At 47.7% G+C, this 285091-nt stretch overlaps 4 protein-coding genes across 10 annotated transcripts in view; 1 reads left to right on the top strand and 3 right to left on the bottom strand.

Moving 5' to 3' along the window:
• Positions 1-1268, bottom strand: part of TMEM45B (transmembrane protein 45B) — a 5268-nt gene extending 4000 nt beyond the window's left edge. Inside the window, exon 1 of one of the 2 annotated variants that reach the window (XM_086766171.1) lies at positions 1156-1268. The gene's annotated coding sequence lies outside the window, so the exon portion shown is untranslated. Of the gene's footprint in view, positions 336-1155 lie in introns of those variants that run through there. The other variant, XM_086766170.1, reaches the window with a different exon arrangement.
• Positions 1269-49658: 48390 nt separating this feature from the next.
• On the bottom strand, positions 49659-78036 carry BARX2 (BARX homeobox 2). The gene is made up of 4 exons (XM_086766215.1): positions 77342-78036; positions 54335-54632; positions 52022-52106; positions 49659-50927 (listed from the first exon to the last, which is right to left on the bottom strand). The coding sequence occupies exons 1-4, from the start codon at positions 77505-77507 to the stop codon at positions 50685-50687; spliced, it is 792 nt and encodes a 263-aa protein (XP_086622341.1). The 5' UTR covers positions 77508-78036; the 3' UTR covers positions 49659-50684.
• Positions 78037-116500: 38464 nt separating this feature from the next.
• Positions 116501-245991, top strand: ARHGAP32 (Rho GTPase activating protein 32). 6 transcript variants are annotated; one of them, XM_086766231.1, is made up of 23 exons: positions 116501-116697; positions 178961-179069; positions 189024-189115; positions 190168-190209; positions 190578-190662; positions 203341-203427; positions 213065-213202; positions 213779-213871; positions 215441-215563; positions 216373-216450; positions 218745-218826; positions 227460-227609; positions 233293-233395; positions 234615-234759; positions 235355-235437; positions 236690-236797; positions 237694-237839; positions 238359-238560; positions 239308-239453; positions 240070-240144; positions 240763-241620; positions 242378-243219; positions 243679-245991. In XM_086766231.1, the coding sequence occupies exons 2-23, from the start codon at positions 178965-178967 to the stop codon at positions 245875-245877; spliced, it is 5982 nt and encodes a 1993-aa protein (XP_086622357.1). In that variant the 5' UTR covers positions 116501-116697; positions 178961-178964; the 3' UTR covers positions 245878-245991. The 6 variants fall into 6 exon arrangements, with proteins under 6 accessions (XP_086622357.1, XP_086622358.1, XP_086622355.1 ...); XM_086766229.1 differs by having other exon boundaries at positions 116561-116674; XM_086766230.1 differs by lacking the exon at positions 116501-116697 and adding an exon at positions 168162-168278.
• Positions 245992-279830: 33839 nt separating this feature from the next.
• KCNJ5 (potassium inwardly rectifying channel subfamily J member 5) overlaps positions 279831-285091 on the bottom strand; it is a 17428-nt gene continuing 12167 nt past the window's right edge. The window contains exon 3 of the mRNA XM_010124378.2: positions 279831-280713. Within this exon, the coding sequence (XP_010122680.2) occupies positions 280355-280713 (359 nt within the window). The 3' untranslated portion in view covers positions 279831-280354. The remainder of the gene's footprint in view (positions 280714-285091) is intronic.

Below are 285091 nucleotides of genomic sequence, written 5' to 3'. Positions count from 1 at the left end.
AAAAACCCAACCAAACCACCCCACATCTATTTCGCAAAGCCAAAGCATTTTGTTAAAAATACAGCTTCAAAAATACCCCAAAAGCCGCTGGAAAGAAAACATTTTGGTTCTTGGCGAAGAAACCAACTCGCTCCCTGCATCACCACCTCCTCCCATCCCTTCTTCTCTCTCTGGAGCATCACTAAGCCGGGATTTAGACCATGCGGAGCCCCGGGGAATCCCAGCCGAGCTCCTCAAGCCTCCGCTTGAAAAAAACCAGCTCTCTCGCGGCGTGGGTGCTCTCCATCCACATAACAAGGGGCCGCGTAGTTTGGCCCTGACCTTCCCATCCCAGAAGCCCACAACCCAGTTATCCTTAAACCACCTTCCCCAGCTGCGTTTTGGGCTTGGGTCCCCACTCGTTGGAAATATAAACCAACAAAAAATTCTCTTTTTCTGCTGTTGCCTGCCTTCTGCAGGGATAATTTGGAGGTGAGGTCGAAATGTGGCCTTCGAGAGGGGAGAGCGGTCGCTTCGGCTTTTTAATATCTGATTCCAGGTTGGTTTGTCCTGCCTAATTAGAACCGGTTTAACCAAACCGGCTGTCGCGGGGTGGAAAATCTGCGCACGGAAATGTTATTTTCTGCCGTGGAAGGCTCTGCCTTGCTTCATGACTTAAAAGGAGAGATTTATTGAGAGTGGCATCAGAGCATCCACCTGTATCCCTGCGACTAAGGGTGCAGCACACCCGAGCCGGGGAGATGGCTGAAAATAAAATTAAAAAAAAAAAAAAAAATCTGTATTTTCTGAGCAAGCAGCAAACCCCATCACATACAGGCAAGGCTATAATATAAAAATAATGACTGAAAGCAGAATGAAAATAATTGCAGAAGAAACACTCAAGCCATATCCATTATAATGCTACCACAGCAATGTATGTCAAAAATCCATGAACTCAAACTCAAATCCATGAAATCAAACTCCACGAACGAGCTCCCGCCATTCCATTATAAAGGCAGACACTTAATGGGACCTAATGGTTTCCCACATGAGATCGACGCAGTCGAAATGGGACGAGCTACAGGACGCAGCGCTCTCTCGGAGCGCGGGAAACGGAGAGGTCGCTCAAACGGAGCAACCACGACCCGGCCGGCCAGCGCGTCCGCCACTGCTTACGTGAGCCGGGGCGAGCTCGGCGGGGCAGCGGGGAATGTTTCGGGGCTGCTGCTGTCTGTAACCCGCCTGATCGCTCGCTAGCAGGAAGCAGGGCGGCTTATCTGGGACGCGTGACCGGTGAAACTATTTCTCCTGTTTCTCTTCCTCCTTCGAAAACACGCAAAAGGTGAGCACGGGGCGGGGAAAAATAAAAAAAAAAATAAATTATGTTTTCAACTGTGAGCGCCCTGGAGCAAACAGCTCTGGTTTATCCCTACAGCTCCAAACACAGCAGGAATTTGCCTGCAACCAATCACGTTGGGGAAAAAGAAAAAGCTGAGGGTCCAGCTGATGTTGGGCTTGGTAGCATCCCTGCAAAGCATGACTTTGCCCCGTTCCCTCGTCCTCTAACCTGCGCGTTGGGTAACGGCCCCGCTGGCTTGTCATTAACGCACTTTGCCCCGGGTTTATTACAACGCAGTGTGCTGCGCCGGCTTAATGATTGACTTTTCATCTGCTCTTATCGCCTCCCACGGGAGCCGGCTGCTTCTTGGTTGACGGCCAACACGCCCAACCAGCCTGGAGCTGCAGGGAGGACGGCGAGGAGCCCAACTGGGCCTTCACCCCTTCCCATCACCCACCAACAGCCTCTTTTTAGCCCAACCCTGGGCCCTTTGAGTTTTCCAAAGGTCTCGTTGGCCTAACCGAGGTGTGGTTTTTTTTTTTTTAGAGATTTTATTAGTCCATTGATAATGTCCCAATCAGGGCATCACTTCTATTTTCCTCAGCTTGGAAATTACAGTCCGAAGTTCGCCTTAATCACAGCAGCACTTCCATTAGCTCCCCGGGGAGCTGGATCCCTAACGCATTAATGTCAGACTAAAACCCTACTCTGAACCATTATCATTGTTTTTTTCTCCTGTCTCTGCCTCCATCCGCACTGAGGAGCGTTGGCAGCAACACCGAGCGATCACGTTCGTTGCTCCTAACACCCGCGAGCCCAGCCGCCTCGGCAAAACAGGGAAAGCAACTTCTCCACCTCCAAAGGAACCTCCAGGGTTTTAGTCTCGGGTTAAAAATCATCAGAGAGACCAAAACGCGGGTGACGGTGCCTTTTGTTTTACAGGCCCCTGCTTTGGAATCTCCATCCCTTCCCCACCAGGGAAGCGGCAAGGAGCAGCTCCGAGACACGGCCCAGCCGCAAAAGCTGAGAAATAAAGCAAATTATCCAAAGCCATCTTAATTAGAGGGGCTCGGAGCGGGGGCTTTGTCATCCTCTTGCTTCCCTTGACGGCCTGCCTTTGGTTATTTGTGGGTTTCAGGCAATGAGGTCTGACTTAAAAAATGATCCGTTTGGGGGAATGCGTGTTACCGTCGTAAAAAGCCATTTTTCTTTGCCTCGGCGCGATGCCTGAGGGATTAAAATGCTCTCTAAAGGAGGTGGTCGCCTTGGGAGGTCTTGCCAAGGTCCGAAATGCCTCTCTGGCTCCGCGACGTATGATGACGGAGCCCTGACCCTGCCAACCCCCATGACCTCGCAACTACCGCCACAAACCAGTGACTCAACAAAAAAAGGCATCACTGCCACCAGCAAGGCCACAAAAATTGCTGTGTTCTGAAGATGACGTAATTGCTCATCCCGACGGCCCCCTCAATGTGAGGCAGGCCAAGCGCTCCTCCCAACTGCCCTCAACATCCCTCCAGGAAAACTGTCCAAGAAAAAACACTAAAAAAACCCGTATTTCCATCGCGATATGTCCAGTTATTCACCTTAAACGCATACACCTAAGGGTTTTTTTAATGACAAACTATTAAGAAAAAGCAAGAAACCCATCTCCAGCAACACCCTGCTAAGGGAGGCACCTTAGCCTCCCGGAATCTGGTTTTCCTCCTAATCTACACATTTTTGGGCACTAAAAAGGGACTTTTCTGGGCGGTTCTGTGGGAAGAGGAGGGTGGGGAGAGTGTTTCTGGTTGACTGCATGCAGCAGCGATTTCGGTCTTGCTGTTAGGCAAGGCTTTTGTGTTTAATTTGGCTGGGGAGCAGAGCAGAGGGCCCAGTCTTGGGGGGTTTGGGTGGGACCCCTTGCCCCCAGGCCACCCCGCTCTGGCCTCTGCCTCCTTTCGGGCCCCACGCCACCGTGTTTATTTTTCAACTTCCTCCTTGGAAAAGCGTCGCCGCCGCTCGGCTGCCCCGTCGCGTCCCACTGCTGCAGCCCAGCCTGGCAGGGGTGACAGCAAACCCTCCGCCGCCCCGTCCCGCCGGGACGCCCCTGTTCCTCCAGGACCCACGCCTCGGTGGGTCGAGGAGGGCAGAGCCAACACCCCCTCGCTCCGTGTCCCCCATGATTTGCGTTCCCAGAGGGAAATTTGCTTTTCCTGGGCTTGTCCACCCCAACTCCTCTCCCATCCAAATGCCAAATTTTGGAGTCCCCCCATCCCCACCCACCCAAAGGGTGGGAAGGTGGGGTCCCTTCCCTCCCAGCTCTGGGAATTGAGTCCCACAGCGCAAGGTGATTCCCACCCCCCCCATCTCCCCAGCCCCATCCCAACATGAAGCCCCCTCCCCACGCCGACGCCAGCCAGCAAAGCCTTACCTGTCCCGGTGATCCCGCTGCCGCACCTGCGCCCAGGTGAACCCTGCTCCTCCCCTGCCTCCTCCCCGCCTTCCCTAAACCCCAGCCAGGAGGGAAAGGCCACCCAAGGCACATTAAAAAAAACCAAACAAACAAACAAGAAAAAAAAAACCAACCCATCACTGGGCACACCATGTGCTTTAATTTGAAATTTTCTCCACCAAAACCCATCCAGGACTTCCTGACTGTCTCAAGGTCCCCCAAATCTTTATTTTTTCACTTTTAATTGCAATGCTTAAATTTCTTTCAGACTCCCCCATCACCCACCTCGTGTGGGGACAAGGGGGCTGCCTGGGTCATTCCCCTACTCACCCAGCTCCCCGCACTCCTCAGCCACGGAACACGGCAGAACAGATTAATTTCTTCATTTTTTTTTTTCCACGCTTCCCGGGTCCTGATGGATGCTCCTCCGGGGATCCCCGCTCCTACCCCATCTTTCAATGCCAAACGCAATTTTCTGACCAGGCCTCCTCTAAAACCTGGTTTATTCTTAATAATACTTTCCACCTTCATCTCCAGCCCTGCAAGCACTTTACAAATGTTAAATAATTAACCCCCACGACGCCCTTGGGAGAGGGGGAAGCGTTATTATCGCCGTTTGTAAGAGAACTGCTGACAGAGCCTTGGGTTTAACGCGCTTTCGCAGAGCGGTGCAGGTACTTACATCACCGAGAGCAAACACACCCGCCGCAGGGAATTTGGAGCAAGAAAGCAGAATTTTAATGTTTTAAATGTTTCCACCCTGTTTTATACATTACTTGGTGGTTCAAAGTGCTATCTGGCAATCCCCTGTCTCTTTTTTATTATTATTATTATTATGATTTATTAAAATGGAATCTATTCCCTCACCCTGTCCCACGATGCTGTTTAAACAACAGGTAACTTGTAAAAATAATAATCCATTAATTCATCTTTTCCCACCACTCAGAGAGGTGGGCGCTGCTGGAAGGGAGGAAGCACCCCGCAGGCGTCCTCTCACCCCCGATTTCATCGGTGATGGGGTTGGAAGCCCAAACTGTGTGTGGGGTTGTTTTTTTTTCAGGTGGCAACTCAAATTTTTTTTTTTTTTTCAGGGCAACTCAAATTTTCTGGCGGCAAAAGCCATGCTGCAGCATTTCTTTCCTCTAGCTAGGCAGCTCCTCCATTAAGTTGTTTCATCGATGTCCTAGGAGCCTGCTGCCATTTTGACGTGTCTTGTGCCAAAAAATCAGAATAAGTTGGCAGGCAACTGGGAGGCTTTACCCCCAAAAAAAACCCTACGCTGGAAACTGAGGTTGAGAAATTAATGGGAGGAAAACAAGCAGTAAGATGGTGGGCCTGGAAACACGAAGAATTATTTAGCTGGGGAGCTGCAAACTCATGAAAAAAAAAGAAAAAAAAAAAAAAAAGGATGTCCAAAAATGCAAAAGAGACACCAAAAACGTGATAAAATAATCTTGGTCATTCATGGTAAAGCAGATGGACCTGGTAAAAAAAACCCCACGGCTCCTCTCATCTCAAAAGGCTGAGTTTAGCTGAAAACTAAAGATCTAGCTCAAGGAAACCTGCGCCTACCAAACGCGTCGTGTTGGCGTTTCTGGGTTACCAGGAAATTTGCCCCGTCAAATATTTGCAGAACGCAAACCACGAGGTCTGTAGGGGGGTGGATCCTCCTGTAAGGAAAGAATGAACCTCTGCGTGTGTGTGTTTGCTGTTGTCAAGATCATGAAAAGAAAAGATCATTAAAAAGAAAATTGTGTGGCTGGATAAGAGAAATGTAAGAGAAAACCGAGAAAACGGTGAAAGGCAACACGAAGGGAGACACAGGGAGAGGCGGTGAAGGCAAATGGTTGAAGAAATTGCACCAAGAAAGGAGCATAAAGCAGGAGAACGGGCAAAATTAAACCTTCACAGGCTGGATGTGCCCCTTTTCCTTCCCACACGGATCGTTCTTTGCACAACCGCAGTGCTTCTCGGCGAAACAGAAGTGCCGGTTTTTTTTCCCAGGTCCTTTTACGGGGAGCTGGTGCGAGGTTTAATTTAGGAGTTTTTTCCCCTCCAAGGTGCCGTTGAGCAGTGAGTGGAGCGAGGGCACATCTCAGTGGCAGAGGGAGGAACGTCACCTCCCCAGCTCGAGCTGTGCCCTTGGCTGTCCCTTACTGGTGTCACCCCTTAAAACGAAGTGACGTTTATCTGGGGATTCATTCATCTTCAACATCTGCAGATGGAATAAATAAATACGCATCTCTGGCTGCTGGTGAGGGCACTGGGGACGTGGAGATGCTGGTTGGGTGGCTTCATCTGTAAAAAGAGGGAAAATCAGTTCGTCTTGACACATTAACACTGAAAACTCTGCTTTTTGGCAAACGTTTCCCGTTTCTGCTCATACCCACCACCCCGACCAACCCCAAAAGTTGCGTTTCCTCAAAAACCGGGGACAAATAAAAAAAAAATCCAAACCTGTTTATTGACCTTGAGTGCTGCAAACCAGCATCTCCCCAAGCTCAATTTCATTCTGCTCCGTAAATCCGTGCCCGCAAAGGGGGACACTTTGGCGGGGCTGTGGGAAGTGTTGGGGTTTTGGGGAGCTTTCACCACCTCGAGAGCTTGCACAAGGGATTTGTGGTGGTAAATGGGAGAAGAGAGGTGATGATTTGAGGCTGGGGGGGGTCCCTGTGGATGCAGGATGCTGCTGCCCTCTCGGTTTTTGGGGAATCCACCATTGCACGGCGCAGCCAGATGCGTCTCCGGTGTGCAAAAAAAATGAACCCCAGGAAAAATTTGGGAACACTAGATGGTGCTGAGGGCTCGCAGAAAGGCTCCCACGCCGCGCCCAAGGGATGCTCAGGGGTGAGAGGATGCAGGGCCTGGGAGACCGGGGGCTGCGTCCCCATTTCGGGACTGGTTTTCCACCAGCGCAGCCCAGCTCCCAGCCAGCCCCACGCTGGTGGCAAAAAGCTCCTTGTGTCACTTTGTCACAGCCCTCTAACTTGGTCCCTTCCCCTCCTTTTTCTAGGGCTGTGTCCTCCATCGCATCTCTGTTTTACTGGTGGGGAAACTGAGGCACGAGGCGAGGCGTTACCCGGGACACTTTCCGTTCAAACCGTCGTTGGGGTTCAAACCATCCTTAAAAAAAAAAAAAAAAGTTTTCCAGCACCCTTAGCCACCGCTGTGAGAAATTAGGGGGCTGCTAATTAGGGTGAAACCCACTCAGGGCTGCCACCCATCTCTCCCCCAGCCCCCTTTGCCCACCACCTCTCATTCCTCTCCGCCGCCCGTGGGCTCCAGTTACGCCGCGGATCCGTAAATAGCGTCTTAAAATAATTGTGCAGTTGTCACCGTTGGGTAGGGGAAGGCGGAGGGGACTATTTTAAAACGCCCAGCTTAGCCCAAAGGGCCGAGGGGATTGCGGCGTGGCCCAGCTGTCCCAACCGAGCGCGGGCGGACGCTTCAAAGTACCGGGCGGGATGCCTGAGCGCCAGCCTGTCCTGGCCGTTTTGGCCGGGGGACGAGCTAATGGTGTTTTGACGTGTGGTTTCAAGAGCAATTGCTGGGGCTCGCGAGATGCGGGGAGCAGCTGGAAGGGAGCCGGGGCTGATGGAGGGAGGATGGGGGGGATAAGAGGGAGGCTGGGAGAGGGATGCGGAGGTGGTGAGGCTGCACATTGCATTTGACTTTAGAAATTTAGACGCATATCTCACCTTGTCCTGCTTCCGACAGCGGCACAGCCGGTATCTCCTCTTGCTGGGAGCCTGGAGGCTCACCTCACGCCTGCACGATGCAAGGGTCGCACATGAGGACTGAGTTCGCTCTTCCACCACGACGTGAATTAAGGGAAGCGCGATCGAGGAAAGCGATATTTCATCATGCCCTCTCTTGCGGCGCAGACACCCACCCGTCTCGCACCTCTGCTTCATCAGATTTACCCACCCAACTGGGCCAAGAGCACCTGGTATGAACGACTTCCCAAAAGCCATCTCTCCTCCTTCCATGAATAATCAACTATTTAAGGCCTCGTGTCAAGACCATCAAGGGTTTTCCCACATGTCCTACACAACAGACACATCCGGATAACCATGATACGTTATCCTGACCCTTTAGTTAAATGGAGGAAGCTTTGGCAAACTGAAACGGGGCTTTACCTAAAGCCAGGACTAACCATCGTGGAGAGGCCGAAGGCTCAGACCCCTCACAAGGTGAACCCAGAGCAATTCCCAGCGCCAGGCAAGAGCCGTCTTTCAGCAGCTGCGAGCCATTTATTAGCTGGGTTTGAACACTTCTGCAAAAGCCGAGCCTGGGGGGAGGGAGGTGGAGGGGGCAGACAAAAGTGAAGGAAAAAAAAAAAAAAAAAAAAAGATTGTGTTAATTACTGATCCATTTGTATGACGCGAAGCTGCCCCGGTCCGTCATCTCGTCCACCCAAGCCACGGTTTGTCGGGTCTCAGGCTTTCATGCCGGGGTCCCAGCGGGACCCGTGTTTCTCCGCATCGCCATAGGGACGGCAGCTGCAGCTGACTTCTCCCGTTAGAAGGGACCGCCGGCGCTCCAGAAACCATTTCGGCAGCATTTGTCGCAACAGCTTCTGCTAATCTCTCTTTCATTTGTAATTATTTTCTCGCCCAGGCGCTCCGACACTGGAGCCGCCCCTCCCAGCTGCACGGGAGCATCGTCGGCCGCTCTCGGCGATGTCGTGGCAAGATAAAAAAGGATGTGGGGGCAGGAGCGGAGACGTTCTTACGAGGAGGATGGTGGGCTTCAAACGGGCCGGGGCTCCTCCAAAGGCGATTGAAGTGGGCCGAGGGGCGGAGGCAGCAGCCTTTGAGGCGGCCTGCGCCATCTCGGCCAAGAATAATTGAACAAATAGTTTATCTGGTGAACCAACAGCTGTAGGGAACAGGCGATTTCCAGAGGATTAGGGGAGAGCTCTGAAAGGGAGCTCCCACGGGAAGCCTAAAACCCTCATCTTGAATTCAGCCGGCCAAGAACACATGTTGGAGCCTTTGACTTACTTTTTAAGCAACTTTTTCTCCCCTCAGTTCTTTTTTTTTTTTTTTTCTCCAAACTGCTCCATGAAACAAAAAGTTTTAGTTGTTGAAGGACAAGGCAGGAAAATGAGGTCTGTGGGAGAGAGATGAATTATTTAGTGGCAGCTGATTCCTAAATAGCAGTTTCTTATTTTATTTTGATCAAATCCTGGCAGTATTATTATCGTAACTTTTTTTTCCCCCAGCGTTTCTCTTTATTGAGTTTTAAGCTCGTAGCACTCACCAGCAAGGCAAGGAAGCAAGAGAGATGACTCGTCAAGCAAAGCCGAGCCATGACACGAAGCTGAGACGCTCTCAGCACTGCAATGCACTTCACCTTGCAGCCTCTTCTTCCTCTGCCGTGGCACAAACACCCAAAAAAGTGGTACGGTGGAGTTGGAGATGCTCAGGGAAAGCAGCCGGCACCACTGTACCCCCATCAAAACCCTCACAAGCCACCTCAAAACCACCTCAAAACCCTCGCAGGCCACCTCAAAACCCTCACAGGCCACCTCAAAACCATCTCCAAACCCCCAGAGACACCCACAGAGCGGTGAGCATCACTGGGGACAAGCTCACCTTGGCCAGAGAGACGCGTCTACAAGAGCTAGGATGAGCTGCTGACTTGACATCCCTCTCTCTCCCTTCGCCGCAGAGTCAAGACAACCAGCTTTGGTTAAACATCTCATTTTCAAACTGCCACATGAGATAAAACCCCTTTTCCCCATTCAGAGGCAGAGTCTAGTCACCCACGTGGCCAGCAGACCCTTCAAAGCCAACACCAAAGTCATAAACGTGTATTCACCTCAAAACAGCCCAAGTTTGAGGTTCTCCTCATTTTCCCCCAGCACGAAACAGTGCCTTGGCCTAAACCACACCGTATTTAAAGATGGAGATCTAGTGGTGTCAACACACTGGTCGCCACAGGTCTCCTCCTAGCCCTGGTCTGCAGGAGATGAGAGGACAGAGCCGGTGGAAAATGCTAAGCTCAGTAGCACCCCGCCTTCCCTTCGCACCAGCCCCAGATCCACCCTCAGACTTAATTTGGATCAAGAGAGAGACAGAGCTAACGACCTAATCACTATTTTTAGAAAACCAGTCCTCCGTTGAGTATGCGTTTGGCAATCCCTACAGCTGCATCACCAGCAATGAAACCTTTGGGGATGGGTTTTGCCTAACTCCAGTCACTCAGCAGGAAAATAAACTTTTAAGCCCTTCCCCTGCCAGTACAACATTATTCTTTACTGCCTTTTCACCACAGCATTATCCAGGCTAATTTTAAATTCATAGGCAGTGAGAGCTCTAAAATTATGGCAATTTCAATTTTTTTTTTTTTTTTTTTTGTAGAGACAAAAAACACGACAATTTCTAGAGGAGAGATTTGCTGGGGGTCATTAAACCCAGCGGTCTAGGGGCAGGTTTCGCTGTAGGGAGGTCATAAGCCACTGACTGCTGAGAGTTGCTCAATTTACTGGGAAAAATAAAAAACAACCATTGTTCTGTGCCAGATTTCTCAAGGATGCACAGCGCAAAATTGTCCTTTTCTTGCTCTCCTTCCCTGGCATTTAGCGAACCTGTGGTTTCTGCTGGGTCTCGGCTCGTAGGTAAAAGGGGTGAGGAGTGGAGGGGCTGAAGATCCTCCAAGCCTAGGATGAGTCACTCGGCATCTAAAACCAATATTGTCAGCTTCTAGATTGAACGGACGAGGGGGCGATTTCTAGAGAAAGCCAAGTTCAAGGCAGTGCTAGCAGACTTCCGTACATAAACCACAGTTCAAGTGGAAAAAAAGGGGGGAGAAAACCCACCATTTAAATTATGGGCTGATGAGAGCTTCACAAAAGGAGACTCATTTGTTGCTTTCTTTTTTTTTTTTTTTAAGTGCCATTCAATCATTCCACTCGCTGGAGAGACCTTAAATTGAATCTCAGCCCTAGAAAATGCATTACTTACTGCTGAATTGATGTCACCGCCGAAGAATTTTCTCTCGGCTTAAGCTGTCTGCAGCAACACGCCAGCGGCACGTTCGAGACGTTTCCCTATTTGCCGAGCGAAATTCCTCGTGTCGGTTCTTCATTTTTCCCCTTTCGCCCTCTTCTTAGTTAATCCGTTCTCAGGGGCGGGATGTGCCGCCAGGGCTGAGCGGGCCGAACGAAGCGGCAGTTCCCTGCAGATTTTGGTGGGCAATGGGAAACGTTTGCACATCCCACTTGCGTTTTGCCTGCAGTGTCAAGGATTCACCTCCAGGTCCACCGTGGGCATCGCTACATCTACCCTCCACCCTACCACCCATTGCACAAACTGGATACGACAATCGTTAAAATCACAATGAAGATTCAATGTCTATCAAGGGTTTGACCCGGTGCGTCTGTAAGCCAAGGCCTGATTTGTCTCTTGAGTTTCGAGGTGGGTATATGGGTGGCAAATACGTCACGGAGCCTATCGCTACGGCCAGCACGAAGGTACAGGCCTTATTTGCATTGCCGGGCCGCATTGGCCATTGGGTGCAATCACTGGAGCTCCTCTCCAGGTCATGGCTCAGGCACGCCGCTATGATGTCATGCATTGCAATACCTGCAGTGTATCATGGGGCCTTTAGGTGTCTCTGTGGGCTGCGAACGAAGCTGGGATGGAATCACACCTGGTAACAAACCAAGACAAAGCTGGGACTTGAGTGCAGCAGGAACCCGGTTGGCTGCATCCTCAACTCTTTTCTGGTCCAGAAGGACATAAACTCACTTAACACGTAACATTAAAGCTTCATGGGGTGGCCAACAAGTCTGCAATCTAGAAAAAAATATATGATACATACGGGCATGGCAGAGCCAGGACTCTGCTCACCACTAGTTTTTCCTTAGCCCTTGAGACTCATGACTTGCTTTTCTTCTCGACAGAGCTTTCAAAATCAGAACTTCCCCACATTTCCACGTGGGTTATTTGTTCCTGTGGCTGTAATGGCTTTGCTTTCCCCACAATTTGCCTACTGGGGATGAGGGACCTGTATGAACCCAGTGTGGGAACCAGAACCTTTCTGATTATTAAAATTACTTCATTAACTTCAACTCCAGGAAAAAAAGTCAAGAAACATTTGCCCCAAGAGATCCCACAAAGCGGTTCAGCACCACCGAATTACCTTTCCGAGCACTTCCAAGCTCCCAGCAGCAAGTTGCAGGCACAGAGGTGGGGAGAGGAGCTGCATCCCTGCAAACTGGGGTGCCCCTTCCAGCACCAGGCTTCCCAGAGGTCTTCTCCATCACCTCGCTGGGTGGTTTTCACCCAGAGCCAACCCTGTTAGTAGGAAAGGCAGGGTGTGGCTGACTCACCTTTTATTAGGTGATGCCGCAGAGGGGTTTCACCTGGAGGTACTTGGAAACACCAAGGCCCCTTGGCCATAATGAGGTCTCCTCCCCGGTCATGCATCTCCCATCCCCTCCAAGCTCATAGAAAACCCCTGAGATCTGCTAAAACCGCTGATAACCTGGCATTATTTCATACGTGTCCATCCTGGTGGGAGACGGAGGGCTCACTCGTGATGCTGTCTGGTTGACCTTTACCAGGACCCACGAGAACTCTCTTCCCTCAGGCCGGTTTCCAAATCCCCTGAGCCCCAAAGCCTCGCAGTTCACGGCCATTAAACAGGCTCGGCATGGAGGTAGCCACGGCTTGCCAAGGGAGCATGTATGCAAAAGCTGTAAAGGAAGCCACATCCGAGTGCAATCAGGAGGATTTACAATCACACCGGCGTGTAAGAGCCTGATATCTGGCCCCGAATGCGTATTTTAGGCACCTCACTGAATATAGGAAACGTGCTGCGCAATTTCCATAGCGCCCTGGGCTCTTTTTAGGGGTTCATTGCCTGAAACCTGATCAATAAAATTGTGCGGCAAGGGGCTCTCAACTTGCTTTTGGGAACGCGGCTTGAAGCCAGGGCTTTGCAAACCTTTCTTCCCACCTCTAACGAGGACAAATGCAGCTAGCCAGCATTTTTGCCAACCCTTTCCCTCCCATCTTATTTCACAACCCCTCTGTCTCCCTCCTATCATCCTCCCTCCCTGCACGTACAATTGCTGATGTCTTCCCAACCAGATGCACACCTGCAGGAAAAGTTGGCATCTTCTCTTTCCAAGCTGTCACAAAGTCAAATAGTTTATGAGTCTATTGATGACAGATAAATTAATTGCAGAAAATACGAATGACTTAATATTTTGTGTGCTAATATCTTTTTTTTTTTCTTCTTTTTCTTTTAAATCCACGTCACTGTGTAAGATATATCTCAGGCTATTTGGGTCACGTTCAGATTCCCATGTCTCACCGTCTACTTAAGGTGGCAGAAGATGCCCTGTGGCTTGTGAGCTCCTGGATTTGATGTTTTAAGCACGCAACACAACTTTTCCAGAAAAGTGCTTGATGAACTCAACCCAGCCTGAACTAAGGATGGAAGTAGAGGGTACTTTTGGAGAAAATTTTCACTGGGTACAAAAGCATGGCCAAATTCCATGGCACTCACCAGTGCCTGGATTCATCCCACCCTGCTTAACATCAGGGCTTAGCCTCTCTTTGTAGACATCAGACAGAGAGGAGATAATTCAAACTACCCTGAAGATCTTCATCAACAGCGACATAAAGGGGCAAAAAAAAAAACTTTTAAAGGCTGAACCCTATATAAAACATCAGAGAATCCACAGCTTTTATGGCTCATCCCCCTGTGCCCGTCTCCCATGACGCACCCGAGTGCATAGTTGCCCCACCACTGGGTCTCTAGTTCAAGCCATGGAGAGTCGTGGGGATTCGTCAGGTTTGGGTTCATCCCCCATCATTGGGCAACTGCTTGCAGACTCGGAGGGAGCCCAAATTACGTCTGCAGACAACCTGAGCGTGGATGTTGTAAGCCCAGGTTGAATCTGGCCACAGATGCCGTGTCATTTATGCACGTATCGATGACTAACCCGTTACGACTCAGATCGAGATCTCTAGTCAATATATTAGATCATCGCCTGATATTGATCCAACAAGCTTCAATTATCTACCTAACTTTAAACGAATTTCAGTTTGGGGATTGAGGGCGATCATCAGAGTAAGCAGCAGGATTGATGAGCAGTCTAGAGAACATGACATCTGTGGGAAGCTTGAGTAAGACAGGATTGCTCAGTCGAGAAAAGGTTGGGGGGGGGGGGTGGGTCGGAGAGGGAGGAATAATTAAAGCCGTGCAAAAAATGTTTAGGTGAGGTAGGGAAATAGCCCCTGTTCACTCTCAATAGGATGAGTAAGAAATGAAGTGGAACTGGAACAAAGAGGTTCAGGCTGACCTTTAGGAAACATCTAAATAGAATTAAAAACCAGAATGGATTCCTTAAGAAAGATGGGATTTAAGTCTTTACTTGACTTTACAAGAAGTCCTGAAACCGAGTGACCTACATAACAGGCACACAGCGATGCGTTTGGTCTGTAAACTTCATCCCTCGTTAGAGATGAATGAGGTCACCCTGCCATTTCCATCGCGCCCATTAGGGACGGGATGCTTTATGAGCAGCCAGGAGATGAGATTGCCGCTCCCACACACCAAGACAAGATCGTTGAGTCTGCGGTGCTACCCGAAGGCAGACTTTACTGTCTGAGATCCTCAACGGCTCTGTTATTGGTGGGGTTCCCCCAGATTCTGCCCCCGATTCCTATGGCTCTTGTTAAACCACTTCGCTTCCCCCACTTTTCAGGTTGGAGGTGCATTATAAAGCACAGCGCTGGTAATGCAGCGGGTGAATTCCACAATTTTGTTGCAAGGACTGTTAATCAGGTCCGTGCTTTTCCAGGGGAATAATTACTTAAACGAGAAGGAGCGGGTTCCTCCCCAGTTGCTCTTCAACAGAAAGATGTCAACAGAAAACAAGTCCCAAGTGCCAGAGGCCGTAGCACAACCAAGCAAATGTAGCAAGGTCTCTGCCTCACTTCCGAGGAGAGCAAATGGAGGAGGACTGACCTTAGGAGGTGTCCATTTTGGTTCACGCTGGGGTGATCTGGAGGGAAATCTGAGTTCCTGCCTCTAGAGCCATTCCACCTTAATGCAAAACAAACAAAGGCAGGCTTAGAAATTGGATGAGAATGAAGCCAATGGAAGAGAATCTGGAGAACTGTGCTGTAGAAAACATCCTCACTATCAAAAGTGACTTTTGTTAATTGCTGGAAAAGTGCCGGAGTGTATTTTGGGAGAGAGGGGGAAAAAAAAAAAATTAATCTATGACCTAATGTTTCTGGAACCCATCCACCAACCTGGATGCCCCGTGGCTGTTTAATTTTTTTAATCTGCCTTTCCAACAGGCGTTTCACAACCCGGATTGTTGTGTGTGCAAGGCAGAAAGAGCGGGGCCCTCTCTGCTCTCTGCCTTGAATGGCTCTTATTCAGGCGAAGAGCAGATAACACCTCTACAGCCAGTTCATCATCAACTCTAACAACCCGGAGACCTCATTAGAATGGAGCCATGAAGAAGGGTGGTAATTAAACCGAGATGTAATTAGATCAACGCTCTGTACTCTGCTATTGCTGCTATTGTAAAGCAGCAATAAAAGAAGAAAAAATTCCAAAGGCAAAGTGTGAGTAATGAGTAAATGCAGTTATTTATGCTAGCATATGTCATTTCTGCTGCATTTTAATATATAAATACATCCGGGATGATTCTATGAAGCCTGGGTCTCGGTGAAGTTTCCTAGACCTCTTTTCCCATGGGGAATGATGCCGTGATCTCTCGGCTCCTACCGGGAAACGCTGTCGTCTCTATGAGGTACGGGGTAAAGGATCACAAGCCGAGTCTCTAGAGGACACGAAGCGAAGCAGGATTAGCAGTAAGATGTAAGCGGTAAGAGAAAGTCTTTAATGACCAGATCAAGAGTTCATGTGGCGCAAGGTATTTTTTGGCCAGTTTTCCAGACAAGTCTTCTCTTCAAACGCGGTATCATAAATGAACCCAAACTTATTGGCTTAATGTAGAAATTAGTATTTTTTTCTTGCTGGACTGGGCTTAGCAAGAAGCTGGTCTAGATGGTGATGACATTTGCTTCTGGCAGTAAAATCACTGCGATTGTGTTATCCACCTACCGCGTACTGGATTGCAAAGCCATCTGCAATTTGGGGAGGTCGATGTACTTTGGAAAAAAGAAAAAAAATCTGTGGACATTTACTTTCAAAACTTTAAGCTTGTCTGACTTCTTTCGCCCAAGAAATATCTATAAACTGGTGGTCCAAGTAAACTACTGGTCCAAATGCCTGCTGCTTTCCGAGTACCCTGTTTGTAGGAGGGAGAGGGGCCTGTCCCGGGTGCCCGGTGGCTGTGACCACTCTCGCCCTCAAGAAGTGTAGGCATGTCCCTAACACATCCTTGCTATAGAATGAGGACTGTGCTTGAATTCACTCTAAGTGATAAATCACAGAATGGTTTGGGTTGGAAGTGACTTTAAAGGCCATCCAGTCCCAGCCCTCCTGCCTGGGCAGGGACACCTTCCACCAGACCAGGTCACTCAACACCCCATCCAATCTGGCTTTGGACACTGCCAGGGATGGGGCATCCACAGCTTCTCTGGGCAACCTGTGCCAGCGCCTCACCACCCTCACAGAGAAGGATTCTTCCGTATGTCTAATCTAAGCCTACCCTCTTCCAGTTTAAACCCATTACCCCTTGACCCGTCACTACACGCCCTTGTCAAAAGTCCCTCTCCAGCTTTCTGGTAGACTCCCATTAGGTACTGGAAGATGTTTCTACCACCACATCCGTGCTCTGGCCCAACCTCAGCCTCTCCTGATTTGGCTATACCAAGATCTCTCAAGAGGAAACTTTGCTTTAGGGTTAGGGGTGCCACAAGGCTGACATGCATTTGGGGCACAGGGTGACACGAAGCATCTTTGACGCTTGCTCTGTGATTCCCATGGGGCTGCAACCATCCAGTTGAGTTGGTGGCAAGCCTCTCAGAGTGCTGGGCTTCAGGACCTGATCTCTAGACATCTGTGAGGGTTCGGTCTGGACACGTGCGGAGACAGTTTGGAGTGTGAATCTTTACCTCGTAACCTCCCGGCTTACGCCCTTTCGGCTCAGCCTCTACCGGTGCCGTGTGAGCCCACATTTTCCATTTGATTTTCCAGCCTGTAGGGCTGTTTGTACAAGATTGGCTGGTAGGGATGTTAGCAGATTACAAATCAAAGGGAAGGAATTTGCTCCAGAAAAATGCGATGGCAGCGATGGCTCCCACCGAAGCCTTCGTCAGACGTAATTAAACAAAGCTTCATATTAGGAAGGTGCTTGTACTTGCTAGCTCCCCTAGGCTGAACTGGCTCTTGTTTCCCCATCAGTTAACTCTTTCGGGCAAAATTTGTGCACCAACAACTGTTGAATCCCCCTCAGCAAAGCTAAGCGAACTGCTTTCCCCATCCCGGGCAGGGCAGTGAGCTCACCCCTCCGGTCTCCCACGCGAAACGGGAGAAAGGGTACCGGTTAACGCCAAGACCGCAGGAGCCCAAAACAGCAGCTTTAACGTCACTTTTCAGCTCCATGATACCGGTAAAGCAACAGCAGCGACAGCCATTTCAGCCACCACCAGTGTCTACAGCGCAGGAGATACCAGCTCCCAAAAGCCTGACTCTCTGCAGCCCATGGAAAGCAGCCAGGATGTGAATTATTCAGTGCAAAAGTCACATTTTTCCAGTTCACCGGCTATTCGTTTCTCTCTGCAGTTCCTTTCCCCCCCCCCACCCCCCCGTGTTAAATGGGGGCAGTAGCTCATTGCTACAGCAAGCTGTTCTCCTCAACCCAGCACTCGAGGGGAAGGCGGAAGCTTCAGGCAAAGCCTTGCTGTTGTGAGAAAGGCAGGAGCGCTCGCGGATGATTTACGAACGCCGCGCACTCTCCTGGTCAACGGGACACTTGGCCTCCGCACACAGTTGAGAGGAAAAAGAAGCCAGGAGGAAACGCCACGTCTCAAAGTCACCCTGCAGCAAACACTCGAGGGGTGATGAGAAGCTTTGAGGGCTTCCCGTTTCCCTCACCATCCTGCAAAGTTTGGGGCAAAAAGGGGTGGAAAGTTGGAGGATGCAGAAGATCAAAAGGGCGATAGCATTTACGGAAGAAGAGCAAGGACCAGAGATGCTTTGGAGGTGGCCCTGGAGCATCAAAAGAAATTGGGAGGCAGGTAGTCGGTCAGGCCCTTGATGCATGGCCAGCCAATCAATCAGAAACAGGTCCTTAATTCATGACCTCTGAGTCATTTCGCCTTATCCACAATTCAGTTCATTTTTGTAAACTGGTGGTGTAAAAACATTTTCAAGATATTTTCTGTTTAATACCTGGCGCTTCCTCAGAGCTGGTGGGCAAACTACAGCCCCTTTCACATTCATCACGAATTTTTAGCACATTTCAGAAGCGATGGGGCCTCAGAGTCACCGAGAAAAATGGGGAAATTTTCCCTTTTTGGCAGTGCCACGGGCTGGCTGTGTGGTCTGGGGCAAACCAGGTAACCTCTCTGTGACTCTCTTTACCAGTCTACACCCCAACGAGCAGAGCATTTACCTCGTCAGGGGTTGAGAGGCTTAATTATTCCCAGACGGACGGATGCTGCATAAGCACAAAGCGTTACGGTGACTAAATCTTCCTGGAGGTGCCTCTAATGTCTCTGATTAGTTTGTTTATCCCCCAAATTCTCTACCATGGGCACGACAAAGATTACAAGGAGCGTGTTTAAGCAGGGGCACGAGCGCCGTGCCAGATACCTCCAGGTCAGAGGGAAACAGATGATGGAAAACCAATTAATTTTTTACAGCCAGAGAAATAGCTATGGGATTAAGAAACATTAATTATTTATTGAACTGCTGCCTTTGCAGAAAAAAAAAAAAAAAAAAAAAAAGAGTTTTTATGTATCTATATCTCTATGTATAAAATAATCACTCACTGTACACAACAGGATAATAACTTGGGTAATCTGAGCTCCTGTTTTGATACTGCTCTTTTCTCAGAGGTCAGTTAAAATAATAGGAGCAAAAACACTTAGGAGCCTCAGGAAGGTAAAAAAAAAAAAAACCAACAACAAAACCTATTGCAATAATATCAGGGGGTTGAGTTATTGAATATTTAGCCCATGGTGCAGGGAGTCCTGGTTCTTGGTCTCTCTGGTATGAATCGCTGTACTTCTGTGTGTCTGAGTAAAGTGAATTTATTTATTTTTATGTAGGTTTTTTTTTTTAATATATTATTTATTTATTTCATGGGGAAGGGCTCAAGACGCAGCTGCAACACCGACACCGGCCGCGTGCACCTCTAGCCCAGGGCAACTGCAAGATTCAACATCTTTGCTGAAACTACCTTCCTGCCGGTAACACGCTAAACCTCAGCAACTCAAAAAACCCTCACCACCTCTGGTTACCTGCCTGGAAGTACCTTGAGATACACGGGCGTCTCCAACGGACCTGTGCTGAGGACCTCGTGGTGGGGTAGCTCTGCTCTGGTTCACAGCACGCGCCAGGTCTTCTCATCACTGGGCATTTTTCATGGGTGAAACTTGTGTTTGGCTTCAACGTCCTTGAAAGATGGACCTCATTTCTCTGATGTGTGCACACAGACACGCAACACTTCACCGGCATTCAGAACAAGGAAACTTGGACAAAACAACCATTTCCTGTTTTGCCTGGAAATCAGAAAAAAAAAAAAAAACAACAACCAATAAACAATTTTTAATGAGCAGGTAGGCTGGAAACTGAGTGCTGTAACTGAGCTTTGGTTGGATTTGTGGGGGACACTGAGCTTTTCGCTGTGGGAGCAGTGGGATCTCCTGGTCCCCCGCACAATGCTTTGCAGATCCCTGAGCTTACAGCCCTCGATTCTCCTCCAGGGTCACGGGATGAGTCCTGCCTAAGTACCTGGGATGGGATTAGCTGTGCAAGGCGGATCCTTTGGGATCCTGTTGCTGGCCTAGGTGCAATCCTCAAAATCCCAACTCAGAGGGACACATGGAGAAGCAGAATATGTTTTAATGCAGCTCCAGACTGGAGTTTGCAAGCGTGGCTGGGGACCACAAGGGGACCTCCAATCTCCATCCATGGTAGAGCATTTCCCATGAACGGCCCCGTCCGGAGGAGGCTGAGCAGCCGAGCCAAGCCAGGGCCATCGTGGCAGCGACTGGGAACAAGACAGAGGCAAACAGCAAGCCCATACAGGCCTTCAAGGTGAGCGCACCCAAGCACGTTTCATCTGGGGGGGGGGGCGCCCTCACCCGTTAGGGCATTTCAGGCTATGTGGCAAGATTTTTTTTTTTTCCGGGTGGCTGGTGGATTCAGAGGCTTTTCCCCACTGGAGCTACTTCCCGTGCAGGAAAGGGATGGAAATGATGCCTCAATGAGAAATCGCAGCTGTGTCCCTTAAATCTGGGCCTGAACGTAACCCTTGGGCCTAAAGAGCTACCCAACTTCTGGGAGGTGCAAAGGGATGTCTTGCAACATGCGCAGCCCAGGAGATTGATTGGCAATGGTATTCCACAGCTGGCTCCATCCGCCGCTCCACCAGAATCCCGAGTGCCGGCACCCTCTGGCTTCGCACGGCCAGCACAGCTCTGGGTTCTACCCCCAGCCCTCAGGCCAGGATTCACGATCTCTTGCTGCAAGTTCCTTCTTGGATTAGGAAGTTAAGTGCAGCCTGATCATGAATGTTTGCTGAGCCTTGGCACGTTGAGTACGCAGCCTCAAATAGCCAGGCTGAGGTTACCCCTTGCATCCAAACAGTGAGTCAACGGGTGGGACTTTGCATGATCGCATCCCATGGGAGAGCAGAGCATGACCCAAGTTCAACGTTCATGGCAGATCTCTTTATAGGTAGTTTAGTGGCAGAAAACTGTTTTTTTCTAATGCAGGAGAGGAAAAAATTCAGCAGATTTCCTTGCTTGAGCACTCAATGGGGCCACTTGAGCAAGTTCAGTGCTCGGAAGAGCTCAGGTCTCTGCTGAGAGCTATTTGCTGTGTTTTCAACCCCAAATCCCAACCTTTGCATCCTCCAAACTCACCATCCTTAGCCCTGCCCACACACCCCCTGCCGTGGGCAGGAGGCTTCTCTGGCTACTGCTCTTTCACTGCCTAAAAGGGCTTAACCCATCCTCCCGTTGACACTGAATATTTTTGGCACATCGATAGTTTTAGCAGGGTCGTTTAATCCAAAAGCAGCACAATAATTTCTGCAGTCACGTCAGGAACTATCAATACAGAACAGCAGTAATTACAAACCAGGCATGGTAATTATTCACTTTCCCCTCAAGGTTTGAAATGGCAAAGAACAAAGGGATTCGCTTGTTCAAGCTGAAGCCCACAACTTCTCCAGCTGTTGATGCCGAGAATGAAGGTTTGGTGACTGGAGAACAGCTAAACTCTTCAGCTATCTTGGGAGCAAACTTAGCTCCAGGATTTCATTCCCTGCTCTGCCACTCACTTTGGAAGTCAGGCCCACAATTTGGCATGGTGTCTCTGACCACAGGATGTGCAAGAACCAAGGAAATGGCCTGAAACCCTTAATCTGGTTTTGCAGAGCCACACAGAGATGGTTTGATTTGAGTTCGGTTCAAGTTTGTGGCAAAGTTGCCAGGAGGAGTGGAGGGGAGAAGATAAAACAAGGAATTGCCTATGGCTCTTCTCCACGAGCCTCCCTGTGTTTGCCTTCATTTCCCAAGCAATCGTGCAGCAACAGAGATTTTCATCTGAGGTTTTTAATCCCTGCAAGATTTGGCCACTGCCAGAAGCAGGGCTGTCCTGTCCTAGGTGTGCAAGTCCTCAAGGCCACCCATCTATGACCGACTGTCCTCCCCTTCCCAGTGCCCGCCGTCACTCATTGCACTTTGTCTTTGCAATTCAGAGCACGAAGTCTTCCAGCAAGGATTGACGTGACTGATACATTTTCAAATGTGGACACTAGGAGGCAGGGAGCCCACCCATCTCCAAACCAACCGACCACCCCTAGCTCCAAACATCTCCTACTAATGAGGTCTGGGCAAAGTCCACCCTAGGCAGTTTGCCATGGCCAACAACAACAACAAAAAAGCCAACAAGAACGTTGTTGGGAGTCAGAAGAATCCCATTGGACTGTTGTGGGGGAAAGGGGAGAGACAGGAAGGCTGCGTCCCATGAGAACAAGCAGATGAATCGGAATAGTTTGGGCTGGAAGGGACCTTTGAAGGCCATCCAGTCCAAGGAGCAGGGACATCTCCAACCAGATCAGGTTGCTCAGAGCCCCATCCAACCCAACCTGGAATGTTTCCAGGGATGGGGCATCCACCACCTCTCTGGGCAACCTGGGCCAGGGTTCCACCACCCTCAGTGCAAAAATTTTCTTCCTTCTATCCAGTCTGAATCTACCTCCTTCCATTTTAAAACCATTACCCCTTCTCCTATCGCAACAGGCCCTGCTAAAGAGTTTCTCCCCATCTTTCCTGTAGGCCCTGGAATGGTCTGAAATGTCAAACTATTTCTTCTCCTCACCAAGGATTAATTTCCTAGGTTTCCCCTGAAGGGAGAAGCGAGTCAGTCAGAGCAGCCCTGGTCTTCATGCAGTGACACAAACCCAGGGCTCCCAAGGAAAAAGCAAGAGACAAAAGTTTGATTCATAAAAGCTTGGGGAAGGAGATGGGGAGGAGATGATGATAATAATAATAATAATAATAAAAATGCCTGAGGGTGATTTCATAACATTAACAGGTAATGTAGTCAATTATGTAGGCTTATTTTATTTCAGCAAAGTGCAGGTGGTGAGCTACATCTCATCGCAGGTGCTTTTCCAATTAGCTGTACGTATTCTAGGTGAATAAATGGCCGCGCGCCAAACCTCCGTGCCACTAGCAACAGACTAATCCAAACTAATCCGGAGGACTCATCTCGCTTCATGTTAAAGCGACTTGAGTCTATTTTATTTATTATCTCTTGAAAGATCTCCCCTCGTCTTGGAAAAACAAGGAGGACTATTTCACATCGGGGGCCGTAAATACACTTCACTCGGCGTTCGGCGAGGGCTGGAAGACCGTATCGCTGCTTAAATTCAATTGCTCATTATCATTATGTAATAGCAGATGAATATCCTGCTCTGCATTTGCTAAATGTTTTCTTTTAATAATCAAACTCATATCCACATCGTGGGCCAGCTTACGCAATCAGCCGCCTGATGAGCTCTTCAGAGAGACATCTGTTTTTCAGCGGCGTTAATTACCGGCATCGGATCGTTAGAGCGTATTTATTTACTTTTGTTATTACAACTGGGCGAGCCCTATTGCTTAGGAAAGCGGCGGGCTGATAAGACCGCCTGGTGTAGGCATGGCGTAGGCAGGAATTATACCAGATAACCCCCCCCCACACACATACCTGCATCGACCAGGCACTGTGGTTTTAACGTGAAGCCTGGCTCCTCCTAAAGCGTTGCCTGATGACGTAGGTACGGAGCAGCCGGGCAGGAGGAATGGAGGACTGCCATCCCTGGAGACTTAGTTGTTCATTTTAAGTTCAACCCAAGTGAAATCCAAGACCTCATTTCCAGAAACACGTATGTTCAGCCCCATAGGATGGATTTCATGGAGCACCATCACCGATCTCGCGACCGCTGGAGGTCAGGCACTGGGCATCCTTGCAACAGCAGAGCCATGCTGAGTGGTCAGCAGCTCCCTGGTAATTTGACTTGAGTAAAGGGCCAAAAATGCTCAGTTTGGATCTGACACCAGGAATTTTACAATCCACCCACATCTTTGGATATTCTTTGCCAGGCTTATGGTGTTTCTTAGCAAAATGTTTGAGGAAAGGAACTTTTTCCTTCCCGATTTTCCAAAGAGACCGATTTACCCTACACAACTAAGCAAGCTGCTTACCTCTTCAGGCTTTCAAAATGATGACCCCAGGAGCTCACTGGGGTTGAGGGGGGAAGAGGAGCCTGCCAGGATGAGAGCTGCCTGACATCATCCGGATCCAGTCCAGGACCATCAAGACACCTGCTGAGCCTCCCAGTGTAATTCCACCGCAGCTGCTGCCCTAACCCACAAGTGCACAAGCGGGAACATGAGTTGTTTGGATCGCTCGCCTCCAACATTGTTCTCCGGAGTGTTTGAAAAAAAGCCTAATGAAATGTGACTCAGAAATAACTGACAAGTGCCAGCCTCACCTTCTTATTGTTTCATCAAAATGGGAAAGACAGCGAAGGAGAAGAGTCAACCCTCTCCAGAAGATCTGTTGTCCCAACTTGCCTGCAACTTGCAGGCTGAGTGAAATGTTGACATAGGGTTGACATCTCCGCTTGATTTATGGAGAGCTTGAATGAGGGGGGAAGAAGAGTTAAACATTATAAATCAATGAGTAACATCCATAACCCTGAAGTGCTTGTTGTAAACAATACAAAACACCGGCCTAATTTTTATACGTGTAATTTACGACGAGCAATTCCTTCCAAATGAGGAAATTTAAAAGGAAAAAAACCGTCACTTGTTAGAATATCATTAATTCAATCAGATGAGAACTAAGCCAGCCATTGTTCCTAATGGTGGAAAGTTTCATGGGAGCTAATTGCTCCTGTGTGGTGCCTCTTAGCGTGTTCTCACTCAACCGAGCAGCGACCTGTTCACGCTGGAGGAGAACCACGGCTGGAGGTGAGAGCGGGCAACGGGCACAGCCGGACCCTCTGTGCTGCCAAGTCCTCAGTGCGGCCCTGGCTACCACCCCACCCTGGCCGGAAACCCACTTCCAGGTGTGAAGCTGGCTTGATCCCAGCATCTCCCAGCTCCCTCTTCTCTCCGGGGACTTAACGTAGAGCCAGGAGCAGAGAAATTTGGCTGGCTAATGATCTCATCTCTTGGGCAATGGGCAGGAAAGGTCTCAGGGCCATAACAGGTTGGCTACCTCCCAGAAAAACCTGATTATTCTGGGTAAGCGAAGGGTGCTAAACGTCTTCCCAAAGTCAGACTGAGGGTCTTTTGTAGCTACAACGTGCAGCTCACCAAACCCTGCTCCTACCTGTTGACATGGGTATTAAAACTCTCATGGCGAGGAGATGGCACAAAGTCAACCCCGAAATCCTGCTGTTACTTCTGCCTGGCTTGTTGCTCACCATCGGCCAAAAATTCTCCCTCTACTCTTCCCCATCTCCAGCGCTCAAAGCCGCTGGATTAAACGGCACCACAGAGAAGCAAAACCAAACCCATTTTCCTTGTTGTGCAAGCACAGAATAAGAAATGGCCCCTTCTCATCCCAACGATTTTGCAGCGCAAAGAGGAAAGCAAAAGACAGTGGGAGAAACGTTATTACGCAGACTGTTGCGCCAAGGCTAAGCCAGATGGCCAGGCAGTTCCTCTCCTGTTGCCTCCACCAGCTACGGTTTCAACTAATCTGTTTTAATTTTAATTTGCACCAAAGCCGATCAGGAGTAACCCCAACGCACGCCGCGACACCTCAGGCAGAGCGGATGGGACAGAGCATCTTCAACATCTACGCCCAGCTCCCAAAAAAACCCATGCTGGTTTGCGCCAAGGCCAGGTTCAAGCGAACCGGTTTGCAGAAGCAGGAATCAAATCCCCGACTGAAATTGCAACGCGGAGCCCTGCTCACAAGAGCCTCTTTGTGCTTATCCCCGGCGTTTTCGCCACAGCTCTCGCCTCCCCGGGCGCGCGCACTGTTTGCCTGTAGGAGATGAACAGATTCCCCAGCGCTTGGGGATGGAAAGTTTTTCGTAAATAAATAAATAAATGGATCTAACCGAGATGTAATGAGGCTGTAATTAATTAACGTTTGTGGAGCACCGCGAGAGGCATGGCGAAATGTGCTAGCAAAATGTGAGGTATTACTGCAGAAAAAAAAATGTATTATTGTTGGCACACCGGGGAGCGTTGAGCAAAGCTCTTTGCTTGCCTTCCGTGCTGTTTCACAACGGTTATTCCTCCTGAAGGGAAAGCGAGGTGCTTCACCAGGTGATTTGCATGCCAGCAAACTGCTCATTTGTTAAGGGAGGTAATGATGGAGCGAGGGCCCAATCCATGAGCTCAGAGGAGCGGTAGGACCTGGTCTGGGCTTGGTAAGAAAATACGCTGTCCAACCTGGGCTCTTCCACTTTCAAATTTGTACTCGGGGGAGCGAAAAAAGCCTTCCCAGGGAGGGCTTCACCTCTTAGTTTTGCAAATGCTCTTCGAGCAGCAAATCCAGCATTGAGTTTTAGGGGTTTGGGCCTCCTGTCCCTGAACCCCGGTTTAACGCTTGTGAGCTGCCAACATTAAAAGTCTTTTAGAGATCTCTATCTTTTTGACAGCCCTGTAATCGGATGTGGGGGCTGACGATTCTTAAACACAGGGCAGAGGACTCTACAGGTTGGGGGTTGTCTAAGCTGCTCCCACACATTTGCATGCTAAAGTCAAAGTGCAAATAGTCAGGATTTGGCTACTAACGATTGAATATCGAGGTGGGGAAAAAAAAAAAAAATGCTCTGCAGACTGATGTTCAGCCGCACCGAGCATCCATTCCTTTACACTGCCTGAGAATCTGTCTTTGAGCAACTCATAGGAGCCCATGTATTGCAGAGATTAAAGATTTCCTACCAGCAACGATGACTAAATCGTTCAAATACTCAGATGAAAGCGCTCTCACCAAGTCATAGGCTATCGCTTTACGCACGTACACAAATACACATATATGCATCAACACTGAAGGAGAGGGCAACCGTGCCCTTCAGAGAGCATGAAAAGCGAAATAAATCTGTTTCCACTCAGTCTTGGAGGGGAGGAACTGAGACACCGAGTTGCACTATAGGCACTTGGCGGATTGAGCAATGACATTTGTTTTTCTGGTAAGCTCTTAAATGCTTTGAAAGAGGTGAAACACGATCCATCTACAACATAAGCTCAGAGTAATCGACTCTAAAGCCGTCCTCTCAATTACACTTACAAATTGCATTTTCCTGCACAGAATTAGGAGGAATCCCCATAATCCCTTGCCCATTGTAAGGCAGCGATGATACGCCGTGCGGCTGTGCCCCTCTGGGCTGCCGGCATAGCAGGTCTCATGCGTGTGGGGTGGGGCACTACTTGGACAAGGGGACCACAAGGAAACAACTTGAGATGGGACCAGAAAAAAGGGAAAACCCTACTGCAAGAGATGCTGCCATTCACAGACACGGATCACATCTTCTTGCTGATTGGGTTGAAGACGTCCCTGCTCCTTGCAGGGGGGTTGGACTAGATGGCCCTTAAAGGTCCCTTCCAACCCAAACCATTCTACGATTCTGTGATTCTACATTGGGGAGCCCCACAGGTCAGCCTGATCACACCCTCCTGACCTTCAGCCCTACTGGGGTTGAGATCCAAGGCCAGGCTGGCCGGGGCTCTGAGCAACCTGATCTGGTTGGAGATGTCCCTGCTCCTGGAAGGGGGGTTGGACTGGATGGCCTTTGAAAGGGCCCTTACAACCCAAACCATTCTATGATTCTAAGTCCACATCTAAGCCAGCTTTGTGGAGACCCACATGGCTGTGTACATCTTTTACCCATCAACACTCTCTTCTCTAAATCCCTCCTTGCAAGGCAGCTTCCCGCATGGGTCTTGCATCTCACCAACCCAAACAAGACTGGTGTTGGCAGGCTAGCCCAGGAGGAAGAGTGGAAGATAGCTTGATTGCCAATAGCTGATCATAATTTGGGATCCAGAAAACGACTTATTAAGCAATTCTGAAGATAATGCGCTCGGTGTGTGAAGGATTATCGTTGTGTGTAATTAAAGGCAGAGTTACACGGAGGGAGATAAGCATCCTGTGCGAACGGACGGGAAGGAAGGTAATTGAGATTTAAGCTTCTGCCCTGCCAGCTTCTCACCTCGATCTCTGCGAACTGTCTCAACATGCGTGCCCAGAGAGGGAAGGGCTTGGAAAGAGGGAAGGGAAGGGGGGACACCAGCCTACCCCATTGATTTTGCTGCTCTGCTGGCAAGGGGACACGGTGGAAGGAAGAAAACGGGAAGGGAAAAGAGCAGGAAAATGGAGGAGAACACAAATAAGAGAAGAGGTCCCAGCATGACATTTCTGACACAAAATAACCTGCACTCATGAAAAAAAAAATAATTAGAAGATGTGTCTGGAATAGCACAGGGAGCAGCAGGAATCCAGGGAAGAGCCTGAAATTGATTTCTCCCAAGCCGTACGTTCTCTGCCCCTACTGAGTCTCAATCAGCACATCCAAATTACAGCGTCCAGCTCCAGCATCATCAATCAAGGTGGGCAGTGAACCAGGGAGAAAAGTTCTGTTCAGACACAAGATGCTCTTGGCCGGCCTCCCCACCAAGCATCTCGAAAGCCAGAGGATTGTTCACCTTTTCCTCACCCACAGATACTAAAAGAATAAGGAAATAAAAAATTCAAGGGACGAGGAAAACGGTTCAAGTCCCCTTGGCAAGACAAGCAGTAAGCCAGCGCCAGGCTTTGTACTGACATCAAGAAACAAAACAAAGGTGTAATAGAGGAGGGAGAAAATATTTATTTGCCTTTTTTTTTTTTCCTCTAGAGTCCTTTTCTCTTTCACCAAATAAAGTTTATCCCACAGGGCTTTGACAGTCATCAAGAAACCACACAAAGCCCGTTTGTTCCCATCTGCCTCCTGGGCAGGAGGACTGGTGGAGCAGCTCCGAAGGACCAGGGTGAAACCAAACGACCTAACTCCACTTCTTAAAAGGGAGAAGAGGAAGAGCGGCATAGAGTGGGGCAGAGGGACCAAACAGAAGAGTTTCGGAGCCAGGAAGGAGGAGAAAAGCCTGGGAATGGGATTAAAAAGGCGGTTTCTCCCTCTGTGCTCTCTTTGGAAAGGCAGGGCATTTCTACCCAGGCTCGAAACATCTCAGCCGGGACCAGCTCTCACTCTAGGCAAGGAGCTGATGCTCCCACATCCCTTCCATGCCAGCCCCCAGTAATCTGGTAAAGCACAGCATCCCTCCTGACCCCAACAGACCCCCACTGCGCTCAAAACCCACTCCCCAGCCACCAGCTAAAATTTGGCTATAAGCATCGCCAAGACACGATTTCACTCGCACGAGAAATTCCCAGGTCTTTTTAACGCTGGACTTTAAGCCCTGTTAAATCGCAAAGACCGGCAAGAAGTCTTGAGTGACGACGTTGGCTCCTTCCAGCCATGAATTTAGGGCACGATAAATTTGGTCTGAACTTCAACTTCCTCCCGCGGGGAGCTGCGCGAGCCAAAAAGCACTTCTAAGACAAATTCATAGCGGTGTAATGGATCTGTGACTGAAGCGGTGGGTTTTAGGTAAACCTTAATCCTTAATAAATTACAGATAATCTGTACATAAGTGGGTTATAAAGACCCTGGATACTTTTAATAACTAAATGGCTAAGAGAAGAGGAAAGAAGATAGGAGAAGACCAATTAGCTATAAATTCAAATCGGAGACCGGCTTAGCAATCTCTGGAAACGCTCATTTTATTTTGGGAAATGCTGGCCTGATGGAATGGAAACGCTCCGTGGGAAGAGGACGGTTTTTTAAAGCACGGGAGAGTTTGGAGGTGGACAGAAGGAAACGAGGAACCAGCTTAGACTTGATGTATTTTCCTTTTGTGGAGAACAGGGAAAAAAAAAATCATTATATGAATCATATTTTGAAGTGATTGATCCTTTTTTTTCAAAATCCAAGGCATTTTCTATTTCAATGGCTTTTAAAAAAAATTATAGCTAATAATTTTTTCAGCAAAACACTGATTTATCAACAAGGATTTCTCCCTGAAAAAGGAATCTTTTGGTGAAAACCAAAAAAGGCTGTTAATATTGGGCTTTTTTTTTTTTAAATAACATTGTCTTTTATTTTTTTTCAGTTAAACCGCTCAATAAGGTCTCAAATGCAACATACTTTGATTATCCCAGACTCTCAGCCTTCTGAGAGTCTTCCAAATGGGATGTCTAGAATGTAAATGGTTGTGGACCATTTGCCCCAGCCACGTTTTTCCGCTCATTAATCCACCCCAAAGTCCCTCTGCGGGGCGGAGGATTTCCTGTAGCCTGGGCAGAACCCCACAAAGGGGTTTGCAGGCTTTGGGACGCGCGACTCAACGCTGGCCTTTCACCCTCTGCATCCCAGGCACCGGTCTGGTCCCGCGAGGGCTCTGCCTGGCTGTCTTCATCCGAAACCTCGAGTATGGCCAACGCCTTGTATCAACTAGGTTGGTCACCCCATCTTTCCACCCTCTGTAGAGATGTTGCCCAGAGCCACTTGCATCTACCCATCCAAGACCAGTAGGAAAATAAACACCGGATTTGCAAAAGCACCACAATTTCCCCTTTTTTTTTGAATACCACATCACACTCCTGAATATTGCTTTAAAACTCCTTACGTCTTGTAAATCACTTTCTCCAACAAGCTGCCCCTCTTGCCACTGCCAGGGCTGCAAACAAAACCAACGGGGAGCCCGCAACCAACACGGGCACCGAAGCCGCGAGGAACGGCAGAATTGTGGCCGCCTCCCCCCAAGTCTAAGCTTTCACGACCCGCTAGTACATTTTAGCAGGTGATGGATCCGGGGGTCAGCTAATTCTGCTTGCTGGTTAATTAATCCAGCGTTACAAGAGCAACGAGAGTCTAATGACCGCCCATAATCCCCCTGCAATAACATTGCATACCGCCTTTCAAAGCGGGCCACCTGTCGGGGCGCGACCGGGGTATTTGGGAACCGCAACGGCTACCGGTTATTAGTGCCATATCCACTGCTGGTATTTTATTAGCCACAATTTGATACGTTATCTGCCTCGTACACTCTGTCTAAGCCTGAAATATTGTTTTACAGCATTAATTAAAAGCGTCGACACCACATGCTTGGTTCACATGCTCCAGTGTGATTTACAGGTTACGTTTAATTATCTGACAACCGTGATGTACCACGTCTACCTGGTAGGTACCATGGGTATTTAAATCAATTAACGCTTGGTGGCTTTCATACATCTTACAGGGGAAGGATGGAGAGTTTCTCATGAACAATTAAACTGCAGACACACCACAAAAAAAAAAAAAGTCAGATATTTCAGGCATCTAAACTGCAAACAAGATAATGTGACCTGGGCAGAGTCACACAACAGCTGTTTGTAGAGCGTCGCTTTATTAAGGATCCTGGTGACTTTTCGTAGAAGATTTAACTAATTAGTTGAGTAGGCCCCTCAATAAACTAGACACTAAGTTATGTTTAGCTTTAATTACACAGCAGGCCCGTTGGCCCGTTCAGCTGCTGAAAGTCAGACACGTGCTCAAGCGTTTTGCTGAATTGGGGTCAATATAAATGCACAGCTCTTGTAAGCATCTAGCAGGCCACACCGATATTTAAATTAATTAACTCAGCAGTTCAGAGGGATTTGCAGCTGGGGAAGGAAAAAAAAAGAAAACTATCCAGAAAAATAATGAGGATAAGTAAGAGGAGGAGAGGAAACTTAAACGGGGCACTGCAACAGGAACCCCCTTTTTTTGCTCCTTTTCACTTTAGCGGGAGAACAGGCACATTTGGGTTGAGGAGCAGCTTGTTCTGGAACTTTGCTCCAGTGCAGCAAGAACTCCTGCTCCGGGGAGGGAAGACTGTCACAGAGGGCCCTCAGGGATGGAGAGTTTTGCCAGACATCCTCTTACTGCTTTTGTCCCATCACACTCCTCTTTTGCATCATGACATCCTCCTCATCCCTCTCCTTCCTCCACCTCATCCTCACCACCAGCTTCATGTTCTCCCAGTCATTTTCTCTCCCCACCACTGCTGCCTGCTCCTCTGACCATCTCCAGGCCAGCCCTCTTCTTCCACCTCGGCAATTTTAGGTGCAGAGCTCTCTCTCCCACCCCAACCCCCAACTTCTCTTTCCAGTTCAGCCTCCTCCATCTCATACCCTGTTTACATTTGCTCCTCCTAATTTGCACCCACCTCTTGACTTCCTTAAAAGCGTCCAGAGCTCCTCAAAGCGAGTGGTCCTCAACCAGCTTGCTCATCCAAATCTCTCCCAGTTTGCTCCTGAAGAAGATGGCATTCCCAGCAGCTCCACCCCTTCCCTTTAGCTCCTCTCAGGCCCACAATTAACCTTAACCTCCCACTCCCCTCCCCCCCAGATTTTCCCCAATTACTTCCCCCATCAGCACACTCATGCCCTAATTTATACCACTTGCCCTTCCCAGCTCCCACCCATCCCCAGTAGCTTCTTGTCAAGAAACCCATCGAATATGCTTTTTGGCAATTCCCGCTCCTTACACGGGGCCTTTCCATCCCACGAAATCCACATTTCCCAGAACAAAGAGGGGCAGTATTCAGGTGGAAAATTCCTTTAAAAAATAAATGCCTTCTACTCTTGAGATGACTATGCGTTACCCAATTGTTTCCCAGCTGCTCTGTTTATGTAACCTCGAAGCTATTTTGTACAATCCTTTCGTTTTGACAGCTGAAGATTTGTTACGAACTAATATTTGAGAATCAAAATAACTCGGAGGTACAAGAGATTGTTAAAGATCGCGCAGACAATCTGTGCGGGGAGTAATGCTGAGAAGCAAATTTTTTTTTAAGTTGTTTTTTTTTTTTAAGGGAAAAGCTTCTCCTGGGTTACCTTGTCTTCAACTCAGGAGATATTTGAGCAAAGTAAACCCACTCCCTTTCCAATTTGATGGCCTTTAGGAAGTTGAAAATATACACATGGATACACACTTATTGTCTTTCTACCTGGCATTTCTATGTGAATAAAGGGCTTTCGGCCAAAACCAACCAGATAAAATCTCTCAGGAACTTTTACAATGTCACATACTTGTGCAAATTGCCAGCGTGTTTATAGCAACAGGCACCACAACAGACCTCTGTGCTTTCAATTAGATCAAGCAGCCTCCTCCGTCTGTTTATGTGCATGTGGCATCGTGCAAGAAATTACCCGGCAAAGCACGTAGGTGCTCGGGAGGGGTGGGGAAATCGCTGCTCTCCACTGACCCTCCAGCTCTCAGACCCCAAACGGACCATGGACACGTCTGCAGGAACCCATTGGTCTGTGCAAGGGGGTGGAACCCATCATAGGGGTCAAAACAAATCAAACACCAAGATTTTGTGTAGTAAGACCCCTGAGCTGCTTCACCGATTCCTGCCTCTCTACGTGAAGGAGATTAAACAATACTGAACAAGATCAAACAATGCTTAAACAAGACCCGGAAAACCTGGAGCGTAAGGTCCAGCATGAGAAGGAAATATAATGTCTGATGGTGTGTAGCCATCTTGGTGAGAAGTTGCCTAACGCTGGATATGGAGAAATTGGCTCCCAAATTGCGTTACGGTAAAGGGGAGAAAGAGACTCTTGTTCTGGAATGCAAATGTTCCTACCAAAGTAATTATTCCAGAATAGCTAATTTGATAAGCAGACAACTTCCATGGACTGGAAGGAGGGAGTAGATTCTTCCGTTTCATGACTTTTTAGGTATTATTTCATAGAATCATAGAATGGTTTGGGTGGGAAGGGACTTTTAAAGCCCATCCACTCCAACCCTCCTGCAAGGAGCAGGGACATCTCCAACCGGATCTGGTTGCTCAGAGCCCCGTCCAACCTGGCCTTGAACGTTTCCAGGGATGTTGTTGGCTGTTCTGCCGTTATCTAGACAGTGCCTAAAAGAGTGGGCTTCCATCTACCTGGGCTGGACAGAAATGTAAATAACATCTGTGAAGATAAGATGGAAGTGATTCGTTTGAGTTTGCATTCACATGAAAAACGGGCTGGAAGGATAAGGCCAAGACATCTTTGAGCATAAAAACCTCCCCACTCACAGTGGGATTTTTAGCAAATAGATTGATTTCGACAAGAAATAAATCGTCTGCATTCACGTTTCCATTTCTCGATGGAAATTCTTTCCCAAGAAGGTGAGTAGAGACTAGTTGCTTCTCAAGGGACAAGTCCTTTCCTCTTCGCGCCTTTCGGCAAGGCAGGAGGTGCAACCTTCACCGGCCGGGGGTGTGGGCTACAGATGCAGATGTCCATCAGCAGGTAAAATGAGTCCCTGGGCAGAGCAGGGCGATAGAGAACTCAAAATGGGACGGGAAAATGTCCCGACTGCCGCACAGGGGAGCCTGGGAAAGACGAGCGTGATTTATCGCGCTAAATCACACAAATAAAAATAAGGAAGGGACTCAAGCATGTGCTTGCCTTAGCAGGGGTCAGCGGGGCGGCGAGACACATCCCTCTTCCCACCTGGTGGAAAACCGCCCCGGGGGATCCTCCCAGGATCCAGTTACCGATGTGGGGAACATCGCTTCAGCCAACGCATTTAATTTCCTGTCCCTTGGGATTCCAGATGAACAATCAAAGGGGTGAAAAGGGAAGCTCCACCCAAGCTTCTATTTCACAGGATGAGAGGCGCATTATCCAGTGACAGCGAAACGAGCCCGAGGCGTACGTAGCCCTGAGTTTTGATTAATCACCGCGGTGTGGTTTTATATCTCTCTACGGTGGTCGCTGAATTAACCACATGCACTGGGCGGAGGAGATGCTCCCGGCCGAGCGAGAAGGTGACAAAGAGCCCCTGCTCCCAGCCTGCAAACTCTTCTCTTGCTGAAACACCCGTTGCAAGTAGAGATAAATTTTGAAGGGCTACGTTAAACGAGCGTTAAACAATTAAGCGGGGACGGGCTTAAGAAGAAATGATTCATTCCGTCGCCTTTTGAAGCGACACCGTCGCGTTGTGGGAGGGTAGGAGAAAGTACCAACTGCCCACTCGCCAAACCCCGCTCTCCTTACTCAGAGGAAATTTTTATATTGCCACCCACACGCAGTCAAAAACTTGTGACTCATCCCCACGGATAATGAGATCAGCTTTAAAGCGACAAGGTTTTGAATACAATGAAGGTTGCCTCCCGAGTTCTTCACTGGAAGGTGCTTCTTCCAGCTTTTCCTACCTACTCCAAGAGGTGAAAATGTCCGGATTTGTCTCCATCTCCACCTCTCCCAGGAACAGAGGCTCTCAGGAGATCCCTTGACTCCTAGAGCCAGGGTTTTTGGAGAAGCACCACCTACCCTCAACCTACAGCACAACAATCACAGGAGCTGGCAAAGCCCTCGCGTTGGTGGGAGCAGGAACTGAGAGGCCTGGCCCGTGATCAGCTCCATCCCGAGATGTTTCACTCGTTCCTGGCTCTCCTCCCGCCGCTCCGTTCCCAGCTCAAACCCGGCAGCGGAGGACGGAGAGAGGATTTAACACCTGAATAGGCCTCCTGTCCTCTGCAGCTGCTGTTGCAGGGCAGGATCCGGCTATGAATCATGGACCCCTCTGGATTTCAGACAAGAAAATCATTCCCAGAGGGATTTTCATGCTCAGCCTCAAGTTTAGGGTCTCTCACCTACTCTGTGGTTAGGTTGTGTGGTTTTTTTTTTTACATTACCCCTTTGGGCTCAGGGTTCCAGTTACTCCTTTTCATTCTCTTTTTTCTTTAATGATTCGGAAATATTTGAGTGACAGATCTTTTATTAAAACATCGTTATCAGAAAGCATCCAAGATCGGGCAGGGCTAGAGCTAAACTCAGGGTTTCCATGCCTCAGGGAGAGCGGAGCTCCTCCTGGCTCTCGCCTGGCCTCTGATGAGCGGAGGTTTGGTATGCAGCTTTGGGTAAAGAAGACAGAAGAACGCGTTTGTCCCAAGAGGTTGGTAGGAAAATGAATGCCCCTCACGCCTTGACCAAGAAGGACATGGCGTGGGCAGCTGATGCCGTTGCTCGCCTTGTTCTTTGTCCACTCAGTGACCATCCACACAGCAAAGAGCTGCGTTCTCTCCTCTTGCACTCATGCTTCAGGCACCCAAGCTAAATCCAGCGGCGGTCATGTCTTAGACCCTTCTTTTGGAGCACTGCTTTGCATGAGTCATTTTTCCTTGCTTCGCCTTCTCTCCTCCTGCTTTGCCCATTGAGCCTGCAAGTTCCCCGGGGACAAGAAGCTTGTAATGGTCCATCACATGCTGGTACAATAGTTAGTGCCATGACCACATCTGCTGACACAGGCACTGCACGTAGAAAAGACCTATGGATTATATTCTGCAGGAGGTCAAATTAAGTGTGCATGGATCTGGTGGAAAATGAGGTTTTACCCATCCATCTCTTTTTGTTCTTTCCCCCACTAAGTGCGTATTTTTTCCATTTGTCTTTAGAGATTGTTCTAAAATGAAACTTTGAGACTTGGGGCCAGAACTTGAAATAATTCTGTTTAAAAAGCCCTCACGGGGGTTCCTATTGGGTTGCTGCATCTCTCCTCAAAGCTTTCCCATCTTCCTCAGCATGTTGTGGCTGTGATTTCCAAGAAACTGGGCACGAAGAGTCCAGCTGCTGTCCCCTCGCATTTTGGGTTTTGGGATGGTGGGATCGAGTGCCAAACACCAACTGCTCTTTGTCAGGGCACACACTCCACACGGCACCGCTCTCCAGTCCTCCCAGGCTGAGGTGGTTTCTGCCCAGCTAAGTCAACATCACACCCAACGGTTGTGGGGGAAAAAAAAAAAAGCCCAGCGTGCTCTCTTTTGCCTATCCATGAAGCAGTTCCAATTATTTAATGGACTAAACGAGCCTGAAAGCCACAAGAAGCACCTGCGGTGAGAGGAAAGGAGTATTTCACAGCTGGATGCTTTTGGCGGGTCACTCGCAGGTTTTGGCATGGAAGGGCATCGCTGGCACTCAGGGCTTGGCCACGCTGTCCCTCCACTGCTCCCGAGAGGGAGGAGATTGGGAGAGGGGAAATTCTGATTTTCTAATTATGCTTACTGAAAATTTCACTCTTGCTGAAATTGGATGGATATTGGGCAGGTTTGCTCGAGGCACGGGGCTGAGCCCCCTTCCTAGAGGCCACCTATCTTACAGGAGATGAGGTTTTTGGGAAGCCAACACGCATCTTCGCTGATGAAAGATACAATCAGAAAAATTCCACCTGGCGTGCAGGGACAGACCTCATCAGTAGCCTGGGGTTACGCACGCCCCCATCACCGTACCATGGGGTGCCAAGCATCAGCACAGCTCCATCCCGCTTACACCCTCCTGTTCTCAAATTCTTTTTTTCCATAACAAAAATGATTATTGGGGCTTTCGCCTCCTCTGTTTTGTTTGGCTGGGTCAACTTTGTTTACTTTTTACCGCCACGCTCGTCTCCGCTCCCGAGCGATTGGGGATGGGCTACGCCAGCGGGGACGTGCAGGATGGGGCAGAAGGGTCTGGACACGCAGGATGCGGCGCTGCCCGCTCGAAGCTCCGCTTGCGACTCAAAACAGTGGGAAAAATTCAGCCAAAACTTTCTTTTGACAGAGGACTCAGTTTCCTGTGAAGCCTCAGCAACTGTTGCACTATCATCATCATCATCATCATCATCATCATCATCATCATCATCATCATCATCATCATCATCATCATCATCATCATCATCATCACCATCTTCTCCTCCTCCTCCTTCTCCTTCTCAAACTGAAATACCCAGCAACAAATGCATTAGGATTTTGCTTCTGCCTCCCCTTGTTTTCCCACCAGGAACATGTGTATTCATTCTTGAGAGGAACTCACAAACCAAGCAAGCAATGGGGCGAAAAATGCTTAAAACTTTCGGAGTGGGGTGAAGCGAGCTGGATGGGAAGAAGCAAAAGTGCTGGGGTTGGAGGCTTTGAACCCAAGCAAGAGACATTAGGGGAGAAATACAAATAAAGAAGGGCAGAAAATAAATGAGAAGCACCTTTCCTGCACCCCTGCTCGCCCACAAAACTGGAGGAGCCAAGCAACGTACACCACGTGTGCCAAGGGAAAGCAACAGCATCACCAGCTCGGCGAGATCTTCAGGGAAAAAAAAAAAACAAATGACCTTTTGTGCTGTCTGGGGAGAGACTCTTCCGTCATCTTTATGGATTTCCACCTTCGGCAAGAGCTAAATAGCCTCACATATCTACCATCTACACTAACAGCCGTGCCATAAATCTTAACCCTAAACTATCCTTGTTCACCAGAGGAAAATGAATGGTTTGCTCGGCACGTGAAAAAAAGAGCAGAGCTTCTGAAAGAGGAGACCCTTCCCGGCTTGGGCACCCGCCCCGGCTGTGTTTTGGGCTCGCTCCTACTTGTCGGTGGGATGAGCGCTTCTTGCCTATTCGTCTTTCCGAAGCATCCGTGAAAATGTGCTGTGTGCTGTTTCTTGAAAGGGATATTAGCTGTTGCCTGAAAGAGCGAGGCCAGTTGGGAAACGATGCTAGGCGGTCAGGTCTGTCACTCGCCTGCGAAATGGGGTTAGATCAACTCACTGGAATGAACATGAAAGATTATTGGGGTCCCGGAAATCATAATAAATGGAGTTAAACTCATCGATACGGCCAGAAAAAGCGTCCAGAGCTTGTTTTTCCTGCCTCCTTTCCCCCACGAAGGACGCGCAGCCCAGGTACGGGCTGGAGCCAGCCCCTTGTCTTGACTGATGAGGGGAAACATTAGTTTCTCAACAAATTCTTGTGTCATCTTCTTGAGAGCACCTTTAAGCACTGAATGACACTCAGGAATGATGCGGCTTAACCTCCCGGGTTCAGGGGCGGGAGCATTTCCCCTGCCAAGGAGCAGCCGTAATCGCTGGAGAAGAAATCCACTCCAGCCCTTCCTGCCCGCAACCGCCCCATCGCGCTTTACCCCCGTGGCAGGGGCACGGCCGCAGAGCCCTGCTTTTGGAAGAGCGTTAGGACGTTTGTGACTCTAACGCATCACACGAAATGACCGCCTTTTGGCGGAGGGGGCGCGACTGGCCTTACGCACGTTGGTGCAAATGGCAAAGAAAAGTTGGTCAACGCAAAGCACGGGGAAGGTGGGCGCGAGCAGAGTGAATTTCAGCAACGCCGGTGCGGGGCCAGCAGGTGAAGAGTTGGATGCCCTAAAAAGCTGTGGCCTTAAATCCCAGGGTGAAGATGGAAGACCTAATCCCCAGCCAGATACTCAGCAGGTATAAATGGCTACCCGCTGATCTACGTCGGCTGAAAATACAACTCGACTCCAGGTTCCTGTATACCGTTGCACTTGAACCCAGTCATGGTAGCTAAGCAAAAATTCCAAGCTGCTCCACCATGTGAGAAGAAGAGGGGCCATTCTCTTCTCTTGCCTCCACAGAATACACATTACCATCTCCTTTTAAAAAAAAAACCAACTCAAAAACCAACAAAAAAAAACCTGAAAGAACTCTCCCATTAGTTATTTATCTAAATTCCTGAATTTTAAAAATTTTATTAAGATTTTTTTTCTTATTTTTATTAAGAATTTAAGAAAACAGAAGCGTAATTTTATTATACTTCTATTTTTCATGCTCTGCGTGCAGGGGAGAGCAGGACGGCAGCGCGGCATCCCCGCACTCCATCACACAGAGATGCCTCTGCAAGGAAGAGACTTACGTGTGGGTACAACATTCCCATTTGTAGGAAGAAACGTCAAAAAAACTTCGGTGTTTTAGGCGTAAACTGCACATCTTGGAAGCTGGGAATGCTAGAAATCGGGTGTTGCAAGAAGCGATGAACCAACCTCTTGCTTTTTTCAGGAAACGCCTATAGAAGTAGGCTGAGATACGCCAAGCGACCGCTTCCGCAGGGAAGAGCGACTGCCACGCCCCTCGCTCGGTACCGACCCGTGGACCCAGCATCCGTCAGCTCCCCGCGGTTTGTTCAGTCCTAAAAGAGTCGCAGCGATCCCGACACCGCCGGGCTTCGAGGGAATGTAACACGGTGAGGGGGGACCGGCACGATCCCTCCTTTTCCTCTCCCTTATAACCCAGGGGCTGGATTAATTTTAGCTAAAGGAAGTTTCTTAAGAAGAGAAATTTACCCTGGATATCAATGTTTCCACTAATGGAAAATCTTCCATAACCTAGGCACGCTGCTCCACGGTCAATTAGCCTCGCCGCCTCCATCATCCATTCTGTCCATTAGGGAAAATCCAGTAGATTTAAAAATGAGACGCACGTCATTTCAACTTCTAGATCATTTTATAATACAAAAAAAAAAAAAAAAAAAAGGATAATTCACTAAGAAAAAAACCCTTCCCCAAAAGATATTATTTTCCAGGAGCTGCAATTACAGCTCTTTTGCACCCGACGCTCAGCCAAGAGCTAACGAGCTCATTGACAATCCAACCGGCACGCAAGGAAAGGGACTTGGTGCAGCACGCCACCGAGCCCGGCGAAGAGAAGGTTTTGCAGGGCCGCAACTGCGCTCATGCCGTCTCCATTCAAAAACATCGGGCCTGAGCACGGGGTAATATTTCTGCCTTTGCCAAACAGAACAGCGAGTTATTATGACCCCATTAAGCAACCGCAGGTCTTTCTCTCCTTTTTCTCCAAGTTAAAAAACGAAGGCTGAACAGAACGTCTGTTGACCGAGATTACCTATTTTTAATGCGGCATCTGTTATTACGCTCCCGAAAAAGAAAAAAAAAAAGCTGGGTAAAAATAGAATTTATTAATTATAATCACCAGCAATTAGGGAGATGACGGGCTCGATTCTGCTCTTGCCTGCAGACTCCACGAGGGCACAACGAGGGAGGGAAGGCCAGTCCCTGATCCCGAAGGCACATGAGAGGTTGCCCAGGGCACGTCCAAGGGCATCCGTCCTTGGCGACCAAGAAGCCGATCGGCACAGAGCCGAGAAGGAAGGGCGCGCTTGCGGGGTTAATGAGGCTGCCGGGCTCCCTGCTGCTGAAACCCAAGAGCCAAAGTGTAATTTATGTGGATAAGAATACCTAGGGTCATTCTAGCCAGGAGCAAGAGGCGTTTGGAAGGCGTATACAATGTCATGTAGCGGGGTTAAGGCAGCTGTTAGAGGTTAGGGAAAGGGCCGTTGCGGAAGAAAGATTGCTCTGCATCTGCCTGCTACCGTTCCTCGTACTCCCCTCTGGGCCCCAGGCAGCCAGTGCGGACACAGGCCGCACAAATGTGGGAGAAACTCTTCAGCAAGGCCTGTTGTGTCAGGACAAGGGGTCATGGTTTCAAAATAGAGGGAGGGAGGTTCAGATTAGGAAGAAATAGGGTGGTGGAACACTGGAACAGGTTGCCCAGAGAGGTGGCGGATGCCCCAGCCCTGGAAACGTTCAAGGTCAGGTTGGCCGGGGCTCTGAGCAACCTGATCTGGTTGGAGATGTCCCTGCTCCCGGCGGGGGGGTTGGACTGGGTGGGATTTGAGGGTCCCTTCCAACTGTAACCATTCTATGATTCTATGAAATTTGAGTTTAATGTTTGGAGACATCTTTCTCTACTTCCACTCTGTGTTGGGAGTAGCGTTCAGCTAAGCAGAACTAAGCAGCCAAACTTTAACACGCTCACTTTTGCTAAAGGTACCCATTCGTTTCCACACTGCTGTGGTTTAGCCAACACGTGGAAATCAGGGTCTGGTAGCTTCAGATCTTCTCAAGGCATCAACAACCTAAGGAAACCAACTTAGCCTCTCTCTACAGTCAGCGGCGTCTCCAGGCTGAATTGCCTCTTTCTCTGCACCGGCCAGAGATGGAGAGAAAACAGTCAGCTCAGAATAAACAGCAAAATTTTAGATGCTCAAAGTCAGGTGGGATGAAGCCCACCCAAAGGGAGAAGCGTTTCACGCCGCTGTTGTGTAGCGTTGCCTGGCAGATTCTCAAAATGAGAAGAAAGATTTCTACCTTAATTTAAAAAAAAAAAAAAAATAAAGGTAGTATAAAGCTTATTTCCTCATCTTGTATTTGTCAGTCCTGAAAGGGCTCATTTTTTGCATACCACAAAAGCAACAAAAACTTGATGAAGTGACCCAGCTACCAACCGAAACTAGAGGAGACTGTTGGAGAAGGAGCCAGCAAAGGAGTGTAAATCACGGTAACTTCCACCGAGGAATCATGACAGCATTTCTGTTAAATCCAGGTGAAATTCACTGGTATTAGCTAATTCGGCTAAAAAATGGGAATGAATATGGCAGTTTGGATCCGGGAGTCACAGCCCAGCAAAGCAGAAATGGGATCCACGATGCCTGAAGTGGCTTGGACCCCAAACTAGACAGTAAAGCTGATGGTGGCTTCATGAGAGATGGGTGTGAAGATCCAATTTCAGACGTTAAGGGCTGGTGGCTCCAACCTGAACCTCTCTGAAGCAGATGAACAGGAGCACACAGGTGATTTGCAGGCTGAGTTTATTGACTTTGGGTGCCTTCACCCCAATTAAAACACATTTCTTACGAGCAGCTGAACTCCTGTCCACGCTCTTACCGCTCTCAGACAGGATCCTTGGGGTTTGCACTCTTGCCTTCAGTTTCCATGTCTGCAAAATGGGCGCTCCACCTCACTTAGAGGTTTTGCGCCAACTAACGTCGCTAAAGCATTTCAAATCATGGCCACGGAGTTCTTGTTTTCTTGATTTCACCCTGTAAGTAGAGTAAAATTAAATCTGCTACAGAAAAGAGGCCTTTGTGCCTCATCTTCCCCCATCAGATTAAGTTTCTAAGGTATGTTCAGAAACGAGACCCCGTAGGGGTTGAGCGGTGTCCATTTAAATCTCCCAAATACCTCCACGCAAATACGCCGAGTGCAGGAGGATTAACTCTAAATCTGCGTGGCTTAGTCAAGAAGCCTTGCACGGCGATGTGAAATTGCTGGAGAAAAAGGTAGAAAATTGTCATTTTTGTCAACTTTACAACACAACTAAATCCCCCCTGCGCGTAATGAGCTGTAAGCCCGGCAATATCCCAGGATCAGGTGAAGAGAAAACTTTCACTTGGGAAAAAAAAACAGTGGAATTCACAAGGTCAGATCATCAGAGCTGGGAAACCTGAGGCCACCTAGCCCCCTCACTCAACACCCGGCAGTCCCCACCGGCTGCGCTCCTGGAGCTCGTCCAGTCCTCCTTCAACTCCAGAGTCACACGCAGATATATAAAAATATAAATATATATTTACACACTCCCAAGGAATTACAGACAACTATGGGAGATCGGGATGCGAAGGACATGATTACACATGCAACATCGCGCCAGCAAACAGACAACCTCAAGGCGCCTTTTGAAGGCGCAACGCTAAAAAAAAAAGAGAAACTTCCTTTCGAGGATGCTCAAAATAAAGAAAGCAGAGTTTTCTACAGGACTTCCCTTGCTTATGCGACATTGTGGCTGAAGGGGCGTAGAGACAACCACTTGTGAGAACCTTACTGGTCCATGCCGTAGAAGTTGTGTCCAACCTAGAGAGGTTGCCACCAGATGGGTGGAAGACGCGGCCAAGCAAAAAGTCCAGCTCTGACGTCCGGCCTGAAAAGTTTGTGACTCTGGGAACCTACTGCTCTGCCTTTCTGCCAGGTGTGGGGCAGAAATATGAAAAGAGGGAAAGATTTTTTTGGAAGGTCATCAAGGGAAAAAAAGGTCGGAAGTGCTCCCAAGCTCCCGTAACCCAGATCCACAAAAACCCTCCTCGCTTTTTTCCTAAATATTCCCCTGCCTGGCACTGGTTTTCAGTGGCTGCATGACTGGTCGCAGCTTATTCATAGCTTTAATTAGCAGGTTCAGCCACATTTTTAGATCTCCGGGCAAGCTGTCAGAAGGAAAGGCGTTATTTTCGGTAAAATACCACTGCAAAACAGAGCGACACCCCGCTCGACGCGTGAGGATAAATTAAGGATGAGGACACATTAAAGAAAACTCTTGAGCGCCTTCATCACGTTCCCAGGCTCAAGGAGAAACGCAGCTGAGTTTCAGTTGATCTTGGCTTCTTCATTGACCCGCAGCAGTAAATTTTCCCCCTTTTTTTGTCTTTAAATAGTTTGCCGGTGAATGAGCCCATTCATAAAGAGGCCGGTGATGACAGTTCTGCAAAGCTAAATGGCACTTAACTGCGCACCTAATAAATCTGCAACAAAAATAAACAGAGGATGAGGGAAAAAAAAAAAAAAAAAGAGATTAACAATGACAAAGAGCTAAAAAAAAAATAAGATTCATTGGCAGGTATGAAAGGATATTGTCGCTAAAACGGTTTGAAATGGTGCTGGGCAGGACTGCTCCCATTTCCCGCCCTCGTTTGGCCGACCTTTGGGTTCTCCGAAGGAAACAGGCTCAGCTGATATCTGGGAACTCTGCGCTGGGTCGGATAAATTCGCTGCGGAGAGCGCAGCTCCGTCTCTTTGTGCTTCTGCGCGGGGTTCCGCGTCCCCTGGAACCTCCTGGATGAGCCAAGAGGCGTCTCTGCTCTCGTGGAAAGCGAAATTTCCATTTCGGAAATGGTAACCCTGATTCCATGTAGGAAAAATAAAAGCAAATATCCCAATTGCTGAAAGCAGGAGTTGGATTTGGGGCGAAATGAGGGCAGAAAAGCTTGAGTTGTTCAAGGTTCAGACTGAGACTAATCTCATATAAGCCTTGAATTAAGGGCAGAATTTCTGGGCAGAAAAAAGCAGAGTTGAGCCATCGACGTTTACTGATGACAAAAGGCTGAGTCAGATTGCCGTCACCGAGAAGGATCGTACAGCCCGCAGGAAAAGCGGGAGATGGGGGACTGGAACCGAGGAACGAGGCACAGGAGGAGAAAACCACGAGTAGGGGAACCAGGGGACCACTAACCGAGGTTTCTGGCTACCAGAATCAGGTGGTTCATGTTAAAAAAAAAAACAAATAAAAAAATACACTGAAATGGGATGTATGAAATGCAGACAGAAAATCTAATGAGGGGAGTCAGCATTCCAAAGGGGAATATTTGTATTACTGCTGCTCCACAGCTTTCCAAGAGCTTTTACCAAGGGGAGGATGGAGCTCATGGGCTTTCGCTTGCCCCCAGGGCAGGAGGAGAGGGGCAGGTCCTGGGGAAGGGGAGTAACGAACCTCAGGTTGAGCGGGGAAAAGCCTGGCTGACGCTTCCCGAATGAGTTATCCCATCTTCTCCCGGCAAGAGCTTAGCGCAAGTGTCAAGCTGTCCTCTGCTCTTTGACATCTTCATCTTACCGCTCACAACGGGTGACTTCTCACGGCGCAAACGGAGCTAATTATTACCTCGGGGGTAAATGCTCGCTCAGGCGCACGGGGAAAAGGCAGGTAACTCCCAGTCTGGGCTTCTAATCCCATTATCAGACACCTCCTCAGCATCATTATCCCAAATAACACCAAATGAAGCACGGGGCAAAAACCACCACTGTGTTTCCAGTAACGAGAAACACGGACGAGAGAGGAAACGATTTCTCTGAGTCACGCTCCCCACCCAAGTAAGAGCAATATCTCCGTGCGGAGAAGCAGATGACGCGATGGGTTAGCTGCCCTCAATTTTCACCCTGAAAAAGTTCCTATGCACAAATCCCAGCGCAGAGAGCCGGCTCTCCCTGCTGAGGTGGCCTGGACTCCAGTTTTATTTGCCCTCTTGGGAGCGGATTTGGCCGTCTGCTGCTCGAGAACTGGAAGAAGAGGAGAGAATTCCCATCTCCTCTGGCAGGACCTGGGATGCCCAGAGCATCTACGTGCACAGGACAGGGATGGGTGACGGAGGAAACGTTTCTCTTCTCTCACGGAGCTGGTGGCACAATCTCCCAGAGGAAGAGCCGTGAGCAAGAAACCCCGTGACCGGTTTGTGTCTAAACCCTCCCCGGCTCATTGCAGGTCTACAAAACCCTGCCCAGCATCACAACTGGGTACCACAGCTCGGGTGTAACCAAGCCAGGCTTTGCTTGAGCTTAAACAAGAGCTGGGCTTTGGCTGTGGTGAGAAGGGTGAAGACCTAAGTGTCCAGGAATTTCAGCTTTCGCCATCCGAGGAAGCCTGCTGCTGTTGAGGAAAAACATTACTGGCCCTCGTATGGGAAGCGTAAAAGGCCTGAAATATTTTGCCCTTGTTTTTTTTTTTTATCAACAAGGGTTTGGTTCCTTTGGTTTTATGCAAATATTAGAAGCATTTCCCCAAGGGGCAACCATTGCTTCCTCTTTTTCTCAGCGCTGTGGCATGCTCAGCAGCCTTCTTCCCCGGGAAATTTTGGCTTATAAAACTGCTTTTTGATTAAAAAAAAAAACAAAACAAAAAAACAAACGAAAATAAACCCAAAACCCAACACACCCCCTCCCTGTTGCACACAGGACCAGGATTACTTCAGGAACCTCTCTTTGTGAGTAACTCCATTCCTCTCAATTATTTGACAAAAACAAGAGCTCCAGTGTTTGCAGCAGTTAACCGACGTGTCGGAACAGCCTAGAGGGGTGAAGTCTCCACCGCCAACCTCTCCCTTTCGGCACCCGCGGATCCCAGCGGCGACGGGAGGCTTCCTTCCCAGCACCTCCTGCCGCGCCGAGGCGTAATTATCCCAGCGCGATGGGATAGCGGAGATTAACACCACAGGAAGGGACTAGAGTGGGGGGGGGAAAGCTAGAAATCACAGGGTATCTGGTTATGAGGGAAAAAAAAAAATATATATATATAATTACTCTATTTCCTGCTAAGGAAAAATATATTTAAGATTTTAGGGTTCAAATCCCTGCAGTGAAGATCACCCTCATGAACGTTAACACCAGGACTTCAAAGTCTCAACCCAGTGTCCAGTTACGGAGCATAAGACAAAATTGGGGGATTTTTTGGTGGGAAAAACCCCCAGTTTTCCAGTTTACAGGAAAACCTGATCAATCCTGCCTGGCCGTACCAGACCGGAGCCAGTTTCTCACAGGATGCTCATGCCCAGTATCCAGGACTCCACGGGATCTAGGCTTCACCAAACCCGTGCCGTTGCCAAGACGCGTATTTGGGCCCAAATCCTGTACCGGAGCCTAACTCTCACCCAACTGCTCTTCGCTCAGCCACGTTTCAGCTGATAAAGCCCGAGGAAACTTATAAAGAACCTGTCATTCACCATCCTTGCATTTACAGTTAAACTGCGGAAAAAATCTGTCTTTACAGGACAAGAGCTTGCTTTATCCGTCAAAATTTATCAAAAAAAAAAAAGGTGACTTTTCAACACGATTATTTTTCCCCCTTGTTTTTTTTCCATGTAGTTTGACGGAGCTAAGCTTTTCAGCTTTGGCTTTTTCTTTCACTTCCTCTTCGTCGCCTCTTTTTTCACTCATTCTTTTCCATTTCGCTCCTGAAGAAAGATGACGGAGCGAAGTGGGAAGTGGAAACCCACTCTAACACTAAATTTCTCTGTACTGGCCTGGAGTTAAACAAATATAAACTATTTTTTTTTTCCCCTCTTTCCTTGCAGAACAGGACAAAAGCCCGTTCATCCTTGTTGGGACCTGGGGGAACTCACCGTATCTTGCAGGATGAGCTCAGCGCTTTGCAAAATGATCTAAACGGTGGGTACAACAAAAGGCGGGTCCCAGCCAGAACTCCGGAGGTGAGCACTTCCCACCCCTGTAGGGAAGCTGGGATTTCGACACCGGGGCTTGTTCCTCGCTGTTCCAACTGGAAGCCAAACAGCCCCAAACATCAGCAAGGTTCAACCGCGCCAAGGGCGCACGTCTCCCATCGGACTCCTCCGACGAGCGACAAGCAGTCGTGGGACAGGAGATCTTGGTGCCTGGGAGATGGAATAATCAATCGTTCTTAAAAAAATAATCACCAGGACCAGAGCAAAGGCACTGGGAAGCTGTCACTCTGTTGATGAAGTCTTTTTGTGAAACCTTCCTCAACGCAGACAGTTGGCTACGCTTCTGCCAAAAATGAGACTTGTAGTGTCTCAGGATAAAATAAAAACACCCACAAGACCTGGCTGGACCATGCCACAGCCCCCCTTTCAAGGCAATTCCAGGAGCCTAAACTCAAACAGCCAGGTTTTCTCCAGCCCAGCCCAGAGCAAAGGGGAAGAGCGGCTCCGTTCTTGGCAGTTCCGTGATGGAGGAAAGCTCAACAGAGGAAAAATCTCAAAGCAAGAGGAAAAGGATGACTTGTCTACAACAACGGCTGGGACCGGTATGTTCAGTTCTCCTAGAAGCTGCAGATGTTTTCCTCCAGCTGCAGATGTAACCCAGAACAGACAAGAACTATGAAAAGATATTGGCAAGAAATAATTCCCCGGTTTTACCGTTTACCCCCTGCATCCCAAACATGCTCGTTCTGAACGCGTTTCCTGTGAACGTTCAGGAGATCATCAGGGAGGCCAGTGAAAAAAATTCAGCGGGAGCAGGTATCAGACAGCATTTCAAGAGCTGATTTTGTACTTAAATAACTGAAAAATAAGATGCTAAGATTGCTACTCATCCAAAAGAGGAACAAAAACACCTTCCGTGTCTTACAGACTCGTTGAAAACTAGCCCAGACAGCTAGAGTATTGCATTTTCACCCAGATTGACTCATAAGGGATTAGAATGGGATTAACAAAAAAAAAAAAAAAAAAAAAAAATCACTGGACCCATTCCCACTGGAAAGCCAGGCTGAGTCAGAAACAATTATTCTCATCTGGGAAGTGGGAAATTTGTAAAGCGTATTTTACTCGCTGCTGGAAAATAAGCAGCTTTGCTCATGGATGTATAAGTGTATCTTCAAAATTTTTGAAATTTCGTCTTTTCTTCTTTCTCCGTTTCATTGGACACCGTTTCCTATTTCAGAGGAAGAAAGTAACGTTTGCCGGTTTCTCAGAAACCCCACAAACCCCACATGCGTTATCCATTTTACGGAACATCTTTTTGGCGTAAAGAAAGGCTACACACTGAAATTTCACAACGCTCTAATAAATCTTTGCAACTTTAAGAAATTCACTAGAAGATATTTCTACTTTGAACTCAAAGAGTTTAAAATATCTTTGATGCCTTCCCCGACGGTCAGTTTTTACTTTTCTGGATTCCTCCGCACACAAAATTTGATTTAACGAACTTTTCAGGTTTCCAGATGAAGTCTGCAGTGACTCTTGCAGACGTAGATTCGCAATCTAACGCAGGAACTCATTAAGACAAATTATTCCCAGTAAATTGCTCTCCTCACCTTCACCGAGTAGTACCGCATTTAAGACTTGCGGAAACATTTTATTCCGAGCTAACGGTGCTGTCGCCGCCATCCAAAAACAACAGAGGATGGTTACAGATTTCACAGACCAGCTAATCTAACTCCTGGATAAACAGGCCATCGGCCTTTTTCAAATTAAACGCCGTTTCGAGTCCAATGGTTACAGCTGAACTAAAGCACAGCTCTGGAAAGTGGGGGAAAAAGAAAGGGAAAAAAAAAAATACTTCCACAGATGAATGCGCAACAACGTACCGCGTCGTAACTCCAGACAAGCACCAAAATCCTGCTCCGTCACCCTTGCCCCTCGCTGTGCCTGTCACGAGTACGTCAGGGCTCAGGTTCAGAGACAAACAAATTTTGACGCGTTGTAATGGCAGAGGAAAGACTGTAGCTCACAGCCTGTGTTTTCAACACAAGAGGTAAGAGGGGAAATCCTTGATCTCATTTCCATCTCTGTGCCATAAAAAAAAAAAAAGAGCTAAATGCCACCAAATATCAGGGATTTTCAAAATTTCTTACAAACGAGCACGGTGAATTTGTTCCAGGTTTAGGTACAAACCTGGAGATGACTTTTCAAAGTTGATCACCGCGTATTAAATACGCGGCGAGCGGAGCAACGTCCCACCCCGGCTTCGCTGAAGCCAGCCGGAGCTTCGCCACGAAGCGTCACCCGACGCGGACGCACGTGCCGCTGCAGAGCTCACGCGGAGGTGGAATGAAAGTCTTCCAAACACCACTGAGCAAGAAACCGGGGGGAAAAGAAGAAATCCTTTCTCCCTACCCCACGTTCCTCGGATAAGCCGCTTGAACGTGTGCGAATCGTTACCACCACCCCTCACCTACCTCAGCCGGGCGCTACAAGAAGTTTGCACAGCGCTCGCTGCGCAGCGGGGTGACGGGAAGCCTGAGGACTCCTGCCTTCTCCAGGGTCTGTTAGAACAGAAAAACCTAGCAGAGAAAAATCTCTGCCTAGCATTCTGAAAGAGAAACAACAACAACGGTTTTATTTAGATATTTAATTTTTAATTAAAAAATAAAGGTTATCTTAATACATCTCTTGCAGCCTTTGGGCAAAACAAGACTTTAGGAAACATGATGCGCATCTATTCTTGGCACACATCTTAAACAAACGCGGACTTTCTGCAGCAACTTCTTAACTCCATCGTTCTCCCCAAACTCTGAAAACATTTAAACGTTCTTTAAAAAAAAAAAAAAAAACCCGACAAAAATTAGAAGTGGGCCCAAAGCAAAAATCCCAAATCCAAGCATCCCAAAGCTTTTGGAGCAGACTCAAATCCAAACCCTCATCTCATTCGAAGTTTTTATCTCGGATCACTGCAAATTCACAGACGCGGCACCCAAACGACCAAGAGAGATGAAATCTGAGCGCTGACCCGGGGAGGAATCTCGCTTCGGAGGCTTTGATCTTTACGCCGGGCCAAAGCAAACCTACGGGGCTGAACTCCTTCCCAAAACTCTTTAAGTCGGGCCCGTCCCTAACAGATATAAGTGCTGGTTACACGACGAAAGGGCGCCAGCAGAGCTCCCCAATTTGAGACCAGACCGCGTACTCCGTCCATCTGCGCTACCGAAAAAGGCAAGGATAAAGTCAAGCGAACACACCGAAGCCTCCGACGCAGCCGCATCGCTGCACATTTGCCTCCCGCAGCACGGAAGGAGCCCTGGACCCCTCCTTTCCTTGCCAGGAGGCTCTGGAAAGACGCTCAGCCTCCGTCACGACCGGCGGGAAGGCCGGCGCACTCCGCCGGGGGGACGGGTGGCCACCGCTCACGGTGTCTTTGTTCCACCGGGGCCCACGGTGGCTGATTCCCAAAGGCACAAAGTGACCAATCTTTAGACTCATACACAAGGTCTACATATATATATATATATATTTATATATATATGTACACACACACAATTACATACATATTTAAATATATATATACACATATATATATTTGGTTTTGGTTTTTTTGTATTTTTATCTTTTTTTAATTTTCTTTTTCCCTCCTTTCTTTCCCCTTTTAGCTTCATGGCGTAGTCTCCTCCGAGGAGGGCTCCGGTATATGTTCTGGAGACTTCTCTGTCTCCAAAGAGACTTCAGGCTTCTCTGTCAATTTAGGCTCCTCGGGAGCTTGAGATCCCTCCGGCTCCTGACTCTGCGCCTGGCTGTTCATTTTCTCTTCTGCTTCAATCTCCTCCGAGGTGGGAATGGAGTTTTTCTTCGGACGGCCTTTGGGCTTCGTTGGAGCTTCCTGGCCACCTTTCAATACCTGGACCAAAGAGATGAACCGTCAGGATCAACCCGAACTCCGCTGCTGCAAGACGTCCTTTAGAGAAGGGTGAAACTCGGCTTTCCTGGAGTGAGCTCACCCATTGTCTCACGTAAATCAAATGAAATGCAAGCGCTACCAGCAAGGACGCCCAGAACTCCAGGGGTCTCCAAGTCGGTTCCTACGGGAGGCCCAAAAGCAACCTAGGCACACAGTCCTCAACGCTACAGATTTTATGCAGAATTCAGCTCCTTCACTGAGCGTTTGCTTTACTCAAAGCCCAAGTAAGAACAGTCCTAAGCCCTGGCTAGGATTTCCTCTGACTGCCCTTTCTCCAGCCTCTTTGCCTTCTGAAACAACTTATTTTCTTTTTGTAAAACCTCCATTAAAACACATGAAACCCCACTCATCTGTGTAAAAGGTGGGAGTCAGCAAACAGGTCTGTTCCTGTGTTTAATCCCCCCTCCCTTCACACCACCGCTGCAGCCACAAGACACTTCCAACCACAGATCTGTCTCCAAGCTAATCCCAAATTTGTTTTCAGCGGCAGGAACTTCTGCAGCCTAGGACCGCATCTCCTCTCCCAGATCAGGCTACATAAACATCTCCTCTGGAGAACGTCACAGCATCATGGTTCCCACCAAGATTTATCGGACAGTTGTCCTTCCTAAAAGCATTTTAGCTGGAAAAGGGCCATGAAGCTGAGATATGAAAAGCAGGAATTAATGACGTTAGGTCTCAAAACTGCATTGGTTTCCATGGAGCAATACTATTTTTTTTTGGCTGATGCACACAACCAACCCCACAAGCATTACAATCACAGGGATGCCAAAATGCAGAGGGAGATATTTTGGTTCTTCCCCCCGTTCTGTTTTAATTCTTTTCATCCCTTTGCCTTGTATACTTCCTGCTGCCTATGGTCCCTCTACTCCGCCACACACGCTGCAGTATAAGCTTCTTTAAAAATAAGAGAAGTGGTCAAGAATAAAACAAAATTGGGTATAAACAGACACAGGCCACTGACACTACGCTCAGCTTCCAAACACGTTCTTTTGAAATTAAGGACCGCGGAGAACCGGTAACGAACCACTTACCATTTTCTTCCACTTCATCCTACGGTTCTGGTACCACGTCTTCACCTGGAGCTGCGTCAGCCCCAACGACTGGGCTAAGTCAAGCCTGGGGGACGAGACAGACACGGAAGTGAGTTCACGGAGGAGAAGAAGAGCTCAGATGCCAGGTGTATCAAGAGCATACAACAGTGGGACTGCTAGAGAAGATGGCTATTTGTCTCTCTAATCTGTTTTTCTGAGAAAAGGTCAGACAAAAGCAGTAAACCACTGTGAATTCAGGATGTAAAGATGCAAGAATGTTTAGATTTTTATTTTTTTTCATGCAGGCTTTTCTTCGCTGTGACCACTGGAGAAATGAGCAAGCATGGAAGTTTCGGAAGCTTGCCCGCCCTCTTTGAAACACAAGCCCGCTGCGCTCCAGCTGCTGCCACTCCACGTTTGTACACGGAGCAGGGAGCTACTGGCGGAAAAGAGGGCCACGGTGCCTGAAGCAAGCACGTAAGAACCAAGACACCCAGCACCAGCCTGCCTTAGAAAGCGCTGCTCTTGGTATCATGTTTCTTCCTCACTACCTACATCATGGGGATAATAACGCTTTCTGATTTCTCACAGAGCAGTGTAGGACATCTACATCTATTAATTTGTTACGCATTCTGCTATTACAGGCAATTTAGGCTTATAAATTAATCTATTATTTGCGTCTTTAGCTTAAGGGTATCTCCAACCTGTGGAGATTCATCCGAAACCATTCATTATTTCTGTATTAAAACCCAGGATACAAAGCAAACGCAGCTCAGAGGAACTCTTTATCCTTCCCCACAGGCAACAGCACCGCACTGGCAGCATTGTAACGGAGTTGGAAATCCTCAGCAATGCCGGGCGAGCGCCCCACGGAGTCACACAAGCCCTGCGGGTGGGCCAGCTCAAACTCAGAGTCGCATTCCAAGGTGTTCTGGATTGCGTGAACTTTTCGGAAAATATTTCCCCGCCTTTGGATGGGGAAACGCACTTGTCAAGGCCAAGTTTTTCATAATACTACTTTTGTTTTAGCTGGGCTCCTAGACTCTGACATTTACCAACACCTACCTACCCCACACCAGCTCTCTGCGCTCAGACACACACTCAGGGATCCAGGCTTTTCCCTTCCGCTTTGGATTTCCCCGCTGCCTGTGAACACAGACCCCAACCCACTGCTTCGCCATCACGTTGCCAGCCATGAGTTGAGAGAGAAACGCTGTTGACTAACTCTTCTTGCCGTAGCGTACGTCTTATCACACTTGGATTACCCGCGAGCAGTTTGCCACCTCTTGCCACACACGTTAGCGTAACCAGTATTGCCTGGAAACCCCAGGAAACAAACAGAGGGGAAGCGGTCCGCGGACAGGAATTGCTCATCAGCCTCAAACACGTACAAAGCCAAGGAACAGTCATGTGACAAAATTAATTAACAGCCTTGAGCGCTTCATCAGTGGTGTCAACCACCTGGTTATGAGAAGCTGCACTCAAAACTCAAACTGTGTGAGAGACAGCCCGGCCCTGCCCATGGAATTTGGTCTGTGATCCTTGGCTTTGGTGACAGGCAGTACACGCAGAGAACGCTGACCTTCAAAACCAATTTAAATACTGGGACGCTGCCGTCTGTGGAGTTCGAGGTCTGGTGTACCTTTCAAACCCTCTCTAGGTTTACAAACTTAACAGGAATTGGGCAGGCCTTTTTCCTGTAATTTAAATTGGCAGAGTAGGATTCAAAGCCTCTAAAAGAGATAAAACCTTTCCTTAATTTGGTTTGTCCTTTTGGTACCTAAGAACTTGCCTTTTCCTTCACACGGGCAAGGCGGCCTTCAGCTGTTCTCCAAGCTGATGGACAGGCCAACGCCTTCTCACTGGATTGCTAGATGCAAGCTAGTTCAGCAGCCAGCTGAAGCTACAGCCAACCTCTCCGCTGCCATGGAGACACAGTCATCCAACACCAGATCCCAGGAGGAAAGAGGCTCCACCTTTTTTCAAGCGTGTAGCAGGAGCGGGAAAGAGAGAGACAGTCTTCTGCTCTGGACCTTGCCTATCCCTGAGCCCGACGCCTGCCAGCAAGCACATCTATCACCACGTGGCATTGCCATTGATGTAATCTAGTCATGTCACCTTTGATCCCAGGCAAAGTTAGCCTTGAAATGGAATCTGGTCATCTGCCCACGTCCTTGGCCAACAGCAGAGGCATCTCTCTGGAGCTGGACGGCAGCACGCTACAGCGAGGGAGCGTTCAGGACAGGAACAGCTGAGCAGGGCTAGAGCAGCCCTTCTGCTCATTCCTTTTCCCAGTGTGAGAGACTGACCTACCTGTCAGGGGTGGAGAGATACTTCTGCTTCTGGAATTTTTTCTCCAAGCCCATCAGCTGGAGCTCCGTGAAGATGGTCCTACTCCGGCGTGGCTTTTTTAACCGAGGCGCCGGCTGCTCCGCCTCCGACTCGCTGCTGGCGTGGGTCTCGCTGGCAGGCGTCTCCGAGCTCGTGGTCCCCGAGGAGGGCTGGGCTGGCAGCGCGTGGGAGCCGGTGGCAGCTGGGATGAGGTGAGGGACCACGGAGGGCTGCCTGGTGATGACGGAGATGAGAGGATACGCCCTCAGAGAAGGGGACCCTGGCAGGGAAGGAAGCAGAGGCGCATAAAGATCAGTTCAGCAGCAATATGGTGAAGTAACGGGAGCACTGGAGAGTGAAGAGAGAGGAATACCTTCCCTGGCTCGGCCATTCTCTTGTTAAATGACCACAAGCAAGTCAGTTCCCCTCTCTGGACCTGCTCCTTCTCCCAGATTGCACCCCATTCCCTCAACTCTGCTTCTCCACGCACACTGAGACAGGTACCTCATCTCCCTTCGCAGGCAACAGCCAGTGGAGTTCCAGTCACAATTCGTCTCTGCTAGGAAGAGTCAGATGAACCACACTCTCACCCTCCACTGTCCATCCTGACCCCGTTGATGAGGACGAATGGATCGGAAACAGAGTTCCTCACCGACTCTTAACTCTACATCTTACACCAACGAGTTGATACCAGCCCTAAGAAACAAACCAGCCGCTCTGCTCCAGTCTTTTCAGGTCAGGGCCAGTCTGGGATGACAGCTCTAAACATTTCCAAACGCTACAGGAAGTTCTGATTCACAGCAGGCCTTCTGAATTTACAGCTACAGACAAGATTTCTGCTTGGCCTTAGCCCCAGGAAATCAAACGTTCTTTCAAAATTCGGGCAGGGAAATAGGGCCACGTACGGGAAACGTACGCTCACTGCAAGGTGGTACTCTACACAACTTTGCAACCACCTTGCGCAGTCACTTTCTTGCTCTGTGCCTCAGTTTACCTCGTTTGCAAAATGGAAGCAACCCTCCTTACCTACATCACCGGCAGTAAAAAACGGATTAAAGTTTAACGGACATAAAATATTCGGAGATCTTTAGATAAACGGTACTGTGGAAAGGAACGCCGTGGTGCACAGGGTACACCAAAGAATCGCGCAGCTTGGCGATCGTTGCTTCTCCCCACAACCACTGCAAGGCGTCCACCAACGGAACAGACCACTTTCTCTGTTTCAGCCAAATCTGCCAAATCCCTCTCCTTGCACATGGGTGGCTTTTGGATAACTGATACTTTTCCCCTCGTACCCCTGTATATTTCCAGCAAGGCTCTCCATAAACCACAAGATTACCAAGGAGAAATAAATCACCAGAGCTCAGAAACCCCTGCAAGGCTTCAAGTGACCGAAACCTCTGGACAAAAGCATTTTTACAAGGAATTCTCTTCAAGGGAGGTCAGCAAAACGTATTTGGTATCGGAGCAATCAGGGATATTTGCTTTCCCGCGTGGCACGGCAGCAGCACGTGGGACTGCTTGGAGTCGGGGGAGGCTAGCTACAATGGTCGCAGAGCTTCAGATCTGCCTCCATCAGAAAGAGGAAAGTCTCTTCAGGCTATTTTTCTAATAATTGAGTAGGATCAGGCACAAAAGAGCTGCTTTCCTCCTTCTCACAGGAGTGAGAATTTGGCTTTTTTCAGAGGTTGGTTATTAGAGAAGCAGACGATATCAGAGTTGTTCAGGTCCCCGTTTCCAAATGCTGAGCACCTGAATGAGGGGATCCATTTTCCAAAACCTTCCGCAGCCAGCAGCTGTGACCTGGCCAAACGCTCAGAAAAGCTCGGCACATGCTTATTTTTGGTGCCCGCGTCAGGACGCTGATTTACTCACAGCACTTGGGAAACCGCTGCTTCTACTTCTGTGCGAGGAGCCGCTCGCAAGCGCTGAGTTGCTTCGAGCTCCAGGTGGTGAACAGATCTGCGAGGCTGTTGACACCCAGCGTCTTATATTTGTTGATCATCCGTGCTCGTAAGTGAAGCTTTTGCTTAGGGTTTGACACCAACAGTTGCGCCGGTGCTTTTGGAAACCACCGTAAATAACGAAAGCACCTGCTGATGTTCAGCCCGGCCGTACACAAGACTTCTCAGCTTTCTGCCCTCAGCCTGATGAGGACACAGGATGGTCAGGGCGTAGAGTAAGGAGAGCATTTCGAGAAAGACGTGGGGTTCAAAGCTGCAGGGATTTTCTCTTGGGGGGCAACGCTTTAGCGGTCAGCTCTCCTTGCAGAGCTAGCTTCTAGATCACACAGAAAAAAGCCCGAGTTCAGCATCCTGTTCTGGATCTACTCATCCCAAAGTTCAAAGGCAGCCGAAGCCGAGCCAGTCCGTTGTCTCCAGGTTCACCATTACCATGACTCCCCCTCAAACCATCCGTACAGCTCTTACCCTGATAAAGCGTTGGCTTCCGAATGCTACGAAATCTGAGGCTAGATCTGCATTTCGCATTCCCCGGAGTTCAAAGGTATTTCTCGACTGACATGGTATTGTAAGAACAGAATAATTTCCTAATCTTCAACAAATTAAAAGCTGGCAAGCAGTGCTTGTCTGCTCAGCACTGTTGTGACATGCTCTGTCTCCCAAAACGGGAAGGAATGGAAATGAAGCGCTCTTCCTTTCCATACCCGCCTTTCGGAACGGTTTCAGCTCAACGCACACGTTCCTGCGCCGCTGTCCGAGCACCTTTCCAGTCCTGACCCGCTGGTCTTTTGGACTTGAAAACCGAAAAGCAGCCCACCTAAGCCAGAAAGTGAGGAATGCTTGGGAAGTGTTAGATGAATCCATACTTCACAGCACGCACAACTGAGGGAGTGGTGCTTAAGAAACAGAATTTTTCCTGCAGTTATTTTTTAAGCGTTTGAACAGTCTCCATTTCAAGCTCTTATTTCTGGCCATCTCCATAAAGCTAACATCTGGCCACTCGGTTGCTAAAACTAGCCAGGAGCTAAAAATAAAAAGGACATTGGATCTGCAGAGTGTTTTCTAAGGATCTGAAAACATTTTGCTTTGCTATTTAAACCAGGACCGTGTTGGCGGCCGCTGTACGGTGAGTAACAGATCTGCCCCTTGCGCAACACACTGACCACACCACCTGGAAACGAGTTGGCTTCCTCCAGCCGCACAGGTCTAGAAGAACCTGGGATGCTCATTTCCTAATTACATGTGAAATACTTGTCCTAGAAATCGATCACGATCTAACGTACCAAAGGTATTTTTTCCTCACTTGTTTTACTCTTCAGCAATAACACCAAGAAGGAGGACAGAGAATTCACCCCATTTTCTCCAGAAGGTTTCAGCCAGGAATGTCAATTTTTACCAGCCAAAACAAGCCGACATCCCAGGCGTAAATCCGCAAACTGTCAGCTTTTTACTCTCTCTTACCCCAGGCGCAAACACAAGGTGTAAAGCAGGAAGACTCAGGCCTCACCAACACCGGCTCCAGCTCCGTGAGCAGGAACTGGGATCGCTTGCTTTTCATCAGGCCAAGCTGAAATCATCTCACGACCACTCGATGTAACGCAATCCACTCCACTACATGGAGCGTAACACCTCCACTACACCAAACCACCTTGCAAAAGTTTTTAATTAAAACAAGTACTTCAAATAAATCTTTTCCCTTTCCCCCTCCTCCCTGGCTTACTTTCAACCCTGGCAGACAGAGTAGAGGGAAGAGAAAAGGGAAAGCACTAATTAATTGCACTGTTTGACCGCCAGCAATGGCAGAAGAGTTTTCCTCCTAGGCAAACTCAGCTAATTCTGTTTTGGAAAGAAAGAAAAAGGAAGGAAAGATTTATGGATCAACTCCTCTTGGCAGGTCAGCCCTGCTCGGAGGCAGAATGAAATCGCACTCAGGATGGGCTGCAGTGAAAGGTAAATAATGAAAGAAAATGAACTTACGACTCGGGAAGGTCTATAAATCTGCCGTCTCCCGAGTGTCAAAACAAAAAGGAACCAAGGAGTTGAGTTCATTTAGGAACGAGCTTCGTTTTGCTGAAGGAGCAGGCAGCCTACTGAAAGGAAGAAGCCCTGAGCGAAGAAAAGAAGGCGGAAGAGGCAAGGGAACGTTGGGAATAAATGGAACCATACACCATTTGTTTAGAGGGGAGGGTGTTACACCCACTTTTTCCCCACAGATCCCCAAAAGCTGAGATTTGCCAGCCATTCCATTCCCACACGTCTTGGCTAAACTTTGCCACCAGCCTCCCCGGGCGTGGAAGCAAGCCAGAGCTGAGCGCAGACCTCATACAAATCCACAAACTCACCAGGGCCCAGGAGCCACGGGGTTAAAGACAACGGCCAGATACCTGCTGTGCGCTCCAGGACACAGGGTCTCCTCTCAGGTCAGCGTGGGCTCCTCTGCCTTGCAGCTGCTGGAGCTGCCAAGCTTACCACCGCCAAAGCATCTCCCCAGCAAGGTTCCTTCTCATCTCCTCCCCACGGAACTATTATCTCCTCCTCACCTGGGTGATGTTTACCCCCTTCACAGATCCCTCAGCTATCTCTAGAACGGGAAGCAGCACAGCCATGCCAGGGTACGGTGGCACCTGAGCTAATTAAGGCCTGAAGAGAGGTGGGCTAATTAGGTTGTGAACACTGTGGTGACAGCTTGACAGCTTCCAAGACATGAGTTGGTGTATCTGCACGGTGCAGCCCTTGCAAGACATTGACACAGATGGTCTTTCAGAGCTAACTACCCCTCTTGTATCTTCTCCTAATGGGCTGGAAGTCCCGGCATCGCCACAAAATCTTCCTGAAGCTGCTCCCCGCACAAGTCAGCTGAGTCTCAAGCCCAGAGGCGCGGCGTAAGTACGCACTTAAATGTTTTCAGCATCCCTGTCAAACACAGCTTGGCCGGAGAGGTGGTGACAGACAATTTGTCAGGAATCCTTCACATCACCCAGCTCAGACATTGATCCTCTTCTCATTCTTTCCAGTCGTACTGTAAGAGAACCCGACAGAGCTCAGCTCCCCGAATACCGAAACAGCTGGGAAACCCGCGTGCCATCACCAGACCCCTTCAGAAGGGCCACGTCTCAACTCTAGAATCAGACTTTTCTGTGGCTATCACATATTAAACAGCAACTCTGGAACTGGGAAGGCTTGAGAATGCTTTGTATCGCCGTTCCTCTTCTCCAGCGTCTCAACACCTAAGAGCTCCATCACCTAACTGGGAGTCAGCGCTGTTTTGGGAAGGGAGATTTGTCTTTGTCTGGTTTTGTTGGTTTTTTTTTGTTTTGTTTTTTTTTTTTTATTTTATTTTACTAGTGCTCTTCTTGTTTGGCTACATGTGCAAACCAGTCGTAGCTGAGCAAGAGCCAAAGCCTCTGCACATAAGCAGAGGTGAAGGGCACTTCTGGGACATCTTAAAAGCTTCCAGAAATAGCCCCAGGCTCAGCCCAAATGCACCGAGCCAAAATTTGCATGGGAACCATGAGTGTCACAGAGGCTGCAGGAAAGCGGAGCTATCAACCTTGAAATCTAAGTGCAGAGCTGGAGCACAGACACTGGTGTACTCCAAAACAGCATTCCACGAGGTTTCTGGGAGGAAAGTCTAACTGCTCCTCAAAGGCTGCAGGTACAGTTCACACCGTACTCTTATTTCCACTTCAATTCTCCGAACCCTACTTTGCAAAAATTGAACGCGACACAGCCTCACACCGAAAGGTCTGCTTGGTAGCCAACGGATTCTCCCCCTTATGGAAGAACCCAGACCCAACCGATGTCCGTGGCAAAACGCCCATCAGCTTCAGCAGAGCCAGGATCTCACCCGCACGCATCCACGGGAGGAAAACAAAAAAGAAATTAAAATTAGCGTAGCTAATTTTAGTTGCAGCTAAAAATCATCCTTTTTAGGGCATTCTGCCTGAAGGTCGATTCTTCAGGAGTCTGTACCTTCTGCGATGAGCCTAGGGTAAGTTGGGGGGAAAAAAGTGGCGCTTTATCACATGGTGATTTTTGACAACAGCTTCTTAGGTGGGGGAAAATTACGGCTCATCCCGGAGTCTCCAGTTTACCTTCCTTGGGCACGTTAGAGAACGCTCACATTTATGTTCAATCACATTTTTTTTTTTTTTTAGCTTTTCAACTAAGTCAGTCGCAAACAAAACCCCTGATGTCTCCGTAAATGTTAACTTTTATAATAACGAATGTAACAGATTACAGCTAAAAAGTGCTCTTCGTCAAAGCGTTTCTCATCATCCAACTCCCTGTCCAGCTCTCCAGAGGTGAGCGGAGCTGGACACAAGGGTCAGCCGCTGTTCTCCAAGCTGTGGGGCGCTTGGATCCCAAGTTTAACCCAGTTTCTAAGCCACAAGTGAAACGGCCTCAGCGCTCAGAGCCGTGAGATTTTCTGTTCCAAGCCCGTCCCAATTAGCAATTTATCAACGTAATGTTTCAGTATAAGTTTTACGTAATAACAGTAATTAATAAGTTTGAATGCATCTGCGGCAGGCGTGCCGAAGGCCTTGACAAAAACTCACCAGAAAGATAATTAATCCTGACTTAATAATAGTGACATTTGATATTTATATTGTGCTTTTGTACGCGTTAGAGGCACCGTGCAGACGGTAAGTAATTGCCCTGGAACAAACGAGGAGACTGAGCCTCCCTGACTTGCCCCACTCCCTGCCGCCCCAGGCAGACGGATAATTCCCCGCCTCCCACAGGACTGGATGTGGGGCCATTATCTTACAAACACAACCCAAAAATTCACCTCCCGCATCGATGCCAGATCCCCGAAGGACGGCACCGTGGTTCTTCTGGTCAGGTTGGTGATACCCACCACAACAACAAGGGCCATGCTGGTGGGGGAGGAGATAGGAACGCACGCACGACCTGGAGTCGAAAGATCTGGCTGTGCTATCCCAGGGCGAGGCGCTCCGCCGCGGTTTCTTGTTATCACAGGATAGCGATGATTCGCCCCTGGGTTTCTTCTCAATTGCCGGCACCACCTGGGTGCTGTAGATTGTTCTCCTCGCACACGGCGGCCTTTCTTCCAGGCTGTCTGTCAAACAGGGGAGTGTGCCAGGACCTTGTCAGATCCTCAGTGAAGAAGAAAATTTATCTATACAAGATTATTATTTTTTTTAAGAAGCATTTAAAGAATCTATTTGGCTGGCACTCAAGAAATCCTTTTTAGCAAATGTAATAGCACTCTGGATTAATCAGTGGAGAATGAATCAGAAGAACAGGCACCACTTCTCTACTTTGAATTATTCTGCTTCACGCATTCAAACGACAGCCTGTCTTTTGGAAGGGAGCCCCTCCAACTCAAATCCATACTCTTCAGGCCAACTGGGCATGGCTCAGAGAGGTCCTGCTCTTCTGAGGGTACAGAGAAGTGATTCTGTCCGAGATCCCTCATCTTTAGCAGATGATCCCTCACTGTCCAGAGGTCTGAGACCAGGCCACATTAGTCCCAGAGAAATAAACACGAGCACATCTCCATAAACCACAGCGCTCAGATGGCGCAAGAAATTCCCCGGGATACAAGCCACCAGCTCATTCACCACATCTGTATCGAGGGACAACTCTGCTCCATTGAGCCAACTTCCATTCGAAGCTCTTTCTTTTGAAGTAAGTCGTGTTAAATACTTCAGCCAAGCGTTTCCTCCATCACCGAGGGTAAGACTCAACTCGAGAGCTCGTCACCCGCTGGACCCAGAGCCAGCACGCAAAGTAGCCAAAAGATTACAGAATCAAACAGGTAGGAGGAACGGATTTACAGGCATCTCGTGTCTTGTCCATGGGGGGCAGAGGAGAAACCCAACTCTCAGAGTGCCTAAGCTTAAGTTGCAACAAGTTTCTGTCTTTACGGATGACAGTATGACATCTTGGGACGCTGGGCAGAAACGTAGGAGGCCAAAGCCAATCCTCTGTCCAGATGGTGTCACCGGTCAAGGAGCAAGTGTTGGACTTAGACCGAGAAACAGACCATCAGAGCTGAGAGGGTACAGTTTAACAGGAGGATAAGTCACATTCTGTTCTTTATGCTGCTCCCTCAGCATCTCCCGCTGGCCGCCGTCCAAGACAAGTCTATTTGGACTGACACATTATGCCCATTCTTACATCCTTACACATTTGATAAACCAATCTGCCTTCTCTCAGGATTTCACAGTTTCTGTCCAAGTTCAAACACATCATGCCATGCACGCATCAATCAGTCCTTCACTTCCCACGCTGTTAATTATTAATTATCACAACATCCATAAGCAAACACCAGCCTTGGCCAGCTGACCGGCCGCGCACAGAAAAGCACTTTCAGGTTTCTCAAGCCCACCCTTGCGTGAGCTCCAGCGAAAAACTCGCCGTAAATATCACTGCCTCTTCCTGCCTCGAGCCTCTAAAATGCTCTGGTGAGCAACATACGCGAAGAAAGAGAGTTCAATTGTTTCTAAATATCAGCCTCTGTAAATTTTGCCTGATGGATCTTTCGGAAAGCGCTTTTTTCTTCTCGGGAGTGTTTCAAACACACAGGCACCCCCTTCTTTTCCTCCGCACCGAAATGAAAGGGGGACTTCAGCAAGTACCACCGTTAACCTGAGTCCTGGCAAAGTCTTCGCCTCTTCTAATTGCGGCTCATCATCTCAAGGGCTGCTTTATTAATCACCTTGCCCCCATCAGGAGACGTTTAGCAGAGAGGTTGGTCTCGGAGCTGCAGATACGATTCTTGGATCTTCATCTGCCCTGACAGAGAGCTAACTCCTCTCTGCTTCCTCTACAGACCAAAATAAACCCCGCGGACAATTTGGCCGAACAGCTGCACAAACAATGCAATTTAGGAGGATGCAAACGATACACGAGCAGGTTTTGTTCACAGCCTGTCCTTTGTGTTTGCCAATTAGATCGGCAATCTTAACCCAGCTCTTCTGGCTGGGCTAAGGAGAAGAGACAGATCAAGGAATAAAGCTAAGCCTAACGGACTTCACAGCATTATTCCTGGAAGCTGAAACCTCGTTATCAGAATCTAGAGTACCTTGGAACAAGGATTTCCTCCAAATCTCATTTTTGGTTGAATAAACTGACAAAGACTATGTCACAGCTTCCACCAGCACAGGGCATGGCTATTTTTATTCCCTCCACTTCAAATAACAGCACACCTGTGTCACCCCGTGGATTGAATCTTAACCCAAACAGAATGAATCAAGGACAGCTATGCTTTCACTTTTTGGACGGGGAGAAAAAAAAAAAAAAAAATAAAGCTGAAATAACAGTTTATGAAAACTTTTCATTGCGAACCATTCTGCTAAAAATCAGTGCTGGCAACTTCATTCCCAAAGCAGCCCCCCCGACTTCAGAAGGACAAGTTTCGCTCTTACTGAAATTCATCTCATCTCAAAAAGCAAGCTGAAAAACGTCTCAAGGACAGGCAGTCCCAAAACGGACGCACCCAGACTAAGCAGTTCCATGAGAAAAACGTCAGCCTTAGACATTTTAGAGGCGTGCAACCACTTATATGTCAGAAAGGCGATGACAAGGTTTTCTCAGCTACCAGGCTGCCTGTACCGCAGCACCGGTAGAAGGATAAGCCAGAAATTCCAGTTGGTGAGCTCTAGCTGTCCCGATCTCCGAAGCATAGGAGCCCTCACTCATGTCACACATCAGTGTGCTGGGTTTTTTTTCTGTTCTGATAGGAAGTCAGCCAAGGAGACACTGTTTTCACATCTCCGGACAAACATCAATTAGACTTAGGGTGGAGACAGGCCTTAATTAATCCTCAGAAATTGAATTCTGCTAGCTCTAATTGTGAATTAACACCATTATGAACAGAAATGTTTGGAGGACGCCTGTTGCCAACGTCTCCAATCTAGATCTATAAACATGGCCCTAGAAACACTCTGATTGAGGGATCCAGATGGGAGACCCTCCCTTCTCCCTAAGGTTTGGAGGGCTTTGAGTCAAAGCTTCGGTTATCACCCACCTCTGGTCTTCATCAGCACATCTATTCACCTCCACAGCTCTCCTACGGCACCTGTCACTGAGGAACGCAGCATCGCCGTGTTCCGCAGGTACGTCTGTGACTCCATCATCTCACTGAAATACCAATCACAAAAGTCGATAGGCAAAAAAACCAATGCAGCCCTTTCTTCCCTCCACACGTGTGTGGGTGCACAGTCCCCGCTAGCAAGAGAAACATCTCCAGGCTGATGGGAATATTGCCTCATTCCCACCGACGTTATTTATGCTCACTCGCCCCACAGGGGATGAAAAAGAAGAGAGTTCTGCTCAGTTAGGTGTAGATTTTGGAGAAAGAAGACATCAGGCATAGCGTTCCTGCAAAGTGAGGATGAGAACTCCTACCACGCAAGGTCGTTGTGTGGTCTGGGAAGCGCTGCAAGGGCAGGCAGGGGTGTTACCATCTCACAGCTTGCTGAAGACATTTCCCATTAACAGACTGCATGAGCACTGCATTGAGAACTCTCTTTTGTGTCACACGATTACCAAATTCCTCAACGTGCCATTAATATATATGTTAATATCACAGCAGCGCATGCATCCTGTTGTTGTGCAACCGGCAGCGTTTCCACAGGAACTCCTCCAGTAACAGGCACATATGCAGCATGTGGTTTTTCAAACCAAAATAACTTTTTTCCAGCCTTTTTTTTTTTTTTTTTAAAGTTGTTCTCAACAAAGACAGATATTCTGGCAGAGATCAGCTGTGGCTGCCCATTTTCACACGATGGTGATGTACAGAACTAAGTCTGCAGGGAATATTTTTGATATTTGTCAAGTACCACCATTACCAGCTCAGTTATGTGCCGCTGCTGGGATGAAACCCATCCTAGATTTGGTATTTCCATGCTCTCCCTGATGATGAAAAGCAACCAACACTGCCAGTCCGCCGAGCTGAACTGGTGTGCTTTGCTCAGCGACGGTATAACAATTACGAGGGGTCTTTTAAATGCCAAGTGAGCCTTCATATACATTTGGTGAATCCCATATGTGAAAGCGCTCCAATTCTAACATTTAAAAAAAATCCTACTCATCTTTTTCTCTCTCTTGAAGTATCGATACCGTGCTGTCTCTGTCTCCACCCCACAGAATCTGCTGGAAGCCTTTTTCCTCTTTCCTTTATTAAATCGTTCTATAGAAATGAAGTTAGACGGACGCAGCGTCGAACGCATACAGATATCGACGCACGGCCGGTTTAATAAAATATCACTTCTCTTCTGTGTCCAGCCTGTGTATTCAGACACCTCCACCACAAAACGGCACAGTGGGGAGGGGGAAAAGTGCAGCTGAAACTAAAGCAAAATCAGAAACTTAGAATCTGATACAAGAATTGGCTCAAAATTACTAAAAATATCAAGTTATTTTAGCCCTTTCTTAGAAATAAATTAATAAAACAAAGACTTCAAGGCATTTGAATAGTTCGCCCCTTCCAAATTTATAAAGTTCCAGACCGACAACACAGTCCCACTCCTTTCCAGCTTGAAGGGAACAAAGTAAGAATCTCTAAAGAAAAAGAAAAATCCCGTATTAAAACAAAAATCCATGTGAGTTGTCTTTGCACACATTACGAAGAGGCAAAAAAAAGGCATCATTTTAATTATTTTCTCCCCTTTGTGGGTCACCTTTCGTTAAACTGTTGAGAATAAAACATGCTCCCACCAAGACATTAACATCTCATTTCCAGCACTGCTTGGGTGAGGAGACCAAATAAAAAATAAATGGCTTCTACAATAAGCCACATCATTCATCGTCAGCGTGTAAAACGCAGTCATTAATCAGAGAAGCAACCTACTTATTACGGGGATTCAAGCACCGGCAATACAAATGCTTATAAAACAGGGGCTCCTTTCATAATACCCTGCCCTTGTCTCTCAATTGTTTAGGGGATTAACCCTTTTACAACGAGGGATGGGCAAACTGGTTTTGCCTAATTCCAAACCAACGCGACGTCACGGGTTCGAAAGTTCGACTTGAACTCCACCGCGAGCAGCAGCAATTTGCGCTGAAGGGAGACGGCGAGAAAGAGCTCGGGGAGGGAAAAAGGAAGAGAGCGAAAGGGCACATCAGAAAACCCAGCAGGACACGGACAGAACGAAAAAAGTCCAGGAAAGGGTCAAAGGATGGATAAAACTTGCTAACGAACTAGTTCAAACCTCTACAGAGTAATAAACGCAACTCTGTCTTTATACCTAAACGGGATTTCTGTGGAAGTCTCTCCCCTCCTACAGACTTCTCTCTAGTGGGGAAAAAAAATACACATTTTAGTTGTACTTAATTAATCCTCATGAAACGCACCGTTAAACATACGCAATCCCCACTGACCGCATTACTCTGGGCTTCTCTGCATTCCTTAGCAAAGGATTTTTACAATATTTTGCACAAGCGCGCAACGAACCCCTGTTTAATTCAAGGGAATCAAGGACAAAGCCAAGACGAGATGGTCAAACCACCCGGCGTCCACCACCAAGTTCTCAGCTCTTCCACGGGCTCTGCAAAATTGCGAACCCCGTCCAGTTATCCCCACTCCCGACAGCGGCACGTCCCAAGCTGCCAGCTAAACGAAGGCTCAGCAGAAAGCGTTCAGATATTTGAGGTCTGACGCAATTCCTTTTCTGTTTCTACACACCCAAAACTTCTATTGACTTCAAGGAGTAAATAAGAAGTGGAGATGGGGGAGGGAAAATAAATAAATAAATAAATAAAATCAAGAGGCACTGAGAAAAGCAGTATTTTGAGAAAATCCGCAGGATGCAAAGGGTTAAGCTAGAGTTTAAAATATGTAAGCCTCACTATTTACTGATTGTTGTAAAGAAGGAGATGTGGAGAGAAACTAGAGGAGGTATGTATTTGAATTTTCTCACAACGTGCAAGTGCAAACCGTTTAACCAGAGGCAATAACCGTTCTAACACTTAAATTAACTTCGTCACCAACTGGACAAACATTTCCCACGTTGCTATCAATTACTGGAGGCGAACGACCCATGATTGGCTTTGGGGAAAACAAAAAAAAACTCGTTGAAAAGACAAATTAAGAGAGTCCACCACATTTTAAGCCACACTAGTGCCAGGTAGAGGGAATGAACACTTCAGTTTCAATTAATGAACAAAGCAGCAACAAGCAATAGCAGTTATTCCATTAGAACTTATTTCATATGTAAAACACTCAATGACTATCTTGTAGGCACGACTGGTTTCAGGGTGAATGGCCCACGTCCTGGTAAATCGACAGCAAGAAGTTCAAATTCTTGCATAGACACTCAGAAATTCAGCATCAGCTCTGCTTCCTAAGAAACATCAGGAGTTCTCCCCAAAATATTTCCCCTAAGAAAATGTTTTTCTTCAACCAATGCCGCCGCGACGGATGAAAGCATTTTCATTCCGAAGGGATTTTCTATCCCGTAATTCAGCCCCATTTTTGTTTTGCAGGCGCATACTCAGAGACAGAGAAATACAACCAGTAGGGAAAAAACATTATCACTTGTTTTGCTTTTTGAAAGGTAACACCGAAGTTACCATCCCTGGTGAGCTGACAGGAGCCAAACAAATCACGGCGAGGCTGCGCTAAGCAGTGAACGGATAATAGCAACGCTCCGTTTTCAAATCGCTGTCAACTGATTTTAACGCATTTTCACGAGTTGTAACACGACTGATCGTGCTAATATTCAGGGGGAAATAAGGCAAGGATCACAGAAATCAGTTAGTGGAAGCTATCCATTGATCCTGCTATTAATAGCAACGCATGGAAAAAAGAAAAGGATGCCAAAAAAAGGCGGAACAACCAACATCTAGCATCTCCATCCACCACAAAGACCTTTCACAGAGCCAGAGCAGCGTGGTGTCCGTCGTTCAACCAGGGATCCGGCCCTATCTTTCATTTTAAGCACAGCTGCTGAGGAAGAGAGAACACAAACCAGCCCAACTTCAGCGCTTGGCACTGACTGGGAGATCGTCTGTCCGTGGGGACGAATTTAGATCACTGGGAGAGTGACCCCAGTTAACAGCTATTCCCAGTTGTATACGCAGCTCCCCGCGTCCAAAGCTTCTGACAGAACTTTGGGGATGGCACTTGGGATGCGGTGCTAAAACCTCCAGAGAGAGCCTACCCCGACAGACAAACGCCAGCCAGGAAACCCTACACCTGCCAGCCTTCAGCTGCTCCAAAGAGCAGGAGATGCCTTCGTCCTGCTGGAAAAGGGACGGTGAGGAGAAATCCCGAAGACAGAACAAAAAGGTTTAACCTGAATTGATTAAAAAAAAATAGATAAATTGCCTTAAAGCAGGCTTGTGAACCACAGTTTAAAAGATAATCTCCCCGATTTCCTGAAAACACCACCACGTGTTGTTAAATTTGAACTATTAATACATCTTTTTTTTTTTTTATCACGTAGGCTATTTCTTCTAAAAAAATTTTGGATGCTGAACTTCGTTCGGCTGAGAATATCCATACCCATTACAGGTTGGAGATGAGCTCACGCAGAAGTTCCAGCAGTTTATGAGGCGGCACTTACACAAGCAAGCTCTCTAAATCCCCACAATTAGATGAAACACCGGGATTTCGGCAATCTCTTTTCCGTCATCTTTGCTGCCTCTTCTCATGCAATCGCTAGCCAGCTAGTCTCTGATGGGCAGAAATAAATTAAAAAAAAAAATAAATCTATGGTATGAACTGCTGGGACATCTCTTCACAACAGACAGGTGCTACAGGGGGTTCGGCACCAGTCTAAGAGCTCGCTGTCTCCCAGCAGCAAAGAAAAAAGGGTTTCATTAGAACTGTATAAATAAAACACCACCAGTCTGGGATTTCGTAAATGCTTTTGTTTTAGTGTAATTTAAGTGCTAAACTACCTTATAATAATGTGCTTTTAAATGTTTACAGTTGAGGCATAATTGAATTTGACTCATTTTGGCCCCCATCCAACTACGATTTAATTGACTTCAGTGGGAGTTGGACCGGGCTCTAAGTAATTTTAACTAAAATAATCCATCAATTGTTCCTCACCCACTCCATCAAACTCCTTCCCATCACTTATGATTGCTCTGTAATTTATTGCAACAAGGTGAAATCAACCCTTCTAACTTCTGGCATGGCTTCCTGTCTCTCAGCGGAGAATTTCACTGCTACCCAGCAACCTAAAAAAAAAAAAAAAAATCTGCTTAAGGAAAGCAGAAGAGCACAACGAAGAGTAGACAGCGGAGATCCAAGCCGCCTGGTACTGTCCTCTGCTGTTACAGAAAACTTCAAATATCAGCTCCTCTGCTATTTAGTCATCGGAGGAACAAAATGAACTGTTTGCAAAGCTGTCAAGAGGAGGTTTTGGACAAAACAGACAGAAGGGTGAGGCGAAATGTATTCACAAGCTCACGCAAACGTTTGGTGGCCAAAAAAATCCTCATTTCCTCCAGACTTTTCATCGTTATATTGTATCAATTACTCCACTACTCATTTCTGTTTCAGGGGGATTTTTTAATATTTCTCCTCTTTGAGCCACATAAATTAACGCAAGCAGAGCAACAGGCTTTCCTAAAGATGTGTAACGTTACGCGATTATACGTACGTGATACGTACGGCACGCACATAGACGCTTCCCGTACGAAAGCACCACCACTGCTAGCTTTGCTTCGAAAACCACTTTGAAAAGACAAATTAAAACCGTGTTTCGAAGGTGACAGGTGAATCTATCATCGAATACCCTATTCAAGTAACCACCAACCTATCGCACGCATCTTGTAAAAAGAAAAGGAGATGCTCCAACCCTTCCGTGCTTACGCAACCGTATTTTGGGTTTGAATGGATCAATGTAGGCAGAGCAGTACACCTGAAGCCGCAGAGACCTGTTCTTGTTTCAACCTCAGTTCGGAAGATGGCTATTGAAATTTAGTGCAGATGAAATCCAACCTCTGTAAGATGAAATCCAACCTCTGTAAGATGAAATAGCAATTGGAAAAAGAAAAAAAAAAAAAAGGAGAATTTGCATCATCAGGAAAACCAGCCATTAACTATTCTGTAATTCGCAAGATAATCATGAGCAGAAATATCCAAAGCCAAATGTTTAAAGATGACTTGATGACTACATCGAAAACGCTCTTATTCGGTACAAAATCCACAAAATACTAGCGAGATTATGTGAGTTACAGGGCAAACACAACAGCTTCCAATTCAAATCCTTCTTCGCATGAGTAGTCTAAGTCAGCCAACTGACTCCATGAATAAAAACCACTGGTATGTTCAAGAATTTACAAGATAAGACCTGAATGTGCACATCCAAACACATTTTAAGGTCAGCGTAAGGTTGTCGCTCTGAATCTCACAGAAAAAAAAAAAAAAAAAAAGGCAAATTTTCTGTCGTCACATTTTGAAAGAGAATTTTATTTTCATTATACAGGAAGTTCCGGAAAAACGTTGTTTTTTTTTTTTTTTAACAGAAAAATTAAAAAACATAGCAGAAAGTTTGTCTGGGAGCTGTTCAGGGCAGCATTCTTTCAGGTTTTGTGTTTTAGATAGAGCTTATGCATTCTGGAAATAAACACTGCCAAAACCATAGTTTTATAAAAGTCTCGTACACAGAAAAGCCTATTTTCCAACTCACCATGCGTACCAGGATATTCTTCTAAAAAACATCTTGTGCTGGCTATGAACAGGTATGCACAGACCAGTCAAAAAAAAAAAAAAAGAGGAAATTAAGTAGTTTGTTGGGGTTTTTGTTTCTTTTAATAAGGAAGAGATGCTGGCCTGCCTTTCTACGTGGCACACGTCAGAGAAAGATTTACACACACAACTGATGTTGACCCCACCAATGCCACCACCCTCATGAATTCTCATGGGGTAGCTACGAGCAGAATCAAACCTCCGGCATCCTCACGGCTCACGTTCTACCAGCACCACCCAGACGCCGCAGGTGTCCACGTTCGGGAGGCTGGAGGATTATTTTGCAGAAGGTTGTTCTTCACCTGTCCCTTCAGTTACCTAAATGGGTCTCAGTGACGAGTATCCCAACACCTCCCTGAAATATCCGTAACAGGTAACCCGGTGCTCTTCTGCGCTGTGTTCTGGCCAAGAAAAATGAGGAAGAAGATGCCAAGAATCAGTCAAAACCAAAAGTTAAATGAGGAAGATGGAAAACATTAAGTATTTACTGCGTTAGCCAGGTCCTTACACCAAATCTCTCTATATTTCTAAAGATGTCATTAAAATGTAGCTTTAGGAATTTCACATCACTCAACGAGGGCCAGAAGCCTCTCAGATAGATACAAATACAGCTGAGATCACAAACCAGACCTTAAACTTTCCAAGGAACTATTTCCTAGCAAACGAAGCTCGTGTTAACGTGTTCCGGCTTCTGCGGTCCAGCTGGAGCAATTCTTACATTGGACTGACTGAAAACGTTCGGCTATAATTTCCTTTCATCAAAGAAAAGGAAAAAAAAAAGAAAGAAAATTTTGCAACACAGACAGTAACTCCGTTGCTTTGCCAAAGGTCTCATAAAAAACATGTTAGAAACTTTCATTTCAGACTTTAGAAGATGTGTTTTCGGTGTTTATTCCAGCTCAAGTATTTTCTCTGATCTAATTTCCACCCACACTTCCCACCTCCCACTTCTTAAACTTTTAACTTGCCAAAATAAATCTAAAACATTTTGCTTCACTCTGAACCGAAAAGGACAATTGATTATTCTTTCTTCTACCTACCAACAACCCAAAATATCAATTTTTCTGACGACTCCCTATCGCTATGGGAGCACAGAGACAGTCCCGACAGCAAAGCCTGACTTTTCCACGCATTTTGGGACACAGGTCTTCAGGGGACCGAGTCGCAGCTCCTACCACCGAAGGCACGCATTTCACACGTGCCAAGACCAAGACTCTTTCCCACACCTCGCGCTAAGGACTGGGACGCCGCGGCAAACCCTTACGCCTGCAGCGTACTGGGGGACGGCGGTTCAACTGGAGCCGAGGAGAGGCTGGGCGCGCTCAGGTTCAAGTTAGCCTGGTAGAAGGTACCCCCCCAACTTTATATTTGCTTTATTTCAGGGGATTAATCCAGCTGTTATGTTTCAGATAACGCGCTTTGAACGGATGGCATCTCATTTTTCCCCACGCCGGGACCTACGCGACACGGATTCCCTTCTCCTTTCCCACAGTGCCCTCCTTTCCCCCAGGAACTCCGTAACAGTATCCGTTCGGTTTAAAGGAAAAAGGTTCAGCAAGTGTTTGAGGAAAAGAAATGGCTCCCACCCCAAGTTTAAATAATGTCCCAGAGCAAATTCAAACCTTGCCTGCATCAAGGCCTTTTTGAACACAATCAGAAGGAATCTTCTTGTGAGGTCACACACAAAAACTGAGCGGTTTTAAGAGGCAATAAATCTGCTTTCTCACCGTGGCTTCCTAAAAAGGCTGACAAGGCTGACTGAGTATCAAAGCTCACGCTTTACCGCACAAGCAAGGGCTCCCCGCAGGTCTGTTTAATCCAGAAAGCAAAAATATCAAATGTACCAGGGAAATGGCAGCTCTCAAAAAAACTTGGGGATAAGCCCTTCCCAATTTCATCCGGAGGTAAAACAAGAGAAGGCAGACAAAGGAACTGAAAAGGAAGAATTCAAGTTTTGAACAATTCTACCCTAGATACCTGCCTACATTAGAATCCAAAATACCGAACAAGGTCTCAGCCCCCCAAAGAAAAAAAATCAACCACAATCCAAAATAATAATTTCAAGGAAGCAAGTCGTAATTATTAGCGTTCTTTAAAGGCAAGCAAAGTAGCAAACTCTCAAAAAGAGAAGTAAAACACAGTGACAGAAGGCATCTCTGCGCCTGTAAAACCACGCTCACGCAAGGCGTTGTCCCGGTACAGCTACCGCAGCAGACAAAGGGGACAGTCCCACCCGCCATACGTACCAGCAATCAACTCTGGGGTCGACCGGAAATTAATTACACTGATGCTCGTTGGATATAAATCACTAAAATCATTTTAAATTTGAGGGTTTTTGATGAGCTGCAGAACAGATCCGGGTAGAAATGAATACACAGCATTGACAACAAATAATTTGCACTAAGAACTTTGCTAAATTAAACTGAAGACTCAAAAAGCTCTCTCTTGAAAGAGGCAACGTGCTTTTTTTTTTTTTTTTTAAACTCAGCTATCTTAATTTAATTGAGATAGAAATAGACAGCACGTGGAAGAGCAACACTGTCCCTTATCAACACACAACATCGTTAATTCCACTGTCACCAGGGGTAGCACGCAACTTCCCCCCATCCCAGCCACGACCACTCTGGCGTTCATTTTTCAAGCAATTTTAGTTACTTTGATAAATACGGAACATTTCCAGTTTGACCTCGTAACATCACACACCGACAACGTCCTGGGATTCTTTATCATGCCCAAAACGACAAATGTGGCATTTGGATTTTGAATGTATGGCTAAATCAAGATTTTTTTTTAAATCCCGGAAACAAAACAGAATCGATATAGAAGTCTACAAATATTTTTAAAGGTAAAACTGAAAAATTACATAAAGATAATTTGAAAAGTGATTCCTGTAGGACTCTGCTCAAACAAAAAGCAACCTTCAGAATCACCACAACAAAGCAAGCACGGTATATATTAACACTGTAATCGTTACTTACACAAATTAATTAGATATGACATAATAGGAAAAGCTAATAAAAATATAAATATCGTGAAACAAATTAAATAGTGTTCTCACTAAGTCATCGCAAACCAAAAAGTCATAAATCAAAGAGGTACTAGCCAACATCTGAAAGTATTTCTGTTTAAATATTTCATTTTTTTAAATCACAATGGCTCTGGACATGGGCTAGCATTTTGTTAAGAGTCAACGCGAGCACAGCCTTGTTTATTCGGCTCAATAAATGCCCCAATACGTATTTATACACCAAATTTTAAGTTAGTGATGGATCCTTTTCACAGGGATTTTTCTTTCCAAAGAAAAATTATGGTGGGGGCTCGTTCCAAGCTCTTCGCAACAGGAATGACCCCAGCAAGATGGGCGAGCTTTGCATTAGACCTCCCGAACGCTCCCTACAACTAAATCGCCAGCTTTCCACTCCACGATCCACAGGAAAAGTCCTGAACCCTCCTTCCACCCCTCACCCCCCCCACTCAATTTTGTTTTGTCCCATGTCTAAACATTTAGTGTGTGACCATACCCAAAAGAACAAATATTTTCCATTTGGTTACCGATTTTTTTTTTTCCCTCCTCACTTAAAGGATGCTGTAAAACACTCCGGCTACACAGCTACAACATCTTGTCTTTCAGCTCCAAAGACAACGCCTACAAAATCTGACTCCTGCCTCGAGAAAAACCCGTGTGCTGAAGAGAAGCTCCTCCGCCGAAGCAACTAATCCCTCATCGCTGTCCCAAACACCCCCTGGTCCCAGCGAGGACTTACCAGCCAGGTGGATTTCTGTGACTTAGGTCAGGATTAATTTGATTTTCACCATAAAAACCAAACGCTCGCTCCCTTCCCAATTAACTCAAGAGACAAGGAGATGCAGGCAGTAAGTTAAATGCCACAGTGCTGGTTTGTTTTGGGGTTTTTTTTTTTTTTTTTTTTTCCAGTTTTTAGTCCCTAAGGGGCTTGGCATTTTTTCTTTGTGGTTAGTTTTTTTTTTTTTTAAAACAGATTTGTGTTGGGACCTTTGAAGGTCCCTTCCAACCCTAACCATTCTATGATTCTATTTTTTAAACTCTTCCATATTTAGTTATCTTCTGTGGTGTGGTCCATTTCTTAGACAATGACAGAATTCCTCCTCTTCTATAATAAAAAAAAAAATACCCTTTTGGAATTTAATTGTACCTTAGAAGGCTCCCAATTTGGAAGCGTGGACTTTTGTAGCAGTTTCTTTTATGGTTTTAATCCCGCGAGCCAATCTCTCTCCCTGCTTCGCTTCTCAAGCACCGCAGCTCCGTGAAGCTTCTTCCATCCAAAGCAGATATTCACAACCCACCCCAACACAGGGAGAGGCCAGAAACACATTCTTGAGGGCAAATTCATTAAAGATCCCAGGCACAAAGAGAAATAATGCTTTAATTAAACAGCAACCACAGGAGTCATGCTAGCATCACTCAGAATCCGCTGCTGAATCATTTGAGGATTATTAACGATTATTTAACGAATATATATTAGTCTGGCAAAGACAATGTTTGCTACACTTAACATAGAACTACATATTAAAAAAAATTCTCTTTTTTTTTCCCCATGGGGTTGGCAAGACTCAAAACAGCTGCGGGGAAACACCCCACCCACCCAAAACGCTCAGGATCCCTTAGCCTAAACACGGTACATGCTTCTGGCTGTTGGTAAATACTCAGGTTACCGTGCTTTTTGGGTGCTAAAGGGAGCTTTCTTTTCTAATTCTCTCAAATTTTCTCTTCCCAGCAGGCTGAGGTCTGTGGGAGTCACGCCAGCGACGCCGACGTGAGCCGAATCGGGCCCCTGCCGCATAACCGCAAGCCGCCACGCACCGAAGCCATTTGGGACTTTCACGCCCGTTTTGGCCAAGCGCTGGATTTCACTGTCTACGCAGTAGCGAGGGATCAGCTCTGAAAAATTCCCGTGTCAGCAGGGTCTTGGTTCACAATCAGACGATCTTGTGTAAAAATATGTCAGCCATCAGTTAGAGAAGGCAAGGAACGTCACGCACAAATCAATCGGAAAAAAAAATTAATGTCGAATGAGGATCGCACTAGTCATCTAGCTTCTTCCAAAAAGCTGGTCGTCATGGGTCTTAATTCTGATCCAGCCTCCTCGTCACTCCTGGATCTTTAATTATTAGCATTTACAAAATAAATATTGAGGTTGGAGGCAGACCTGTGCTTGGACTAAGGGTTTACTCTACTCAACAAATTCTTAGGTAACCTAACAGCAAGTTTGTTTTTTTTTATTTAGACCTGGAACCTTGTTTCTTCTTCTTTAGATCTGAAAAGTTCCTTCTTATTGATATTCAGCTAAACATTAAAACCAAAACACCAGACCTAACCCAAAGTGCAGGTTTTTTTTTTTTTTAAACACAACTTAATATAAGTGCAAAAAGAACATTCCCAGGAAAGAGAAAGGAAAACCAGAATTTCATGAGCTTGAAATAGATATTATTTTACCAGGAATTAGCCCTTTATAAATACTTTTTAATAGTTAAGATTTTTTTTTTAAGACCACATTTTTAAATTTCCGTTTCACCATCTGATTCTCTCACCATTGGAAGTGTGGCGTCTGGGAAGGATACAGATCTGGAAAACAGCCCACCTCACCAGGGAAAAAAAAAAAAAACCTGATTTCTTTTCTTTTTAAAAATCTGTAATGCATTATAAGAATGATATTTTTACATTTAATGTGGGTTTTTGAAAGCTGACATTGTACCCATGTTTGTGAAATTTAGTAACGCCCACGGTCAAGACCCAATCGCTCATTTCGTGGTGTTACAAGCGGTGTCTGCCCAGGACAGAGATCCCTTCCTACGTATTTATTTCTCCTGTCTATGTCTGCAAAACCATTAGAAGCATTTTCTCATCTTCTCTGTTAGAAACAGCCTAACTTTTTTTCAAAGGAAAAGAGAATTTTGGATAGAAAATACTCCATCTCAGCAGCAGTTTTTCCCCTTGTCCACATTTTCTATTGATTTCTTCGTACTCTACACACGGCGAGGAAAAAACCCAACGGTTTTGCGGAGCGCAAGCCCAAGGACCCGCGCTCCTCTGAACTCGTTATCGTTTCCACTGCTTAATTTATTTCTGAACACCCCAGGGATCAGCAACGGGGCCTCGAACGTTGAGGAAACCCCGTCTCCCCTCTTCCTCGGAAAATGGCATGGGGGGGACAAGGGGAGCGAACACAAACCCTTCCTTCGGGAACGGGGCGTGAAAATTGGGGTTGATGCCTGGGGTTTTTTTGGTGGAGCTTCCTGAGGTTTTGGGGAGATTCTTGGGGTTTGGAGGAGGCTCGGGGGGTTTGGGGGGAGCAGGAGGTAGCACAGGCTTACCGGCGCAGGAGTGCAGCGGTTTAGGCCGAACCAGGAGAGACGGACAAACGGAGTAAAGAGAAAGTTTCTCGAAGTAATCGCAGGTCTCCTTGGAGAGGATCTCGTCGATCATGAAAGTCTTGTAGCGCCGCCTGCCTGCCTTGGGCCGGCCGGGCGGGCAGGGCATGGTGGCTGGGCCGCCCGCCCGCCCCGGGGCTGCTGGGCCGCGGGGGGCTGCCAGGGCCGCGGCCGGCCGGGCATGGGGCGCCCGCCGCCTCCGAGCGCTGCTGCCGCCGCCGCCGCCGCCGCCTCTCCTGCTGCTCGGCTCGGCTCGGCTCCCCCGCTATATAAACCGGGCGATAAGCATCTCTGCGCGGCCTTTTTTAGGACGCTGCGGCTGTCAATCAGGGCGCCCGCTGCTCCCCGCCGAGCACCATTGTTACCCCGCGCCGGGCGGGGAGGATCCCGCCGAGCCCAGCCTCTCGCTATTTTAAGATGCTGGGGTGTGTGCGCTTTTTTTTTTTTTTCTTCCCCTCTTTGCGCAAAAGCTGGAGAGGTTCCAGCTTGGGGCTGGCTTTTTTTCTTTTTCTTCCCCCCCTCGCCCCCCCCTCTCACCGCTCAGCCTAAAATTAGTTAAAAAAAAAATTAAAAGCGCACGTCCCGCAAACGCAAGAGAACGCCTCTTCCCAAGCCCCTGAAGCTTTTTCCGAGCGGCATCAAACCTATTCCCCAGCCACAAAGTGCTGGAGAGCAGCAGAGGAAGAAAAAAAAAAAATACTATTTATAGGTGCCTTGCTGAAGCAAGCGCTGCCTTCTCCAGTGGCATTACTCAGTGCCCTGAGATGATTTACCAGCGGATCGCTGCTTATCTCTGCTGGATTTTTGTAAATTTGAGCTTTGAGCCCCTTTCTGCTGAGGACAGACCCCATGTGCTGAGATTTTCCCCCTCACCAAAGCTCTTTTCCCTTGTGAGCCCTGAGTTTTATTTCTCTGCAGCAATTTCCCCAGATTTGCGGGGAGAACTGCTCCCAAACGGGGATTTTTTTTTTTTAGCCCGCTGAGAACTTACCCCGCGCCCCGTTCGGAGTCGGTGTGGTTTAGCACAGGGATCACCGGGACACCTCATTTCGGAGAAGGTGTAGCAGGAGAGGAGCCCTCCCGATTTTCAACCGGTTGCTGCGTGGTTTTCAAAAAACCACAGCAGCTCGCGATTACTTGTGACCGCAAAGTAAGGAAAAGTTATTTGCAGGCTCCATACAAGGATTTAAATATAATCCATAAAACTTTAGTTTTCCTGCTTTGGTGATCCACATGGCAGCAAACTCTTATTTTACTATGAGAAAACTCAACCTGGTTTTGCAGAAGGAAAACCATCTCAAAAATCTCATAAGCGCTCTGAGCAGCTTTTATTGTATTGCTCTATATTTTTTAAATCTATAAACTCTTTTTAATCTCTTTTCTAAAAGCACTATTTCAATTACACGTCATTTGGCTTTAAACTTCAGAGATACTTTTGCCAATTTGAAGAGTCGTAAAACCAAACCCAAGATACTCGCTGTGTCCGCGCGCTGTCAAAACTGGAAGGCAGACGCAGGGAAACAGAATACTTTTGATATTTCCTTTGAACTTTTTTCTTAAAAACTCGATATGTGGGTTTAAAAAAAAAAAAAACCACGGCACGATGATAATCGAACAAAGATAAAACAAAATGTCTTGCTCACAGAGCCACTGGAACGGCGTTCTCGTTTCAAATAAATTGCTTGGAAATGGTTTGACTTCTTTTTATTTTGAGAAGCTGAAGTGATCTTACAAACAGGAATTTAACTAGAATGACAACAACCGCTAAGGAGTTCAGGGACTTTTTTCCCCCCCAGATGATACAACTATTTTTAAATTACTTAAACTGTTGCTAAACAAACTACAAATATTTAAGGAGATTTGCTGACTTCATTATGCACGTAGCTTGATGAATACTCACTTCTTAATTCAGACATAAAACATTTTAGGAATACACTTTCATCGCTTCTTTTTCAGACTTCCCCCCCACCCCCAAGAAAAGAAAATAATTACCAATAACATTAACTTAAGCAATTGCTGCTTGATGGTTACTGCAAAGAGTATTTCTGAAGCAATGCTCTGAGCAAGTGATGGATTTGAATCCTGAAACAGCAGAAAACAAATGGAATTTTGCTCCACGGTGTTTCCGCGGTGTCTGGGCAGTAGCTGCAGCCCCCCCACCCCAAGTTCATTTTGCATTTACTGCCGTCACAAAACCTGACAGGACGCAGCACAGGAACGTTTCCTAACCCGCGAGCGCAATCCAAGCACTGGAAATCAAAGACTTCCACGAGCCCGGCTCGATCCAGCCCAGAAATCAAGAGGGCTTCGAGGAAAACCGTCGGCTCGCCGAACTCGCACACAACTGACCGCAGGACAAGAGTCTCTGGTTGTCTTTAATTTTTTTTTTTTTTTACTCCCATCTGAAGGGCTGGCATCTCTGCCTGTGCTCTGGAAGCACCGATGCCCTCGCCGGAGCCCAGGGAGATGAACTGGCAGGTGGAATTAGCATGCCCTGGCATCTCTCTAGCACCTTTATTTCTTTTGTTAATGAATTTTTAGGGTTTTGTTTAAGTGGCCAGAGCAATACGGTGGGTTATGCCGTATGAAACACACGCTGACTGTCAATCAAAAAGGGGGTGCTTTGGTCAGGAATAATCAGGGGTTTTGTTACCAACATTAATGAAGTGGCTGGAATAGCAAACATCTGCCAAGGGGACTCAAACCCCGAGCAGCTGTTGGAGCCCCCAGTACTCTGCCCACGTAGGACAGCCTTGCTGATAAGCGCTGGTCCCTAAGCTTTCTCTAGGGGTTGAGAAATGGGGCCGTACAGGAGGGCGGAAAGCAAAAGGCGCGTGAGGAAGGGTCTGGAGGGCAGAAGACGTGACGCGGTTTGCGTGCGCGAGCCCAGCACCTGCACTCCGCCTGACAAGTTACCAGGATGCCCTTTTCGGAGACGGAAGGGGCAATTAAACCACAGGACACAATCCCACAATTCACTGACTAAAGCTTTTTTTTTTGTACGTAAAACCAGTATGAGAACCAAGAAGGAAAACAGCACTGCTCCGAGCTTGTCAGTCAGCAACAGGTTGTTAACGATGACAAGCAGGGAGTTCAGCCCTGCACCAGAGCTCTGAAAGGAGATCCTCCAGGAGGGCAATCACCTTTCCTTGGAAAAGATACAGCAGGAGACCTTCTGAATGATGGTTTCTGGAGATAATTTGTGCTAGCAGGCGCTTTTGGTGCAGTACTGCAACCCCACCGGTGCGGTGCACCTTCAGAAAATGATTAAGCACCTTCGAGTAGACTTGTTCAGTCCCAGCACAAACATTATCCTAAGGTGGTGATTAAGGCCACAGGAATTAAGCTGCTGCTGTGTTACTGAATTCATTATTTAGGTAGTACCCAAGTTCCTGGCTCTGCTCAGGGAAGAGTTTGCTGATTGTGATTACTCACTTCTGTGTGCATTTTTCAGCACGATATTGGGCTTGATACCTGATCCGGAATAGAAAAATCAGATGTGTGGCTAGAAGCAGGGAGGCACCAGTGCTTTGCTCAAGGAAAGCGTATCCAGAGGCTTTGTCCTCTCAGCGTGAAAGATCTCAGCGCATGAAAGTCCCTTTGAGTAAAAGATCTCAACATCCATCACACAGAAGTAAAGCAGGTTTCTCAGAGAAAGTAGCATTACCCAGGAAGGTTTTTTAAAACCAGGAAAAGTGCAAAATCTCCCCACACATGCACACATAAGGTAAAGCCAAGGAACCCCTTGGTCTTCTATGTTCCCCTGACAGAAATGCTTTTTGAAAGGCAGTCATGCACCTCTGAGCGGGGTCTCTCTGCCCCAGCCTCCTGGAAACCCTCTGTAAAAGCAGGATCCCTTCATAGGATGGAAGAAAAACTGAACCGTTTGTTGACTCTGAACTCTACCTTGGCCCCTTTGCTGATGGCAAGATGATGCCGCTGAGCACCGAAGCGTGCGACGTAACAGAAACTGCAGAGCAGAGGGGTCATTGCACGTGCTCACGCACTCCGTTGGCTTCAGGGAGGCTGTTCTTCCAGTTTATCTTTACACGCAAATGTGACTCCTGGCTTAAGCAACCGCAGAATAGTACGGCTCCAAGTCTCCCTTGCTTAGAGCCAACTTTGAATCATCTAGAACTATATAATCTAGAGTATAATGGTACTTATGTGAGCAAAGACAGCGACTAGTCTCCAAATTAGTTCAGAAGTTCTACCTTACAGTACTAATACAGCTACTATTGACTGTTTTTATCAGTGCTGGTACCAGGCTCTGAATGCACAAGCCAGAAGGAACTCACCACGCAGATTGTAAAGTCCCTCAGAAAGGAAATACAGATATGGTTTCAGATCTACATGCAGAGAAACTGAGGCAGAGGCTCCCTCTGTTAGCCCTCAGGACAAGAAGCCAGCCCTCACTCAACATCATGCATTCTCCAGGCAGACAGCATCACCTAAATCCCAATATTTTCCTCCTGTCACCTCAACAGCACTGGGGCCGTGCGGCAGTATCGCATTATTTTTCCAGTTATCTCCTTGCAGGGAGGCACGACACCTGAGCAGCTTCTCCTTTCCTAGGCTCTATCGCTACCAAAAATCAAACCAGATCCTCCCATTGGCAGCGGTGGAGCGCTTTCCATGAGCTCACCGGGGGCGTTGCCTCGCCACCATGCAGGGCACCAAAGAACGTACCAAACCGGATAGAATAAATCATTATGAATCTTGAGACAGACTCACTGAAGGCACTTCGAGAGATATTTATGGGGTGGCTCTGATTTTTTGGGTGTTGAGTTTACGCCAAGAAACATACGCCACCTTTCAGCAAGGGGATTTGTTTTTTTTCATGGTATCGTTAAGAGACTAGAATCCGGACTTATAAACTAGGGCTAAGGAGTTTGGGAGCGGCAACCAGGAATGCAGAGGAGCCTTCCATGTCATCCTGAGCCTGAGGGTCCAGTTTAGGGAAGACAGACATGCCTGGTCCCCTACAACTCATCCCAAATATTAGCGAGACAATTAGTAGTGGTTTTCCCCACACATCCATTTCTCCAGGGAAATCCACACTGCAAAACCGTCTCCTCATCATCATCCTACCCACATTGCTGTCCTCTCCCATGTGCCAATGAAAACCAAGACACCTCTTTTAATATGGCCAAGGCAACAAAAATCTAATTTAAACCACTTCCCTAGAGGGCCTGGAGCCAAGAGTAAGGGGAAGCATCTGATCTCATGAGAATGAGAGTGTTTGGGACTGGAAGATCTTAAAAAAGCACTCTCAATTTTTTGGCATGGTAGGCTTCCCAAATCTAACACCGCTTCACTCTTTAATCCATACTCCAGCCTCATTTGGATGAGGATCCACATGCAAATGCTCACTACTTCATCCAGCTTTGCCTAAGGCCAATTTTTTTTTTTTTTGCACAAGGCTTGCTAAATCTCTGCCAAGCTGGATGGCAGCACATTAAAAAAAAGGAAAAATCAAAATATTTCCAACTCCTTCTATAAGAGGGGCCAGGACGTTTTGGTATTCTGCGACCGATGCTTTATTCGTTATTCACACGGATTTATCTGTTTGTTTTCTTTTCCTGCATGACAATTTACCTGAAAGCAGAGAAGAAAAAAAGATCCCAAACCAATAGACCAGAAGAATGTCTCCAGTCTCCATAGAGACACCAGAAAAACACCACGATCATGTGAGTTGTACACAAGAAGCCTATTCATACTGGAATTGGGTGGTGTTCCAGGACATTAAGTAATTTTGACAATCTGCCACTATCTCAGCCTGCGAGAAGCCCTCAGGGAGTTACTGATGCCATCAAGTACAGATCTTTATAAATGGTTTCTAGACAGCCTTCATCGTTCTGGGCGCTGCAGGACCCCAAATCCACACCTGCAGATGGATCTTAGCAGTTATTCAAAAGAAACCGAGACCACCAGCCCCAGAGAGAACCAAGACGTGTCCTCTACACAAACCACTCAGGCTTCCCCTCTGAAGCAGGCTGCAGAATGGCCTGCAAGAGCCCAGGTCTCGCTCTTTACTTACCCAAGGCGCCCTGCCGCTGCAATTCACTGGTGTAGACAGACTCACACTTAATACAAGGGCAAACAAGGAGAGACGGGGGCTCTGGGAGTCAATAAACAACAGAGCATACCAGAATTTAGTGCTGGGTCCCTAGAGTTCACAGGTAAGGGTAGGATTTTCATTCCCTAACGCTAAGAGACAGGCAGAGCCATTTCCAAGCAGCAGAGCCTGATGATGCCTACAAACAGATTCATTCTTTTAAAACAAGGAAAGAGCAAAACCTCAGCTACAGTGAAAAGCCCTTTCAGAAGTCCTGGCCAAGTTTACTCCTCTTGAGGTTGCCTGCTCACAGGCGAAGGGCTTGCTGTACGCACAGAAGCTAGCCAAGGTAGGATTTGAAACAAAGGAGAGTCTCCCTCCTATTAAAAATGCCTGATTTTGCTACCTACGATGCTCAGTGTCCTTCCTCAACCTGCCACAGTCTGCGTAAAGTTCCTACCTATGGAACAGCTCAGGGATCAGCTTCATGGCCAGAGTAAAAGAATGATGCCATTCCCAGAAGGATTTGCTGCATGGGTTGCAGCAGTTGGGGATTTCAACATCAGCTAGGAACCAGCAAGCGGCTCCGGAGGTTCAGGAGCACTGTATCTGGGGGACTCCACACAGACAGCTGTGCTACCCCCCCCTACGCTCAGATTCATCAGCCCAGCACAGTCAAAACTGCTTGGAACCCCGAATCCCTCAGAGTTAAAGATTTGGCCATGAAGAATGGCCTGTCTGCACCAGTGTCATTCCAGAAGCAAGTCAGTCACACTCTGGATTGCTTCACAACAGCCAAGGCACCCACGGGAATCTGCAAGGGAGCGGGTTTTGCCACTGCTCACCTCCACAGTCACTGGCCCTGCCTCGCTTCCCCTCTGTTTGCCACAACATGCTTTCAGATCGAGATTTGTGGACAATCCTGGCTCTGTGCAGGGACAAACTCTGCCCCCAGCCTCAGGCTCTGACAAAACAGCCAGTACCCATGAGGAACAGGGAGAAATCAACCATAATTCAATTGCCTTCCAGTATAATTAGAACATTAAAATACACAGAGCTGTTAAGACCCTGGTGCCAATAGTTAAGCCACAGAGCTTTTACTGTGTTACCAGTGTAAGCGGGGGAGCAGAACATCAAACAACTGGTACATGTGTCCAATCCTCTTGCATTTGAGGAGCACCTTCAAGTTCCTTGACTCAGATGTCCCTTTTTTTGACCATAATCTCAGCTTTATGCTTGACCTTGAGCTGTTTGTCTTCTCAACGTTACCCATTTCCTTACTTGCTCTCTCAAAAAAAGTTCTTAACAGTCCTTTTCCAAATATCTTAACCCCTACTGCCAGAGACTTCACCCCTTCTGGGAGCCTCAAGCCTGGCATTAGCTGCTACCTGACTATAGGCACAGTGTTTTTAATTCAGGGCTTAACTGAAACCACACAGACCTTGATCATGACTGTTTGCAAGCAAGAACTGTTCTCATTTGCCTTTCAGTCATTTCAAAGATTTCCTAGGACAGGTAAAGTTCCACTCTCCAGCTGCAGACACCAACAATTGAAAAACATATTGAACATTGAAAAGAAAACTCTCTAGAACCCACCTGAAAGCTTATTCCTGCTATCTGCCTACCACTTCATCACCAGTCTGCCATTAATTTTCTTCCTACTTACTATAGCAATATTGAACATTTAAAATTCTTCATACCTTACCTTGATTTTATTATCTCATTTCTTTTTTCCTTTGTATTTTCTTACCAGAATTGAGGCAGTGCCTTCTTTCCTATTTAGCATCTCATGCTTTGCTCTGAAAGTCTCCCCAATACAAGAAAGAAAAGGAAATCAAAACTCTGGCTAAAAAACCAGAAGGGAATTGCATCTTCCCCCTTTTTACAAGAAAGGAAGGGTGCCCACGCCCATGCATTCCACCTGCAAGCACTAATTAGGGGTCATTGTGCTAAGTGCCTTCTGTGCTATAAAAAGGGGACAGGAGAGTTTTGGAGAGACCTGTAATAGATATGGTTACTGGTGATAGCTCAATGTTAATCTCAGAAATTGAAAAAAAAGTGTTCTAGCTGTTAAAATAGGCAAGATCAATATAAAAGGAGCCTATATAGACTGTGATTGCATCCTATTGGCCTAAAAGGACACCATGAAGAAAAAAAGCCCAAGGTATTAAGGTAAGGACATCTCATTACAGACCATGCTTTATTGTATAAAGTTCTTTCTCTTTCTTTTTTTTTTTCTCAGTTCTGAACTTCAAATAAATGTATTGTTTAGTACAGCCAGAAGAATGTTCTAAGAGTTAGTTTCTGAAGTCTTATGAAACTTTACTTTCACCGTTACTGTAGATAAGAATGTTCCTTATGAGCTACAAGAGGTGAAGAAGCTGTCTGAGACTCCTGAGTTTTAATTCTTCTCTGCATACTATTTTGTGCTTTTTATATTAAAAGAACTATTATTTATCATAGTTCTAGCTCTGAAGTCTAGAAGAATACTAAATGCTGAGGAAAATAGAAGCATTAAAGTAGGTCTGTGTGTTAGCACAAGGAACAAGAGTCAAGGCTTATGACAAGTCTGCTGTTAAGTGAGCAGAAAGAAATTATTCAGCTGCAACTAGAGAATAAACCAAGGTACAACATTTCCCATAGTGAAAGAAGCTTCTTTAAAACTTATTGCTACCACTTCAGAGCCTGTTAGTGATTAGCAATAAACCAACTAACTTCAGCCTGTTCTTTTATAGTGAGATGCCTGCTTGAAGGACAGGAATAGGGTTTTTTTCCTTTCTATAATAAAGTAATGAGTAATGTAAAGGAAATATATAGCAAGCTATCAACTGTACGTGCATTGACTAGCCTACAACAGCTCCCAGTCCATTCCAGCATGACAGTCTCCTGGCTTAGCTCTGCCCATAGTCAGAGCAGCTTGTGGATGCCTTACCAGAAAGCAAGGTAGGGGAGCTGAGGGCACTTGGGCTCTGGAAGCATGAAAGGAGGTGTGAGAGCTAAGAAGCAAATAGGAGCAGGAAGGAGAGGTTTGAATGACCCTGCAAGGAGGGGGCTGGCTAGGAAAGATGGGGTGGGAGGCAGAGAGCTAACACTAATGTTAACTGCTGTGTTTCTGCAGACAGCAGTGGAAAAACTCTCAGAGTCTTCCAGAAACTAGGACTGTGAACAGGATCCAGTTTAACAGATCAATCCTGTTCCATTGCCTGCAGTGGGACTAAACTGATACTAGATAAAGATCTCTTGTGATCCAGATGAGGAAAAGCTGGAGAATAATTACTAGCTAATTAGGTCTCCATGGTCCAACTGTTCTCTTGGTTCAATTGGGATAAATCATTGGTTAACAATAAAGAGCAGCTTGGAGCAGCATCCTTGTGAAAACTTGCTGCTTTAATAAACTTCCAGTGTGATTTTTTTTTTAATATAGTAGAGGGATGACAATGACAGCCTCCATCAGACAAAGGGTGGTGACTTCAGATGTACTGGTAAGCCACAAATGCTTGTTGGGAAAGGCAAAGAGGAGGTTAAAGGGTTTTCTGTTCCTAATTGTTTTAAGCAGAACTGGTGGGGCTGCATTGCTACAGGATGCTCCTGCATGCAGGAGTACAAACAACGCTGCCGTGTCCCAAAGGGCTCTCCTGACATGAGGCACTACAAGCAGAGAGCAGTTCTGGTCATCTAGCGCCCAGTTGGCACTTCGTACGCATAAGTAACAGGAGATCTGCAGCCCGGATTGTGGGCTGGGATAAATCAGGCTGGTTCTGTTTGCTTCCGCAGGGCTTAGCCAACTTCTATTAGCAGATACAGGTCTCTTGGGCAAAGGTATGTGTTGTCAGCTGCTTTCTGTCCCCTTGGCAGGGGACCTTTGAGGCCTTGGTGACTAGCACCCAAGCAAGCCACAGAATGGGGAAAGGTGGGGTGGTTTTGGGTGCAGGTATATGTGAGTGTTGCCCTGTTGTGCTTTACAAACAAATAAATCCTCTCAGCTCTAAAATGAGCACTTACAGCTTTTCTAAATACATGCAAACAGAAGGGGATGACAATATTATCAAAAAACAGACTGATTAGAAGTCCTGGACTCTCTGACCTTTTCACATTTGAAGAGCAGCTTGCAGGTCAGAGTAAGAGCAATCTGTCTTCTGTGACAGACTTCAGCAGGACCTCCAAAGCCTTGCTTCCCACTGGATGTGGGGTCACTGTATTAGTGGTAGGTTAGCACAGCTTCACTAATTTTTCAATAAAAGTACCAATATCCATCAGCTGAGAATCCCTGTTCTGCATACCCTGCTGCTAAAGCTTGCTGGCATTGTCGTGGTGGGCACTAAGGAACAGGTCATTAAAATGCTAAGTTTGAGACTGTTTATTAAACACAGGGTGGTGTGTGCGGTTAGAATAGATAACACCACAGAAACTGGCTAAAGAGGCAAGGAAACAAATGTGCCTTTGGTCTGCTTCAGCCTCAGATGCCATCCAGCCTGTGTTCAAACATCCAGACAGGGCTGCTGTGTTCTCCTGCCCAGTTGACTCTCCCTCTTGCGAGTGCTGGGTCAGAGACGTGCGGGTTAGCTGTGTTAAAAGACAGGCAACACAGCTTTTCCATAAAAGTCCAACAGACAGACACATTAACCCCTGTAATCCCTTCCTGTGGTGTATATGACGCCACCTAGATTTATTAATTAAAGCCTGTTATCCGGTGGCCACTGTCAATTAAGTGTTTCCTTGTAATGTGTATAATGAGGGCTCATTCATTAGCAAATGTTTCCATTACATTTAAGGCTGTGAGTCTCTCAAAGACTTCTCTTCCCCCAAAAGAGGTACAGAATGTGTTGTGGTTTGAGATTCTGGGTGAAGGGAGGGGATGGAGAATTAAAAAGCAGGAGAGACAGATAATGGATGTGTTGCTAAACTGAACAATTAATAAATTATCATTGCTGTGCCCTGGAAGGGCACGGTGCCATCTGCAAACAACTCTGTTTTGGGAGGTGGATGCAATTCCTGGCCCTGCCACTTGCCAGCCCTGTGACCCCAGAAAAATTGCAACACACCCCTACCTCTTTTGTTGCTGTTCTCTGCTGAGCTCTCTGGAGAACTGCATGCACAACTGAAAAGCAGCAACCTTACACGTGGGGCTTGCATCTTGATCAAGCAGCATCTGTAATAATAAAAACTTCATGATTTTAAATGAGTACTTAAAGTCCCTTCAGACCTGATGTGCTCATTGGGTTGTGGTAAAACTGATAGAATAATTAATCCACTCTGAATGTTACCAAGAGTTTTTTCCAGCAGCTGCATCAAGAGAGAGGCAGAGGACTAACTAAACCCCAAGCTTCCAGTAAGGACAGGCCTGGCAGTTGTGCTAGAGCAGCTGTTGGGAGATGGAGCTACAGTTCCCCCTCCTGGCGAAATTTTCAGTTGCAAGTCCATTTTTAAAAATTCTATTCAATTAATCCAAGGCTGGGTTAAGGTTCCCTGTGAATAAAGCTCAAAGCTAAGTATGTCAGAGAAATCACAAAGTTAGCATGTCAGGGGAAAAAAAAAAATAATCAAAGCCTATCTGGAAATAACTGGAAATAGCCAAAGGAATGAAACTCAACCAGTAACTTGGTGACTAACTTAACCCCAGTGATGGTATTACTAGTGCTGCAGTGGTGTTATGTCGTTGTACAGTGATCTCAAAGCTTTAACTTTACTACACTGGCAAGAGAGAGGGAAGCTTCCTGTAGAGATTTTTTTTTTTTAGTTGCCAGAGCCTGGAAATAGATGGGAGTGGAAATTTGGATATGAGGCTGAAAAGTGACTGAGTGGTGTCCCTAAGTTGTTCCCTGCTTATTGGAGTAGGCTGTTGCATGCCAGCACCGGGGAATGGGGTCAGCAGCAAATCCTGAAAGAGTCCCCCAGAAAAGATTCAAGTCAGATGTGCTCCCTCTCCTGGGTCCTCTGCAGCCAGAGTTGAGTGAATGAGCTGTTACCGTTGAGCGCATGGAAAAGACAACCTTATCGAATCAAAATCACTGGGGAAAAAAAGACAGACAATACCATCTGGCTGCTCCTGCGAGAGCTCGGAGACCGTGCTGGCACTGTCTGAGGCAGACTGTACACGCATCCTTCCCCACGCATTCCTGGGACATTTCTAATCATAACTGTGAACGGCATCCCGCCGTGCCTTTCTGGGATCAGGTTCCCCTCTGGAAATGCCCGATCCTGTCTTTGGAGGCAGCAGAGCTCCAGCTGAAGTCGTCTGAAACGCAGCCTGGCTCTCTGCTCTGAGCTGGCATTTCATGGAAGGCCCATTAATGAAGTTTTAAATAGAATATAATTCAGACTTCCAGAGTATTGTTATACCTATTCAAAGCTGCACTTCTTGAAGGAAGTCAGTGAAAGACAAGCAAGGATAAAATTACGTATTCCTTGTCCTTCTGAATTGTTCTACAGTAACATATGTATATAATCAATTACGGAGAGCAAAAAAAAAAAAAGAAAAAAGGATTATTAAGAAGCCCACTTTACTTTTTTCCCCTTTTAAGTGTCGGCATGTTCACACAATTCAAAATGGATTGAAGTGATAAGGAGTTACTCAGCACATGGCCCTGTCTGCTCAGTTTATTACCATGCATTCCTATCTGACTATCTAATCTAAGATGCTTTTAAAGGACCCATCATCAAAATATCTAAGTGCTGCCACAGGATCTCATTACTAATCTTCAGGAAGAAAGACAGGCTTTGCTGCAAAGTTGGAATAAATCCCTCTTAAATCTTTATGAAACTGAAGGGCAGAAGGCAGCAAAGCAGACGTGTAGAAAACATAAAATTCTTTCCTGTGTGTTAGTCTGTAAGCGCTCGATGCATGACGCGATATAAAGCTATTGTTCTGTCAGAAACGATCGTGTTATTTTACACTGCACGAGACCGTGAGTCATTAAGACTGTGTTGTACCATGTCCAAGACATGATTTATGTTGGCCTGTGTTATTTATCACTTTTCTTTATTGGTTGGCTTTTCTTTGAGCATGTTACCCCAGAATTTGAGTGCCCTACAAGTACTGGTGGATTCACTCTCACGGTGTCCACTGTAACTTTCTTTACATGTGGGGAATTGGGGGCAAAGATGAGGGATGAGATTTATCTAGGGAAGTGAGAGTGATTTTTTTTTTTTTAGGGCAACACTCCAAAGGCAACCAGATGTCTTGTGTCACAGTCCTTCCCTCATCTAAATAGAGCTTTTTCCCTTGTCTCCTGACAAGCCAAGGACAGGTTCACCAGCTGGACCAAATAAAGTCATAGCCAATGTCTGCATCCTTCTGCTCAAAGAAGTTATTAAAGCTCTTGAGGCTCACAGTTACAGCATCAGGTACAGACTTTGTTGCTTGCCATATAAAATGAGGGAACAGAAGACTAGGGAATTAGCCTGGGATGGATCTTTTAGGCTTGTTATACAAGTCATCTTGCCTGATTCTAGGTCTATCCTTTCTTCTGTATGAAAGTCACTAGCTGCCTTACACTCAGTTCCTGCCTATCAGGAATATCCTGCGTATCCATATTCCTGGATAGTTCTTCATCACAGACAGGAACAGGCTCATGAATCACATCCATCTGTCCCAGAAAGAGAACCTAGAAGTCTTCACTCCAACTCTGTTCACACAGAGTTCCTCAGCTTTTAAGTCTGTGGTAGTTCAGGCCCAATCGGACCAGACTACGCAGTCGCTCTCTCGCTCCCCCCACCCTCAGAGAGAACAGGGAGAGATCATATAAGGAAAAACGGCTCGAGGTTTGAGATAAGGACAGGGAGAAATCCTTAAAGTTACCGTCATGGGCAAAACAGACTCGACTTAGGGAAAACTATTCATTTATTACTACAAACAGCAAGATAATGAGACAGAGAACAAGATAACCTCCCTCCACCCCTCCCTCTTCCCAAGCTTAACATTATCTCTACTACCTTCCCCCCCCGAGCGGCACAGGGGGGAAGAGGGAATGGGGGTCGCAGTCAGTTCATCATATGTTGTTTCACGCCGCTTCTTCATGGTCGGGGGAAGAACTCCTCACATTCCTCCCCTGCTCCGTTGTGGGGTCCCACCCTTACGCCACATTCCTTTGTGAAACTGCTCCAGCGTGGGTCATCTCTTCCACGGGGTGCAGTCTCTCCAGAACAGCTGTCCCAGCGGGCCCTCCACGGGCCACAGCCGCCTTCAGGCATCCACCTCCCCCGGTACTACGGGGTCCTTCACGGGCTCCAAGTGGATCTCTGCTCCTCCGTGGACCTCCATGGGCTGCAGGGGGACAACCTGCTCCACCATGGTCGTCACCACAGGCTGCAGGGGAATCTTGGCCAGGAGCCGCATTACTCCTCCCACTCCTTCTGAACTGACCTTGGCGTCTGCAGCCGTTCCTCACAACAGGCTGGTAGATGTCTCTCAGGATCTTTTTTACATCTCATTCACATCTCATCTCCTCTCCACTCCTTGCAGCCAGGCTGGACCGAGAAGCCAGAGGGTGAGGCCTGCAAGGCCCATGAGGCTTGCGCCTCCCCCTCTGCGCCTCTGCCCCCGCTCGGCTTCTTCACATCTTCTCTCCTCTTTTTTTTTTTTCTGTTTTCCCCTATTTGAATACGTTATCACAGAGGCATTATCACGGGACATTCTGCTACCAATTGGCTTGGCCTTGGCCAGCAGTGGGTCCGCCCTAGGCCCGGCCGAGTCCACTGAACAAAGGGGAGTGACTTCTAGCAGTTTCCTACAGAAGCTGCCACCTTAGGCCCCCCCCCACTAAACAAAACCATGACGAAGTTAAAGTATGATTTTCCTTAAACCACTGTGGAACTGCAGGTAGGCACAGTCTGATTTACAATTTGTGTGGACCACCTTGGTTTGTAGCAGTGCATTTGCAGCTAAAAACTAAACCGTTACAGCCAACTTTACCGTACCAGATCCTGTATATTGCGTGAGTAGAGCTCTGTTTCTAACCACATAATCTGAACCCCAGCCTTCTCCTCTCATTATTCAAGTCACCCTCCCTCCCAAGAAATAGCAACATGTTCATAGAGTTAAAGCATGTACCGTAAAGTTATCCAGATGGCTCAACGCGGGTGTCCTTGAACTGCTCTGGTTAGTAATTTGGGGGTAAAACAGCTTCTTCAGAAAAGCATCCACAAAGCCTTCATTTGATGGTGTCCTGAAACAGAGAATTCACCCCTCTGCTGAGATATGCCACTAAAAAAAAAAAAGGAAGTTTTGCATATAATTTGAATGCATTCACCTTTAGCATCTTAGTGCTGATTTAAAAAGACTGTTTGGCATTTGATTCCTAATGTTACAACTTCTACTAATTATTTTGCTTTTTAGAATCACAGACTGGTTTGGGTGGGAAGGGACCTTCAAAGCCCACCCAGCCCAAGCCCCCTGCCAGGAGCAGGGACATCTCCAACCAGATCAGGTTGCTCAGAGCCCCGGCCAACCTGGCCTGGAACGTTTCCAGGGATGGGGCATCCACCGCCTCGCTGGGCAACCTGGGCCAGTATTCTACCACCCTCATTGTAAAATTCTTTTTTCCTAACATCTGATAATAGGATCTAATCTAATACTAATAATATACTAGAAGAAAATAATATCTGATAATATATTGAATTTTAGGGCATTTATAAAAATGTGTTTAAAAAAAAAGATATAATTTTGCAAATTCTTACACAGAGCAGGATTAATCATTGTTAAAAATTACACTCATCACTGGAAAGCCATTTTAAATGTCCAGCTTTGCTCCCTAGCTTGGCTGGCCTGGAGTTAGCCAAGGTGCTTCTGTCCTGCCAGGGTTCACACCAGCTCACGTTCCTGAGGGAACAGGTAGACGGAGGGTTGCCAGCTGCCAGTTCACCACTCACCACAGCCTTGCCTTTCCAAGAGGAGACCGCCAGATGGCAAATCCTCCAGAGCAGAGCCTCAGAGCCAGCACCCAGGCAGAACCTCTTACTGCTGCAACACGAGTCGACAGCACTAGCTCAAGCCAAGGCAACCTGAGAAAAGAAAAGACCAGGAGACTCCGAGCTTTGTAGAAGAATTCAGGCTGAACTTCTGTACCATAATGGGAAAAATCACCACTGTGTGTCCTCTTTTACTCCTCATTTTTCTGTCTTTCCCACTCTACTGTTACTGCTATTTTTATTTTGGGAAGCAATAGTTACTTTTACTAGGTTGACACCCAGCTGGGATAAGCACCCCTTGTGCTGGATGCTGAATCGCCATGTGATAAAAACCTGTCCCTTTCACCAAAATCTTACAATCTAATGTTTTTCTGTGTCTGTGGGGGCACTCCCACAGACAATACAGCACCTTTCCCACCCTAGTAGCTCCTGTGCAGAAGTCGGAGGGAATATAAAGCTGCCTGCCTGTTTCAGACCAGGTAGTTTGTACAGCACAGTGAAGGGGCTCAAATGAGCGTGAATAACGCCTCATCTGTTATTCTTCCTCCTTTCTATATTTTCTCATAATGGTCTCATTACATTTGTTACATTAAAAGCACTGAAATATAAACCAATCTTAGCCTAGAAGTGTTCCTGCTGGGAAGGACAAAAGGTATTTAATGACACTGGGACTGAGTGCATAAACTGTCATTAAAAAAAAAAAAACAAAACCAAAACAAAACTATATGAATCAATCCCTTAAACCCCAGCCCTGGGAGGCAGATGGAGAGGTGGCATTATCCTAAAGATGGGGGAGCTGAGAGAAGTGCCTGCAGTCAGTATCAGAAAAGCTTTCTGCCTCCAGAGGTTGGGGTTCCCAGAGCTGAACCCCTCTGCCTTCTGAGTCGTTCCCCACGCAGAGCTCATCCAGGATGGCAAACCCATGATCTCCATTTCAGGTCATTCTCCTGCTGTATTTGTGGAGCCTTGCTGCTCTAAACTCACTGTCCTGCCTCTGCTTTCTTGCCACCTGCGTCACGCAAGGGTCTGACCCCAGCTCTGGAGTTAGGAAATATTCAGCAGGAGTGAAGGAGAGCTGAGATGGAGCTGGATGCTGCGTGCCAAACAGGCAGGGAACAGCAGGGGGAGGTATCAGGCCAGACATGAGAAAAAACAAGGGATATTCCCTGCCCTGTGCTGTTAGAGAAGATAATCATGGTCCCTTTGGGTCTGCGTGTCTCCCATGCCCACCTCCCACTGTGGGAAACAGTGAGCCCTGAAAGTAATTGTGCCTAAGGAAGAAAATTATTTTACAGGCAATATACAGAGACAATCCTTTGTGTCCTGGTCAACTGTGCAGCTGTGCACATCTGTGCGCTCTTGAAAAGACTCAATGGACACGTAAAAAGGCTTGGCCATTTGGGTGTACTTTTCAGTGCTGCTGATCTCATCCCCACCACACAAATCGAAAGGAGAAAGGCAGTGATGCCACACGCATCCCTGGAAGAGGATGTAGCTCTAGCACTCCCAATGCATGGATGCTCTCAACAACCAGAAGTTCTGAAGAATGCATCTGGAATCACTTACAGCAGCATCTGTGTCTCATTGCATGGCTGCAATGAGACACAGTTGTTTAATTATTCTGGGTCCATATCCTTCGCCACTGTGAAGCTGTCAGTGGTCGTTCAACCTCCTCGGCGCGGGTCCCAGCACACCATCCCTCCATGCTACTCGTCACATATAACGCTTACGATGGTACAAGGAGCATCCGCTTTATCTTCATCCCTGCCCTGATGGCATCCAGCACAAGCAAACAACCATGGGAAGCTCACTGTTAACAGCAAGAGGAATGAAATAAAAAGGAAAAAAGTCTTAAATACTCAAAGAGCCTAGAAAAATAGCCCTAGAGTGTTCATAGTTTATCTTACCACAGACACAAATGAACGATAGATGGACTTTTCATGGAAGATGCTCCTTTTTGTTTCCCTGTCTCTTTACCAGCATCTTTGCTTGCTCCTGGGAGAGAAGGAGTTAAGCAGACTGTACTGTGCATTTTACTCACAGCACAAAGGGAGAGAAGCTAAGGATTCTTGCTCATTATCCCTGTGCTGAACTTCAAGGCTGAACTTCCTCTGGAATCGTTTGCATCTTCCCTTTCCGCCTCCAGCAATGCCTCCGAGGTCAGTGTCTTGACCCGGGATGGATGGGATTAGGGCAGGAGGGAGGCTGATGCTATGCTCAGTCAACTGTTTCGGAGCGGGTTGGCGCTCCTTCTGATAACAGGAAGCAGAGAAATGTGAGAAAAAAAAAATGGAATAAAAATAATAGAAACCGAAGAAGAATGTTGAGAAGTTTTGGGGAGAAGAGGAAAGTACCTGGGATACAAAAGGACAGAGTGCACTCACACAGCAGTGGCTCCAGGGGCGCAAATGAGACGTACAGAAAATGCAAAGGAAGGGTATAGAAATCCTTAAACCAGGACCAAATTCCAAAGGATGCATCTAAGAGTTCAGCTCCTGCCGCAATAAACGGCCAGATGGCTGCGTGTCCCAGAGAGACGCTGCTGGGAAAGGAAATGGGGAGAGAAAGAGGGGGAGAGCAGGGTCACTTACACACGACTCTTCCATTCCCAGGGAAAGAGGAAAAGGAAGTGTAGATTACGAGAGGTCTTCACCGCCCCAGCGCTGACTGAGCCAGCACAGGCGCAGGAGGCAGAAGCAGCCAAAGAATGTCTTTGAACCTCTTGCGCTCACATATTTTTCTTGCCCTCTTCCCTTCTCGTTCTCTCCCACCATTTCAGCCCCCTCTTTTCTTACTTGCACGCCACCCCTCTCTCCATCTCCAACAGCCTCTCTGCACTTTTTCAGAGGCCCAGAGCAAGGACTGGTTTATAGCACCCTAAGCCATGTGTCAGGGTCTCACGTCCTCTTTTCTTTTGGTGCTCCAGAGCAGAGTCCCTCCCAGGTCACGGCCAAACAAAGGGGAAGCAGTAAGACAAGCCTGTCCTCTTCAGAAAGTGCTCTCTGGCATCCCCAAAGGTCCACAGGATCTCCTGGGTTGATCTTCCCTGTGAAAAAGGGAAAAATCAAACCCTCTCCTAATAAAGTCATACAGGCTGGTCTTCCCCACCAGGACAGTTATTGGAAATACTGTGAATTTAGGATTGCATCAATTGGCTCAATAGTGGGACATCATCTTGTAGTTCTCGACGCTCTCAGCACTCATGATGTGACATTGAATAAGTTGCCTGCCCTTTCTGTGTTGCGGCTTCAGAAGCCAGGGAGAATGCTGACCTTGCTTTGGGTAGGACCCCCAAGATTTTGTGTGGAAAACATGAAACCAGTTTAAAGAAACATTATCGGATGAATCAGCTGCTATTAGGGACTTCTCTAACTAAGATTTTAAAAGCTTCAGTCCTTCAAGCAGCTGTGAAAGTAAGAAACATCAGTGAATTTCAAAGCAGGAGAATTTTGGGTTTTGTTTTTTTTTTTTAACCGGGCCCTTTTTTCTGGCTTGAGCTGTAGGTGTTACACGCTGAATATGGATTCTTTTATCCTATCCAGCTAGGATGCACCAAAGACAAGCTCGCACTGAAGGCAAGAGAGATGAGAGAGTACTCCTTACCCTGCAGGGTGAAGGGCAGCAGCAGGAAAGGCAAAATCAAAACTACCTGGTGCCTCAGACAACTGGCAAAACAAAAGCACATAATAAAAAAAAAACAACCCACAATATTGTTCTGTTCTGCTTTGATAAGCTCCTTTGCATGGAATAGTATTGTTACCTGTACAGAGGCCCTGAGTCTTCAATTAAAATTAAATGACTATGGGAAACAGGGGAGCTGTGTTCTATAGAAAGAAAGTGGCTAAAAGGCACATAAAGTTTGAACATTAAATTAACATTAAGCAAGTCCTTTTCCTTTCTCTGTAGCTGGCAAGATTCTCATGTGGAGTAAATCAACAGAGACTCAGTGTCCCAGGACCAGCAACAGACTGCAACCAGTACTGGGAAACCAGTTCATGGGCGCGCAGGATTAGACCTCCTCTCCGCTCCTGGACACATCGCTGCCCTGCGTGATGTTATTCTGCCCGGCTGAATGGAACTCAGACAAAGGGGACTGGAAAAGCTAAGGGAAAGTAAAATAGTAGCAGCAGGATGGTATTATGACTGGGAATGACAATGGGATTCCTGGAGAAAACAGCACCAGAAGCCATTACTCAGGACATATTCCCCGTCTGGCTGTAAAGGGCTGGCAAACCCAGGAATTAAAAGAAAAAAATATAAGAGAGATTACCTATGAGGAAAGGGAGATGGCTCTCTAACTGAAGGAGACACAAGAAGCAGCTTGCAGATTACACTTCCTCCATCACCAGGAACAGTTACTATACCAGGCTGATTTATCCAAGCTTTTAAAAAATACATTATATGGAGGAAAGGGGAAAAAAAGACGAGTTTTGCTTTTTTCCTCTTTGTTCTCTATGCTGCCTACGATGAATAAGGTGTTCCTTCTTCTAAGCTTTTTATTTTTAGCATCACTGTAAATTATTTTCCCTTTTACACGTGTCTACCTTTAGGAGGAGATTAAAGTCTGCTGTTGGAAGATGCTGGTTGTAGTTCTGTCCCTGGGTGCTTCAATGACAGGGTGCAGTTACTTTGAGCAGTCAGCGTTTTTAGGGCTGTCTGCTTTCATCCTTGCTTTGAGTCTCTTTCAGAACCTGCTGACTAGGCAGGGAAAATAAAGAGAGTGGGGAGGGGGGCTGGCTGAAGCAGGAGGAAGACAACAGACTACCATAACACCTTGATAAAGGATTGCTTTTTCACTGAGACTGCTAATAACTGAGCTGGAGCTGAATATGAGGTGAAAGAGTAGTTTCAGATACTGCAAATTGTAAAGCAGATATTGCAAATTTTATCTGTCATCTTTAGTAAGTCACTATGTGATAACTCATCCGTAGGAAAACAATTTGCTTTTCTGCTTTGCCTTTTGAAGATGCGTGCTCTTCCGGTGTCTCACATGACCCACGGAGCATCTACCCGGTGGGACTGTTGTGCCTCTGAACACCACCACAGTGGGAAAATCGGTGGCGTGGGCTGAATCCTGGAACAGAGAACTTGGCCGTGACTGTATCATTTCCACTCAGCAGACAGGCAGATCGCTTCTGGCACCTCTAAGAGCAGGAGGCCTGTTTTACTGACTGGCTCAGATTCCAGATCCCCTAGAGCAATAGAAATTGAAACGCACTGTCCAGAAAGATTTAATAAAATAGTCTTTCACCCACAAGGATGGGCACCAAGCCATTCTCACTTTGCCTTTGCCTAGCAGCGTACCTTGGCTGACAGGTCATCAGAGTCCTAGAAAGCCAGGACACAGAGAAGAGGATAATTCTTCTGAGTCAAAACAATTGCAGCATAGGAAACATTTGCATTTCTGGGCTCTAGCAATAACTGAGACAAATGCACTTCTATCTGCTGTAGGATTCCCAGTATTTCATACTGCAGAGCAGCTTTTCAGTGGAATTTGCCCCAACTTCCTCCCCAGTCCTGCTTGTGAAGCCAGAAATCCCTACCTGCAGCATCAGAATATGAAAAGTTTTAACTGCATCTTTGTTGGAGTTTTCCTTGACTTGCTTAATGAGGTGGAGGGTAGTTTTATTATCATCATCATCTGTTTTGCAGAAGCATCTAGGATTTCCAGTCGTAGCCCTGCAGTACCAGCTGTTGCACGCGTATGGAAAAATGGCAACAGACTTTCCCCCAGGAATATTGTATGATCAGACTTGCTGCATCCCACTCGTGGCCCGTACACGGATAGTTCCTACACCTTTAGAAAGTGATTTCCACCTGAAATTATCTTCGTTCTCTAGAAGTAAAGCCAGTTCATACAAAATTAAGGTCCCCACCCAAGCTGGAAACCAGACCTAGAACTTTTCTCGTTGCAAACAGGAAAAGGTTTAAGTCCATTACAAGTAGTGAAAACTTCCCAGGGGGCTAACGCCAGTTCATTGGGAGGAAACCTTCAGACATCTTTTCATGCTTTTTAAAATTGTGTCATTCGGATGTCAGACTTCAGTTCTAAACTGAAAAACAAAACAAAACAAAAACAAACCCCGAAAAACTAAACCCCAACAACCAACCAACCAAAAACCCCAAAGCAACTTGCTAAAATCCATGCCTTTATCTAGGGCTCTCAGCCACGTAGGTTTTCTTCTTGTTCTGTTTCTGTTGTTCTTCCTTCCAGGAAAATTGATCCAAGCAGAACTGAAGAACGCATACAGTTTCCTGGGTTTCTGGATGTCCAGCAGCAGCTCTGATCAGGCAGTTCCGTGTCCAGGACTCCTGAACATATCCTTTGGGTACGTAAAGCTCATCCCTACAGCACCTGCAGAGCAAGACGAACGCTTCAAGGAAAGTTCAGAGCGATTAAGCATGCAGCTCGCAGACAATCTGCATATGCAGAGTGAACCCATGGTGTTCATGACATACTACACGGAATGCCTGAACAGAAACACGGCAGTCTGTCACCTCTCTGGCAAGACAAGCACCGGCGTCGTGAGAGGGAGTTTGAGAAAAGGCTATATGCATAGAATCCAAGCACATTAGCTGTGCAGCAGCTAGCAGCCGTGCTATTCTAGGGCTGGGAGCTTCCTGCTTTCTCTATAGGGTGGCTTATATTGCTGGGACAAGCCCCAGTTTAAAAATAAATTGCTGCATGGGTTCCAGTCCACCCTTTGGCAGCTGCTTGGGTTCTCTCCTGATCCAAGAGTCCTCAGTCCGAGCAGCAAGCCAGCAGTGGGCATTAGGACATCACACGCTGCCCCTGCCAGCCCCACTGTCTAGCCTCTCCATTTCAGGCGAGGTTTTACAGCAGGTCTAGTGAGACCTTGCTTCCACAGACATGCCCAATCCACGCCTTTGCGATGGGTCAACACCCTGAGGAGCTGCTACAGTTATCCGTTTCAATAAGCATTTTCTAGAGATAGAAAGTCCAGTCTTTTCAGCTTATTTTCAAGTCATCTTTGGCTTGGCACAGGGTTCAGAGAGCTTGCTTTATGTTTCCCTCCTTCCACTTTCAGGCACTGCAGAACCTTCACACAAACTCCCACAGAGCTTGCCTCTAGGATGGAGACAAATAGTGAACGGCCAGGTATCAAACCAAGCCTTATGAAAGACTTTGTGGTTATTCACGGAAGCAAGAAGAGGACAAAAGTCTCTCTCTTCCTCCTCTCTCATCAGTAAATAGGTTTCTTCCTCCAGAAAGAAAGAATCAGTGTGGCAAGAAGGAGCATTTCAGGATCTCTCTGAAATGAGTAAAGAAATTCCAGTAATTGAACAGCTCACTTTTTGACACACGGAGTTATTAAGTTTTGAGAACTGATGGAATATCTCTCTAGACATACCACTGCTTCCTGAGTGCCAGGATAAATACCAGAGCTTAGGCAGCCTGATTTTCAAGACAGATACGCTGTCCATGCCCACAGGCAAGACTACAGACAGAGAAAACGTTGAGGAAAAAGCCCAAAAATGAGAAGGTGGCTCTGAAGGCAGAGGAACTACAACTGCTGCACACTTGCAGATGGATGCTACTCAATAACCATGGCTTAAAGATCATGAAGTTAGAGCCTGTACCTCAGTATTCCTGTGAGCTCTTCCCTTCCCTACTGATTTTACTGAAAGCTGAGGAACCTCCTCCCACGCAATCCCCTCCTCCAGCTCTATAACCTGCTGCATTTTTAGCTCTTTTCTGTTCCAACGGAAAGTGATGGGACCACTCCCACAAGCCAAATTTGGCACTGTGCATCACTACCTAAGATTACACTGAGATCTTGGCTTGCAACCTGAAACATGCCGTGGATCCGACTAGACTGCAAATGTAATATTTCACAATGAAACCAAATTGTTTTTACCCTGCAAATAGCTGGGAGCATCGCCATTAATAACTAACAATCATCCCGTGCACATATGTAGCATCTTTCTTTCATTCAAGAGTCTCAAAGCACTTAATAAGCAACAATTAATTAACCCCGTAACATCTCACTGCTGTAATTAAAGCATCTATATAAGGAATAATTGCACCACCAGTGATTCCAGTTCCAGTAATTTCATTAAAATGCAGCAGATATGTCACAGCATTTTGTAATGCGCTGCAACAAACTGTAGCAGCCGTAGAAAGATCCTAAAAAGTTCTGTACTGGGCTCTGGAGAGCGATTCAGGAAAGCAGAATGCGTATAGGTAATTCATCAGTGTTACAGGATTTCTGGACAACACGCTTTAATACTTCTCTTTTACAGATATATTAATCACCACTTTAATTCTGTTCATCAGCTTAAAGATGGAACAATAACAATAATGGCAAGACTTGCTGTATTTTTTCCAGCCGCTCTCAAAGCAATGCAGCGTCTTAAATGCTAAGTCTTAAACCATTTCCAGTGCTTTTCTAAGTGGGAAATCTTAAGCACACAGCGGCTGAAAGGACTTGTAAGAAGTCACAGGAGTCAGTAACACACTGGAACAGAGTCCAAATATCCAGACAATTATGTTAAGGCCTAATTTTTCCTTATTCCTTTCCACTACGTAATTCAAGTGCGTTTCTAGTCTGCTGGTTTATAAGAAGCGGCTGTACTTCGTGCCTTGCTGCTGTCTCTCTTCCCAAGCCCAAACCTTGCGCTGTCATACCCAAGATTTTCACAGGGCACTGGACTGCAGCTGTAGACTACTGATGTTGAGTTACCTTGTATTGTTCGGCAAAAAACACATAGCAATAAGAGACAGAAAGCTTACCAGGTATAATTTAGCATGGTTTTACTGAACCCAGAAACTCCAGACCAACTGAAACCAGTCAAAGCTGTGGTAGCAAGGCTCAAAGGAAGTATTTAACATGCATAAAACCATCAAGATCTGGAGTTTCATCAAAATAGAAAGATAAGTATCTTGCTTCAACAGTTAAGCCAATTTTTGGAAAAGGCCCAAAGCAAGATGAGGGGTGCGATTTTTCCCTACACACCCACTCTATTGCCTAAACAAAGGAGAGCCAGGTTGTTTCCATCAAAGCTCTGCCTTGTGCTGTACAAAGAGCAAAGGGAGTTCTGGCAATGCTTGGACCTGAAAGGCAACATTGCAAGAGTGATAACGTGACAGCCAGTCAGCAATAAAAGCGTCAACCCCAAGTCTGGGGTTGTATTGCCCCCAGATTGCTGCAAAGGCAGCAGAAAAGAAGCTGGAAGGCTGAGAAGGCACCAGCTGTAACTTCAGCTGTACGGGTAACCACCACTTTAAAGCTTTAGCATGCTTCATACACCAATTCCACCCTGAATAGGAAACTAATGAGTGGCATAAAATGTGCTGTTAATTAAAAGCTTCTAAAACGCCAAACCTTCAACATGCTTCGGCTCCAGTCAGCAGTTCTGCAGGGCTTGGTTTAGGCTGCACACCAGCCCGCAGTCTCTGGCAGCAGCGTTCAGCTATTTAGAAGGATGTTCAGCCAGTATTTAACCCACTGTTAAGGGACATCCACATCTTGTTTAAATTTATCAGCCAGCCTGCTCCTGCTAAGAAACATTTGACATGGCAGAGCTCCGTCGAACGGCTCAGAGGTTGTGGTTTCTGTCCGGAAGCCAGAGTTAAAAAGCATGTAAGAAGCACTCGAGCTCCATGTGAAGTCAAAGAAAATGCAGCTCATCTACCTCAACAAAAGATGCCGGCAGTGCTGTGCAGAAACAGGCCCCAGATTCTCAGGTCATAACAGAATTCATGCAGCAGAGAGTCTGTCTTGCAAAAGGATGCGAGCCTCTTGCAAATCAAGAGGCATTGCCTATGTTTACCATTAGGGTCCATTGTTCAGTACATCAAAAAAACGTGCTGGAGGAGAAGAATGTTGTTCTGGTTTAAAGAGCTGAAGCTTTCCTTTTTCCTTTCTGCCTTGATGCAAACAAAGCAAGCAAACCCCATCCAAATCAAAATCAATTTCCTTGCTATTACGGCATGTGGGGGAAAGAAGCTAGTCAAAACTAGAAAGAAAAAGGGGAGAAAAGGAGAGGAAGTCACAGCGTGCTGGTCAGATCTCCCAGTTGCCCAAAAGTTAAGAAAAGCAACAGAATCTACTTGTCACTGCAAAGTTTCTTAACGTCCTCAGGTGAAATAACTTCACACTTATAAATTGCCTTTTCTGTAAAATCTTTGAGATGAGAATCTCCTTATTTTATGTAAAGCACCTAATGTGCTGAAGAAGTGATTGATTGACTGCTGTCAGCAAGCACTGCTGTTACGCTGGGTGCATTCTTCCCCTAGAGACCTAACCTGATAATGATAGCTTGAAAAATGAACAATCTAAAAGAACTCAAGCAAGGAAGAGCAGGTAACAGTTTCTGCAGCATTTGTTCCTCATGACAATTAAAAAAAGGTTTAAAGAATTCATGGATTAATATACAGAAGACTAATTAAACACATAGCATGGGACATTCTCCTATCATTTTGCTCCGAATCGGTGTCTGGTATGGAGAACTTGCCTTGCAAGGACTGCTCTTGTTTAAATGGCTTGATAAATTGGATTCCTTTGATGCTGTTTGCTCTTGCCTTCCTTAATCTCTCCTAATCATAATAATGATTTTTTTTTTGTTTGCAATGCATCTGACCTACTTCCACATTCCCCCTATCCTGCTGTTCTTTTCCATCTGTATTCTCTGTGAAGTATCTCTATCTCCCCCACCCCACTTTTTCCATTAAAAAATTATCAATGGAAATTTCTTCCAAAAAAAATTAAGATCCTCAGGCAAATCAGGAGATGTTCTGATTCTCACTACCCAGTGAATGCTGGAAACCTCATGCTAGGATTCTTCCTCTTTAACCAGGCCAGGCATCAACCAGTGCCAAGATACTGTTAGTCTACATGGAATTTGCCAGGCTGAATATTGTCGGGCTGTTAAGGCTAAATACAATCTAAAATAAAGAATTCTTGGATGGGATTTCGAGCACCTAACATGGGAGTTTCATGGGCATTTAAACGGAAAGCCACAACCCCTCTGCCCAGTACCCATGTTTTGCTGGAAGCGTGCTAATTCAAGACTCTCGTAGTAACCTAGAACCTGGGTACCTGTAGTTTTGCACAGACTTAAACAGTCACCTTAGTTTCTACAGTAGCTACCTCTATTTTTGTTTTTTTTTTTTTTAATCTGACTCTCAGGTACTGGGTGCAATAGCTGCCATAAAAAAAAAACAAGGAAAGAGCAGCTGGTTGCATCCAAACCACTTCCAAACTCACGTAGGTGCTGACGTGGACCAGAGTGCCACGGAACTGAGAAGAGCAGCACTGGGGAGTTTAGACAAGATCTCAGTTTGTGGGGCTGTACCTCTTGACACAGCACGTAGCAAAAAGGTGGGAGAGGGACTGAGTCTGAAGAAAGTCAGCAGTGACAGAATAACACAGAAGACCTGGGGACAGTTGCTATTTCTGCGCAGACCTTAATTATTTTCCATTTTTGACCAACTCCACTCTTCCCTGGAGATCAGGAGAGGTAATAGAAAAGCAGCTTTTGCATCAAGAAAGTAATTTCTCTCCTCATTTCTGGCACACTCCACTAGGAAACCATTAGCAGAGGTCTTGCCTGCAGATTCTCATTTGAAGGTCAGCACTCCTGCAGACTTTGCACCATTCTCTATCAGCGACACTCCAGTCTTCACTTGAAGTTTTGAGCGTCTTGTGACCAAATAAGCGAGTTTGCTATGTGCCTTGAGAATATGACCTGGACATGCCTGGCTTTTGAGATATCCATCCAGCTGAGTTAGGCAGGAGTCAAGCAGCTGCACGCACAAACTCCCTTCATGGTGTAGTTTGTGCTGTGACTATGAAGCAGGCAAGGAGAATCAGGTAAATGGAAATGTGGTGTGGATTACCAGCAGGCAAAGCGCAGTCAGTCTTGGAGCTGGTCTGCACATTGGAGCTAATACTGGAAGATTTGGGAAGAGCAGTACAGAATCCTTGACAAAAACCTGGAAAAAAAAAATCAACAGTCCTAATTCCCCTGATACGTGTCAATGCTTCTTAACTAATTGCTGCAGAAGCAGCGTTCCTGATTTGCTGCTGCATGGAGGAGAGGAGAACCTGGGCCCGTGTTCAGGGAACAAAATGTTTAGAGCCAAGTGAGTGAACACTAAAGGACAACAGGAATCAGAGGGTGTTGTATCTGATCCAAGAACACAGGGCAGTTAGAAAAACAGTCTCAGAAGTAAATTGCAATAAATGGCAGGTACTATAGTAGCTAGAGAGCTAAAAACCAAAGATATTTCCTGTGCAATAAAAGAAGAACTTAAGCTAAAGGGACAGCCATCCTCACTCTGTGCTTTCCAGAGCTTTTAACACTTTTGTGACAAACCAACGGTTTGTGGCACTGTGGTATTGCAGCATCCATTTACCACAAAATCCTGAAGTTATTTTTAATGGATGCCAAGCCAAAATACAACGAGGATACATGACCAAAGTCACACGGTTTCTCTGGCAATGCAAGAGCTGAATCTGGACTCCAGGCCAATGCTCTCAATGCTGGACTCCCTTTTAACCCCACCCTCCCTCAACACACATGCCCCTGCAAGGAGTGCGATACTGGACTTTATTTTCTTTTCCAGAAACCCACTGCATCAGCTCTTGATGAGAAAGTGCAGAATCATGCATAAGCAACTGTTTAAAACTCAGGGACTGCTGAAAGACATCACTTTCTCCCTCCTGTCCTCAATCCTCTACGTGAAATGAATTTGCTGGGTGCCATTCCTAGCACCAACATCACGAAAAGCACCATTCTAACTAACAGCGTTCGCCGTCTCGTTACATACCTTACAGAGACTGAAGAGCTTCTTCATCCAAGAGCCATTCTTCTGCTTGCACTGTGCATTCCATGGATTAATTACAAGTCTCATTCCCACTGGCTGTCTTGCAGTTGTCAGAAGAACTGTGCAAAACTCCCCTACAAATGAGAAAAGAAAGACTCTTAGAATAAGGAGGCTTAAAAAAAAAAAAAGGCAGCTCTTGACTGTAGTCTATACGTCTAATCGCTAATTATGATGCTAAGTCATGGAATCTGGTGATAAAAAAAAAAAAAGCAAGCTATCCTCAGAAGACACACAATCTAATAAATGTTGATTGCAAATCTAGCTCCTAAATCTGCTGCCTACTGAGATAACGAAGAATGATTCAGTCAGACCCAGGCATCTTTTTCATTTCAGAGGCAAAACTGCTCAGTATTGTGTGAGGCTGCTACAGACAGCAGCGAGGTAACCGGGGGGGACAATCGGCACAAAACAGGCTGATGCAGCCCGGACTGCCAGGCAGGAGCAGCTCCCTGTCCAATTCCTTGGGAGCTGGAGGATGGGGAAAGAAAGAGCCATAACGAAGGCTCGGGGCCAACAATTGCCAGTGGGATTCCTGGCTGAATTTTTGGTTTGATATCGCTGTAAAGATGCACAAGTGTTTATGCCCAGCCCATGTATGGAACACAGATAGACTCTGCTCTGAAGACTTTGCTCCTTGTTAGCTGTTCTTCTTCTCTCACAGCAATCCTCGCACGTAACCCGATTCCCTGGCAGCTATTCTTATTTATTAATGCCACTGAAAAACCTGCACCTGCCCTTTGGGAAGCAATACCTGGTGACCCGCCTCAACCCCTGAGCTGACAGCACAGCTATTATCATATTACCTTCAAAAAATGATCAGCACCTCCAGTGATATAACATCAGGCCATAAAACTCTCATCTATTAAATAAATTGGGACGTGCTTTCTGTTTTCTGACCTACATATTTAATCAACTTGTATTTTCAAGGGGCCGATAGCACAAGGCTTTGCTCCAAGGACAGCCTGAGAGTTTCCAGATCATAAGTGAGCTCCAAAAAAAGTGCCACAACCGATGATGCAGCGTTTAATTCCTAGATGCAAGGAGGTGTGCTTCCTACCCACCTCCTGCCACAGGAGCCCAGCGGGTAAAACAGACCTACAACTTCTGAACTGGCATGTAAAGCATCTATTAGGGAACTGGTCTTGTGAGGGACATTTCATACGCCTTTCTTGTTTACTTGCCCACAGGCCAAAATCCTCGGCCCAACTGTCATTTGAGAATGCTCAGAGGGAGAGCAATCACATAAAAGCATTGCAGACTTGACCTAAGGCCAATTTCTCTGCAGTGTAAGTTAAAACAATCAGTGAAGGAGCCTTTTAGCTAAATTCTCTGCTTATTTCTCACACTTTCTCTTTCCTAACCATTGCTCAAAGCTACCCTGAGCCTTTCCCTTCCTTCCAGCGCTTTTTTTCCTCCAGCCCGTCCCTACTCCCACAGCCCCCTAAGCCATCTGGCTCTCTCTGTGATGCTGCCTCCCCTTATCTGGGATTTTCGACCCGTGCCCAAGGGCCAGAGTAGCCTTTGCTGGCTACGGAGCAAGTCTGGAACAATCAACCTAGTCTGCTAGTTCGCAGGGTGAGCCCAGCGTCAGCTGGGTTCTGCAGATATTTTCTACAAGGGAACTTTACTCATGCCTGTATTGCTGTGTGCTGGAGGTACCAAAAGCTGGAACAGCATCTCACATCTGCTGTTGACCGTGCCACAGCTCTTGTGCACAGTTCTTACCCCCTTTTCTACTAACTCACACAAGATTTCATCTGGTTCGGTGCACTTCTTCCTCTCCTGCTCCAGACTTCTGAGGTCAAGAGCCGGAGGTCTGACACATGCCAGCAATAATCACCTTTTACTTCCAGTAAAAGGTATTATAGTCCTGGTACGGCAGTAGTATTGAAGCCCTGCTGTCCGCATATCTCTGCAGCTAGGTATCAACTCTGAACTGCACTGCTGTTCAGTTCAGTGTTCCTGTCTTGAGCCTGCTTTCTCTCTGCTGTTTTCTGTCCCATTCAGGTTAAACTTTGCTGTTTTAACCCCCTTTTTCTTTAGATCTACAGATTAAGCTTTTTTTTAACAGTACTTTAAATGAAAGAATGTCTGTACAAGTCGAAAAGAACTATGTGGCAAAGTCCAGCCTGCCCCTAAAAATGACTGTGATTTCTGGTTCGTACTGCAGCAACGTTAGAAGTTGACCCTCAGTACATCAAAAGTCAGGGTGAAGTTGTAGATGAGTACAAAGTAATAATCAGTAAGTTTGTACCATAACTTCTGTGGAGGTAAATACTGAGCTTTGAGCTGGTCTAGTCTTCAGCTTTGTTGCTCCGTAGCCTGTGTTAACCTCTGTATGGCTCAAAGCTAGCGCCAGGTAACCTGTGAGGGCTTAGAGGAGGTGACACTCGCTTTAAAAGACTCTTACATTTATTTGTAAGACCATCGAATTCTATAGAATCATTTATTTGCTTAAACAAAGCACCGTCCTGGGTTAACAAAAGGAGTTTTGCTGAAAACTTATACAGATAACTGCTAGTTGAGTGCTAAATTAATTAATTATTCTTACTAAAGAATGTGCTTTCAAACATAAAAAGCCTGCCAGAGCTTTTCTGTAATTTTGTAAACTGCACGCAACACAGGCAAGTTGCCACAAATATTTACACTTGTGAAATAACTTTTGGAAAAGATCAGATGAATGGTTGAGCTTAACTGAGCGCCCTGCCCGTGAAAATTGACCTAAAGCAGCAAAACCTATGGTGAAACATAAATTACTCATTTGCAAGAGGAGGTTTCCCTTATTTCCATCGGTTTTTATCTGGGGCACCCAACTACTAGAAGATTTAAATATCCCCTCTAATAATAACTGAATATAAATATAGATATTTGTAGATATTTTCATCCTCTAAATAAATACGCACCGCTAATTCCTGTTTAGCACTCAGCACCAGAATCTTCTGGCAGTAAGTGCTGCTGATTGTAACGATATAGTTCTCAGAATTCAGTATCAACTGTGGCTTCCTCCAGCTCCAAGACAGGTGTAGGAAAAGAGACATTCTGCTCTCAGTTGCAAGTCTATAAAGACAGAGGAATTCTCAGCTTGTGTATTTCACATAAGTAACCACCCTGAGCTTTTGGAAAGTTTGCAGCCAAATAAAAGGACTCGGTTCAGTCGGAGCTCTTCTTACAGGCAGCTGCTGGAAAGTTTTACCCATCCCTGAATTTCACAGTATGCTTGTTGATAAGAAAAAAAAAAATTAATTGAACAAAAGCTTGAAAAATAAAATGCTCTTTATCCTTAGATATGGGATCAGTTCCCTGGAACAATAATAGAACAGCAAAAAAGCTGCCTCAGCCCTCAAGTTCTAAGGTAGATGAAGATTTCACCAAAAGTTTCACCAATTCTCTCCACGCTGATCAACCCAACCAAACCACAGCACCGTCATCAGTGCAGGGGGTGAACTCCGGGCGTCGGAATTACACAACGATCAGATGAAGTGCTCCAGTTCAAGAAAGGAATAAATGGAAGATTAATATGGGACACAGCCAAATAATGAGGTCTTGCTCTGTTCTGCTTGGTCTTGAGCCCTCTTGATAGCACAGCCGTTACCGTTGTTATGCATTTTACTAGCACTTCCCCAAAACACTACTTTATTTTGTTTGGCTGTGTCTAGAGTGTACCTGAGGGGGAAAAGCACCCACAACTTCCCATAAGCCACAGCCTGCCAAGCATCTGCGTCGCGTGTGACATGTTGACACTAGACAGCTCCGTCAGGATCGCCCGGAGACTCCCTGAAATGCCATACGTCCATCCCAGCTCCAGAAAGCAGCTCTGCTTCTGCTAGCAGGTACCAGAGGCCATTTCTAGCACCTGCACTGTGCAGCCCCTCACTTTCCTTCCTTTCACTTGCTTTTCTTGCAGGACTGCAATTCAGTGGGTGCGACTGCAAAGGCAGAGTTCCGATCTCGTCCCAGTTCCCACCCTGACTGCCTGTCACTTTGTTTTAAGCTCTCTCCATCTCAGCAGTCCACCTCCAGCTTCCCTCCCTTGGTGTGTTCAGTCATCCTTCAACTTCTTAGCGTTTTCCCAGACTACAGAGCTTCTAGACTTCATTCCACCTGCTCAGGGTTTCAGTAGCCAGCTCTATGACGAGCCACGTCCAACATTTGCATACTAGGAATTGACACAGTTGCCATCATTACAATAATTGGACATTATCGCTCCTGTCTCAGGAGTTAAGCCGCTCTCGAACAGAGATAGAGAAAATCCAAGATTAAAAATGCAAGATGCTGTGCACTTCTCACAGGATACTTGTCCAGCTTGTGCAGCCAGACCTCAGGCCTGATCCAATCTGCTATGTTCACTCTCTTCAGGCAACAGAGACACACAAACAGAAACAGGCAGCTCTGGCCACACACCGGCATAAATACACAAATTATTACACAACGTAATTTGCATTAAATATGAAGGGGAGCAGCACGAAATCAGTCACTGTGAAAACAAGGCAGGGTCTGGTCTACGCTGCTTGCCTGATCTCCATCCCACAGAGCCTCAGATACACTCTCCCAGCTAAGGAACGATGCTGGATTCCAGGACATTGCTGGGTTTCCCTCAGCCCAGTATCTTTACTCACTCAGTGGTGTGCTATGACGTTTTAAATTCATATTCTTTCTCAGCTCGTTCTGTACTGGGTGCGTGTAACGCTAGCATGTCCTAATTCACACCAACTTCCCACGCCCAGGGTCACGTCTCCGTAGGAAAAATATTAAGTTATTAAACAGAGATCTTGAGCACTTGCTTAGTAAGTCACAGAAGTGCACAGCAAGTGCAAAGTCTCCTCAGCCTTGCAGGGCCTCTGCTTACACGCTTTATTAACTCACCTCGATCTCTGGTCTGATTACCAGAGCAAGCTGAGGCAGTTCTCCACCCACACCAGTGCCCGTAACTACTTGGAAACCTGATGGTGCAACGCCTGTCTGATAGCCGGGCTATCTGCCTCAGGTTATACCAAAAAATTGCAACCCTGCAAACTTGAAGAGAATCGGGCAGAAGTGGTTTAAAGAGAGAAGCGGTGCGAACAGGCAAGCAGTTGCAGTGCAGTCCCACTTCCCTTCTCGCCGAGGTCACAGCAGCTGGAACGCGCTTGCCCGACGTTTCCTCTCTCTGAGAAAAGAGCCATGTGATTGACCCAACTAGTCACTTGATTTCACAGATGCTTCATGACAGTACAGCTCCAGGAACATTTACGAGACTATAAAGGGGGGATTAAAGGGCAAGCAGTCAAAAGAACAATTTTACTGCCTCCCAAGCACAGCATCACATTTGCACGCAAGGAGAGCTAAGCCCACTAACTGGAAGAATTCCATTCAGCAGCCTGCGCGCTCGTCGGGGCGGATTTGACCATCAAAGAGACAGGCTGGAATAGAAAGTCATATTCTGCTCTGCTTGTATTTCTACGTACGTGAACTTTAAATATGCACGGTCCCAGAGACTATGCCTGTATACTACGAATATTTTGTAAACATCAGGAGGCTCGGGGCTTTAAAAATCAATTTATTCAGTTACACTTCTAATCTTCCTTATTGCCTCGTGTAACCGAACACACTGTTCTCCACAGGGGTGACAGGCAGAATAGTAATAATTTTAAAGGGCTGGAAAAATGTCCAATTCTTTGGGTAAAGGCCACAGAATATTGCAAATTTAAACTGTTGTTTGCAAGCATTTTGAGCATTCAATGACTATTTCAGCCAAATCGTTTCAGAGGATGGTAATTTTTCTGCTAAATAGTCCAAGTGAATGCTTCATTAAAAATCTGATCTCAGTTATTCTGAATGCGTATCTTTGTGCGACTAGAATTCACTTGGTTTTACAGTGTTGCGCCTGCGTACAGAAACGTGCCTGACTAAAGGATCCATATCAACTATGCCTTGGTATTTGGGGGTTGGTTTACCTTGGGGACAGCAGGGTTCATCTTCATCAGAACTTTTAAATCGTCAATAAAATCTCCGAGTCGCTTACCTCTGATGCTAACCACGCACAACGCGTACACCAGCATCGCACCATCGTACTTCGCTATCTCCCTGTTTACCACCTCTACGAGAAGACATCGCGCAACAGCATCGAGCTGTGGCATCATCAGTGACAACGGCTGGACAGCCAAGGCTCTGTTCCTGCGCGTACGCAGTACAGTAAGCAGCCACGTGGTCTCAGAACGGTACCTCTTTCGTTTTGTGGACACCACGCCCTTGCCTTTTCCAAGGATGAGCAGCTTGAAAAACAAAGATATGTCTTTATTTTGTCCTACATGAGCCAGGGGGATTCTGATACCTAAAGACACTTAAAAAAAAAAAAATCTAGCCATAAAATACTGTAGGAAAAAAAAAAATCTCTCCTATGATGAATAGGAGCCAAGATGTCTGAATACAAAACACTCAGGAAAGGAGCACAGCATGTCGCAGAGCAACCAGTTGAGCAATCAGCCAGAAGCAATATATCCATCGCTAGAAAGAGATATATTTATTCTCTGAAAACATAAGTAGGAATATTGGTAAAGACAGAGCCTTTGTCTCTCCTCCCCTAGAGTCCTCTCAAACATGCCAAACTTGCTACTGAAGTTCACTTGGATGGAGTCTCTTGCTCTTATCACCAACGTCTACTTTTGGGAAAAAAAAAGCCTGGTTTCAGTTGTCAACAGCAGTGCTCGTACTGGCTTCAAGAGAGGCAAGATTTCACACTTGATACGTCAATCCTAACTGAATTACAATCTCTACCAACTGAAATGAAGCTTAGTCTCAAACTGAAGTTAATGAAACTAGTTGCATTTTTATGATGATGCTTTTTTTCTTGATGGCAAAACACTTGCTGGTTTAGCTTCCTAAGGATTCTGACAAATTAGATACTCTCTCTCTGCGGTAATTATCCAGAAGCCCCAGTCCAAATTCAGAACCCCTACAGAACAAGCTCTCTAAACATAACAATACTGACCTGCCTGGCTCCCACAACCCAGAAAGGATTCGCCCTTCTCCCTGGGTTATACATATCCAGGAGACTTATTATTGCCTCACTCTTCTCCCAGTTCTAGCATGAGGCATGACTAATGCTTGTGATGTGCCCTGAAACACTGAGAGGAAAGGTGCTATAGAAATGCAAAGCAGCTTTCAGGAACAGAAATACATTGTCTCTCACTCTTCCTTTTCCCCACCATTTTTTCTTTCACACTTCTTTGTTGTGGGCCCAGTTTATTTTGTACACGGACTGTTTAGTATTGTTTGGCAATGGCATCAGCATCTTCTCAAAACAAACATCTTAAGCTCAGAAGAAATCTCCAAATGTAACTGATTGTCTTTAAATATTTATCGTTTCACTCCAAGAAAAATATTTAAGAGAAGCAGAACATGAAGTAAAGGAAGGAAAGATGCAGTGTTATCTCACATAAACATCTTCTCAAAGCATAATCAGGCCAGCTTATATAAAACAAACCAAAACTTTGAACTAGCTGTCAACATAGCTGCTCTCTACAGCCTCTCTCAGCAGAGGCTGAGGCATCTTTGCATTGACCTTCCTGGACAAAAAAGCCCCTCCGAAACCCCAACAGTTCTGAGCCAGGCAAAATCCTCTTCTTCAGTTTCCCTAACCTTGTCCCTCAGTGGAAAAAAAAGATTGTGGGGGGAAAAGTACACACGTAAGAAGCCATGTGGCTCTAAGAAGTCCTCACGTGGGAGAAAAACATTTGGACTTCTGATAAAAAATAAATATGGACCAGTTTTTAAAGGCTGACATTAAAAAAAAAAAAATCATAACTGACATGCGGCCATACTCCTCCCTCCCATCCTTTGGGTAATTTTTTTTTCCTGAAAGCACTGGCTTACTTGCTGATGAGGTGATCAGGGCCCAGTGACCTTCAGATCCAGCATGAAAAGGGCAGACGAGCCCTCTGGACACACAGCAGCAACCTATAACTGGCAAGGGCTGAAGCAATTCAGATCAGTCCTTTCCTGTTTGGGTGAACTGGATATAAGGGCTCTGCACTTCACTTTTCATTCCAGTTGAAGGATTTCCTGGCATCTGAAAAGCCATTAAAGTTTTCCAGAAAATTAGCAAGACCAAGGACTGACGAACAAGAAACAGAGAAAGTTTGAGATGGGAAAACACTCTCCCTTTCTTTCTTTTTTTTTTTTTTTTTTTTTTTTTAAAGCAAAGCTGTTCAGACAAAAAGTAGAGGCAGTGAGCTTCAAATCACAAGCCGCAAACTTGGTGGGAGGCAGTTAAAGGGGAAATGCAGCAGGGATCCTCAACACTGAGTCAAGACCTTCCTTTGATCTCCAGTTTCTCAAGCTGCATTCCCATACGCAGCCCACCATTTGTTTTCGGTTAGACAGACATCATGAAAAAATACTCTGCTTGGGAAAAGCAACAAACAAACCTTGCAAAAAAAAAAAAAAATCACGCAGCGACAGCCAGTCAAAATAAGGAAGAACCAAAACCACAAAAGAGATGATGGCATCTAATAAAGCAGGAAAGGCTCAGCTACTTCGGGGTGCTCTGGGTCCAGGAATTTCAAAGTCACTGAAATCAGTGATGGATAGATAGGGATCACCTACTCACTGTTTACTAGAACTACACTCTTCCCCATTTTAAGGCATACTGTGCCACATCTTCATGATTTGCTGTCTGCTTAGGCACGGAGTCCCAAACCCACAGATTTCTTAACTACAGTCTTGTTCGTTGGCATCTGGCACAGCATATGCGGACATGAAGCAGTTCACATGTCTCAGAGCTATTGTTCCAGACTGCACATTTACAGTTATCATCGCCAGGCTTTGAAAATTTTTATCTCAGCAACAAAAATTCTTCAAATCTTTTCAATTAAAGCTCACAACTCAGAACAACCACACGCTTATGGCTTGCTTTTCTTAGTCGCCCAGCAAACAGTGGTGTCATCCACCCAAACACTCTGGAGAGCTGGTGTCACCAGAGGAGTCTTAATGCAGATTACATACGATGCTTACCGTGTTTCACAGATGGAAGTGAAACCCAAAAAGCATCAAATCCAGCTTGTGCAATAGTTTAGAACATTTCCGAAAGCATTATCAAGTGGGCCCCTCCATATTTGCTTTTGCAATGCAAAGGTAGCTGTCGCCCCGCGGTTAAGCTCTCCCGTGTACTGCCAGGTGCACGGCAACACGCGTGACCCGCAGCACAACGCGGCGTTACTCACGACCGTGCCTCTGGGCAAAGGCAAAGGCGGAGAGTGCTCTGAGTGACTGCTTTGCAATGCTACTACTGAAGGAATAAATATACAGCAGCAATCGGATTTTTAACCTCTGCGGTCACCAAATGGCATAATTATCAGGATGGACTTCCCCCCGTTGCCTACTGCCAGCGAAATCAAGCCGTGTGTTTCTGAAAACGCTAATGATGCGATAAAGCACGTTATGAAGTGGTTGGAGTCAGCTGCTGAAACACAACACAGAGGTTGTGCCTCTGTCAAAATATCCTGCACTGAAGCACTGCAGGTCCTTTCATTCAACAAGGCGCTTCGCTGACCTGCAGAAGGGAGTTCGTGGTTAAAATTTAACCCCACTTAAAAGTGGGAAGTAAGTGAACCTTTTTTGATAAAACAACACTGTCTCAAGATGAGATTGAATACATTTGAAGCTTAAACCAGAAGGGAAGGCTTTGTACTGCGAACAGGGCGTGTGAGTCATGCGTCCATGGGTAAACAAGCCCTGTACCCGAGGTAAAGCGCCTTTCTTGGGCTGGCACGAACACAGCAGAGGTGGGAGAGCCCTGGGGCAAGATGAAGTGTGCCAAAACCAAACAGACAGACAAACCTCAGGAGTTCTTTGACAAGATTTTGAGCGTTCTTCCTCCAACACAACTGCCAAAAAGGGCCGGAGCAGCCCCAACCTCACCACCACCACACAGGGAGGCCATTGCACGCCCCACCAAGCTCCGTCCCTCCCTCTGCGCCTTGCTGGGGTCCCCTCCCTCAACCCCAACGCAGGCCCTGCCCGACCCCAACCCTCTGGCTGCACCTTGAGGCATTTTACCGCACACGGAGGCCTCTCAGCACCCCGCACCCCAGGCCCACAGCTTCACCTCTACCAGGCGCGGGGCCTCTCCTTCCCGCCCCGAGCAAAGCCCCGGCGCAGCCTCCCCGCAAGCAGGCAGCCAACCGGCCTCCCGCCCACCCTCCGCCGCGGGCCCGCGGCCGCCTGCCCGCCCATCCCCGGCGTCGGGGCGGAGCCAGCGCCCGGCAGCAACGCGCATGGGCCCCGCAGCCTTTCTCTGAGCCGGGGGAGAGGCGTGCTAGGGGGGCGTGTGCCGGCCGCGGTTCCCCTTAGCCCGGCCGCGGCGGCGGGGCCCTTCCCCGCGGCTCGTTCCCCTCACCTGCGGCGGCCATGTCGGCGGGAGGCGGCTGGTAAGGCGGCGGGAAGGACACGCCCGGGCTCGGCCCGCCGCTTGCGAAGCGAGGTGAGCGCGGAGAGGGAGAAACGGTAAGGAAAGAGGTTGGGGTTGGGGCTGGGGGTGTTCATATCGCGATAGGGCCCCGCATATCGTGAAGGCGGCGCCGGGGGTGGGTGAGGGATGGGCCCGCCAAAGGTGGCGGCCGTTACCGCCAACGGACGCGGCCGGTGCCCCGGGGGAAATCGCAGCCCGGCCGTGGCGGAGAAGGAGAAAAGAAGCAAATAGAAGAAGTCGTGGCTCTCTCGTGGTGGTTGTTTTTTTTTTTTTTTTTTTTTTTTTTTAAATAATTGTTTGTGTTGTGGCTTAGCCCCCCCCCGCGCCTTCTCTTTTCGCCCGCGATTAATAGCCGCCGCACTCCGGGGAAGGTCTCGGGGGTGGATCCATTCGCCTATCGCCCAGAAATAAACTTGCTGATTAAAAAAAAAAAAGGAATAATGGGGATTTTTAGCTCGCCTGTGCCATTCCCCTGCTCCCCGGCTGACGTGTGGCTCCGCTGTCCGGCCTTGCGCTTGGCCCTCCATTGTGTGGCCTGGCCTTTGTGGTGTATTTAATGAAGAATTAAAGCCTCCTGAGACATTTTCAGGTGTGGGGAGCGTCCGTGGGTCTGCGTGGGTCACCGAGGGTGCTTTGCCAGCGACATCTGTGTGCTAGGGAGCTGCGAAATGGAGGAGCGCCCAGCAAGCGCTTGGTGTGTGCGTGTGGAGATGGTTTTATCTGGAAGCTCGCGATCGGCTTTCTGACCGAACGGGGAGGCGAGCAAAGGACAGCAGTGCAGGGTCTTGTAAGGAGAGGTTTCAACGTCAAAAAAAGGTAAATCAACCTTGGAAACATAAACCTGCGTGCCCGCATGCATTACGGTTTCTGGTCACCTTTCGCAAACGATGCGCTCCGTCGCTTTCTCCCTTGAGAACCTGTCTCGTACCGCAAACCGCTGCTCCGGGCTGGGCTGATGGTTGTCGGATTGTAAGAAGGTGATGGGAACGTGGCGTTTTTTGGTTCCACCTCTGTACTTTCCACGTGAGACAGTGCAGAAAACAGCACTTTGGACAGAGGCTCGGACAGCCGCCGCCGGGTTGGGCGTCCAGTTTGTTGCGTTGGTTGATGCTGGCATTGGTAAGGATGCGATTTAGGTGAAAAGGCAAGAAGATGGGAGCTTAAAATACGTTATTTCATTTCAAGAAGAAGCTACAACCCTAAAGTGTATTATCCAAAGGTGACCAGACACTCCTCTTTGATGTGGAACAGAAGGAGTAAGTGTCCGAGACTCTTAAAAGAATCCCGATGTCAAGTGTTTGAGGTTTGAGCATGGGATTTCTTTTTCTGCAGAATGGGGACAAATGTCCTGCATGTGCTTATTTAGAACCATGCAATTTCTTTCCTGCTGCGCAGATGTCTTTTCATTCCCCAGGTTTGAAAAATTAGGTTAGCATTGAGTGAGCAATTTATTTTGACTGGTAAGTAAAATATTACGTTTTCTTTGTGATAAAAGAGCAGGCGAATAATTTTTGTGCTTGGACTGATCTGTCTTCGTGAAACTTCTCGGAGGTTGCTTGTGCTGTGCCAGGATGCGTGCCCTTGTATGATGGTTTTATAATTTTTGAACATACTGGAGCCGTATGGAAGAATCAGAATTGTATTCCTTTGAGAGCATATAGCGACTGAGATGATAAAGGGGGGAAAAAATGGGGTGAGTCTGGCAATATACATTTGAAAAAAACTGTTGTTTGAGGAAAAAACAGAAGTGAAAGTGTTAAGGCGGATCTTAATGCTGTGCATAATGTACAGAAGTATTAGTCTGCTGCCAGAAGCAAATAATTGTTGAGTCTTTCAGCTTGTGGTCTTGATCGGGGATTCGGTGATGTCATGGAATCTAAGTGAGTCTGCAGTGGTGGGGAGAAGATCCCAGAGGGAGCGGAGGAAGCCTAACAAAAAGGGGACTAATGCTACTTTGGCCATTTCCCCCTGCTCTTCTGTTTCTTTTGGGAATTTCTGAAAAGGAAAAGTAATTTTGCTGTTTGAATGCATTGTTTTGCGTGGAGCGTCAGACCGCATTATGGGGATGGTTCCAGTCAGCTTCCCCTATTTCAAAACAAACACGTCAAAGACTGCAATATGTTTATACAAAAATTTTCGGGAACCCAATATACATGTTTAAAAAAAAGCTTTTTGTACTTCGTTATGGCTAGAAGAGTTTGTATAGGAGAGAAAAACTGGAATGGATTCCCTTGGCCTTTGTGTCCTTCTCTCCACAAATAAGAGGAAGCTGTTGGCCTCTTAAAGAACTGGGGAATTATTTTCATTTGCACTTCCTCTCAAAATATTCTTGTCCGTGTCGTAGTTCCTATCTGACTGCAGTGGCTGCGAGCGTGGCAGGACCTGTTATCTCACAGCTTTTGGCTTGGTATCAAGCTGATCCCAGGGCAAGGGCAGAAAGGGGAGAAGACATGAAGAGATGTGGGTAAATTTGTAAATTTTACTTGCAGAAACCGGGACCGATTGCTCTCTTGGGACCGTCGGTACGGGTGGCTTCTGTCAGGTGTGGCGTGCGAGGCCGGTTCCCTCTCGCAGCTGTGCTCTTCTGCTCCCGTATCTGGTTTCTGCAGCAGCATCTTCTACCTGTGAGCCTGTGAGCTTGCTGGTGAGGGGGATTTTGTGATGAACAGGATATGGCTGAGCTGAGAAGGGTCCTGACAGACCCATTCTCCTCCACTAGACTTGTGCTCACCGTCAAGTTCAAATTCTCCCGTGTGATGCCTACAGCAATGCAAGTTGTCCAGGGTTCACTCTTTGGGTCTGGTCGCTGCCCTGGGGACGGCTGATACCACAATATGACAGAAACAACTGAAGTGTTTATCAACTTTTAAAAACCAACAACCGTTCTCCTTGGAAAAACGAGTCCGTTTGGTACCTGGGGTGAAGCAGGTCACCGAGCCGGGCCAGGCGCAGCGTGTGGATTTTCAGTGCTTTCTATTCTTATGCTAATCCTTGGCACAGGCTGGCTGTGCGCTGCTAGCCAATGTGAGCGAGGGGGTGTGCATACAGAGAGCAGGAAAGGGGAGCCATTTTTGTGGTTATTGTTATGCAGATGAGGCCTGCCAGCCAACCAGAGCGGGGAGAATCGCATCACCTGGGGATAGAATGGTCCAGCTGCAGGTCAGTAGTCATTCCGTAAGCTGAACCGGTTTGGCTGCCACTGTTTCGTTTCAATATTAATTTTGTGGCTGGGTGTTTTGATGTGTGGTGGTTTTCTTTGTGGTTTTTTTTTTTTTTTTTCCCCCTTCCCAAATCCATGTTATATTTGGCGTTGAACAGCAGCGTATGTGCTGCTACCCTGAGGGGTTTCCCTCCCGCAAAGATTCCCGCTGAGGTCCGTGGCGGCTCCTGCAGTACCAGTTACCAGACTGGGGCTGGTAAGCTTGAGAATAAGACGTCGTGTATTTTGTTAAAGTGGTGTTTGGTGTTGCTGGAGTCTGTACATACCTGAGTAGACCAGCTCACCGTATTTGCGTCTGTGTAGCGTTAGATTCTGTGGAAGTGTGTGAAATAATTAAAAACTGCCCTTTAAACTATTTAGTAAATTGGATTTGCTTTACCAGCAGTGGGACAGGAAGTTAATCGTGTTTAAGCTGATGTTGACTTTTCCAATCTGATTTTCGCTGGGAAGAAACTTTATTACCTAGTTGTTAAATGCACAGTTAATTAGCTGCTGATTGTTTAAGCTGATAAACCGATGCTACCAGGTTTATTGTAATCAGTTTGGTAAATGTGCCATGTATATCCTTCCTTAGGTTATTGCCTTGCTTTTTGGTTAAACGCAGTGTTAACTGTCGTCATACTAACGGTTTGGATATATTTAGATGGTGTTTCAGGTGATGATGATGATGACATTGAGCTGTTAACTGTTCACTGGGTGTGCTTTTGCTCTGCGCTTCCTTACACACGTGTAGGTCTGGCGTTCGTGGTGTCACCTGTGAATTTTGTAACGTGAGAATATGGCTCGGAAGCTCCTCTCTTTTAACCGATAGTTTAGAAAATAAAACACCCCCCAGATCTCTACTTCTAAAAATCATTGTTTTAAGAACCTCTATTTTCTTTCCTTCTTGTCTCTGTAGCTAAGTTGCAGCACTCTGAGCGTGTCCCGCTGGTGTGGCACTAGTTGAAGCAACAGTTGGCATAAACCACTGATCGACAGATCGTTCGTCCTCTTGTCGTCCCAGTGGCTTTTGCTGATGAAGGAGCTGCAGTTGCTGCCCCTCTCTTCCCTTCCTGGTGTGCCCAGTGCTTTTGCCTGGCCACATCTCCGCCTTTAAAGCTTCTGGGTAGAAAGCATTAATTTAGTGTATCCATTATAGCTCTTTAAGAATCAGAAATTGGAGTTTCTCCCATTTCCGCTGCTAATTCATTAAACCAGGACCACAAGAAGTCTGGAGCCTGGCTTCCTATGGATTTCAGGGTAGAATTAAATGCTTAAGTATCCTGGAGGTTATTTGTTGAATGGTCAGCCACAGCCTGAGTTATGGCCTTAGCTCCCCTGATAGTGGACGCATAACCAGCGTCAGATGATGTTCTTGAGGAACCTCATTGTGATATTTTGAACTTATCTTGCAGGTGTTTACTTTCCAGCAGGCTTTACGTGAGGTGAACAAGTTGTCAGTCCTGTGTTGCTTTTAATTTGGTCTCGCGCCAGCTTTTCTGTCTTAGAGCAAGCACAAAGACATGAAGCAGGTGCAAAATTTTTGACAGCAGAAGTTTGCTCGTGTGGCATGGCATGCTGTGATTCAGACTTGTGGCAGTGGGTAGTTCAGCAGAACGCGGACGTAGTAGTGGTCCCGCAGCCATGGCCCTGGAATCCAGTTGTAGAGAAGGATGACGGCGATTTAATTTCTACTTGTAAGTTGCTTTTAAGACACTGGGATGAAAGGTGGTGTTCTGAAAGCTTTGTCTAATAAGCGTGGCTACTGTGAAGAAGAATGCAGCTGGACAGCCCCTGTTTGGGCATAATTTTAATTGTTGCAAGAGCCTTTGAATGTTTTCTGGGATTTACCCTTTTACTCCTTGTTGTGATTCATGGATGTCTTCATTGGATTTCGTAATAGCCAGCCTGTGTGCTCTAGCTTGAAGGCACGGTTTATTAAAAAAAAAAAAAAGCTTTGATATCTTTTATGTTGTGTCTTTTACAAGAAGCATCTCTAGAGCGTCAACTCCCACCTGCTAGGAACAATCAGTCTTTAAAAAGGGTAATTTAAGTATTTTTTTAAGATTTATTTTGAATTCAGAAAGCCTGTTATCCTACTCAATAATGCACCTTGCTTGTTTGTTTTTTTTTTTTCCCCCCAAATTTACGTGGCAGCTGATACAATCTGATAGAATCTTTACAAATTTTATCAAGAATTTCTGTATCAGCTTTTCACGGCATGTGACTATCTGCTTTCCGTAGCTTGCACTTATCAACATCATCTCATCCCTTACGCTCTGGCCTGGATAGGAACAATCAGAATTGCTGTTTGGGTACCACCGTTTGTTTCCAGTGCATATATGTATGTGTATTAGTTTAAAAATTGCTGACAGATACCGCTTTTGCTCTAAAGTGTATAGAATTTGATTAGAAAACTGATGAATGAGCAATAACTCTAAATATTATGTTTAGCTGAAACAAAACAAAAAAAATCTTTGATACAATCTGTAAAGCAAAGTGTGTCGATCCTTTCTCACTTCTGTGTGCATGCAGCAGTGTAATGTGTTGATTCAGGAAACAACAGCTGATTTTTATTTCAGAAAAAAAATTCTAATACTGTATTCTTGAAGTGTAAATGAGATTCCGTAGTCCTTCAGCTGAATGATGCACGGGGCAAGCTTCAGATGTGGAGTTCAGTCGTTGCTAACTGCTGCAGCTTATTTCATTGAAGAAACAGGAACAAAAGTGTGTTTGTAACTGCTCTGGAACGGAGAACAAAGGCTGCGGGGACCTTTGAACCTTTGGGGCTGTGCGTCTGAAGGAGGAATTGTTCAAGAATGGGAAAAACTGCCAGAAGACCAGAGATCTGCTTTTCCCTGGGTCTTTCTACAGCACTGTTCAATGACCACGTTTAAAGGAAAAAAAAAAAAAAGTTAGTTAATTGGAAGACTCTTACTTGTTCTTCCCACCAAGCTCTGGTTTGATTATCAAGTGTGCAGGAATGGTTATTCTGTCACTCTCCCCCCCCCCCCGCCCCGAGACAAGCTTTGAACAAATGATTGTGTATGCTTTTTTTTTTAGAAAATCTTAATTGATTTAATTTTTAAACATTTTGCACTCTCTCAAATGTTCTTTGCAAATAATTCTGGCCTGTGAAACAATTTGTTTCCCCCTCTTCCTGGTGGTGTTCTAATTTCACCGTTATTTTTCATTCGGTGATAGCTGTCTCCTCAAGGAAGGTGGTGGGGGGAATAATCGGCGTTCGGAAGAAACTGCCCCTTCTCTGCAAAATGTGTGGGCTGGCATGTTGAGGGTTAGTGTCCAGCATAAAGGTTCTGCTTCAGGCAGCGATTTGTGCCATAACCTTCACCTTCATGAATTTTACAGGACTTAAAGACAGGATGGGCTGTACTGGAAGAACATATTCCCTAAATTGCTTCCTGCAGAGGGAGAGAAACTACAGGACTGAGTGTTTATTGTTTTACTTTGAGTAATGAACATAACACACCAGCTGGAAAAAACACAGTTGTTCATTTCTATTTCTCAGCCTCTACGTGCAGCTCATAAGTGTGCTCAGGCATGCATGTAATGCTCTTGTCTCTCCTTCTTTCTCTCGCTGAAGAAATACTCAGCGCCGCTCTGGAATTGTTCGGACGGAAGGGAAAGGCTGGGGTTGCCCCACGTAATCTCTCAGGAATTGAATCGGCTCTGCCCCCGCGACCTGCGAGTCGAAGTGGAGGCGCAAGGATGGGTTCTGGCATCTGGTGTTCCTCTGCCTGCCTTCGTTCGGTCCCCGCTGGAGGGTTTGATGCTGGGGTGGCCCGCGAGAGCATCGCCTGGGCTGTTCTCTGGGTCGCTGAAAAGCAGAGAAAGAACTGCAAAAGCTCTGGATACCCGAAAGAGGAGAAGCAACCAGGCGTGATTTAGTTGACAGATAAGTATTTCAAGCAGTGATTCTCCTTGCTGCTAGAGAGGAAAAGAATCCGTTTATTTTTTGGAGTGTTAAATTGTTAGGAGACTTCAGTCCCTCTTTTTCCCCGTGATGGGATGGCAGGCAGGATGAAGTTTAGGCAGATTCTTACGTTGTATGTTCAGCCTGACTTTTCAACCGTCCCAAATGACAACATCTCTCAAACGTCTTCTCTTGCTTCTTCAAACCGCTGTCCTCTTTCTAACCTTTCGCTGCAGTTTCTATAAAATTAGGCTGTGCTATAGGGAAATTCAGCTTTCTGTCTTCCAGGCAGCATGGAAACCTGGCTCCCAGGAGCATGGGAAACCTGTGTGGTGGCTGCCCTTGTATCTCTGAAGTTCTTCACGGTGTACTAGTTGGTTGTCACTGTGTTTTTTGCTACCTCCTCTGGTAAGATGTACAGCAGCTTGAAATACACAGGTAACCTGTAATTTTTTTGAGGATTTTGCTACAGGGAGCGTTCTTTACCGAGTATTTTCAGTCAGCCATACACAGAGCAATGGCAAATTGCATAGGGAAACCAATATGTACTTGGCTATTTAGTAATGTAGCCATATTGTGTTAATTTAGGGAGAATTTAGCTGTCTAGAATACAGCTTAATAGCTTTCTGAGCATTTTCACCTAGATTACAAGAAAACTTTTTTTTTTTCCCTGAGTCTGTCATTCGCCACAGGTCCCCCCATGCATTTCCTGTTTGTCGAACACCAAGTTGAAAAATTAAACCGCAGTTCACTTCTGAGATGAAAATTGGAAATGAAAACGTATAGACCAGTGGTTTAGAAAACTTAATTTGTCAGTTCTTATCGCTAGAAAACATGTGTGTGGAGGAGGGATGCCATATGGCTGCTAAATATAACATAGCTTTCTCCTGAAAGCCGTCTAAAAAGTACAGAAGTTCACAATCTGTGTTTTTAATAAGAACGGGCTGCAAATTTTCAGGATCTTCCGAGTGCAAACTGAGGTAATGGGAATAGAGCCAAACTGTAAGCCAGTGAAATTTAAGTATTTCCTGTGAAGAGGTGATGTTGGCTGACACGCTGGGGAGATTCTCAGCATTTTGCAGATACTGGAGTTTTTTTTTTTTTTTTTAGGAATTTCTTCAAAGGGTAGGGGTAGTTACTGTCCAGGTTATATCGGTTTTCAGTGCTCCCTGCTCTCCAGGTCCAACAGCCCATATTCTTGTTTTCTTTCAGTATTTGCACTGTTACATCCCAGGGCTGGGATGCTGGAGAACTTGATCTCCTGCTGTAGCTGTTTGAATAAGATCAGGAAAACATGGTTGTGGTGGCAAGGCTTGAGAGTAGTTATTCTGGAATTTTATTTATTTATTTATTTTTAATTTGTGTTAATACTACTCGCCTTTCATGTTTTTTTGGAGACGCTGCCAAAACGCGGATGATTCCATCTTTAAGAATACAACTGTAATTGAACTATGGTAGCATTTCTGGTAAGTCATGTAGAATCTGTATGTGTGTATGCGTTTGAAGGGCGTGAAAATTAGTGATACACTGCAACATAGTATTTTTACTGTGATTTTTACATAGATTGCAGTGGTGGACATTTTTGTGAAATATTTTGCTGTAGATGAGTCGTTTTCTGATGGGAAAGCCTGTGAAGAAAACAGAGGTCCAAAATATATATTTTTTTTTTCTTTCCCTCAAAAAAAAAAAGTTACCCACCACCCCATGTTGTCACTCTCTCCTCTTTTTGAAGGGAAACATCCAAAACAGACATTGAATTTCTGATTTAGCAAAGCGCTTTAGAATATGTCTAACGTTAGGGTGTAAGTAATCCTAGGGCTCTGTATAGGATGAAAGGCATTGCTGAGGAGAGGCAGAAATATCTGATAGGAAAAGCTTATCCTGGAAAAGAATCAGAAGGGAAACCATATTGGTTGTATTCCTTAAGGCTTTTAAAAATTTTCAAAGGGATGAGGATAGATTTACCGATGGGGTTCTGGTGACTAAAAATGCAGTTATGCAAATCACGGCTTGTCAGGGCAGGGAGAATTAATTTCGGCACTTGAGCACATGTGCTCCTTCGCCGTTCTCCCTATGAAGTTGAATTAAAGGCAACAAGAATGCACTTTGTTGTTCTTTAATAATAAATAACAGCGTCGCAGGTTTGATCTTGAAAGCACTGCTCAGACCTTAATTAATCTTCATAATCGTCCTTTGAGAGAAGCAAAAATACTCCCTGCCCTTTTGGACAAGAAGCTCCGCGACGTGGAGATGCTGGAGGATGTGCGAAGGGCAGCGTTGTCCGCGATGGCCGGGCAAGTTGCTCAGAAATCCCCGGCGCTGGGCGCTTTGGCTTGCGGCCGTGTTGCTTCTCTCATTTATGCCTTAAAATTTCCAAAAATTTGAATACGTAACGACATGTAGATCTGAATTCTTTGTGTAGTTTTGGATTTCCATCTGAGTGTTAACTTATGCATATGCAGGGTGGAATTTCCCTCCGGAATATTCCTGCGGGCACACGGTGCTGGAGGTTTGTCTGCGCGCGCGCCGCGGCGGCGTGTGGGAGCGGGCGTGCAAACTGCGCTTCAGAAAACCTGGGTCAGAACTTCTGTATCGCAGGAGCGGCGGATAAAACAATACACAGCTTTAGAGTCTATAGGGCACCTAAAAAATGGATAGAAAGTGTCTCTGTCTGCCTTTCCTAATCTTCCTAATTCCTCATAAGGTTTACAGTAAGGAGAAGAGGAGGAATTAACGTAGATGCTTGATTTTCAAGGTTTTCCCTAGGTAATTGCTGATTTGCGTCCTAAAACAGATTTAGGGAGTGCGTTCCTGGCTGAAAACCTGTAGTCTACGTATGGAAAATAAAATAAGAATAGCAAAATAAAACTGAGGCTGTTCAGCTCATCTGGAGAAACGGTTCGGCAGGAATTGGAACCGAAAGGTGGCGATGTCTCTAAGTAACCCCGTGTGACCAGCGTCTGGAGAACAGCAGAGCTTTGTCAAACGTGCATTTTTCTCGCAAACAATAGGAGGGAGTGTTCATTAACAAAGATAAAACTGTGTGAATGTGCCACGGCTAGAGATAAGGGACTCAAAGTGCTGGCTAGCATGAGAAACGCGTAGATACGTTGCAGTATTCGCTTCTGACGTAACAGACCCAAGGTCAAAACGTTTCTGTAAACTCAAAATAGTTTTTCATAAACTGGGATACCTCAAAATAACGAGTAGCATTTTATAACGAGCTCCAGCTTTGGCGGAAGGCGTTGCAGTTTCTGCTGGAGATTGCAGCAGTTTGCGTGGGGAATGAACGTGGAACTGGCTTGCGGAGGAGAAAGCTGACAACCCGTTAAACAGGTTTGAAGGATTCTTCAGCGTGAACAGCCGAGTCAGCAGAATCCTCCAACTAATGCCAGAAAACCCTGTTACACTGAACCTGGTGACCTTGGCGTCTCGGAACAACCTGCTGACGGCACCACGCTTCCGGCTTTGGTTGGGTGAAGGTCTTTCCAGCATTCCCCGCTGTGGTTCCAGAGCGCCTCGTTATTCGGTACATGCGTTCTGAGGAGGAATCGGCGAAGGGATTTCTGGATTTTCTTAGAAATGCAATGACGTAGGCTCACTCAAGGGTAAATATGAATACGGTGATTTGTTGTGAATACAAAATGCAAATAAAATGTCCGTGTGGGAAAGCCGTTAAAAGCTCTTGGAGTTCTGAACTGTCTAGTCTTATTTTTCTAAATGCTGTAGAGATTATTAGCAAAATTTTACAAATAACATCTTTTCCTATTTGGGCTTGGGTGTTCTGTTCTCTGGTATTTTTGATACATGAGAGGGGCAAATCTTGATTTGATGGAGGGCAGAAAATGTCTAAGTTAGGAAACTGTGGTCCCGTGGCCTACACAAGGCGTGAAGCGTAAAATCTTCCATAGATCTTCCTTCTATGAAATGTGTTACGAGGTTTCTGGAAGCTCCTCAAGTGTTCAGAGTGATAAATTGGACATTGGCAAACGAGTTGGAGAATAATTGTGTACGGTAGTTTCTCGGGTGCTGTGACAATAAGGAAAGATATCAGTCACGGAATAACCGGATGATTCCGGACCTGCCGTGGCGTGCAACGGACACGTGAAATCCAATGGGAAAGGCTTGCAGAGAGGCAGGGGTCTTGCTGAAACATACACTGCAAAAATGTTCCTGGTGAAAAATGACGTGGAGGGGCATGAACTTGAATACCTCTCACCAGTTTTTGAGGCTGTTTCAGTGAGATGACGCTGACGCGCAGGAGTGGTTCGTTCTTTACGCCTGGAATTAATTTCTGGGCCCAAGTGTGTCCATAGGCACGTAGTGCTCCTGCATACCCCAACAAAGGTTTGGGGTTTTTTTTGTTTTTTTTTTTTTTTGTTTTTTTTTTTTTCTCTCTTGGAAGGACTTCTTCATGCTGCATCATAGCAAACTTTGAGAGCAGAGTAACTTCGATATCTTCTTAAAAAAAGTAAAATCTCATTCCTGATTGGCATGATGAGCATTGCTGCTGGTTTACCTATCTGTAAGGGCTGTTAGAAATTAAAAATATGGATTCATACAATGCCAAGTGGGAAGGGATCTCAAGGATCATCAGAAGAATCTTTTGTTTTTCCCTGGGGGTAGCACGTGGGTTCAGTAGCTGCGCGGGCTGAGCTCTGCTTGTGTCAGTGGCACTGGTTCCTTTGGAGCATACCTTGACACCTTCTAGCCGCTGCACTGGTGCGCTCTGGGCTGACGCCTGCGTGGGGAAATAGGGATGACGCGAAGCTTCGGAGGAGGCTTTTGGAGAGCTGGTTTGTTCGGGTTGTTTGCTGACTGGCATACGGGGTGACATATGGTGCTATTTACCACCTCGGTGTCTGAACTTGCAGGGAAATGATTTTCTTTTTTAAACATTTAACTCCATTAAGTACTTGTAGATGTCTTCCAACATGGTCCTGGCCAAATCAATTTACACTTTCCTTTTCTTCTGTTGGTCCCATCTGTTTGTGACTGTTTGTTTTCTTCTTTTTGTTATGTTGTAAATAGATTTTAGTGTTTTGAGGGCTGAGGGTCTTGGTAGCAACTAGCATTTGCAAATCTCCCGACGTTCTACCTGCGGCCTCCCAGAAATTAGTTTTTTCTTACCCTCCTATGGCATGGAAATGCACGCCAGGCCGACTAGGAGGCTGGAAAAACTACTTTCCAGTAACATGTAGTGTAACATCTTCCAAATTTATCCTAGCTCTCTCCAGGAATAGCAGACTTTTGAAACAGTAATCAGTGAGGGTGAGGATGCTAGAGGTGACATTGTTGTGTTGAGAATCTGGTCTGTGGTGGACGAAGGGAAAAATAACACGGAACAAACTGTTATCTCAAAACCTGGGCAAAAGCAGCAAACCAGCGGGGTTTCTGGAGGAATATACATCGCGCCTTCCAGCACTGGTGGAGTTGACACGAAAAGGCTTTGGAGGGAGAAATGAAAAAAGGACTTGAGATATATAAAGGGGATGTCGAACGGCTTGTGTTTTCCAAGCTTGTTTGCATCTTTCTAGCTTCTTTCTAGTCTTGCTTCTCTACCGGATGCTGCAATTCCACAGAAAGGAAAATTGTGAATGTATACAAACAATTTCAAAAATTGTTCCTCTGCTCTGATTCTGCTTTTGTCTGCTGCAGTCTCATTGGGAGCAGTCTGATTGAAGTGTGGATACACATCTCCATTACACAGCGCGTCAGAGTTTCTTGCTATCTGTCCCAGTTCTCTCTGAGTAATCAGTCACCTTGTGAACGTTCCTGTAGAGCGAAAGCCATAAATGTTTCTCCTCCCCCATTTCTCTCCTCTGCCATAATGCCTTCATTCACACAACAGAGAGAAATATTCTCTACTTACACGAAGCTTTCCAGAGATTAAGAGCTTCAAAACTGAAAAATCCACATGGATTTGTGATTTATAAATTAGTTTCTTAAAATTAGTTTTTAGCTCCACTCTCCTCTCCCACTAGAACTTCGTGCTATCCTGAGTTTGCCAACTGACCCCTCTTTGGTCGTATTTAGGAGAATTTTTAGTGTTTTGAAGTAAGTGTTATTGTGTGGAGCCGTACACATTGAATGTTACGTGATTGAAAACCCGGTGCCATGGTAAAATAAACTGTGCGTGGTTTCAAAGCGTTTACTGCCTGGAGGGCTATTACAGAATCATCAACCTGGTAGTCTCTTCCTTTTCCTATATGTGGTAGGATAAAGGACGTTCTTTACAGGATTTTAGAATTTAGTGGAGGTGGAAAACAAGACGCCAAGTGGGAGAGAGACTTCGTGGAAGCGCCTTGTGATCGCAGCTCAACCGCGCTACGAGGGCAGTAGCACGGGAGGTGCAAGGTAGCCATCTGCCAGTGGCTATAAGGTCTGGGAGAAGACTCTGCTACCCCTCTGCAGGGAGTACCACCCACAGGGTGCTTTCTCTGAAGGTCGTGAGAACACCTAGGTCCAGGTCTGCAAGTGCCGAAAACCCCGTGGCTTTCCATAGAGGGTACGTGCTCATAAACAGGAGGTGATTCCATCGAGGCTCTGACTGTCTTCCCACAAACGGACAAGCCAGTTTACAGTGTCACTCAAAAAGCAGAAGAGTCAGCAGAAAGGGAAATGTGTTTGAGCTCCATCAGATCCAGTTCCAGTTGGTATCTTCTTGCAAACCCAAATTAACGTGGAGTTTCAGGCTCCTGTGCTGGGCTGTGAACTGGTGCAGCTGAGGTGCAGCTGCTCCCCTGAATCTGCAGTGTCTGTAGCCCGGGTGGTTGTGGTGGGACCCGATAGTGCAGCCCTGAACCTGTCTGGCGCTGTCTTTCATTGGCTGCTGTCGCATTTTTCAGAAGCGTTTATCAGAGCTGTGTGTTTTACTGATGGGCGGCGGGGATGTCTCATTAATTTCACTCAAGATAGTTCTCTGGCAGACTCAAAGCCTGTACCTCAGAGTACGCTGACTTGCTTTAGCAGCACCTGAAGGCTGAATCTGAACTTTTTGCTAATGTTCTGAAAAATAAACCTTTTTTTTAAGGTTTCAAAATGATTGTCAAGTTAAATTTTGATTTGCTTTAAATAATTTGTCTTTAGCCTATGTTATTAGAGGCTTTTTTAGGCGGCTTTTTTTCCTTCCTCATGCAGAAGGAGGAGATTAAATGGCCATGTTTTGGAAATGGGGATAAATCTCTCAGAAGTGGCTTTAGTAAACCTCGTTTCATTGTTGTTGTCCGTCCTTTGGAGGAAGTGTTGACAGAGCAGTTGAAGTTCTCGCCTCCTTTGATGTATGAGGGTTTGAGATCCCTTCAAAATCACCATGGCTTTAAATAGCCCCAAATACTACTTTGAAGCAAGATGAGCAGGAAAAGCAAATGACTGACGAGACAAATTTGCGTAAGAACTTCCCATTTAGCCAAAAGGAAAAGCTGGTTTTCATCCAGTGAGACTGATCAACCGAAGACCCACGTGTGTGTTTCTGTCCACATGTCCAGTCAGCTCTTGGTCTATCAGATCAATCAGATGCCTGTGGCTCTGGTTTTTAATAAAGTTACAGATGTAGATTTCTAAAGCACTTTCTTTTTTTTTTCCATCTTTCGTTTGATTGTAGAATTGTTTTTGATTTTGATTTTTTTTTTTTTTCTTGTGGAAATCATTGAAGCTCTTTTGGTTAAACTGCCGTTGAGTAATCTTCTTGCTGCAGTGCTTTGAAGAACTGGGCTGTGTGTTTTCGTAGGTGATTGAAATGGGATTTTATCATTTGGGTGCGGCAGTCCCTGCACACTTGAAGCCTGATCTCTAGCCTGACATCTGTGTGCCACGGAATGCAGTATTTTAAATAGAAAATGTGTTAAAGAATTTCTGTGGCTGAGCAGTCGCCTACCAAGGTGAGTGGCATTTGACTTCAGGTGTGGTTGGCCAACAGAGGGTATCTGTAATCCTAAGTTAGTCAGCGGTACTTCTGAATTACATCAGCGGAGGGCTAGGGGAGAGGGCTGAATCTTTGAGTAAGTCGTTTTTATCCATGCTGTGGCTGACAGTTGACGTGTTATTGACCAAAACATATTTGTGTTTGTTCAGCAGGAATATCCCCTTCCGTAAGACTGACCATCTGTTCCATTGCCTCTGCATCTGTGGAAACTGTTTTGGTTTTTCTTTTTTCCTCTGGCTAGGCTTTTTTTTTTTTTTTTTTTTTTTTTAAATCTGTAGTAGATGATGAGTAGTTTGTGGTGGTGTCTCTTTTTTTTAAATAGCTAATCATCCGTTCATTACTTAGTGTAATCACACTAGTACGCTTCCTGCAAGTACAATTTAGAAGCAGCTTATGATTATAAGACCTTCTCTTGCGCTTTTGGTTTGACGGACACGTTGAATATTTGACTCGTGTAGCTTTTTTCTCCTTAACCCAACTCTGCCGTAGTGCTCGAGGTCAGGAGGACGACCAGACCACTTCCAGAAGGCCAGGGATGGAGTCCTATACCCGTAGGAACCGGACCAGCAGTAATACCAGGAGCATCGCTATTAACGTCAGCGAGGATTGCGTTTCATTTCTGGGTGTACCTTCCTGCAGCAGCGGTAGCTGTGCTCCTGCTGACTTAAAATGCATTTGAAATTGTTAGGTGTTTAGAAAGAAGAGGGCATCACCTTGTAGAGCCAGCACCGAAGTCAGCAACAGTGGAGTGGTTATAGGGTTTCCCAAGGGCTGTAATAGAGGTCAACGTGGGAAATCGTTCAGAGGGAATTCCGGTCCCTGTAGTCTCGGAGAAAAGCACTCTCAATATAAGTGGAGATTTGCTAACAGCTAAAATCTTTGCTATGTTAACCAAGACAACGGGAATAGTTTTATTTCTTTATTTACTTATTTATTTTTCCCCAGGGGAGTTTACAGTTATGTACTTTTTGGAGATCATTCTTAAAAAGAAATTTTCATTTTGCATGGGTGTTTGTGGTAGTTGGTTGTATTTCATTTTAGAACTGGTAAAGCACTCTTGCACACTTTTAATTTTTTTTTTTTTTTTTTTTCCCTTGGAGAAAAAAGCATTCATTATATGGCTTGTGATGTGAGGTTTGTAGAACTTATGTAATGGACGTGACAGGGCTTGAAATGCTGTGGTGAAAAAAATCCCTGGCTCAAGGTAGTTTTACAAACAAGTAAATTACTTTTCTGTGCCTCTGACTGATGTTAATGCACTGCTTTGGTCGGTTTTTCCCTTTTTGTTACTCTCTTGAAAGCTTCAAGGAACCACCAGCTAACCTGTGCCTTAGAAACACAGTGCCTTCGTTTGTAGGTGAAATGTCCTAAACAAGATCTTTTCTGCTTTCAAATAATATATATATATTTTTTTTTTTAAAATGCACTGGCAGAATGAATCATCTTGTGTCTGTGAGGATGTCTGAGCAATAGGTAGCTTCTTGAAGCCAACATGTGTGCTTGTTGCAAAGCTGTTTGTAATTCACTTGTCTTTCATGGCAGCTTAGTTATCATTCCTTCAGCCTTCGTTAATGATCATTGTGAATCCTTTAATTGAGCTCTTTCACATCATTTGTACACTCACTGACTTTAAAACGCAGCTCTGAGGAGAACAACGTATTTACCAGCACTTCAGGAAAAAATTGTATGATCCCAGTGACCACAAATCTCACAGGCTGAGGTGTGCGGTTGCCAGACGTGAGGATGGGTTCTGCTGAGCTACGACGGGAAAGCCAAGGCTCTAAAGCGTAGTGGGTCTCCCTATAGTTACATTTCCAAGCCTTCACGCTTCTGGAGGTGCAGAAAACCAAACGTTTCAGCAACAGTTTGCTTCATAAACACTTCGTGGAAGCTGCAGATGCACTTGATTTAGGACAGTGTTCCAACAGTTGCTGAACCTTCGGTGCGAGCAGCCCCGCTGATGCCAGGGGAACTGATGTGTTTAACTGAAAGCATATGCTGAGCTGAAATGAGACGTAAAACAGAGTAGTATGGGATTTTTTGAATTCTAATCCATTCCTCTGTACTTCTAGGAGTAAAAAGAGACTTTCTCCATGCTTGTCTTGCAGCTTGGTTATTTCTTTTTGTTAGCTTTTTAAGATTTGGATTTTTTTTTCCTTTTTCCTAAAAAGAAACCTGGTAGTTCTTTCCCATCTCTGTCTAGAGACAGATTGCCTGGCCATGCCTCTTTAAATGTAGATTATTTTATCCGACAAACCCTGGATTTTTGGCTGCACCTTCTCTTCAGCGACTTGTGTATTTAAGAGGAGGTCAGCACTTGAGCGTGAGAAAAAGTGGTTTATTGAATTGCAAAAGAGCATACTCGTCTCTTGGAATTCCTTTGGGAACAGCCGTACATTATGTGTATCGCTGTTTTGAATCGGCCATGCGTTTGGCAAGCGCGAATGGAAGCGGTAGTGGAGCCAGAATATTGTACTTGCTCTTCTTAGTGCTGGGTCCTGAAGGCTGGTGTGTCTTTAGGTTTCGTTAAATCAGTCCAGTGTGTGTTTGTGTGTGTTGGAGGTAGCTTTTAATAGTCCTTTTCACATCAGTGTTCTTGGAGATTCAGAATTTTACACCCTCTATTCACCCTGACTAAATCACGGCATTAAAATGCTTCTGGTAAGGTAGAGTAATTCATGCCTGGAAGCACATACCTTCGAAATACGGACTTTTTTTTTTATGATTTAACTTTGGAGACCTATCTCCACGTTGTGAGCCGTGTTCCATGAATGTTGCACCGGGGATGTTCGACCAAAGCAGTGGTGGTTGTTTGTGGTATGCCGGTGCAAAGTGGTGGCCTCAACTACAGGAAAAATATAAGAATAGATATTAAGGGGAAAATTTCACATTAATTTCTGCTTCCACTGAAAATTTTAGGAAATCTTGGTTTCAAAGACCACAAGGGAGCACTGGGCACACAGAAGTAAGAGGAAAATAATTTCGAAGTATTGCTTGGAAAAAGAAAATCCGTACGTTTCCTTTCTTTCCTGGCTCTCCTCCAGCTGCTGTTGGTGACATCCAAACAAGCTCTGCCTTTTGGGCAGAGAGGGGATTTTGGGTTTGATCACATGCTTATTCCAGCTGCAAATATTGATTTATTCTGGGCCTTGCCAGCGTTTTTGGTTTATTGCATGAAATTCCTTCTCCCTCCTTGGTCTAAATGAGGTCTTCTCTACCTTTTCCGTGTCTGTGTGCACAGACACCCGTACACGAAAGCCCTTCTCTGCGTTGGATCGCGTCCGTAATGCGGATTCTCATCTGCTCATACGGTAAATGAGGCTTAGAAATCAAATGTTTCTCTGCTTTAATTCGAATTAAAAACCTGAGCAGCTCGTCCTTTACAATTGCTGTTTTTAAAAGCTACGGCGAATGCGAGAGCGTTGTCGTTATGGGCAAACTAATCATGCCAAATTGATTTGGCCTTTCGGAGGCTTTCTCTAGTTGAGCTGTTAAAGAAATTGGTTAGCCAGAAGATAATGCAACAGGAAATAATAAACCCCATTTTCTTTGGGGAGTGTTTTTAATTCTGATGTTGTGTATTTGATACTTGGAATTAACTAATGAGGAGAGTAGTAACTGCAGACTGTTCCACAGGGAAGTATAAACAAAGGATAGGAATTTCCCTCCGGAAAAATACATTTCTGCTCTGGCAAATCAGTCCTCTCCTTATTCCCAGCTTGATATTTAAAATTGATTCAGCTTTGCGGCAGCATCATCCTTGTTTTGAGGCGTTGCCTGCCAAGTGCTGTCCAGGAGTTGATTTATCTTGGCACTGACCTTCCTCTAAAACATAGATATTGAACTGAAGTCAAGTCCTCTAAATTACCAAGACCTCTTTCAGTGAAATTTTCCCCAAGAAGGGTCAGAGAATCGCTCCCAGCATAAACCAGTTGATGGTCTCTCTCAGCTCCTTGTTCTTGGGTTGGAATACGCGTTTCGTGCCTGTGTGAGAAGCTCAAGGACAAGCTGCGTAATTGTAGCACAGATGTAAATTGGTTGAATGCGGGTGATGCAGCTTCAAATTCTGTGATGATTTAACAACAACAAAATGTGTGTTGGTTAAGCTGCAGAAGATGCATGTATCTATACATTTTTTTTTTTTCAAAGCCTCTTTGTCATATTTGTTTCTTGCCTAGTGTTTGAGATTCTGACCTTTCATCTGTGTCTGATCTTCTTCTTTTGTAAAGTGCGTACAAAAAATATCTAAAACTTTGTGGGTGTGACTTCAGTGCTGGAGCAGGAATTGGAACGTCTTCCCAGCTTTTACGCAGAGGCTCTCCCTTGACTCAGACCCCTGAAAATAAGTAAGTTAATCAGAAATTTGGGATGAGGGTCAGGATAGAAATGTTCTTAGCCAGTGTGGTTTGTCTTCCCTCTTCCGTTTAAATTGTGAGCTCTCTGACAGAGAATGCCTCCCTTTCCTGGGTCGTACAGTCCTGAACACGCTGATGAACTTGGGTAAATCCCAATAAAGGGTAACAGCCCACGGCACTTTGGTGTGCGAGGTGGGCATTCCTTTCCCTATAGCCATCTGTTTTTAACCCCAGAAACAAATGACCGTGCCTTGTGCCTCAAAAACTTAATCTACAAAATACAGCAACGAGAAGAAGTCTCAAAACCAGGTACCTGTCTGGATGGAAGTCAGATATGGGTTGTAGTCCTGAGCTTACTGCTGAACTGCTTTATGATTTTTGGGCAGATCTTCTGGGAGCTGGTATCTTCTTCTGTAACGTGGACGGGTTAATGGGGGATTGGGGGGAAAAAAAAAAAACAGGAAAGGAATTTTAAGGTCCAGTTGTGTCTGTAAAATACTTGAAAGATCTTTAGATGGAAATATAACGCTCAGATTCTGAAAACTGAGCATTTCACCGTGCCTCCTTCTGATGAGGCTTCAGTACAGAAAGCGTGGCTAGGTTGTTATGTAATGTACACTGTCTCTGAAGGGCTGCTCCTCCTCCCAGTCTATAAAAGTGATCGAACCAGTGAGTTCCAGCTTGAACTGTTGCGTCTTCATGGATTTTTAGACCACCCATCGCTGTGGTCCTGCTCTATGGATTGACTTCCCAGCTTGACCTCAACACCAGGATATCTCCTAAAGATCCGGACTCTTGGTTGGACCTGGCCACCATCGCTGGGTCTGTCCTGCTCCGATGCAGTGGGGCCGGGCTGCTCTCTGACAAGACCAGAGGCACAAAAACCTCTGGACAGAATTTATTTTAGCTGCTTGTCTCTCAGAATCTGTAAGCAAGCTTGTTTTCCTTAACTGGTTTTTACTGGAATTCAAGAATTTAACAGCGGAGCTCAGCTTGTGTGTGTAACCAGCGCTTCAGAAACAGGTGTGGCTCAGAAGGCCTTACTTCTTAAAAGTCTTTCTCTAGTTAGCTTGCTTTCCTTTTTTTCTTTCTTTTTATTAAATGTAAATGCCTGGAATTAGGTATTTTTCACACTTCAGCCTCTCACTGGTTCTAATACTTCTGTTAAAAAAAAAAAAAAAGTGAGAAGCTTTTTGGAGAGCGATACACTGCAGCGTCTGCGTTAAGCCTCCCCCACCAGCTTTAATTCCAAATCTGCATCCTATCCAGATCCGCTCCTGCGTTTTCTTAATCCTAAGAAGTTCAGGATTTTTTTTTTTTTTTCTCTCCAGAGGAATTTTAATTTTTTTTTTTTTGTAGTGGAAGAAACGAATGAAAACCCCCCCTTTCCTGTAGTGTGAATGCGAAGTCGTTGCTATTGTCGGCTCTCAGCGGGTTACTTGCGTGTAAATAAATGAACGGGAGGGGAAAGTAATCTTTTTGTGAGCGTTGCAGTCTGTTACTCGTGGCTGCCATGGGAACGGATGAGGGAGAAGCAAGCTCAATGGCAAAGCAGCAGAGCGCAGGGGGGAATTTAGCGGGAGGAAGGAGGGAAGAGCACAAATCCTGTAGCGATGCTGTGAAATGAGTCACCCATTAAGCCACAGATGGGGAAGGGCTTCCGCATCTATTTACAAATGATTTAAATCAGATTTTCTTGCTTATATTTAGAGCAGGAAGAGTGACAGACTGGAACTTTAGGGGGCAATAAATTAGACTGTGTCTTTTTCAGATGATTTTTTTTTTTTTTGCCCTGCACCTTGAATCCGCTCCGTTGTGTCAAGGTGGCGTTGCTGTCACGTTTGTTTCTGAAGTGTGGTCCTGAATGACTTTCCTGCCTCTGGACCTCGCCAAAATAACTCAGTGAGCCGTTTTTTCCCCAAGATCTTGGTGTGTTGAGGTGTATTTTCCTGTTTCATCCTGCTAGGCTGAAAATGAAGAGTTTTAACCCTCTCCTTCTGAAGAGGATGAATGGTGAATGTCGTGACTTTGCCCTTTTTTCGTTACCCTTCGTTAGTATAAAGCACCGCTCTCACGTCAAAGCTTCGCTGGAAGAGCAGCCTGCGCCGTAAATCAGGATTGAGTTCTGCAGGAAAGGTTTTATAGGGAAGACCGCAGGGTGTCAGCTTGTGCTGTGCCTGGCTTTAGGTAACGCTTTGGAGGTGGTCAATGCGCTGAGTCTGATGCTGTGTTCGGCTGGTTGTGGCCTTTAAACTCCCAGACTTTGGGTGGGTGGTGGGATTTCCCTCCCCCCTGTATCTTCTGGCATGACTTCTGTTCAGTTCTAGAGAAGCAATTTCTTTGAGCTTGTCATCTCAAGTTCTTCTTGGTGAGACATCAAGGGTGAATTACAATTACTGCTTCAGTGGGAGTGTTTGTGAGAAGTGGAAAGTTCCAGCACATTGAATCTTTTCTGCAGAAACTTCACCCAAAGCTTTAGCGTTGTGGATATTGTGTAATGGAAACAGTTCCAGAAGTCCATAAACAGATTATTTACTGTCAGTAAAGAGTGCCAGACAGCGCAGATTTCCCAGCTGTGAGGCTTTTAGCGATGCAGAGATTTCGGAGGTGCTGGAGGGGAGGAATGGGACACGACAGAAGAGGCGACGGGAGGGGCTGGCGTCTCACAAATGTGAGGTGAGAAGCTGAAGTGAAAATGGTTGGAGTGGAGGACGTGTAGAAGGCTGCTGGAGGAAGGGGTAGAGGAGTGACAGTAGGGTGATTTTTTTATTGTAGTGGAAAGAGGAGAACAGAAGAGGAGGTTTTTTTGCTAGAAAAGCTAGAGGGGGGTGAAGGATCTTGTGTGAAGAGCACTTGGGCCAGACTAAAAAACAAAAAACCGTAACTGGAAGCATAACACCTGAGGTTGCTCCATGAGGATAACAGGTGCTGGTTGGGACAGAGTGGGAGGAGAACTAACTGCGATGAAAAAGACAATTTTTATGTATTCTCCACAACGGAGCAAAGTTGTAAATACTGGGAAGTTAAATTTGGGCTTCCAGTGTGTGCTGTGAGCTTGAACGAGTGCGCCCTTCCCTTCCTCAGGTGTTTGTGGAAGAAGCCTACTGTGACAAAGGGAGAGGCTGTGTGGGACCTTATCCGTCCCGTGTGATCGTCACACCCTCCGGGGAGAGGTGGAGCAGGTCTGTGGAGGAGCGTGGGTTTCCGTTTCGGGACAGGCCTCGCGATGGGATGTGAGAGGGAAATACCCTGGGGTCCTTCCCAGCATAATCTGGGTTGAGGCAACAGCCTGATTTGGGATGTGCCCTGAAGGACAGGGCTGAAAGGCTTCACTGTGGGCTCAGTCCTGCCGAAGCCGAGGAAGGCAAGCCGTCATCCTGCCCGCAACATCTTTGTTAGGCTTGGAAAAATACATTTTTTTTTTTTTTTTGGTCATTATTGAAAGGAAAGTCCCATTAAATGATTTATTTCAGACAGCGATACTGTGCAAATGATGAACACTAACACCTTAGATTATTACAGCTGGCTTCCCGTTGCCTTTCTCGGTTTCACTTGTAGGAAGAATATTTCATCCCTAGACACTTCTTTTTTTTTCTGCTCCATAAAGCAGCGTAGTGCTGAATAGCTGACTGGAGCAAGAAGGACCTTGTTAGAGGTGATAAGCACTGCTAACAGTGCTCTGAAGTAACCAGAGAGCTGTCTCCCACCTGGACGCGGGAAGGCAACAGCGTAGAGGAGAAAAAGTGTGAGTATTTGGAGTCCTTGGGAAACAGAGGTGCTCAGCAGAGCCTGTCCTGTGTCCCAAAATAAGACTCTAGAGCTTGAAGTGGAAGAGGGATGCTTGACTTGCAGACGTCTCTGCTGTGAAGTTATTTTCTTGCAAGAACCCAGTTGGTGTCATTACAGCGTGATGGTAATAAATTGAAGCAGAAAATGTTCATTTCCTGCTCTGCAGGGATTTCCAGAGAATTTCCTCCGTTCTGAGGAACTGCTCCAAACAAAACATGCTAGTTTTTTAATCTGGCTCTGTTGGGGACTTCAGATTAGGACCCTTCATACAACACTTCAGAACTTCATTTTGGGGCTGGGTTGGTTTGGTGCTGTGTGTTTGTTTGGGTTGTGGTTTTTGGGGTTTTTTTTTTCCCAATGGTGGGAGCAAAGGGACAGTTCTTTGGAGGCTGTTGTTTTGCATTGGGTTCACTTTCACAGCTGACTTCCAACTCTTCCAACGAGGAGACATCTTCAGCCTTAGCTCTGCTTGTACCTGGATCTGTCGCAGTGCTTGCGTGTGTTTGGTGCAGAATTCCCCTCTCCAGCCTCTATTTCCAGCGGAGTTTCCCTCTACCAGCTCTCAGCTCGGGACGGAAAGGCGGCGTGTGCGGGGTGAAGCCAGATCCCAGCTGAGGAGATGGGCGTGGGTCGGCTCAGGAGAGACAGGAGCGAGTGAAATGCATCACTTAAAGCCGGGAGGCGTGGGGATGTTGAGGAGAGGCTGGCTGCTTGTCCCGACGGCTAGAAGGAAATGCAACTTGGAAAGCGAACCGGCAGAAATGGGAAAAGGATTGCCTGCTGCTTCGTATGGAAGGTGCTGAGTCCCTCCGGACCCCTGGGCGTTGTCTGGAGTTTGCGCTGCGCTCCTGGAGATCCGGCCCCGGAGACGGACGGCTGCTGTTTCCCGACAGCTCCAGAGAGGTTTGACGAGATCAGCATGAAGTAATGCTCTGAATCTTCTCAGGCTGCCTGAAACGTGAGTGGACAACTCGCCGCCTTTACCGGCCGTTTGTTTTTGTGGAACAGCTATTTTGGGCTCCGTGCTGTCACTAACCTTCAGTGCTACGAGGGACAAACTACAGAACCGTAGTGGAACCGCTGCTCACCAAGTACAAAGAAAATTCCATTTTCCCTGCTGGGTGCTGTACACAGGTACAGCAGCACACCTGGAAGGCCTTAAGTTAGGCAAGATGAGGCAGAGCCAAAGCCGTTTTGCCTGAACACGTTTCAAATTCACTTTTAAAGAGGAGGAGGTGTGTCTGGGTTGCTCTCAAGAAGCTGTAACTATTCCTGCCTCAGTCAGCCTGTTTCCAGTGCTCCTCTGGGCTCTAAAGCCTCAAGAATATTTTATGTTACCAGTAAGAATGCGTTGTTTTTATTCCATGTGCTGTCGGTGTCTGCAGGACCACTCGGGTTGTGGTCCTGAGGCGTACGTGATACGAGGCGCGAGGTTTCTGTGTTTTTCTCGTGTTTGTCTTTGTGTGGGTAGAGTGGGCTTGCGGTCGTGATGCCCTCAAGATTTGATGTTAATAGTGCTTTGCACTATTTTTTTTTTTTTCATGTAATTTTAGCTGTGAGAATCTGGAAATTCAAAAATATCATCTCTTGAGTTACGTAAAGCGCTAATCTTTGGATCTAGCAGAGATGCTGACATTGCTGGGATTATTTTCTGGTAGCACGTGCGCTCAGGTAGATCTGGCAAGTACCCCGCCTTAAGGGGTGTCTCAGATATTAGTGACTCTGTATTTTGGATGGGACAAAGTTTCTAGCCAAAGTCGTTTTCAAGCTCTGAAGCTTTAAAAAAGAAAAAAAAATAAGGAAGAGGCTGATGCTAATGTTGGTTTATTTGCGTGGCTTTCCTGCAGCGCAGATGCTTGGGGATGTTTAGGACAAGTTCTGGAGATCGCAACAGGACTCTGGAATGCCTCAGGAAGCTTTTTATGTTTTTGGAGAGGTTTTCAGAATGACTCAATAAGCTACCCTCCTTATTAAAAGGCAGTTTCGCTATTTAGTGTAAATTTTATGCATTTTTTTTTTTTAGAGAAAACACGTTCAGCAGTACCTTGTTATGCTGGGAACGAGGGCCAGATGTGTTTGTTGGCTGCAGAGCAGAGGCCCTGATGCGAGGAGAGACTGCAGCAGAGTCCTTTGCAGCACAAGAGATGTGCCTGGCCCGGAGCGAAGAACAGAACATCTTTTGAGGTTAAGATATTCCGTGGATAATTTGGAGGAGAATAAGTGTGAGGATTGGTGAGAGATGACGGGTAGCACTGATTTGGACGGTACCAACGAGGCAGTTGCAGAGACCTTTGTAATTAGCAGAACTGAGGGTACAACCGTCTAAAACCAATTACACTGCAAGTAAACAACCTGTGTCATCTCAGCGGGGTTTATTGTCGTAACGGAAAGGAATTGGAAAAGCTTGGGGCAAAGCGAGTGTGACGCTGCTGAGCGGTACGTACCACAGCGAGGTGTTCCTGCTCCGCAATTCCCGGACCGTGACGCTCCGTTCGTTCTCAGGGAAAGGAGAGCGTGGCCTGCTTTTTCCCCGTCAGTTAGGCGACACGCTGAGAGGTGATTTCGACCCGTTAGTCTTTACGTGTAGCTGCCTGGTCGGGACAGATGCATTTAGAAGGCCGTGGTGGCGTGCGTGGCGTTAGTTATCGGAAACTCGCCCAGCTTGCGCGGATGGGCGTGCAGCAAGATCAGCACAACTTTAACACAGAGCTTTTTTTTTTTTTTTTTAAAAGAGTTTTCCCCTGCTTTAGCCGCCGTGAGAAGCGGTGAAGCCTCCCGGGGCAGTCAGAGGGGAAGCCTACAGAAATAAAGTTTTACTGCGGAGAGAGTCGCTCGGGAAGTTCGGCGGTGTCCTGTCGCAGCAATAGCTCCGTGGTGGATTGACCGTTTCCTTGTTGTGTTTTCTGCAGGTTTTGAGTTTTATATGAGCATTTTTTGAGAAGCGTTTTCTTTAAGCATCGTCTTGTCTTGACCTCCACTCCCTCCCCCTGAATTGTTTGTTTATTTTGGGATGCATACCTGTGTACGTGAGACCGTGGGGCGCGAGGCATCAATGTTGTCATAGTAACCAGAACTGCAGGACATGTGGTGATTCACGGCTTGAGTGTGGGTGTCTGGAAGTGAAATCAGCTCTGATTCTCAGGTGAATCAATGAAAGTAGTATTTGTGTTGGTTTGTTTTGTGTTGTTTGGTTTTTTTTTGTTTTTTGTTTTTTTTTTTTTTTTCCCTAGGAGGTATTTTGAACATCTTGCTTCCCCACATATCTACTATTTTAGAAGATGGGAAGGATGCTCTCTAACTGCATACCCAACATCTGAGCAGTAAATACAGCTCTGCGCGGTGAACTTGTTTCATTTTCATTTTAGCTTAGCCTGAGATTCAAAAAATACGAAACCTGGAAGCTGGGATTTTGTAACCTAGCAATTGGGTTTAATTATGGATGAGTTTGAGAACAGGTCTGTGTAGCGTATGTGTGAACGCGGTCTGTGTGCAGAACATGAGAATGTGATAATTGCAGATCAGGGTTTTCTAAACGCAACCTCAAGTTCTATAAATATTGTTTGTGCCTACGCAGAATCCTACGTTTTGTTTATCTTTATATATCCAAAGAAAGTAATCGCGCAGACACAAATGCAGATGTGAACAGCAAGGCTGCGTTACGGGCGCACGTCCTTTCATTCTGCATTCTGGTGCCTCGCCAGGGGTCTCTGAAAAATGAAAGCAGTTCGTGACTGAAGATATTTTGTTGTGTTCATCAGGAAGAGAATCTGTTTCTCCGCTTTGTTTTATTTATTTGTTTTTTAAGTTGCTGCTCCTGCGGCCAAAGAATCCTCTTGCTCTGTTTTCTGGCCACAGTGGATGCGTGGGGGTGGATGGGTAGACGATGCATTTAATTAAGCTTTGGGAAAAACCTCGTGTATCGGAATCTTTTGGTGCTGTCTTTGATTTAGGGTTCTTTATCAATTAATAAGGAACCACTCCTGTCAGTAATTGAGGACTATGGTGAACTAATTGGATAGATTTTACGAATTTGAGTGTTATATATTCATAATGATTGCTTTTCTGATTCAATCCTCTGTAATTACACAGGACAACCTTTCCATCCACTTCTTCCTACGCTTCTGCCATCAACTTTGCGGTTTGGATGATCAATTTTTCTTTTAATCGTTTTTGTTTCGGTGGGCTGTGCTGGTCTCCGGGTAGCTGTTTCCTGCAATCAGAAAAAGTCCATTTGTGTGCTTCCTACCTCACCTGCCGAAACCGCTGCCTCAGATGTGAGCAAAACAAATCAGTATTTTTAGGATGAAAGTAAATATTGGAATATAAAGTAAACCGGAGCCACAAATTATGGCATTTATTGGTTCTTTCCTGAAAACTTGGGAGGTATATGTCCCTTGCTAACCAAATTTGACAGCTTAGCAGCTGTGCTGGAAATAACTTTCTGCAGACAAGTTCTGCTGCAAAGCTTTGTTTTCCTTTATCTCTAAGGCTGCTGTGTTTGGAATCCACTTCCTTCAGCTGTTCGGAGCCTAAACGTGAGGCTTTCTGTACTTCTGTGAAGCCAAAACAAGACCAAAAAACCCCTGAAACACAGGTGGAGGGATGGATGTGACCTGACGGCACTATTTCAAATCAGGACGGTTGGGTTTCGGGGTTTGTTGGTTTTATTTTCCTTCCCCTACCCTAATTGTGGGTAAAATTCTCCTTCACTTCAGCCAGCTCTGCACGAGGAACTTGAGCGACCTTTTATCTTGCACTGAGTCCTGAAGTTTCTCCTAAGGGTGACGCAGCTGGCCTGTCCTTAATGCTTGCCTCAGGATAAGATTAATTCCCCCCTGAGTGGTGGTGTCGGTTTTTTCCCCATTGACTAAATGTAATCTAGGGTTGAGTAGCTTGCGTTTAGATTTCTGACACAAAGAGTAATGAATGTGTAGCTCAAAAATAAAAAACAAAGCATCCCTATATCTTTGAACGCTGCTTACAGGTGAAATATAATTTTTGCACAAAAAAAAAGTAGAGTTCAGGAAGGGCTGGAGGATTTCCTAGCTAATCAATGCTTAATTTTCTCCCCTGTCTCTCAGAGGAGATCTTTTGCCTCCTGTTGAGCTCCGAAAGCCTCTTTTGCCCCCCTGGAGAAGAACTGATGAGGCCGCAGGGACTGGGGTGTGATCGAAACGGGTTGGTGTAATTGCTCTCACGTAAACTGAGCTTGCGTTGACGGTCCCGGTTTACCCGGGTGAAGTGCGGCAACAAAAGCAAACTCGCGAGCAGAGGCGCCGTTCGCCTTTCCTTTCATGACCTGTGGTGTTGTGTAGAAGAAGCCATCGCGGAGAAACACGGCGGGGGTTTCTCCGAACGCGCTGGGCCTGTTGGAGCAAGAGCTTGTTTTGCCTGGAAACCCGATCCAGAGTTTAGAGCTGAGGATGAAAGCAGTTAGCGAATTCTGAGCGTTCAGTAATTTCCAATGTGTATTACTTTATCCAAGGGCCTGAGCTGGACCTTTGCGAGAGGGGGCTGGCCTTTTTAAGCTGACTCTCTTCCTTTTACGACGTCTGTTCCAGAACTGGAAGGCTGCGAATCGTCCTTTGGGTTTGCAGCCTCCATCTAAGCAGCTGCTTTTATTCCAGGGAGCGAGCACATCCGTTCTGGTTGGGCGAAATACGGGGCACGATGCTTGTTGAAAACCGTGATCTGTTTGGAAGAACGTACTGGTTTTCTGTGATGTTCAAAAAGAACTTTCTGGTGAGCTTCCTTATGTGTAAGAATTAATAGCACCTGCTCTTTCGGATGTCCGAAAGCCGTAATCCGTATCATTTTGGGGTGCTAGCGGTAAGGAATAGCTGCTACCACAGCAGCAAAAATTGAAAACCAAAGAGCAGCAGCGGCAGCAAACGGTGATGACAGCGATGGCTTCTGCTGCTGGTGTAAACAATTAACACTCCTCGTTTTGGATCAAGCCCAAGCAGTAGCTCTTTTTTCCAGAAAAGGGATGATTCTGACCTACCAGCCCTGAGATGAAACGCTTCTGCAAACAAGTGATGCACAATTCTTAGTGAGCAAGCAGGGAAGAACCCTTCCATTATTAATAAAACTTTTAAATCCTTGGTTCCTGTCTCTAGATCTTGTTTTCTTTCCTTGAGGCTTTTTCTTGTTCCAGCACTGTATTTCTTCTCGTTCCAGCGCTGTGTCTAAGCGGGGCGACGTGGAAGCGAAGAGCAGGAGCGGAACCAGATGGCGAACTGCTGCGGGAAAGATCCGCTTTTGCAGTCTGGCCGCCTTACAAGTTGCTGCAAGGGGGCAAAGAAGTTGTTGGCTGAAAAGCAGGGCGCATCTGGGGTCATACAGCTGTTCTGCCTCGCGTCGTCTCTCACTTGAATCTTCTACTTCTCCTCTACTTGAATGTCACCTCAGCTACTACTTATTAACTCAATTTCCAACGCTCTTTCCATCCCTCATCTCTTTTCTGGCTTGCCGGACAGCGCTGCAAAACCGTCAGACTTCACGGGCTGCTTCTTCTGTGGTCCACAAACCCCTCTCTCTTTTGAAAGTAACCAGAGAAATAAAAATTTCAAACAAAGGAGGGATGCAGAGCACAGAAATGTCATTTAAGTAACAAATGGGAGGTGTAGTACGCTAAGTTCTGAGTAAAACCCGTGTTGGTTTCTTCTGTAAAGGGATTTTGTGATGATTCACCGTCACGGACAGAGAGAATTTTGCAGCGTAGATAAGAGTGTCTGTGAGGGAGAGAAAAAGGAAGGCCTGGATATAAGTGAGTAAGAAGTTATTCTTGGTGTGGGTTTTTTCCCCCTAAGGGAATGTCTGCGTGCGTTTCTGAAACAGAGCTTTCTTCCTTTTGTCTCCGCTCCTGGGGTTTGGTGTGATGCAGGGGCAGGGGAGGCTGGAAGTGGCCGTGTTTTCCTGAGTCAGGCGACGGGAGAGAAGAGAATGGGAGACTGAAAATGAGTACGTGTCCCGCCAGGGATGGGGTTCTCATTTGAACCTAAGAAAATTTTTTTTTTCCTTTGTAGGGTTCACGTTAAGTCGTTATAATGGTGGCTATACTCAGAATCACTCCTTCAGCCCGTAGCTCAGCTTTTCTCCGTTACCAAGCGCTCCGTGGGGGAATATTGGTGGGGAGGACCCCCAGGTTAGCCGGATAACCCGTGAGCCTTATGCGCATTTCAGGCTGGCGTCACAAGATTTTTTTCTTTCAAGTATTTGGGTGTAGGGAAAGGGGGGCCATAGGAGACACTGTTTTGAGGGGAGCAAGCCTCAGAAGGCTTAAGCTGCTTTAAAATGTTTACCTTGGAGTTGTGTTGGACAGAATAATATCTAGACTTGATGTACAGTGTATTTGTGTCAGATATTTTAGCTTGAAAATGTGTTTCTGACTTAAGAAATTGGCCTGCCTTTTTTTTTTTTTTTTTAGCAAGCCAGCTCATGTGTTAAATTGAAATCTGTACAAATTACAGTTAATTATAGTCGACTCAGAGTGAGACCTAAAATAGGTCACATGCAGTTTGGAATAAGGTGCATGGAGATGATTAAATCTGGTTTGGCCTGAGACACATCCTGAGGTGTTTCATCCTCCCTGGCTGCTGCTCTTCCTTCTCGTGTGCCGTTACCTGAAGAACAAGGGGGAAGACACGCTGTTTCCTCTCATAGAAAACAGCTAAGATTATTAAACTTGCTTCATTCCTTCTTTTTTTTTTTTCCCCCTGGAGTTGCGTTTTGGGTCCTGACTTTCCAGGGAGGTTTCTCCTCCGCCCGGTTTGAAGGGGCTGGTGACCGCGTTGCCTTGGTGAGTCAGCAGAGTCTGCTCGACCTTCTCCCAGCACGGCCAACGCCGGCCGGGGTGTCGTGGTGTTTTGTTTGTAGGCGATGCGCAGTCCTTGGCTGCTTTCTGTGCTGGATGCCAACTTCTTTAAAATGATTCTCGGTGCTATTGAATTAATTACTTCAAACAACTCCAGCGGCGACCTTGAGCAGGAGCTGTTTCCAGCGGCGTATCTTCTGCGGTTGTGTCCTGGCGTAATTAACGTCGGGTTCCGCTGTTCTGCGTCAGCTGTTGTTTCACATACCTGCATGTGTGCCCTTCGTGGGAACTGGTTATTATTTTAATCACACGCGAGTGTATGGATGCATCTCCGTTTGTATTGTGCGTTCTTGAAGTAGATAATTTTAAAATTGTCTGCCAAAAAAAAAAAAAAAGGAGAGCTAAGAAGCTACCTGCAACGTAGAGGCTTACCCGCAGATAGACGTAAGAGGTTGTTTTGAAAGCAACTGCATTTTGAAGATAGCTTGGGCTTTTTCATTCTGTTTCCTGACCAAGTACATCTGCAGCGTAAGTAGAAGGGATTTTATTGTTCTCCCTGCACAAACCTGGGAGCTCTGTAGACCCAGCTCCCTCCTCCTCCTATTCCCTCCTCCGTACGCAACCCCGGTTTCTGCACCGTCGTCGAGCCAGCCTGCACGTTGAGGTAAGCTGAGACTTCAGGATCCGTTCTCAGCGAGTGCTGCGGCCCTGGTAGCGCTCCCAGGGGTTTAGCTGTTGGTGAGGAGCCGGACTGAACAGGCGGTTCTGTTGCCCTGGTTGTGTCACCGAAGTAAAGGAGGCACAGCTGACCTTGTGCGGCGCGCGGGAGCTGTGCTGTTGCAGCAGAAGGCTGGTTGTGTTGAGTTATTTTTGAGGGTGAAGCTGCGGTTCAAAAATTTGTCCTTTCCTGAGAAGGACTTGTTAGTACAGCTCAGGATGCACGCACAGGAGCCTGGAGAGGATACACCTCACGTAGCAGTCGGTCTTTAACTCACAGCTGACACGAGGCCGTGAGCATCCTGACTGTGGGGGCTGGATTTCTCCCAGTTACGATCACCGTGAGTACGTTGGTAGCGTTCTTTGGATTCGCACAGCCGCGGCCAGCAGTAGGTGGCAGGTGTTGATCTGTGTCTCAAGTCACTGAGGAGGTTAGGCTGTAAGGTAATTGGAAGCCTTTTCATTTTCAACTTGTGTATTTTGCAGCAGGAAATGAAAGCAATTAACATTTTAGATTTAAATTTCTAGCAGGGCTAACTCTGCTAAGGTTCTCTCACCAACAGGACTGTGCAAGCGTGGGGCTGAGCTGCTTGTGCAGGCCTGGCTGTCAACCCCTGAGCAATTCCTCGTGGATTTGGCAAGGGGCTGCCTTATGGTTACAGTTAGCCACACATCTACATTTGCAGGTTGCCCAGCGAGGCGGTGGATGCCCCATCCCTGGAAACGTTCCAGGCCAGGTTGGCCGGGGCTCTGAGCAACCTGATCTGGTTGGAGATGTCCCTGCTCCTGGCAGGGGGGTTGGGCTGGGTGGGCTTTGAAGGTCCCTTCCAACCCAAACCATTCTGTGATTTTATGATTTTTGCAAGAGGAGAGGGAAAATTTGTAGTCCCTGCTTGCTTAATGGTAGGTCAAGAGGCCAGTCCTGCAAATCATTTTTCACTTTAGTCACTTTTGTGTGGAAAATTTCGGAGAAGATTGTGTCCAGCTTTTTCTTGTCATCTTTTCTGTTTCCTTATGCTGTTTGTTGAACTTCGAACGCTGTAGGCCACAGAGACATTTTGCGGAGGATATAATCATAGAAACGAACGCTTGATGAAGCAACTTGTGCAGGAGCAATGCTCCCTGTAAAAGGAAATCATTCGTGGCTTTAAGCTCTTTAAAAACCCATCTTAACACTCCTGCTGGGTTCCTTTCACTGTAGGGAAATGCAGAGGACTAGTCAGCATCATCTCATTAGGCAGCAGCAAAGCGAAAATTTTGTTCAGCCGACTCTGTCCTGGTTCAGTTTCCGCTCAAAGGACTTGCCCACCGAAACGCAGTGCGGTGAGGACATCTTACTGGTGGCGTTCGAAATGGCAGAGCGAGCGTGAGGTGGGGCACGCTTAAATGAGTTCTGCGCCCCAGGAGGAAATTGAAGGTCATCCTGTGCCGTTTCCGTTCCAAAACGGTGTGAGGCTGCAGGTAGCCGCTCACCTCCTGGTTTCCTAAGAGCTCGGCTGATCTCAGAGCTTTGATCCCACCCCGTCCTGAAAAGGGTGGGAATGAAGGAGTTGTTGGAAAGCCTTTCCTTCCCATTCCTGTAAGTCTGGGCTGCTTCGCTGTGCGTATCGGATTGTCTCGTGATGAATATCCTTTAAAAAAAAAACAAACCCAAAAAGAGCTTAGCAACAGTACCTGGCAGGCCTGAAACGGGAGGGCACGTCTTGGATTCTTCTAGGTTAGGCTGATGGTGGAGTCTCGGGATCCCAGAAAACTTCATTTTACAGTCTAACACACCGGGACCAGGAGCAGGGGCTTCAGTTTAGGTTTGTCTCGGCCCTCGGCTTCAGAGAAGCGCTTCAGCACGTACCTAACGGCACGTAGAGCCGCGTTACGTGCCGAGCAGCTTCCTCCACGTTGGACCTCTCTGAGGAACGCTGACGTTTCGGCTCATGTTTGCACAGGAGGACAAGCTGGGTTTGACTTCTTTCACAGTGGTTCACGTGAGATTACTTACAGCTGAGGAATTTGGGAGGAACAGCTCGGCCTCTTCTGAGCAGGGATTTTTGGTGGCTGTGAGTCTGGCTGTTCTGACCCTGTTACGCAGAGGAGAAAAGAGATGAAATCCCCTCCTTGTTGTACGGTTGGTGAGGAGCTCTCGTGAGGAAAGGGCTGTTGGGAAGTGAAGACTTCGGTGACTTTGACCGCAGCCTCGGAAGGGTTTTGCCTGGCTGAGGAGGATGAGGTGTAGCGGGGAGGAAGCACATGGATGGGGTTCCAGGGAACTGAGAAGGGAGCTGGGGGTGAGCTAAATAACAAAAAAAAGAGCAGAATTTGAACAAGTGAGAGAAATCTGAGTCCTTTTTACCTTCAGGCGTTGTAGAAAGACTGAATCTGGAGAAGTTATTTCTCCCTGCCTCCCACACCCCCTCAGGAACACCATCTGCAAAATTTTTCTCTTTTACAGTCTGTGGAGCAGCAGAGTGGATTAGAGCCTGCTTTTTCCCAGGCTTTGGACAAGAAATCTCCGGGGACGTGTCTACCTAACTTCCCAGCCAGGCTTCACTGCTTTCTTCCTTATTTTTCTTATTTTAAAGGAGTATCCTCAATACAACCTTGAATATTGCGTTGCGTTTCCAGTCTTGTCAATGTTTTGGGATGGCCTTTAGAAAGAGATCTTGTCCTTTGTTATTATTCTTATTTGTTTGAAGAGAAGGTGTCTGAGGTGAGTCACGTCCGTATAAATAGAACTGCTGAGTGCGTCGGATCAGCCGCAGCGTGCAGAGGACAGAAACGCTTCGGAGGATGGAAAGCCGCCTCGTTAAAACCATCACATAATTGTGAGTGCCTGTCCTTTAAGACTGCTGCCAAGGGTACCTGCCATGTGGATTTTTTTTTTTTTTTTTTTCCCCCTCATCCTCTGCCTCTCCTTCAAGTGCAGATTAATTTAAAATTGTAATTAATGCATTTGTTAGACCACTGAAGTCTCAGCAGGAAGCAGAAGGGGCGGAGGCAGCTGCGGTACGGATGTGGCTGCTGCGCTGTTCCGTGAGCGAAAGCGTGTCCTCTCCTCGTCAGAGCTGACTGGAGCCTCGTTTATTCCCTATTCCTTCACTCGTGATAAATTTGAGAGGCCGTGTTTTTATTTTCTCCAATTTCTGCAAAACAGGTGCCTGCAAGCGTTCGCTGCCCGCCCAGTTGTGGGTTATTTGAGAAGAGGGAGTCTCTCCTCTTGCCCTGAAGTTTAGGGCACTGGGAAGAGGTCAGCAGATCGGCTCTGTAGACACCTCAGTTTGGACTTTTCCAAAACTGAGGAAGCCCATAGTTGTCACTGTGAAACAAAGTTTGCCCAAAAGTTAGGATGGGGGCTGCTCATCACACAGAGAATTTAATGAAATTAATGGAAGGAGTCCGGAAGTTTAATCAGAAGAAAGCTGTCCCACCATCGCTACCTGGAGTACTGCAGCGATGCGTGTGGTCTGATGTCACGTCAAATCTATTTTATTATTTTATTTTTTTCCCCTCACCCTTCTGCTTTCCTTCCATATATCATACCAGGCTAGGTGACTTGTTAACAGCTCTTGGAAGTCTGCAAGCCTGTTTGCCTCCAGAATGTGACCAAGGGAGGAACAGAGATGTATTGTTTTCAAAAAAGAGAAGCGTGTCTTACTGCTGCTGGGTTCCCTGTGGTTTTTTTTTTAAGTAGGCCAGCACTAAAAATGGAAGTGAAGAACCCAGAAATTCCTTCTGATGGGCTGCGAGTTGGAAGAACAGTGTGTGAAGGAGAAAGTGGGGAGAACAGGCTCCAGAGAACGCTGCAGAGCGCTGGAATCATCTCTGTGTGTGCTCAGTGCCGCATCGCGCAGGACCTCGCGGCTCCAGGGCAAATACAAACATGAAATTGCAGCCTCTTAGTAATATGCCGTGTTTCTTCTGTGGAACTTGATTGGATTTTTCTCTTTTTGCTTGGCTTATGTTACAAAGGCATTTCAAGCCCCTGGAGGTCATTTTTTGAAGCAGCAGCCTTCCTCTCTCTCTCCTTTCTTTCTGTTTTCTTTTTTTTTTTAATGTAGGGATGTTTCGATACTCAACGATGACAAAAGTACATGGAATTTCACTGAAAATTCCGCTGAATTGAAACCTTATATCACTTTTTAAAGGTTCTTGCTTACATCCGTTGCGACACACTTGGGAGAAATTTTTAAGGAGATCATTGCTGGCCTAAATATTCCGTGGCATTCTTGAGAAAAAAATAAAATTCCAAACCCCTTGCATCTTCTATTTATTTACATCACAAGACAAAGTTGAACCCTTCCAACGTGGAATATGTATTTTGCTTTTGTTCTCAACGTGAGTGAGTTTGGCATGTAAACCCAAGAGGCCCGATCTACGTGGTAGCACTAACTTTTGGAGGAACGGAGCAGGAATTCGATGTGTTGAAATGTGACAGAGAAAAATTCTCCAGAACGTTCCTGAGTCTTGTAGTGTTCTCATCTATAGCCCACCTTAAAGGGCAAAATTCAGTACTGAATCCCTTGGCAGGAAAGCCCTACAGGTTTTTTTTTAATATGAGAACAAATCTGTGGCTGAATCTGTGCTTATTCCGCGTTCTACGTGCGGAAATGCAGTCACGTCACGGATAGCATTTGCACCGGTCTGCTTTAAAAGCTTTAGGTAAGAGAAAAGAAAAATGCAGTGGTAGGAGCGCGGGGTCTGTAACGCGGATGGAGCCAACGAGGCCGATGATGCGTCAGCGGTTTGTGCGTCTTTCTCCTGAAGAAAAGTGCTGCCTGACACAAGCTGATGGAGAAGGGTTCTCTGGCCGGCTCTGAGAACGCGGTGCTTTCCTTGTGGTCTGAAACGGCCTTTTGTGCGTTGTTTTTAGCAGGCGCGTAGCTCAGCTTCTGCGCCGGAGCCAGAGCCGGGATGCAAGCCTTGGAGGGGCTTTGGAGTGAAAGAACAACCTTTCGGTCTGTGCAGCGGGGTCGGACGTTATTCCTGCTGCCCTGGGGCTGCTCTCGGAGCCGGTGTTACAGACGGGTTGTGGTACCAAAAGCATCCGATCTGCCAGGTGTGTCTGCCGCGTAGTAACGTAGATCAGGAGTATTTGTGGCCGTTTCCCTTCGCTTTTCATCCTCCTGTCTACGACAGTACAATTCACCACGTGATTTTTATTTCACCTTCATTGCATTAACTATTTCTGTGCTTTTTCTGCTTCGGAAGCAATATATTGGGAAAACATTTGATATCAGGCATTGGGATTGAGATTGCTGAGGAGTGTAGCTGTAGCTTGTAGCTTTTTTTTTGTGATTTTTAAATTATTCCCCCCCCCCTAGTGCTACCCCTGCTAGTACCTGCAGAGTTCCCTAGCCTCTTGTTCTCCAGAGCCTGCCAGCAGACCTGTCCAAACGGGGATTCTCCAAGACTTTAATGATTAATAACAATTAATAGTGGCTTGCTGTGTTCTGCTCCGCGTGCGCGTGGAGGAGCGATGGGAGGTCCGGCAGTTGAGGACGTAGCTGCGGTGCTCAAACACAAAGCCGTTCTCGCTTCAAGAGAGGGCAACAAGAGGAAAACTTGGCAATAACATCCTTAAAATCTTTATTAAAACTAGTCGTAGTAAAACTATTAATATTTTTAGAAGCACTTTCCCATAGCAACTGTCACTTTCAACACTCATTTGTCTAGTAAAAAGGCATTTCAAGCCCATTTGGTTTTCAGAATCTTAATTTAAATGAACTCTACGAGTCATAATTGCATCCACAGTTTACTCCTTCTGGAATGCTGGGCATTTGGCACTAACAGCTCTGAGTTCTCCCGTTTGATCTTTAAAAGACGTATCTGCCAGCTTTTCCTCAGCGATTTAAAACGATGGGGATGGCCTTGATTTAATTTGCAGATCTCGGGCGTTCTCGTAGGTAAGCCTGGGTTAGATATTTAAAGCAAATCCATAAACTAAAGCTTATTATCTGGAGAGCTCGGAGCGAGCATCAGAAGCCTGAAAAATAGTTACGTGCCTCACTTTATTCTAGAATATCTTGATTTCTAGAAAGTTTATTGTAAAATACTTTTAAAAAATCCCTTTTGTAAAGATTATTTGTGTTTTCCAGATAATAAAACACAAGGTGCAGAGGAAAGGAAATTTGCTGCTGCAGATTTGAGAGCCTTTGCAGATGCACCAGCTCTGGTTTATCATCACAGCCATTAAAGCGTGACATTGTCAGAAACAGCCAAGGAATAAACTTGGAATCTGTCTCCGCTGCTTCCCAGAGATCCATCCCGTAGGAGTTGTTCAGCGTTTGCTTTCGCGCTGGAAACGCGCACGTATTGAACAGCCGCATCGTAGCGCGGTGCGTGTTTCGAAGGGATTGCCCACAATTTTGGTAACGCTTCGCTGGCGGAGCGCTCGCCCCTTGCTTACGGGGCACGGGGATGGCGGTTTTGCTCCGGTGACAGCTTTGGACGCGCAGCTCTCCGAATCAAAGCCCCTCTTTGTGTCGGCGCGGCGCTCTGCACAGTAGGAAGCTTCTGGCCGGTTCTGTAGCGGTGTTGTAAAATAATTGCACTTGGTTTTCCAACTTTGTTTCTTCAGTTTGTCCTACAACAAACACAAAAGGAGCACGTGACTCCTCCACTCCGTGATTTTGTCGCCCGGCCTTTCAGTTTCATACAGTAACTGGCCATGTGCATGGTCAGACTTTAAGATATTTTTTTTCTTTTTGAGGGGAGTAATGACCTTTTTTCAGCTGGGACTTTTATTTATATTCAAAGAGCAGTCCTCAGATCCTTATTGTGGCAAACGTACGCTCTTTTTATAAAAACATTCATCTAAATATTGATTATGATAACTCCTTTGCACCAAATTACAGCCTGTCTGTGCCAGGGCGTGATTCGCCTCCCACCCCATGGCAGCTGTCACCCAGGAGCCTGACACTCCTGTGTGTTTTTATAGGTTTGGCTTGAACATAGTGATTTTTATTTTTCTTCCAGTCCTCTTGCAGAAGCGGTGAGTCCCAAGACACCTTTAAAAGCCCCACGTGGATTATTGAGACTTAAAAATTGCAGCCTGTTCCTCCTTGAAGGAAAGCGGAGGTGGTGCGTCTGAACCTTCACCTGCGTGATGGTCCTACTCTCAGCAGCGAGTGCCGCTCTTTGGCGTGGGGGCTCCTGCTCTTCCCCCGCCCCTCCAAAGCTTGTTTTGTGGTGGTGTTACCTCACATAGTGCGTGTAGAGCTACCAAGCAAAATTCTTAGTCTTTAGTATTGGGCTGAAGGTGATGTGACTGATATAATGTCCAACTCTTGCGCTGTTGTTCCCTTTAAAATGGAATTGGAGGCGAGCGGAGCGTTTCATTCTGCTGTGGTTGATCATGGAATCACAGGATGGTTTGGCTGGGAAGGGACCTTCAAAGCCCACCCAGCCCAACCCCCTGCCAGGAGCAGGGACATCTCCAACCAGATCAGGTTGCTCAGAGCCCCGTCCACCCTGGCCTGGGATGGGGCATCCACCGCCTCTCTGGGCAACCTGGGCCAGTGCTCCATCACACTCAGTGTAAAAATTTTCTTCCTAATATCTGATCCAAATCTGCCTCCCTCTATTTTGAAACCATTACCCCTCGTCCTGTCACACCAGGCCCTGCTGAAGGGCCTGTCCTGCCAGACTATTTAAAGTTACTGTATATTTGGTTTGAGTTAGACGCTTTCGTCGTCTATGAAAAAATGGACTTGGTACTTGTTTGATTTATATTGGCGCTCAGCGGTGAGCTTCACGGGCTGACTTTGGGTTAACAAAATGTGCAATTGACTGCGTTGAGGAGACTGCGGGGTCTGCCTGCCTTTCTGGCCACGCGTGATGATTTTTCTTCTTGCTGCTGTACTGAAATGAACTGGTGGACCACCATGGACCGTAAGGGATGGAGAAACAACTGGGCCTTGGGAGACCTGGGCTGTAATCCCATAGTAATTCGGTGTGTGTGCTCAGACAAGTCACTTCACACCCTATCCCTTGGTTTCTCCTCTGGTTTTTCCTCTGGCTTTTCTGTGCAACCGTCTTTCACTGAAAGAAAAAGTGTTTTCATCTGCTTTTCTTTTAAAGTGATCTTTAATGATGGTGAGAACCCCGGTACTAGGATCTGCTGTATTCTGTTCTGATTTACTAACGCATCACTTGACGGTTGTAGCTCCCCTGAAGTTTTCCAGCTGTTGAGCACTCATGTCCGTGGAATCGATGCTGGAAGACCGAAGGTCTCTTGAAAGCAGCTTACAAGGACCACCTAAGAAATCCTGCCCCTGTCACCCCAGAAGGTACGGGCGTAAGGCTCCAGCCAAGGTTGTGCAGGTAGAGTGCTTTTCAAGAAAATGTTGTGTTCAGCAGGTTGTGCTGCGTTCCCTCTCTTTAATTTGTGAGGAATTTGATTTATGCCGCCAGCAGTTCTTCGTGAAATAACGACGGCGAGCCTGTGAACCGAAAGAGAGCTCAGCCGCCCCGGTGAGCTGGCTTTGGGGAGAGCGCTGCTTTCCCGTGGGTAGGATGTTACGAGGGATATAAACACTGCTATCCTGCCCTTTTTGCTCTTTTAGCTGAATTTGTCCGTAGTCTAACACTCCCCCCTCATAGTGGCACCCTTTCGAGCTCTGTCACAAGCCTGTAATTTCAAACAGTCCGTGAAATACGGTGTGAGAAGCTGTACGAGCCCGCTCTTCTCTTAGGCTGGACCACGGCAGGCAACGGCGGAGCATCCTTCTGCGTTCTTCGTCTCGTACCCGTACGAGGGTCTCGTGTTGAAAGATCACTTGTGAACTTCAGGTTGTTGGACCTCGCAGGGGGGTTGAGCAGTTCCCTGTTAAATCTGTGATCATAAACATCTGGGGGGGAAAGGAGTGGTGGTAACCGTCCACGTCGCGCCTTTTTGCTGAGTGAAGGCAGTCCGTGCGATGTTAAAGAGCATTGAGTGCTGCGTGCGTGCAAAAAATACCGGTTTTGCCCAGCGTGAAGGTAAAAAGCACAACTTCTTGTCGCTGTGACGTCTCTGTTTAGTTCCAGTTACTGAGAAAATGCTCTAAATCTCTCTTCCAGTTTGTGTTTAACTTTGGTCACCTGTGGATCTGTGGATGTTCGTAAACGGAGGTGGGAGAGACTGGGTCTGTCTGCTTTGGAGCTGCTGGTTTTCCACCTTGTGTGCTCATGAAATTCTTGAAACTTAATGAGGAAACAACTTTTTAGCCCAGTGGGGGCCATTTCCAGCGACGTGTGTTTAACAATTCATATTCCCTTTCCCACCAAACCAGCACCCCGCTGCATTGGGTGTTCTGGATGCCTCTAGAAAGCAGGAAACCATCGCACTTCTGTATTTTCTTGCTGTAGCGTGCGCCCAGGCTTCTTGGGTGTTGTTCTCCATGCAAAACTAATGAAAAATTTGCTAAAAGATTCCCCAAGCTCTTTCTCAATCTTCTTTATTTTCTTGTGGCGCTTCAGAGGTTTATTATAAACGCGTAGATTGTGCTCGCAAGGAAAGCAATTAACAAAAATCTGTGCATCAGTGGATTGTGAGGTGAGAAAATTAGATTTCTTTCGCCTTCTTTTATTTCCTTTTGAGAAAAAGAAAAAAGCGCAATATCTTCTTCACGTTCAAACCAGCTGTTTTGTTCTCATTTAGCGACGTTCTCTGCTAAAAAGCTTTCAGTAGTGTTTAAAACAAATTCCCAGAAGCTGCACTTTGAGAAAATAGAATGTGTTTTTAAACAGAAAACACTTGTGTTCAGTTTTTACCAAAATCAGAGATTTTTTTTTTTTTTTTCAGGAAAAGATATCATAAAGTGTCGTGTTGGTGTTCTGTCAGTGGTAGCCAGAATTAATCCCTACCTTTGATCGCCGGACTGGCTACGGCTCCGAGCTCCGCTGGCTTTCCTTGGGGGCAGGAGTAGAAGCAGCATTTCTGTGAGGGTGAGAGAAATTTTCATGCGTTGTATTGAACATAACACGGAAAAGCAAACGCCAGCAACAGCGAGAAGTCTCTGTGTCGCTGGGATCTCGGGGATGTTGTCTTTCCAGGCGTAGAATCAATGAAAGGCGTGGAACGACGGTTTCTGCAAATACTGCTTCTCGCAGACCAGAATATTCGTGTGTTTCTGGTGTGGGGAGGCAGGAGGAGCTGCAGATCCAGAGCTGGGACCGATCAAATAATTTCCCTGCAGGCACTGTCCCCGTGCCACGAGAACTTTCAGCCTGATTTTGGAAGATTACGCAGATTCTGTTTCTTTCCTCTCGGTTTTTTTTTTTTTTTTGTGGCCTTTCTGTTGAGCAGGCACCTTCTGCAAAGCGCAGGCTGGAGCGTGGCCTCAGCCCTTACTGGTTTGTTTGGAGTGTTCCAGTGCGCACCAGCAGCACCGAGCCCTGCCAGCGCTGGCTCTTCCAGAAGGTTGTGGACACTCCTGTCTGCGCTGCTTGACTCTTCTTGGCAAATGCAGCCCTCGACAAGGCTACGGTAGCGGCATCTTGGATGTCAGCAGGCTCCCTAGCTGTTCCCAGTCATTCTTGAGTTTCTACCGTAACACCTCCGTGGCTTTCATTTTTTTTTTTTATTATTTTTTTTGCCTAAGCAGTTGGAAATGGCCCGTAGAAAGGTGAGTGCCCAGTTTGAGACGACCTGCGTGATGCTGGTTAACCCACGAGCTCTGTACAGGTTTAATTCCGACGACACTGCAGTGTTTCCTCACTCCTACCCTGTGCTGCAGAACTGTCTGGCGTTTGTGCGAGACTTTCGCCTGACTCCTTCCTCTTCTTCCTCCTGTTCCTCTCGCCGTGACAGCACCGTGCTTTGCCGGCTGTTCAGCAGTCCCAGTTTGATGTAAGTGGGTCTCCTTCACCTCTTCAGCTTCCAGCCTTGCTGCTGAGCAGGAGAGAGGCCCTCTCTGTAAGTTTAACAATTGCAAGAATCACGTAGAGACCGATTTTTAAATTTTTTTAGTTGTGTCAGGGTAAAGGAGTTTCTTAGAAAGGAACATTTGGGAAAGGGGAAACAGGATGTTTTATGATAATGAAGGAATGGAAAGAAAAATATGGATAAGGGGTTGTGGAAGACCAGTATTTTAGGAAAAGGGAACAGAGGATGAATAAAACAGCAGGACAGTGAAAGACGTGAGTGGGAAAGCAGGGGATATAAGCTGAAGAGCAGGAAATGTGAAAGGATGAGGACTGGAAGAGGAGAATGCAGTTGAGTAAGAACCTGGTAAAGTAGAGCAATGGGAAGAGGTGTGAGTAGCAGGGTAAAGTGAAACTGAGGTGAGCTTCATGGTTTGGCTCATTTGATGTGGCTTAAGAGAGACTTCTAACTCAAGTAGAGGAGGAACAAGTCTGAAAATGTCTTTTTACAGCGTGAGAGCGAGGAAGAGATCATAAAGAGTCACCTGAAGGTGCCTTCATGCTGCAACAGCGTCCATTCTTTCTAATTTTTGAGTAATCGTTCATCTTCTGTCTTTCCCAGCTCCCTGCTCTTCACAGTGAGGACATCAGCCATGTCCTTCACTAGCGAGGATGCCGTACTTGAGTGTTGAGTGTGGAAAACAAAGGTGTGACTGCCTTCACGTGATCAGAAAGAGCAGAACCGAGAGAACGTACAGGTGGGGTTACCTAAAGCACAGTATTTGCAAGCTTCAGTAGCCAAATCCTGGTTGGCTGACGTACGAACCAGAGCAGCTTACAGCTAGCTTTACACCTAGGGGAAAAAAAACCCAAAACCTGGAGTCCTCTGGATGATTGCGTGTTTAGATACTGGATGCGTGACAGCTGCAAGATAGGTGCTTAATGGAATTCCCACCTCTGGGCTGGGCGGCTTGCTGGTGTGCAAGGATGGAGTTAGATGAGAGGGACGGACAGATGGGGAAGCACTCGAAATCTTCTGTGCAGTCTCTTCTCGTTACAAATGCAGATGCTCAGATCACTTTCAGTAAGTTCTTTCTGTTTCTGCTGTCAACCTCTTGCCCAGGAGAAAAAGTTGCTCCCTTAGGCGCTGTCCTTTATCTTGGAGGGCTTTGACCTGGTTGCAGCGCAATGTGCCCGACCCGATCGCTGTTTGATCTGCTCCCCTGTCACCCAAGCCCTTTGATTTGATCCTTGACCGCATTCCACCACAGAGCATCCCGAATTTCTAGTCCAGTTGGATTATCAGACAGATGAAAACACCGCGTTGCTCTCTGTCCCGTGAGTTTTGAAGGTGCCAAAGTTCTTTACGGCAGCGTCAGGTGCCTGAGCACCTTCCCTTTTCCCGGAGCCTGCTTCTGCTTCTCTCTCCTGCTGAACCTGCTTCTGCTTTCTCCACTCCTGGAGAAACCCAGAACTTGTGTGTGGTGATTGCTGTGCTTGCTTTCCTCTCTCAGGTCGCCGTTCTCCGTCCCTCAGGACTCTTTATTGTCCTAGTAGCTCATCTGGCGTTTTCTCTAGGCTCAGGAGAAGTAGGTTTGCAAGTCCTGATCCAAAAATGAAGTGGAAACAAGTCCAAGGCGTGAACTACTGAGCAGCTGTGAGGCTGCTGATGTGTTCCTACACAGCTAACTTCTGAAGATGTCAATATTTAACAAAGCTCGCTGTTTCTTTTCTAGCGCAGGGTTCTCTCTTTCCAAGTCCAAGACATTTGAGGGGGACGCGTGCTCCGTCGCTCGCCGCGTTCCCTCGAGCGCAGGTGGATTGCACAGGCGCACCTCGGACGCGGCACGGCAGAGCACCTGTACAAGCGTGAACTCGTACGGAGCGGCGGCCTGCTCAGCCTGCCTGACGGAGGCAGAAAAGCGGTGTGGGAACACTGGAATTGGTCACCTGGCTTAGCGTCTGCTTCCTCTTTGCTTTGGATAAGGTTTCACTCACAAAAAGTTGCAGGGAGTAGCTGTTTTTTTTCTACTCCTGGGGGGGATCCCACCAGTGAAGATGACGGTTCATGAGTTAAAAACACACGCCACGTGTCCCGTGCAGGACTCGGGGCTGGGGAGCTGCTCCTTAGCTTCCTCTTCACGTGGTGTTTCCAGTCAAGCTGAAGCTATTCCTATTGTGGTGTCATGAAACATTGCTCTGGTGAGACCCCACCTGCAGCACTGCGGCCAGGTCTGGAGCCCCCAACATCAGAAGGACATGGACCAGTTGGAGAGGGTCCAGAGGAGGCCACGCAGATGCTGAGAGGGCTGGAGCAGCTCTGCTGTGAGGCCGGGCTGGGAGAGCTGGGGCTGTTCAGCCTGGAGAAGAGGAGGCTCCGGGGAGACCTGAGAGCGGCTCCCAGTGCCCAAAGGGGGCTGCAGGGAAGATGGGGAGAGACTCTTCAGCAGGGCCTGGTGTGACAGGACGAGGGGTGATGGTCTCAAAATAGAGGGAGGCAGATTTAGATGAGATATTAGGGAACATTTTTTTACGCAGAGGGTGTAGGAGCACTGTCCCAGGTTGCCCAGGGAGGTGGTGGATGCCCCATCCCGGAAACGTTCCAGGCCAGGTTGGCCGGGGCTCTGAGCAACCTGATCTGGTTGGAGATGTCCCTGCTCCTTGCAGGGGGTTGGGCTGGGTGGGCTTTGCAGGTCCCTTCCCACCCAGACCCTTCTGGATTTCTACGATCTAAGAGACAGGCGCAGCCTTTTGCTGTCCATCCACACGTTTTGGTTTGATTTTTACGGGCGTGTTGTTTCCTCTTCAGTTCTTCTGTCTTTAGCTTGTCGTGCACGGCTGTTTTGGTGAAACGAAGCAAAATGAGCATTGGGAGGAAGGGATTTAGGAACAACCGCTGGGCTTTCTGGGCGCGGGGCAGGTAGAACCTGCCGGGCTTCGCACACGCGCAGGACAAAGGAATTCCTCCTCCTCCTCCTCCTCCTCTTCATCCTCCTCCTGGCTGCTCCGGCGGGGAAGGGGTTACAGCCGGGGCGCTCTTGGCGTTTCCGCGGCCCTTGTTACGCACCCGCGCTCCGCAGCCCTGCCTCCTCCGCTCCCGCGGGGGGCGAGCGGCTGTGAGCGCGCCTGAGATGGAGGGAGGCGGCCCGGCGCGGGCGCGGTGCGGGAGCGGCGGCAGCTGGAAGCGGTCCCGGGGAATCCCGAAGGTCAGTGCTGCCGGTACCGCACCCGCAGACCGATGCTCCTCGGAGATGTCTGCTTCCTTTTCCTTCCCCCCCCTTCCTTTTTTTTTTTTCTTTTTCCTTTTTTTTTCTTCTTCTTCCCCCCCTTTTTTTTCCCCCGCCTTTTTTTTGCCTTCCCCCCCCCTTTATTTCCCCCCCCTTTATTTCCCCCCCCTTTATTTCCCCCCCCTTTATTTCCCCCCCCTTTATTTCCCCCCCCTTTATTTCCCCCCCCTTTATTTCCCCCCCCTTTATTTCCCCCCCCTTTATTTCCCCCCCCCTTTATTTCCCCCCCCCTTTATTCCCCCCCCCCTTTATTTCCCCCCCCCTTTATTTCCCCCCCCCTTTATTTCCCCCCCCCTTTATTTCCCCCCCCCTTTATTTCCCCCCCCCTTTATTTCCCCCCCCCTTTATTTCCCCCCCCCCTTTATTTCCCCCCCCCCTTTATTTCCCCCCCCCCTTTATTTCCCCCCCCCCTTTATTTCCCCCTTTTCCAATAAAAACGTAGAGCACGATTTCCAAAGGCACGCATGTCATTTTCCCTGAGCAAGCGCTCGCTTTAACGTGTAGTGGATTCCCAGCCAGCCGGAGCTAACTGTGTGTCTTTGCAGTGGCCGAGTATTCGGATGGAGGAGGGTTAATTACCCCCTGCAATCAGGCTGCGTGTGGAAAGCAAAGCCCAGTTTGGCATCCACGGCGCTCCTCGGGGCATTTTGGGCTGAAGCGTGTAGAATGCGGTTATTAGCACAGCAGAAACGAGCATTTTGGAATAAAAAAAATGTCCCGTATCCTGTGCGCGGCAGAGCAGAGCGCGTACTCTGTGAGACAGTAGCAGTCACAAGGCTGCTGTGCTGACAGGTTTGGGTTTTTTTTCCCTTTCTAACGGATAAATGAGCAGGGAACTGGTGTAATTTAAAACTTGCTGTCTCGGGCGTGTTCCCACCTACCTGGTTTACGGGTCAAGGCCGTTCCTACCAAACGACGAGCTTGTCATGGCAAGGGGCAGCTGGACGGCAGCGCAGTTAATGCGCCTTTACCAAGTTTCTTGGTTTAATCTTTCTTTGAACCACGTGTCTTCCGTGTTTGATACTTTCTGAAAACTCCAGGCCCTGCTCTTGGGGATCAGAATGTCATGCTTCAAAATTCTGCTCCCAACAGCGGTCAATAAAAAGCTAAATCCCCTACTTCTCAGCGGTGGTCCTGTTGTAAAAGGAAATGTTATTCCTGGCTTCCATCCAGTCACCAGCCTGGAGGAAAATAAAATAAATAAAAAAAAAAAACTAACAAACTCAAACGCCAGAATAGGTGGCGGAAGGGAGAAATAAGTTGACTGAGAAGCCGTGGGAAAAAGAATTGGGATGGGATCTGAGCTTTCTGGTCGTGAGGACAAGGACCGAAGCGGGTGGTGGCTGTTTGGCTGTTGGGTGAAATCAGGGTGGGCATCAATGTGGATTCGTGCGAGAAGGAAAAAAGGCAGGTGTACACCTCCGGTGGGAATTCACTGCGTGTTGGAAGCAGCAACGGGATGCAGCGGCCAGGCCTGAGGACCGGATGAAATTTGTTGCCCCATCCCCTCTGAAGCCGCTGTGGAGGTGACGCAGTGCCTGTTTGTCTGTCTGTTGCCTTTTCTTACGCAGCCTCGTATCTAATCTGGTTTTCTCCCTTCTTTGGGTAAAGCAGCAAAGATTTGTTACAGTTTTCTTTCCAAGCTGATGGCAACCAGAGTCTGGTCCGAGATGTCTTGCTGTGGCAAAGACCACGCTCGGTAACGGGAGCTGGTGGCCGTAACCGGCAGCAGAAGGTTCTGCAGAGCCAAGCACCGCCTCTGTTCAGCTTCCCGGGCTGGGAACGGCGCGCGTGTGCTGGGTCATCCGCGTTAGATCATCGGCGCGGCCTCCACTTTAATTTTTAAAGGATTGCTGGGCCTTGCGTTGCCTTTCAGTAAGTCACGGCTGAATAAACACCTGACGCATCCCGAGGATGACAGTGCATTCCTGCCCGTTGGGTTACGTGTTCGCCATTACTCCAGGTTCGTTCTGAAGCTCCTCGGAGGTCTGAAATCTGCTTAATTCCAACCGGAGGAAGGCCTCTCAACCTGACACTCCTTATAATGTTGAAGGCTGGAAAGCCCTCGTTGCATCAGCGCGCCGAGAGCTTGACGCAGCTCTTTGTTTTTTCGTTCCGACAGTTCAAGCCGGGGGCAGTTGGAGCCGGGCGATGGCGAGCATCCTCTTGCTTTTGCTGAAATAAGATGAGGGCTTTGGACGGGGAGCTGATGCGCGGGCGGTGGTAACGGTTTGCTTTTCTCTTGGCAAATTCAGCGCGGAGCGTCGTCCTGGTGGGATTTCGGAGGAGTCGGTTCTGTCGTTACCCAAGTCTCTGAGTTGTACGCTAAACGTGACGTGCTAACGAACTCCAGCAACGTGTGTTTTCTTCCTTTCGTTATACATCATCCAGCAGTTTTCCTGTTTGCAGCGCTGTTCAATAGTCAAAGATTTCTCAACGTTTTTTTTTCCCCCGGGGTTTATAAATCCATGCTCCAAACCTTGTTCAGGGTTGGAATGCAGCGGGTGAGGTTTCAGCCCCTGAGGAATGTTTTAACCGTGCAAACACGCTTTAATTTCTGGCCACGTTTCTTCATTTGTGTATTTCAGAAGGTTTTGTCCCTTCCCAGAGTGAAATGTAACGGGACATCACACAAACTTTCTTCTCCAACAGAAATACAAAACTTTCAAGGTTTTTGAATCTGCTGTGCTGAGTTTTGACGTCGGACGTGTGTCCTAACACATTTGTTGATGTGTTTGAAACGTAGATGTTCACCTTTGCCAGGAAGCCATCCCAGCTCCTGAAGACTCTTTTGGAGGAGCAAAACCTACTTCAGAACCAACTCTCGGTGGTGTTGGTCTAGGGCTTCATTCAAAGATTTGAAGAGTTTTCTGAAGTTGAATTGACCTCAAATGGTTCACCGGAAAGAGAAGCAGACTAGATGGAGGACTCTGCCAGACTCAAACGAGGCACGGGTTGCGAAAAGTAAAACAAGAAGAGGAAATGACAGCGATGTCTTAATTTTCCACAGTTTCATTTGCTGCGCAGTGTTGACAGCTTCCCTTTAAAGAGGGACTTTCCCAGCTTCTTACGCCTCCGAGGGAGCTCTCCTGGGCGCACTGAGGTTTTCATGGACTGAAAAACCTGCGTTCCCTCTTAACGATTGAGGGAAACAAGGCCCATGTCAGATATCCATTTCAGAAGACGCTTGTTCTTAAATCCTACCGTTTGTGGTTGCAGAGAGCCATTAAATTCATGCCCAGAAGGTTAACCAAAGCTGTGTTGACTTTTTTTCATCTACAAATGAATTTAATGCTGCCACGGTTGCTCGTAGCTGTTTGCAGGAGCACCGTAATGAGATTAACGAGCCTCTGATGGCTTCCATATCTGATTTTTAAATCCCCATGGGAAGCTGTGAAGGTGTCGGAGCTCTATTGATCTCGTATGGGGGCTGCGCTGGCAAAGCCAAGAGTTGTGGGGTTTTGGGTTTTTTTTTTTTTTATGTAAGAGGTTGTAGATTTGGTTGCTGTGATGACGGAGTAGCTCAACTTCGATCTGCAGCCTTGGAGCTGGCGTGGTTTGAAGAGACGGAGGAGATGCTTAGGCTGCCAGCCAGGAGGGAGTTCGTTGTGGAAAGAAAAGACGAGCACCACCCTCATCCCCCCTGCGCCGCTCTGAAGAGGGAAGCAGGTTCCATGGGGAGATAATTACGCTACTGGAAAAACTGCTGTGACAGCTCGCAGCACTGCAAGTGTGGTTCTTGTGGGGGGGAAAAAGCCCCGTTAGACACCAATTCCTTCCCTTTTTCTCCCAGTTAGGTACAGTGTCCATGCATGGTGTGTCCTGAAGCACCCCATACTTGGAATCATAGCATCATAGGATGGTTTGGGTTGGAAGGGACCTTCAAAGGTCGTCTAGTCCAACCCCCTGCCAGGAGCAGGGACATCTCCAACCAGATCAGGTTGCTCAGAGCCTCATCCAACCTGGCCTTGAACCTTTCCAGGGAACGTTCTTACCTTCTTGTCTTTGCTGTCTTTGCCTCCTTCAGGCTCAGAGGCGGTACGTTTGTTTTTCCCGTTCTTGGGCAGGAGGAGTTGCGTTGGTGGAGATGATGTACGTTAGCAAACAGTGGAGGCGCTGGAATCAAACAGACCCCTGTTCTCCAGCGCATGTCTCTGGTTTTGAACACACTCTCCCTTTCAAGGGCTGGACCACACGTGGAACTTCTCAGAAACAGCCGCTCACAAATAATTCTGGATGCGGACAGACCCTGCATACAACCCTGTGGTCTGTACTGGACCCGTTTGTGCGGACCTTTTCCAATCCTTTTTTAAGCTCAAAATTACCTCTTTGCTCGTTTAAAATGTAAACTTTTAAATCTCAAAATTCACATGTAAAACCTGAAGCGACTTTTATTCGTTGCTCCATCCTTTTTTTTTCCAGTCAGAGCTGTAGGGTTTTTAATCTTTGTAAAGATAAAGATTTCCCTTCAGATAAAATTGAATTGAGTTTCTTGATTATGATTTTCCTTATTCCTCATTTCTTTTTTTTTTTTTTTGCTGAGGAAATGTCAGAGCAAGGATAATTGTAAATCCTCTAAATTATTTTCAGATGAGTCAACGTGCAGTCAGTTGAACAATGGAATGTCTGCTCGACCGCGCTTACACAGAAAACAGCCAGGAAAGAGTAAGGCTGGAATTTCTTGAACCTTCTTGGCTGCTGGCTCTGCGAGGAAGAGCGAGTGTGGCTGTGCCAGCTGGAATGCAGCTGCTCCTTCAGTCTGGCATCTAACGCTGAGTCCCGTCAAAGTACATCGTGTGGAAGAATCCCCACCAGTTTGTTTGCAGACAGCAAAGCATCAGCGAAGACTTGGCTTGCAAGGGTGGAGGGAAGCGCTGTTGGGTCTCTGCGTGCAAGTTTTTTCAACGTGCTGCTTTGAGGATGGAGTTTGTGTGGGTTTGAAAGCCGGGATGGGTTAATCTAGGGCTGAAAAAAAGGGACAAGTATTCGTGTAGGCAGCTGGTGGTTCCACGGGTTATGGGTGGCTCTGCTCCCCTTGGAGGCAACAGCGGCGTGTGCACGTGCGTAAGAAACCTCCTTCTAGGCCTTTTCCGTCCTGTCTACTCAAAGGAGAGTAGCGGTGAGGATGTCAGAAATCCTCGGTGTCACACGGAGAGGGCTTTGCCTTTTTCTCTGCCTGTTGGTGCTGCGTTTCTCTTGCCCGTGCTCGGGGCCGGCCAGGGCGCACGCCGATCTCGTCCGTGACGACCTCGCTTCCCTTGTACTGGCAGGAGCGAAGAGCAACGTGTGGTCCAGTACTTCACCAGAGCGACTACAGCGCTTAATTTAGAGAGCGCGGAACACAACTGCCAGGACTTCCAAAGGGATTTCTCCATCTCTTTATTTCTGGACTCTCTTACGGCTTCTTCCAGTCTCTTAATTATTTTTACATATCCTGTTGAATTACTGCGAAATATCGCGTTCACTTCAAAATATGCGCTGTGTTTCTGGAACTCCAGCTCCACAGCAGCCAGGGGAAGAGAAGGTGTTGGTCTCAGCCATGCAGCCAGTGAGGTTTCGTGTCCGATTACGGCTAACGGTTTATCGACACGGGATACGGCGGTGGTAACAAACGCCCACCGAGGTGGAAGAGCGTTGCTGAACACCAGCCGATTTAATTAGTAGGCTTTTTAATTAGTACCTGGCCTCTTTTTGAGTCAAAAAGTGCCTCTGAAGTGGGAAAAATCCTGACACATCCCCTCATGGAAGAACAGAAGGTAATTTTTTGGGGGATGTTTTTTAACGCGTACACCAAGTTTTCTTGGTGCCTGGTAAGGAAAAAGTTTTCCCAGGGAATGCAGACGGAGAGAAATTGGAAGATTCGTAGGAAAGAACTTCACATTGCTACTGGGAAAAGGATTTGTGCCATTATAAATAAAATGTACGATTGCAGGGAGTTTTGTGGGCAACTCGCCCTGCTGTTACTTGCAGGGAAAGAAATGGGTTGGTGTTTGATGTTTGGCCTAAAAGACTCGAGAAACATTTCAAAGTGCCGAGGTCGGGAGAGGAAAAAGGCTTCTGGCAGGGTGCCGGCGTCGAAAACTCCCGGGCAGCGGGTGAGCGTGAATTCTGCGCGACCGCGAGTCGACGTCGCTGTCCTTCGTTGGGCGCCGATGAGCTCTGGGCCGATGTTCCGGTCCCTTTGGCTACCAAGTGAGTTGAGATTCCTGGCAGCGAAGTGCTCTGAGAGCTGTCTCTGGGGTTTTGGAGGTGTTTCATCGTCACTCCTCAGGTTGTGGAAAGCACGGTTGTGTGCGCAGCACGGGTAGCAAACAAGAAATACAGGTTTTGGGAAGAATTTCATCATCTTCTGTCTGTTTGAAGAGGGGAAGTACTGAAACAGAAACTGCAAGCGCTTCTTATTGCTGCTTACATACCCGCTCCCGCTAACGACGTTGCCTTTGCGGCTGTGTTCCGTTCGTCAGATAAAACTGAAATATTTGGGAAAAGGTTTATTGGGAATTCCAAGGGAGCCAGCGACCAGTGAGTTCCACGCGCAGCGCGTTAGGATTTGCTCTTTCCGTAAATAAGTTACCCCAGTGCCTGCTGATAGCACCTCTTCTCTCTCAAGCATCCTTTCCCGGTCTGCTCCCAGCTCTCCTACGTAGGCATCCTCAGCGTGCTAAAAGAAATTAATGGAGCCTGTCCGGCTCTCCGTGCAATAGCAAGTGCGTGGCAGCGTGCTGACTGCGCTCCCTCCTTTGGGGGTTCCAAATCTTAATGGGAGGCGTCCGCTCGGGATGGCATCGCCTTTTCATTTCTACAGGAAAAATAAAGGACGCTAGCGTAGTTCACAGATTATTTAGATTTTGCTTGGAAAACTTTTATAATTGACCGTGAGGATCTTGGGGAACTTATGGAAAGAAGTGCCGAGAGTTTTCGTGCAAAACACATCGCTAAGTCCTACATTAAATGTAAAAATTCTCGGATTACCTGATTAATCTGATGTATTTCAGCGATGAGGACAGAGCAGCTGATTCTTCTTTTCTCTTCTGTTTGCGGTTTCGTTCTGCGTTCTGCGGGGAGGAGGAGCCTGGCTCAGAAATGAACCTTCTCGTGAAATAAGAGAGATCCAGCTCCTGTATCGTAGAATCACAGAATGGTTTGGGTGGGAAGGGACCTTCAAAGCCCACCCAGCCCAACCCCCCCTGCAAGGAGCAGGGACATCTCCAACCAGATCAGGTTGCTCAGAGCCCCGGCCAACCTGGCCTGGAACGTTTCCAGGGCTGGGGCATCCACCGCCTCTCTGGGCAACCTGGGCCAGTGCTCCACCACCCTCAGCGTAAAAAATTTGTATTATATGTTACGATTTTATTCCTTTGCTTGCTATATTCTTACCTTTTTTTTATTTTTTTAACCTATTCTCTCCCAGCCGTCTCTCTTCGCCGAGTTATTCACTGTGCGCTAAAAAGCCCCTTTTGCGGGTTTCTCTTCTAAAACCATCGTCATTACTGAGAGGGGAGGGAAAAAAAAAAAAATCCTGAAGAGCTCTGTTTTAGCTTAGCGTAATGCACCTGCAACCCTCTTGAACGGCTTAAAAATCATCGGACGGCGTGCTTTCGCTGGGCAGCGCTCTACCAGATCAGTTAAGGCTTTATTGTCTATTTATTTATTTTCCCAAGAGGGCTTTTTATTACAGCCAGCGGCAGTCAGGCCGATTAAAGGTTGCAGCGAAATATTCCGGCTTCCGACGCGATGCGATAGGAACTGGGAAAGAATTAACGCGTTGTGTGCGTTATCTCTTCCCGATAACCTCGTCGCCCCACCATACGTCGTGGTCTGGGGAGGAGGGACGTTGCGCTCGGGAGTGGGAATAGCTCCGTGCTTTAGCCAGCGTGGTTACGCAGATCTGTTCTGCGCGGAGAAGGCGTTGGCGTCCTCTCGGCGTTTACGACCCCGGTGCGTAAGCAAGACGGTGGCCGAGGTACCGCGTGGAATTTACACCGGTGGAACCGCGCCAGCAGCGATTGTAAGGGCAGGGGAGAAGGAAGCGATAAGGCACGGCGTTTTTCACGTGGTTGGCTTTGCCGGTGAAGAACGATGGGAAGGAATTACGGTTACCTGATACATTTTGGGTTTTTTTTTTCTACCTCAGCCTTGCAAAGCACGTAAGCATCTCCTTACGTTTCAGTGAACTTCGCTGCGTGGTTCAGGCTGCCTGGATGCTCAGGAGAACCACAGAGGAGGTGCAGAAATCTGCTGTCCTCTTCTGTCCTGGCCGCGTTTGTTGGCTCCATGGGCCAGGAGAAGGGCAGTTTGTGGCGGATCCCCAGCGTTTTCCTTCTGCTGTCCCTCCTTTGCCTTCCTTCCGTGTTGCTCACCCAGAAAAGCGCGTGATCAGCCTTCCCAGGCAGAGTTCCTGGGGAAGCAGGGGTTAAAGGCAGCGCGGTTTGCTGCTCTGCTCGCTCAGGTGTGCCTCACAGGGCGATAAAGGACGGCTGGCGAGGAGAAACAACTTTCTGCGCAGAGCTGACGGGACTAGGCAGAATTCCAGGCTGGGAACTCTTGTTTCTATTTATTTTGCTTATTTTTTGATGGTGCCTGTCATTTTTCATGGAAAAGACTTCCCTATCTGCTGCTATATTTTTTCTTTTTTTTTTTTTCCTTTTTTTTTTTTTTTTTTTTTCTCCTGCTGAGTCATTGCCCAACTCAACAGTCATTTGCGCGGCTTGCTTCCCGGAGCCTCGGATGGGTTTGTCACGTACCTTTCTCCTTTCCTCCTGCGTTTAAGATAGCCGCACCGGTTTCCAGCCCAGCGGAACCCCTCGCAGATGCTCCCGCGGTCCCTCCCTGCGGTCGGGGTGAGTGAGGAACGTACCCGCGGCGGGATTTGTCCCGCGCTCCCTAAGCTGTTATTCCTGTGGTAATGTTTTGAAATTATTGCTTTTCCTGACACAGAGGCAGCCGGCGAACGCGGACGTGTTATCTCCTGACTGAGGGGACAGAAACCTCGTTTGCTTTTGCTTTTTTCATACATTTCACTGCTGGCGTCTGCTTGGGCAATTAAACACCTCTCGTGTTTTTATCCTCTATTCTGCATTAGAGCCAGGGTCCTCTTTTTGTTCTGGGAATATCTTTTTGATTTTCACTTGTTTATGAATTTGTGTTTCACTTTTTTCCTCTTTCTTTGTCCTCCCTTCCGTGTGCCTTTCGAATTGGGTTGGTGTTTTAGGGGCTTTCTTGGCCTGCCTGACGTAAAATAAAAACCCACAAAATTGGGCAGCAGGGCAATTAATACATTTTATTTTAAAAGGGTGAAAACTCCTGGCTGACAGTTTTTTTTCAGTTTTAAAATGTCCTTGTCCTTAGGCGCAGGTTGTTGCTGTAATGTTTTGTTGCTCGTAGTTTGCTTTGCAAATTAAAAAAAAAAACCCAAACCAGAAGCTTGACCTCTTTTTGCACCCCCCCCCAAACTGTTTGTGTTTCAGATGCTCCCCCCCCCATTAATTAGAAAAAACAACAACACAAAACTGTTCTTTTTCCTGAGCTCTGGCATTCCCAAAGGATTCGGGTGATGTCGCAGAATGAGGCATTGCAGCACGCTTACAACCTCGGGTCCTCCGCTCCAGCGTTGACAGAGCTTCTCTCCACTGGGCACAGAGACACAGGTCCATGTCAGGATGGGATCTGCCAGACCTCCAGGAAGCTCTGCAGGACAGGGGGTGGCCAAAGTCAAAAGGAGGTCTCTGAGGAATCTGTTAGGTTCTTGCTTCTCCCCGTTTTGGAAAGCTGCATCCCCGTGCAGCTGAACTTTGATGATGCTGATCTCTGCAGCCCAGTTCCTCTGTGGTTAGTGGTCCCAGTAAGTCTCTCCGTACATAGCTTATTGCTTTCTCGCCCTCTGTTTTTTGGAAGAGGGTAACGGGGAAGGGAGAGGAGGAGGTGTTGTGTAAAACCTCAGCGGTCAGAGCTGCGGAATAGGAAACGGCCGACTGCAACGCTCTCCTGCGTTCTCTGAGAGAGGGCCCGAATTATCTAGGGGTCAGCTGGGCTGGGGGCAGCTCTTGTCTTCTACATCGGTCTGGAACGTTTCGTGGAAAGGACTGGATGAGGGCAGAGCGTGTGATCCTGCAGTCTGCACAGGAGGGTGACGTTCTCCCTCCATCCTGTTGTTTAACTCCAGGCCCCGGTGAGATGGTTGGTGTTTACGGGCCGTGGGTTGGGAACTGTGAAGGTGAAGTTATTGCTGCTTCAGGCTCAGTCTTCCCCTGAAATACTGGTCAGGTCACTCGAGTTACTGTGCGTCTTTGGAAAATGGATGGAGGTTCTCTCTTTGCTCACCTCTTGTCTCCTTTGATGCAGACGGTCCATGGCTGGACATTTTGTAGTCCCCTGGCATAGGCAGGTGCAGGGTGCAGTGTAGTTGGGGGTCAGCGTGCACTGGACAACGGTAAAATCCCTCAGGTTCCACACGGTGTTTCAGTGTTGTGTTCCTCTCAGTAGCCTTCAGAGTTAACGGTTTTGTTGTGTGATGTACCATCTCTCAGTCTCTCCTCCAGAAAGAAAAACAAATCGAAATCAGGCTGAAGCCTTGGCTAATTGTTCTTTCGCTATCCATCTCCGTGGCAGCAGGAAACCTCGCAGCGGGGTTTCCATTCCCAGCAGACGCGCGTGCCGGCTCACGAGCTTTGGTACCAAAACCACGCGTGTGGGTGTTGAAGGTAGGAATGGTTGGGCAGCAGCGGGTGCAGCTGTGTCCCCGAGAACTCAAGGCGAGGGAGATCGGTGATCTCTTTCCTGTGTGGTGGGTTTGGATTTATTTTTTGTCACTGTATCGGCGTTGGGTCTGTTGGTTCTGCACAAGGTAAGAATGGAAATGTGCTCTGAACCACTGTGAGATGTTTACGCCCCTGTAGCACCTTTATCTTCTTCTTAAATCTGTTTCTGATGATTTAGCGCGGTTGTAGAGCTCCATGTAGCTGGTCAAGAGCAATCCAGTCGGAATTATAATAGTGAAAAGTGTTAGTGGTGATCTTCAGGCACGGAAAGGACTGAGCAGATTCATCTTTGCTGGTGATACCGTTGACATGGTATCATGTCTGGCTCCGCAGAAAAGTTTCAGCTGGAGAAAGGATTTCCCTGCGGAGCAGCTAGCTGAAGGGACAAGGTCTAAATGTTGTTTCGTGTTATGAACAGTTATCGCTTAACAGCGTGCGAGGCTAATTGCAACAGATGAGTTGATTGCGCTTGATCACTCCATGTGCTGAAAGCATCGTTTTTCCAGTATATGCTTCTGTGAGGAGAGATTGAACTTACCGTGGCTTTGCCTCGGCACTGAACTCCAAAAAAACAGGAGATCAGCCCGGATGAATGTCCTTGGATGGAGGCTCAGGTTGTGCTTTGCAGTTTTGAGGTGTATGTTGATCTTTGCCACATTTGGATTAGCTGTACATAGATGGGTTTTATTGCCGCGTTGTGTTACGGTGATATTTGAAGACTCCAGCGAAGATCGGAACGGCTTTTGCTGGGCAGTGGGGAAGACGTGAATCATAGAGTCTCAGAACCATAGAATCTTAAGGTTGGAAGAGACCTCCAAGATCATCAAGCCTGAGCAACCTGATCTGGTTGGAGATGTCCCTGCTCCTTGCAGGGGGGTTGGATTTAGATGGCCCTTGAGGGTCCCTTCCAATCCAAACCATTCTATGATTCTTTAAGTCCAACTACTGAGATGAAGGGCTGGCCCAGAAGAAAGCGTAATCTTAACAAATAAACAAAGGGAGGAGATTGCAAAGGAAGTGCAGGTTTTGAGTAAGAGCTTGGTGAGCTGGTGCCTGTCCTGCTGTCATTTGGGGGAGGAAAGGGAGCGGCAGGCGTCTGAGCCCAGTTTCACCAGGACTGGAGCGCAGATCGCTCAGACCATCCAAACCAGGGCTCTAATTGTCAGAGGTTTCCTAATTCCTTTTCTTATACTGGGCCAAAGCGGTAAGAGAAACCTGTTCCTGAGGAATTTTTTAGTTGACTGTCACTATGTTCTTCTGAAAGAAAAGGCCAAGCACCTAGTAAAACACATCTTTAATGTGTTGCCAAACGAAAGAACAGGTTTGTTCAGTAATCTCTGTGTGCAAAACCATGAGGATTCTGTGACTGCTTTTATAAAGCTTCTTAATAACTAAGAACATGGCTCAGAGCTTGTAAAAAAAGCTGAACATTCCAAGAATAAAGTGTTTAAAGAAGTTCTAGTTATGCAAAAGCTGAATGCAAATTATTCCAGCCCAGTTCAACAAAATTCTTAGACAAGAAGGAGTAAACGAAGCTGCCAAAACTGCGGCAGAAGAGCCAGGATGAGAAGAGGCTGGGCCTGTTGACCTCCGGTTGCTGTTTGTTGCTTTCAAGTTTAGAGGAGATCGACTGAAGGTGCTTTGGGGTTGACCTTACGGTATGCTTACAGAAGGTGTTTGGAGGAAAAGAAACAATAAAGAAAAGAACGCGTAGACGTGGATTGCAGGGCATGGTTCAGTAGGCACGGCGGCGTTGGGTTGGCGGTTGGGAAGCGTGGTTTAGGCATTCCTGCAGGTTAATAAACAAAACTCAGCTGAACCCTCGAGCAAAGGTAACTGAGGTGTCTGCCTGTATCGGAGCTTGTCTTAAACACGTCCAGAGAGCTGGAGCAGGGCAAGAAACCAATTTGTTAATTAGTCTCTGCAGCACTGTTGACCTTCTCTGCTTCCCTCTGCAGAAGTCTGTTACCAGTGGAAGGGCGTCCGTGTCCACTCTGGCATTTTGAAAAATTAATCAAGCGATACCGCAGAATTAAAAAGGTTTTTTAATTTAAAACTTCCCGGCTTTCATTTAATAAAAATGTTTTTCTCATGTCAGGTATTCTTAAATGAAAGGTTAATGGAAAAAAAAGAGGTTTTTTTTTTTTCTCCTCAAGAGAAAGAGATTTCTCTTGTGATAGACAGAAGGTTTTACCAGACCGAATTTGGAATTTGAAAATGGGAAAAGCGAGAGATTCTGGTACTGTAACGTCTGTTAAAAGTATCTTTGTTGCTGTGATGTACACGATTTGGTTTCAAAACCAATCTTGGCAGTGCCCAAGGCCAGGTTGGACGGGGTGCTGGGCGACCTGGGCTGGTGGAAGGTGTCCCTGCCCCCGGTGGAGGTGGGGGTGCAACTGGATGATCTTTAAGGTCCCCTCCAACCCAAACCATCCTGTGATTCCGCGATTCTGCTGCCTCCTGGACTTGCAGCACGGCATCGCCGTCCCGTTTTGATTGCTATCTGCTGTCTCCGCTCTTCTCCTCTTTCCGGAGCGGTATCTGTTGACGGTGTCAAACTGAAGAGCGCTTGTTGAAGACAAACGCGGTTGCTAGGAGCGAGGAAGATGAGCCCAGTGGATATACAGTTCCCTGCACACTGCGTTTGCGAGTGATGAGAAGCTTGATCCGTAATTCCTCTTTAGCGCCCTGGTAACGACTGCGTTATTTTGGCCTTTTGCGCAAATTGTTTGAGCGGCAAAAATAGCAATTTTTATCAGATAGTCTGTGAAGCTCGTTGGTTTTCAGTATAGATTTGTGTCGGCTCAGGCCTTGTTTAAATTTGGCTTGGTAAAATTTATATCTCAGAAAACATCACTGTGTGGAGCTTGAAATCTTGAATCCTTGGTTCTGTGGGGCAGAGCTGTGCTTTCACATCGGCTGAGAAGTCTCCAGGCACAACAACAGTGTGTTATAAATAATAAATAAAGTGAGAAATCAGTTATCGTCGGCGCTCGCCTCTTAAATGGAGGTCAGACGGAAAAGTCATTTGTGGGAGAAGCGGCAAGGCAAGCTGAAATGCCTGGGGGAGCGCAACCTAAAGATCACGCTTGGCATTTAATTTAAAAAAATATATAGCCGGTCCCAAACGAGTAGCTGTCGAGGAGACAATTAACTATCTGGTACGAGGACTCTGACATTCAGAAGGCTTCGTGCTTCTGTGCTAGCATGTGACTTTCGAACCGTCGGGCACCTCTGGAAGCGATTTGTCGACACCTTCACGGCCTCCCGGAGAGAGTTATTAATCTGCGTGTCATCAGCGTCTCGGTGGCATCAAAGTCCACGACAATTGTGTTACTCCTACTGGTGGGACACGTTGATGGTAAGAACCTGAACATGGGGAACGAACATCCTTGTGGGAATCTCACAACATTTTAAGAGTTTCCATCCGTTCTCCTCCGCTGTTGGATTTCAGGATCTGTTTCTACAAACCCACTTTTTATGATTCTTCCTCCCCTGGCACAAGCAGAAGCGTGGAAACATCTTGTATTTGTGGATGGCGGGGCTCCTTCAAACCCACCGGGAAACTTTTTATCTAATGGAAGTAGCATTAAACATTTCCCGTATTATAAACCCAACGCAGCAGTAGAATTTAAGGGCATCGAGCTGGATATTCACATCCTCATCCCATCAAGCACCTGTGCTCCTCTGCCTTTGAGGCGCGCTCCTTGTGACCATTGGGAGAACGGCGCCAATGGGTTTTCATTCCTGATAAGCAGATACGGGACCAGCAAATGAGAACATGGAAGAGGACGTCAGATGTTTTCTTGATCCAGTTGCATCCTGGACAGGCGTACAAGCTCTGACTGGAAATCCATCAACTTGACCTACCCCAGAACTTTAAAGACCGGGCGTGAACAGGGGCTGCGCCTTTTGTGAAATGTCCTGTAAACGTTTGTTCCGGTACGTTTGATTCTCAATTTACAACGAAGGAGGATTCGTTCATCTGAAGAGAGATTGCTTAATGGCCTCTCTACAGCCAGAACTTTTATTAAATATCATGGTGTCAGGTTGCGTTGGAAGGGCAGTTGGAGCTGCTAAATGAAGAAGTGTCCTTTAAAATAAAAAAAAAAATATATTCTGTTCTCGTTTTGCAGTGAGTTTTCAGTCATTTACAACTCCCATAAAGGGGCCAAATGTCAAGCTTATGGAACAGAGCGGCTTCTTTAATTTATTTGGCCGTTAATGTTTACAAAATATATGTTTTAAGTGCTATTTTCCCCTCCCGTGAAACAGGGTGAAACGAGACAGTTAGTTTTGTTGTGGCCTGACACGTGTGGAGAATCAGACCTGCGTACGGTGGGCTATTTATTTGCTCTATGAATTAAAATAACATCAAATAGACATAATACACGTGCGCGTTAAAATGCGTGTATATAATTACACGTATATATATAAAATGTTCTGAATTTGTCTTGGGACGAGGCCAGACCCTGTGCTTCGGCTTCCGTCTCCGTGTCATCCTTGGGAACGCAGAGCTCCCGTCAAGTCTGAAGTAGCGTAACGAGGAGCGTCTTGCGTCGCTGCTTTCCTAGATTCAGATCAGATATTAGGAAAAAATTTTTTACGCTGAGGGTGGTGGAGCAGTGGCCCAGGTTGCCCAGGGAGGTGGTGGATGCCCCATCCCTGGAAACATCCCAGGCCAGGTTGGATGGGGCTCTGAGCAACCTGATCTGGTTGGAGATGTCCCTGCTCCTGGCAGGGGGGTTGGGCTGGGTGGGCTTTGCAGGTCCCTTCCAACCCAAACCATCTTGTGGTTCTATGATTCCCCCTTTTTGGCCCTACTCTTCCGTGCGTATTCAGCAGTTTTCTCTGCCACCACCAAGTTTCAGCTCTCACTTTCAGTTAAAATAAGCGGCAAACTTCTCATGTGGTGGAGCTGGGGCCGGGAGAAACAGCCCAGATCATCTCACTCTTGATACGCGGAGGAGAAATGGAAGAGCCGCCACGCCGAGCAACACATTTTCAGGTTTAAAAAATCAAATTCTTTTCAACACATGTGTCGCAAAGGTGCAAGTCTCCCGTCCGAGCTGGCGCTGCGCCTCTATGTTCCAAATAATGGTGTTGTCCTGCACGATTTTTTTTGGATGTATCCAGCTTTCACCATGCAGATTTGTTTTTTCTTGCCTCGTTAGGGACGGCCCGCTTTCAATCGGTGACGCCTGCGGTGGGAACGGCACGCGGAACCGTTTAGCGGCGTAGGCCTGAGGCACCGTGACTTTTGGTTTTGAGGCCTGTATTCCTCGGGATACGTTTGGTTTTTTTCACAGAGCAGAAACGTGATCACAGAGCTAGGTGTAAAATTATACGGGGTATAACTTTGTAACCCAGCTGTGCTATTACTGTGAGCATTAATTACCTCGCGCGGAGCACAAAGGAGAGTTAAATGCTTTGGCCAGGCCGAGTAGGCCTGAAATACGCTCTGTAGGGTGTCTGAGAGGTGACTCCTTGTTTGAAGAGCAGTTTACCTCGATAAAATGATTCACACCCTTGTCCTGCTTGAGAATTCTTTAAGATTCCTGGGTTTATAAAAGCATTTTTGTGGTTGTATGAGCCACATAACTGAACAGCGCAACAGATGGTACGTAAGATTACGTTGAATTTGTCCCTGAGTATTCAAGCCTCTCTGTCCTCTTTTCCAGAAGGATGAAGTCCTCTGCACATACAGAAGAAGATGACCTTGTCCCCGAGCTTCAGAAGAGCATCCACCCCAGGGAGCGGCCGGACTGGGAGGAGACTCTCAGCGCTATGGTAAAACACCTCGTCGCGGTTCCTAGATCCATTATTTTCCCTTCCCAACAATCTTATACTCTAGTTCTGCGTCGATTTATATTCCCTGCGTTTTGGGTTTTTAAATGGATTGCGTCATACTTTCAACAAAACCAAAATATTTTCCTTCCTCTGGCGGTTTGTCAAGGAGAGGGAGAGGGAAGGAGCCCGCGTGATGCTTCTGCCCCATTAATCCGTGCCCCAGAGCAGGTCTGGTAACCAATTAAAAGGTCCGCCAACGATTTTCAGCCTGCATTAACCTCTTTTTCAGCCAGGCTTTGGAGCACGAAGGGGAACTTCTTGTAAAAACGTGCTCTTTGAAGCGTGCAGCGTTGGGGAAGAATAAGGTTTTTAGCGAAGCGCTGGCTCAGTCTGCAGAAATAAAACGTCGGCAGAAATAAAACGCCAGCTGACCTGCAGGGAACGGAATTGCAGAAAGCAAGCACCGGGGCGCCGTTCTCACGCTGCAAATGGACGGTGGGCCACAGAGAGCTGCATTACCTTGGTTTATTTATTTTATTTTTAAATGAGTGAGTGCTTGACCCGCCTTTTCTTCATCGTAGTCGTGCTCCTGGAGGGCAGATTACTTACCGGGATGCGGCACAGGTGAGGGTTTTTCCCTCGCGGCGGATCGTGCGGTGGTGGGAAGCCGTACGCTCTCCGCTCCTGGATTGCCACAGCAGGAGAGATGGGCTGGAGGACGATTGGATTCTCCGGATGTATTGGGGCGGAGGGGTGTTCGTCCCCATGGATTCTTTAAAGTTTAAAGTGCAATTAATTTCCACCGAGGTCATGTGAGATAGGTTTTGGATTAGCTGTTCTTTATACACCATTCAGAAAATGTGTAGGTAATGAGCTCCCTGTGAGCCAGGTATTTATTTTATCATTTTAATTTATTTTAATTGACTCCTTGCTTATCCACGGTTAATTTTGACTTTTTGCAATTGTCACTTCCTAAGTTTTTTTTTTTTTTTCCTTGATATTCCTTCTCTCCGCCTCGGCCAGCGGTTCCCACCGGTGCCGCCTGTTTGAGAATGCTGTCCGTTCTCATCAGCACCGCTCAGCCAGCGGCGCGCGCTCCCCTCCTCGGTGCGCGGCGCTTCTCCGTCCCCTGGAGCCGGCGGCCTCCCGTACATCACGGTTTGACACCGCGCTGTCTGTAACCTCGAGGTGCGTCTCGGGAACGCGGGGCTGTAATTCGGTGTCTCCACCTCTGACACACGTTGGCTGGCACACCTCATTTGTTATTGGGTTTTTTTTTTGCCGTTGTTGATTCACAGCGAAGGAAAGGTTCACCTGTTCTGGCTTGATGCTTCTGTTCTCATCAAGGTTCTTGCGCTCACGGACGTTGTTCGGCGTTCAGCCAAGGCGGTCGTGGCAATCCCAGGCACAAATCCAGGCTGGGTGGAGAATGGATGGAGAGCGGCCCTGAGGAGAGGGACTTGGGGGTGCTGCTGGACAAGAAGCTCAACATGAGCCGGCAATGCACACATTGCCCAGCGAGGCGGTGGGTGCCCCATCCCTGGAAACGTTCCAGGCCAGGTTGGCCGGGGCTCTGAGCAACCTGATCTGGTTGGAGATGTCCCTGCTCCTGGCAGGGGGTTGGGCTGGGTGGGCTTTGGAGGTCCCTTCCAACCCAAACCATTCTGTGATTCTGTATGCGTGACGTTCCTCTCGCTGCACTATTAATTCACTTTTTACAACACGTCCTCTCGCGCAGCTCTGTGCCGGCAATATAAATACTTGAAGGGTCCAGATGGCTGTAAAAAAAATAGATTTAGAGGGCGATAAGCAAGAAAATTCCCATCTCGGATCTGCTGCACGGTGGTTTGGTATGAGGAAGCGCAGGGCTACGTGTAAAGCGACTCAACCTGGATTTGTAAGGCTTGGATTTGTTGTTCTGACCTCGTGGCCCTCCGAACGCGTTGGAGATGGGTAGGAGAACCTCGCTTGCTCGTGTTTACGGTGCTGGGTGAATCAAATTCCCACTTCTCACCTCTGCTTGGTACAGCCAAACGGGAATATTGACGAGATGTGAATGCTGACAGGACAACGTTCAGCACTGCCACTTTCTAAACTCTAAGCAATGCATCTGCTGTATTCTGGCTTTTTCCTGATCATTTTAAGCCTGAGATTGTTTTTTTTTCCTTGCTTTTTTCCTTCATTTTGCATTTTTAGCAGCATCTGGTTTAGCCTTTTCCTACAGCACGCTCCTTACGTAGGATGAGAGTTTCTCATAGGGGCATAATTAATTTTTGCTAGTTATTTGTGTTTAGACTTCTAGGTTTTGTTGTTACTTGCTGCCACAACCCCTGCGGAACGGAGGTTGGCCATGGTTGAGTCGTTTTCTCCGTTGCTTCCCGTGGCAGAGAGCTGGAGACCCAAAGGCTTTGTCCCTTGACATGAATTTCACGCGATGCTTATCCATTTCTCTCCTGTATGCGTTTTTGTACTTTGGGAAGAGGCGGTTCCTGCATTCACAGTTAGGTGAACGTACGTTGCAGACGACTTCTGTTGCCTTTTTTACATTTATCGTACTTTCCCCTGCTTTTTCAAACTTCTTGGTTCTTGTTTGTGGTTTAGCAGAGAGGCAAGGGATTTTGTATCGGAGACCTGGTTCGGCTGGGCGCTTCTCGAAACTTGGTCATCGTTCGGAAATCCTGCGCTGTGGATTTTGAGAACCAGGCTGAGTGAGATGCAGCAGGAGCTGGACAGGCTTTACCGGAGCTGGATAACAAGACAGCAGCCCGAGGAGTCCGCAAGGATGCTGTATTTTGTATTCCTCCCCCAACTCTTGTTCTGTATTTTTAGAATTTGATCATATTAGACCGTTTTTCTCGCTGTCTCAGCCTCTGATTCCCGCTGCGCCGCCGGCCCGCTGGGTAACCTTCACACGCGCTGGTTTTTCCTTTCTCTGCTCTGGTTTGGAAAAGGCACTTGGTGGTATTGACTTTCTTTGCCGGACACTTCTCAGTTTTAGGGATGAAGAAACCGTATTTGAGCCAAGTCATACTGCAGTGTATGGATCTTCTAACACATCTCTGAGCTGGCGATGTTATTTTAAAAGGAAGGAGTTTCTTTTCCTTGTGAGGTCCTGAAAAGAGCTCTATTTCTACGCTACAGGAAAAGCAGCGGTGAAAGAGAGCCTTTGTAGAATATTTCTCACATGGGCCTGCGGAACAGCTGTCCTCAGGCTGTCGTTAACTTCAGCACAAATTGATGTTTGTACTTAATATCCCGCTTACCTTACATTCTTGGCCACCTGACTTACCCTCAGCCCCTTGTTCTTCCATTTCTCTTCATTTTGTGTGGAAGCGGGGGCGAAACGGTGATGAGGTAAATACAAAAATCTGTATTTCTGCACCCTGTTGAAACTGTGCTGTCGCGGAAAGACGCCACCTGAGGCTGTCGGCAAGGAGGTTATTGAGGTGATAGCCGGGCGTTGCTGTTCTATAACCAGGTTTTCTTAGGAAAAATACAGGCTTACAAAGGTTTTGGAAAGGCACAAGGGTTAGACTCTGTGCTGGGATGTCCCTGGAATAATCTCAGTGCTTCTCTCGGGTCGGATGGGTTCTGAGATGCGTCGTATTTCCAGCCTGTGGTACCGGGTGAGGTAACGTGCCGTGGCTTGGGACGCTAATCAGGGCTTTTTAATGAGCCGTCAATACATCGCTCCCTTAAATCTGGGACGTGAGCGAGGAGAAAACTATTTTTAAGTGCGATTTATAAAAGCACGTAGAGATCAGTGAACTGTAAAGGTTTGAAGAAAGATTTCGCTCTCCTCAGCGCGGGGTTTGTGTTTCAGTCTTTGTGCGGCACTCAGCCCCGTGCTGCCCAGATCCGGATTGTGGCTCCTGCAAACCCTAGGAGCAGGTGGGCTTTCTTGTTAAATTATTTTTATTTGCTTGTTTGGTTTTTAATTATAAAAAAAAAAAAAACGGGCGTGTTTCTGAGCATGTCAGTCCTGACCCAAGCTAACACGGATACTTCCAGGAACTCCGGCAAAATCTGGAGAACTAGGGAGTGAATCCCCTTGTCCCTGTCAACCACGGTGACGTCCAAAAGGTGATTTACTGAAATGACCTCGTTTCAGCAGCCGAGATCCAGAGATAAAGTATCCTTTACTGTGTGAAAGTTGACATTTTGGATGGTTTTTTTACAGAAACTGTAGTACGTCTTCCCTATCTGGCGCTCGGCAGCATTTTTATGTGGATGGCTGCAGCTTAGACCGCATAGCAGATAGGTCACAAAGATGCCGGCGGGATAGGAATGGGATTTCGGGAATGCCGGCGTTGGTATGAGATAACATTCCCTCCAGCACACCGAGCGGTCAGCAGGCTCGGTCAGAGCGGTTCTGGTCCGGCGCTGCGCCGCTAACCTGTATTTTGTTTTCTTTTTTCCTTTGTTCTGGCAAGGGACGATGTTTTGTGTGTGGTTCTTTCTTGCCCTCTCCCTCTTGGGTAGAGAGGCATTTTTATTTCACAGCCCAGCTCCCAGCGTGAAGCTTGTCCCCGAGAATCTCTGAAAATCGGGACAACCGCTTGATTGGCACGTTGGCTTCCGTTTGGGTTTGCCAATTAAATGAGTTCAATTAAACCAGAACGGATACTGTGTTTAAATCATCCCCTGCAGTTCTGTCTGGCTGTATTTACATCGGTCACCGCGGCGCTGGCGTAGGTCTGCGCGATGTTTGGGATTTAACCAGATCCCGTGGTTGCAGACGGTTCTGGCTGCGCAACCCAACGGTTTTGCACCCGTAGCCTCAACGCTTCATCTTTGCTTTAGGCTTGGTCCATGAAAAGCCGTGCTGGATGCCGCAGGGGCTTCCTGCCGTGCTTTTTCCATGGAGTAAGGCTTCAGATCGTTTCTCACCCTCGAAGGCAGCATGTCTCATTGAGTTAATTTTCCTCAGCTGGCTCAGGATCAGTGGGACGGCGGCTGCGACCTGGTTCTGGGAGGATGTGTGACCTCCTGTGTGAGCTGGTTTGCAGTTTCAGGCTGAAAATCGCTGCTGTTCTCTGTGACACGGGCCAGTTTATTGACTCCGTGGTCCCTTTGTGGGACTGGATGTGGTCTTCCGCGGGTTCAAAGTGCACCAGAAATATTGCAGAGATCTCCTGGGAGAAGTTTCTGGGTTGGATTGTTCCCTCCCACCTCCCGTGCTGCAGAGGACCGTCTCGAGACGGTTACGGTGAGAGAGTTTCTGGGATGAGGAGCTGGGAAGTGAATCGCCGAGCTCATCTCATTTAAAAATAATCCCCCAGAAGAAGTTGAACTTCCCTCTTTTTTAACCTGGATTGTTTCAGGGACTTGCACTGTAGCCGCTAAAACAGTTGCAGCTCCCGTGAGAGGAAATAGGAGCCGGTAGCCTGGGGCTGAAGGATTGGGGTGGGATTTTAAAAAAATGGGCTTCACCTCTTCAAGCCAGGCTGTCGTGAAACCCTGCTGTTTTTTATGTTGTGTGTTTTTGTGTGGCTGCCTGGCTGCTCTTGGCTTCTCGGTGTGGATGGATGGACTGGTGTGTTACGGTTGCACGCGTGTGTCTGGGTTTTTGGTTTTATGCCTCAGCTTCTGCCTTTTTCCTGAAGTATTGGCCTTTAGGGAAAAATATCCCTCAATTTTAGCTGATAACTTTATGAATGCAAGAAAGCATCCTTGGAGGATGAAGATACTCAGCAGGTTCTGCAGAGTTGATGTTCTTGGTGGTGTGAGGAAGAGCTCATCATTCGTCTTCCCAGTTTTCCTGACCAGTAGCGTGGAAAGACCTTTCTGCTGCTCCTGTTCTGCCCTCACCCGAGTGACGCCGGGTCATTTCTGGGAAGCAGTGTCACCTCAGCACGTGTCACCTTCCCTAACCTGGTTCGGAGAACTGGCCCGTTGAGGCTGAGCAGGGTTTTTGGTCAGGAAGGAGAAGGAATCCTGCCCAGCTCCCGACCAGCAGCTGGAAGCTGCTCCAGTGGTTTGTGGTCGTGGGCCAGGTTTTCCCGGATAACGCTGGAACGACGTTAACGAACCGGCTCTTTTGTTCCGTTGCCCAGAAGTTTCTGGACAGCTTCTGGTATAAATTGCACGTTACGAGTAGACGCGTTCTTCGCGTGACTGTGTTGTGCTGAGGGTTTGGAAATTGAGTGTGTTGTATACCAGTTACATATTTTATCCCGTTGGAACGAGCTCCCGAGCTGCTTTACTCTTGATTCCACTTCCCAAATTGGTTATTTCACATCTGAGCTGGGGATGGTTTTCCCCGCGTATCTGTGAGCTGGAGAACTTGATTGGAAAAAGCCATCCATGAGTGGTCAGGAATCTGTTCTTTGTTCTGCCAGCCTGATCCTTGATGCTAAATGGATGCCCTGGACCAACTCCTCTTCAACGCTGAGGCTCAGGAATGAGAGATCTCCCAGCTCATGGCAACGCTTAGAAGTTGTTTTTTTTTTCTTTTTCTTATTTTTTTTCCCCCTTTGGAAGGGAAAAGCTGGGAGTAGAAAAAAAAAAACAACCAGCATCCTGTGTGGTCTTTGGAAAGAGAAGAATTCGCTGTTCACCATGCCATGCAGTAAGTGCTGGCTGGAACAGTCCAAGTGGAAAATGGAATTAAAGCCCTAAACTCCAAAAAAAAAAAAAGGATACACATTAAAATATCTGCCTTATTGAATGCAGATTTCTGAGGCGTGGGATTAGGACCGTGCAGAGTGTCCCTACTGGAAGCACTTGCCGTTTTTTACTGACTTCCCTCCATCACGTTTCTCGTTTACCGGGAGGTTTTAAAGGCATCTCTGGCTGGGTACCTGCTTCCCCACGTTCCACAATGCCCACAGTGGGATTACATTAAAAAATCAGAACCGCTTCTAATTCCTCCAGCCGTTCCGGCCCCGAGCGCCGTCCGCGCAGAAGGGCTGGGTGAGGAGCTAAGTGATGGCTTCAATGTCAAAAAAAAAAATATATAAAATTTAAAAGGTTTGATCTTTTCTCTTTCTGAAAAAACCATCTTGGTGCTTTTCTGCTGGATCTCCGTGCCTTGGATTGCTGGAATCGGAGCGCGCTGGAGCTTCACACTCTCAAGGGTCAGATTTATCTGACGCCTTGACGGGCACGCAGGTCCTTTGGGTACCAGAGCAGCAGCTTGGCTTGCTTTGCAGCTCTGCGTGGCTCCGGGTGGGTGTTAAACGTGCCACTGCTGCGCTCTGCTGATCTGGCCGGGCGTAGCACGGGGGTGAGTTGAAAAATCCATCCTGTCGGCTGGGAAATTCGGAGACTGTGCGACCTGGGTACTTCAACCAGATGCGATGGCTTCGTCTTGTTAAATGTGGCCGGGTGTCCCGAGCAGCTCTGGAAGACGGAGCTGAAACGCGGTGAAGTGACACAAACATCCAGAGTCATGACTTGTGCTAAAACAACATTTCCATTTCCTGCTGTTCTTTAAAACTCTAACAAAGCTGAGTTTATTTTGGAAAGCTCTGGGAGGTCGTGTCGTTGAGGTTCCCCTCCCTCCCCGTCCCCCTCCCCTTTTTTTTTTTTGTTTTTTTTTTTCTCTAAGAAAATCAAGGGGAAACGCAGATGATGTAAAGGAAAGACTGTCATGGAAACCAGCTAGCATTTTGAAGCAGCTCTGCCGTTTTTAGAAACAAGGCCGTGTGCTGAAAGAATCCAGAGATCCAGATCAATCTGGTCCTTCCAAACTGGTTTTGGTGGGGGACTGGTGGTAGGAAGATGCAGAGTGTTGCTGCCTGTCTAATAGTTGCTCTTGCTTTGTGTTAACCCTGGGTTAAGAGTGAGTTTCCGCCTTCACGAATCCCACTGGAACTGGGCAGCCTGGCTACGTGCTGACCCGTCAAGCCTTGCGTCGCGTCCCTTCCTGTACGCGGCACCTCCGCGGGGGTTTTAGCATAGCGCTGCGGAAAACCAGTTCACCAGGTACAGGATTCCTGGAGCTTGGTGGGATTCCACCCTCTTGTGCATCCCAGTGGAAGTCTGTGCCAGGAGGAGGAGGACCTTGGGTTTTGCAGAAGTTCAACGTTCTCCCATACTGAGGATACCAAGGTGGAAACCTTATCACGTCACGTTCACTGGACTGTTCTCTTGAATTTCACCTGCGTTTCCAAATTTCTGGATGTGAGGGAGATGGGTTGACGTGTTTTCTGGTAAATGCAATGAGACTTTTTAGGAGAAAATCCTTTCGCATGACGCAGTGGAGTTGTTTGATAGAAATTATTTATGACTAAGCTTTGGTGTGCGAGAGATCACGAAGCTGAAGTTGTCCAAATTTAAAGACCAAAAATTTCAGCTTAAAGCTGGACACGCTGATTTGTGAGCGCGCTCAGGTTCCCAGGGAGTTTATCAGCCACACTTGGAAATCGCCCAAGCGATGGAGACCCTTCGGAGATCCTGCTGCCCGCCCAGCAAAGGGCTGTGGTGGGTTAAAACCGGAATGACCGTCCCTCTGAGGTGGGCCAGACGGGTAGATGTTCTCCAGAAACTGCTCAGAGCATCTTAGACTCGCAGTCGATGTTCGATGTCTGTTATAAAATCCTGATGTTCTCAAATATCGTCCTACTTGCTGCTAATTTAAGCTAATTTTGCTCAAAAGCCTTCAGTGGAGATGCGAGAGGACTGAGGATCCTGGTAGAAGTCAACACACCGCATCCTGGATGGGGTCCTGATTTGTTTTCCAAGTTCTGGGCCAAAGCAGACTGGTGCAGCGGTGACATGGAGCTTCTTCCTCCTCTTCTGAGAGATCCTTGTTCTGCAGTGGGGTCCAAAGAGCTCAGACCTGCTTGGAAAAGCACCCAGAGTTCATTAGCACGTCTTACTGGGGTCCGTTTCAACGGAACTGGGAGAGGCAGAAATCTCTTTGCAGCACGACTGGGACAGAACTCAACTGGGAAGAAGAGGAGAATACAGCTTTTTCGGAGAGAGATGCTGGCATTTCAGTCTCCTGGAGGCGTGAGCGTTGCCTACGCTGCTTTGAGTCAGAGCCAGGGTCTCTACCCACGGCTGCAAACTGGCTGGAAGCCCACGTTTTCCTGTCAGATTAGTTTCTCCATGTTTATAGCCCACCAGCTCCTACCGCTGATGGAGAAGAAAAATTCTTTTTCTTCCTACAGAAATGCTGTTCCTTAGAAGGCGAAGGCGAGCACATCCAGCTTCGCCTAAAAGCAGCGTACGGGAACGGCACATTTATTGCTGTAATTCGTGATTTTCTTATGTAAAAGGAGTTTTATTAAATTGGTGAATCCTCTTGATGTTAAAATTGTCCTTGTTTTTGTTCAGTGAGGGGATGCGATGTTCCGTACGGCTGTGGGACAGCGGAGTCGAAGCGGTGCGTACGCTCAGGGCCGTGAAAGGCGCGGCGGGGAGAGCTGGCTCCGGATTTATTCGGTGATGGGGAAAGAGGGGAGAGCCGCAGCGTTCCTTTTCCAAGGGCAAAGCTGGAAATACCAGCAGAGAACGTGCTCAGCTCAAGTCCTTTGTGAGCCGCAGGGATGTAGGCTGGATGTCTACGACGCGTCTGCATCCGACCTGTCTTCTCCTTGGATTCCCTCTGTCAAGGGGGAACAGCTTTTGGACCGATCATCTCTGCTCAGAGGTGTTTTGGTGGACCAGTACCAGTGGACCAGTTTTGGTTGGTACCGGTATTTTGGATCACGGCACGGCAAGAGAAACCCGTGGTACCCAGCGTTTCGGAGCCCCCGCGATGGCGAACGCTACGCCCGCAACGGCTCGGGAAAGAAACAGGAGAGGACGGGAAAGCGTGACAGAATAGACAAAAAAAAAGGGAGTTTGGAGTTCTGGCCTCACTCAAGTAGATTAGTTGCAGTGATTAAGGAATTTTAATATCTTCATGCGCTGCCAACAGCTTCAAAAGTTGTTGGTTTTTTTTTTTAAATTCACCTCCCAGTTCTAAGTTCTTTACCTTTTCTTTCTTCTTTTTTTTTGCAGGCAAGAGGCGCAGACATCCCTGACATCACGGGGGAGCTGCCGCTCCGGACCTGCGGCAGCACAGCCAGTATGAAAGTGAAGAACGTGAAAAAGTAAGAGCAGCCTTCTTGGATTTTTTTTTTTCTGCCTTTGCTGGGCTTCCAGTTTTGCTGTCGTGGGTTTTAGCTATTGCGCTGCAATCTAGCTAGGGCGTTCGGCAACAGTTTTTGGTAGTGTCTTCTTCCAAGCAACCGAAATCGCTGCGAAATAAAGTAAATTTTAGGGAATGTAGTCTAAAACTAGGGGCACGTGAGGTTTTGTTGGCTCTCTCACCTGTTTCTGGCCATAGAAGCAAAGTTTATTAGGATTTTGAACTTCACTGTTATTGTCTTTTTAAATTTTTATGATTTCTTTCTGAAGCTGATGAATTAAACAATGTGTAAAAAAACCAAAAACCCAGGCAGCGTATAAACGAGATCCTTCTGCCCATCTCCCTCTGCTCTGGGAAGCTAAACCAGGACAAGTGGGTGGCCCAGATTTTCTCATTTTATCTCTTCCTTCTTTCGCGCTCTCTCCCGTTCCTCTTCATTTGAGTGAGTTTTGCAGGATTTTTGGTTTTTAGGGATTTTTTTTTTTTTTCTCTGATCTCCTAGACTTTTTTTCCCTGCGGGCTTACACTCTCTCATTCTCTCCCAGAGAACATAAACCAACGTATTACGCTTGCAGCTGAGGTTTCAAACCTCTGACTGCCCAGGGGATGAAAAACCCTCAATAATACTTGACTTATTTTTGCTCAGAGCGCCGACCCGAGCAGCGGACCCCCCGCTGTTGATTGATCTGTGCCTTCAGATCGCCTCGCGGCAGCGCTGCGCCGCCGTGAGGGAAGCGGCTCTTTGTTCTAGCGCCGAGCAGCCGGATGCCGCATCTCACTTCCCACTCCTATTCCCGTGGGAAGAGAGCGCTAGATAACGACAATCTCATTGGCTCACCCCCCCCCCAGAAATATCTGTAGGAGCCTATAATCGCTTCGGCAGAAGCAAGAGCGTGTTGCAGAGCTAGAGGATCTCTTCCCCGTCAGCCGCCGTTGTAGCTTGGGAATAATTCTGCCTGACTTTTGAATTTTGCAAAAGGCGAAGGATCACTAGCGTTTGTTCTGCACCCTCAGATACATCAACCCGGGACTGATGGGCTGTGATGCCTTTCACAGGTAACGTTCTCCTTTCCTACGTGTCTCGTGTAAGGCTGTTGATTTTGCACTGCAGAAATGCTTTTTTTTTTTTTTTTTTAAAACGCCGAGCGGCTTGTCCCTGCACCGTTTCTTGGAGATGTGGGCTTTGGTGTTGAGGAAATGCCACGCGGTTCTGTAAGGATGCAATGCTAGAAGGCGCTTGGCAATTCAGTTTTCCTTTCTCAGTTCCTTTCTCCACTGTTTTGCTGCATCACATCGACAAACCCCTCCGTTCCCTCGGCTTTAGGATGAGAAAGTCGCTATTTCCTAGCACTAATTGCATTTTATAACGGCGCTTGGTGCTGTGCTTCGCACCTCTCTCACGGCATTCTTTTGGTGTGCCGCAGGTTGTCCTTCACCAAGGGCCATTTCCCGAAGATGGCCGAGTGCGCGCATTTCCACTACGAAAACGTGGACTTCGGCAACATACAGGTGAGCTTCACGCTTATTCGATACGCAGAACGGCCTTGTGTTCGGCCGAAACCCGGGGAGGCGGGCGGCAGAGGCGCCTCCGCTGAGGTTTTGGTTTCTTGTTTGGTGAGAAGAAGTTAAAGCAAGAGTCTCCTGATTTGGAATTGTGCCGGGTCGGAATCTGTCCTCAGCCACGTGGCCACCTGGAGGTGACAACCTTTTCATTTGTAAGACGTTTCCTGCAATACCGAGTGAATTATTTACAGCCTCTCGCGCTTCCGACCTTGACAGCTTTGCACGGAGAATTACGCAGCTTTTTTTTTCTCTCTCCGTGAAATTCCTACCGAGAAGGAGCTTGGCTCCTGCTCGGCGCTCGTGTTGAGCCGGTTTCTGTGCGCACGCGTGGATTTTTTTCTTTTTGCATCGTGCGAAAGTTCCCCTTTGAGCTCCCCTCTCCATCGTACTCAGCGCAACGTACAAGCTGGAGAGAGCCTGCAACTTTTGCACGGCGCAAAAGCGTTTTGAAGACAAATTGCTTCATTCTTTTGTGGGTTTAAGCGTTTCTGGAGATGTTTTAAGGATGGCAGGGCGTACCTGTAGGGTTGATACGCTGAGATTTTTGTGTTTGTGAGAGAAGTAAAATCAGATAATGCATCCTTTACGGATTTTCTCCGTGTTTTCTGCTGACAAACCTGCAGCGTGGTCTGGTGGGAAGCTTCCCCAAGCAGGAGCTCTCATTTTTGTGGATGTTGCTGCACCCACAGCTTTCCGCCGTCCTCCTCCTCAGTTGTCTCTGTGATGTCCATCTGGCGCTAGCGGATCGCCAGCTCCCGTAACCAGAGTGGTCCGGCTGGAGAACGAGAACTGGGGAAGGACGGCTCGGGAATACAGAAGGGTAGGGTGCTGTATTTCCCCAGTAGAAGACCAGTATTAATGGTAAAATAAATGAAAGCTGTTAAAAAACCGGCAATATTAGTTTACAGATTTAAAAATAGGACTCGGACGTTTTAACCCAGCGTTTATCGGTATCAAGGTAGGGTGGAGAGCAGCAGTGGGACGAAGTGATTTGCAAATGACAGCTTGGCACCTAATAACGAATTGCGGCGTTGCATCGGAGGAGCGGTGGGTGTAAACTCCTTCCCAAATCTATTCACTGTTACAAATTTGCATGGCAGAAGCGCAGAATTCTCAGAATTGTGTAACGCTGTCTATTAACAGCCTGGCCAGCTTTCAGGTTGTTTCGTAACGTGGATGTCACACATAATGTGGTCTCAGGGTATTAATATCTTGGCATTTCACCTCATGAGATGGTTTTAAATTAACTTTCTGAGATGCGTAGGAAAGGATTTGTTCTCTTCTTACCCCGGCAGCATGCTATAACGGAACGAGGTGCGTTTTGGGATGCTTTTTCTCTTCAGAAACGTTCTGCTGTCCTGCTTCCAGCAGTGTTTTAACCTTATCTGCGTCTGGTCGGCAGGAAATTGCTGGTTTGCAACGCTCTCCTCTCTGTGGAAAGTCAAACTTCGCGTCTGACCTTTCCAGATAACATTCTTTGCTCCCTGAAAAATGCAAAAGGAAAGGAGAGAAAGTGCTGTAACGCACATCTTAGCGCTTCAGCGATCCTGCGTTTGCCACCCATTCACCCCTCAAACCGCGCGGTATCTGCGTTTGCGCTGATGTAGCTGCCTTCTAAAAATAAAACCCGGCCGGAACGGGGTTGCCTTTCGGCGCGTGGAAGAGCCTCTCCTTATCTGCCAAGCCTTGGCGTCGCGAGCGATAGCAGCGCGTTATCAGCGCTGAAGGGAAGCGTTTCGACCAGAATGGCTTCCGCCGCCGGGAATTCCTGTGACGAGCTCGGCCGTTATTGTTTGCTGTCCCAACGCCTTCGGCGAGCTGCAGCCTCCTGGCCGGGACGATGGGCTGCGTCTCAGCGACGGCTCTGCTTTCCACCTCTCGTTGTCTTTTCTTGGTGTGTTTTAAGAGTTTGAAGCCTTGCAGGGGTCAGTTCAGTTCTCCTTGTGCCTTTTGTCTGCAAAGCCTGGTGAGAAGATATTTTTGGGAGTCGTCTTCTTTTGGTTTGCCTTTTTTTTATTTAATGCTATTGCAGGGAAGGAGGTGAGGAGGGGAAATGTGCTTGTGAGGGTGTCTGTGTTAATCACACAGCAAGATTTTTTCCTGGAATGGATTGCAAAGGAAAGAAAAATGGCAAAGCCGGACCGTTCTGTGGGCACGATGACTTTCAGCAGCGTGGCATTACAGCGGCTACAGGCTGTAACGTCTTCATTTATTCCGCCTATTAGCTAAGTGTTTAAAAACTTATTTACTTTAAAAAGTGAAACATGAAATATCAGTCCCTCCGCCCCAATCTCTTAGAAGATGGAAGTACACAGTAAAAATCACAAAACCTGGCCTGAATTTTGCTGTGTGTTGGTGTTATGAAAGACGATTTTGCTGAGTTTTGCTTTTGTACGCCCGTACTGCGTAGGAAGAGATGCTCCTTTTTAGCCTTCCACCTCCGGATGCTGTTCATCTCCCCCCAAAACGACTTGGCCATCTCCTTTAGACCTCAGACCAAGGGCTTCCCCTCCCGTTCCTCGTCTTTTCCGTGCGGTTTCCTCACCGTTGCCTTCTCAAGAGGTAAGGGGAGATCTTCCAAGGGCTGCTTTAAGGATGTGGAGGTGGAAACTGCTTCTGGTGACTTAATAATTCCAACCACAACTCCCTGAAAATTGGCACAGTCTCCTGCCAGGATCAACAAACGTTAAAATTTTGGAGTCTCTGGGCCAAGCTTCTTGTAGGAAAATATTTGAGTGAGTTCACCTCAGTTTTTGGATTCTTCTGTTTCCCAGTCTTGCATCCACCTCGCCGCTGACTCCTCAGAAAAATTCTTCCCTGGAACGAGATAGCACCTGTGAAATTCCAGCCTGTTTGGTTTTCTCCCAGTCAAACGGGGAGAAATCCAGAGTGGGGTTTACAGTGGAAGGTGACTTTGAGTACGGAGAGCATCTCTTCGTGATGATGTTCCCTGGTGGGAGTTTTTGTAGGACAGGCCATTTCCCTACGAGCAAAACCCCGCACAACATGTCTGTAACTGGGAAAAAATCGGCAGAACTGGGATGCTCGCTGAATTTATGAAAGGATTTTGAGTGTTCCCCACTTTGTGTCCCTCTGCATTTCACACTGAAAATACAGCAGACTTGTTGGTGGATTTGTAGTCTTTACTGGTGCATACTGGCCGTTTGACGGCACGAGTAAATCTTAAATGTGACTGCAAGAAGCCCGGTCGTTGACTTTGGCGTTGACCTCCCGTCGTTTGCCGCCATCTTAAGTCATCTTTTGCAGCCTGTCACAGAAAATCTTTTTAATTAGCAACTGGAACAGAGCTGTGTTGGAAAATTTTTCTTCCCTGAGGTTTAATGACCTGAAAAAAAAAATCAGAAAGAGGTATTAGATGAGAATTTTGAGGTTTGATGACGGCGCTGGCAGCTCAGGGGTGGCAAGTTAGGCGACAGGTTTTTAAGCTGTTAATTCATTGTTTTAGCTTTGCGTGTGTGCCGTAGTTAGAGAGGTTTTCATTGAAGTCCCGGTGAAGAGATGTGCGTAGGATACAGCCTGATCGTGCAGAATTTATGTTCCTGACTGTCTTGGCTTCGAGGTCTCTTGCAGGTTACGGTGTGTTGGGTTGAGCAGGCCAGATGTGCTCCGTCTGTGTTGCCTGGTATGCTCTGTGTCCTGGAACCCTGCAGAGACCATTTCCTGGTGATCACAGAATGGTTTGGGTTGGAAGGGACCTTCAAAGCCCACCCAATCCAACCCCCCTGCCAGGAGCAGGGACATCTCCAACCGGATCAGGTCGCTCAGAGCCCCGGCCAACCTGGCCTGGAACGTTTCCAGGGATGGGGCATCCACCGCCTCTCTGGGCAACCTGGGCCAGTGCTCCACCACCCTCTGTGTAAAAAATCTTTTCCTAATAGCTGATCTGAACCTACCTCCCTCTGTTTTGAAACCATGACCCCTTCTCCTGTCACAACAGGCCCTGCTGAAGAGTCTCTCCCCATCTTTGCTTCTCTATAAAGGCAAAATAAATGTTGCTCAGCACAGCACAGTTCTTGATTTGGCCTGTTCATCCCTCTCTTCGGATGAGGTGAAGGCGAGAAATCGTAGCGTAAACCTATCTCCACTTCCAGAAGTCCGTGGAAAGCCTGACTGTGAGACAGGATCAATGACCACCTTCAGCAAATCAAGCTTCTCATTGCCACGGTACTCTTCCCTCCATCAAAATGGTTGTTCCTGAGGCTTTTTCCTTGTTCTTTGCCCTCCCCTGGAACTCCCGCTGGTATTTCAGGTATTTTTTCCAGCGGCTTTGATTCTTATCAGTGTGGAAAAAAAAAAAGTTAATATTGATTTAGGGGCGAAAACAGAAAAGCAAGTAAGAGACTGACAGCCTGGAACGGCAGAACTGTGTCCGTTTTCCGTCCTCTCGGAGGAATACTGCGCCTGTTTCCAGCAAATGGAGAAGCAGGCTGTGACTGAAGAATTAACGCAGAATTTAACGGATTTGGGAGCTCGGAGAAGACAAGGCGGTTGTAACCAACGGGGTGATTTTAATGCGCTTTCCCTGGAAGTCAGCAGTTTCATGCAGAGAGATAAAAAGTCTATCTATCTTCTATAGGTGTAAAAAAAAATTTATATTCACTGGTTTGGTCTTTTTTTGCCTCTTTGTCTTTGCCCGAAGCCACCAAGTAGCTGGTTCCTCTTACAGAGCCGCCTCCATCGCTCGGATGCTGTAAATATTTGCGCGGCTGTGCTGAGCCGTATTTTCCTGAAGGAATGGGGCTGCGTGAGCCGGAAGGGGATTTTGCTGGTGTTTTCCTTAGGAAGCGGAGTCCCGGCCATAATTTGTAGCACAATGCCATCTAGTGTGCAAAGGGCTCTCGTACTCTGGAAATCCGTGACAGCAGTGGTCGGTACGTGTTTTTATCCTGATAGAATCATAGAATGGTTTGGGTTGGAAGGGAGTGTTGAAGCCCATCCAGGCCAACCCCCCTGCCAGGAGCAGGGACATCTCCAACCAGATCAGGTTGCTCAGAGCCCCGGCCAACCTGGCCTGGAACGTTTCCAGGGATGGGGCTGCCAGAGAAGATTCCTTTCTGAATAATCTCATTTTGCTTTCGATTAATTGTGAAACCAGATTTTGGTAGGGTGTGAAATGGCAACGGAGAGAGGTACCACCAGATGCCTTTGTTAACACACGTTAATCAACACAGCCCCAGATAAAAACCATAAATTCAGCTGGAGCCGTTCGCAGAGTTTGAAACGCTCCATGTTTGGCTGGGAGCTTTAGAGAAGCTTCTCACCTGCATCCTTGGCTTGAGCAGATGGGACCTGAGGGTTGTTTGCAAGGATGCAAGCAATGATTTCATTTAATAAACTCAACGCAGAGAATACTCACAGTTGTTGCTGGTTAAAATGTGATTTGTCACTTGAGGAAATAAGAACTTTCTTGGTTGTTTGCTGGTGTTTCTTTTCTCTTCCGGAAGAAAAGGCCAGGCTGGCCGGGGCTCTGAGCAACCTGATCTGGTTGGAGATGTCCCTGCTCCTGGCAGGGGGGTTGGGCTGGGTGGGCTTTGAAGGTCCCTTCCAACCCAAACCGTTCTGTGATTCTGAAATCAGCTATCCGGTAGCAATAATGTGAGCAACAGCACAACCAGGTTAAAAGGGGAAGCAAAATTTATAACCAGGCTTGTCTGACGCTGGTGAGATCCTCTCCAGGATGCTGTTTGCCTTCGCAGATACGCTCCCGTCCTCAGAAGAGCTTTTCTTCATCGCCACTTTCTGTACTCTCGGTACGGGCCGGTCTGCACCTCGTGAGAAATCAGTCCGGGAAGGGTGCAAGGAGAGGCTTGGTTTGAATTCTGGAATTTGGGCAGGGCGCTCGTTGGCTGCGCCTAATAAAGGCGCGAGGTTGTGGTGGGAAGCTGCCAGATATTCAGATTTCCATTTCAACCTGGGAATCCGGAAGCCTAGGCATGAGGAGAGGGAGCTAATCGTGTTCCCTGCCTCCGGCGGTGGAATAAATGCCAGGCATTTATTAATTTATTATTTATTAATTTATTATTTATTAATTGATTACTTTATTAAGTGCAGCCTGGCTGTAATTAGAACCAAGCCACGGGCAGTCATTTGCAAAATTAGGTTTCGCGGATGCTAACGGCTCATTCGTTCCGTGGTCGTCGTGCGGACCCCGTGGCCGGGCTGAGATGTTTAGGGGAGATTACTGACAGCGAGCTTTTCACCGTTTCAGTAACTGCCTGTTTTCTTTAGGGAGCGCGTAGAGCGAGCAGAGAACGGCAGCGCCCGGGCGGCAGGGCACGCGTCCCGCCGCGATCTCCAGTTTGCGCAGCGCCAGGGACTGGGGAGGAATTTCGCGGAGCTTGAGCTCTGAGCAGTAAGAGGGAACGATGAGGAATCGGCTTTCCTTAAACTGCGCTGCGTTTCAGGCGTGTGACGGCAGTTCGCTGTCTTTTTTTTTTTTTTTTTTTCCTGTCTTTTTCCTTTTTTTTTTTATTTTTTTTTTTTTTTGCCTTTTGAGCTGTAGCAGCAGCCTTCTGTGCCGTGCCTGAGCGTGACCCCTGCGCGCGTTCCCTCCCTCCTCTGTTTCTCTTGGCTCGCCTTAACCTCCCCGGCTCGTCTTGCGGGACCTTTCCAATGAGAGAGCGAGCGAGAGAGAAAGCAACGCCGCCGAGCGCTCCGCGGCGCAAATCGAGCATGAAACGGGCAGCGTGGAAACGGCGGACGGGGCTGCGGAGGCCGATCGCAAACGCTGTTCCTAGGCACGGCCATCCGGAAAAAAACACCGGCACCAGGAAGAGAGGAGAGGGAGAGAACCCGAGGCGGGGGGGTTGATTTGGTTTTGCTGTCCTGGAGTTCCTTGCGTTTTCGGAGCTGATGCCTGGGAAGGTTTTTTCAATCAGCTGCTGGGAAGACCTGGAGCTGTTAGGCCTTGGCTAGGGATCGCATCCATGGAAAGAGCGGATCGTTGGGGCAGGGGTGAGTAGCACGCAGCCTTTCGGAGATCCTCTCCGCTCAGCGGAAGATGTTTTTTATTTACTGGCACAACAGAATAGCGATGCTGAAATAAAACCCGCAGGAAGAGCGCCGTACGGGCGGCACCAGATGCTGACGTGACGAGAAAATCTGAATCAGAGCCCGGTTTAACCAGCGGCGTTTTCTCTGCAGAGCCATCAGCTGTAGTTTAAAGGGGAGTTTATTGCTTTTTTTTCTTTTTTTTTTGTGTAAACTGTCTTACATTGCAGGTTTTAAAGCTCAGCATAAAGCAAACGGTGGCTCTCCTGCCAGAGTAACCTGAAATATTTTTTTGCCCTGAGGAAATCAGTCGGCAAGTCGTATTAATGAGGTATAAGGAATTAACTGGGGAGCATCCTAGCAGTGGTTTCCCACCTCCACGGAAGCGAATGGCCGTTCAGAAAAGTTTTTAAACTTCTGGTGCATCTCCTACCGATTAGAAAATGAGGGGCCAGTAAAAAAAAAGGCGTTTATTGCGTTTCACGGTGCTAGACGTGTTCCCAGCTCTTGCTGATGGTGCCTGCACACTTCCTTTGCTGTGAGGGTCGGTTTAGCAAAGGTTTCTTGTTGAAATGAGAAAATGTAAAAACGTATTTCCTTTTCTTTGATCTTTCATGCCTCTTTCTTTAAAAATAATCCTGGGAGTATAAAGTGATATCTGTTGACAAGGAGAATGCACGTTGACTCTGAGCTTTTGTCTGGGGAATTCTGTAAACCTTTATCACCGGCGGCTTTTTGACGCTGCTACGTAGGTGTGTGAGACACAAATTTGGATAAATCTCTAATCGGGTGCAGGGACACGTAATACTCATCTTGGATGTCATGCTGTCAGGAACCATAGAAGACGATGAGGTAGACAGGTAAGTTTTACGAGAACACGTAATTTTTTTTCATTCATAGCCAGTGAATTATTCACTGGACAAAATAATCATCAGGGCTTTCTAGGAATGACTTTTTCCACGTGCCTGCCTCTGAAATTCCAGCTGCAGGCAGCTCAATGCCGTTCCGGGCTCTCCAAAGCCGTGGAAATTGGCGCAGAGCATCTCCAAGCCCCCTGTAAAATAATTACGAGGATGACGATTGCTCCTTCCCTTGGACACCGTAAGTCACTGTCAGCTTTTGGGACGCGTGGTCGCTTCTCCCTTTGCGCTGGCTCAGCTCTCCTTGGCTTTTGCGTAGGAGAGTTGGGCTGAACCCACTTCCCTCTGGCCCCTGAGCCTTTCATCCCCTGCGCCCAGATTTGCGTGTGCGAAGAAAGGAAATCTCTCTACGTGTTTTTTTTTCCTGTTAGCTGTGTCAAGCGGAGTGACACCCTTCACTGGAGTTTTTGGTTCGGGTGACAGATGACGTGGTGATGCGGTACTTGGCCTCGCTCGAAAATCTGAGCTTAATATTTGCCATAAGTCAAGCTTTTTTGTGGTTTATTTATGTGCTTGTGTTTGGCTGAGCAGAGCGAGGACTGGTTGGACTAGGCGCTTTCAAAATGCTGCACAGTTTGCGTGGCAGCGCTTCTTGCACGCAGAATTCAGCAGCTCTGCGATGTAAATCAGTCGTTTGGAAGCTGTTTGTTTGGCTTGTGGCTTTTTCCTGATGCTGATTCCTTACAACACGCTTCTGTGTGTAGCTTTTCCGTTGGTTTCTTTCTTCTCTTACATCAAAACCACATCAACCCCCTCTGCGTGGAGCCTGGTTATTGTACCTGGAGGTACCTGGTACTTGGACGTCAGAGCTTCCGCGTGCTCCGTGAAAATACTGAGGCTGTGGAGAAGGACATCACACGTCCTCCTGTGCCCGTCGACGTGGAACGCTCTGTTTTTTTTCTGAACAACAAAACAACCATTTAATCACAGCGTGCCGTAACAGAGGCTCTGTGTTTGCTGAAACCCGACGCGTGCGTGTCTCCGAGGCCGGGCTTACCCCGCGAGCTTTCTTCGGAATAGCCGTGGTTTTGATTTCCACCGTAGGTGTGCTAGCAAAACTGTCTTTTTCCCTCTTGTTTTTTATCCAGGGTACGTCTCCAGGTGGTCAGAGGTAATAGATGGAGTCGGGGACAGATTCTGTTTGTTTTTCTCCTAGTTCTCAATCCCCGAAGCACCCATCTATGCAGCGGAGAACTTGGACCTTTACTCCAGGGCTGCTGGAGCCTGGGTAGCGTGGGGTTGGGTGTGGCCTACAAAGCCCTCTTGAGGTTGGGTTTGCAAAAGGAACGCGGTTTCCTGCCCCATCCGTACTCTGAGCTACGCTCTGGCAGCGATTCCCCAACTGTGGTCACAGTTCCAGAATTCAGGGACTTTCCATGTCCCCATGTGTAACTGATTACCCCGCCGTACGTCTGGTGAACATTCAGCCACCCACAGTAAACGTTGGTTTGGGAGCCACTGCTCAGTGTCGTGTTTCATTGTCCTCTCCTGAAACCCCAGCGACTGGAAGTAGTTTCCCCCGTGAGAAAGGGAGAAGAAACTGAGGTCATCATGGAAGCAAAAAACCATGCAGAAAGGAAATCTGTGAAGCAGATTTGTGTTTCTCCCACTTCTCCCCAGATTTCGTTAGCAGTGAGACAGATTCTGCTTCGTACGAAGCCAGGGAGTCCAGGTTCCACCCAGCTGTGGTGAAAAGCAGTTTTCAGGTCTAAAAAGTTCTCTCACCAACAATGTTTTGGGTCTGGTTTATCTCACGGCCATGATTTCTGTAGCCCATGATGCGTGGAAGCTTGTTGACGGTCAGTTCGTACAGAGCTTTAAAGGCAAAAGACAAACCCACCGAACTCCAACCAGAAAACCCGCGGGTGGCACATCCGGCGTACGGAGCGTTCCAGGGTGTCGTGTCCGCTTTGCCGGTCGGCCCCGTGGAGAGGGGGCATTTTCTTCTCAACAAGCTTAGCCATCAAATCTGCTTGGCTTAAGAATTCAAGCAAACTCCAGCAGCACATCCATCAGCTGCCTGCGGTGGCAGCTCCGCCCGGAATCAGGGGTTGGAGGCGAGATCTTCCCTCAGGCGACGCCGCGTGCCAGCCCCCCGGTCCCTGGCCGTGCGCGTTTATGAGCGACGGTGGGATTTATAGGGCTTGAAGGGGATGCTCGGCTGAAGGGATGCTGACTGCTGGATAATTGTGCTTCCGCAGGAAAAAAATATCTCGTGATTTGCAAGCTTAGAATAGTTCTGAAAGGAACTACGGGCGGAATAGGCGTCCTAGATTTTCTTAGGGCTTGTAGTCGCGTAAAATTCGGCGTTCTGAGTGCGCCTGCGGTGTGATGCGAACCTGTGCCTGCTAGGAAGAGAGTTTAATTTCACCTCCGTGGCTGGTGTCCTCCTCACGTGTTCCAGTGATGCTTTCTGAAGAGAGAAGATGGGGAGCTGCGTGGGAGTATAATTAGTACATTTAGCAAGATAAATCTGCAGGGAGGCAAAATCGGCCAGATAAATACATTTGTGCTGACAGAGTAATTATTTAGAAAATGTTTCCCTCTTTGAAAAGATTTGCCAACCTAAAATTTTAAATATAATAACGTAATATCTTCAAGCAGATCGAAAAACGGGTCTGGAAGGTGCTGCGATACAGACAAACTGGTGCGGGTGATGGACCCAGCTCGGTGACGATGGAGTGGTGTTTGAGTCACCCAGGTGGTTTAGGAGGTCGTGGAGGTTCTGGGTGTTAGGGACTGGAGCTGCGAGAGGTAATCAAAGCTCTTTCCTATAATTAGTCTGCGTCTCCGAGTTTGGTCAGGGTTAAGGCTTTTAATTCCTTCAGGATTTGTCCCGAGGATATTTGGGCCCTATAAAATGATTTTAAACAAAAACAAAATAGCGATATTTCGCAGGAAAACGCGACTCCTGTGTCTTTCTCTCGGCCGTCAGACGTGCTTTTCACCCAGTTCCAGAGCCATGCTTCCTTCCCGCTGCCTTCAACCTCCTGGCGAAAGACGCTTCAGCGTTCCTGCCGCCTCTCCTCCCTTCGAGATCGCTGTGTTCGAGGTGAAACCGCTCGAAGGTTCTGCTTCAGAGGTTCTGCTCAGATCTCCCCGTGACCTCTTCTTCCCCGCCGTGCCCGGTGCCGCGGGGTCACGAAGGGACAGGTTGTGTGGCATCAAGCGAGGGGAGCGGGTCCGCTAACGAGCAAACTTGTAATAATTTTGATATTACGAAGCACTGCAGTTTCTTTTCCTCTGTGGAGAGCGGCTGTAATCATTTTATGGACTTAATTACCTTGATTAGCCAGGAAATGTATTTTTTACAGACATGGTAGTGCCTACGCTGTGAGCTTTTTGGCTTTCTGCTGGCTCCCAGCCATCGTTTTCAGAGGAATTGAGATGAGAACTCGGGAGGTGCTGTGTGGAATGCTGAGAATCGACTGCAGGAGGTGGTAAGGGGTTATTCCAGGGGCTGTTGTCGCTTTTCGGAGCGGTCTTCCCTGGATGTGTCCAGGTCTGTAGGCTCCACACCTCGGACGTGAGCTGGTTTCGCGGTGGGCTCGGTTTACTTAAAGCACAGGTTTGGAGTTTGGGAGGAATGATTCTCCTTCTGCTATGTGGAAACAGATAGGGAGAAGATCTGAAGGGAGAATCGAGCGTATTTTCCTAGGCTTTTCCCAGAAAAGCTGCCTCTGCACGACCTGAACTCCCCTCCGCAGCCGCTTGCTTTTGGGAGCTCTGTGTGGGGAAGGTCGCAGGTCCCGTGCGCCTTCCACGCAGCTCCAGGGTAGGCTTGGAATTGCGGAATTCCAGACAAACACTTAAATCCTGCGTACTCCGGGATTTAATGCGCTCAGCAGGTCTTGGCGGGTGCGTGCGGAGAGGCAGAGAGGAGGCTCAAAGGTTTCTCCCCGGCTTGTCTTCCTCTACATGTGAAAATATACTAAGTTATGGAAATCCCAAACCTTTCTTGGGTTCAAAAAGCCTTTTCATTACCTGCAGTCATCTGAAAAGAGATTTGTATTCAGGAGTTCGTGTCTGGTGAAGGAAGAGCGCTGAATTTGTGTTCTCTACAGCTGCCTTACGAAGAGGAGAGAGATAACAGGCAAAAAGCAAAGTTAAATTCGCTCTGGGTGCGGGTGGGCTTGTATCTGCAAGGGGACTCTGCCTGACATCTCCCTCTTTCTCAGGAGGTGCGTGGTTCTGATTTTCTCCTGCTTAGATTCATGACAATACAGCAATGAGCGGTTTTTCTCCTCGGGTTTATTTCTGCTTTCATTTCTTATTGGTTTTTTTGATGTTGAAATGAGGATATCTCTTTTATTATCTAATGTCTGCCTGACCCTATGAAATAAAAAATGAATAAAACTGGGGGAGGAATCACTGCTGTCTGAGAGTGAACAGTTAATTTTGCAGACTTCTAAGGCAGAGGTTTATTCCTGGGTTGAGCAGTTTGCCTTGCTTTATTTCTGAACCATCTTTTTATTTGTAAACCATCAGGTAAGAAACCAAAATCCAGCGGCATCCCGGGGTCTGCGTAAGCCCTGAGCGCTGAGCGTTTTCCCATGACAGCTCCAACCAGACGAGCCCTTCCCCGATCCCCCGATGCTCGGCGTGTCCCGGTTGATGTGACGACACCCCTGCCTTCTCCTCCTCACTGACCCGCTCTTTCTCTCTTCCCTCCACCCCCTTCCCCTCGGCGCAGCTTTCGCTCCCGGAGGAACAGAACGAAGTCACAAGGAACGGCTGTGAGTCCAAGGAGCTGGTCTACCTCGTGCAGATCTCCTGTCAGGTAAATGCCGTGTTTTCTCCCCTCGCCTTGTTCTGCAGGCTGCCTTGCGGTACGTTTGGCCCGTAATATTTCGACACGACGCTTTTCTGTGGCGCGTGTGGGGACTTTTTTCCGCTTCGCTAGCTCAGTCCTCCAAAGGATGCCGTCTGTGGCACCGCGACCCGCTGATTTTGGGAAAAGGAGCATCAAGAGGAGAAAAGGGAGCCTGTTAAGCAAACCCTTTTTGCCTGCGTGTGAGTGGTGTGGGGTATTTGCTGTCAGATTTTACACAGGGATTTGCAGCGAGCAGAGTACAGGAGCAAGCCCCAGAAGCAGCGAATAGGCGGGGCGTAGCGCGCGAGGCGGCGACGGCGCGGCGATCGAAGCGAGCCCGGCTGTCCGGCAGCTTCTCCCGACGCTTCTGTCCGACTCTCAGGTGCTTTGCAGGGCTGTTTCTGAGAATACGCTGCAGAGATTTGATTCGTGTGGGGACAGCGTGGTGAGTTCTGCGCTCAGCTGAGCCGCTGCCTGGTAAATCCGGAGGCTGTGAACTATCCCAACTGCGGAGAGGTTCTTTTCCCTCCTTTTTCAGTGTTGTTAAATTAAAATGGAAGCACTGGAAGTTGGCCTTTAAAATGGTGGGCATAGAACCAGTCATATTTTCTTTTTTTTTTCTTGTTTCTTTTTTTTTTTTAAACAATCCTTCTGGCTGGCTAGAATTTCTCCCCACTGCGATTCACCTCTCGCGTGCTAGTCCACATTCCTGCCTCTCGGATCCTTACAAAGCTGGGAAACCCCTGGCACCTGGATTCGATGAACAGAAAGGCGCGGAAGGAGCTGCGCAGCTGAGATGGAGATACCTCACCCTTGACATCTCGTGGCCTCTCCTAATTTCCAGGGAAAAAAATTCCGTTCAGTCACGCGTGGGATGCTAGCGGCGTCTGGATGGGTTTGGCTCCGAGTTAGGATGGAAGGGGAGGTGTGAAGTAGCTCATGGAATGAGATTTTGGCAGGATGCATCTGTATCAGGCCAAAAATATTGAAGGAGGGAGAAAAAAAAAAAGCCTATGAAATAAATTTGACTTTGCTTTTGGATGTGCTGCCGGCATTGGTGTTCAGCTACGGAGGCAGCTGGCAAAAACCTCCTTGGTTTCTCCGACGGACACGGAGAAAACAAAGTCTGTTAATTAAGGCTAAGCCCATATAAATTTAAAAGTTTGGAAGTATTTGGTGAAGAGCAAGGGCGTTTGGCCGTCCCGGCGATTTTAGATTACGGATTTGAGAAAAATAAGCTGAAAACCCTTAGATTTGGGGTTGGATGCGTTCCACTGTGGTGCCTGTCCCAGTCTGGGCGCTGCAGATCCGATCTGTGTTGTGTTGTCCGTCAAAAGCCATTCATTTTGTCGTTTCACCCCGCAGCGGTGAAACGCTTCCACTTAGAGACTTCCAAACATGAATCCAGCTTTAATCGCCCTTCAGAAGAAGTGGGAATATCCAGAGAGGTGCTCCAAGCGTTTCGGAGAAGTGGAACGGCAGGATTCTTCTTTTTGAGTTCATTCAACAGATTTAAACGTGAAATCTAGCAAACGACAAAGGGAGGGATTTAAATTTTGTCAGGAAGAGCTGATTATAGCGGGATTTGGTTTGGGTTGAGTTTTTGGAGCGGCGTAGGTGGATTTTCCTTTTTTTTTTCCAAGCGGGATTGCGCTGTTTGTCACTCGTTTCTAGAAGGTTGCTTTCAGGATGGGCACAGTTACTGGTGTTGAAAGCTTGCTGTTATTAAAATAAGTGTAAAGAAAATCCCGGTCTGTGATAAGGGATGGGATGGATGGATGGATGGAAAGACTTCTAAACAATCTACAAACACTTGAAATCTGAGGAACGATTTTTGGGAGAAGGAATGACGTTGTGAGTTGGCACTTTCCCAGCGGGCAGGAGGAGAAAACATCGCTAAAATAATGTTAGAGACCGGTTTTTGTGTAGGAAACAGAGAAGGAGAAAATTCTGGGAGAAGGCCGTGTGAGGACGGTACCTCCTGAACCTTCTGAACTCTGTAAAACCTGACCAGTAAGCCCGGCCTTAGCGGGCCCCGGGGATGCGTTTGCAGTCCTTGCTGCGTTCGGCGGGGATGGGCGAAGGCTTTACAAGGTCTGCAGCAGGTTTGAAAGGGGTTACGATGTGTTGAGAATAAATCAAGAGCAGGAAAAGCCTGCAGAAAGGTTGGAATCGGCAAATCCCGCCGGAGTGTTCTGGTGAGGTGTAAAGCAGGGTGAAAATCTGCCTTTTGAAGCGTTTTGGGGTTTGTTTGGGTGACATTGCAGCCGCAACTGCCTGCAGACGTATTTTGTATAGCAACCTAAAAATGGCCAACCAGAGCTTTTGTTTGGAGAAATGAAAGGGAAATAAAACGTGTGCGGTACTACTGCAGAACTAGTGAAGTTCAGCCCGGCCAAGGGCAAGGGCCTGCCCGTGGGTGGAGGCAATCCCAGGCACAAATCCAGGCTGGGCGGAGAACGGATGGAGAGCAGCCCTGAGGAGAGGGATTTGGGAGCGATGGTGGACAAGAAGCTCAACATGAGCCGGCAATGAACACGTTGCCCAGAGAGGCGGTGGGTGCCCCAGCCCTGGAAACGTTCCAGGCCAGGTTGGCCGGGGCTCTGAGCAACCTGGTCCGGTTGGGGGGGTTGGACTGGGTGGGCTTTGGAGGTCCCTTCCAACCCAAACCCCTCTGTGATTCTATAATACTGATCTCGCTACAGTCTGAGATTTGCAGTATTTCAACACGTCACACATAATTTTCTTAGGGAATTTTGAATGGCAAGGAGAGAAGAACAGACAGGTTGTGAAAATGTTCAAGTTCTAAGGGAGACCTTAAGTTCTCTCCATCTCTTGTGATTTTTATTGGTCATTTTTTTAATTACAAGTAGATTGTTGAAATGTCAGGCACTAGAAACCAGAAATGTCAGACCATGCAAGCCTGAGTGATGGTTAAAAAAAATCTCAGGACTAGATCTCACGGCAGTCCCTTAAACACAGACTGACTGTTGTGACCTCGGAACCCAGCTGCGTGACCTTGGCTGATGCCAGCGTCCTGCACAGGAAACCTCTTCTGCTGCAGCCTGGGTAGGTTTCTCAGAGCTCTCCTGGTCCCATTCCCGTTTTTTTTTCTGTCCACGGCGGCCATTGCTGTCCACGCTGTGCTCGCGATGATTGATAGAATCAGGTCTCCGATGTGCCTCCGAAGGCATTTACGCAAATAAATCCCACTCGGATCTCCCGGCTCTGCCTTGCGGGAGGTTCAAGCTCGGCGTCTTCTGTTTGAAGAGCGGTATTCGCACAGCTCCGACGGCAACCCCACCTGCTTGCAATGAGAAGCCCTTCAAGGGCAGCGGTGAGAACGCCAGGAAAAAAAACGGGATCCGCGTAGGAAGAGCACACAGGAGTCCCCATCCCGGGTGGTTTGTGGGGAGCAGAGAGCGGGATTTATTTTCAGAGGCAAACGTCTTAGAGTTTCATCGCGTGTGATTGAAGCCCGGACACCTAGAGAAGAGTTATTGAGTGCTACCAACAGATGGTAGCGCTCTGCGCTTCTCCAGACAGATGACTCCAAGGGCAAATTCTCACACGTACACATATACTTGTGTGTGGTTTATGTGCATATTAAAAAAAAAAATAAGAGAGAAGAGCTGATCTCATGTTTGTGAGTGGGATTTATCTACGTGGAGCACCCCAGCTGGGTGCCGCCCAATGCAAAAGCTGTTTCCAGAATGCGTTAACCTGCTTCTCCTTTCCTAACAGAGAATTTTCACAGACGTTGACTCCTCCGTCCTAAGCATCTCTTGGGTGAGGAAGGCTGGGTGAGAAAGCGACCAAAATCCTTGTTTCCACCATACTAATCCATCACTTGACGTTCTGTGCTTGAACAGTTGATCTCAAGTCATATCATCCATGCCTTCTGCTCTCCGCTGCGATAAATAAAAATGAAGTGGCGATAGGAATGTGGATTAAATAAAGAATGCTTGGAGCTGGCAAGCAGCCTGAAAGGTGCCGTTGGGCTGGGTTCAAAGCGCCGGCGATGCCAGAGCGCTGCCAAGGTGCGGTGTCTTTGAAAAACTTGCGTCTGCTCCCGGTTTTTTGCAAGTAGGCTAGCATGGGCAGGGAGGAGAGAGAAGGCCTTGGAAGAAGCTCTGTGTTCATCAGTTCACAGCGGAAGCAGCAATTTTGAGATAAAGAGGTTTTTTGTCCTGTGATCTTTGCTGCCTTTTGTTCTGGAGCATGCTGTGGGTGGGGTGTCTGCGTTGGGGTCCAGGAGAAGACTCCCAAGAGTTGTGCCGTTTGCGTGCTTTGGCCGTTTGCAGTAGGTTTCTGCTCTTTGGGACCACGGAACGGAAAGGCAGAGGCTGACTGATGTCTTCTGTGCTGCACAGGAGGGCGTAAGGAATCCGGGAGCAGCACGTGGCATCCATGTGTCATGGGGCGATGGGGTTTCACTGCCCAGCTGATGGGACTTGTCCTTCATTCTCGGCCGCAGAGTGGTGTAAATCGATCCTCTGGTAACAGGAGATGAAAAAAGACTGTCGTTCTTAAACTTTGGTGTTTAATTTCTCCATTTGTGGCTCTTCTCTATTTAAATACGTGTTGCGAGGGAAATGGTCGGCGTGGTTCTTGACTCTGGATGCTTGAGATGCCGTCGCAGGGTTCTAGCTGTGCATGGATTTGGAGTGGGATTGTTTATTTATTGACACCCTGGAGATAAGTGCTGGCATGGAGCTGCTTGTGCTCAAGCACATTCCTTCAGCAGGTGAAAATTTAGGGTGCAGTTCATAGAATAGAATCACTGAGTGGTTTGGGTTGGAAGGGACCTTCAAAGCCCACCCAGCCCAACCCCCCTGCCAGGAGCAGGGACATCTCCAACCACATCAGGTTGCTCAGAGCCCCGGCCAACCCGGCCTGGAATGCTTCCAGGGACGGGGCATCCACCACCTCATTTCAAGCTGTCCCTTCAGTATAGCAAGAGGGAAAATGATTTCTCAGAATAAAATGCGCTGCCACAAAAGTTGTTTTTTTAAGCAACAGAAGCTTTCACAATTATGTGGTAGCTTGTTAATGTCTCCAGAAAGCAAGCTCGGAATTCGAGAGATCGATCTTCTCGTATCTAAATTGTATCCTGCTTCGCTCTGAAGCGAAAGTGGAGAGCAGTGTTGAAATCTAAGAGGAGAGGATAGCGATTGTGGTCTCTTTCTGCAAGTGATGCATTTTGGCAGGGCTTCCGACTGTCATGCGGTGCTTTGTAGGCAAGGCTGGGCCCGGCCGCAAATTGAAGAGGACGCTTGGCTTGCTTTGTTCTGAAGAGACGTTGGATCCTGCCCCGTAACCAAGCAAGTGTAAATGCGTTGCAGAGGAGCAATTTGTCTGCAGTTGTACTTGTTTTACAGCTTCTCCAAGAGCTGAGCTTGGTTCAGATCCCAAGTAAGAGGAGGGTTATGGTGGATGTTCCTGTTTTTCTTCGCTGCCTTGATGTTTATTCCTCATGGAGAAGTTTAACGTGCGTGCATTCTTAATGGCATGACTTGGGAAAGACGACAGCCCTTTGGGACAGATGGTCCGGTTCCATCCGGTGTCATCCTCTGCAGGCTGCAAAGCTCCTTTGGCCAACAAGTGATATTAGATGTTGGGTGAGGAGGACAAGGTGAGCAGTTACGACGCCTCAGACCTGAACAACCCGCGTGTAGATAAAGTTCACAGGCCTTGGAAGAGCATCTGCGCTTCCAAACGACAGATTTGTTGGCCACAAAATGTAGGACAAGCAGGTTGGTAAAGAATATTTTTGAAAAGGCGCTCTTGAGGCACAGCAGCCACATTAAAAAAATACAGCATGTGCGTAAAGATGCTTTAGCAGTAAATAAAAATGTCTTGTTTTCATCGTTTGTAGCGAATATTTACTGAGCAAAGTGGCCAAGCTCTCAATTGGGAAAGTTTTCAAAAGTTATGGCATACCAGTCACACCGAGTGCCCCTTGTTTAGGTAAACTCTGATAGCCTAAAAAAAAAATAATTGTTCTCAAATATTTGTGTTCGTTAGGACTTCCCTAGAGCTACAGAGCAGGTTTGTGCCCCCGGTTTGTTGGGGGCCATCAAGTGAGCGTTTCTTGTCCCACTGTGCTCAGTGACCCGTGACAGACCGGCCTAGCTCAGCGAACACCCCGGGTCCCGACGCGTTGGGCGCGATTTAGGCTTGGAAGCGTGAAACCACTCACAATCGGTTCACTCTAGACCTGGAGTGAAGGCCGAGTGTCAAACACAAGGTTTTTAGTTTCGGGCCTACAAAATCTTTTCTTCCTGGCAATTATTTTTAACAAAAACATGCCGATGTGCTTTGACCACTTAAAAAAATATATATTTAAGAGCATCAACTGTTTGCTTCAGCGATGTGCCCAAGAAATGAGGCCTAAGAAAATGGAGGTCTCTGTCAGAGCTGCTGCTGCTCCAGCTAACCTCAGGCAAGTCGTTTGGAAAGTTGGCTTTGTTTTGTTTTCCCGACCTCAGGCAAGTCATTTTGCAAGGGTTTTTTGTTTAGTTTGCTTTAAGGGATGGTGAAACTTTGATGGAACTCCATGGTTACGTGCTGAGTAGGTTGTTGCTCATTCAGGGCCTCCCTCACCCCGTGTCTCTCCGTCACCTGGTGCTCTTCGGGTGTAATTTTCCTAAAGAGACGATTGATACGGAATTGTTTGAATTATAACATGGCGGGAGAGCAGGGAATTCCGTTCACGTGTTGAGAGCTGTAGATCCTGCTTCAGGCTCGTTACGGGTCTGCCTGCCTGCCGTTCCGTCTTTCTCGTGGGAGTTGTTATGATTTCAAACGCCGCACGCGCGCGGTACGTTTGCCTTCGGTCTTTGCCAAGGCCAGGTCTGGGGCAGCCTTGTGTCCCCGCGGGTGTTTCTAGGGTTCCTGTCTGTAACTGGAACGAGGGAGGACAAGGAGGTGTCATTCTGGGCGAAGAAAAGCTGCAGTGGTTTCCATTAAAACATTTTTTTTTCTTATTAATTGCAATTAGTTGATAATAAACTGGTAATACTGAAGGAGAATAATTTCTTCTGTGGAATAAGAAACGAAGGATTCGTCACATAAATGCCCTAAACTTTCTCCTCCTTGCGGTCTGTCCGTACCCCTGCTCCCTTCACTGTGTGAGGGTTGGGCTCTTGTCTCCATTTCCCGTGATTCCGGGTGGAGTACTGACCTTGTCGTCATGTTTCCATCACTCTCCCCTTGTTTAAAGCTCAAATTCATGGAATCATAGAATGGTTTGGGTGGGAAGGGACCTTCAAAGCCCACCCAGCCCAACCCCCTGCCAGGAGCAGGGACATCTCCAACCAGATCAGGTTGCTCAGAGCCTCATCCAACCCGGCCTTGAACGTTTCCAGGGATGGGGCTTCCACCACCTCTCTGGGCAACCAGTGTTCTACCACCCTTAGTGTAAATTCATGCGTTAATCAGTGAAGTTAAGCTAATGAGAACGTCTTCCAGCTGTAGGAACAGCCGTAATGCGAGTGTTTGGTACCCTACGGTGTGGGGAGGGAAGGAGGAAACTCCTGGTGACGGGAGTTGTCACAATACAGCAGAAGTCCTGAAATCATCCAGGACACTTTGGTAAACAGCCTTAAGCTTGGATGAACATACCTACAGCGGCAGCTAAATCCACTTATTGGGTGAACTCTTAATTGATGGATTTTTTTCGCTTCTCTTTTGTTTTGACTGAATTCCCAAGCCGTTTTCCAGCCTGACTTGTAGCAGAAAAAGGGCTGAAGGTCACGCTGGAATAACACCCAGGACCCAGACAGCTGTAGAAGTCACCCACATGGCACAGCGAGACTCTGCTGGTGGATGCTGGTGTTTTCCCAGCTATTTAATACGCGGTGTTTTCTTACTGCGGGGTCAAACTGCAGTGACTTTTGCCGTGTCCTTTCATCTCATTTTTCTGCTCTCCATCTCCACGCGGACCTGTAAAGTTCATGAGAGCATCCGTGCGATTTCTCTCAGGAAATAAGCATCTGAACCAGAAGAGAAAGGTCTATCCCTGCCTTAAAATAAATAAATCTGAGGTGCCGCAGAGCAAACATACTCGGACCGTGGGACAGGAAGGTTGTGCGTGCTGGAACTCGGTGGCACCCTGTCTGGAGTGAAGAGGCGTTGATGGACAACAGGAGTCGACAAATGCAGCTGGAAACGTAGCCTTTGACATGTTGGGGAGAGGAGATCTGCAAATCTTTGTTATAAATCTAGCACATTTCTGTTTTCTAAGTGAATTTGGTCACAGATACTGACGCAGATGACTCCTCTTGTCTTAGCTGGATGCCGCCGGGTGCAAAACAGAGGAGGAACTGCATCTTGCCGGATCCTGAGTGGAAACAGTGAAGGCCACATTAAAAAAAAAAATATTCGCGTGGGGAGCTGCCCTTCAGCTTATGGGAGCCCCTCTTAAAACGAGTAAGGTCTCACCGGTCTTTCGTCGTACGTTTAATCCTAGACAGCACGCAAGAGTAAGGATCAAACCGTCATCAAGAGCAGGAATGAACTCAGATTTTCCGTTTTGTGAGGAATTCCGTAATTGTCACGACGCTTTTCGTTGTGAACGTTCCTGTAAAAATGAAATTCCAAAAAATATTTGATTTTGTTCAAGAGATTAGGTTTTTTAAAGTCGATTTTTTTTTTCCTTTTAAAGAGCGCCGAACTGTTTTGTGGCGTTCTTGAAATCTTCATGCGAGACTCGATTCTTTATCTTTCTGAAATTCGCCGTAGCCGGGTTTGTAAGAAGGTCAGAAGCTCTGTGGAGGTCTGGGGTCGCCCAGTCCGCGTCCGTGTCCGTAAAACGGGAATACTCTCATTTAGAGGCCGCGTGGGAGCGTCGAGAGGACTAATGACTGCTCATAAAGCGCTCTGACCTGTAAACCGCTGCGTGATTGCAGTGTTTTTTATTGATCGTAACAGGCCGTGAAGCATTTAGAAGCAGTCGTTAGATATTAAAAGCTTCACGGAGCAAATTACGCCGTGCTACCGTGGTCCCGTCCTTGTCCCCCGGAGCAGCGTGTATCTTGTCAATATTTTAATTGGGGAAATGATACGCGCTCAGGAGTGAATCTTCAGCTAGTGTTATTCATCGTAGATTGTTGGTTTTTTTTTAATTCAGCCTGGAGCGTCCGACAGAAATTTTGCAAGCTTCAGTTCTGCCTTCAGATCTCTGATCGTATATTCTTCTGTCTACGCGGAATCTTGATTTCCCGCTATTTACACGACCGTTTCGTGATTTCCCTTTGTGCAAAGACACCTTGTGTGTGAAAAGGCTCCCAAATCCCTGTGAGACAGGTGGAGGTTAAAAGCCCTGGGTAGGCCTCGTCACGCTGGGCCGCATCCAGCCCCGCTGCTAAATGATTACAGCAGGAACACGAACGGCTGGGTTGAACATGAGTGGCTGGCTGTAAATTAAAACCTGAAAATATTAATAAAGCACTTTCAGATATTTTGAGGAGAAAGATTAGGCCTTATTGCCTACGATGGCCTAACAGATGTCTGTTATTTCCGCACAGATTTTCCTTTTCCTGATCTAAGCCGAATTGCCGAGGGGCTTACACGTGCGTGGTTCTCTTGTCTCTTTACGCAGGGAAGGAGCTGGATCGTGAAGCGGAGTTATGAAGATTTCCGAGTACTCGACAAACACCTTCACCTGTGTATTTACGACCGGCGCTTCTCCCAGCTGTCAGAGCTGCCCCGCTCCGATGCGCTGAAGGACAGTCCGGAGGTAAATTACCAGCTCCGTCAACACGTCCCAGCAAGGGACTGAAGACATTTTCAAGTGTGCACAGAGCAGGACAGTGCTGCCCTGTCAGCACCTCAGATAAGAATTTTATTCTGTCTTTGGAAACTTTGTCAGCGGCGTGAATATTTCGTGGCTGTTGATAATCCAGAGGTTTATTCCTGTTCAAACAATCTTCTGGGAAGCAGCAGGTGCGTCCTGACTGCATCGTTTTGGAAGATGGGGAGTGGGAGGCGATGTCACGCGTGGCCACGGCGTGTTGAATATAGGAAATTGATAACGCAGTCCCGTTGCTCGTCAGAGAATCTGATTTATTAGTTGCTTTGGGTTAGTGCAGGTTGTTTCTGAATGGAATTTCAAGTTTCTAGTCTCTTAAATTCAGCAAAAGAAGGAATATTCAGCATAATGAATGGAGAGAAGGTGGGAAGATGCTGAAGAGCTCTGCTGCTCTGTGAAATGTAATTCTGCAGCTGTGTAGTGTTTCGTGCTGTCTCTCCAAACTGTGGTGTATTAACAGAAAAACTGTATATCTTGGTGTTTGTTTTTTTTTTTCTGTTCCAGCTTGTCACCCAGATGCTGATGGCTTACCTGTCACGCCTCTCAGCCATCGCAGGCAACAAGATCAACTGCGGGCCTGCTCTCACGTGGATGGAGGTAGAGTGTGAAGCTCAGATTGTTCTTCGTTTCCTGACTTTGGCAGCGGAGCAAGGCACAAAAGTGCTCTCTTGCCTTTGCAGGAAGAGGTTTAATCCTTCCAGACCCATTGGTGTCACTGGAATGCTGGCCTAAAAGCTTTCTTCCCCTGTTACCAGCATGTAGGGGGCCACAAAAGGTACAGAACAAACAGAATCAGAGCCAGTGTTAAGAATAAAGGAGCTGGGATTTTGGCGCTCGAAGACACGTTGTTTTTCTGATCTTTACGAAACGAAAGGCGGTGGCCATCCCGCCGCTCCGGTTCGTGGCTGAAGGCTCCAAGTAACAGGTTGCAGAAAGCACACGCGTTCCTGCGCTCCTTTCTGACGAGGCAGTGCTGCACACAGGACGGGTTTCTAAAACTGCTGGAGCTGTCTCAGTCGCGGTGTTTGTCTGGTTTTATTTTTCCTTGCAGCAGCTACAGAAACAATAAATATTACCCGCTCGTGTTTGCCAGCACTGCTGGATAAATTGCTCCACAGAGCCTGCTTTGTGCTCGCAGCGGCACTGTTTGTGTGCTGGGAATTGCAGCTGCAGCTTTGTTTTCTCCCTTAATGGTCTTGTGCCATCTCAAACAATAGACCTTACTGGGCAACCAGTGCAGGAAAGACTGGGGCCAAGCGACGGCGGCCACCTGTCCGTGTCAGCAGTGCCATTCGTTGCTGATCAGTCCGGGTAGGGATCCGTGCGTCTTCCCCTTGCCCGCCGACGTTGCGGCACGCCAGGAATAGAAGCAGCTATTATTAGGCTGTTGCAATTCATTTTCAAATGGTTGTGATGAGGATGGAGCGCGTTTTCCTGCAATTTTCCCTGCCGATATGCTCCTCAGCCTGAAATCCTCTGGGGTGAGAAAAATCTTGGAAACCTTCTCAGCACGAAGGGAGGAGGGAAGTTGGAGAGAAAAATGAAACTAGAATTTACAGCAGCGCGGCGTTCCTAGAGATCAGAGCAAATCTGCTGCACCTGCAGTACAGAATAACCTTTCTGACTGAGAATCTTAGGAAATTTTACACAAGCACAAAAATCTTGGCATTTTGAAAGTAAGCTGATGATCTCAGCAAGGACTGGGAGCCATGTTTTCTTAAAAAACGAAATAAAAGGGTGGGAGAAAATTGAAGGGGACGCTAATTTTTGGTTTGACAGCATTTCCTCCTTACCTCAGTGCCTCTTCTCGAGCGTTAATTCCGCTTTGCGGAGAATTTTCGTTGTCTTTTTGTTCAGGAAAAGCAAGATGGTTTGGTGTTCAGGGGAGGTGCAAACACTCACTGCCGCGTTACTGTTTGTACGCAAGGATGCGCAAACACAGCGTTTTTCTTGTTGGATGGGGACACACGACCTTCGGCGCTACCCTGGATGAACTGTTCTCCTTCCTCCTCCTCTCCGTGTCCCCGTCTCTCCGCGCTGCTCTCCTCAGGGTCCCCCCGAGCTGCGCTGTCTCTGTGAATCAGCGTCCACCGGGGACGAGCGCCACGATAATGCCTCCTCGCTCGTCCTCAGCCGCCTCACCGCCTCCCGTGTGCTTTATTTCAGATCGATAACAAGGGGAATCACCTGCTAGTCCACGAGGAATCATCCATCAACGTTCCTGCTATCGCTGCCGCCCACGTTATTAAGAGATACATCGCGCAGGCGGCAGACGAACTGTCCTTTGAGGTAAATAATTACAGGAGCTTACGTTCCTTATGGTCGTAGATAGGAGAGCGCAACGTGTGTCTGCCTGCGCGCGCATCAGGAAAATAGTCAGACACTTCCAGAATGTTTTGTGAGGTGAAGGCACCACCAAAGAATTTTGGTGCTTTAAGGGCAGGTGGTAATCTAACACTGTTCCGAAAATCTTACTCGATGCAGAGTAGGAGTTGCTGTGGAGCAAGTATCCGGAAGATCAGGCTCTGGAGGTATCTGGGTATTTGGCGTTACCCAAAAAGCGGCGTTTTATGCGCTGATTCTTCGTGTGCAGTGGTCCTACCGAGGGAATATTGAGTGTTAACGCAAAAAAGTGTAAAGGAACCCAGTGCCCGAAGGAGTTTCTGTGATCACATTCTTGTGGTGCAGCGCAGGAGGTAAAAGGAACGGCGATGGTGCGGTGCTGCCAGGGTTTTGTTCACATTCAAATCTGAGGCAATTATTGGCGTGTGCCAAAGTCATGTTAACGATTTGTGCTGCACCTAGCTGCACTATTTGTTTAGGTTCTGCCCCTTCGGCTCTGGCCCGTCTCGTTTTTTCTTACGGAGGCCACACAGAATTTGATTCCCACCAAGCCCAATTTAGTATTGATTACACTAATTGCCTTCTGAACTGTTGCGGTATTACATTTCTAATGGGAATGAGGTTTCAGACCAAACCTCCTTGGTCTCCTCGGTCATTTTCCCTCCTCTTGCTGTGACACCACACTGTCGCTCACGAGTTTGATGGTTTTTTTTCAGCCCAGTTGTCTTAATTGTGATGTCACCAATCTCTTGCAGGTGGGAGACATCGTGTCGGTTATTGATATGCCACCGAAGGAGCTGACCACGTGGTGGAGAGGCAAGCACGGATTTCAGGTAGGCGTCAGACCTGATAGTGCGACGTAAATCCAGGCAGGAGGCTCAGCAGCGCGTTCATCGACCTGCTGCGCCCGCGCGGGGTTACTCATGGATCTAAGCGGCCTCCCTGCGTTGGCGTGAGAGGACTTCCCCGTTCTCTCGGGACTTGGGCTGCAGCAGATCTTCACGGGAAGTCGTCCACCTCCCTGACTGCGAGGTGGGGGCAGCCGCCACCCTTTGATGGACGGCTGGCCTGATGTTGGTGGAAGGTTGCGTTGCAGCCCCTCCGAGGCAGCTGACACTGTTATTCACATCATCCCCTTCCTTCCGCTGGCTGAAACAAGATCAGGCAGAACAGAGAGGGTGCAGAGAAATGCGGTGGGTAAGGCGCTGCCGCTGCCTGGGACGAGCCTCCCAGCAAACCTGTGCGTTCACGTCTGCGTTGGTTGCGTGGTGTCACTGTTGCTGGTCTCTAATGCTATAGCAGAGGGATTTAGACTGAATTTTCAGTTTTCTACCTCCTCACACTGTGGTGTCTCACGTTTCAGTCAGAGCAGCGTGGACATAAAATACCTGCTCTGAAGTTAAATTTGGTTCTAGAGTTAACACGTTGGTATTTCTTGAACAAACTTGACTGCTCTTCTAGTTTCCAACTGCGTTGTGGCTTTGCGGGACTTTGGTGCTAATCTTAGAAGCCCTAGAGCTCTAATTGCTGTACTGTCAAAAATTAACGAAATGCTTTAGTGCTACGTGGAACCATCAGGCTGTGCCACGTTTAACTTCCGAGTGAATCAATCGACTGAAACAAAACTGCTTTGTGATCTGCGCAGGAGTGTAGAAGGCCGATGACAAGTGCGTGGTATCCCCATGCAGGGTGCAGAATCACAGCATGGTTTGGGTTGGAGGGACCTTCAAAGCCCACCCAGCCCAACCCCCCTGCCAGGAGCAGGGACATCTCCAACCAGATCAGGTTGCTCAGAGCCTCATCCAGCCTGGCCTGGAACGTTTCCAGGGATGAGGCATCCACCGCCTCTCTGGGCAACCTGGGCCAGTGCTCCACCACCCAAAAATTGATTGCCCTGACCCATGTGCAGGACCTCACGCTTGGTCTGGTTGAACTCCATGAGGTTTGCACCAGCCTGTCCAGGTCCCTCTGGATGGCATCCCTCCCCTCCAGCGTGTCGACGGCACCACACAGCTTGGTGTCACCGGCGAACTTGCTGAGGGTGTGCTCTATCCCACTGTCCCTGTCGCCAACAAAGATGTTGAACAGGGCCGGGCCCAACGCAGACCCCTGAGGACCGCCACTCATCACTGTTCTCCACCTGGACATCGAGCCGTTGACCGCTGTCTGAGCGCGGCCATCCACTTGGGTGGTGGTGCTTGGAGGCGTCTTCATGGTCAGCGATGCTGGCAGCAGAGAAGACTCAATGGCTGTCAAATTTTTTTGCCTGCTAGCCCAGGGTGGCTCATTGCTTTTGGAGCATCTTCAGATGTTTGCTGAGGAGAGTCTTGCCTCTGGGGTCTGCGTGGGGAACGTTCTTTCTCTTTCAGCTCGGTCAGCAGATCCTCAGATCAATCCGAACGCGCAAGCAGCTCACACGGCGTGCGTGCCAGCTGTTCTCTCCAATCGGTTTTCCGTAACGGATGCGTGGCACCGTTCTCCCTTGTTCCTCTGCTGACAGGGAAACTGAGGCACAATTGAATCCAATTCACTTTAACTAAACCCACATTTTTTAGCCAAATCTTTAATTTTTTAGCCAGATTTTTAAGCACACTTAATCTGAATGCTTCAGGCGCATCGCTTATTACCCACGCTCATCAGATCGCAGGCAGTAAGGACACAGCAGAGAGCTTTGTGCTTTCAAAATGTTCTGACTGACATCAAAATACGTATTTTTCTGTCCTAGAACTACACAGACATGCAGATATATTGACCCATACTTAATTTCCTGTTTTCTAAAGGAATAAAATGTGAAAATGCTTGTGAATAGCATGTAGAATATATAGTATTTTGACAGGGAAAAGAGGACGAGCGTCGGTGAGCTTGGAGTCGAGAGAACTGAGATGCTACGAGCTGCAGCATCTTGCTCTCTTCATCAAATTTCACGTTGCGTACGTGCAGCCAGGCGCAGGAAGCTCAGCTCAAGTCTCCGTTGCTCGAGTTCCACTTGAAAAATTATGACTCTTATGCCGGTCGTTACACGTTGGGTAATGCTATGGAGCATCAGGCAAGCAAAGTTTGAGGGAACAGTTGCTGGTTCAGATCTTAAGAATTCAAAATTCTCCCTCTCTTTCTGTTTTTACTACAGGTGGGATTTTTTCCTAGCGAGTGCGTTGAACTCATTAACGACAAAGTCCCCCAGTCCGTGACCAATTCTGTGCCAAAACCAGGTATGGACATTAAAGTTCTATGACGAAGTGAGATAAAACGGCGTTATCTTTCTGGTGTTCCGTGTTTAATGTCTCCTTTAGACGCAGCATGTTGCGCTCCGCGTGTTGATCATCCTTTGTTCGTACCGTGTTATCCTTTCTGCCTGTTGTATGTCAGGATTTTTCGTAGAGAACACGCAGGCAACCCAAAAATGTTTGTGCTGGCTTAGGTGGAATAGATGAGTTAGGGACTGGAAGCTTCTTTCTGTTTGGGAATTGGCGGAGAAAGTCGTCTAGATATAACAACTTGGATTGCTTCTGCTCGGGGTGTACGGCTCCATCGCCTTCCTGCTGCCGTCCGGACAGTTTTGTGCTGTAGGAAATACAGGGAAATTAATCCCGAGCTCTGCTGGTGAGAGGAAAAATAAATAGCAAATGAGGTCTTGTATGATTGTACCGTCATCCCCGTACTCACTGGAAGTGACTGCCGTTAGATGTGCTGGCAGAATTCAGTGGTGGTGAACCTTGTGTTTTATTCTTCCAATTTTTTTTTTTTTTAAATCTATGTATTAATATATAAAAAGATATATCTGTATATCTTTTGTATCAAGACCAGCAGTTTGAAATTGCCTTCTTAAAACGCTACGCAGCCGGCAAGGTGAGTTGGAAAGCTGGTTACCTCGTGCTCTTTTCATCTCTTTCCTCTGTTTTGATGATGTTCCTTATCGTACAAGGTTGCTGACTGGAGAGTTTGAAACAAACAGATGCAATTCAAAAGGAAACGGGTTTTATCAGCTCTTGCGTTACGGCTTGGAACTTTTGGTTCGGGGGTAAAAAGCCACAAACGCCCCAAGCTATCAGCGCGCCGCGTTGGTCCGCGTGCTTCGAAGAGCTGATAGTTTAGGGAAGTAGGGAAAATTTTGTCGTTCCTGACGAGGGCAGCTGTAAATCAGCCAGGCTGATTGATGCCATCATCAGCAAGTGTTTATTATTAAACATGGCTCAGGCAATTAAATGCCGTGAGCTGCTAGTGCGTGGTTTCTTGCTACGCTCTAATGAGAGATAACGAAGCAGCATGGATTAATAGATGCTGTTTGGCTTTCACGCCGCACCAGGGGGTGGATTTCCTCTTCCAGTCCTGGGAAACGTTGGTTCTGAAGTGGATACTGAAAGCCCAAGTCCTGTTGAAAGTCATAAGTTGGAAGAGATTGCCAAGTCACGCGGCTGTGCTCGTTGACCTGCCCCGATAGTTGTTCTGCACGTACAATTAAAGGCAGAAAACGAGCTTGCGTTTTCCTCGCCCGTATTCCATGCGTTTAGTGCGTTCTCATCGATGGTTTAAACACAGAGGGTGTTTCTCACACACTTAAATATCCACATCAATTAATTTCCTACCTTTACCCATATTTGAAACATCAGATTGGCTTTTCCCAGGGAACAGAGACTTTTCTAAAAGGAAGGAGTTGGAGCTGGAGTTGGAGTTGGAGCTTTTGTCCTCGCTCGACATTAGCGGGGTAGTTCATCTAGAATTCATGTCCAGTTTTAGATTGGGGCTTGATAAGACATACTTATCAACAGCAAACTTTATTTTCTTTAATCAAAAACCGATGCGTGGAGCATCTAGGACATTCTGTATCTGCAGCGTGAAGGAATTTACAAACACAGAACTCCTTGTGTTGCTTAATTCTCCGTAGATTTGGCCGGGGTCGAGTAACCTAATGGGGAACAGATGGAAAGCGAAGAACTTCCCGCCCTGCGTTTTTATTATTATTTACAATTAGAGGGTTTGCTTTGCAGAAGCGTTTCAATAGAACCATAAATGGCCCGTAGCGCAGTATCAGTAACGGCCGAAGTTCAAATGAAAATGGAACACGGGGAATGGGAGAGAAGTTTGGGTTGTCGAAGCTGTCGTCTCCCAAAACGCCGTCAGGGGTAGGTGTACCTGTATGTACGTGTCTGCACCGGCCGTCGCCGGAGAATTAACATTTGTTATCGCTTGCCAAAATTGTGTAGGGCTTTCCTTTGTCAAACTCGGTGAGAAAGCCGCACACGGAGAAGGGTGCTCGGGAGGTGTTGGGATTACGCGCTGAGCAGTGTTTTCCCGTCAGTATTGTGCTAGGCTTCCATTTTATTTCATGTAATAAAATCCTTTTTTTTCAGTGGGATGCAGACAAGTATCCTGACTGTTCCTATTTGGGTAAAAACCGCCGTGAAGATCCAGGAAGGCAGGGTGGGCTCATCATTTCTTAAGCGCTCTCCTTTTTTTCTAAATTCTCCCTATATTCTTTCTCAGACGCGATACTCTAGTGATAACTTCTTAGGCTCCGTTATTGTACCGAATTGATATCTAATTCCTGGTGCTGCAGCTGAGTTTCGGTCCTACAGTAGATGGGATCACCTCATGTTTGTAAAGATTTTGAAGGAGCTGCGGGACGAAAGGTTGCATTTGAATTTTCAGGTATTTGGTGAGAAGTGAATCTTTTCCAAGATTCTGCTTGGAAGAAAAAAGTTAATAGCGGGGTTTTTTTTTTTTCTTTCTAAGTGAACATTTGGGGAATCGCCTGTAGATCGTGGCTGTGTACGCTCTTCTCCTTCACTCCTGTCTGTCTCTGGCTGGTCTGTTCTGGGAGCACTGGGAATACGTCTGCTCACAGCGTCCCCGCTCCCCATTTTGGCATGGGGCGCAGGCAGTGTGTCTCATTCTTCCCCATCGTTCTGGATATTTGTGTTTTTACCAGTATGTAAAATCCCATCTCACGCTTCACCTCATACCTGCGGTTTGTTTTGTGTCCCGTGCACCGCATCTCCACGCCTCGGCACGATGCTTTGTCTGAAGGTTTCCAAGCATGGTTGCTGCCAGGGAGCATCTGGTTTCGGTGGGGAAATAAAGACGCAGTTTGCAGTGGGACGGTTAAAGCTTAAGTCGTAAATATCAGAAATAAATCAGTAAATAACAGATTAATCTCCAACACCCAAATAGAGGTAACCCACTCAACTTCAGGAGGGTTGACATTTAGGTCTGGATCAGGCAACAGGCTCTGTCCTGACCTCCTGAACACTCCGGGACAGCGCTGAGCGGCTTAATTTTAACTGCAAAAAATGCAAACTGAGTTAGATTCGCTGTGCTAGAGCTATTGCAATCGCAACCGGGTCTTGCCTGGTTTAAACAGGCGAGGTGCTAATCCCTGGAGAAAAACAACGAATTACGCAAAATGTAAAGGTACAAATGTGGGAGCTGCCGTCTTTTGTACAGGGTTGGTGTTCTCCGTGGGTATAAAGAGATGTTACATCTTCTGACTCAACAAAGCTGGGCTTAACCGTAAAGACACGCTGAGCGGACACGGGAAGCGAGGCAAACACATCCCATGTTGCTCAGCCGTGTGCTAAAAGCCCACGTGCCAGGTGTTTGGGGTTTTTTTTTGAGCTGGGACGCGCTGGGTGGGGAATTCTTGGATCCTAATGGATTTCCGAAGTGCCCAGGGAATAGAGCACCAAAGAACTCGAAGGACTGGGTCTGTGGTCGCGTTTTGCGCTGTGTCTAGCCTAGCTGAGCTTTGTATGAAAGTTTTAACCTGCTTGTGTTTGTTTTGGTTTGCTTTGGTTTTTTTCTTTTTTTTTTAATGATACCTGCCCTGTCTCCCCTGCCCACTGAGCCCGTCCAGCGTCCTGGAGCTACTTCCCCCCTTGTACGTTTTCATTTATTCCTTTTTTCTTCTTTCACTCTTTCTCTCCCTGTGTCTCTCTCTCTCTTTTTTTTTTTTTTCCCCCCTTTTTCTGTACATTCAAGTCAGTAGCACTGATGCTTTGAAGGCTATTCAGGGAAACCAAACCAAACCTTTAGCCTGGAGCATCTCCAGGAGAAGGATGCTATTTGACAGCAAATGTTCTGGTGTAAAGACTCAACCTTCCGAGCATGTTACCAAATGCTCTCCAGAAAGGAGAGGAAGGGGAGAACAGGGTCAGGATTTCAGATAGGATCATGGAGAGTGCGTGTGGTGGAGCTTTCACTGCCCGTACCCAAACCTTCAACGAGAGCCAGGGAATGTTTAAACTGGGGTTTTAAGAACAAGGGCAGCATTTGTTGCTGTGACTGCCTAGATCCACTGAAAAATAAATAACCTGCCAGAAAGTTTGGGAGGAGTCAGAATAGTGGATGCTGCTGAGATCCACGGAGTTTCCTTCGGACACACAGGTGTGGAGAAAAGATGTTTCTGATTTTTTTTTTTCCTCTTTAATAGTCGCGTTCCTTAAATCCACGAGCCCTTCAAAGCGCCATTCCTGCTGAGGTTCAGTAGCAGTTAGCTTCAGGGCTTGGGCTTTTTGCCCTTTTTCACCTGAAAAGAAAGAACGAGGAGATTGTTTATCCTGTTTCTGTGGTCCACAGGTCATGGTTGCGTGTCTTCTGCTACTGGTAACTTAGGAGATACTTTAAGTTCTGGAAGCTTTGAGCTGGTCTTAGGGGGAAGTTACTTTTCCGGGCTCCTGGAACAGTTTTTAGACACTGAAAAAAAAGTGTCTAGGAAACCTAAAACTTCATTTTTGGCCCTCACTTTCCCCAGATAAAACGAGCTGACATCCGAATAGGGAGGCAGGGGCTGAAAGACATTTTTGACAGGGGGACATGAGCTTTAAATCCTCAGCTGCACCAAAGCCTGTTAGCATGGGCACTGCTTCTTCCAGCCTACATTGAGATCTATTATATATATATATATATATATATTTTTTTTTTTAAAAAAAAAAAACAAAACCTCTTTTTACACCGAAAAAGCTGTTTGCAGTGATACGTGTAGGTAAGATGTGCTTGGGCTGGAATGGAGAACGCCTGAGGCAGCCCGGAGCCGAGGAGCCGAGCGCTGTGCCCGCAGCGGCGGGATGGCGCCCGGGAGCCCGCAGCCCCACCGCTCCCGCTCTTGCCCCTTCCCGCCCCGCCCGTCCCGGTTGGAACCCGGCGACCGTTGCCCAGCCGCGTTCGAAAGGGGCCGGGCCGAGCGCGGCCGTTGCGCCGGGGCCGAACTGGCGGTGCCGAGGGGAGGGAAGGATGTGGCTCCGCAAGCTCCGGCGCCAGCCGGGTGTTTCCATGGAGGGCGGGCGGCTGCGGGAGCCGGAGGCGGGCCCGCGGGGCTGGCCCTGGCGCGGAGCGGCCTCCCCCGCGGCGGCGGGCGCAGGCGGCGGCGGTGCGGGGCGCGGGGCGGAGGCTGCGGATCGGCGCCTCCCCGGGAAGGGGCGGGCAGAGCGGAGCCGGGGACCCCCGCGCTGCGGGGCTGCGGAGGAGCAGCCGCCGGAGAGCCGCTGTGGCCGGCGGGGAGCCGAGGACGGTAAGAGACGGCGGCTCCCTTGGGGCTTTTTCTTTCGTTCCCCGCTTTCTTCTGCGAGACCTGCGGCGTGGTTTTGGGTTCCCGCCCCGCTTGTTGCTTGGTAACTCGCCAGCTGTTTAATTTTGCGGTCGGGGGGGGAATTAATCGCTTCGAATTATTATTTTTTTTTCCTGGCCGCGCTGGCGTCGGCGACCCGCAGGCGTGTGGGACGGCCGGCCACGGCCTTTGTAACCAGGTGAAAAAGCAGCCGGTTCCCGCAGGATTCCGCGCTCCGCTCCGGCGCCCTGGCCGCTGGCCGGAGACCCGTGGGCATCGGCTGCTGGAGAAGATCCCGAGGGATCTGTGCCCGTGGGCAGGTGGCTTGGCGTGGTGCTGGGCTTCTCCGGCCAACGCAAGGCTTGGTTCAAGCCGCGCACTTCCCTCTCCCTCCCCTTTTCCTGATTCTTTTCCTCCTCTTTCCCTTTGACCGATCTCCGACTTGAGGTTTCTGCGGCGCCTTTCCGCTCGCGAGGTCCATAAGCTGTTTTATCGGACTTAGTCCCGGAGCAGGGGCGCGTGGCGTGCCGGAGCTGCTGAGGGGAGCCCCTTTGACGCGTGGGGTGATTTGTGTGAGCATTCCCACCCAAATCCCGAAGGAATTTCAGCCTGCAGGCCCCCTCCGGCGTCTGCCCGCAGGGTCCTGGGGGTTGCCGAGATCCCCGGGTGATCCTAGCCAGCGCTCCAGCTTGAAGCAACGAAGGCTGAGGTTGGCTGGGACGTGGGAGGGTTGCGGTTTTTGTTGGGATTATCGCTTACAGGCGCTGCCCAAGGGATGGCTCCGGAAGCCTGGGCAGGTGGAAGAATAAGTGCGGCTTCCGCGTTCCCAGGCTTTGGAAATAAGAGCAGCAGCATCACCGATCTGCTGTACTCTCCGTGTGTGTGGTGCTCTCGTGGTGGCTAGAAATATGTGCTTATTCTTGGCTGGTTCTTGTCATCATAGTTAGCTTTAATGATTTTTATCTAATGACACTGAAATTAATCACCTTTAACGTGTTTCATGACCTTTTATAACACAGAGGCCAGCCCTAACCGGTGTCAGCTGGCACGAGATAAACGCCGCAGCATCAAAAAGCACGCAGCGTTTTTATTTTATTTTTCTTTACAGAGCAAACCAATAAATGCACATTTACAAAGGTTGTTTGAGATAGAAAGATATTTTCAAATTCTCACCTCTGTGGAATTTTAAAATCTCTTTCTGAAAATGTTTGTGACCAACCAGGGAGCCCAGCGTAGAGGTCAGCGCAATTATTGATGTGGTGTTGGTCGGTCCCTCGTCAAAACCAGCGTCTCATTCAAGGGCTGAAGGACGGTGCTTGGTGGTGCGTGGTTCCAGATCCTGGGTGGGTTTTCAGGGCTGTATAAATTAGCTTCCAAAATAGAATCTGCTGCGGCAGGAGGAAAGGAGCAAAACATCTTGTTGCTAAGGAACGTGAGAGAGAACTGGGAGGTGTGACTCAATGCTTGGCTCTGTCTGATGCTGAGTCCACAGAGCACGTCTTCAAGCGCGAAGGGACGGAGATGAAAAATATTTACTGAGCTTTTATGGAGGGGCTGAGATACTCCTTCTAGGAAAGGCTCCGTTTCTTGGAAAACAATTTGTTTTACGGTGCTGAAGTCCGAGGTGGAAAGTAACGTGAGGATTTTTGTTTGGTTTGCCTTTCAGCTGGTAATTCCGCAGCACCTCTGGCTGTAGCAACCATGTAAAATTGGTTTGGATTTCTCATATTCTCATATTTTCCCACTTTATTGGCGGGATGGTAAAGGAAGGGTGAAAAGGATTAACCATTTTATCCACCTCCTCTTAGTTTGTATCAGTTTTAGCCTTGTTCCTGCTCTAAACCCTGTGCCTTCATTCCCTAACGCCCATCATTCACCAATTCAGGGTTTTTCCAAGTTAACGAGCGGGCGTAGGAGCGTAGGACAACGACTTGCGCCGCAGCAGAGCATCGCTCGCTGCTGCTGGTACCGAAACGCTTTGTTCTGCAGGATTCTTGGGATCAGCCTTGGCATCAGCGTTTATCTGGAAACCAGGCCTCCTGTGCTGGCTTCATCTGAACCGAAACGCAGCAGAAAGGAAAGGATGCGTGGGGTGAGGGTCAAAGGAAACGGGCTAGAAAGCATCTCACCTTTTTTTTGCTGCTGGCAGAACCTGACAGCTTCTTGCGGCTTCCAAGGATCGCTCATCCTTCCCAGACACCTACCTGCTTTTTTTGTTCTCTTCTATAACCTGTCAGCAAAGAGATGACTGCTGGCGTTTTTCTCGCCGTTCTCTTTTTCTTCCCCACCCTGGCTCTGCCGGTGAATCATTCTTGCGTGGGTATAAAGCTCCGAAGTCGGTTTAGCCGGAGAAACTCTCATACGGAGTAGGCAGCGATGCTGGGAAGAGCGATGAATACCAACCAAAACCTAGCTTGCCTTTGTTTGGCACGTCAGGCTTTGTTGTTTGTTCGAAATAACGTTCCTCTGCTGAAATTTGGCTGCGGTGCTTGCAGGTGTAATGCAGGTGGAATTATGGCTGGCTGTCCTCCCTGGGATCTGAGACGGGAGCGGGGCGGAGAGACGGCCGCAGGAGCCTTTACAGCTTCCTGGAGCTGTGAAAACCTCCTCACAAAGCACAACCTTTCATACCTAGTGATTTGTTCTTTTCAGCACAGCTCTTCTGGTGAAGTTAAACCGCTTCTAAGTCACAATGGCGCTTTTGTTGGGGAGGCTGGAGCCCTCTCGCTTTCCGAGCGGGCCTCAGGAAGAAAAGTTGGCGTTGAAGGGCTTTGTTCTGCTTCCCTTTCAAACCTGCGCCCGGCCTCTCCTCCCCATTTGCATGGGTTTCTCCGCGTCACCCACTCCTGCCCTGCGTGGCTCTCCGTTCCGTTAAATTGTGGATTACGCTCCTCGGCGGGACTGGATTTCACCGGCGTGATGCGGCGGCCATGCGGTGTCGCGCAGAGAAACGGAGCGGGTTCGGAGGGATGGCTCCTGAGCTTCCTTCTTTGTAGGCTTCTCTTTATTCTAGAAGGGATAACCTGCATCTCTTCCCATCAGCCACCTCAGTTTTCTATTTAATAAGACAAAGACGGTTATGCTTTTATCTTGCAGCGGCTTGAGAAGACTCAGGGAGGCCCTGGGACGTCCTGTTTAGCACGGGACCTTGGGAAGTGGGGTTCTGTAAATAATTCATATTAACGTTGCTACCGTTCTTACGTGCTCCGTAGAACTTGTTATGCTTGGCCTTGCCTAACTGAGCCAAACCTAAAATGAAGTGGTGTTTTGTTTCGTTTTTTTTTTTTCAATTCTCTTGTGCAGTGTCGAAAAAACACGGCAAGCTCATCACCTTCCTTCGTACATTCATGAAGTCGCGCCCAACGAAACAGAAGCTGAAGCAGCGGGGGATCCTGAAGGAAAGGGTGTTTGGCTGCGACCTGGGAGAGCATCTTCTCAACTCGGGCCAGGACGGTAAGAAACAATCCCCTCTTGGGTTCTTCCGCCGTTGGGAATCTTATTTCAGGGTGATCGTGTCTAGCAAAGGTAGAAGTGCGTAACAAAAATTCATGGCTGAAAGAGAAATTGAGCCTCATGCTCGTAAGAAGCATCGTGGTTTGACGTGGGAGCAGTGAAGATGGATGGAACTACTGGAGATGAGTTCTCAGCCTCTTGAAGGCTTTGGAGAAATGTTAATTTTTTCTTGCAGGGAAAAGAAACTTCATTAACGTGTCAGTGCCAATGAATAATTAACTGGTGTGTTAAATCCATACATTTCTCTAACTCAGTGAGAGACTCTAGCACAGCTTGCAGTGTAAGTCCTTCCTCTGATTCCACAAGACGGACAGGACGCGTGCAGGCTGAAGGAGAAGTGACGTGGGGTAGGGAAAGGAGTTTCTCTGCTAAATTTGTTTTCAGTGGTGCTTCAGACTCCTTGTGCCTTTTGGAAAAGGGATGTTAAATCAGAGAGCCAGAAACTGGAGGGTTTGGAGCCAGAAACAGGCAGTAACCCGTGTAAGAACTACATCAGGAGGAGGTGATTTCCACCGCCGGGTAGCTGTGGAGCTGGCTTTATGTGGGAGCAGCAATAAAAGACACACCCTGAGCTGAGCTAAACTGCTCTAACCCCGCTGGAGGCTCCTGTTTGGCATCTCTGGGAGCTCCCTTCTCGCTCTGCTCGCTCCCCTCCCATCACGTGCGACAGTGACTGAGCTATGCTAACGAGGTCTCTTCATCCGCGAAGCTACCAGTTGCTCTCACCTTTGGATTTAATAACTTTCCTAACTCCCTGGAGTGAAGCAGATCCAAGTGGAACGTTGCCAACAGGGGCGTGTCTCCACTTCACACAGCAGGGTTGGTTTTTTTTTCCTGTGCGTGGTACCTACTGGTGATGCTTTGGGATTACGGCCACAAAACATCTCAGCTGAGAAAACCAAAAAAGAACCCAGTGGGTTCATAGATTCGTTTGGGTTAGTGCTGGTTTTGATGGGTGCTGCCCGATACCCAAAAAGATGTAGCAGGACGGAAGGAGAAACTCCAGAGTCGGAGATGAACAGCAAGGCATTGATGTGCTCCTCAGAAACGCAGTACTGAGCCAAACTGGATTTATGTTAAGACTTTTATTAGTTACCAGTTTGGGAAGCTGGCAAAGCCTAAATTCTCAAGAATTCACCGCGAAACAACATGAGCAGCCCCAGTTTTGCAGTGGTGAACGTCTGAAACTTTGTCTTTTAGCTAGGAAATGGTGAGAGGGGATAAAAGGGATGAGGAAGGACAAAACCTGAACCAGGGCTGACATTTTTTTACCGAACGCTGTGTTGAGGCAGCTGGCTCAGGCTGCTTAGCTCGGAGAAGAGCGCGATGCCCTCGGGTGTCTGTATATCCAGAGACAAACGCAGAGGAAACGTTTTACCCGCTGCAGCACGTGGACTTCTCATGGGCTCAGCAAGGAATCGCTCATTCCGCGTCCGCTGCGCCTCTTTCGGAAGGAGAATATTTTCTAGTTGTTGTGAGAAGTAACACTGTAAGAGGGACAGGTAAGGTGTTAACAAGGGTTTTCTGTAACAGCGGTAGGGATGAGTACCACACCTAAAAATCTCTCTGTGTGCCTGATGATCCACGTTGGGGATTGCGGTGATTATTGGGCTGGCAACCGGAGACAGGCGGTGTCCTGGATTTTGGGTTTGGTTGTGTCCTTTAATTCCCGTTGACGCTTTGAGCTCTGCAAACAATGACGGAGCCCTTCTGGAGCAGGAGTTACCGCTCTGCAGAGTGTGAAACCACCCTTGCCCAAAGACCCCTGAGGACCAAACAGCAGTGAGGGAAGGAAGCATCCCGGGCCGGTTTCTTAGGTGAGATCCGGGTCGTGGGCAGATGACAGGGTTATTTTTCAGAATCATCCATCTTCCAAGCTGCTTTTGAAAAGGGGGAGTCGGGAGCCGCGGTCGCTGGGCTGTGTTGCTTCCGCTGAAAGTAACAGCAGTCGGTCCTTTTGGGCTGGTGTCAAACCAGCTCTGAGGGATGTTTGACTTCTCTGTTGGGTCTAAATCTAGCAAAGCTGGTGGTGATGCTCTCTCTTCCAGTAGGCTGGTTTGCAGAACGGTCCTCCAGTCAGCTGCAGTGCGGCCTGCCCGGAGAGGCCCGTCTCCGTTAAATTTTGGTGCGTTACTCATTTGTTGGCTCCTGCTGGGTTTCGAACGCTTCCCCTGCCCAGGAAGCGTCGTTTGGAAGCCGACCAAGCTTAGCAGGGAGTAGCTGTGTCTTCATCGCCCTGAGAGATATTCCCAGTTGGTTTGGTGCTGTTGACACCAAACCAGTTTGTTTTATGGAGCTGCGAGATGCAGCAATTTCAGCGCAATCCCTGACTCGTGAAGAGTTTGAGACTTTTTTTCCCCCTTGATTTTTTTTCTCTCTCAAAGGAAACCAAATAGAACTTAAATTTAGCTCGACCCCAATTAGAAAGAACTGTGCTTGCAGGGGATGGGAGCTGGTTAAATGCTGCATTGCAGCACTGTGCCTCCCAGTATTTCCAAACGGAGCTCTCCACAGCTTCTGAATTCATGAGGAGCCCTTTTTCTGGGCTGAAAACATTCCCGTTGCCTGGCAGGGGATAAAGATGCTCAGCTCTCACTTGGTGGTTAGAGTGGGGCTGGCCCTAAAGTGGTGGCGTCAGGTGTTTGTTTCCTGAGATAATCCGTACAGCGCAGCTCTGTTAACTTCGGAGGCTAAAAAAAAAAAAAAAATTGTGTTTTTTGTACCTCTTCATGCATCTGTTGCGTTGATACTTCCTGGTCTTCCAGAACTGGAAAAGATGGATTTAGAAATGGCGCTAATTTTACCAGCGCCTTGGGATTTCTGGTGACGTCGCAGCTTGTGCTGCATCCTCCGGCGTTATCCTTCCCCTCCAGCCACCCCCTGGCCGCGGCTGGGTGATGTGGTTGCCTCTGATGCTAATTTATTGCAGATTTGAGTGCAGGGAGAAGAGAGGAGCGGCGCAAGGAATGAGATCTCGGGCAGCGTCTTGGCAGGGAGCTGTAAAAATCTGGTTCCCCTTAGCTCCAGCATCGCTTTGGTGATCTAGATGTCACCTCTCTGGTTCCCAGTGCTCATGTGAACCGGTTTCCACTCTCTAGAGAATGAAATTGAACACGACAAACAAGAATTAGCCAGCTCTAAGGTCAATTAACGCTGTAGCTCGTTAAAGCTACGGCAGTCACCCTCAGACATGCCAAAACCCAGTTTCCTTCCCATATTTCACAATTTATCGTAATTTTTAAACCAAAATCCATCTCCAGAGGCCTTGGGCGATGGATGACCCGAGCTGTCGTCAGCGTTCTGGTTGGTTCGGCCGCTCCCATCTCTCACACGCCTTCCCTGGCCTGGGGAAACTCGTTGGGTATCTCCCCTTCCATCTCCACGCTTGTAAAATCGAAAAAGAGGTACAGGGAGAGAACGGCTGGTTTGGGGAAGGACTCGCGGAAAGGGAGAGCTGAGCAGGCAATACAAGCTTCTGCAGTTAAAAAGAGAGACGGTTTCTCGCTCCCCTTCTTTTTTTACCCCTGCCTGCAGCTGCGAGAAGATAAATTCTTTACGCCCCGGTGACCCAGAGGACAGCAGGGAGTTGAAAATTAATTTGCGTTTCGAAACGCTGCGGCTGTAGGGGGAACAAACACGAGCAAAAGCACCACTTGCAGCCCTCGAGCGCAAAAATGCCCTGGCACGGACAAACCCCACCACGTCCAGGTACCACAGGACTTGCACGGCGTGGTTATCTGCCTCCCTAGCCTGCCGCGACGTGGTGGGATTTACCTTTCTCAGGCTTGCGCTTTGTTTTTACGCAGCTGCCGTTAAAATAAAGCCCAGTCTTGAAAAGCCCAGCCCGGTGCCACAAACGCTCCTGGAAGAGGCTTTTCCAAGTGCAAAAGTCGCACTTTAGACAAAAACGTCACGTGTTACCGGGAGATAACGCGGTTTGTGATGGCTGCTCAGGCTTCAGTCGTTAAGAACAGCAATAATTTGCATGTGGGTCACTCCTTGGAAAGCAGGAGGCCTCGTTCCCCGGGCGGAATAAATAGTTCTGATTCCAGAAAAGTACCAAGAAAATAAATAAATTAAAAAAAATTTAAAGCAAGCCTCCCAAAACCCAGGGAGGGAATGTTATGAAAGATTAAAAAGGCAAAAAAATAAACCCGAGATGACGGGAAAGGCAATGTGCCTGATTTCAAGATGAATCAAAACGTTCTTCAAAGTGAAAACCATAAAATTTCTGCTTCCTGTTAATGGCAATGAATTAACCAGTTAACGAGCCCGAGGAGATGCAATAAACCTTTCAGAGCAGCTGAGAGATGCTCAGGAGTTCCTTTAGCTGCTGTGGTGATGAAATCTGCTGGGGTCTCCTTTGTCGACGCGTCCGCATTTCCAGCCTTTCGGACGTTGTTTCCTGGAAGTACCTGCTATTTGAGACGGCGAAGGGAGGAAGGGAATGAGGGAAAGCGATTGATTTTGGAACGGGAGAAGTGTGCGTGCTCAGGTTCTCCCGAAGAGGTGGAGAAAAGCTCTCCATCAATTTCCCACTGCGACGCGGCTGAGGGGCCTTTCAGATTCCACTCTGATGGTTTGGGGTCTAGAAGCCCAGGATGCACCGGCTGATTTCCAGGGAACCATTTAAAAAACAGGTCTTTCCTCCGTCTCTGTGAGTGTTTGCTCGGGCAAAGCACAGCGCATCCGAGTTCAGCAGCTCGTATGAGAGCTGACTGGCAGATAAGGGGATCTGCCGCACGATCTCTTCGGAAGCTGTGTCACGCGGCAAATTGATCGGACCTGGCATCTAGTGTACGAATAAATCTAGATCAGCACAGGAGCTGCAGCAGAAAGGTGGATTCCAGAGGAATCCACGAGGATCTGAGCTTTTTTCCATGAAGATTTGCTGTTCCTCACAAGAGCTCAGTCCTCCTTTTCCTTCTGCGGTCAGGCAGTTTTCTCTCACTTTCATAAATAAAACAATTTGCTCCTCCTTAAGCTCACAAGGCCGGACAGATCGCTCCGGCGGCGGATGCTGCGCGAGGCCGAGAACCCAGCTGTAAGGAACGGCTTGGTGAAGCGGCTTGAATATTAACTTGACGCCTGATTATATCCTCTGGGCTCGTTATTTCCATTCTGGCTGCATTCTGGTGCGTAGCTATCGAAATCCAGTCGCGCTCCGGTAGACGTCGGGGACGGAATGAGGAGCTGTAAAAACTCCCCTGGCCCTGGTGCGGAAAGGAGCATCGCCTTAATGTTTGTATTCGCTCAGACCAAGCCGAATAGGTTAATCCTGTGTGGATTTGAAAACAATGAGGTCTTTGGCCGAATTTTATAGCTCTTCTGGAATGGAATTTAACACCACGATTCTGGGAGTTGTGATGCGACCCGCGCTGTCTCTGCTTGGCCAGAATTGAGGGTTTTTTTCAACCTGATTCATATCTTCGCATTTTTTCAAGCAAAGAACACCTCTGACCGGTTTCCACACCAACTCCTAACGTTGAATTTCTTACAGGCTTTCTCCTCTAAGCAAGAACTGAAGCAGTAGCCCAGCTGCGCTTAGTTTAGCTGACAAGCCCACAACCTGAACCGGGACTTTAATCCCACCCTCAACTAACCGCCACCGTTTGTTCTTTAGTCCCCCAGGTCCTCAGGAGCTGCACTGAATTCATCGAGAAGCATGGCATCGTGGATGGAATCTATCGTCTCTCTGGGATCGCGTCCAACATCCAGAAGCTACGGTAAGGGCGCGGCGTTCGACAGCTGCGTTTGCGCGGGACGGGCGAGGCGCGCGCGGCGGATGTTTCTCCTTGCGTATCAGCAGTTAATTGGTGGCAAGCAAAGAACGCTTGGGTGATTTCGTGGTGGGTGGCATCGCTGGGCTGGCTGTCCGTCCTCCCCGCTCAGGAGCCGTTCTCACCACAGGAAATGCTCTTTATCCTTTTGTGAGGCTGGGTTTCCATTTTTCTGTTGCGAGAGCCTAGCGGGATGTGACTCATTCCAGCTCCACTCCCGGGCCCGCAGCCTCGGAGGCAGCGAAGGCGTGTTTTCCGTGGAGATCCTTTTGCTATTCCCAAATTCGGTGGGTAGATTTGAGCTGGTGCTGCTGCTGTACCTGTTTTCCACAGGTGCTTTAAAACAGATTTTTCTAAAACTGTAAGGGCATCATGCCCTGGTGTAGTACAGTACAGTATTTCCCAGTTTTCCGAGATGTCCCAAAGACAAAAGGAAGGGAGCACGTGGCGTAACTTGTAGGGCAGCTGAGCTTCAGCTGGAGCAGCCGTGTTCTCGCAGCTCCCCGTGGCCCTGCAAAGCTGTCCTGCTAATTTGAAACAGCGCTTCCCGTGCACGTATTTTAGCGGCGAGCCAGCCCTCGGCCTTCTAAGCTCAACTCTGATCTCATAAATCTTGGTGAGTTTGGTTTTCCCCCCTCTCTGAAAAACCAAGGGAATGCTCAGGGATTTTCTTCATGTGGTTCCTGGCTCTCCTCACCCGCTGGCAGAGGCGTGCTCAGCTCATCAGCTTGTCCCCAAGGAATTTCTGCGTCTCAGCGTTGCTTTATCACTTCGGTTTCCAGGCCTTGGAAACGCGAAGGGACAGCAGCTTTCGTTCCGACCTGTGGGCTCTCCTCCTCTGGGCAGCTCCCAGTCGCAGCTTTTGGGAGTCAAATTGTCTCCGCCGTGTTGGAAGACGTTCTCTGGAGACCTTGTGGAAGGCCCTGTTGCAGCAGAGGGGATTGTAGACTAGCCAGCTGGCTGTCAAACTAACTGAAAATGCCTTATTAGAAGGAAAAAAAAGTCTCATTTGGAAAAATCTGGTCTAGCAGCATCACCACTATGGGTCGTGTGGCTTTGATGACTCAGTCTTTATTTTCAGGAAAGCCTTGCTTTTCTTGACTGTAATTTGCGCTTAATTTTCTTTTCATTCCTCCTTTGCCCATTTCCCTGTTCTCCTTTCCAGCCACGAGTTTGACTCTGAGCAGATTCCTGACTTGACAAAGGACACTTACATCCAAGACATCCACTGCGTGGGCTCCCTCTGCAAGCTGTACTTCCGCGAGCTGCCCAACCCTCTGCTGACCTACCAACTCTACGACAAGTTCTCCGTAAGTACAACGCAACGCCTTTCACTTTCCGCTTCAGCGTGGCTTCATCCGGACAGGGAAATACTGGAAAGGATCCAGCAGCAAGCTGAACCTAGCTTCCACGCGCCTTTCTTTGTCTTACTTCTGCTTAAGTTGGGGTTTTTAGAGAGCTCAGAACGGCCTATCTCCAAAATAACCCGCCGAACACTGCTCTGGTTTGTTCCCCCCACCAAACGCTCCCACCTGCGGGAGCATCACCACGCCGTTTCAGAAGCACGGTGCCACCCCAGGGTTGAGGTCCCTTCTCTTTGTCTCCTTCAGGTTCACTCACACGTGGTTGTGTTGCCCACGCCGTGTTGATTCCGCTTTTGGGGCCCAGTAGAAGGTTTTTGGGACTACCAGTGCTCGCGAGAATTCCCTGCAAGGAATTGCTCCGTCCAATTAAGCTATAAAGCGTCCCAGACCTTGATTTACTGGTCCTTTGTCACATTCTCTGTGCGCCGGTCTGTCCCCAAGAGACAGGCGCCTCCCCGAAGGTAGAGAAGAGCCGCGAAATCACCGCCCAACGAGGAACAGGTTCTTACTTGCAGCTAACTCCCTCTCTGCCTCGTTCCAGGACGCCGTTTCTGCCGCCACGGATGAGGAACGGTTGGTCAAAATCCACGACGTCATCCAGCAGCTGCCCCCTCCTCACTACAGGTGAGCGCGACCTTCACTTTAATTACGTCAATCGTATTTTTGTCTCCAGTTCCCAGCAATAATAGTAACTACCAACCTATACCAATGCTCTGGCAGCATAACTAATTATAATTAAATAATATCATTAAAAATCAACTGTATTATTATAATATAAACCAATTAGGATTCATAACCAATTGATACATGGTAATGAGTCTTGGCAGAGTATAACAACGTGTTAATGGGCTTTAGTGTCAAAAATTACGGCCAGGTGTGGTCAAAAGGCATCAGACAAAGTACGGTGATTGCTATTAATAAGTAAACGTAACACTGTGTGTTAATGAAGCTTTAATGTTATTATTAATAACCAGTTACTGACAGGATGTGTAAGTAGTCTTCACCAATTCTGTATTGTCATTGGTAAAAATAGCTAATTATGGTGTATGTTGAAAGTTCTTTAACTACCTAAATACATTATTATTAGCTAAATGATCTATAAGTTACTATATTACAATATAAATGGCTAATATTTAAATATCAGACTTTTGTAATTAGCTGGACCAGTCATGATGCTGTATCCCACGTGCTTTAGCAGAGGGATAGTTGGTTACTGATAGCTAATTACAGTACTTTCTGATAATCATTAATTGGCAGGGCAGTCATTGCTAGCCAGTTGTGATGCCCATGGAGGTCCTTTGGCTAGGGAGATCTAATTATAATACTTTATAATTATCAATGGGCATATTAATTTATCATTGTAATGTATGTTAATTTGCAGAACAAGTTGTAATGCAAGAAGATAGGTATTGATAACTATTTATATTGTTTGTGTTAATAAATACTTAATTAGTGTCATTAGCTGGACAAGTGCAGTGCTGTACCTGAGTGGTATAAGTAACTAATTAGAATACACGTTCTTTGAACGTGAATAACTTATTGTCATTAGTCTTAATTAATGTGTTAAAAGCTATACATGTGTGCTACTTCCTATTTAAATGAACTAATTAGTGTAACAGTCGGTACTTTGTATGTACTTTGCAGAGGGCATGTGTTAGTTGTAAAACAGAGATACCTCCACGCACCCTGACGTAGATGGACAGGGCTGCTGCTCTCTTTCTTTCTTGAGATCTGGACCATCCATCAACATTTCCCCCCCGCCCCCGCCCCGTGAGCTGTCACACCAAAAGAAAATAACGAACCGGGGTTTGTTTTGTAAATGGCAGCGTGACTGCGCTCATGGGTGCTGAACATTTGCCTGTCTCCTCTTTTCCAGGACACTGGAGTTCCTAATGAGACACTTAGCTCGTCTCGCTGATTACTGCTCCATCACAAATATGCACACAAAGAACTTAGCAATCGTTTGGGCTCCAAACCTCCTCAGGTACTCTTTTTTTTTTTTTTTTTTCCCCCCTCAATACAAGATAAGTTTTTATATTCACAAAAAGCAGACGGATACCTGTTCTTCAGAAAAATCGTAGCTTGATCGTCCAGGGAAATGTGTCCAGTGGCATCCCTGATTTCCCAGTACGTATGTCTCTGGCGTCTGATTTGACTGCTTTTGGCTGTAAAAATTCAGACTTAAGGAAACGGTCTTGGATAAATGACCCCTAAAATTTGTTCTGAATGTGCGTAACAGGGTAGTTCAATTTTAAGGATGTAATTTTTAAATTTTGCATTACAAGAAAAAAAAAAATCACGCTAGCCTGTATTGTGTTGATTTCTGGACTGCTTCTGTTACCAAGCTGAGAAATCTGAGTCACAGATTCCCCTGCGTGCAGTTAATGAGGGTGAGCCCTTTTCTCCTGTCTGGCAATTCCCCCACGAGCAGTCAAATGAGCTCCTCTTTGAGTCTGCTTTTGCGAATATCGGGGTACGTGCTGGGCAGGGTCGCTCGGAGACGTTCCCTGCTAGAAGGCAAACCCTGTTGGAAGGCCACGGTGAGTTTTCTACAATTAAACTGCTGCCGGTCACAGCATCTGGAAATAAGTTAACAAAAAGCTCCCCACTTTGTGTCTGCGGGTCGCTTACCTTGATCCAGACCTGCCACGCACTCCTTTTCCTTCTAGGCCCAGTGTTCCTCTTGCCGTTTCAAACCTGAACCCAAAATCCTGGATTTAAATCACTACAGTCAGCGTGCAAAGCTTTGATGAGATTTAATCTCTTCGCTGCCTCTAAAGCCAGGCTCAACAGCCCGTGCCGAAACCGTACCCCGAAAGGAGCGCGTCCTCCCCTGTTCTCCTGGCTGTCCGCGTTTCATTTCGTCTGCTTTTTCTTCAGGTCAAAGCAGATCGAGTCGGCCTGCTTCAGCGGAACCGCCGCCTTCATGGAGGTGCGAATCCAGTCGGTGGTCGTGGAATTCATCCTGAACCACGTGGACGTCCTCTTCAGCCCCAAACTCAGCTCGGTCATACGGGACGGAGCAGGTGGGCCTCTTCCTCCTTGATCAAAAAAAAAAAAAAAAAGGCAGCAGACATTTAATGGGTTTTGGGTACAACACGGTGCCTGATCTGTCTGCCCTTGGAACAGAAATAGAAATGAACTGCTCCAAGCCCAGCTTTTGTTCCTGCTGGCGTTTATGGTTGCACCAAGAGGTGGAACCTGAGAATGGCTGAACCCAAGCTTTATAAGAAGTAAAAGGATCACTTTCTGGCCAGGCTTTTGCATAAAATCTGTCAGTGAAGGTTTTTAGCCTGCCTGCTCCCTCTGCCTTTTTTTTTTTTTTTTTAATACACTAAGCTGCCCTCAATTACGAGAGGTTTGGTTTTTTTTTGTCATAAACATACTTCTGCCAAAATGGTTCTTTTGACCACGTCTTTCAGGGGCTGGGATGACAAAGATTTAGGAAAACACAGCCCCTCCCTAGGCACACAGACCCAGAGCTCTGATCTCTGCGCCGCCGTTTGCTGATTCTCCCTCTTGCCGGCGGTTTTTTCCCCTTACAGGGCACAGCTCTTTGTCACGGCCCAAGTCTCTGCTGGTGTCCTCTCCTTCCACAAAGCTTCTCTCGCTGGAGGAGGCGCAGGCACGGACGCAAGCCCAGATCAGCTCTCCCATCGTGGCGGACAGCAGATACATAGAAGTGGGAGAAGGCCCTGCGGCTTTACAGGGGAAATTCCACACGGTCATCGATTTTCCGTCCGAAAGGTAGAGACAAGTTTCCTTTCCAGCGTGTGTCATAAACAAAAACACAACAAACCAGTTAATGACAGCAAAACTGGCCAATGTTGAGTAGTTGTACCTAAAGGAACGCAGCCAGTTTCCACCTGGTTTGGATTCCGTGAGGATTCAGCTTACAGCAGTTGGCTGGTGGAATTAATTTAGCCATGTACCTTCTGTGTCACGCCCTCCTTTGCAACATTTTTACATTAAATGTAAAAAGCTGTATCGTGTGATGGATAGAGATGTCTGAACTAGAAGTGTAAACAGGGTGAACACCCGGAAACATTGGGGTTTTCCGGGTTTCAGGACCTAAGTGCCTGTAACAAATCCAAGTTCCGCTCAGAGCGGAGCTGTCGGACAGCCTGGATGACACTAGAAATTAAACGTGGCAGTGGGAGGAGGTGAATGTGATTTTACGGCGTGAGCGAGAGATGCCTTTGAGTGCCTTTTCCTCAGAGAACTGGTGCATCTGCCAGTTCTCTGGCAATCAAAGCTGCCGTACTCTACAATACGGAGCTTTTGCGCACCTGCTTTACATAGTTGGGTGGAATTTGCCCAGCAAGACTTCAGGGCTGAGCTATAAGAATGAAAACATCCTCGGCTATTTAAGAAGAGCTTGAGTTTCTAAGCTTTGTTTCAGCAGAAACCAGATAGTGCTAAAAACAACCGAGCGGTAGCAGGAGCTAAATGCAGCTTCCCCCTCCGACAGTCTGCTCTGTTTCCTCACTCCAGGAAAAGACCGCCCAGCAAGATGAAGAAATCGCCGGTTGGCAGTTGGCGTTCCTTCTTCAACCTGGGGAAATCGTCGTCCGTGTCCAAACGCAAACTCCAGCGCAATCCCAGCGAGCCCTCCGAAATGAAAGCCATAGCCCTGGCAGGTAAGGCTGCAGAGCTGGCTGCCAAAAGCCCCGGGGGTTTCAGCGATGCAGAATTCTCGTTCACAGTGGGCTTTTATCTCCTTCTAGCGTTCAAGCCATGCATCACAGCTTCGGTTAACTGCTGGCTTTCCTAAAAACAGATCTCGTGTGAGCTCACGAACAGAACCTCCTCGAGCACACGCCTCATTTCTCAGAGGCGCCTTTGAAAGGCAGTATACGGGCACCGCTAGAATAAGGCTCAGAATAATTCCAGCTGACACTCATATTGTGAAATAAGAGCGCAGCTCTGGCTCCCCGCGCTGCTCTCAAGTGACAGTTAAACTAGATAAAAGCGCTTTTCCCCACACGCGTTAACCCCAAAAGCTGTGCCAGGCATCCAGCGAGCTTTTGTGGCCGCATCCAGGGTACGCAGACTGAATTCTCAGCCCCTTCCATGTGGACTTTGCTGTCTCTTTCTAAATTTAAAGAACGGCAACCCCAAAACAACTGCTGCTCTCTGGACCGTGGTACTCTTGCTAGAAACCCGTTTGTGTTTTTCCTGCCACTGTTACATCGCCGAGTATAAACCACTCCTGTTATAATTCAGCTTCTCACTGTCGCGGTTGCATTTCCGCAGGTGGCCGAGGAGACAGCGGGACTCTTCGCTCGGCTAAAAGCGAAGAATCGCTCACCTCTCTGCATGCTGTTGATGGTAAGGCAAAAAAAAAAAAAAAAAAAAAATGCACCTGCGCTTTTAACGTGCGCGGATCAAAAAGGGGGAGTTTGACATCACCGACTGCAGATATTCAACGGGGCAGATTTTCCGCCCCTCCACTAAGAGCTGGACTTGGGCAGCAGGAAGCTGCTTCGCTGATTACCAACACAGATGGGTGTCACAGAGGAGTGCTCCTCAGGTCTTTGTTTTCCTTCTAAGGTTAAAAAAAAAAAAAAAAGCAAACCTCTCGCTTTTGTATAGCCAGCATGACTTAAGTACATTCCTTGCCGTCTCCCCTTTCTCTTCTAAGGCGGAAAAAGACGGCACTGGGAAGGAAAATGCTTTCTGAGCAAGCCTTAGGCCTGCAGCACGCTTAAACTAGCTTTGCTTTTGCACACAGCTTAGTTTCAGACTAAAGCAGACCTGACAACTGCTGTAAAAGAGTTTGAGCAAACTTAATTAATTAACAGTTACTGCTAACTACGTTACTTTTGTGTTCGGAGTTCACCAGGTGAGCATCTTGCACGCTGCCTTAAGGCTAAAAACACCACCCAACCATCGCCTTGCGGACAGGAAGATTTTGACACTAACCCGTATCCATCTACTTGTTCCTAGGTGGGTCTAAGCTGTTTCGACCCAGGAGACCTAGGTCCAGCAGCGACGCGTTGGCTGCTTCCTTCAACGGAGGGCTCTTGGGAAACATGAATCGCTGCAACTCTTACGACAACCTTCCCCGCAGCAAGGACAGCGATGGGGACGAGGGGCTCATCCACGTCCCTGCCCTCATTTCTCCTCGATCCACTGAAGACGTTGACCTGAGCCCACCGGATATTGGAGTCGCCAGCCTGGATTTTGACCCCATGTCTTTCCAGTGCAGCCCGCCTAAAGCGGAGTCCAAGTGCCTGGATACCAGTATGTTCGTGCTGGAGTCAATCGTCATTCATAAGGCGGAGCCGAGCCCACCAAAGAAGAATTTGGAATCAGGCAGCCAGTCCCAGAAACCAGGCAGTGCCATGAGCTCCGAGCCGTTCTCCCCCGTCCACGAGACGATATATCCCTTCTTCACTCTGGACCCGGCCCCAACTGAAGAGCAGGCCTGCAAACCCCACGCCTTCTCACCCAAGATGGGGCGAAAGCCCATCAACTCCGCGCCGCCGACTACATACGAACCCGTCTCCTTCGCGCCGCCCAGCCACGCGTCGGAAGCGATGGGAGGAGTGCCCATCCCATCCAGAAATTCCTGTGCTTCCGGCTGGAGCAAAGGAGTCGGCGGCACTGAAATGACAAACTGGGCCCCAACCCAGATGTCCTTACCCCTGAAAAGCAGTGAAGCAGGAGGAGGGGAAGGAGCCCACCAAGAGCTACAGCATGCCCAGCTAGTGGCTGCTGGCAAGCCAGGGTTGCCAGAAGAAGGAGAGAGGCCAGTGCTGAGCAGTCAGAATAGGACTGTACCCTCTGGACACACACAGCCAGGTACAGTGCGTTTTCCTCCGTTCTTTCTTTAAGTTCCCGAGGGGACCCGCTCTCACAAGCGTCCTCCTCGGCGTGCCTTTAGGAGAGGGGATTGCCCGCCCCCTCTCGTCACAGGTGGCTGCAGGGCGCTGCAGATCAGTAAGGTCTTAGCCTCTGCCTTCTCCCTACATCACACAAACCTCAGATAATTTTCCATAATACCACTTTTTTTTTTTTGCCCCCACCCCCCAGCATATGTGAAAATCTATAGCATGTCCTTCTGAATCATCGCAGCCAGTAAGACTTTTCTTTTTTAAATCAAACCCGCCCTTTTCTTTTTTAAATCAAACCCACCCTTTTCTTTTTGAAATCAAACCCACCCTTTTCTTTTTGAAATCAAACCCACCCTTTTCTTTTTGAAATCAAAAACCTGCCAACCCTTGAAGAAGGGACCTTTTCACCTAAAACCTCATGACCAAAATTGTGTAAGGGTATCTCATTCTCCGCTCCCTACGTCCTACCTACCTCTCTAGAAACGCAAGAGGAGCCTTTAGACAATCTCTTGTGGTTTTTGTTTTTGTTTTGTTTTTTTTTTTGCCCCCCCCTTTTCTGCGATGAACTGCTGTGCTGTTGAGCAGCGTTTACATGTGAGACAGACGGAATTGCCACTGTGAAAGGGTGGAAAGCATCTATTTTTTTACCGTAGTGGTTAAGGTTAGCTCACTCTCCTTACCGGCTAACATACAATCACTCTCTCTCTCAATTTTCCCCCCATTAGGAGCAGTTGCCCTCGACTCCCCCCAGGATCCTGTTCCCGTCAGTTCTGTGTCTCTTATCCCTCCTCCTCCTCCGAAAAACGCAGCACGCATGCTAGCCCTAGCGTTAGCCGAGTCCGCGCAGCAAGCGTCCGCTCAGTCTCAGAAAAGGCCAGGAGACGCTCATGCCGAAAGCACAAATTACGGCCAGGCTCTAGAAAAGCTCCATCTCTCCGCCGGTGCTGCCGACAAGCTCCACCCGTACACCGCTCCGCCCGACAACCGCCTCCACTTCCAGCCCTGTGCGCCAGCGGAGCAGAATTTCCAAGGCGGCGGCACGCCCGGCGAGCAGAACCACCATCCGGGCGCACCGGGGAACTGGGACCCCCCGCCCCTCTACCCCGGCCTGCCTGGGGACGCGCCTGGTAGCAGGAACGCAGAGCAGGACCAGTCCAGCTTCCATCCTGCTAAACTGGGGGACAGAGATCCCTTTGGGGGTGCGCCGCTTGACTGGGAGCCACCCGCACCGGACTTTGTAGATAAAGCCCAGCTCCGCGCGTGCGGGGACAAGCACCACCTCCTGATCTGCATGGCGGATGACAAACCTCAGCCTCCCTTCGTCGTAACGGCCGGGGAGAAGAGCGCCCCGGCTCCGATCCCCTATTTAACGGCCATCCCGACAACGGCGCCCGAGCCCAACCGCGGGCCGGCGGGGCCAGCCACCGCTCAGGCAGACGTGGCCGTTACCGCCGCCCAGCGCACGCTGGCGGCCGCCCAGCCCGCCCCGCCGCAGAGGCAGGACCACCAGTCGGCCGTGGGACAAGCGCCGGCGATCTCCGCGAAAGCGCCCAGTAATTCCAGTCAGGTACGTGGATGCCCTGCCCCAGTCTCGCGTCTGTTTGCACGCGCAGCGTCCGTGCGCGGTTTAGTAAAGCAGGACGGATTCCTGGCGTGGAATTTATAAGCAGACCACCTAAAAAAAAAAAAAAAAATCCACTGTGGCAGCCGTGTGAAAGTTTAACCTGTCACTGTAAGGAGACCTCCCCGTTCTGCAGTTTGTCCTCTGCAGAGAGCCCTCACACACCCCTCAGCTCCCGTTTGGGGCGGCTCCTGAGGTCTCCCAGAGGCCCCGCGCTGCCCTTGCTGCCGCAGGGAGCCTGCGCATCTCTCTGAAGCACTAGAAACCCTGCCACAAAAAAAAAAAACCCAAACACCTTAAATTGAGCTAATCCCTACGAGCAGCTGCGATATTTTAACTACAGAACAGGAGGGAGAAAAAAAAAAAGATGCTCGACTCTCACTTCTGCTGGTTTCTTTCCTGTAGGTGTGGGGTGCAGCCGCACCTGAAAAGCCTCCTGAGCCTGTTCCTGGTTTTGTCCCGGAAAACAATTCCGCCGCTCTCTGCCCTTCTGTGCCCACGGGCCACCAGAGCCTTTTGGAAAAGCCTCGGGAGGCGACGTGCGCTCCCCTGCCGCACCTGCGGCCCGAGCCCGTCCCCGCTCACTCCTCCTACAGCTTCGTACCCCCCGTCCCGCCTGTGAGGACGCTGGAGAGCAAAATCGCTGCTGCCATGCACTCCGGCAACGCGGATGCCATCAACAACTCCAATTATCACACCTTCCTCTCTTCCTCCATGCTGGCCTCCTCTGTGGAGGAAGCCCTGCTGCCGCCGCCGCCTCCCCCGCCCAAGCACCCTTCCCTGCCGCCCGTCTACGTGCCGCACCCCAAGCCGGAGAGCGTCCCCGAGCCCTCCGGGCCAGACCACCTGCACCACAAGCCGGCTTCCATCCATCAGCACAGGCTGGAGAGCCTTCCTCCTCACCTCTCCCACCACAGCAAGCCTGACCAGCACCAAGCCTACCCTCCTCGCTGCGAGCCGCCCGCTCCCGCGGGCGCTCGCCACAGCACCCACGCCACCCAAGGGAAGAGCTCCTCAGCCTTCCACTCCAAGCCTCGCAGCCGCACGGAGTTTCCCTCCTCCGGCCCGCGTAACGCCGAGGACGCTCCGCCCTACCCCACTATCCGAAGGGTTCAGTCGCTGCACGTCACCCCGCCCGCTGCCTCGGCTGTCCGCTTCCTTCCCATTTCGCGGACCGAGGTGCTTCCGGACGACAAGCCGCTGTACTGCCCGCGGCCCCTCTACCCGTACAAGCCATACTCGTCCCACTACGACTACCACGTCACTCAGCTGCAGCCTTACTTTGAGAACGGGCGGGTGCATTACCGCTACAGCCCGTACTGCGGCCCCTCTTCTTACAGCACCGCTGACGGGAGTTTTTACGACCTGGACCCCTACGGCACCATGCGGGTCCGGCCTTTCCACCCGCCGTCCGGCCGCGACTTCGCGCCGTACGCTTCCCGGCTGCAAAGCAAAGGTCTTTACCACTATCCCAGTTGGTCCGCTTACCCTCGGGGCGGCCTGGCGGGCAAAGAGCACAGCTTCGTCAGCAGAGACGTGCCTCCTGCCCCGGACACCAAGCACGCGTACGCGCCGTGGGACCTGGAGGACATGGAGAAGTACCGCATGCAGTCCATTCGCCGGGAGAGCCGCACGCGCCAGAAAGTGAAATCGCCGGTGATGTCCCAGTACGATAACGTGGCCCCGCTGCCGCAGGAGGAACTGGGAGGACTGGATGAGAGTCACTTACGCAGCAGATCGGATCCTGGGAAAACTGGCCCCCTCGTCGTGGCAGAGGGGAAGGAGGGGAGGTACCCGGCCAAAGTGGCCTCGCTCGAGGGGGACGAGCGTTACTACATGCAGCACCCCGAGCCGGAGCTGGAGAGAGCCCACTACCACGGAGCCTTCGGGAACGGGCAGGCGGAGAAGCCGTCCCTCCCGCAGAAGCAGAGCAGCATGCGGAACAAGAAGCTCCACAAGCCGCCGTGCGGCACCGCCAACGAACACAGGACCCACTCGCAGCAGGAAGCGAGCCATAGGCAGCCTGCCGAGCCCAAAAACGGGCCCCCCTACCCCGAGTACCGCTCCAAAGGCGGCCCGGAGCCCTCCGAGCCCCTCGGGTACCAGCACTCGGGCGGGAAGTACGTCCCGGCGAGCCAGGACGCCCTGAGACTGCACCCCAAGGAGGTGAGGTTGGCAGAGGACGGGCTGGAGCTGGAGCGCTCTCGAGCCAAGCCCGCCGCGGAGAAACACCCCAGAGACTGCTACCAAGAAGAGGAGCACGCCGCCCCCCCCGTGACGCCGCCGCCCAAGCCCGAACGCAGCCACAGCCTCCGGATGCAGCACCCCGAAATCACCGAGAGGGACTCCGCGCTCCCCCACCCCTACCAGACCCTGGGGAAACGCCAAAGCGCCGTGACTGTGGCGTCCCAGTACGATAACGTGGGGGATTACCACACCATGCCGCAGCACCAACGGGGGGGCTGCGTTGGAGGAGGGGGCTTCAGGCCCTCCGCTTTTACCCAGGTGCACAGCAGAACTTACGCCACGGCCCTGGGCCAGGGAGCCTTCCTCCCCGCGGAGCTGTGCTTGCAGAGGCCCGAGGCAGAGGTCCACGCGGAGTGAGCGGGGGGAAGCAGGGATAGAGTCTAAGCAGCCTCTGCTGGACAGCGGACTGTTTTATTTTTTCAGTGATAGAAAAAAAGAAAAAAAAACCAACAACAAAAAAAAAAAACCAAACCCCAACAAAACATAAAAACAACAAAAAAAAAACACCAAACCAAAACAAAAAAAACCCAACCTTGACCCCGCCCCGATGAGCGAAGCAAAGCCACCCTCGGCCCCACCCCACCCCTCCCTGGTTTAGGTAGCAGAGTTAGCGCTTTTTCACCCCGTTTTGAGGCAACTGGAACGCCAGGACAGGCTTTGGCACGCAGACCTTGCCAGAGAGAGGCCGGGCAGAGCTGACAGAGGCAGGGAGGGAAGGAAAAAAGGTGATTTTTTTTTTTTTCCTCCCTCAGATTTGACGTTGGCCGTTAACCGCCGCTTCCTCGCATGACGGCCCGTGCATGCAGCTCCTCTCCCCGCGTAGCGTCGCCCATCCCACCGCTAGCTTCCAAGAACGGCTCGCCTTGGAAAAACAAACCACTCTTCTGCCCCTGCGAGGTTACGGATTTTTAATCCCCAAATATTTTCTTCTGGACAAATGCCGAGGTCCTGCCTCTCTCTCCCTTTAGAATTATTCCTTAGGTTTAGCGGATCCGCTTCGGATCCTTTGAAGCGTTTTGACCTCAAGCCTGCGAAAGGAGCTCTGAGGCAAGCTGAAAACACAACGCGCTTTTTTTAATTGCCTGCTTAACGAGCTGCCTCCGACTCCGAGAAATCAAATTACACCTCTCTGTCGGTAAGCAGAGGCCGGCTGTAGAAGCCTAGCAGGGCAGATTTGCGTTTCTCATCCCCCCAAAAAAAAAAAAACCAAAAACCCACCAAAATACCCCAAACCACACCCACAGTTGGGACCGGCAAGCGTAGCTCCTACCAGCGCTCGGCGGTCGAGACTGGGGGGGGCGGCCAGTACGCACCAGTAACATCGGCGTCCGAGGCGCCGAAACGTTTTCCGCGGCGTCGGAGCAGCCGGGCGGCGTCGCGCGCGCGGGGGCAGCCTCTCGCCCTTCCCAGGCCTCACCACAACCCCAGCCAACGGCTCGCAAGCGACACCTGAGATTTAGGAATTTTGTCACCGATGAATTCCAGGGAATTCCTGTTCCTTCTGGTTGGAAAACTTCTCGCCCCTTTTTCAAAGTTCTTCTCTAGTGTTTTATTGAAAACCTGGACACAGGTGGAAGTTTAAGGGAATTTAGCTGTTTCGTTCTGAAGTTTCATGGCTGTTTTGGGGCTTTTAATTCGTAAGGAAACCCTGCTTCTAGTAGCTAATTAGTCTTTCCCCGTTTGCTTCTAATTCCGTAGCTTCGTCTGGGGCCGTTTAACGACACTACCTTCCTTACCCTTCTATTTTATTGTGCAATGTTCTCGTTTCAAGCGTTTTGTTCAGAAGAGTTGTTCTTACATGTTACAGAAAAAAAAAAAAAAAAAAAAAAAAGTTTGACAGTTAGAAAAAAAAAAATTAAAAAAAAATTAAAAAATTAAAAAAAAAAAAAAGCGAAGCAGTGCTGTGATGCAGGAGTCGTCGCCAGGTAGAGGGGGTGGTGAGTGGGGGGTTTTGGGGTTTTTTTGGGCGAGGGAAAGCTTTTTGTCGTGTTTATATTCAGAAAGGTGAGCCCTGCGTTGCCAGCTGACACCCTGGGAAAGGCTGACCCGTCCCAGTTCCTGCCCTGCGCGCTCACCCAGTTTAAGCACGTCCTTTCCCAGTAGGGGACTGGTACCAGTCCTCAGCCCTGGCGGCACGGTCTCCCTGCTGAGGGCTCCGGCGGGGACGACGCGTTTGGGTCAGGCTGGGTGGGATTCGGGGCAAACCTCGCTCTCCACTCCCCGCAGCACCTCTCCCGCCCTCCCTTGGGCCTCACCAGGATCATCCCGGCCCCGGCCCCTCGGGATTTTCCTGCTCGAAGCCGCTCTCTCCCTCTGGAGATCCCAGAACTTCTCTTCCTCACCGTCTCGTGCTCCCGCTGCCGGAGCCCGGGCTCTTCAGCTGCGTCCTCCGAAGTGCTGGGTGCCAAGCACCCCCCGTCATCCCACGGGAAGCAAAAAGCTTTCAGCACCTTTCCAAAAATTGCTTCTAGAAGCACCCGCACCCGTCCACCTAGATGGCTGCTGAGTAATTAAAGTCAAACCAGAAGTCATAGCTGAGGTTAACGAGGAGGGGAGGTGACCCCAGATGTCCAGGCAGGATGAGCTGGAGGTAGGTGGGCAGTTCAGTTCTCGTCCCGGCGGAGAAATGGGAGAGAGGAGCACGGAGACAGCAACGCAGATGACTCTTGAACCTCCAGCGAGGTGACGAGCGGCCGCGAGCTTCGATAATCCCCTCAGCCTTGCCACAAGCCGTCCGTGCCTTCAATTCCTGCTGCCGAAGTTTTCTCCCCGCTGCGCGCGGGAGTTGGGGTCCCGCGGCGCGCGCTCCGCCTCTGCGTTCCCGCCTGCGCTTCGGGGTGGGATGGGCCACCTCCCTTGGCGAAGGGGGAGATGTTAGGTGGCTCACCAGGACCTCGCCCCTGTGAAGCCTTAGGTGAAGAATTAATTTCTCATTTTTTAAGAGTCTTACCCTGTGAAGTCTGTAGATGACACCACCCCCACAACTTCGTGCCTACGTCTTCCCAGAGCTCCTCGTTTTATGCTCATCCTTTGAAGGGCGTTGGTCAGTAAGGGGTAGGGAGTTGCGACACAAAACCCAAAACCAACTTGAGAAGGTCCTGTTCCCCCTTCACCCCAGAACGGGACAGGCCCTCCCGCGCGCTCCGCCGCCCGCGTGAAGCGACGCGTCTCGCGTGAGGAAACGGGGATGAGAAATTATCACACGTATTTTGTCGGAGGCGGCTGAGGCAACGCAGCTCGTTTTTCCCCAGCGCCGTGCGCGCGCCGGATACGCGGTGTTGTTCGGGTTTAACCGAACCGGCGGCGTCAAACCTCGGTGCGCAGAGCTGGGGGGAGGGAGGAGGGGGAAAGGGTTGTTTCGCGGTTCATTTTCCTGCTGTAGAAAACTTGATTTTTATTTTTCTTTTCTTCTTTTCCCTGAGAGAAACGACCCAGAGCTCCCTTCACTTTAATTTATCGAGCGTCTTTTTTTTGTGAACTGCTGAAAAATGTCTAGGCCGACGAGGCCGTGTATTTTTATGTAAATATTTTTTGTGGTTTTTCCCCCTTCTCTGTAAATACTTTGATTTCTCATCTCCTTCTCACCTTGTACGATGCAGCTGTGCTCTCATTTGGTTTGGTTTTTTTTTGTTTTTTTTTGTTTTTAATTTGTGCTGTAACGCAACAATCGGGACTGAGGCGTCTCGCGGCGTTAAACAAAAAGCAGCGGTCCTGCTGCGCTCGCGCTCGGATGTACAACCCGACAGCGTTAATCAAGCCAGGTTAAAAACTACTTCCTTCTGGTTCTGTCTATTTTTTTTTTTTTGCCTCTGCCTCGTTAATTAATATTAAAAAGGGAGGGGGGAAGCCCGTTTAGAGCCCTGCTTTGGAGAGAGGCTTTGAAGACAAAGGAGGAAGGGACTTGGGGGTCATGCTGTTGAAAAAGCGCTCACCTTAGGCCCCTCTCAGCCTCACGACGGCTTTGTGACGACAAATAAACCAGCCTGGCCCTTTTTTTAGCCTCCCTTCCTCCTCACCCAGGGCGACGGCGCGGGGAGAAGCGGCGTGGCGCTGGCACGGACGGCACGGGGCCGACGCAGTTCGGAGAAACAGATGGCGCGGGCCGGCTCGGCCCTCGGGGTGGGCCGGGAGGGGTTCCAGCAACACCGCCATCTCGGTCATAGTTAATTAATAGCAGAAAGGTGATTAAAGAAAGCTAATTTCTTACGTTTTTTAACCTTGAAAGGACTCCCAGCAGTCTTTTCAACACATTCAGCCCAACGGCTGTCCTCGTAGGAAGGGTCCCACCAGCTGAGCCCCCCACCCCTTTCCCTGTCCCTTCCCGGCAGCAGGAATTCCTGCCGTTCCCACCACGGATGGAATTGTTTTCCATTTGTGAACGGAACTGTCAAACGCCGCCCTACGCTCCAGCGCACGCAACGCCTCTCCCACCGCAGCGGCGGGCATCGAACACCGAAGGTCGTCCTCGAGGCCAAAGCTAGGACGCAACCGAAACGCAGACGTACGGAACACGAAATACGGAAAATAAACAAAAATCCCAACTCTTCTGAAGTCCAGGAGACAAATTCACATCCGAGCTGAAGCGTTCGCGGCGGCTCAGCAGGTTTGTTAATTGTCCACAGGATAATTGTCTGTTTTCTACGTCTTCTCGGGTGCGTAAGGCGAGACAAGGCTCGGGTTTGGTGGGGAAGCGGGTAGCAGAAATCCAAACCCGCTTTCTCACGGAGCGTCCCCAAAAAGCGACGCGCCGCCTCCCCGCTTGGTTTGGCCCCAGCCGACAAGGGCCGTCGCCTTACCGCGTACCGAAAGAGGAGTCGGGGCTGCGCGTGAGGAAAGCCCAGAGCACATCTCAAGGGGAAAAAAAAAAAAAAAATTAAATTAAAAATAAATTAAAAAGCCAGAGCACATCTCAAGGGGAAAAAAAAGGAAAAAATTAAAAATAAATTTAAAAGCCACCCAAAATGTCCTCTGCCAGCCTCATCCTCCTGGCTGAGATTTACACACAGAGCTCCGGGGAGGGGAGGAGGGAGAAGGATTGATTTAAAGTCTAAGGACTGGGAAAACCCTAGGCTTTAAAACTGATTTTTTCCTGAAGTGCTTCCACGAGGTAGCGCTGTTCGACCACATTCTCCTCCGAAACGCAGCTCTTCAGCCCCTTTTAAAGGCTTATGTGCCATTCTGGTAGCTTCTCTGCAGGTTTCTAAGGGTGGATTTTTTTTTTTTTTCATTTAAAAAAAAAAAAAAATTAATGCCCTGCTAAGATTAATTAGCACTCCTCTTTCCTGAACATTTCTCTTTTTTTTTGGCCTGTCAGCTAGGTGCACACATGCCGTGGGAGAAAGTCCTCAGGTCAGTTCGGGGGCACGGTCGGCACCGTAGGGTACCGTGAAGAGGAGGCTCCGGGGAGACCTGAGAGCGGCCTCCCAGTGCCTCAAGGGGGCTGCAGGAAAGGTGGGGAGAGACTCTTCAGCAGGGCCTGGTGTGACAGGACGAGGGGTGATGGTTTCAAAATAGAGGGAGGTAGATTTAGATTGGATATTAGGAGAAGTTTTTACCCTGAGGGTGGTGGAGCACTGTCCCAGGTTGCCCAGAGAGGTGGTGGATGCCCCATCCCTGGAAACGTTCAAGGCCAGGTTGGCTGAGGCTCTGAGCAACCTGATCCGGTTGGAGATGTCCCTGCTCCCGGCAGGGGGGTTGGGCTGGGTGGGCTTTGATGGTCCCTTCCAACCCAAACCATTCTATGATTCTACCATTCTATGATTTAAAACAAGGCTCCTCAGCCCTCCACACAGCTCCTCTTCCAAGCGATCGCTTTGGCCCTTGGAGCTTCACAACCAGCCCAAACAATTCCGCTTTCCCTGCCGTGAGCCAGCCCCACCTTCCCACCCGGCCACAGTTTATCTTTTTGCCTTTCAGCCAAAGCCGAGGGCTTTTCCCTCTGCAGATCCACGCCTTTGGCACGTCAACGAGACAAAGATGCCCGCTGCCCAACATCTCCTGGCCACTGGATCTCAACAGCTCAAGCTGTTGCCTCACCTCCCTCATGGGCGTCTTGATCCTTGAGTTCAGAGCCCCCGATCCCTCCTGGCCTCAGCGGGCCAAAGTCAATCATCAGCCTCCAGACAGACACCCTCCACTTGAGACGTTGTGTCCCCACTTCACGGTTCAAACTGGCAGCCAAGCCAGGCTCTCTTACCGTATCTGCCTTATCACCTCCCTGGGACGACCTCGCTGCCCAACGCCGGCCTCCTCCAGGCTCTTTGCAGAGCTGGCACCCGATCTGCCTCGTCTTTACGTCTCTTGCTGCGGATTTCCCTCCCTGCAAGTGCTCAGTTACCAGGCCTCTGCCAGCCACACCGCTCCCGGTTCGAGGAGGCGACAGGACCACACAGGGAGGAGAGTTCTTGTGACACGAGAAGCCCATCAAGCACCAGAACCACGCAAGAGACTCCTGCTCTACCACCTAACGCCCCGGTGTTGAATTTCAGGTGTTTACGCAGCACCTCACCCCAGTTCCCCTCCACTCCGCCGCTGCCTGCGCGCAGGGGAGAGGCCTCCCATGTTCATAGAGGAGGGGAAAACCTTCTTGAGCCACCACTACGGCCTGCGGACACAAAGCCAACATGGTCCCTGTTGTGCCACCCAACGCCTCCCCAACATCATGGAGGAAACCTCACTGGTGTGATGAACGGGAGACAAAGGGAAGAGGAAGGAGAATCTCCCCAGGAGGACAGCATCCCGTTACAGCTTAACCAAATTTATTAGTTGAGGCCGTAGAGAGTCCAGACGAGGAAAAGTTGCCCTTCTAAATATCAAAGGCAACAGGAAAGGAGATCATAGAACCATAAGAGTGGTTTGGGTGGGAAGGGACCTTCAAAGCCCACCCAGTCCAACCCCCCTGCCAGGAGCAGGGACATCTCCAACCAGATCAGGTTGCTCAGAGCCTCATCCAACCTGGCCTGGAATGTTTCCAGGGATGGGGCACCCACCGCCTCTCTGGGCAACCTGTTCCAGTTGCCCTGCCCAACCTGGGCAGCCTGATCCTCGTGCAAAAGGTCAGTTAACCCTTGTGGCAGTTGTGTGTTTAGAGAGATGCAAGGTCTCGTAGGAAGCGTGACAGGTTAGAAAGGAGAAACAGGTTGCACAGAGGGCAAGGGGAAGGTTTTCAAGTAAAAACTTATTCTTATCCATTTTTTAAAAGACCTAAGACGCTAGAGAAGAATATTTGACTCTAGCGAGCGCTGGAGCTTTATGCATTATCCAAACAGCAGGAACGTTTGAAGACCGGAGACCTGGAAAGCTTCAATGAGAACAAGTCACCTGGCAGGTTCCCAGAGAGGGAGCGTGGGTGGCCCGGGCCATCCCAACATCTATGCTCCGTACCTCAGCAGCTCCATTTGCTCTCTGCTCCTAGACCACTCAGAAAACCCCAGTGAGATCTACTCAGGATACGTCTAGGGAGAGACCGCTCCTGACCCGCGCGTGTCAAACACAATTCGAAGAATGAGGTGCGATAAGAAAGGTGACCCAGCAAGCCCACGGTCGACACGCGAGTAAAAACCCATCTCCCCTCCTCCAAATCAACGCTCATCCTCTACAGCAGACCATCTCGGCAATAGTAAGATTCTAGGAGAACCTCGTCCTGCTGCACTTCAAGTGATAAATTCAAATATGAGAATTAAAAAAAATAAAATAAGTGCCAGACAGGGCCAGGTTTGCAGACGGGCAGGCAGCCAGCAGAAATACGCACGCAGCCCAGGCCTTGCTTTGGAGGATGCCTTTCCCAAGCGTCGTTTACTTTATTAACATCATTTATTTTTCCTCAGACTTCCTCTGGTTGTTTCTTTGAGGGGGATCTCGATCACCTCAAGAGTGGGATTTGAATAAGTCATACAGGGACGGGCACGATATCGCAGAAGAAAAAAAAAAATTGAATAGAGGCTGAGCAAACGAACGCGATGCGATACGCTTTTTTTTTTTCTGGGTTTGTATTATAGATGCCCTCTGCTTCTGCAGGCACGTGAGCATTTTTCCACGGAGCGTGGCTCTGCTCCCACCCTCAAACACAGCAGCCTACGTGTCCTTGTTCCGGCTTCCTTTCATCTCGGCTCCTGGAGGATGAATAATGGAGCGGTGGGAAGGGAGAGAAGGGAGCGGACGTGCCTGTTCGGAGTTCCGGACCAGACAGCGAGAAGCTTAAAACCTGAACTGGCCAAATTAGAAGGGAGCCTTGTGGATTTGCATCTACCCATAACACCGCCACGGGGAGAGAGGCTCTGCCAACGACTCATTTACAGCCTCCATCACAAAGGGGAAGAAGGCAAACAGGGAATTAGGATTATATTCTCTTTTTCCCCCCCACAGATGATGTGGTTTTCCGGGCGTATCGCTGATACGCTCCAATCCAGAGCCTGGCGTGAAGGCTTGGGCATTTCAGAACGGTCAGACCGTAGCAAGCTGGACACGACAGCAGGACGCCACAGCTACTACCCAGGACATCAGTGTCCCCAGGGATACCCTGCCACCAGCAACTCATTTTACATTCCTGGCTTCAAACCAGTCTCATGATTTATTCTCGTACGCCGATGCGAAACGGGTCAAACCTACAGACCCCTCCAGAACTGGCCCCAGCCTCAGCAAAGCCTGAGTCAGGGGGCCGAACGTAGGCTGAGCTCAGGCGGCACGAAGAACCAAGGCAGAGATAATTAAGCAGCCGATCAATTTTGAGAAGCTGAGCCTCTAATTGTTTGGTTTAGCAGGCAGGAGAGTAGGAAGGAGAGCTGCAAGGCCCAGCCTCTCCTGTTTCGGAGGTTGGCTTCTGTACGCTCCCGGGATACGCACGCTGAACGCGGGCTTTGCTGCTCCACAGTTGTATCAGCACTTGAGGAACAGCAACGTCAAAGCAATTCAGTTTCAAGAGGTTCTTTTTCTCTCTCTCTCCATTCCAATTCTGTGGAACTTCTCCCAGCTTAAGCTTTTCTGTAAAAAATCATCAATATGAAGGCCTCATTTTTTCCTAGAGAACAGGGGAAGAGCAAAAGCTGCAAGCAAGGAATCGGAGAGATGGGACAGAAGAGCTTTCCCTAAAACGGCCAAATTTTCCACTCTAAACACAAGTTTTATAGCAAAAAAAACCCCACAACAAACAAACCCAAACCATTTAAAACCAGCTGCTGCACTGCCTCAGCCCATCACTTTACCTGCTTGCACCGCAGTTTTGCCAACCGTGAGACAGAGATAATGAAACCCAGTAATGGCCACGGCCGTGCCGGAGCCTGTTTGCTGTTCGGCTCCACGTGCCGGCCGAGAATTGTCTCCGTGTACACAAACCACGTTCCGTTTAAACGATCCTTCAAGTGTTTCCTCTGAACCGTAACCAACAGACCAGGCAACGCTCTCCCCGTGGGTGCCTGGAAACCACCCGCGTGCCGCGCGTGGATGGCCTAAAACCAGTGGCAAGAAGTCAAATTACGGAGCACCAAAGCTTCGGCGAGCTTGTAACGAGAGTCATTTGGCCCAGGGCCACCAACCACCACCAACCCCCTGCTGAGGGACCCACTGAGAACATCAGGAGACTCCCAAGTCCTTCTGCTCTACCCACCAGACCAAGCTACGGATGACTTGCTGGTTCAATGACATTTTCTGCTGGCCTTTCAAGGATGAGAACATAAAGAGAAACCCAGCTTGGACCTGACCTTCATGCAGGCAGCAGCTGTACAAAAACCATCAAATAGTCCGATTTCTTCAAAAGTTGTCACAGCGTGAAGGCACAGCACCAATATCAGGGATCTCTCTCAGCTGAGACACTATCGTACCACGTATTTGTAAATCTGAACGTACGCAGAGTGCCTCTTTTCGCTCCGCAATTACTTCCAGCATGGAGTTCCACAGACTTTGGGATTAAAAAAGAAAAAAATTTACCAGAATCAGTTCAAAATTAGCTTTTTGTTTTTATATTTTGTGCCATTCTTATTTTGCTTTTGTATTCTACCGCTCTCACGGGTCCAGAAACACGACATTTCCTTAACACACTTGGTTCCACCAAAATTGAGATAATTTCAAGGCTGTGGCCTTTCAGCAGGCCTGACTTTCTTACATCTCAAAATATAAATGCCCTCTAGTCTTTCCTAAGACAACTGCGAGCTGTTCCAGCCCGAGGAGGAAAGGGCAGGAGCTACGGTATTCGCATGCCGCCGCGCTTCCATTATCACAACCGCGACGCGCTGCCAAGTTCGCAGAGTATTTTTAGACTGGAGAAGACGACCTGGGGATTTATCAGAGACTTATTCATACGCGAGTGACACTAATACACTAGCAGCGTTCCGTTTTCCCTACACTTCCACAAATTGGCTTTATTGCCTTCCCTTCCCCAGCTTTTCTAGACAAGGAAATTGGTGCTCATCCACCCCCGCAAGACACCAGGCCGGCGCAGCGTGGATGCGGGTCTCTCCAAGGCCTTAAGGGGATACGGGGTCATCTCCAAGAAGACTACTTTAATTCCTGCCACGGATACCAAGCGTGTCACGCACCAGGGAAACGCGCCTTGGCGCAAGCGTCGCATAAGTACACGCGACGATGATCCCCGATTCACCGACCAAGTTTCCATATTCCCTGGAATATCCTGCTTTGCGGAAACTTGTTGACACGCGGATGATGGAGGCAGTTAATCTGATTGAGATTTGCCTAGGTAAACTGGATTAAACCCCTGTGTGGACACTTTTACCCAGAATTAGAAGCAGGCTGCTTTGAATTTGGCTTTGAAGTAAAGAAATTAAGGCCGCTTTTATTCAGGATAAGAGTGGCCATGCTACAGGCCAGTGTAGTTGAAGTAATTAACTTTAAATTCGTGCAGTTAGTTAATTTGGGCTAATTTCCACCCAAGTATCCCTGCTTAAACAAGCTGGAAGCAAGGCGACAGAACGGCCTCCTTGAGCAAGCTCCACCGGACAATTTGTTGGATCTGCGTTGGCTGCCTCCATCAAAAAGCGGCAGGACAGTGAGCTGGGGAGCAACTTCAGCGCCTGAGATGAAGCACCAACGAACTTGCCTTGGCCCTTGGAGGTGAACCGAAGCCACGGCTGAGCTGAGCCCGTAAAACAATTGCTCTGGATTTGCTACTCCAAGTTAGCGACCAGGCAACATTTGGGCTTCCAGCCCGTTTTTCTACGAGAGCCATTTTTGGCACGGCTGCGCAGCCGGATTCTTTAACAGAAGGAGAGGGGAGAAGGGGGGCGGAAGGAAGGATTTAGTTTCTTCAGACAAAGCTGCTGACAACGAGCGAAAATGAAATACCCTGGAGAGAAAGCGCTCGACAAACGACTAAGCCGTAGGAATTGCGTTGTCGGCATCACCGGAGCAAACCTGGACGGAGTTACTGGCTGGCACGTGAAAAAGGAAAGCGCTGAACAGGCAGCGCGGTGCGGCAATCGCAAATATTGACCGTGCTCCAAAGCAATTCATTGAGCTGGAATGAGACATCACGGAGCGAGTTTTATCCAGGTAAGAGAAGCAGCGACTTGGCTACAGAGACAGAAACCGGGTCAGGAGGTGTGATTTGTTTTGCCCCCTTGAGCTAATTTATATTTGGTGAAAGAACAAATACAAACACTCATAAATATCCAAGACAGATGCCATCCTACAAGAAAGAAACCACACCTCCTGGAAACATTAGCAGTTAACAAGGTTAAGCTTCAGCGTATTCCCTTGTATGCCAGCATTAAAAATAAATAAATAAATAAAAATACCAGCCAAGTTTTACCAGAAATTAGTTGGAGGACATCATTTTGGAGGACAGAAGCCTTACAAACAATTACAATCCTGACCAGTTTTGTGAAAATAGCACCGAGCAGAGGGAAGGAAACCCTAACAGCATCCCCGTTGCATGAAAGATTTAGATTTAGACTGGAAATTAGGAAAAAATTTTTTACAATGCAAGTTATAGAACACTGGAACAGGTTGTCCAGAAAGGTGGTGGAGGCCCCATCCCTGGGAACGTTCAAGGCCAGGTTGGCCGGGGCTCTGAGCAACCTGATCCGGTTGGAAATGTCCCTGCTCCTGGCAGGGGGGTTGGGCTGGGTGGGCTTTGAAGGTCCCTTCCCACCCTAACCATGCTATAATTCTATGAAAGGCTTTCAGAGGCGGCGATTTTTAGGAAGCTCAGTGCAGAAAAGCACAAGGAGTGGAGCTTCACTGCTCTTCCGCTCGCAGAACGGCTCCGGTAGAGGTTTGCATCAATCGTGATTTGCAAATCCGTGCTACAGATGCGACCGGTTTACGAAGAGCGATCGAGTTCGAACCTACGCTAGAAACCTCCAGTTAAAGAACGACTTCAACTTTTGAACCGATTTAGTGGAAGGATCCGGTTTTTCTGAGCGTAAACGAGGCCACGGGTTAAGTACAGCGATTCCATCAAGTACAAGCAAGAGGGGGGGAAAAAAAAAAGTGCCTATTAGTTTCTGAGCTAAGAGAACAATTAGTTTTACCTCCTTCCGTTCACAAATGGAAGAACTTACGGTTTTCTGGAATCTCTTTCTGATGGGAAATTTGCAAGATTATTCCTGTAAATAATGAGTTATTGATCTCAAAGTTTGCTGAGGGAAAAGCGCTCCTAAGCAGGCCAATCTATTATTCAAGGGACATTTGTTGTTTAGGGATTTGTGTCACTGGAAACACATTTTCGGTCGGCTCCTGGTTAAGGACAGCTTCAGTTTTTTTCGTGGGGGAAGGGAGGCGTTTGAAGTCCCATTTTTCAGAGTCAAACTTCATTTTTTTTCCTTCTTCCAAGAAATTGTTTTTGCCAGTATTCGCTTAAAAGGTTTTGAACATTTCTTGGCAAAAAAACCAAAACAAAACTATTTTATTAATATTCTAGGAACATTTTCCCAGCATTTAGATAGCAACAACAGCACCATAAAGCAAGACCTTGAATTCCTCTTGAACCTGCAGATGCACGCAGCCGGAGACAGATCTTAAATTTCTGCTCAGCTTCCCGCTTCTTCTCATGGCAGACGAAGCTCTGAGCACCTGTAATGCCCACCCATCACACCTTTTTTTGTTCCAAAACCGTGCGAATTTCACACAATCCCAGTGTCAGGGCCAGGGATTCTGCGGCCCAGCGTACCAAAAAGCCAGCCAGTCCTCTCAAGGTCGGTAGTTTCGCTAGGAAAGCGCCGAGCCCCCACCACAAACTCTTTCCTATCAGCTTTTCCCCAGAGCTGCATGAATTAGCACTTTTTTTTTTTTTTTTTTGCCTCCTATCCCCATTTTCAGGCAGCATTTATTGCTTCGAGTTCAGGTTGTAGCCCGCCACTCCCAGAAAAGCAGAGCAGACTTCCAGTCTGCGGTAATTAGAGGCAAGAACGACGCAAATTAGCTATCAAAACTTCAACGGCTCTGCTTCATGCTTCCCTGGGCTTTGTCAGAACAAGCTGCCAGCGCCTGATATTAGAGTTTTATAGAAAAAAAAAAAATAATAAAAAAAAAGAAGCTTATATAGGGGTGAAGCGGCCCCTGACAGACTGCTCACGAGGGAGACCGACGGCGCTGACAAACCGGCCGAGCGCGTGCACAAGTGAAGTCAGGAAGGAAAGCAACAGGGACTGCCGTAATTGCTAGCGCCGGAATAATCTGGAAACGTCACGTGGTTGCCCGCAGCCCACCCCACCTGTGACAGCAATATTGCCCAGCTTTCCTTACAGCGCAGCAAACGTAAAAATTCCTCCGGACGCGTGCCCTGCGTGAGCGGTAGACTGGTCCGGCTGCGTTACCAGTCCTTCCACAGCCTTTAAGTGATTCCTGCTTTTAGAGATCTTCTAAAAGCACCCTGCCCGGCTGGACTCTCGTGATTTGAAGTGCTACTCAAGCTCCTTCACATCCCATTTCCCCACTCATCCCCCATCCATACTGCGGCAATTCTTCCAATTCTACGCACCAAAACCCTCTAAAAGGATTACTTCACCCCCCTGTAATCAGAAGAGATGTACTTTTTTGAAATTACCGAGTCCAAAGCCAGCAGCGTTTGTTAACGCAAATACCTTGAACTGTCCTTAAAGCCTTCAGCTTCTCTCCTTCCCACAACGGCGATGCCGTTCTCGGCATCAAGGACAGCTTTAGCGCTTAGCTCTTCTACCAGTCCGTGCAAATCCGTATTACCAGACGACGATGGGTTTGAGAGAAATCTGCATCTCCTGGGCCAAGGAAGGCAATTTCTGGTCGGTTTTGGATTTTTAAGGCGTGTTGTGAAAAAGAAGAGCTGCATATAAAAGATAAATGCGCCTTTAAAGGAACGCCTTCCTTGGCAAGCTAACTAGGGAAAGGATGTTTCCATGTACAACATCCTGTATTGGATAGCACGGGATGGGATTAATAGCTATCGGCTTCCACCGTCATCACTTCCAGGTTCACACTGTGGGATCTGCTCCTTCAACACCAACCAGGAGAGAATCTATTTGCACCATCGGGTCAGCAGCGGGATTCGCTGGTGGTAGGGTACCACAGATCCCAAGCCGTGCGTGTGTTACCCAGCGGTCGCAGCGCGGCTCCGTCCTTTCCCTTGATGATTCTAGATCATCACTTACAAGCCTGCTCGTACATAACCCAACCCCAACCGGCTCTTATCTCTGCTGGAACTTCCAGGAGGACGTAGGAAAAAAACCCACCTCTAGGACAGATTTGGAGAGCAGATAGCACGAAGCCGAAATCTGTATTTCACAAATCTAAATCAATTTATCCTCGCGGCTGGATGAGCACAGAAACTGAACTTCAGAGAACTGGAAAAATCAGAATGAGCGTATGGGTAGGAACAAACTTCTAGGTAACGCGTAACAAATGTCAAGTCACAGAACAAACCGAACGAGTAAAGAACATCTCAGACTTAACTTCAGCAGCATCCCAGATGCTATTTAGTCTCTTTAGTGAGGTGACACTTCATAATCTTTAACACACCTCGAAAACGTGCCCTGCTGCCATCTCTGCCATAATTAAATGTGCTCATTGCCTCACAGCGAAGTAGAAAGCTGGAACAAAATTACACTGCTGCTCTGCCCCAGATAAGCTCGTCACCAGTGAGTTCTTCCGCCCCCTTTTTTACTTCCCATATTAATGCCCGCCGTCCTAATAAGGGTTCCTGCCCCACTGCCAAAACTCAATTTACACTGTTTACTTTAACGACCTCGTTTGTCATCCTGGCATGTGTCCGTACCTCTGGGAGCGCCGCCCCGGCAGCCTGACAGAAGGTCTCATTTACAGTTTGCTCTTTCATTATTATTTTTTTTAAAGATTAAATTGCTCCCATTTGAAGGCAAACAGTCTGGGAACTCCCACGGCCCAGAGGATAGCGAGGCACATTCATATATTTGATCAATACACGTTAGGGTTGCATACGGCTCGGTCCCAAACGACTCGTCCGCCCCCACGCCGCCCCACCGCATCATCCATCTATTTCCATCGCCTTTCACTCTCTTATTCCTTTTAATCTCCGCAAAAGATACACACTGGTTATGGCATTTAAATACTGTCATAACATTTCAAGTTGTGGGAGGAATTTTAACTTTATTTTTTTCTTTTTTTTTTTTTTGGAGGGGGGAGGAGAAGAGCGTGATAATTTCCTACCCAGTGCACCAGTTCATTTCTCTGTTCTAAACCCCTTTTTTTTTTTTTTTTTATCTCACAGCTTGACTACTCCGGAGAGGTACATCCCTTCCTATTAGATTATATTTCCCTCTTACAGTGCCTCTCCAGTCCTGACATGCTCAGTAAAATTCAATGGTAATTAAGTCACTTAACTAGGTTAGGGGAGAGCGTAATACTTCATGTTTCGTTATACCGCAATGCTCTGTGGAAACAGCATTACACAGACGGCTAGAACCACAGCTAGAGGAGGTCTTCCAGTACCTCAAGGGGGCCTTCAAGAAAGATGGGGAGAAACTCTTCAGCAGGGCCTGTTGTGACAGGACGAGGGGTCATGGTTTCAAAATAGAGGGAGGCAGATTCAGATCAGATATTAGGAAATTTTTTTTTACGCTGAGGGTGGTGGGGCACTGGCCCAGGTTGCCCAGAGAGGTGGTGGATGCCCCATCCCTGGAAACGTTCCAGGCCAGGTTGGCCGGGGCTCTGAGCAACCTGATGTGGTTGGAGATGTCCCTGCTCCTGGCAGGGGGGTTGGGCTGGGTGGGCTTTGAAGGTCCCTTCCAACCCAAACCAGTCTGTGAGTCTATGTTTTTCCTCAGCTCATGCAACCACATCGCTTCTTTCTTGTTTTCCTTCCATTGCAAACATTTGTCCTAAGTCCCTACAAACGCTAGCAAAAACATGTCCCTGTAGCGATTGCCAATATGCTGATGTGATTTTTCAGAAGCCCTTCCAGTGAATAAATTGCTCCCAAACTCATCGTACTTGTTATTTATACAGAGCCATCCTTGCTTCAGGTGACCTCTAAATAGACTTCGGCAGCAGCGTGAGGAAGAACGTCTTTTCCACGTGTATTTGAGTCTGATTATTTTCAGAAAAAAAAAAAAACAAAACATTTCAGATTTCTCATCAATATTTACATATAAAGCTAAATAAAAATTTTTAAGTTTTTTTCTAGGTAATATACGACGGTAACCTGGCAATAAAGCAATTTTATAGGTTAGGTATGATGTGTAAAAGGCTTTAAATATTACTTACTGTCAGATGATCAAGTTTCTGGTACGCAGGGAGAAGAGGGAAGGTAGAACTGTCTTCCCTGGATTCCCTCAAGTCTCGCCCTCGGTGATCACATGGAGGCAAGCGCAGCAGCAAAGCTGAGGGAAAACAAACCAGAATTGATAAGATTAGCTCAGCAAAAACATTACTAGGGTGGTCTAAAATAATTTGCTAATAGAGAAGCAATACAGCATCAAAGCTCTTAGGAACGTCAGGTAGTGCCAAAAAGATGCAAACATTTTAGAGACTGTTCACTAGAACCCCCCAAAAAATAGCTTTTAGGCTCAAGATTTATTTTTTCCCCCTATTTTCCTTTTTTTTTTTACTTTATTTGTGGAGGACTTGTGTCCTCCTCTGTGCTGCAGCATGGAACAGGTGATGCCTGCATGGCCAACTCAAACCTGAGATCGCACAGGACAATTTACTATTTCTGTGGTAGCTGCTTTCCAAAGAAACACAGAGGGAATTTTAGTAAAAACAGTAAATTGGGAAACCCACAGAAGTTGCATGTGAAGCAGGGAAGAGTTCCTATTGTTCCTGTTTTATAAGGAGGGAAACCGAGGCACAGACTACCGAACTCATTCCAGCAAAGCTCCAAGAAGAGAGATGGAGAGCTTGAAGAAGACCCAGAGCTGTGGTTTACAAGGAAGCCCATCTCACGCAACCTGAATATTCCTATGATCTAAAAACTCAAGGTGAAATTTTCACCCGAGCAGGTACATCCCTACAAAAAGTGTCACCTTGAACAACCCAGACTTTTCTGGTGCTCTCCGTCAGAAGCGTTTCCGATCCATCTCGCAAGGGGTAAAGGCTCTTTCTGATGGACACGAACCGCTCACGCTTGGCGTATTCCGACACCTCCTCTGACTGCGTAGAGGAATATTTGTAGTCACAGCAGGTAAACGAGCTGTGGCCAGGGAGCACAACTAATTTAAGAGCATGAATTATTTACGCATACATTCAGGAAAGCCATCTTGCTACACAGCAGTGCCAGCAGCAGGGATTATTAATTTATAACTCAACTGCAGCTACATTGAACAGAATGAGGCTTCCATAAAAACTTAACTGTGGAGGAAAAAAAAAAAAAAAAAAAAAAAAATCAGCTAGCCCATCCAGAAAGTACAACAGGATTTCTTAAGAGAGCCTCAGCCAAAATTTGATCACATCTCTTGGGCAATGAAACAGCATCAACTACCTTCAGATTTGCACCCAGCCACGCCTACTCGTCTGCTGTGCCCACGCAAAGCGACGCGTCCTAATGCGGGAAGGGAAGGGAAAGAGAGGCACCCCGAAGGGTGCCATTTGGGAATGGGGGATGCTAGGAATGACAAGGTTTGATGAGGAGCTACAGAACCCATGGAGGAAAGGAGGGAACTGGAAATACCCAAGTCAAGAAGGAAACGGGCAGGGAGCACAACTACAGCGAGTCAGAGCGGAGATTGTGACTACGAGGAATTTAGGCAAGACAAGCGACGGAAACCAGGGAGACAGACGGGTCCAATTCCCTCCAGAAAATGAAATGTAGATGATAAGTCTAGAGGAAGAAACCCGTTCATGCAATGAGGTTTTTTTGAAGACTGGAAATAGATAAGGAGCCGGAGGCGAGACTGAGCGTGGGACAAGAAGAAGAGCTCCGTGCTTCATAGCATCGGCAAATTTAACCGCAGCCTTTTAAAGTTAGGAGTTTACCTGCCAGAAACCCACATTTTGTTGTGCAACTCCAAGATACGGTTTTACAGACCCCGTTCCTTCGTTTAGCTCCTGGCGAGACACTTTGTGTTCTTAACTCCTGCTTGCGTCTATTAAACCATCCACAAAGAAGGAGAAGCCGCCCCTCGGTGCGTGTTCCCAGAATCCTGTTTATCCTGATAAACATGCTGATGGCCGGGTTGCCTGCATCCTCACGTGCTTTTCCGTGCGATAGATGGCTGCCGCAGCAAATTAACCTTCATACGGTAGGAACTCTGTTCCCGTTAACGACTACAAACTCTCCGTAATGCACTGTGATCAACGTGAAATAACTTCATGAAGCACAACCTCGTGGCGGAGCCGACTCTGCTGTTAACTTTTGGCTAAAGTTCACAGGACTGAGAAGGGCAGCACCTAGCAGCCTCCCTGCCAAAAAAAAAAAAAAAAAAGAGAGGCGGGGAACCTCTTCACCCTCTGTCCTGAATTAGGACAGCCTTCGGAGGGCAACCAGCCTGTGGAGGGCAACCAGCCCGCGGAGGTTGTTGTTGCTATCACAGCCCTGGTCGGCAGCTGAGGGAGAGGTTAAAGCTTCACAGAAAGTTCTTAGACACGGAGCAAGTTCCCCTTACAGACTTATTTTGGAGCTTTTATCACATTCTCCGTCTGCTCTGTGCTTCAGTTTCTCCCTCTTTACAAACAGGGACAGTGAGACCACGTGAGGGAGTGTAGAGCTTAAACCTACCAAAAAGAATTCAATTTGGTTTTTGAGGACTTAGGAAAATACTACCTTAATTCCTAGCATCTCAAAAGCGAGGGAGCTTTTACACGTTTCCTGTTTGTCCACAAAGTACGCGTTGAGAATTCATGGTTTTGCTCTTTTTCTCCTATTTTTTCCCCTCTGCAGGATGCCAGGGGAGGAAACAAGCATATTTTACTTTTGAATTCTTGTTCAAAAATGAAAACTTGGAACTTTTTTTTTTTTCATTAATATGTCCACTTAGAAAAGAAAAACAATTTTCTTATATTTCAGGAAGAAATAGTTTAATTAAGACAGAATAAGAAAGCAAAATGGTACTTTCTAATGAGAAGCCAGAGTCTCTTCTTAATTTATTGAGCAGCAACCCCAGCCACACAAATATTTTATTTGCTGTTCTCCCCAGTGTCCACGCTTGCAGCAGGCAAGATTCCCAACAGAACTTTGGAGATACCGGCAGCACTTCAGTTAGAAAAAGGAAAAAAAAAAAAAAAAAATCTCTGGCACATAATCTGTATTTCTGATTTACAGTCAGGCTTTCTAGACTTAGCCCAGGTCAAGACTCAGCTTTGTCTTTCTGCCTTATTCAGGAAAAGACGCCGCACGGCGGTCCTGCGGGCTGCGATCCCGGCAGAGCTACGCCGAAGAGGAATTTGGCGCGGGGAAGGCGTTCAGCGCATTTCTGTTCTGGCAGCGCTGCAGAAGGTAGCCGCTATCAAGCAAAAGATATTTTTTTTTCCTAGACAGATGCTAGGAGACGGTGAGTAAACCGCTCAGCATCACGGATCGTTAACGGAATTCCTGCTGATGCCGTTGCAGCGAGGTCGCGTTGCCTTCAGACGATGGGATTTGCAAACGGCAGGATGTTTTACTGGACCCCTTGGCCCCAGAAACAAATGGCAGTAGGAGCCATTTATGGGAGAGATGAAAGATGGGAAGGGTCAGGTTAAATATCAGGAAGCGGCTAACGCATCAGTTCTGGGGCCGCGACGGGCGACGCGCCCCGGGGGCGAGCGCTGGCTGCCCCTGCGTGTCTCCAGCTGGGATGGACTGGACTGGATCCCAAAACCAGCGCTGCTGTCTACGTCCTGGCAACACAAGGGAGGTAAAGCTGGATTGTTAACGAGCAGGACCTGGAGACAATCTCTATGCGCGATCTACAGATCGAGGTCATTACTTCTGTAGCTTAAATTCAAGTTCTTAATGTGCTTGGGCACCAAGCCATTTCGCCAGAGTGCTGTCACTAGCGTTGTATTTATCACCGCGATATCAATATGCTCCACCCAGGACTGAGATCCCTTTCTATTTTGAGCCGTGCAAGGAGAGAAGGACAGAGTTCCTGCCCCGAGGAATTTACAATTTAAGCGGGCTGCCAGACAGGGAGAAGGGGACTGAGTGGAGTCCCCCAGTATACCAGCACCGGAGTCAGGTGGACTTAATATGGTCTGCTAATTGAATGCACATTTGCTCCCTCAGTTGCTGACCAAAAAAGGGTTTCCATAATTTCACAAGTCCAGCACGTCGTTCAGAGCCATGTCCCTAAAGCCCTGAAGTCAGGAGCATCTTTAAGCTTTTAATCGGCCGTTCCCTTACCCCTTTGGTTTGTCAGTGTAGAGCTGACGGCACGATCGACCTCGCCGCTCTGTCAGCTCCAGAAATGCCGATCTCCCTCACCAGTGATTGAAGTTCTCCCAGCACCTCATTACCAGCTCCCCCAGTTGGCCGCCCCACATCAAAGGGGTTTCCTGAGGCTTTGACAGCGATCTCCCTGCTTCCAAGAGAAAGCTCCTGCAAGCTTTTCTTTATACGAAATGATTTAAGGGAGCTGAAATAGGATTTACCCATAGATGGAAGAAGCTCCAGTTCTGCATCCTACCACGCGCAGTAGAAGATGATCCCTACAGTCAACGGGGAAGAGAAGGCTGGGAGAAAACGTTGCACGGTGGAGTCTGCCCGCACGCCCAAGCAGATCTGAACATGTTCAGACCCCAAATAGCACGGCAACGGGCAACGATGCCCCTCACACCGCGTATTAATGGTCACTCCACGCGGCGTGCCGCTACGCGAAACCCAGGAGGGCCGCACGCCGCATCTGTGGAACGCCCAGCGAGCATTGCTTCAGGCAGCTGTTCGGGGGCGATGATTAAAGACGGTCTCCAGCTCCATAAATCAAAGAAAGGAAGGTCTTGAAAAGGAAGAAAAAAAGGACTTCGAATACTCCAGGCACAACCGTGTTTCAGAAACCAAAATGTTTCCCAACAACCACCACAAGTGGACACTTAGATGCTACGAAGCCGTACTATGTTAGTTATAAGTGGCATCTTTTTGGCTGCAGCACAAGCCTGTGGCTTTTTTTTTTTTTCTTCCCCCCCACCCCCACCCCCAAACCTCACACTGCAGAGCTGGGGAGCTTTTCCTGAACTATTTCCTACTCCAGTTTCCGTGGAAAATAGAAAATCACACGCACCATCTCCCAAGAGATGACAAAAGTGCCTCTGGTCTAACAATCCTGCTCGCCCTTAACAAATGAGGCCAGAAATTAAAATTATCACGATGCAAACCGAGTTCATCTGCTCAAGTGACACAAAATCCCAGCCTTTTAAAATAATCCAGTGCAAAAAATATTCCTAGGTGTTTAGATAGGGCCAGACTGAGCTTTCACAAAAAAAAAAAAGGGCAAAAAGAGGCGTTAATCTCATTTCCCTCCGCAGCTTCTGCCAGCTCTTGTATAGCGTACGGTCCACCAGAACGACGCCCGAGAGTATCCGAAGTCCTGGGATGCTCCGTGCCCAAAGATGGGGTGAAGCAGGATGCTTGTTTGGCATGGTAGACCTCCGTACAAGGCTTCATAACTCTGCTGTAGGCTAAAATCAGCTCTCTTTTTAGTGGTTTCAGCTGAGCCCCTGACAAATATAAATTACAAATATAAATTACGGAGGGTAGCAGAGGTTCCAGTTCCGAGAACGAGTGCAGAAAAGGCACCGACTTCTGAGCAGCTGTGGGTTAGGTGAGGCTGTTTCTGCGCATCAGGCAGAACGGCGCGCGGGTCTTTTTTTTTGGGGGGGGCCAGATTCTGTGGAGTCTATCTGGAGCTAAAGCAGAATTCTTAAAGAAAAGGAGATATTTATCTTCTGAATATCGGATCTGTTGGTCTAATACTCCTTGTTTGTGTTTTACAGCAGGCTTCTCCATTGCGCTGCAGCTACGTTTACATCAGATGTGCCAGATATCATACAATAATGCAGACAGAATACCTTTTACTTGCCTGGTAAATCGCTTTCTGCTTGTAATTCGCCGATCTCTACGGGATGCGAATGTCTGAGATGTGTGGATTGAAGGCAATACCGCAGTCTGTACTATGGCAGTTATACATGAGGGATGTTCGTATCAAACCCTTACTGCAATTTATTGTTTAGTAAAAAAAAAAAACCCTCTTGATTTATAAATATTTCACCTGAGAAGAGCGTTCGCTCTTTAAAACCAAGCACGCCGAGAAGCTTTCCGGCGCCGAAGGATGATCAAAGAGCATCGTCTGGATGGATGCTCAAGAGCTGCAGCTCCTCCACAGCAAAGCCCACCAAAATCAAATGGGAGTAGCACCCATTCTTTTTTTCATGGGATCATTAATAGCCAGCAATCCCTAATTTATTCTCTATTCTAATTAAGCACATTAAGTGATAGGCAGGGGTTAAAAACCGGTATTGGCTGCTCTGTATGGAGTCAGAAGAGGTGCATTTCTTTCAGTGTTAGAGAACAAATTACCAACTCACCTGTCCTGACAAAGTCTCTCCTTCCTCACAAGGTCAAGAAACTCATTGCATTAATAAACCAGAAACTCAACTCCTGTCCGTCACTGCTGGGCTTGTCAGGTGGAGACACCTCTTTCTGCCAACAGCCCAGCTCTATTTTTACCGAGCAAATGCTTTCAAACCTCAGCTTCCATGTGTGTGCCCACTTCGTGCGTTGTTCACACCTAGTTTACTCTTAACGCCTCTCAAGGACCTTGCAGATAGGCGTGAAAGGATTCCTCCTTGGGACAGCTATGTGCTCTGATAGGAAGGGTGGAAAAAACCAAGAACCAGAGTTACTGTCAGCACTCATGGCCACGGAGTGAGACTCAACAAACTTTCCTGAATTGCCAGATGTGCTAAAGATTCACCGGGTGATCGCCAGAAGCGCAGGGGCGCCGGCTGCGTCAGCTCATCCTAGAGTCTGTAGGATTGCCATGACATCACGCCCATCCTTCACTAGTCGCTGCGACTTCAGTAAGATGTCTTCAAAACGTGACTGCTAACCTGTAGTCTTGGAAATATTCCCCAAGCATCCATCTCGGTGACAATCAGGTTAGAAATACGAATCCCCTTGATATCAGTTTAGTGTTTTTTCAGTAACTTGCTACTTCATCGTTGGCATGAAGAAGAAAGAGGACCACAAATTTAATTGAGGCTGAAATAAATGTATAATTCGACTTTAAAGAACGATCCTAGTAGGTGAAACCTATCAGTTTTCCCCTTTCACCTCAGTTATTAATAGCATATATGCAAAAGAAATCAGACACTTTTGCTGGGATGAACCAAGCTGATGGAGGGTTGGCCAACCTGCGCCCTGTATGTTGGGCTCTTGAAGGGCATCTGGATGCCTCCATATCAGAACATTGTGTACAAATGCTTCGCTGAGTCCAGCCTGGCTGCGATTCGCCACTGCTAAGAATACACACTTCCTAAAAATAAACCTGTACTTTCCTGGCTTTCTTCCTCTCTTTGTTTTCATTCTCTCTTTCCTTCTACCTACCCATCTAGCTATCCTCTCTTCTGCACGTTGTGCAGATTGAATATTCAGAAAGACCTCTCCTGTTCGGCATTATCAGATATGGCGCCTCCCAGCACACGAGATTAAGTTCATTTACTAAAATTACTGATACAAGAATAAACATTTATGAGGCAGGCCTCTGTTTTACAATGATTTTACAAAGACGATCATTTCACCCTTGTAATCCTCAGTAGACGATGTAGGAAGTGAATCATCAAATTGATTTGGATCAGGAAAAGGCTGCTTCTTTATGTCAGAACTACAACAGGATGAATTTAGAACCTATTTTCAATCGAAAAACAAACAAAAACCCCAATGGCTTGGAGACTACAGGGTACTTGCAGGTAGATGATGGATAACTACCACGGCATCATAAAGTCCAACATCAGAAGACGCTTTTGGCATGCCTCAAGAGAACCTGACTTCCATAAGACATCAGAGCAGTCTTTCCTAGTTCACTGGAGCATGAATCTCACTCATAATTATTAAGCCCATTTTGTATTCAGCTTCTACTCTCCCTCACGCAGAGCGACATCGGCTTAAGTGTTCTCATCCCATTTTTTTTCTTTTCCCACAATTCAGCTCTTTCGCATTAGCAGTGGTGGGGGGGAACCCGCTCTCTTCTGTTCTTTCATTGAATGTTTCCAACCAGGCGACATCTTTCAGGGCCTTTATTTGGATCAATCACGTTAAAAGCTGATGTTGCGTTATTTAATCTTTGACAGGCAGGGAACTGAGATGCAAGTTTATTCACGTACAGAAAACGTCAGGCTGGAATTAGATGATCACTTTAGGGGTTGAACCTAACTACTGAGATAGCTGCTTTTTCAAGCAGAAAATATTAATGTTCCTGCCATATTTCTTCCCTGGGCTCCAGTGAGACGAGAATAGGATTTATCGGAACCTGGAGTGAGCGCGTGGAAAAAATATCCTGTTCTTTTTTTCAGTGCAAACCACCTATAACCGAATATTCAGTACCAAACTGTACTGTGCCAGGTTTGGAACTAACGTAGCAAAAAGCACCCCAGATAGTGTAGACTCGCGCAGGAATTTTAAGGACTTCTGCCTGAGGGCAAGGCAGATTGTCTGCTGCAGACTGCAGGCTGTTTGGCTTCAGACAGCTCTCTAAAGCTGATTTACAACAGCCTGGATGGTTCCTCCTGCCACTTGAGTCTTCCACGTTAAAACTCAGTTACCAAAAGGACAGCACTCAACCGCACGTACTCCAAGGAGCTTCTTATTTCATTGGAGAGCCCAGATCAATGCAACTTTCCTCTTCTTGATACACTCCCCTGAGCGCTCTGCAAGTATGAAGCCATGTCCCCAAACACCGTTTCAACAGCCCAGTAACGAACAAAGCAACGATTTAGCTCATGGCCCTACAGCGTGCTGGATTTCCACTTTACTGGATGAAACACCCTGCCACTGACGTTTTCATTACCTTACGCATTGCACACCGGATCATTAGCCTGTCCAAGAAGATCACCACCAACAGCTCTCCAGGTGTCCCATCAATTCATTTTCAGCTGGGCTTGGGTGACGTGGCCACTGCTTAACCATTCTCCTGAAGAAGCATTTTATAAGGACCACCGTGCTCTGGTAACGAGGGGGTTAACAAGCAGCTACACAAATTTTTCTCCTCTGTAGCTGAGTTATCCCACCATCAAAGCAACAGCCCGTTTTTCAGCATGGATCTTGTCTTCCTACTCAAGAGGTCACAGCTTGGCAGCCTGGTTTTAATGAGCTGTGTCCTGTGAATTTCACAGTCACTTCCAGTCTAATAAGGGAACCCAGAGGGGTAGCGTTTTCAATTTGCTCCTCTTTCCGGGAGAGGTTGTACCGTACATCACACGTAGCCGTTCACAGCTGGCGAAAAAAAAAAAAAGAATGAGCTTGTATTCCCTACACGGGGATTTTATAATTCAATATTTATTAAGTTTGGGGTCCTCTCGTTTGAAAGGCCAAACAGTTTGTTTTACTACGTGCGGGATATATTACGTTAATACAGCGAACCACTGCTTCCAAGAGCTAATTTAGCGATGGCGTTGAAAAGCCCTGAGCACTACAGAAATATTATGAACAACTAAGAATCCTTAATACGTTGTCTAACCAAGCCTTGCGCATACAAATTAAACATAATTGGGATCCCTGGTCCCATCATCGGAACGAAGGGCTACTTTACAACTGAAATGACACCTAAAAGTCAAATTTTCATTTCAAATTCACTCCACAAAAGCACAGCCCGATTGTTTTCCTCCCTTCTAAGGAGGTCTTATGAAAAATGAGCAAATCTAAGCTTTACTTAAATGTCTATGAACGAAGGCAGCTATCAGCTGATGATCATTGTGAAGCTGTGTGCCTTGAATATTCATTAATTCTTCCAGACATCTTCTATTCCCTTGTACACAGACTTGCAGAAGTACTACCGCTCAGTAAATAATACCAGCGTCCCATGAGAAATTCAGAGGTCTATTTTCAGCTTTTCATCTAAAAGGAATGCGAAACATTGCATTATTTTAGGATATAGAATATATCAATCTTCATATTCACGCAGAAAACTTTTTATTTGAGATGCTTTCTCTTGGCATTTGGAGATTAAAGTTGCTCTGTTGAACAGAATTAAAGTATTTAATTTTAGTGAGCTTTGGCATTAGCTTATGCTTCTCTACTGTCCATTAGTGTCAGAAATGAGCTATGTATCTACTTCCGATAAATGTTTGTGTAAACATGCTCGGATACAGATTGATATAGGCTATAAATTCAACGGAAGGCGCTTCACGGAGAAACACGCACACTGAGTCACCAAAAAGATGGAGAGAATTTTATCTTTTTGAGGCAAGGATTTGTTAATTAGCCAGGAAAGCACAGGAGACAACACATGATCTAAGAGTGAAAGGCGGCTTCTGTTAATTGGTGGGAACCTCCCAAATAAAGAGAAGCTAATGCAAGTGTTTCTTCATCTGTCTCTCAAAAATATTCCTGTTTTGGATGTCGTTGTGAATAGTCCCTTTACTTGCTTTTCTGCTTAAACTGTTTGAGTTAATGTGATTTTTCAGTTAAATGAGTAACAACAAGAGATTCCTCATCTAGAGGGTGTGGCAAACATGTTAAGCGCAGCTGGAAAACTTCAACGTGTGCCTCTCCATCAAACCCGAAGGCTAATCCTGCGCTCCCACTTCTTGCACAAAATGGAAAGAGTGCCAGCCACGCGAGAAGTGGGAGGTGTGGAAGGGTTTTCCAGTGACCAGTGGAAACCTTCTGGTGTCCCTCAAGATACCGAGGAACACACTTGGACCCAAGAGGTCAGCCATGAGGCTCATTTTCGTGCACCCACTCTGTAATTCCCTTCAGCTCAAGGAGATATTACTAACCTTAAACCCAGTTTTAATTTTCCATGTCCTGCTGGAAAATCTCAAAAGGTCAAGAAAGAAAATTCTCCCTTGTGTTTCTGGAATGACAATTTCTATTGCCTAGAGAGCAGGAGAAGAACGCGGTGTGGAAAACAAAGGAAAACAGCTTTACCCAGACTACAGTTAATAAAAATTAAATGTCAAGCAGGACAAGAAAAACTGATGCGGTAACATACAGAGGACAGGATCCATGAGAGACTCTGAGTAATGAAAAGGTCAGGGCAGCCTATAAATAAAGCCTCCAACAGACAAGATGTAGGGAGGCAGAAAACTCATCAGAAGAGTACAACCGCTCGGGCAATTTAATGAATACGTTTCATGCAAATGGAACAATTCCTATTCCAGGTGCAGAAGCTGTCCTTACTCTGAACACGACATGTCAACCATCAAAACAAGGCATAAGCTGATCACGTTTCTCGTACGGACCGCACCGTGCAGGGACACGGCTCAGCCACGAAGAGCGATTCCCACTCGTGTCTGGCCGCCCCGGGGAAACTGGTGGTTTTTTTGGGGGTTTGGTTTGGAGACCCCACCTTTTCCACGTAAAAGCATGTGGGCCTGCAGGTTTTGAAGGTCAGAAGTGTCCCATCTTTGAGTTTGCATGATTGCATGGTCTGACATTCCGCTTCACTCTCCCCTGTTTGGGTCTCCCCTCCAGTTTGGTCCCCCTATCTGGCCACAGTTTTTCCCAGACAAGCCCAGTTCTTCTCCACGTGAGTGACCACAGTGATCAGAGTGAAATCACAAGGAAGATGGCCTACCCTTCTTTTAAGGGCCATATGATGCCCTGTGACGGTGTTCGCCTTCACTGTTTGTAGCATGAACGCAGAATGAGCTCCAGCCTCAATGAAATTGCAGTCATAAAGCCCTAACTAAAAAAAAAAAAAAAAAAAAAAAAAATCACCCAGTTTAAAATTCAGGCCTTCCCAAACTGGAGCTTCAACAGATACGACAAACAAAGCAACACGTGTAAGCACGAAGCCGCACAGAATCACAAGGGGGGGTGAGTGGAAGTCGGGGATAAAACGCAAGCGCTCTGAGGCGCAGCGCGTCGCCTCAGCCATCAATTATGCTGCCTTCTTCAATATTGTATGTCGTGGAGCACTGTGTCCTAGGCTAGCTGCTCCTTTGCGCCAGCTAGGACCGGTTCTTCGTTTGGTTCAGTGTTAGGATTCTCCGTTACGTGTGCTGCAGGGTTAACGGCGAGACGCAGCCCCCACTGCAGACCCACCTGCGGCGATCCCGCACCCCGGAGCTTGCCATCTCCCTGCAAGAGGGCTGAAAGCAGATGGGTAGAAAAACCAGGCAGGGGAAGCAGAGGGCAGCAATGACTCAATAAATTAAATGTGAAAAAAAAAAAATCACTTTCTCTGCTGTTGGGAGAGCTGTTCCAACTGCCCCACAGGGTCCGGGGTCCTGGTCCCGCTCCCTCTCCGTTCCCAATTGCTGTCTCAGCCCCGCGTCTGTCTCTTTGTTGAGCTTGGCAGCGGAGAGAAGATGCGTTGCGGGAAGGCCGAACCCCTCATGGCCTTCCTTCCAGGGTCCATCAGGCATTGACTCTCGCCGCCTGCACCTGGCATCTGCCTCTCCTCTTTCTATTCTGGGAGGAAGAGAAGCAGCTGAGCTCCGCTGCCGTATGCGAGGGAGGCAGATGGGGCGTGAATTCAGCAGCGATTGTACTGCTCATTTGTTTGGCATAAAAATGACCCACACATGACAGAACAACCCGGAACAAACGGGGAGGGGGGTTATGAATGCTGAATAGCTTTTACCGTCATTAATTTTCCTGTTCCTGTGAGGTTTTCTTCTCATTCAGTGAAAAATCTGCATAAACATGGAGGGTTATAGTTGTCATCCTGATTCTCCTCAGGTATTTTCTCTGACAGGCTCTCCTGTTTCTATGATTTCAAATAGTGCATTTCTTTCACTTTTGGGCAACAGGAGTAGACATTTTGTGTGCTACTGGACATTTGAGTAACAAAGGTGGAAAGGGGGAAGCATTTGCTTCCTCTGTGGGACAGAAACTCATTGAATTTTTTAATCACTGACCAGGACAATGACTTTGGTGGTTTTTCAGCCTCGCCTGTAGCTGCTGTTTGTGCATGCTACAAAAACACGCTTTCGTTCTATCCAATGAAAAGTCCCTTCAGGGAAAACAGAAAGAGCGATAGGTCAAAAATATGATGTATTTGCACTCAGAAATCCTTACAATATTCCTGCAATGGTCTTATGCTGAATGAGGAGCTTGATGAATATTCCAATCACAAGATGAGGCTTGAAAGAATAGAGTTGTTTCAATTTTGAATCACCCTTCCTGAAATAACTTGCCCTATTTGGTAATAAATTGGGCTCCGTTAAATCCAGCAGCCACCCCACACGCACCGGGTATGATGGGACCTCAGGAGCTCGAACCACCTCACTTCAACCACCATGGCTTCATTCAGGAGTCGCTGAGCTCTTGCTGTCCTCTTCAGCAGAGAAAACCCTGTTGAGATGGCTTCATTTAATAAAACGCCAACAGCTAGGTTCTCCTGCTTCTCCCACCCGTCCAAACGACCCTGCATCCCTGGAAATGAAGTCCTGACTAGCGTCGGTCAAAATATCAGAATCCAACTTTCCGTAGTTATCGCTGTTTAGCTAGCCTTGAAATGGAACCTGCTGCCACTTCTATGCGTGGACTGAAAGCTTGCCTCGTTTCCCCTGTAACTTAATTAAGTATCCTCTCCATCATCCACCAAACTGCTGCTTAATGCATTCTGGCAACATGCCACTCGTCTATTGCATGATCAACCCCTGGAACCAACCACCATGGCAAGAGCTGGGTTTCATCTCTAGATATCTTCAGATCAGTCCAAGAAGCATACTTTGGTCAAAACGAAGTCTTAAGAAGCGTAAGTATAGAAAGTCATACAAGAGAAAAATGGATACAAGACTACAGGTCAGCTTGGCCATGCACGAGCACTGGTGACGTTGCATTGGAAAGGTGTTTCCCAGCTGTCCTGACACAAGGAGAAAAATAAAGCACAAGAAACGTTGCTTTGGTTTGCTCCGAAACACTCATTAATGATTGCAGGACAGAAATACGCACCTGAAATGAAATTACTGCCATGACTCTGCACTACTGAGGTGTTTGTGTTGTGGTGTTGGAAAACCATTTGAAAGATCCCTTCCGACCCCAGCTGTTCCAGGATTCTCCATCGGTTTGCCTGCCAGAAAGACAACGTGTACGTTGATGTCTGCGTGAGGGCACCGGGACTCAGGATGGGTAACAGACTCCTCAGGCGGTGTCGTAACACGCAGGATTCAGCTACGCAAGCGTTGTGTGTGGGGGGGTGTTTAAAAATAACTGCCTACAATTTGCGTACACACCCAACAGGGACGGCTTCCGTGAGCTACTGCCGCGTGCGTGGCCGGAGAGCTGGCTATTTTCTGTAGGCAGACAGACCAGCGTGTGCTATTGTGGATGGATACGGCAGTGAGTTTTGCTTATCAGTGATACATTTGTAAGGCAGATATAATTATTCAATGTTTTGAAGATGTATTTTTAGCTTATTTACTCAGAACATTATATAAATATGGTTCTTTGCGCACGAAGTGTGTGTTTACAGGTTATAAATGTGTCTCGTGGAGTATTAGTTAATATTTTTGAAAGTACGGAGGCTGATGAGTGTATAGTGCACACTGGATATTCATGTGGGTGGACATGTCTATGTGAGCTATTTCCACTCACAGCGGAGACGCAGACTTGTATTTAAATGTTCATTACAGCAACGAGTGGGTCTGTTGTGCCTCGATTCCCATAGTTTATTGCCCTGCACACGCTGGGGAATGGCAGGAAAACGGATATAATTTTCAGGGATGACAATTCTGGAAGAGGTTCTCTCCCTCACTTTCAGAAAAATTCACTGAATTAAGTCTCTCTGAGATGGCCAGCTTCTCTCTGGAGGGTAAAAACCATTAGGGAGAAGAAAGGCTCGGGGGCAATCCAGTGCCGTTTTCCAAGCTCTGGCATTACGTGAGGGACCCAGCAAACCCTCTCTCATGTTGAATTGAGCGGGACAAGCCAGCTGGTTGGGTAGAGCCTATAGAACACCTCTCGGAGGGGCTGAAATCATAGAATCACAGAATGGTTTGGGTTGGAAGGGACCTTCAGAGGTCATCCAGTGCAACCCCCCTGCCAGGAGCAGGGACATCTCCAACCAGATCAGGTTGCTCAGAGCCCCGGCCAACCTGGCCTTGAACGTTTCCAGGGATGGGGCATCCACCGCCTCTCTGGGCAACCTGTTGCAGTGCTCCACCACCCTCAGCGTAAAAAATTTTTTCCTAATATCTGATCTAAATCTGTCTCCCTCTATTTTAAAACCATTACCCCTCATCCTATCACAAATCGCCTCTGCCTTGCACAGCTCAGTTACTTTCCATCACTATCCCCTACACAGGAATTCAGCTACAGGATAAAAAAATGCTGAAAAACAATTTTGACACAGAATTATTTTACACAGGTAGGGCGAAAAGTAAGGGTCTCCGAAAAAGAAGAAACCCTTCTAAGAAACCTCTCCTATTTTTCCTCCCTGTTTTCTTCCCTCTGTTCCGCTGAGGCTTGGTATGGAAAAAGAGGAAGCTGAGCAGAAAAACTAAAATGAGACCTTTTTAAAACAAAAAACATTTCCCTCTCCAAGTCTGCAAGATGCTTTCTAGAACTGACAAGCATTTCAAATGAAGTTACTTCACTTCGAAACTCCCTGCGTATCAGAATGGTAATTCCGACATCCCGGAGGCCAAGCTGACTCTTGGCTCTTACCGTGGTATTAAGTGCAACTGAGTCATGTCGTGTTTGTTTTTCCACTCCCCTCAGAAAGAAATACAAATTTCTCTTTTATCTATGTTATAACATTAATTCTCTAAGTAAATAGCATCTCTGACCCCTATAGATAGCACCCTCCTCTTCGTTTACATGTCAGTAAGACCATTGCTTTCTATTTCCAGTTTATCTTGTCTTTGCATTAATATCAAGAGGCAAATCCACATTTTAAGTTCCCTAGTGTGCAGCTCAGTCCATCCCTACTACAATGTATATTTATTTCACAGCTATACATACAGTCCTTCCCATATGGAAAATAACTCTTGCACATAACATATTCTTCATTCCATTTTCATAACAAAGTAATTCTGCAGCTATTTTATTTTTTTCCACCAAATTTTGAGGGGTGAGGGAAGAGATTTTCCCCACCAAGGCCATTTTTTTTCTGTGTTGTTCAAATTTGTGGAAATTTTTGCGTCTCGCAGACTAGTCCTCTTTGGGGAAGCATGGTTCTACGCTTACCTCTTTGTAAAGATTAAAATTGTTAATTCCATTTGGTGCTTCACAGGAATAGCAGTCTCCCATTAGCTATAAGAACATCAGCATCTCAATCTTCATTTTAAATATGTACTTGTTCTGGTTTTGTTTAGTGGGGGGGGGCTAAGGTGTTGGCTTCTGTAAGAAGCTTCTAGAAGTTGTTTCCCCTTTGTTCAGTGGACTTGGCCGGGCCTAGGGCGGACCCGCTGCTGGCCAAGACCAAGCCAATTGGTGGCAGAATGTTCCGTGATAACGCCTCTGCGATAACGTATTTAAGAAGGGGAAAACAGAAAGAAAAAGAGAGAAGAGAAGATGTGAAGAAGCTGAGCGGGGGCAGAGGCGCAGAGGGGGAGGTGTGAGCCTTGTGGGCCTTGCAGGCCTCACCCTCTGGCCTCTCACCAGGCGGCCGACTGGGCCCAACTTTGCCCAGCCTGGCTGCAAGGAGTGGAGAGGAGAGGAGAAGTGAACAAGATGTAAAAAGGATCCTGAGAGGCATCTGCCAGCCTGTTGTGAGGAATTTTTCTTCTGAGAGGAACGGCTGCAGACACCAAGGGCAGTGCACAAGGAGGGGGAGCAATGGCGGCTCCTGGCCAAGATTCCCCTGCAGCCTGTGATGACGACCATGGTGGAGCAGGTTGTCCCCCTGCAGCCCATGGAGGTCCACGGAGGAGCAGAGATCCACTTGGAGCCCGTGAAGGACCCCGTACCGGGGGAGGTGGATGCCTGAAGGAGGCTGTGGCCCGTGGAGGGCCCACTGGGACAGATGTTCTGGAGAGACTGCACCTGTGGAAGAGATGACCCACACTGGAGCAGTTCCACGAAGGACTGTGGCGTAGGGGTGGGACCCCACAACGGAGCAGGGGAGGAATGTGAGGAGTTCTTCCCCCGACCATGAAGCAGTGGCGTAAAACAACATGTGATGGACTGACCGTAACCCCCATTCCCTCTTCCCCCCTGTGCCGCTTGAGGAGGGGGAAGGTGGTAGAGATAATGTTAAGCCTGGGAAGAGGGAGTGGTGGGGGGAGGTTATCTTGTTCTCTGTCTCATTCTCCTGCTATTTTTAGTAATAAATGAATAGTTTTCCCCAAGTCGAGTCTGTTTTGCCCGTAACGGTAACTTTAAGGATTTCTCCCCGTCCTTATCTCAAACCTCGAGCCGTTTTTCCTTATATGATCTCTCCCTGTTCTCTCGGAGGGTGGGGGGAGTGAGAGAGCGACTGCGTAGTCTGGTCCCGATCGGGGCTGAACTACAACAGTACTTTACAGAAGAGCAGAGAATTTTGCAAACTGTTACTCTCTGTTACTCTGTTATTCTACTTACTCCAGGGACTCTGAAATTCCAGAACATTTCAAACTCCCAGATGGCTACTTACTTTGCTTTAAACCATCATCTGGAACTGCAACTGGGACATTCAGGCCAGAAAAAAAACCCTTCACTTGGGCAAAATCTGAACTTTCTCTGACCATGGGGAGCCTATGCAATGTGTCAGAGATTCTGTGAAATGAGCACACAAAGATAGCACTTCAGCTTGAGAAGACAATCAAAAATATTGGATGAACACACTAAGTTTCCAGGGAAAGCTGTTAAAATCAGACATTTTGCAGGAAATAAATCACAATGACTGTGATTCTGGAGGAAAATACTAAAATCTATTTGTAAAATTCATGAAGGCAAAACACTTCACTACATACAAGAGAGGTTTTTTTTTTTCCTCTTCTTTTAATTTAGCAGTAACGATACAATACATTGACTCACAAATTAAGGTATGTGACCACGTTCTTCATACTGAGATGGGACATTCTGGACTTTTACTTTTCAAATACCCTCTCCGGGGGGAAGAGTTCCAATGAACATCTTTTGAAACAACTAGTGGTGGGATTTTCAATTTGAACAGTGATCATATTTAGTGAGCCTTGTCCACGGAGATCAAAATGCTTTGCAAACGCGCGCAAAGCTCGGAACTGCACTGCACGGGTAAAAGGGGAGGGAAACCGAGGCACGGTGCTGCGCAGCAACTCGCCAGGATCAAGCAGCAGGCAGAAGAGATCCGGACGTAAATCTCGGCTCTCTGACTCCCAGTCAATTCCTGACTCGCCAGCCACAGTCTCCCAGTAAGTGTGTGTGGATATCTACAGTCCACCAGTTTGTGTGTTATACCGGCATATTTTCCTTCACCTCTCCTGCTGTCCCGTTGGCTCCGTTCAATCCCGCTGGCTCCCTGCCTTCGTCCTCCTCTTCCTCTCCTTCTTCCTCTTCGCTTTTTGCTGTCTCTGCTTCTCTGCCTCCGCTCAGGAGGGTGGCACTGGAGAGGTGGCTGAGGAGCTGGCCTTCCCGGCGAGACTCGGCCAGCTCTTTGGCACAGCACGCGGGAGTGTTGGTCTCGTACGTGCTATGGAAGCTGTTGTAGTCAACTTCATAAAAATCCTTCTCCAGGGTGAGAACGGGAGTGAAGCGATGTCCCCACAGCACCTCGGTGTCCATGTAGGAGCTGCGAGCCTGGCAAGTCATCCCTGGGTAGAAACAGAGGGATGTTAAATGCAAAGCTTCCTTACATGCTCACCCAACCGTTTCGTTCATTTGAAAGCACTTTCATGTTATCTCCATACCTGATTGCTCTGGGAACACAGAAAAGATCTTCGCTTAATAAGCCTCACAAAAGCCTCTATCCTGAACAAGCTGAGCGCTCCAAGGGAAAGGGGTGGATTCACCGCCGCATATTCAGACTGTTCTCCTGAACCTTCTGCTTGTGGTTTTGCAGTCTGGTACCACTAAGCAGCTTCTCTCTGTCCTCACATTGTTCTGTCGAGCTGTTCCACGCGTGGCTGATACTAACAGCACTTCTGGTGAATCGTGCTAGAACGGCATCCAACCCTGGACGGCAAAACCTGACCCACGCAGCCCCGAAGGAGAATGAACCGCTGCCCTACGCTCCCACTGGGCCTGACCCCCATCCCTCTTCATCTACAGCAGCATCAGCAATTCCCTCCTGCACTTGGGTGAAGACACCAATTGGTGTAGCCCAAAAGGTGGAGAGGGCCACAACTCCCAGTGATTTATCTGGCAAGCTGGCTTTTAAATACATCTGGAGGGTTCAATCCCACTGTGGTGGGTTGGCAGAACCAAAACCCACACCGCCGCGCGGTCACGCTCATAAACGTGTTTAATTCCGTGCATTAATGGATTGTGGAGTGAAGGAACAGCGGGCACTATGAAATGGATTTTTGTCAAGCTGCTTCTCAGCCCCAAGGATCAGAGTTTATTTACTTTGAGAAGGTTTAGAGAGAAGCTTTGCAGAGCGGGGATTAGCATTCAGCATTGGCGTAACTGAACAAATTCTCTTGGAATCACCTGCCCATGTCAAGGCTGATTTCTCTTCCAAATACTTGTCTTCTGTTTGTCCTAATGATGTTACGATTTTTTAATTAATTCTGGTGAAATTTGGAAAACCTGACCTCACAAAGTCCTCCCACTGTTCTCTTTTGCAAGGTGACAGAGAGGCCTGACTGGACCACATTCAAAATGTACACTTGGTCCAGCTCCTCGCCAGTACTTCCAAGTCCTGCAGCCCAAAGTACACAAACAGAAATCTAAAGCAACGCACAGAGCAAAAATTATCAGTGTCAGATGCTTCAGGGGAGAGCATAGCATGTATCCTCACCACGTGAGCTCACCTAAGAGACTGAAATCTCTGCGTAATCAGAAAACTCTTTTCCTTAAAAAAAAAAAGAAAAAGGCACCTTTGTGAAAAGATGAATATTTTGTTCTCCTAATTGCCACAGTCCATTAAGAGACATCCAGACAGCAAGTTCTCTGGAATGCTTTACTTGTCTCTTACTGCTTTCCTTGGATTAAAGCTATCAGGCCAGGACTATATTAGCTGCTTTTGGTTCTCGAAAGGGGAGAAGCGGGACGGTGACACATGAAGCACTGCAAAATTTCCAGCTCTGTATCACAGACTGAAAAGCCAATTCCCCCCCGCCCTGCCCAAGAAGATTTGCAGGAGTATTTACTGCTGGGCAGGAACAAGAAATCCAGAGTTAGTCATCGTGCTCGAGCTTCCTGGCCCGGGAGGAACCGGGAAGTGCAGAGGCTGCTATGAAAAATACAATAATGGAAGAAGAAAATTGCCCAAAGCTCTGTTGAGGTATGGCGTCTTTTCAGGAAATGATCCGTTTTTGCTTTACAAGTTGAAAAGAGCACGGAGACCACTCCTGACTATGTGGTGACGCTAAAACGTGCAGCATCACCTGCCCTGGACTCCTGAGTCCTCGAGGCAAACCAGCCCGTTTTCCTTCAGGTTTTGCCCCAGAAATCATGAAGGCCTTCACTTGCCTCCTGCGAGCTCCGAGTGCTTTCAAAGCCGAGCAGGAGAGCACTCACGGAGTCCCCTCCATGGACTCAATTCTCATCCTGGCCTCCCAAGAGCCGCATCAAGGCGTGGCGCAGAAGGCCCCAAGGCCAAGATGGAGCGTCCCTGCGAAATTTGGGGGCCTGAGGGAACTCCTGCCTTGTAATCAGGGCCTGAAATAGCTCCTTCCCTTGGCGGGGGGAGTACCTGACAGTGAACCTGAGCTACAATCATCGTTATCTCCCGCTGTAAGGCTTCAATTAAAGCAGGAACATGAGAAAGCTTTTCACGTACTGCACACCGCCAGCTTCCAGCAGTAGCTGCTTTCTGTAACCCCAGGGGTGCACAGAGCCAGCACAATGAGGCAGCTTGTAATTGCTTCGTAATCCCATTCAAATCTTCCTTCTTAGCACATGTGCAGTGGCGTTTTAATTGCGTGGGGACACACTGCTCGGCAACTCCCACCTTACCCGGTAAACAACAGCATTGTCTCTGTCTCAAATTCCATTAAGTGACTGCTTTGCAGGACGCCCTGTGCTCTCCAGTCTGGTTAATTAATGCATCTGTAATGTCCCTAGCTAATTATTGCCTCTAACTGCAAAAAAAAAAAAAAAAAAGATGACAGAAGAGGTGTGGAAACAATAAACCTTGCTTTTATTAAGAGCACATGGATGCAGCGAACACCTTCCATCCCTGGCTGTGGGCTCTCCGCAAAAATCAGCGGTTTCATTTCCTAAGCCTTCATTATCCAAGTCCACAGGACACCTTGGATGTAGGGAATCGTACCCATCGAGGACCACACCGACTTTGCCACTGCTGCTGCTCTACTTCCGCAACCCTACCGTGGCTGCGTGAAGACGGACGTTTCAACGCGAAAAGGGAGATTTCAAACTCTCAGAATTCCTTGCAAATATAATGGCCCTGATAAAGGCTTGAGGTAGATGTAACTACACATTTTGGGTTTAAATGGCACAGGTATTTGGTACAGATATAGAAAAGTGGTATTTGGTGACTTGGGCATTTCATTTAAACAAGCTTTGTGCCAAGAGAATATCCTCATTTCCCCATGGTCAGTCAAAGTAGATGTGCTTCAAAACTGATTTTAAAACAAAGTCACAGAGATTTTTATTTTTCAAGTGTATCGTATTTTCCAGATAGTGAGGCCATTAGAAGTCTGATTTTCTCCTAAACAATCTGGTTTCAAAATGAAAAAGTATGTTTAATATAAATTTGCACGATCTGTCAGTTGTGGGAAATGTGAAATGGTACGTGAAATCTTCAGCTTTCATGTTTTTTCATCTCTTAATTCAGCAGCTTAGCTTTCAGTCGCAAACAAAACTCAATTTTAATTGAAGCCAGAAAAAAAGTTTGTACAAAGTTACAAGCAGATGCACCAAATTTTCAATAAAGCTGGAAGCAGTTCCAGGCTTTGGATAAAGCTGGACACCAGAGGACTGTCTCCTGGTTTCAAGTTCTGCAGTAAACCTTTCGTAGAGCTTTAACGATAATTTCATTAGAGCAGAATCCTAAGAAGTGGATTTTTTTTTGTCTGTTGGCTGGAGTCACTACAGCACAGGATCAATACCAGAGTTTGTGCATGTTCCTGTTTAAGGCAGCCGGAGATGCCTTCCTCAACGGCTCGTTTCTGGTTTCCAGGAGATGAAAAGACACAAAATATATTGCTGTGTGCATTAAACCAGGTGTTTCATTACCTTTGAGAACAGAGAGAGCCACCGAGGAAAGACTCGGTGTCAGGGAACTCTACCAATACAGCACTTTGCTGTCATCAAAATCAGCTGGGATCAAGCAGCTTACATTTTATCAAAGACAAAGGAACGTTCGTACGTGCTGACAAAAAGCAGGGATTTGATGGCTCACTCAGTACGGAGCCTGTTTTTCTGCAGCGGACTCGATGGGAGTTGCAGATTTCGGAACGTTTCACTGCCTGCGATGCCGCTGATTATGCAACTGGAGCAGCGGCTGCTAGGAGAAGCGGCGATTGCTCCTGATTTCCAGGTCCTGTATACCCTTAGGTTAACCGTTAAAATCAAACTTCATTATCACAGGCCAAATCTAACTGTTTTTGCAGCTGTTTGCTTATCCAGGGATGAACCAGCAGTCTCTCTCCAAGTGTTGGGGGATTTTCGTTAAACATACCATTGCAGCCAGTACCCTTTCCAGCAGTTTAACTGGAGAGGGCAAGGGGACCACAAAGCATGAGCTGCCGACCCAAGAAACTGCCGCAGGCTTCCATCTGACCCCATCAACCGTAGAGTTGAACCTTCCAGTACCGCTACACGGCCTGAACTTTCTCAGCGGGCAGAGATATCCCAACCCCTGGGGCTGTCAAGACAACATTTTTCATCAGCCTAAAATTAACTCTCCTCATTTAAATGCCACAGAGCTCAGTGATTATCTGCTGGCAAAATGTCACGCGGATGCCGACTGTACGTTTGCCATGTTCGCTGGGCTCTCCCTGCAGATCAGGCACGGATACCGGTGGAAGGGATTTCACTTTTCTCTGCCCTTGTTTTCACAAG

Source organism: Chlamydotis macqueenii, chromosome 24, assembly GCF_036417535.1.
Source record: "Chlamydotis macqueenii isolate bChlMac1 chromosome 24, bChlMac1.mat, whole genome shotgun sequence".
Classification (NCBI taxonomy): domain Eukaryota; kingdom Metazoa; phylum Chordata; class Aves; order Otidiformes; family Otididae; genus Chlamydotis; species Chlamydotis macqueenii.
Note: the sequence above shows the minus strand (reverse complement) of the source record. Positions and strands in the feature narration are given on the sequence as shown.

Excerpts from the sequence above, each read along its gene's own strand:
- BARX2 (XM_086766215.1), bottom strand. The coding sequence starts at position 77,507 with ATGCCCTGCCCGCCCGGCCGGCCCAAGGCAGGCAGGCGGCGCTACAAG. Across the intron at positions 54,633-77,341 it reads ACCGCTGCACTCCTGCGCCG|GGTCCCCTTCTCTGAGGGCG; the intron begins GTAAGCCTGTGC and ends CTTCCCTGCCAG. Across the intron at positions 50,928-52,021 it reads GGATGAAGTGGAAGAAAATG|GTATTGAAAGGTGGCCAGGA; the intron begins GTAAGTGGTTCG and ends TCTTTGGTCCAG.
- ARHGAP32 (XM_086766231.1), top strand. The coding sequence starts at position 178,965 with ATGAAGTCCTCTGCACATACAGAAGAAGATGACCTTGTCCCCGAGCTT. Across the intron at positions 213,203-213,778 it reads CGCTGAAGGACAGTCCGGAG|CTTGTCACCCAGATGCTGAT; the intron begins GTAAATTACCAG and ends TTTCTGTTCCAG. Across the intron at positions 213,872-215,440 it reads CTGCTCTCACGTGGATGGAG|ATCGATAACAAGGGGAATCA; the intron begins GTAGAGTGTGAA and ends GCTTTATTTCAG.